At 35.9% G+C, this 247,340-nt stretch overlaps 12 protein-coding genes and 3 long non-coding RNA genes across 25 annotated transcripts; 9 read left to right on the forward strand and 6 right to left on the reverse strand.

The window, feature by feature from the left end:
* Positions 1-11,816: 11,816 nt before the first annotated feature.
* On the reverse strand, positions 11,817-26,180 carry LOC117320310. Its single transcript, XR_004531004.1, has 3 exons — positions 26,109-26,180; positions 14,338-14,482; positions 11,817-13,644 (listed from the first exon to the last, which is right to left on the reverse strand). It is a non-coding gene; the product is annotated as an uncharacterized LOC117320310 (long non-coding RNA).
* A 27,376-nt stretch (positions 26,181-53,556) lies between these two features.
* Positions 53,557-78,979, forward strand: LOC117320356 (U4/U6 small nuclear ribonucleoprotein Prp4-like). The gene is given in 17 exon segments (XM_033874965.1): positions 53,557-53,665; positions 55,401-55,658; positions 56,992-57,062; positions 63,618-63,690; positions 65,697-65,821; positions 66,790-66,869; positions 68,477-68,570; positions 68,766-68,860; positions 69,138-69,196; positions 71,794-71,897; positions 71,899-71,918; positions 72,219-72,311; positions 72,860-72,982; positions 73,246-73,353; positions 75,024-75,142; positions 76,051-76,100; positions 77,273-78,979. Coding segments are annotated over 16 exon segments (1,548 nt in total). The 5' UTR covers positions 53,557-53,665; positions 55,401-55,483; the 3' UTR covers positions 77,432-78,979.
* Positions 78,457-95,537, reverse strand: LOC117320369 (protein FAM166B-like). The gene is made up of 7 exons (XM_033874973.1): positions 95,348-95,537; positions 94,660-94,735; positions 83,810-83,930; positions 83,144-83,371; positions 81,442-81,631; positions 81,075-81,172; positions 78,457-80,743 (listed from the first exon to the last, which is right to left on the reverse strand). The coding sequence occupies exons 1-7, from the start codon at positions 95,431-95,433 to the stop codon at positions 80,631-80,633; spliced, it is 912 nt and encodes a 303-aa protein (XP_033730864.1). The 5' UTR covers positions 95,434-95,537; the 3' UTR covers positions 78,457-80,630.
* A 105-nt stretch (positions 95,538-95,642) lies between these two features.
* LOC117320318 (transient receptor potential cation channel subfamily V member 6-like) lies at positions 95,643-132,500 on the forward strand. 6 transcript variants are annotated; one of them, XM_033874956.1, is made up of 18 exons: positions 95,643-96,337; positions 98,520-98,537; positions 100,165-100,338; positions 105,836-106,025; positions 106,525-106,678; positions 107,062-107,082; positions 115,740-115,754; positions 118,491-118,592; positions 118,826-118,975; positions 119,242-119,324; positions 119,631-119,811; positions 119,981-120,088; positions 120,402-120,553; positions 121,140-121,249; positions 125,078-125,241; positions 130,053-130,169; positions 130,691-130,813; positions 131,551-132,500. In XM_033874956.1, the coding sequence occupies exons 1-18, from the start codon at positions 95,974-95,976 to the stop codon at positions 131,707-131,709; spliced, it is 2,385 nt and encodes a 794-aa protein (XP_033730847.1). In that variant the 5' UTR covers positions 95,643-95,973; the 3' UTR covers positions 131,710-132,500. The 6 variants fall into 6 exon arrangements, with proteins under 6 accessions (XP_033730847.1, XP_033730825.1, XP_033730819.1 ...); XM_033874934.1 differs by lacking the exons at positions 95,643-96,337; positions 98,520-98,537; positions 100,165-100,338 and adding exons at positions 101,762-101,819; positions 103,433-103,606 and having other exon boundaries at positions 131,551-131,729; positions 131,760-132,499; XM_033874928.1 differs by lacking the exons at positions 95,643-96,337; positions 98,520-98,537; positions 100,165-100,338 and adding exons at positions 101,763-101,819; positions 103,433-103,606 and having other exon boundaries at positions 131,551-132,499.
* LOC117320375 lies at positions 113,646-114,499 on the reverse strand. Its single transcript, XR_004531019.1, has 2 exons — positions 114,139-114,499; positions 113,646-113,776 (listed from the first exon to the last, which is right to left on the reverse strand). It is a non-coding gene; the product is annotated as an uncharacterized LOC117320375 (long non-coding RNA).
* An 11,650-nt stretch (positions 132,501-144,150) lies between the features above and the next one.
* On the forward strand, positions 144,151-157,279 carry LOC117341853 (histidine N-alpha-methyltransferase-like). The gene is made up of 6 exons (XM_033903715.1): positions 144,151-144,321; positions 147,881-148,019; positions 151,619-151,721; positions 152,361-152,464; positions 154,330-154,407; positions 157,064-157,279. Exons 1-6 carry the CDS (start codon positions 144,151-144,153, stop codon positions 157,066-157,068), a joined length of 600 nt encoding a protein of 199 aa, XP_033759606.1. The 3' UTR covers positions 157,069-157,279.
* On the forward strand, positions 157,104-159,464 carry LOC117341862. The gene is made up of 2 exons (XM_033903726.1): positions 157,104-157,441; positions 157,964-159,464. The coding sequence occupies exons 1-2, from the start codon at positions 157,104-157,106 to the stop codon at positions 159,462-159,464; spliced, it is 1,839 nt and encodes a 612-aa protein (XP_033759617.1).
* Positions 159,465-160,565: 1,101 nt separating this feature from the next.
* Positions 160,566-163,741, reverse strand: LOC117320381. The gene is made up of 2 exons (XM_033874990.1): positions 163,586-163,741; positions 160,566-162,466 (listed from the first exon to the last, which is right to left on the reverse strand). Exon 2 carries the CDS (start codon positions 162,445-162,447, stop codon positions 160,729-160,731), a length of 1,719 nt encoding a protein of 572 aa, XP_033730881.1. The 5' UTR covers positions 162,448-162,466; positions 163,586-163,741; the 3' UTR covers positions 160,566-160,728.
* Positions 163,742-163,747: 6 nt separating this feature from the next.
* LOC117320436 lies at positions 163,748-168,448 on the forward strand. The gene is made up of 7 exons (XM_033875036.1): positions 163,748-163,766; positions 164,371-164,493; positions 165,002-165,082; positions 166,005-166,070; positions 166,636-166,725; positions 166,981-167,145; positions 167,359-168,448. Exons 2-7 carry the CDS (start codon positions 164,426-164,428, stop codon positions 167,606-167,608), a joined length of 720 nt encoding a protein of 239 aa, XP_033730927.1. The 5' UTR covers positions 163,748-163,766; positions 164,371-164,425; the 3' UTR covers positions 167,609-168,448.
* A 37-nt stretch (positions 168,449-168,485) lies between these two features.
* On the reverse strand, positions 168,486-169,822 carry LOC117320446 (P2X purinoceptor 7-like). Its single transcript, XM_033875045.1, is given in 3 exon segments — positions 168,486-169,115; positions 169,306-169,390; positions 169,392-169,822. Coding segments are annotated over 3 exon segments (525 nt in total). The 5' UTR covers positions 169,568-169,822; the 3' UTR covers positions 168,486-168,851.
* A 4,738-nt stretch (positions 169,823-174,560) lies between these two features.
* Positions 174,561-198,483, forward strand: LOC117320393 (histidine N-alpha-methyltransferase-like). 6 transcript variants are annotated; one of them, XM_033875021.1, is made up of 9 exons: positions 179,877-180,109; positions 181,634-181,697; positions 183,369-183,540; positions 187,351-187,489; positions 189,996-190,098; positions 192,139-192,243; positions 193,770-193,847; positions 196,621-196,793; positions 197,187-198,483. In XM_033875021.1, exons 3-7 carry the CDS (start codon positions 183,370-183,372, stop codon positions 193,837-193,839), a joined length of 588 nt encoding a protein of 195 aa, XP_033730912.1. In that variant the 5' UTR covers positions 179,877-180,109; positions 181,634-181,697; position 183,369; the 3' UTR covers positions 193,840-193,847; positions 196,621-196,793; positions 197,187-198,483. The 6 variants fall into 6 exon arrangements, with proteins under 6 accessions (XP_033730898.1, XP_033730905.1, XP_033730891.1 ...); XM_033875007.1 differs by lacking the exons at positions 179,877-180,109; positions 181,634-181,697 and adding an exon at positions 174,561-174,920; XM_033875014.1 differs by lacking the exons at positions 179,877-180,109; positions 181,634-181,697 and adding an exon at positions 177,317-177,496.
* LOC117320456 lies at positions 182,057-183,123 on the reverse strand. The gene is made up of 2 exons (XR_004531045.1): positions 182,987-183,123; positions 182,057-182,776 (listed from the first exon to the last, which is right to left on the reverse strand). It is a non-coding gene; the product is annotated as an uncharacterized LOC117320456 (long non-coding RNA).
* A 6,130-nt stretch (positions 198,484-204,613) lies between the features above and the next one.
* LOC117320464 (innexin unc-7-like) lies at positions 204,614-206,375 on the forward strand. Its single transcript, XM_033875061.1, has 2 exons — positions 204,614-205,526; positions 205,920-206,375. The coding sequence occupies exons 1-2, from the start codon at positions 204,622-204,624 to the stop codon at positions 206,245-206,247; spliced, it is 1,233 nt and encodes a 410-aa protein (XP_033730952.1). The 5' UTR covers positions 204,614-204,621; the 3' UTR covers positions 206,248-206,375.
* A 121-nt stretch (positions 206,376-206,496) lies between these two features.
* Positions 206,497-228,263, forward strand: LOC117320476 (L-proline trans-4-hydroxylase-like). Its single transcript, XM_033875070.1, has 9 exons — positions 206,497-209,101; positions 210,855-210,939; positions 211,270-211,348; positions 211,880-211,990; positions 212,414-212,505; positions 225,222-225,312; positions 225,787-225,916; positions 226,774-226,925; positions 227,010-228,263. Exons 1-9 carry the CDS (start codon positions 209,086-209,088, stop codon positions 227,091-227,093), a joined length of 840 nt encoding a protein of 279 aa, XP_033730961.1. The 5' UTR covers positions 206,497-209,085; the 3' UTR covers positions 227,094-228,263.
* Positions 228,264-235,697: 7,434 nt separating this feature from the next.
* Positions 235,698-243,091, forward strand: LOC117320486 (L-proline trans-4-hydroxylase-like). Its single transcript, XM_033875080.1, has 10 exons — positions 235,698-235,821; positions 236,974-237,078; positions 237,377-237,458; positions 237,987-238,068; positions 238,405-238,515; positions 238,819-238,910; positions 240,827-240,917; positions 241,238-241,367; positions 241,661-241,812; positions 242,584-243,091. Exons 2-10 carry the CDS (start codon positions 237,060-237,062, stop codon positions 242,710-242,712), a joined length of 888 nt encoding a protein of 295 aa, XP_033730971.1. The 5' UTR covers positions 235,698-235,821; positions 236,974-237,059; the 3' UTR covers positions 242,713-243,091.
* The last annotated feature ends 4,249 nt before the right edge of the window (positions 243,092-247,340 follow it).

Raw genomic sequence — 247,340 nt, forward strand, 5'->3', positions numbered from 1 at the left:
TGTATTTTTTCCCTTTTTCTTCAATCTGTCTGTCCTTGTAGTTGTCCGTCTGTGGTATCTGTCTGTCTTGTGTTTGTCTGTATCATGCATCTCCCTCCTTTAATAAAAAAAAATACACATTTCTATCTTTTGTTTTGATTGTAAAGAAACATATAAAATATATTTCTTTCTCTAAGAAAATAAATAAATACAAACAGTGATATAAATGTCAGTCATAATGATGTGTTTATATATATACTTCCATACTATACAAATATTCAGATATGATTACTTGAATAAGTATGAAAGGAAATAGTATGAAAGGAAATAGTATGCAATGGATGCTTATATGTATCAAGAGTGTTTATATTTGTGATATGAAAAAATGGATGAAGGTAAAAGGAACGAATGTATTGTCAAATTGTGTCATGTGTATGTATTTTTGTTTTGAAAACTGAATAAAAATATAAGTTATAAATTTTTTTAAAAAAGTTAGTGATAAAAAAAAAAATAAAAAATCTATGTCGATCAGTATCGTATACATGTTTTATGTAGCTTATGATAGTTAATATTTATACAATATGTCATTATATGTGTCACCAAACTTCAAAGGCCAATGTCGATTAACATCGTATACGCAAGAGTATGCATATCAAATAACAGTTGAAGTTTATACCTAAGGTCATTAAAATTGACACCAAAGCTCACAAGTCAGATTCTTCAAAAATATGGACCAACGTCGTGAACATGCCATATGCGTATTTAGTTGAAATTTACGCAAAAGGTCATTATATGGGTCACCAAAGATCATAGGTCAAAATGTTTATCAATGTCGATCTATATCGTTTTCATGCTATGTGAATATTATACAGCTGTGATAAGTTATACCAAAGTTTATTAAATGGCTTACCGAAGGTCAAAGGTCAAATTGTGTTTCAATGTTGATCAATATCATATACATTTCATATGTATAACCTATTACAGATTGAATATATACCAAATGTTATTATATGGCTCACCAAAGGTCAAAGTTCAAATTGTGTATCAATGTCGATCAATATCGTGTACATGTTAAATGAATATCTTATAACAGTAATGAGTTATAACAAAGGTCATTATATGGGTCACAAGAGGTCACAGGTCAAATTGTTAATAAATGTCGATCAATATCGTGTTCATGTTACATGAATATCTTGTAACAATGTTAAGTTATTTCAAAGGTCATTTTATGGGTCACCAAGGGTCAAGGTCAAATTATTAATCAATGTCGATCAATATCGTATACATCCCATATACATATTATATTTTAGTTTGAATATATACCAAAGGTCATTATATGGGTCACCAAAGGTCACACGGTCAAATTATTAATTAATGTGGACCAATGTCGTATACATTTCATATGCATAACTTATAACGGTGATGAGTTATACGAAAGGTCATTATCTTGGTCACCAAAGGTCAAAGGTTGAATTGTGTACCAATGTCGATCAATATCGTTTACATGTTAAATGAATATCTTATAACAGTAATGAGTTATTTCAAAGGTCATTATATAGGTCACCAAAGGTCAAGGGTTAAATTGTTTCTCAATGTCGATCAATATCGTATACAATCACTATGCATATCATAATTAAGTTTGAATATATACCAAAGGTCAGTATATTGGTCACCAAAGGTCACAGATAAAATTGTTTATCAATGTCGATCAATATCGTGTACATGCCATATGAATATTTTATAACGGTGTTAAATTATACGAAAGGTCATTATCTGGGTCACCAAAGGTATAAGGTTAAATTGTTTATCAATGTCGATCAAAATCGTGTACATGCCATATGAATATCTAATAACAGTGATAAGTTTTACCAAAGGTCATTATATGGGTCACCAAAGGTCACAGGTCAAATTGTTAATCAATGTCGATCAATGTCGTATACATTTTATATGCATATTTTAAAACAGTGTAAAGTTATACGAAAGGTCATTATCAGGTTCAATTAAGGTCACGGGTCAAATTATCAATCAATGTCGATAAATGGTATACATGTATAGGGACATCTTAATTAAAGTGATGCTAATGGTCATTATCTGGGTCACCAGATGTCACGAGTTAAAGTGTTAATCAATGTACATAATTATTATATACATTTTATATACACTTCTCATAACAGCCTAATGTGATATCAAAGGTCACCTAAGGTCACGGGTCATTTTATTTTACCATTGTCCTTCAATATCGTTTATACATTGTATCATGTAAGCATATCTTATCGCAACGTCTATGACAATATAAACTGGTACCGAGATCCAATACTTTTCTGTGGTTCAATATTCAACAGGGTCCATTTTCAACGGGTATGTAAAGAAAATTTAATATTTGGTTCCGTTTTCCACGGCATCCCGGTTCCATTTTCAACGTTGAAAATGGACCCGGGTTCCATTTTCCACGGGGGCCCATTTTCAACGTTGCACCGGCTACTAGGCATGTGCACTAATTAATACATCGCTTTTACAAAATAACTTTCGTGGCCGAGCTTCCGAGGGATCGTTTTTCTCCTTGGATACTAAGTTTATACCAATATAAATCGGGTAAATCGATTCAAAGGAAATGAAAGGGATTTTCTGAGTTATACAACTGGTGACCATATCGAGCTGATGTATCAGATAAAATTTGAAATTAAGGACAGTCTAGACTCTTCACCATCGGCCGCATACATTACTTACAATACAACCAACAAGGAAAGCATACAGCTAAACTGTATTGTATGCGTGATAATTTCATTTCCCTGTTGTTAATTTGCCATTTCTAGATAGTAACATCCATGCTTCCCCTACCTACGCAGTTAACGTCCACCAGTTGATTCTATATTTAAGGACCTGTTCACAATATGGCGATATCCATAACAGATTTTGACTATGGACAAAACAAATACAGCAGAGAGTTTGGAGAGATGCAGGTTAAAGACGACAGCAGAGAGTTTCAAGAGATGCTGGTTAAAGACGACAGTAGGAAAGATGTGTGGTCGACATGATGATCTCAGGGAATTATACTATTTCCTTATGTGATAAAAAGTCGGACGTTTATGATGCCTGTTGATATGCCTAGTGACTTTTGTCATCCTGACACTCATTTGAGACCCGGATTTCACCTAGATTTGTTTGGCTGGTGTCGTCGACAGAGGATGCTTACTCCCTCCGGAACTCCCAGGCCTTCTTGTACTTTTCAGGGATCTCCATGCAAACATGTTTTACTTCTGTTTAATAGATTTGGGATTTGAAACATAGTTTGGAGATTACGTCGGTATATTTTGTTGATTACATATATATGTATCACAACCAGAATTTGATTTTTATATGTGACATTTCTGTGACTACTACTACTGTCACTTTCATCGTACAAATAAAGAGTGAACCGTATAAAAACTGAAGTTTGAATGTCCTAGATTGTAATCAGATCTATAGATCGGCTACAAGATAATCTTATGTACACAAAGGTGGTAAACCGGGCAAAAACTAGATGTAGACGTCGATTGGGCGCTCTTGGATTCACATTCAGTAAATTCGTGCTAAACCTAACTTCTGGGCCCTGTTGTTTTAAAGGTGATTACCTTAATCACGTGATTAGTGAAAACCTTATTTCCCCTTTACTTTAAAACCTGAGTGTGTGTATTCCTTGAAATGGTCAGGTAGGAAGAAACTGAGAAGTGTTATAGTTTCATAAAATTTTGTCAAGTTAGTTTTACCAGAAATGATCTTATCAGGATTTTAAATTGTTGTTAAACTGTGATTAGGCTAATCACTCTTTGAACAACTTGGCCCAGGTGTAAGGGATTGGGGGACTAGAACTTGAGGTATCAGTCTATGTGTGTCTTTTTCTCTGAAGACCGATACTTTGACATTGTAGCCTACTTTCTTCACGTAAAGGGTGTCAAGGAAGGGCATGGTGCCATTTATTTCTTCCTCACACGTAACTTTTTGCTGTTAGAAGTATCAAGGGGATTGTTATGTTTAGTCGAAGCACGTGTTCTCGCCTCGTCTGTAAATACACCCAATATACGTGTATGATGAGGCGAATACCAATGGTCAAACCCTTCTGTGGTCCTTTTTGACTACTTCTAATAGTGTCATCAACAACATATCGTCTTCATAAGCTGGCAGTGTTCCACAAGAAGACGCTAGGCTGTCTATATCTGTGCCGAATGGTTGATGATATATGGTATACCGGAAACTGAACTACATTTGTATGTTGACAATAAGTTACATGACATAGTGTATCCGAAAGGACCTATTGACTCGATTGCAATATCGTACCCGGTATACTTTCCACATAGTCTACATACCCAATACTGGTCGTATTATCGAACCGCCGTACATCAAAAATCCAGGTTGCTTTTGGTCCAATAATATATGCCTTCTAGACTTCATATTGCGATTCGTAACGTTTATGATAGGATATTTACGATATTTTTTTTATTTGTCGAACCTCGAAGACTAAGAGGTGCGACAAATAATTTAAAGAAATGTACATATATCCGAAATAAACGTTAAATATGATATGAACCTTCGAGGGCATATTTTATAGAGCTACGGTTGTAATATACGAATGTCTAGAAGGAACCCGTATTTGTCCTAAATTTGCCTTGCGGGTGTCGTCGATGAGACAGAATATGCTTATCCTTCCGGAACACATGGTCTTGTACTCCTGGTACTATATCAAAGGTCTCTCCGTAAATACACATTCTCCCATATGCTGCCCTCGTTTTATCTACTTAGAGTTGGAATTACGATTTCGTGTGTATGCACGTCTTCTCTGCTTGTTTTTGTACAGAGACCCGTTGTAAAGCTTTCAAATTGTGCATTATGTGTTTACTTGCACATTGCAGTAAACGTTTATTAATAAATCAAAGTAGTGTGTTTGTGTCGATTGTACTGAACATCAGTTATTCCATCAGTATACAGGCCTCAGATTCATGAATGTTTCTCATATTGAGGAACGTTCGTAAAATTGACCTCATTTTGCGAAATCCATTCATCGTGTGAAGTTCATTTGCTAATTGTGATGACTGTAGTTGTAAAATGTATCATAATTATTATATTAAAGCTCATACTTGTGTAATAGGTGTAAATATTATCAACAGAGTATTACTTATACACTTAAATAAAATATGTTGCAATGTAATAGCTTGCGGTAACTGTTGTATACACTTTTGCTCTGCGCACTTGCATATGTTAGACTAATTTTCTTTTGTTTAAACAATGTTATGCTTTTATTATCCGCGCGCTCTCTTTTTCCCTCTCTCTGTTCCTTACAATTTTCGTTGGAAAAAACTGTTCTTGAATTTGAGGACAGTATACTGGGTATACTAGGAGCCCGGAGACAGACTCTGGTTGCAAGTTGTATCACGACATACAAAATTACAGTCGTTACCAAAGACACTCGCCTCGTATGTCAACAGTGCCACTAGTGTCACCACAGGCTCCTCGCCGGAGTCACAATATGTTGCCACGGTGACACCACAGGCACTCGCCCTGGTATGTCAATAGTGCACTATTGTCACGAAAAGGCACTATGCCTCTATGTCAACGGTGCCACTAGTGTCCCAAGGCACTCGCCTCGTATGTCAATAGTGCCACTGGTGTCACCAAGGCACTCGCCTGGTATGTCAACAGTGCCACTAGTGTTACCACAGGCACTCGCCTGGTATGTCAACAGTGCCACTAGTGTCACCACAGGCACTCGCCTCGTATGTCAACAGTGCCACTAGTGTCACCACAGGCACTCGCCTGGTATGTCAATAGTGTCACTGGTGTCACCACAGGCACTCGCCTGGTATGTCAATAGTGTCACTGGTGTCACCACAGGCACTCGCCTCGTATGTCAATAGTACCAAAAAAGAAAAAACACTTGAAGGTGAAAGAAGTTCTGAAACAATCAGCTACTTTTATGAACCAATAAATATAAAAGTATAAGTAAAAAAAAAACAGAACAAAAGACCACAGAAATTAAGCGGCTACAAAAGCAACAGGAATTAACAGAGCATAACGCGAAATGTGCGAAATAGTGCGTCAGAGTGGCAAATCACTGAAGGGCTCCATATACGGTATGAACAAGCAATTCCCCAAGGAGTTGGAGGAAAGGCGAAGATCCATGTATCCAGTACTCAAGGACTTTAAAAGGGCTGGTCGTAAAGCCAAGCTGGTTAGGGACAAGCTGTTTGTAGATGGAGGGCCATACCAACACCATATCAATAACAAAATACTAATTCAGAGGAAAACATACAGTGATGTGGCCAACACACCGGCATCCGTTATTCCTGTGAACGACAAAAGAGGTATGAAAAGACATCGTACTCCATCCACACCTTCAGGCCCGAACCATCATGAAACTATGCCCGCCCTTGTGTCATCTAGGCCACGACATGAATTACCACCTTTTGTCACTGTGACCAATAACAGCCAGTCCTAACATAGTAACTGTCGTGACATAAATGTTGTAGGAGGCAGTGCTGACTGTCAATTACAGTTTTTCAATGGGACCGAACCTATGTCCAAGTGGTTGAGCGTCCCTCCTAGTATTCGTGGCCATGGTGGTGTGACCATGCCAGCTGAGGAACAGAGGAGCGCCGGGGTTAGCCTTAGTCTGTTGCCGCGTGCACCCAATCTTCTTAGTACTTCTGGTCATTGCGGCAAGGCCATGTCAGTTGAAGAACAGAGTAGGGCCGGGGTTAGTCATGTGAAGTCCGTATCGGAACATCTGGCAGATGCTAGAGAGGTATTAGATACGGATTCTAAGATGCCGCTCACTAATACTACTCGCAGCGAATCTGAGCTGGATTCTGATGTTGATCAGACTTCAGTGAAGTGCGTTGACTTATAGGGATCAGCGGCGAACATTTCCTCTCTATTAATATGTTCTTGGAACGTTCAGAGGAACCTGAACATCAAACTTGATAACGAGGGCTTTCATTATATATTTTAGGCAAATGATATTGTGTGTCTAACTAAGTGTTGGTTGGATGATGTGGAAAACTATACTGTAAGAGAGTTTGAATGTTACCCGCCTTTTTAACGAGCTAAATGTTTGACCTCCTTGAAAGTGGTATTGGGAGATTAAGTTCTTTGATCATGTTTTTGTAATGGGTGATTTAAATAGTAGAACAGGGAACATACCTGATTATATATCCCATGATTTTCTCCATGAAAGTGTACACATAATTATTTGAAAGTGGTGTGTCTTATGCCAGTGAAACCCTCAGTGATCGTATGTTTGAGGACTCTCAAGTTCACACATTTGGTCGCCGCCTTCTGCAGTTATGCAAAACAACGAGTCTTCGTATTTTCAATGACCGTACTTAAGGCGATATGGGTGGTGAGATAACTTTAAACAAACAATGCTTTGGGTACAAGTTTGATCGACTACACACTCTGTACCAGTGAATCTATGGATCTGGTCGATAGTTTTGAGGTTGGTCCTTTTAATGAATACTCTGACCACACGCCATTATCGCTAACATTGAAAGTGAAAATCTAAGGGTTGCTTGTGTCGTAACGATAGTAACACATTTTCGATAAAATCTGTGTCTTGGTCTGGCAAGGAAAATCAGCAAAATTTGTCGATGACAATATATTTATGCTCAATGACTCATTTAGTGAGCTAGTTAATACTCATGGGAGTATTGATCGCTGTCTGGATACCTTTACAGAAAATCTTCATTTCATATTTGACCTGCAATTGCTCTTGTCACGAGTCTCATCTTTAAAAATCCAAAGAGACAGATAAACCTGGGGTCGACCCTGAATGTAAGCGATTATATAAAAATTATAATAAAATTGAACTTTATCTTTTTAATAGATGTAAGTCTGATGAGCATAGAGCTAATTTGGCCAGTTCAAAAAAAGGGCTACAGAAGCTATGACGCTAAAGTGAAACATAAGTACCTCCAAATGGAGGGTGACATGATGGTCGCCTTATAACGTTATCATAAGTCTTTCTACCAACATTTTCCAAAACGTAATTCTGGTAGTACGGGCAATTTGTCATCTGACGATGTTTTTAACATTTCATGAATTTATCTGATAATCCGTCTGAGCCAGGGAGTGATTAGTAATTGTTATCAATAGTCTCCCTAAAGGTAAGGCTGCTGGTATTGATTTGTTGCTCAAAGAGTATTTTACCGAATACAGCGATCTATTCGCACCAGTTTTACTAAAACATTTTAATACTGCACTTAATGTAGGATAATTTCCCAAAGTCTGGACGCAGGGTATTATTGTACCTGTATATAAAAAAGGCGATAAAAATAATGTCAATAACTATAGAGGTATCACAATTATTAGTCATTTAGCTAAGCTTTTAAATTCTCTCCTGAATAAGCGTTAATTGTTGTGAAGTGAAAGTGAAAATGTCATTTCAAACGCCCAGTTTGGTTTTCGGCATAAATGTGGAACTAGAGACGCAATTTTTGTTTTGAATACCTTGATTTCCAAGACTTTACAACATAATAAAAGACTGTATTGTGTGTTTGTCGATTACAGGAAGGCATTTCATAGTATATCTCATAAAATGTTGTGGCTCAAATTATTGATAGCAGGGGTCAGAAGTCGTTTGTTAGATATTATTAGAGTCATATACGATAACGTTAGAACTTGTGTTAAACTAAATGGTAAGTTATTTTGTTTTTATTCATTAATGATATAGAATCAGAGTTAATTAAGTCTAATTGTCAAAGCTATCAGTTGATTAACCTGTTCATTTTAATGTACGCTGACGATACCGTCCTGCTTTCAGACCTTCAAAACATGCCAGACTTTTGCATTTGTATCCTTTACGATGGGATTTAGAGGTAAATTTGGAAAAAAACTAAAATTGTTGTGTTTAGGATAAATAAAACGATTTATCCTATTGAACGTTGGACTTACAATGGTATACCCATTGAGTTGGTAGATCAATTTTGTTACTTTGGTCTAATTTCAATTATAATGGTAAATTTACTGTTGCTTTGAATAACTTTGCTATGCAAGGTAGAAACGCTTACTTCTTGTTAAACAGGAAAATGAAAAGATTCATGTTAAATTGTGAAACTAAATTGTCATTATTTGATTCATATCTTTCATGTTTACTGAACTATGGATGTGAAGTTTGGGGATTTCGTCCCGCACCACAGTTAGAGAAAGTACTGTTCTTAAAAATGTACTTGGTATAAAAAAAAACCCACTTATTATTCCATGGTCTACTCTGAGCTTGGACGTTTCCATTTACAAATTAGTCGCAAGATTGCTGTTTTAAAATATTGGATTAAACTTATGGAAACGGGTAATTGTGTTTTAAATTCATGTTATAATGAACTTGTAGAGCTTAACGTAACAAAGCCAAGATGTAGCACTAATCTCATGTATCATGTAAAGCAAGAGCTAAGTAGTCTCGGATTCTATGACGCCTGGTTGACTAAGTATGTTCCCAATGAAAAACATTTTTGTTGTTATACGCTCAACGGGTATTTCTATCCAAGAGTTGAGAAACAATTTCGAAAATCTTCTTATTCTTAATGTATTTTATATCAGCATATTGTAGATCGATTTGAATTGCAGTTGTATCTCACGAAGTCTTTAACTGTTAAAGTTAATAATATCCTTACTAAGTTTAGGATACATGCACACGATTTAAGTGTTGAAACTGGTATATACCAAAGTATCCCCAGAGTCCAAAGACTAAGTCTAGTATGTAATAGAAGAGAAGATGAAACCATTTTATATTATTATGTTGTTCATCAAGCCGTGTTTTTATCGGCGCCCCTCTGTATTCAAATGAATTATTTTCAGATAAAAATGTTCAATCTTTAAGAAATATCATTAAATACCAAATTCATGCTTCGTCCAAAAGAACATCTCTACTCAATAACGGAATTGGGTAAGCCAACATTTGTCAAGTTTCGTTATTTTGTTTGCTTTAGAGAGTGTGTTATATACATGTGAGTGTATACATTGGGAAATAAACTGAATTGAATTGAATTGCCACTAGTGTCACCACAGGCACTCGCCTCGTATGACAATAGTGTCTGTGGTGTCACCAAAGACTACTCGGGTGATAAATCCATGATAAGCCGAAAATCTAAAATATTAATTTCTTGCTTGCGGACGGTTTGTTTTTATTAATTTATTGTATCTTCCGAACAACGTCTCAGTATTCATGATTTGGGGCGCATCATCCCCAATCTCATTCTCCTTTGTCCTCTTGTCCTCATTAATCCACATGCCTTCTTTTCTAGATCACCCTGATCAATCTCTGTCTACCTCCTTCACGCCTTCGTCTGCCTACCCTCGACCTCTGTCTGCCAACCACTCCTCCGTCTGCCTACCGCCACGCCTCCGTCTGCCTACCCCCACGCCTCCGTCTGCCTACCCCCACGCCTTCGTCTGCCTACCCCCACGCCTCCGTCTGCCTACCCCCACTCCTCCGTCTGCCTACCCCCACGCCTCCGTCTTCCTGCCCTCGACCTCTGTCTGCCTACCCTCGACCTCTGCCTACCCCCACGCCTCCGTCTGCCTACCCCCACGCCTCCGTCTGCCTACCCCCACGCCTCCGTCTGCCTACCCCCACGCCTCCGTCTGCCTACCCCCACGCCTCCGTCTGCCTACCCCCACACCTCTTGTCTACCTACCATCACGTATCCGTCTTCCTGCCCTCGACCACTGTCTCTGTCTACCTCATGCCTCCGTCTTCCTGCCCTCGACCACTGTCTGTCTACCTCACGCCTCCGTCTTTCTACCCTCGACCTCTGTCTGCCTACCCTCATGCCTCCGTCTTCCTGTCCTCGACCTATGTCTGCCTACCCGCACGCCCCGTCTTCCTGCCCTCGACCACTGTCTGTCTACCTCACGCCTCCGTCTTTCTGCCCTCGATCTGTCTGCCTACCCTCACGCTTCCGTCCGCCTTTCCCCGACCTCTGCCTACCATCATGCCTCCGTCTTCCTGCCCTCGACCACTGTCTCTGTCTACCTCATGCCTCCGTCTTCCTGCCCTCGACCACTGTCTGTCTACCTCACGCCTCCGTCTTCCTGCCCTCGACCTATGTCTGCCTACCCTCACGCCCCGTCTTCCTGCCCTCGACCACTGTCTGTCTACCTCACGCCTCCGCCTTTCTGTCCTCGATCTGTCTGCCTACCCTCACGCTTCCGTCTGCCTTTCCCCGACCTCTGCCTACCATCATGCCTCCGTCTTCCTGCCCTCGACCTCTTGTCTACCTACCATCACGCCTCCGTCTTCCTGCCCTCGACCTCTGTCTGCCTACCTCACGCCTCCGTCTTCCTGCCCTCGACCACTGTCTGCCTACCTCACGCCTCCGTCTTCTTGCCCCCGACCACTGTCTGCCTACCATCACGCCTCCGTCTTCCTGCCCTCGACCACTCTCTGCCTACCTCTTTCTACTCTCGACCTCTGACTGCCTAGCTTCACGACTCTGTATGCGAGTGTGTTTTCAAGATGATGTAGATTGTAAGCACGTGGTATTTTCGTTTTTGTACCGTTTATTACTTTATGCATTTTTACCTGAGATCTCATGTAGGATTCCACATTGTATAAGTCTTTAATAGATATTCTATATAGTTTCTAGACAACGGAAATAAATCACACTTACCTACATTGTGACATTTATATAAAGGGCGTTGTACTTTGAATCCGAGATTTACGCATCTCCGTTGAACTATTTGTACAATCCTGTCACGTGTTTCCGTCAGACACGTTTTCTAAGGGACTATATATCGCTGACATTGAAGAATAAAAATGATAAGACCTATCGATAGACCAGCTTCATGAATTATTAAAACAATCCCAGGAGTACATCTTTGTGCGTTTTACTGCAAACACTGAATTACATATATCTATACACATTCTAATATACCAAAGTAATTCACAAATAGTTTGATAAATAAACATATGTACAATATAATATATTGCCAGTACAAAAAAAGTATAATCAATTAATGAACTTATCAAGCCAATTACAACATTGTAATTCAGTATTGCATCACTAAAGTTTTAAAACTTGTAAACCAATTTTTTCCCTGTCTATAGAATATGAATATATACTTATTCTAAGGCATGACTGAAAAACTATTAAGATAGTAGCATTAATTGCTAAACAGAGACTTAACCTTATCAAATAATTACAGGTTTTTTTTTTTAAAGATTTTGGATAATAACCACATGGCTGGGCGATTATATATACAACACATGGAGTTCTGATATGTCCGACTTTATTGTTGTTTCCGAGTCTTTATAATTCTAAAGAATATCGTTGATTTCTTCTGACATAATTCGAAATCGCATTATCAACGTTTTTTTCAATGCCATCGAACAATAGGCATTTTACTGGGAACTTGTTCCTAGAAATAATTCTAATAAGAGTCCATGTATAGATTATTGTCATATCCTTGGAGTTAGACGGAAGGATACCAGCCCGAAGACGACAAATACAAGGCGTGTAGAGTGATTTGAAGCATAAGAACCTTTCACGGACGGTTATGGCATAATCTGAATTCATCGCAAATCCTTGCTTTAATGGTCTAGTTGTATTTTTTTTGGTACACAGAATCCTTTGATGGTCTAATTGTATTTTTTGGTACACAGAATCCTTTAATGGTCTAGTTGTAGTTTTGGTACACATACTCCTTTAATGGTCTAGTTGTAGTTTTGGTACACATAATCCTTTAATGGTCTAATTGTAGTTTTGGTATACAGAATCCTTTAATGGTCTAGTTGTAGTTTTGGTACACAGAATCCTTTAATGGTCTAATTGTATGTTTTGGTACACATAATCCTTTAATGGTCTAATTGTATTTTTTGGTACACAGAATCCTTTAATGGTCTAGTTGCAGTTTTGGTACACATAATCCTTTAATGGTCTAGTTGCAGTTTTGGTACACATAATCCTTTAATGGTCTAATTGTAGTTTTGGTATACAGAATCCTTTAATGGTCTAGTTGTAGTTTTGGTACACAGAATCCTTTAATGGTCTAATTGTATTTTTTGGTACACAGAATCCTTTAATGGTCTAATTGTATTTTTTGGTACACAGAATCCTTTAATGGTCTAGTTGTAGTTTTGGTACACAGAATCTTTCAATTGTCTAGTTGCAGTTTTTTTGGAACATATAATCCTTTAATGGTCTAATTGCGGTTTTTTGGTACATATAATCCTTTATGATTTAAGTATATAACTATTCTATTTTGTCTGTTCATTGAATTCTTTATGCAGTATGTAAGATTGTCACCCCCTTTTAAATACACTCAAGTGTATATCTTCCCTCTGTACGGTAATGTGTTATCTGCACACAAGAGCAGTTAAAGAACATCATTTCCCCAGTCCAAAACGCACGCCGGCGACCTGGAAACCACATATGGTCCCCGTATTTATGTACTCTATGATGGTTTGCAGTGTGAGACGGGTGGTGTCGCATGCGTAATTCCGTCTGCCCTTGTTCAGTATTGGTGCCCGCTTCATAAATCGTGTAAAAAATCGTGTATCTTCGTATGGCCGAGGAATAATTTCCTTAGTCAATGAAGCAAATCCACTCGTGCCAGATGAGAGGTGGCTAGATTTCCGTATGGCAGATAGATACGATAACAGCTGTAGTCTATTTCTTGTACCCAGCAAACTGCATCCGGCTAAAGGTGAAAAGAAAAATAGATGAACTGTGGTTAGCAAACGTTACTATGATAACTAGGGCCGTTTTCGCGTATCTCGGTTAAAACCCACATGGACCCTAAATGAACCAATGTAATAAGCAGATATTGAAATGCAAAGTTTCCGAGTTCTCTTTCGCTGTATTTTCATGATATATCTTGGCTACATATTTATGTTCATTGACAGGATAGTGTTCATGGGGAGATTCTGCATCACCACAAATGGACCCCTCCAGCACTGAATAGGTCGTGGTACATACGTGTGACCATTATCGCCATATACATATGTAAACCAGGTTTAAAAATAATACGACTGGTAACAACTGCAATACTAAATAAAAAGTGTGTGCAAAATCTAAGAAAACAATAGAATCAATCGGCAATCAGCAACGTTTAAGTAATTAAGAAGAACTTGCTTATATTGGACTGTCGTGTAGTGATAGTGCGTGAAGTTATTTATATATCAGCAACGTTTAAGTAATTAAGAAGAACTTGCTTATATTGGACTGTCGTGTAGTGATAGTGCGTGTAGTTATTTATAACAAACAGGAAGATATGAATGTATGGAAATGAACAGTGATATTACTATAGAAGTTATATATAGTAAATTACACTAGATACTGAACTATGGAGATTGGACCGAATTCTTTAATGATACGTAATCAATATACTTACGTTGTGTATGTAGTCCGGGTGTATGCCTGGAGATCGTATTAGCCAATGTGGGATTCATGATGATGAAGCGGGACTGTCCGACAACCAAAAGGGACATGCTAAGCACCAGTGCCAGGAAACCCACCATCACGGGTTACTGAAGTAGCTAAAAGAATGATACATACACTTAGCCTAAACCACATCTTTTTTATGACGATTATCAATTACTCAGAGAATAATTTTACCTATTGGGATATTTTGACTGAGCCGAATGTGTGGCTGAGAAGTAATCAGCTCTTTGTAGTGTCAAGTACAGATGGACAATCACGTGACACTAGGAGAGAATTGTACACGGGTGGTAGGTCCAGCCCCTCGTCTTTGCTCAATGATAGTCGTCTCTGTTTAACAGCGATATCTTCTTTGTTTCGCCTTTTTTATGTGAAGATCTTCAGATATTATAATTTTGATAGTATTTTTAGCATGATGGGATTGATGGTATGATTGCGTGGCTGCAATGGTCATGAAATTGATTCTTATTTGTTGTTCTTTCACTGATGCCTAGTGTTCTGCCTGTTTCCCCCACATAGTCGTTCTTACAATGTTCATATTTAATAAATTAGACCACGTCACACTTTTTCCATTTGTCAGTTTCAATTTTCACATGTGTTTGTCTGATGGTTGGGGGTTCTCTTTTCTTTCTTCTTTGGGATGATGGATAGCCACTCTTGGTATCCATGGGGATCCGTTATGCTGTCTTAATATGTTCGATCTCTGTCATTTGGTCATCAGTGTTAGTTCCTGGTTAGTGTCACGTGATTGTCCACCTGCACATGACACTCTACAGAGCTGGCCACTTCTCAGCGACACATTCGACTGTCAAAAACAGTATGACACAGTCGAAATATCTCAATAGGTAAAAATATTCTCTGAATAATGGGAAATTCTCATGATACTAACAATCCAGTGAATGAGAACAACAGTTAAAGTTGGACATCTTTATTATTCCGTGCTTTCATACTTGATAGATTTTATTGACTCAATGGAATAAGTTACATCAGTATCCACACACATCATTAAGAGATGGACAAACCCGTACAAGAATAGTGACTGTATATTTAATATTACAGGTGTAATTAAAAAAACAAAAGTCTAAAAGATAATAGGCTGGGATCAAAAATGAAGTATTTTACAAGCATAAAATGTCTACAGAATGTGAACAGATGCGTGGAGATGGACAAACTTTTTCTAAATGTAAGATGTCGGTGCGTAGCCAGAATCAAAACTGGGCAGCTAGCAACACGGATTGGTCAAGAGACTACATGCCCAATATGGTTGGCCATGCTGACCCCATGCCCTAATCATGCGTGATGATCCCCTGATGGATTAGACATGCACGTCCAGTAACACGTGATAGCTATATTAACTGAAAGCTGATCAGTAACGAGGAGTTTAACCCTGACTATAATATAGTAACTCTTTGTCTCGATGACTAGAGCCAGACTCATATTTAGTTAACGATATGGATGCACACAATTGATTAAATGCGATGGCATTGAAAAACACATCTTAAACAAATGTATTTATTTCCATGAAGTAAATGATATATTAGCCTGGTGCATGTTCAGTGACAGAAGCTCGTTTGCTGCAATAGGTTGACTCGTGTAACAGTTTTCGTATAGTGGATGTTTCTCAGGTCCTACGACTGGGTTCCGTGTGTCTGTGTAACTACATGTATATACACCCCGGTATGCATCATGACATTGCCAAAGACAATCAACGAGCAGATATATTCACATATATTTATTTACATGACAGGGAACAAAGACAAATAAAAGTAATATTCTCGTCAGTGTATCATATATTCCCATATTCTATTCATATTAGTTGTGTCATCTAGTCTCATAATTGGTATCATCCATTCTTATCAGTTGTAGCATCTATTCTCATCAGTATTCCATCAAATTGTCGAATCTTTTTTTGAAAATTTTCATCGATTCGGCAGATACTCTTTTCTCAGGAAGACTTTTTCATAGATTCACTCAGTTCCAAGCAGTTTTTCGTTAGTTGTGTTCTAGCTCTCAGAGGATAGAACTGTTTTGAGTTTCCTTTAACTATATTACTGCTAGAGATGTCTTTCCTGAATGTAAGGTATCATCTATTCTCATCAATGGTATCAAAAATTCTCGTCAGTTTATGATATATTCGTATCAGTGGTATTATCTATTCTCGTCAGTGGTTAATCAATTATACTTACAAATACACAGCACTTTACACTATGAAAGGAATAATAGATCAGTACATCTACAGATGAAAATCTGCTGTTTCGTCCCACTAGAACTCGCCAATGCCAAAAAAGTGGAATCTGTGTACATTCTCTATGTATTATGCGTACATTCTGTGTACATTCTGTGTAAATTCTGTGTACATTTTGTGTACATTCTGTTTACATTCTGTTTACATTCTGTTTATATTCTGTGTACATTTTGTGTACATTCTGTTTACTTTTTGTGTACATTCTGTTTACATTCTGTTTACATTCTGTTTACATTCTATGTACATTATGTGTACATTCTGTGTACATTCTGTGTACATTCTGTGTATAGTATGTGTACATTCTGAACCGGTTTCACTACTCATTTATTGTATACTGTCACTGTGTACTTGTCTAAACAATTTTCTATTTTGTAGTGTAGTAAATATATCTACTGTATTTACATTGATTTGCGTAATATTGTAAATAGTAATATTATGTACACCGACACTGTGTACTTGTGTTGACTATTCACTATCTCCTATTGTAGTCATTATACGTACACCTGTTGAATAATATTAACAACATATAGGTACAAAGTAACCATGTACCTGGGCTGACTATTTTTCATTTCCTAGTAGTTAATATCAACCCAATTGATTAATCAAATCATAATCATATGTGTACACTATTAGAGTATATTAGAATATACGTTGATTTGATTAATGTCGTCAGGTTACATGTACGCTACCACTTTATGATGTTGAATACATTTACTGATATGAATCTTACTAATAACATACATACAACCACAGCTAGTGAGAACAATTACTGAGTCTATACCCCAGTATGTGCACATAATTTATGCAATTATTTTACTAATTGTATTATCATATTACTTGCATGCATTGCAGGGTTGTACATTAAAGGAGATATGGTGACTTGCTAGTTATGTATAAGATTGATAAATCTCTTTGTTAAGAACAATCTTAATGGATAATCTTTTTCTAGTCTTAAATAGCATTTGGATGATTATAACTATTAATTCTAAATCCTTATAGTGTACTAATTTACACGCGGTAGGAAGGTGCGTATTTGATCAGTTCATGAGTGGATGTCTACTGGTAGTTACCAAATGGACTTTACAGTCGGAAAATGTTTTTGATCAAGCAATGTCTCTCTCCTGCGTAGCAACTGAGCACTAATATTTACTGGATGTATTTCAAATGCATTTTGATTTAGTATTGTTTAACGTCCTATCCACAGTTATATGGTCATTTAAGGACGGAAGTTGATTATTCATGGTATATGCTGATCGGGCCTTTCAACAGGACGCGGAGACTACCGAAGTCAAGCTCATGACGCACTTTCTCTAGCTTTTTATATGTGTGCAATTCTTGAATGAATTAGTGGCGATACCATTGACAGTTTACTTTTGCCAGTTATAGACACAAAGGAGAAAGGCTTTCAGACATGTCACCACTTTCATCTGTCATTGTTACTGAACAGGATTCTCTTTCCTGTAGCCTCGTTATCAGAAAGGGTTTCTGTTTTATGGTTCCACATATATAGATTAAACCCTTCGGGAAGTATTTTCTCTTTTTTTCTCTTTAGAAGGTGCTTGTTTTTAGGAACTTATAGATAGCATGAATATATAGAAATGTTCAATGAGGATATATATTTTAGATGTTCAGTGTACAGAAGTGAGATGCTACATAGCATTAATATAATTTACTTAAGGACACAAATTGCAGAGATAATAACACAAATCCGCTTATTTGTCAACATTATCGCCTTATTGCAAATGACTGATCTCTTTGCTTCAATTTCATTCTCCCCAAATTACAGTCTCTCTTCGATCTTATCTATTACAGTCTCTCTTCGATCTTATCGATTACAGTCTCTCTTCGATCTGATCTATTACAGTCTCTCTTCGATCTTATCTATTACAGTCTCTCTTCGATCTTATCAATTACAGTCTCTCTTCGATCTTATCAATTACAGTCTCTCTTCGATCTTATCTATTACAGTCTCTCTTCGATCTTATCAATTAGTATCTCTTCGATCTTATCTATTACAGTCTCTCTTCGATCTTATCAATTACAGTCTCTCTTCGATCTTATCAATTACAGTCTCTCTTCGATCTTATCTATTACAGTCTCTCTTCGATCTTATCAATTACAGTCTCTCTTCGATCTTATCAATTACAGTCTCTCTTCGATCTTATCTATTACAGTCTCTCTTCGATCTTATCAATTACAGTCTCTCTTCGATCTTATCTATTACAGTCTCTCTTCGATCTTATCAATTACTGTCTCTCTTCGATCTTATCAATTACAGTCTCTCTTCGATCTTATCTATTACAGTCTCTCTTCGATCTTATCTATTACAGTCTCTCTTCGATCTTATCTATTACAGTCTCTCTTCGATCTTATCAATTACAGTCTCTCTTCGATCTTATCAATTACAGGCTCTCTTCGATCTTATCAATTACAGTCTCTCTTCGATCTTATCAATTACAGTCTCTCTTCGATCTTATCTATTACAGTCTCTCTTCGATCTTATCAATTACAGTCTCTCTTCGATCTTATCTATTACAGTCTCTCTTCGATCTTATCAATTACAGTCTCTCTTCGATCTTATCTATTACAGTCTCTCTTCGATCTTATCAATTACAGTCTCTCTTCGATCTTATCTATTACAGTCTCTCTTCGATCTTATCAATTACAGTCTCTCTTCGATCTTATCTATTACAGTCTCTCTTCGATCTTATCAATTACAGTCTCTCTTCGATCTTATCAATTATAGTCTCTCTTCGATCTTATCTATTACAGTCTCTCTTCGATCTTATCTATTACAGTCTCTCTTCGATCTTATCAATTACAGTCTCTCTTCGATCTTATCAATTACAGTCTCTCTTCGATCTTATCTATTACAGTCTCTCTTCGATCTTATCAATTACAGTCTCTCTTCGATCTTATCTATTACAGTCTCTCTTCGATCTTATCTATTACTGTCTCTCTTCGATCTTATCTATTACAGTCTCTCTTCGATCTTATCAATTATAGTCTCTCTTCGATCTTATCTATTACAGTCTCTCTTCGATCTTATCAATTACAGTCTCTCTTCGATCTTATCTATTACAGTCTCTCTTCGATCTTATCTATTACAGTCTCTCTTCGATCTTATCAATTACAGTCTCTCTTCGATCTTATCAATTATAGTCTCTCTTCGATCTTATCTATTACTGTCTCTCTTCGATCTTATCTATTACAGTCTCTCTTCGATTTCATCAATTACAGTCTCTCTTCGATCTTATCTATTACAGTCTTTCTTCGATCTTATCTATTACAGTCTCTCTTCGATCTTATATATTACAGTCTCTCTTCGATCTTATCTATGCGACCGTTTGAACGGGTAGCAGTTGCCTATCGACTATAAGTTTGGGAAGAAAACAGGAAGCATCTTCAAAGGTAAGAGAAAGGAATGAAAATGTGACCGCGAATACAATAAATGCTGTTGTAGAAGGACTTTTAAGGAGTTCCGTTTGTCTTTCCCAGTCTGGCGTCTGGCACTGTATGAGACTTGTACAAAGGATACACAAGATATAATTTCCTTCTAATACAACGTGAGAGCAAGATACAGTACGACTGAAAATGATTTAGGCCGCATCAGGAAGGACGAAACAAAAACGATAGCTTATGAATTACTAACTGTTGATGACCCAAATATACAGGAAACACTGCAACAAGATAGATTTATCTGCTGCATATCTTAAAGTGACATTATCCGAAAAGACAAAATCAATTTGTCACATCTACTTTAGTCAGGGACAGTTCTATGCTTCTATGGGAATCGGAACCATTAGAATCATTCCCAGCTGTATCTGGTTTAAGAATCACGTCTTGCAATGGAAACATGCAGGATAAACGGTAAATTATATTGCCATATTCTATGCGATGTCTTCTAAAATTGTGATAACACAGCAATGTCGACTCCTTCAAGCTAGAATTATCACTTTTTTGGTAAAGAGATACGCACAATTTACTCGTCTTGACATTTTAACGACGTTCTATGATTTTTACAATTGACGTCGCTTTATCGCATCTATGTATAAATTCATATTCTCTATTCTTATCACGAAGAAGATTACCTGATACCTAATCCTTACCATATGAGAGAGTGTATCTTTGTTTTTCGATTCAAAATGTGAAAAATACTTAATGAAGCGTAGACTTGTGGACCTGTATATGATAATTGCACAGAAATAAATAAGTAAATATAAATAAATAAATGAATAAGTAAATAAATAAATAAGTCAGAATTAACAGAATGGCTATACAAGGATATCGATTCCTGTTGGCGGATTTTGTAAATGAAAGTCTCGAAATAGTGAAATACGTACACTCCTATTTAATCTTATACTTTATTTAGTGTGATACAGTTGGACGTTGGGACATTGTATCTACAATCAGAGGCGCCAAGCAATTAATGGAGCTGATTTAGGAACCACCTGCCGTTCTACCGGTACGTATTTACGTCAATGGTCTGAGTGGTTAATACAGCGAATATCAGTCTTCATTCCTTCTACGTGTGTACTTCATTAACAGCTACTGTAACAATACTATCACGAACACACGGCTTTGTTGATTTAAAAACATCTACTGCTACACAAGAATAAGCGAGTCAATACATCTGAACACAAATGCCAAATATAACATTCAGATGAATACACGAGAAGAAGACGCGGTTTTTATATTGACATTTTGTTCACATTTAGTTTGTATTATATTGACCCATAGTTCACATTTATTTTGTGATATATTGACCTTTAGTTCACATTTAGTTGGTATTATATTGACCTTTAGTTCATATTTAGTTTGCATTATATTGATCCTTAGTTCACATTTAGTTTGTGTTATATTGACCCTTAGTTAAGATTTAGTTTATGATATATTGACCCTTAGTTTACATTTAGTTTGTGTTATCTCGGTCCTTATTTCACAATTAGTTTGTGCTACCTCTGCCCTTAGTCACATTTAGTTTCTATTATATTGACCCTTATAGTTCACATTTAGTTTGTGTTATTTCGATCCTTAGTTCACATTTAGTTTCTGTTATTTCGATCCTTAGTTCACATTTAGTTTATGATATATTGACCCCTCGTTCACATTTAGTTTGTATTATCTCGATCCTTACAGTTCCCATTTAGTTTGTGTTATCTCGATCCTTACAGTTCACATTTAGTTTGTGTTATCTCGATCCTTAGTTCACATTTCATTTATGCCACCTCGACCCTTATAGTTCACATTTAGTTTGTGCTATCTCGACCTAAATGGTTCACATTTAGTTTGTGTTATCTCGATCCTTACAGTTCCCATTTAGTTTGTGTTATCTCGATCCTTACAGTTCACATTTAGTTTGTGTTATCTCGGTCCTTAGTTCACATTTCATTTATGCCACCTCGACCCTTATAGTTCATATTTAGTTTGTGCTATCTCGACTCAAATGGTTCCCATTTAGTTTGTGTTATCTCGATCCTTACAGTTCCCATTTAGTTTGTGTTATCTCGATCCTTACAGTTCCCATTTAGTTTGTGTTGTCTCGATCCTTACAGTTCACATTTAGTTTGTGTTATCTCGATCCTTACAGTTCCCATTTAGTTTGTGCTATCTCGATCCTTACAGTTCACATTTAGTTTGTGTTATCTCGATCCTTAGTTCACATTTCATTTATGCCACCTCGACCCTTATAGTTCACATTTAGTTTATGCTATCTCGACCCAAATGGTTCACATTTAGTTTGTGTTATCTCGATCCTTAGTTCCCATTTAGTTTGTGTTATCTCGATCCTTACTGTTCCCATTTAGTTTGTGTTATCTCGATCCTTACAGTTCACATTTAGTTTGTGTTATCTCGATCCTTACAGTTCACATTTAGTTTGTGTTATCTCGATCCTTACAGTTCCCATTTAGTTTGTGTTATCTCGATCCTTACAGTTCCCATTTAGTTTGTGTTATCTCGATCCTTACAGTTCACATTTAGTTTGTGTTATCTCGATCCTTACAGTTCACATTTCATTTATGCCACCTCGACCCTTATAGTCACATTTAGTTTGTATTATCTCGACCCTTATAGTTCACATTAATCTTGTGTTATCTCCATCCTTAGTTCACATTTAGTTTGTGCTATCTCCACCCTTAGTTCACAATTAGTTTTTGTTATCTCGACTCTTAGTTTAGCATTTAGTTTGGCAAAATAACGACAGGTTATATGAGGCCATGTTCAATGAAGAGTTCTACAGCAACCGAATCTGGCCAATAATGAATGAAATGCATTAGCGCAGTGGTACTAATTGTTTTGAGAACAATACAAGGTTAAAGTAAGATGAAAGGTACTCTTCAGCTGTATTGGTTTCTAAGTTAATGAAGAAAGTGAATTCGATATTCTTGAAGTATAAAATATTTGATCTGTTCACGCTCGCATTAATCGGACGCATAACAGATGAAGCAAAAAACAAAATCAACATTGACACGCCTGCCATATTCATGGGTTTTTAAGCTAAACGATAACTTTTCTCTCCTGGTGTTTTTAATTCTCAATTGTCTCTTCACTTCCTTCTCCCCACAATTTCCTAATCGATCCCTCGTCCGACAGACATTTATTTCCATCTCTCGAAATTTTAAAGGCATTGATAAGGTATTAATATAGATCAAACACTGCATTAATTTACTATAGATAATGATAGACATATAAGTAATGAGAGAAATAACAATATATTATAGTCTAAACGTAACACAAACAATTTGATTGTGACAAACTGACATGTTACAAACAATAGGAACTAGTGTTACGTCTCTCTTGGGCATTAGTCAACAAGTGTATTTATTTTGATAGTTAATAATTTAACTTGAAAACTTGTTCGAGAATTTATCGTTCAAATATTCGCAATTTTACCAAATGCAACAATTTATAAAAAATATTCTAAGAAATTTTGAAATAAGCCATGCTTGACTGTTTTTGCTTATCTTATTTCCAATATACCATCGCAAATAATGCGAAATAGAGTCCTTTGAAAAAAAAGTTTGGGAAGGACCGGGAATGCCGCCATGTTAAAAAAATATAATTAAAAATTCAAAATATGAACCAAAATGTAGATTTACATGGACACATCGACGACACTCGCCACATAAACCTGAGCCAAATATAAATTATGGTACGTCCTCCACAGGAGAACAATATATAGAATATGTTCCAATGAGACAACGGTGTCGATCATAAATTTACTGGGTGTTTTTCTTCATTTTAGTCAACAGTCAAGATATGTTACGAAAGTATGGAACCACGCTTTATTGAACAGCTTACTGTAATTTGTACCTGTTAACTACATCGCCAAAATCGATGTAAGCAGTTGTTTTTGAAGGGTTTACCGTGTCCCTACATCTGAACACAAATGCCAAATATAACATTCGGATTAATACACGAGAAGAAGACGCGGTTTTTTATATTGACATTTTGTTCACATTTAGTTTGTATTATATTGACCCTTAGTTCACATTTTGGAAATCAATCTTAGACCTTCTATATTTTTTATTGTCATACATGATTGACATGGTCATAAGGTTTTTGTTGCTTAAAGACAGTGCATCATCGATATAGTAATAGATTAACTTGAAGTGCTTTTTGAAAGGTCACTGTTTACTCTTTGTAAGGTCACTGTTTACTTTTTGAAAGGTCACTGTTTACTTTTTGTAAGGTCCCTGTTTACTCTTTGAAAGGTCACTGTTTACTTTTTGAAAGGTCACTTTTTACTTTTTGTAAGGTTACGGTTTGTTTATTTTTCTAATAAGCTTCTCAGCATTAACTAGCCTCGTAAGAGATTAAGTCGACAAAGACAGGTCACCATTTTCAACAAAAAAAACCAAACCTGTTGACGAAAAAATCTGTCATTTTCGAGATTTCATCCTCGGTCTCTTAACTTGTTGGCCTAAGTAGTATGTTTAATCAAATATGCTCCAGTATACCATGTCTTCCTTGGAAAAGCTCCAATAACAGATGAACTATTCGGATCTCCAAAGTTTTTAGGAAGGTATGGTTAAATGTAAAGAGTGGTTAATCAATTTTTTGATAAAAGAGACTTTCATAAAGCAGATGTTCATTTGCTCATTCTTTTAAGACTATATTGGCCTTATGGATTTCATCCATTTTGAAAGCAAACCTAATGCAGCACATAGTCCTTCACGGAGAACATATATTTGCATTCCATTTGAGGGCAGGTCTCTCAATACAACGAGTCCTTCATGAAAAGCTGTCGTACCCTGTCATTATGGATAGTCGGTATTTGTCCAATCTAGATAAAAGTTGTATCAAGAAGTATAATAGAAGCCTTTTAAGGGACGAGTTATTTTTATGTCATCAATTCAACTGTTTCAAGTATTTTCTTGTAATTGCGAAGTTAGAAGCGATCTATTTATAGTAACTGTTAGGAATGAGAAGTTTCATATAAAAACTACGGTGATATGTTAGCTTAGACAGACTGTTGGCGAAGTAAAGTACTGACTCGCCGCAATGTTACTGACGTCGCTATGGCGTTGTTAATTTCTAGAAGTGCTGTTAATGTTGCATAGAAGATCTAAATACGCTTTATATATATTTCGTTATTGGCAAGAAAAACATTTAAAAAGGGCCGAGTCGCTGAAGCATGGTGGTTATTTGTTCGAACAGGATTTAAAAGTGTAATTTATTGAATACCATCAATAACTTGATATTTTTTGTGTACAAAAGTCACCACGGACAGATTCCCACTGTAACAGTCCGAACACAGGGGAATCGAACACAAAATTAGACCATGGTGGGTACCGAATGGAAAACAGATTTACAGTTAATTAGCGTGGGTATCGAATGGAACATAGAGTCGTGGTTAAATGTTCTGGGTACCGAATGGAATATAGAATAGCGGTCAAATCTCAGGGGTACCGAGTGAAATATAGAGTTGCGTTAAATCCTCTGGGTACCGAAAGGAATTTTGAGTCGCGGTTAAATCATCGTATCAGGTTATCATTTTAAATATAATGCTCTTTTGGTTGATAAGCAAAAATCAAAGGTTTTACTTCAATTTGGGGAACACCCTCCTTCTGTCAATGGATGTGATCAGTGAACGCCCTCCTTCTATCAATAGCTGTGATTGTTGAACACCCTTCTATCAATGAATGTGATTGGTGAACACTCTTCTATCAATGGATGTGATTGGTGAACACCCTTCTATCCATGGATGTGATTGGTGAACACCCTCCTATCAAGTGATGTGGTTGGTTCCGATTATGTTTGTTAAAGTACAGCAATAAATGTTTCTATATTTTCAAAGTGCTGTACAAAATCCCCGAACCTATAATTTTTTAAACCTGTATTTGAATTGAAGAAAACAGTAGATATTTATATTCTTTCCGTCATGTTAAAAAAATTGGCAGAATATTTGATGCTTTATGTTGAGGGGTGTTACTGTGATATTGTTTTCAGTATAATTAAAACAAAACAAAACTTACCTGTTTTTGCGTCTTCAGTTAGTAGAGAAGTCTGAGTTAGTGTGTACGACTCGCTAACGACCTGTGTTTAAGATGAACGCAGATTCTTACATAGACCGTATGTATATATATATATATATATATATACTACTGTTAATATGCGTAGGAAAAACTGTCAATGTCAAAGTTCAAATACCTGGGTTACATCCAGTGCCTTCGTAAAAAGACATTAATGACTTGGTGGTAGTGACTGACAGATGAGACGTCTATATAAGGTTGGGCGCGCGGTATGTGTCCACTAGTACACCTCTCTAATCGTTATAGCAAATTAGATAGATACTCGTGTAGAGTTTCGTGACGTATTCAGACAATTGCGTAATAAATAAATTGGTATTCTGACAATCGATTATAACCTTCGTTATTACCATCATTGAATATACGGATATAAGTTACATCGTGACTTTAAGATAACTGATATTCTGATAAAGAATTAATACTATTCAATGCTCGTCACTTCTCGTGAAAATTACCCTATTGTTTGAGCGCCGTTTATACGCCGGAAATAATTGTGTAACCTCTCTGCTAAGAGCTTGCATTAAAATAAACCTTCGTAGTAAAGCTAGAGTATAGTTAAGCTGAGGTTCAGCAAATCGTCACCGCGGATAGCTATGATAGGGCGACACAGAGCTCTTCCATAGCTATGATAGGGCGACACAGAGCTATTCCATAGCTATGATAGGGCGACACAGAGCTATTCCATAGCTATGATATGGCGACACAGAGCTATTCCATAGCTATGATAGGGCGACACAGAGCTATTCCATAGCTATGATAGGGCGACACAGAGCTATTCCATAGCTATGATAGGGCGACACAGAGCTATTCCATAGCTATGATAGGGCGACACAGAGCTATTCCATAGCTTTAAAGCCACATACTCACGAAGAAACATATATCAATGTTAACATTTTGAGCTTTTTACACTTTTCGGACTTGATACATCCCTAACAGATTATCGTGAATCAGAAACTGAAAGGAAATGTGTATTTATGAAAGTATACGGGGAATTCCCAAAAATAATACCTGTGGCTGCCGGACCAAGTTCCTCTGAAAATTAGTCTCACAATGCAACGGCGGGTTTTACAGTCCATACAAAATGGCGGAACGCCGCAAGCGTGGAACTGCGAAACTGCAGACAGATTCTGAAACAAAAGTGTGTGAATCGACAAAACCCGAGTATTTCCTTAGGAAAGGAAATGATTCGTTGGAACTTAACGAGAATAGAAAAAGGAATAGACTCAAATTCCGATTTTTCCGGACGTCTATTGAATTGTTGGCTAGCTTTTGAACATTGTCAACTTCACCGATCTAAGATTTTATCGAAGTTTTGTTGTATGCAAATTGCTACATTTAAAATTAAGTATTTAAATGTAAACTTTGTTTGTTTATTTTGTTCATTTACCCGGGTATTATGCGAATATTCTGTTAATGTGTTTAAATGAAAGCATTATTAGGCAAGGTTTACGTATGCTCGATATGTAAACAACTGCCATGTGTGTAGTTTATGTGCAGTGCACGTTGTTATTTTTATACACTGATGTCTCAAGGACTCCCCCGGTTAAGCGTCCAGGCCAGTGGTTATGTTGGGAGAGCGTGAATGAGCATCTTGGATTGCCATTAATACACGTGTGCAACTAGAGTATTATTATTTCTTTATTTCCTCCAAATTGAAGAGTTACAAAGAGAAATATACATTCTTGTCAAAATACAAATCAAGTATCATCAATTGGTAATTGAATGAACATAAACAGAAATAGTTAAATAACTACAGAAAGAAAGGTCACGTAAGTAGCAAATAATACAAAATCATTACAATGCATGTGAAGCCTGAGGTTTCCAGGGGTTGGGGAGAGCCCTACCAGCAAAGTCATTTCAGGCTTTCACTCGCATTAACACACACGAAGTCAGGGGGATATAATAATAATAATAAAAAAATTAACTAATTAATTAATTAAACAATTATTTATTCGGCACTACTCATGTAAAAAAAACCATTTTATTCCATACGTGTATTACAATATTAATGCTGATACAACAGCAACATTTTGTCAACAAAAATAGCACTCTGCAGTACAAATATCACATAATCAGATCGACTTAATCTGTAGGAAAGGCTACCTCCAAATAGTACATGAATTTAAGTTATATTCCGATAAGGAATGTAAGAACACGCTAAATTCTATATAAAAAACAGCACTAATAAGACACCATAGATCGTCTCTAAGACTTTCGGTTTTTTGTACAGTGGAGTAATATATGTGATATACAGTCATTATGTAAAATACCACAGAAATAACACAATTCTATAATGTTTGTTGATCTTAAATCAGTACATAATCGAACTATATTACTTAACTTGCTTAGATGTTCAGGGAATTTTATGGCTGCTGTCCATAAAATATGTGGAGAAATTACATTTGAATGAGCAAAAACGTACTGAAATCTGAATTGTTATTCATTCTATTGTACATCATTAATTCTTCCCAATTAAAAAACAGCTTTATAGACGATTGACTTCCATTTTGAACTACTTGGAAAACTTGTATCTGAAGTATACTGCAACAGCTGATTAAACAAATCATATTTGCGAAGTATTCTCACGATATCAGGAATAAAACCATTTTGACCGGATTCCTTCAAAAGATACATGAATAGTCGTTTTGGGTTTTCCATTTCCCTTGTACAAAGTGAAAATTGTTCCTCTTTTCCAGTCTGCAGTTATATGCTCATATTTTACAACTAAATTGAACAGCATGGTAATGAACCTCAATAGTCTATCATCTCCAAACTTAATGTGTTCATAAACAAGGCTATCATACCCACCAGCTTTGCCGTTCTTAAGTTTCTTACATACTTCCCGCATTTCGTCCGTGGTAAACATTTCTGACAATAGGATATCTTTTTCTAGATAAGACTTACTTTGAATTTCATTAAGCTTAAGTAGTACATCTTGAAAAAAGTTCTCATCAAACGAATCAAGTTTTTCAATATTGAACAACTTACTAAAATGGTGGCGTCATGTTCGGGTTCACGAAGTGTGGTACCATTGTATTTCATTTCAGTTTGACAACCAACATTTTTTGTACGATTTTTAAGTAGTTTCCAAAAGAAATTTTCGTCAACGTCTCCAGATTTATCTATTTCGGCAAATTGCTCTTTCATATATAGATCAAAAGCATGACGAAGATTTCGTCTGAATTTTGTTTTCAGAGCCTTGTATTCAAAGAACATTTGATTATTCCCTCTTGGTCTGCCAGCCGCATTCAAAAACGACCTCCTGGAAACATTTCGTTGTGCAATTCAGATAAATCCTTGTTCCAATATGGTTTCAAATACTTCTTAAAAGAAATTCTCTGAATTGACTTGTCTGATGCCTCAAGTAAACAACATTTGATTTTGTTGTAAAATATATCAATGTCATTAGTATGTACATCATCTTCAGGAATTGCAACTTTTCTGAGGAGACTATTTGAATGATACCTATACAGGTCGATAGACCCATTCTCTTCAGCTTTTCTCCAATTAAATCTGACCCATTCGGGACTTAAAACTTTGCAAAACTGTTTGGGAATATTCATCATGCAAATTACAGGATAGCGTTCAGAAACATTTAACTCATGATGATCCAAAACTTCACAATGTTCAACCAAGTCTAAACAACTTGAATTAATAATAATATGGTCGAGAGTAGAGAAATGTCCAGTCGTTGGATAATACGTGTACATTGGACCTTTGCATGTTCCGTCACATTTACAGACGCCATATTTGAATTATTAAAAAAAAGTTGGACACTTAAAGATCTGTCGTTACTAGCGATTTCCACATTCATATCTCCGAGTATAACAACCATTCCCTTTTCGGAATATACAGAAACCACAGATTCTAAAATATCTATTTGATCTAACAAAACACCAGTTGATCTGGAGGCAGCAGGCATGTAAACTGAGAACACATAAAGATACTCACTATTTGGCATTTGAAATTCGAGACCTAAGATTCATGGGCTATCGACAATAATTTATTGTACTCTCAAATTATCTTTAAACGATATACAGACACCGACTCTGATATTGCATCGATAGCGGAAAGGGTCGATTTCATTAACAGGTTTCACAAAACACGAGTATTCGGTGTTTTTAAAAAATTCAAAAAAAAACGAAATATTACATTCCCTGATCGAATGCTCAGAGATACCACATACATCAATGCCATGTTTATGTAAACAGTTAAGAAGGTAGGGCATACCGGCCATAATACCCTCAATGTTCCAACGCATGAAGTTAAAGTTAGTAGGTATCTCCATGTTGATTCTGGAAGACAGTTCTTGGCAACCACTCTCGGACATGGACACCTTTTGGCCAGAACATGGGATCTTCGATACGTTTTGTAATGGCTTCATCGTCCACCACATTCAATTGAGCAGATGCAGTGTGTTTCCATGACCGAGCGAAGTATCGTAAATAAGTGTATGTGATGGAGTTCTCATAGAAGAAATCGCGCAAAGCATTCTCGGATGACACCTTTTTATCAATTCCATGAATGTAATACCGTCGGCCTCTCCTTTTCTTTCTATGAATGAATCCAACGAACAGTGAGCCAGAGGAAATCACTGGAGATAAGTTACGTTTCTCAGATTTTTCCAAATTATTAGAGACATACACGGAAGAAGGGAAATGAACAGGGATCGGGGCTATGAGTTCCTTCAAATAACTATTATCTGAATCTTTTTCAATTGGACTGAAGTGGTCACGAGTAGGCGGGATGGGGGTTTCATCTCCCGTAACATCGCATACAAGTTCTGGAATGTTACACTGTGTATCTTTGGATACACTGGTAATTGGTTTTGTCGGCGAAGGACGTGATGGAGATGGTGGTGTAGCAGTTTTAGAAGATCCACATTGTCCTTTCTTCACAGTAGTCGAGGGCCGCTCGGAGTGTTCTTCTTTCCCCTGCTTTACTTGTCGCTTGACATCACTCATTTGCTTTTGTAGCGTAACCAATGAATGTTTATTTTGTTCAACAGAACGGGATGTCGACTGAAGGCAGTCGTTAATTGTAGTGACGTCATTGACGCAGTGTTTAGTTGTTTGGAGAACATAATTCAAATTTGTTCTTAAATCCTTCAATCCCACTTGAGTGTTCATCATTGAACTTCTGAGCAATTCTCTCACAATCAGATATTTTTGTCCAGGTTTCCTCAAGTTGTAGTTTGGCATTCCTAGCGAGTTTTAAGAGCTTCGGTTACAGTTTTCTCCAACGTCCTGTTATTTTCATTGTGTTCATTTAGTTCTTCAGATTGTAGATCAACTTTAACCATTAATTCACTGTTCTCCTTCTCTTGTTTGTTATGTTCTGTATATTTCTTTGCTCTTTCTCTCGCACTGTCTTTGTCTTTTTGTAGATTTTTCATTTGTGTAATATTTACCATTGTATGGCACTGCCACTATATAACCCTACCAATTCAGTTGCGAGTTCACCAGCTTATGAACTGCCAACTGAAATTTGAATTTGAAAATTTCAAAAAAAAAATCGCACGACAAATAAAAAATCGCAGATGGTAAATATAAGCATTGAACGGCTTTCAGTTGGCATTCATAGTCAATATGAATGCCAACTGGACAGAGGCAAATTCAACATGGAATTTGCCTCTGTCCAGTTGGCATTCATATTGACTATGAATGCCAACTGAAAGCCGTTCAATGCTTAAATGAGATACTCGAGATCAGAAGCATGAGCTGTATTGCTAGCGTTCAGGTTATGTACATCTGATTGCAGAGATACGACCGCTTCTCTAAGAATTTTTATACCATTCTCTCCATCCGTAGAAGGTATTTTTGAGGGCACTTCACGCTGTTTTTTTTCGTGTAGCTACGACTTCGCTTAATTCCTCTGTATATTCTCCGACAGCAGCACGAAGGAGCGCAAAGCAATCTCTACCAAGCTTTGACTGTATTGGTTGATAACCGGCTCTACGGTCCCTAAGCTCTTACGCAATATGCCTTCTTTAATGGGGAAATCTTCCTTCTCGGATGCTAGCTTTAAGTGTATCCGGAACAAAAAAGAAAGTCGCTAACCGTATCAAAATCGGTTGGCCGAGTGCCGAGATACAGCTGTATCGCACATCGAAATACGCGATTTGCACCTGTCGGTCGTCTGCTAATCAGCGTATCGGTCAGTCACTCTTCAGTCTATGACGTCACGGGTTTAACGGAGTAACTGAAATGGTGGCAAGCAGTATAGACGGCAGTGTGAATAGTAGCAACACAGAAATGTCTGAATGCGATCTGGACATAAAACTTGAGGTTGATGACTTTGGCGAATATTGCCGACAATAAGTCGGAATCCAACAATATCAGTTTGAGCTTTAAAATTTTTTTTTTTTAGTGAAATGGACTCTGAAAATTACCGCTTGGGTAACACAGACTGATGTGTTATACCAGGGACATACAGATGATATACACGATCCAATAATCGGTCAATCACCAATTAATGTGTATTAGTTATGTGTTTACCATTTCTTACGCATTACTATAAAAAGGAACACGGCATCAACATTTTTTAAATAAAATAATGTGCCATTTTATTCGCAAATTAATATTCAAATAAACATACCAACAATACAACAAATCTGCAGCTGGATACTCTGGTTTGTGAGACAAGATGATACACACGTACAGTAAACTTATACATTGCATTCTATACAAAACATGCTTTTAGTCATGAAGGACACTTAATTCAGAAAGTAATATATTATATAGATTCATCATAAATCTCTCCCGTATGAAAACCAGTGTTGGAGCCTTCAACGTACTTCTACATTTACAGATTTATCCCTTATTTTACATGTCAAGGTCTCGTTGATTACCGACGATTAAATGCTTGAGAAAGATATAATTTATATACGATCATTGTCAGTGAAATTATATAAAAGAGCTTCACAACAATTATAATATTATTGATTGTTTACGTACAGGTCAGAGACATATATGTCTCTGGTACAGGTACATATCATAGGTACTTATTAAAACCATAATTTTAGCTCCGTTTTTTTATGATAAAAAACCTACAATTTAGTTCATCGTGACTTATCATAATTAATACTAAAACTTATTAAACTCGCAATGATTAAAGTGTATGATTTTAAAAAAAAAAAAAAAAATTTTAATTTCTTTTTTGATTATAATTATCGTGAAGTGATTGAGATCCTTGTGCTTTTACTTTCAATTCCTGCGTCGCAAGTGATGTCTTCTCTTAAAACAGGACTTTAAAAAATATACAAACATGTTCGGAGAATTACGAATTCTCCAGTTTGAATGGGTACCGCTAAACAATATTACCAGGTGAGACATTACGGTCCACAAGCTCGTCACACCTGTCACTGCACCACAGGTGTCTGTGATTTCTGGGGTTCTAATCGGCACGCGCCGATAATTGCTTGTGAGTTGACGCGTTTGATTTCCATGCACTTCAAAAAAGTTCCGAAGATATACTTTTACTGGTTGTTCGTAAACTGAGCTTGGATTTGATTAAGAATTGCGTTTATACTATAGGGAATACATTTTCAAATTGTTGAAATTAAACACATTATTTTTGGAATTCAGTGAGTTTCCTTTTCCCTACAAGTAAAAATTCGTATCTCAAAAGTTTGAATAATTAACCTAAGTTGGCTCATTTATATACCCACGATCAGAGACCTATATAGTATATAGGTCTCTGCCACGATGTTGAAAATTTACTCTATACATATTGTACTTTCATGGACGAGTTTTATCAATTTCGGACAATTATCCGAAAATCACAAATAGGTGTATCTTCCAAGTGGATTTGCAACGTATCCATTGCTGTTTTGGCTAGTAAAAATTCAAAATGGTCTGCATTTATTTCACATCATGTATGAATTGCATATTAAACTTCTATTAGAAGTTGTATAACCGAAATCAATATTGGTAACCATGCCCTTATAATAACGGCTATATGATGCAAGTCGTTACATGTTATAAACGGTCCGTTATTCAAATGTTATACATGTTACAATTACGGCCCGTTAAAATAGAAAATTATTCAAATTTTAAATGTTATATACGACCCGGTTTAATAGAAAATTAGTAAGATGATACACGTTGTATTTGGCCCGTTATAATAGAAAATTAGTAAGATATTACATGTTGTATACGGCTCGTTATAATAGAAAATCAGTAAGATGTTACATGCTATATATGGCCCGTTGTAATAGAAAAGTATATGTCCCTGGTTTCGGTAGCACTTGTTATTAACTAATTCACAAATATAACCCAAAAAGTTTATCCAGCACTTAAATTATATTATTGTTGTCTAATTCGCATTAATTGCAGGCACGTGTTCACGGCGGCTCTGACCCGTTAAACATGTGACGTCACAGGTCAGAGGTCACCGAAACGAGGTCCACGGCTTTGGGCCTCAGGTGTGTTTTCGAGAAAAATCGCAATTACTCTAAAACTAAAGTCGCTATGAAAGTCGGACTTTTAGCATTTTTAGTTTCATCCTAAATCACATTTTTTTAGGCTTAACGTAGCAAATCGTTCAGGGTACATTTTAAATAGTTCATGGCGTAACTGTTCGAGGTCAGGTTCACTGTCGTGGGTTATGGTTCGAATCTGTTCCAATAATAATGACCTGGGCTTGTCTATAATGGATTTAAGTTCACTTAGATACCCGGGTATATCATTAGATGAGTTACCCGGAGGTTCATAAAATGAGACTTGGGAAATGTCATGATCATTTGGCGTGTTAATGAATGACTCCTCGTTGTCATTTTGACCGTTTTGCCATGTAGAGCAAGGGTACGTAATTTCGCACAGTACGTAAATTCGCACACCTGACGATTTTTTTTACGTTTTTTCTCCATGTGGTCGAGTACTGTGCTTTTTTGTTTATATGTTGACTAATGCCAAACTTTTGTGGAACTTTTGCCGTTTTAAATACCTCTTTTTAGATTAAGTTCGTTTTGATAACAAAATTTAACTGATACGACTAATGGCTAATAGAAATAAAGTATGTTCAAAACATACTTTATTTCTATTAGCCATTAAACATTGAAGTTCAATATACAATGTATATGCATGTACGCATTTTCTAAAATGTTGCTATTATGTATACCAAATCATTGTCACCCTTGATGCCCTTCTCAAAAATGAGATTGTGCTGCTATAAAACTGTATCTATAATTGATGTTTTTTTCTATGTATTTCGTGTACTTATAATATGCAAAAGGATGAATAAAAAGATTTTAAAACTGAAAAAAATACTGATACGACTCTTTTCCGATAAAATTGATACCGGATGATTAAATATTCTATTTAGAATAATCCCAGTTGTTGATTGGGATGTGCATATGCAAATATTTAAGGAAAATATCATTTGATCAGATTATAATCAAAACTGAATACAAACCCATTAAAGTATACCTAATAACAGCGTTGACCTGCAGACACCACGTCATTTTCGCCGCCTTGTTTACATTACCTCCGTAGGGAGCGGTCATTATTCAAAGAAAAAATGACAGTAAATTGACATTTTCCAATTTTACATTATTTTCATTTTAAAGATTATTTTAATCATGGCATTGGGCTTAATCTTAGTTTAGGATGATGTTTGTCTACAAAATGGCTGAAATCTATTTTTACCAACAAAATTTAAGAAATTTGATGGGTGTGCGAAATTACGTTCCCGATCGTCTTCAAACCCAGCCATGAACACAACAGCTCCCATGCGCAGTGATACGTGTGCGCACATCAGGTTACACACTTGTATATTTCGAAGCATTTGTACATCTAACCAGAGACCTATATACTAAATAATTAATATAGGTCTCTGATCTAACAATGTGAGGTATTCTTTCTCGATTTGAAATTAATTTGATGAAAATGTATTAAGATACAACCGAAAGTGCGCGAAATTACGTACCCCCACTCTACAGTACTAAAAGGCTTGCGGGTGTGAGTTCAGTGTAAACAGGGCTTTCACAGCCCTCTCTACTTATCAATAGAGCACTATCGTTCACGCTTTAACAGCAACAGTGAGTCGCCACGGAGCAGTGCTCGTTTTTTGCCATCTACGACAAACTCGTCATCAGGTGAAACCATCCCAAAGACTGTATAGGATGAGGAGGAGAGTGAACTCCCTACTGTTAACGTTCTATCATGGAACGTTTGCAGATCACTTGTTGATAAACTTAATGATCAAGACTTCTTGAGCATTTTATGTAAATATGACATTGTATGTTTATACGAATGTTGGATTAGCAGTGAAGATGACATCTCTATCACAGGGTATACTGATTGTGTCATACCTAGGCTCCATGGTAGAGGAGGAGGCATAGTAATATATATCAAATCTTGCATAGGCGAGAAATGTCGTGTAGTGGAAACTGTTATAGACAGCATTAGTGTAATCAAACTGTCATATACGTCTAGAAGGGATATCTATGTAATTGTTAATTATTTCCCTCCTGTGAATAGCACGTACTATGCAAAGAATGATTTAGATCTGTTTGTATTACTAGAGGAAACTGTAGGTAAATATAAAGAGTTTGGTGATGTTTTAGCAATAGGTGATTTTAACAGCCGTACTGGTCAATCTGAGGACTATATTGCCTTTGATAAAGTTAGTGAATTTTCAGCCCATGTATTATCCAATATATTCGAATACCTCCCTGATTCTAATGTTCGTACACGGGCAAATATGGACCTCTATGTTAACCAGTTCGGAAGACAACTTTTGTCTCTCTGTAAAACCACTGGTCTCAAAATTTTAAACGGTAGACATGCTGGTGATGGTAATGGCCATTATACGTTTTTCAGTAACAATGGAGCCAGTCTTATTGATTATGTTTTAGTTCCTGATGCTTTGATAAAGTCCATAGCACAGTTCGAATCTGGTGTATTTAATCATTTTTCTGACCACTCCCCTGTGTCGTTCACATTACCTTCGTTATTTTCCGTTATGAAAGAAACTGTTGATATAGAATCCAAATCCTATAGAATAACTGTAAAATGGAATGAGAACGAAAAACAGTCGATCAAAGAGACACTTCTGGCAAATTCCACTGAGCTATTTGAACTATGTAATAATTCTGATCTGAGCGAAAGGGGTATCAATAATGCTGTAAATAATTTTTCAGATCTTGTAAAAACTTTAATGTCACCATACTGTTGTTCAAATGTCACAGAACATGTCAGAGATAAGAAAGCGGTGACTGAAGATAAGCCTTGGTTTAATAATCAATGTAAGCAAATGTTCAGAGAATACAAGATAGCACTTTCTACTTTTAATTTATGTAAATCAGTCGAAAATCGTGAAAATCTCGTCAGTTGCAAGAGGTCTTATAAAAAACTTGAAATAAAGTTGAAGCGTGAATATAAGCTTCACCAGGGAAATATGTTAGAATATCTTAGAAAATATAACTCAAAACGGTTTTATAAGCAATTCAGAAAAAGGAAGTCGGTTAATTCACAGAAGATATCTCTAGAAGAATTTCAAAAACACTTCTGCAATCTTGCATCCTCTGAAATAAAAACTGATGAAAGTATTAATAATTATATGAACCAGTATGATGACATACCCATTCATACTCCAGTGTTTGATGAACTTGATGTCGATATTACAGGTTTTGAAATAGAATGTGCAATCCGAAAACTTAAATCCAACAAAGCGTGTGGTATCGATGAAATGCTGAATGAGTATTTTATCCATTGTTCTGAAGTGTTTGTACCTTGTCTTTTTAACAATATTTTTAAATCAGGTATTTATCCTCGTACATGGTCAGTTGGAAATATTGTTCCAGTATTTAAGAAAGGCGATCCAAGTAACCCTGATCACTACAGTATTTCAATCGTCAGTTGTATACTTTACGTCTGTATTAAATGATAGGTTAGTGAAAATCGACACGGAGCACAATAAGATAACTGATGCTGAGTTTGGATTCAAGCGGAATCTTTCAACGACAGATGCTTTATTTCCATTACAGGCGTTGATTATTCGTACTCTTAAAAGTAAAAAACGTCTATACTGCTGTTTGATCGACTATACCTAAAGCTTTTGACATGATAAATAGACCGAATTTATGGTACAAGTTAATAATAGAAGGTATCGAAGGAAAAATGTTAAAATGTTATCAGATCACTTTACAAAGATGTGAGATGTTGTGTAAAAAACAATGGCGTTTGCTCAGATTTTTTTGTGACTGTAATATCGGTCTTTTTCAAGGAGAAATTTTGTCTCCTCTGTTATTTTCATTATATGTGAACGATTTTGAAATGCAATTTATAGAAGACAACTGTCCTTCAATTGACTTACAACTAATTAACATATTCTTAATTATGTATGCTGATGATACTGTTATCTTTGCCGAAACACCCCGTGGCTTGCAAAAAATGCTAGACTCCCTGCTTAATTACACTACCAAGTGGGGCCTAACTGTTAACACTTCCAAGACAAAGATTGTTGTTTTTAGAAATGGGGGGAAATTGAAAGATAATGAAAATTGGAAATATGACGGGTGTGTTTTAGAGATAGTGAATGAATTCAACTATCTAGGAGTTTTATTGAATTATAATGGAAAATTTAAACAAACACAGAAAAAAATATCTGAACAAGGTCGTAAAGCATTATTTGCATTAATGAGGGTATGTAAGAAACAGTATTTTAATATTGAGACTCAATTAGCAGTGTTTGATACATATGTCAGTAGCATAGTCAATTATGGTTCAGAAATATGGGGATTCCATAAAGGCCCTGATATCGAAAAACTTCATGTCAATTTTTGTAAAAGGTTGTTAGGTGTGCGCAAATCTACTCCAAATATGATGGTATATTTCGAATTAGGCCGTTATCCATTGTACATAACAAGGAAACTTAGAATTTTTAAATATTGGTTTAAATTGCTCAATACTGAAAATTGTATATTGAAATCGTGTTATGAAAATATGCTCCTATTTAAGGACCAATGGGTCTGTGAAATCAAAGATGATTTGAATCGCTTAGGCTTAGGTTATATTTGGGACGCCCAGAATGGAAACGATTTTACTTTTGCAATAATTAAGGAAAGATTATTTGACATTTTTAATCAAAATGGATATAGCGCTATTATAGATATGTCGAAAGGTTTGCTTTACAGGGAATTAAATGATAAAATTCTATTACAATCGTATCTAACAAAATCAGTTAATATCAGCTATACGAAAGAAATTGCTCGGCTCAGACTGTCAGCTCACAAGTTGAATATTGAATCTGGGCGATATGTTGGCATTGATAGAAGTAACAGAGTTTGTACTCTATGTAATCTTAATGATATAGAAGACGAATTTCATTTTGTTTTAGTTTGTACTAGGTATTCTGATTTAAGACAGAAGTATTTAAAATATTATTATAGAAATAATCCAAGTGTATATAAGCTTACTCAATTACTTAATACAAATAATGTTAAAGACTTGTGTAATCTTGGGAAATATCTGTTAGCGGCAAATAAGTGCCGATCACAAGCATGAGATATATATATATATATTGTAATAATAATATTGATTGATGTTACTATTATATTATATTATAGCTTTGTTCATTCTCCTGTGGCCAATTTAACATTTTGTATATATGTAAATATCCTGTATACATATGTTTACACTGATGAGTCGTAAGACTTAAAGTAATAAATGAACTTGAACTATCCATACCGTCGTGTAGAACGCAACAGAGCGTGACGATTTTTCGGACGTGCGTTCACTGAGTAAGTTCTTGGTTACACCAGAGACATATATAGATGTCTCTGGTCACACAGTATTTTAAATTTGATATACGTATATATACTGCATATACTATACAGAGACACAATCAAACTTCATCAACATGCAGTCAAAATAGGGTAATTACGACATCAAATTTATATTTAAATCATATAAGTACTCCGTGTTGATAAAATGTTCACCAAACCTCATTCCATGTCATTACGGCAGGAGGAACACGATAAATGTTGTCGATAAACACAGACATGCAAACACGGCGTTTACCTGTGTCCGCCATCTTGTAATCCTACAATTTCGACAATTTCTAGCGATACCAATTAAGTTGTAGAATGCTACATAGCAATTCAGAACATAGATGATAACATAATGTCCAAATCACATAGTTTCTGAAGAAGACAATTTGTGTATAAATTATGTAAAAAAAAAAGCAAACAAACATGCAATTTGTCGGGTCCGGGTTAAACGCTTTTCGCATGGGACATTTCACTCATATGCATTTCATGATGACATTCGCATTTGATTTGCGTATTTGTAAAAATTGCAGAAGCGTTTGTAAAGGGGCCTTAATGCCCTACACAAAAGACTCGGGTAACTGTCGAGTTGTAACAGATAACGAATGAACCTACCCTGAGCTGCTACTGATAGCGATTTTAGTCTCCGTGAGCAGTTAGTTCCATAAAGTGATTATCTAGTGCTAAATCATCTGGACTAGACGGGATATATAACGAATATTTTATTGAGTGCTGTTTTTTCTTCATCGGTTCTATTGAAATTGTTCAACATCATATTGCGTCATAAGGTAGCAGTGTACAGTAAAAATGCCAAATTCTGAAAAATATGGCACATGCTTTAGATATGCAAACATTGCCAGTTAACCTTACATATAACCTCTAATAAAGTATATATATTTGAAATCTGTACAACATTTGCAATTTTAATAGAGCTCTGAAGGATAAGTAAACTGATATTTTCTGTGATTTTTAGAGCTGTGAATACCATGGTAACAGCTTAAAAAATTCTCAAAAATTGCAAAATATTATGATATTTGACCCAAAATGGCACAATTCTCTACACAATTTTTTTTCTGAAACCTATTTAAAATTAAATATCTCTATCCCAAAGACAGAATTAATCTTGTTTGGACATATGTTGTAAATTAAGTTTTTCCGCTATCTTACCTTTTCTGTGGGCTTCCATTTTGCGCTGTAGGCGAAACTAAATTTCCTGTGTAAACACACGTTCGGAAAATCCGGATATTTAAAATCCGGAACCAATTGATTGATTTTTGTTTTAATAAATGTGAAGCCTGTATGTACTACTTCATACTGGATATACCAATTATAGTGTACATTTATTTTTTCATTTTTTATACATATCATAATACAGGAGTTATTTGCTTAACAAAAAGTTATTTTCATAGCATTTCACGCGCGCGGATTAATTTGCGTTCAAGGGGGACAACTCTCACAACGTCGTCTGCTTGTGTTCACATCCGACAGTCGTTATCGTCGGTGTCGGTTTTGAAACGTTGGACTTAACTATAAAAATACATACATTCTTAGATAAATATATATCATATCAGCAGTAAATCAATAGGGCTACACGGTTAAACGATTAGACATTTCATCTGAGCGAACATATAACTCCGTTACTGTAACAAACAGTTAGACTACGCCTACAGGCCTGTTGTAACAGTTACAGTACAATACAGACTTGCCTACCCGACAGATTTGTCATTTGTCATTAAAAACATGTAAACACACACAATCACCTGGCAATGACAGGAAGTAAAATAAAAGCCATACATAAAAAAAATATAAAAAAGAAAATGTCAAACGTCACAACCTATGAAATGGTTCCGTTTGCGTCAGCAGGGGGCCCAGGAATTTGTTTACTCTACGGTACTGTCAGTAACTGTTAGGCCTACTCAGTAACCTGTGTATTTGGAAGTTGGGAATTGGCTCTTAAATGAACGAACATTCGATAAAAATGACACCCCTCGATGTTCATATAAAAATATTTATTTTAATTGTAACTCAGAGTCTATATTTGTGTAGACTGTAGAGTAACCATGAAAACTAACTGCCATCCTAGCCTTTCAATATGATCATCGTTAGCCTATCGACTGACCTACCTTCGTCATTCCATCAAGACAACCGGTTAAACACATATAATCCTATGTCACAGAAAAGATCGAATACTCGTATAGAGTCACTGTTCGCTGGTTCACACACGAAGTTGCCAAAATCACAGTGAATTTAAAATTACCAGCCACGAAACATCGCCGCGTCATGGCGATCGAGATCGACATCACTCTCATTGAACTATGAATGGAATTCCAATGACAGTCGTGACGTCATGCAGTGACGTAGTATTTTATAAAAAAAAATTGACTTGACATTTAAAAGTACAGTGTGTTCTGTGAAATGATTAAATATGTCGAGGTGCAAATCAAATTATATGTGAAGTTGGGAAACTCATTTCATCGTTGGCTATCAGTATTGTTGATAGAACTTCTTTTTCTCGGATGTTGACAATTTGATCACGGCCACGTAAAAGTCGGTCAAGTTACGGTAATTTTTATCGGCGAATTGTTCATTCGTTCATCACTTAACCACAAAATGAATGAAATTTGTGTGCAAACATAGTTTGCCAAAAATAGGGTATGATCTTTCAGAATATCATAAGTATATTTAGTAAAAACGTCAAATAAAGAAATTAAAAAATTGAAGAAAATGGATGGCTGAGGGACACTTTCGCCAGGAATTCGGTAATGATATGAGAGAAAAAGACTCTTTCATTATGTGTGTATGTAGGATAGGGATATTCCACCCTCGGGATCACAAAATGTGGTAAAACCCTCGGCAAGCCTCGGGTTTCACCACATTTTGTGACCCCTCGGGTGGAATGTCCCTATCCTACATATACACATATGAAAGAGTCTTATAATCTTACATAGCTATCTTAAATGGGCAAACTCTATCCAACATGGCGAGATATGAGAGAAAAATCTATCTTACATAGCATTTCACGCGCGCGGATTAATCTGCGTTCAAGGGGGACAACTCTCACAACGTCGTCTGCTTGTGTTCACATCCGACAGTTCTTATCGTCGGTGTCGGTTTTGAAACGTTGGACTTAACTATAAAAATACATACATTCTTAGATAAATAAATATCATATCAGCAGTAAATCAATAGGGCTACACGGTTAAACGATTAGACATTTCATCTGAGCGAACATATAACTCCGTTACTGTAACAAACAGTTAGACTACTGTACTGCCTACAGGCCTGTTGTAACAGTTACAGTACAATACAGACTTGCCTACTGTACCCGACAGATTTGTCATTTGTCATTAAAAACATGTAAACACACACAATCATCTGGCAATGACAGGAAGTAAAATAAAAGCCATACATAAAAAAAATATAAAAAAGAAAATGTCAAACGTCACAACCTATGAAATGGTTCCGTTTGCGTCAGCAGGGGGCCATGGAATTTGTTTACTCTACTGTACTGTCAGTAACTGTTAGGCCTACTCAGTAACCTGTGTATTTGGAAGTTGGGAATTGGCTCTTAAATGAACGAACATTCGGTAAAAATGACACCCCTCGATGTTCATATAAAAATATTTATTTCAATTGTAACTCAGAGTCTATATTTGTGTAGAGTAACCATGAAAACTAACTGCCATCCTAGCCTTTCAATATGATCATCGTTACTGACGTTAGCCTATCGACTGACCTACCTTCGTCATTCCATCAAAACAACCGGTTAGACACATATAATCCTATGTCACAGAAAAGATCGAATACTCGTATAGAGTCACTGTTCGCTGGTTCACACACGAAGTTGCCAAAATCACAGTGAATTTAAAATTACCAGCCACGAAACATCGCCGCGTCATGGCGATCGAGATCGACATCACTCTCATTGAACTATGAATGGAATTCCAATGACAGTCGTGACGTCATGCAGTGACGTAGTATTTTATAAAAAAAAATTTGACTTGACATTTAAAAGTACAGTGTGTTCTGTGAAATGATTAATTAAATATGTCGAGGTGCAAATCAAATTATATGTGAAGTTGGAAAACTCATTTCAGCGTTGGCTTTCAGTATTGTTGATAGAACTTCTTTTTCTCGGATGTTGACAATTTGATCACGGCCACGTAAAAGTCGGTCAAGTTACGGTAATTTTTATCGGCGAATTGTTCATTCGTTCATCACTTAACCACAAAATGAATGAAATTTGTGTGCAAACATAGTTTGTCAAAACAAGGGTATGATCTTTCAGAATATCACAAGTATATTTAGTAAAAACGTCAAATAAAGAAATTAAAAAATTGAAGAAAATGGATGGCTGAGGGACACTTTCGCCAGAAATTCGGTAATGATATGAGAGAAAAAGACTCTTTCATTATGTGTGTATGTAGGATAGGGATATTCCACCCTCGGGATCACAAAATGTGGTAAAACCCTCGGCAAGCCTCGGGTTTCACCACATTTTGTGACCCCTCGGGTGGCATATCCCTATCCTACATACACACATATGAAAGAGTCTTATATGTATTGTCAATTGTAAACCTCCTCTTCGAATGATGCGTACCCGAGACTCGATTTTTCTTCTCATAATTCCAAAAATAGATTTGATTTTAAGTTTTTACAAAGCAACAAAAGACTTTACTTTGTATTTGTTAGAACAGATAAGCGTTTGAAAGTATATTGCATTATAGAAATCTGGTATACGGGCGCATTTATTAAATTTTATTAGATCTTTAAATGAAAGGTTTTTGAATTGTTTAAGACCGCATGGTTATTGCCTTAAATGTAAGGAGAATCTTTATCGTCGATTTTGTTCTCTACAGTTAATGACGTGGAGTTTAATCTACATGTAATTGACAAATTAAGTTATCATGTACTGTATTCAACTACCTAAGACCAGTTTTGTTATTTCGGCTCGTCTTCCTTACATTGATACATTACAGTGGCACAGAATGACATTGCTGCCCAAGGTAGAAAGACCTATTGCATTTTGTATCAGAATCACACAGTCACAGTCTTCGTGTCGTTGAAAACTTGGTTTAGCTTGTTTGATGACACTTGATTCTCATTTCTTTAGGAGGTTATTTTTGTATGAACATGAACACCTATTTATTCTTCGATAAAAGTGTGCCAGTATCTTGCCTGATTTCCATTTACCTGTATATTCCCGTTGCCATTTTTCGTTGATGTATACTGCTAGTGGTGTAACTTAACTATGCGAATTACAAGGAGTTTAGAAACATTGACGGTATTGGTTTTAGAGACATACAAATAACTGTATGCATGTATTAGATAATTGTTTAATAAAATTAAGTTTTTTTACTGGTTGGACAATTAAAGTGAGCAGTATCATACTTTGTCGTCAAAAGAAGAGAACGACGAACACTGTCATCCTTCAGTTCGTTTTCTGAAAGCATATAAGCATACATTGCTATGCCACTGGTCGTCATTAAAATCTAACTTTGAACTTAGTAGTTTTCCATAACGTAAGGTTTTTAATGTTAAATACTAGCTATAACTTTTGAAGACCGAATTTATACTGGATGCTTATTATAGTAAACTAGTTGAGCTTATAAAGACCAACTGTAAGGCAAACTGAATTTTCATTTGGATAAGATTTAGGGAAGTGGGGATGTATGGTTGGTATACCCAATGGAAACTATTTATGTTACTACACCAATCATGATTATACTATATTTTATTCAAGAATGAAAAAAAAGTTTTGAAAATTCTTAAAAACTCTTTATTGTGGTGCCCCAACAGCTGTGACCACTAATGCATAGATAGCATGCCCAAGCGCGAGCTTCAGACCACTCTCGAGACCGTGGCTTACGACAGGTTTTCCCCGGTGGGTTTTTCGTTGAATGTCGAACCTGACAGTTACAAAGCTAATGTCATGTACGTTATGTGATATTAATGAAGTTAAAGATGAAACTCACTTTATATTGTTATAGCGAACTTACTTACACTGTCCTTTTCTCAGAAACTGCTTCTGGCTTACAAAAAATGTTAGATTCCTTAAAACAATATAGTGACAATTGGCAATTAACAGTCAATACTGATAAAACAAAAATTGTTGTATTTCGTAATAGTGGTAGATTGCGAGTTGTCGAATTTTTTTACTTTGATGGCAATGAAATAGAGATTGTTGATCGTTTTAACTACCTAGGTATAGTATTTAACTTTAATGGTAAGTTCACAAAAACTCAAGGTGTTATTGCAGAACAAGGCCGTAAATGTATGTATAATGTGTTGAAAATTTGTAATAATTTATCCCTTAATGTAGAATCTAAATTGAACGTTTTTGATGTTTACGTCTCCTCTATTCTCAATTATGGTTGCGAAACATGGGCTTTCCATGTTGCAGACAAAGTAGAAAAGGTTCATGTTGATTTTTTGAGAAAGATCCTTGTTGTTAAGACAAGTACGCCTTCCTTCATGATATATTCGGAATTAGGACGTTTGCCGTTGCATATCGTCAGGAAATGTCGAATAATAAAATATTGGCTGAAATTGATCAAATGTGAGAATATTGTTCTTAAGTCGGTTTATGAAGAGATGGAGGATTGCAACCACAGAAATTGTAATTGGCGTTGCCAAGTTAAAAAATTATTATTGTCTTCTGGTTTCGGTAGTGTCTGGTTAACTCATTATGTTGATAATGAAAAGGTATTTTTACATTGCTTTAAGCAGAGTTTGATTGATGCTTTTATTCAAGCAAGAAATGAATTTATTGAAAGATCTTCTAAATGTTATCTGTATAAATATATTGTTGACACCTTCACACTGCAATTCTATCTAACAAAATCTATTCCTGATCCGTATCGTAAACTTATTTCGAAATTAAGACTTTCATCGCATAAGCTTTATATAGAAAAGGCCGGTATCGTAATATTCCAAGGTCAAATAGGTTATGTCGTTATTGCTACCAGAACCAAGTAGAGGACGAATTCCATTTCATCCTTATTTGTCCAATATATGTTGATATTCGAAAAAGATTCATTAAAAAATATTATTGGAATCGCCCGTCTTCTTTTAAACTTGTCCAATTGCTTTCTGTTCACAATAAAAAAGAGTTATGTAATCTTGGAAAATATTTACAATCAAGTTGGTTACTACGGTCGAGATTCCAACCTTTAGTATAGATCAATATCGTATTGTACGTGTTTATCTCCAGCTATACCTATTTTTTGTTCATACCCTAACTATTCATCTAAATTATGTACACTTTGTATTTAGTGTTGAATTAACGATGTTAGTTACTTATCTCTATTTATATCTATTTATATATATTGTTTGTTCATCATCTAATTATTCTCACAAAGTATATATTTGCATTTGAAAAATCCTAGATACTTATATTAGTTATACCTATTGTTTGGTAACTACTATCTATCTACTCTTACAAACTGTATTATTTACTTTTTATTAATGACTTAAGGTACTCGTCTCCAGTTATGTTTATTGTTTTGTCCACACCCTGACTACTCTAACAAATTGTGCTTTTGTTGTTAAAATCAATGTTTGCGGATGTTTTTCACCAGTTACGCCTACTGTTTTGTTCATCCTCTATAACAATTAGTTACGTATTGTATATATGTGTATGTTGATGCTTCTATGTTATACTTATGAGCCGTAAGGCTTCAAGTTGAATAAACTATACTATACTATACTCAGAATTAATAGTAACATAAATCAATCTCCATCTTTACCGTCGACCAATTGTATTCAAAATGACGGGATTTGTTCTATAACGATAATGTAAAATTTCTAAAGAGTTAAATTTGGTAGATACTGAATTCGTGACACGGCAAAGACGAAGTCACTTTTATTAGATATTGATTTTTATTTGACAACTTTCAATCGTATTGTATTTTCCATTGTTGTTAACACATTCTTGTGAAGAACGTATGATTTGTAACAATTTCCATTTTGATAGTTAACGTTATCAACGTTTCTCCATTATTTCCTTTTTTCCCCAAACCGCTAAGTTCGTATGTTACTACATGTCGGCATTGTATAATGATGACGTACGTATGTAAGTAGTGCCCCCATACTATGAATAATATATCGACTGTGTTCTCCGCCAGCTTAAGAAATATGATACAACATAATGTTGTACTCTCTACATGTTGCTGCATACGGAATAAAATGAAATTGGATAAGCTACCTAATGAGCTTAATACTGTTTTGGGTGTCGTGTATTTTGATGATCACGAGCTGTCATTGTAATTCACATTCGCGAATTATTCTATATGTACACAATGTATTTGCAAACTTTTCATCCTGAATAAAGACATTATTTGTTTTTACAATCACAACTGCTTCAAACTATTAGATATTTCAGCACCAATACACATCCACTTTTTTTCATGTGTACAACACAAAATGCAACGGAACTGACAGTGTCACCTTTGAAATTATGGACCAGTGATTTAAACACGAGTCTCGCAACACAATCGCATGCTTAATTTGTAAAAACAATATCGTACCTTGGCCTTATAAATACTAAAAGAAAAACAATTTCTGAATCGATGGCACATAGGCTTGTAGCAGTAAAACAATGCATATTTCAGGGAGAACGAGAGGGTAGGCGGTGACGTAGATTTTCGATCTTTTTAGTACACTGTATTTATAAGGCCAAGGTGCGATATATATATATTTTACAAATTAAGCATGCGATTGCAATACAATAATTTACTCGTCTATAATTTAACATTTAAAGAGGCTTACCCGCAGACGGACCGGTAAACGGCACATCTCCGATCACTAAATAAACTTCAGTACACGTTTCTATGTGACAAAATTAGAGGCTTTCCGACTTTATTTCTTGAAAACAATTACAGAATATGCATTTAAAAGACGTTTTAAAACTCAACCTGAGAGGGAAATGTATGGAATATAACGGCAAATCTTCTTTGTAAATCGCCGCTGCCTTTGAAGTTATCACTGTGCGGCACTGTGCACGTGCTTGTTTCTTTGATGTGTCAATCAAATAAGACTTATTGCGGGTTGCGATTAAATAAATAATATTTAAAAATGAGGTTTTAATATCACTTTTCAGCGTTTTATAAGGAAAATAAAATGAAAAACTCAACAATTCCAACAATCTGTCATGTGTAAAAAATCTTTTTCTATTAGCCAATTTTTCTGATCTCTCTGCGGGCAAGCCTCTTTAAATTAAAAAAAAACCCATCATAATCATGTTCACAAGTACCTGTGGAGTCTCTCCCGTAATTTGGGTTGAAACGCATTTCCCTATACTGTGCATATACTAATTTATAAATCACCTGCACGAAGGCCAAGTGAACTTTAATTGTCACCAGGCAGCGTCAGTCCCGTGTCAACTTTTCCATTTAACCTTAATAATCAAGAGGTCCATGGTCATAATACAGTATATATTGAGCCAGCACCATTTTGGGATGAAGAACCACCAATTCAAGTATGTTCAAGGTCATAAGAGGTCAAGCGTGTTAAATCTTTGAACAACTTCTAAACCTGGGTTTTCAGGAATAGGAGATAGCTTTTTGATCTTTTGACTTGTGGGACCTTTGAGGTAGGTCATGACATTGTCATTTACATACAGGAGGATGCCAGATTATGAACTATAGGCACCTCCTGTACCCGGGTCTTCTTGAACTGGAGAAGATACTCTTATTTAAATATTGACCCCTATTCCTATATATGAGGTCTTATTCCACCTGATTACATTGGTGGATATTACGACAGCCTGTCAAAAGTTTCCTGTCGTGTTAACCTCTAATATTATTGGAGTAATTTACCCCATGACCTTAAAACTATGGTCCATTGTAAGTCAAGGTCATTCATAAAAGGAAATTCTAAAGCATCTTATTGGTACCTGCTTGCTGAATGAAATGATAATTTTAATCTAGATCTTGCAAAACGGAGACATTGTAATTTTTCAACATACATGCATTTGATCCATTCCGTGTCCTTGAATATAGCTCAAGGTTGTTAACATCACAATTAATAGCAATAATGTACCCCAGGTATCTGCTGGCTAAATGCCATGATAATATAGGTTCCCAGAACAGCAAGAAAAATTCCTGTCTTACTTCACATTATTCAAAATATTCAGTTTTCTAGAAGCTGCAAAGTTGATAGAAAACAGATAGGATCACGCTTTTCTGCTCTTTGTGCTGTGTGGGCCTAAAAAGAAAAGGAATACAATACTAATAACATAGATTAAAATTTGATAAAAACAACTTCTCCTGATCATTTAATTTCAGATATAGATATATAGAGCTAGAAGCATTTGCTTTTGCTTTTGTCCATTATTAACTTTTTACTTTATATCTTAATTATCTATAGATATGAATTTATGAATCAGCTAACTGCTTGCTAAAGCTTGTTGCACAGGCTGATTTGGGTGTCAATTCTATGAATTCAACAACAAGAGTCCCATGCACCTGAACAGTCATCTGACAAACACTTACAGCAGGGACACAACCCTCAATCTAAAGGGCTCAAACCAGCATCATTACCATAAGTTGTCAGTTACCAGCCAGTTATGTTTCAGATCAAATTTGGTTTTTATCCATTTTGGCTTAAAGCTTTAAGGAGTAGCATCTTAAGGCACCTTTTCAACCAAGTTACCATTCTGGAGCCTCACCCCTCTGTCTCCAGTGGTTGTACCAGCCTCATTTATATGAAATATAATTGCCCTACCCCAATGATGTTTTACACAAAATTTGGCTGTAATCCAGGGTTAAGGAGCAGTAGGGTTTTAAAGCAAAATTTCAGCAAATTTCCGACTCTGGGTCCCAGCCACTCAGGCCCGATGGGCCACAAAAAGCCTCATTTATATAAAATATGACCGTTATCCCCCAATGATGTTTCATTGGTTGTAATCCAATCGAGGGTTAATGAGGAGTTAGATTTTAAAGCAAAAATCCATCAAAGTTCCTCATTTGGGCCTGCCACTTGGGGCCCAATCAGCCTCATTTATATAAGATATGATCACCCTTGCCAAATGATGTTTCACACCAAATTTGGTTGTAATCCACCTAGGGGTTAAGGGGAAGTAGGGTTTTAAAGCAAATTTCAGCAAAGTTCCCCTTTTTGGGCCCTGCCCTCTGTCCCCAGAGGTGGGATCAGCCTCATTTATTTAAGGAATGAAATTTATTTTTTCAACATTCATGAGGTCATAACAACATTGGCTTCTGGACATACTCCATGAATCACATTAACGATTCATGATATATGTCCAGGAAACAAAATGTAGTTCCAACTACAATACTTATTCTGTGAGATTTTTGGAGTGATTTTTATGTTTTGAACATTTAGGAGACTGTAACAACATCAAGTTTATGCAAATACCGGTATTACTTTGATCATGTTTATCTAAAAGAATACGAGAAGAAAAATCTGACAACAGAGTGTTCTGCCGGTGTAAGCGGTCCCCGACATTACTACACACTGTGATGAGGCTTATGTTGTTACAAACAAGGGCCCAAATCGCTCACCTGCTAACTGGTGATCCTTTTCATACATAAACATGATTAAGAACAAGTGTAACAGAGACCATATATAAGATCTCAGGGCCTCGCAGTTACAAAAAAATGTATTTGAAAAGGTGTCTTTTAAATATTTTGGCCAATTTAACTCTTTCAAGTACATTATGATCAAGGTCATTCATTTGAACAGACATTCTAGCCTTCATCCAAGAATGCTACAAGCCAGAAATAAGGTCTCTGGACCTTTCAGTTATTGAAAATTTGTCATGGAAATATTTTAGTCTATTTGACTGACTGCTTTCACCTTGAAAGGTCAATGTCATTCATTTGAACAACTTGGTAGCCCTTCACCCCAGCATGCTAATTATATATATATAAAGACGCAATATCAACTCCCCGGGACTCTTGGTTATTGAGAAGTTTTTTTTTAAACATTTCAGCCTATTTGACCGTTGTGGCCTTGAATGTAGGTAAAGGCAATTCATTTGAACAAACTTGGTAGCCATTCACCCCAGCATGCTACAGGCCCAATATTAGGTATTTTGGTTTTTGAAAAGAAGTTGTTTAAATGGAAAAAATGACGCTGGTCGGACGGACGCTGTACCACGACATAAGCTCATGATCACTTGCCCTTCGGGCAGGTGAGCTAAAATGAATACAATTTTCGCAAATGCTTTCAAGCATACTAAATGTAAATATATAAAATAAGATTGCCCTCCCCTTTGATGTTTCACACCAAATATAAGGAGGAATAGTCTAGTGTTTTGAAAGTAAAAGTCTAATGGTGAACAACAACAGATGGAGCACGATGGCTATTAAAGTATGAATATAGAAATGACTACAGTTTTGCTTTATACATTGAAACATTTGTATTGAAATATATGGGTACTGTACATATAGTCTTGTTTTCAATTAACATACATGTTTGAATAAATATGATAAAAGTTTATGAAATGAAATGCTGATGAATCATTTGAACACAAACACCATAAAACAACTTAAGTACATGTGTAACAGTTATTAAGAAATGGATAATAGTTACAATGTGTTGGGGTCTATAAACTTAAAACAGACATTAGCCAGCTGTGTTCCTCTTACAAACAGAGCTTCATATATATGCCGGGTTCCAATGGCATTTTCCAAGACTCATTTAGCTACTTAGTATAAGTTAATACTTTGTTTTTGACACAGAATAAATAAAAAGTTATGTTGTATATAGTTCCTAGAAATATCTGGTATTTTTTTTTAATTGAATATCCATTCAGCCAGTTTTAAGGTAGAAATTTCTTCGGGAGCACGTTTATGGTAAATGTTTATTTCGACATACAGCAGCTGCAGACTTGAAGTGTAACAGAAGAACACAAACTTCTCACATTTCATGAAGTGAAAGCGGTGCATTTGCCTTCCATATGATGGTATTTTTTCACATCATGGTGGATCCTGAACTTGTCAGTATTTAATTGACATTTCCAACAGCATAACACAATGGTTTGTATTTCTTGCCTTCATTGTCTACAGCATCACACTTCAGACTTGGCTTCCCTGCAGGTCAGTAAATAAGTATGTTGACGTTTCCAGCAGTGTTGCAAGTCGATATGCGTTCTCTTCATTAATTTCTGCCAGAATAACACTAAATCAATGTATAGGTAAACGTGATGGTTGTGGTAAAGGTTTTGGATCATAGCCTATTCTTTCATGAACCATTTCAGTCCGAGTTCGAGTGTCCATGCTCCCTGATGGAGGTTGTATTTGTTCAAGTAGTTGCTTCTGTTTGTTTTGTTCTTCCTTTTCTCTCTTCATTTCTGTGTATTCTTGAAAATCGTCGAGTTTTAACTCGATCCTTGTTGGATTCCTTCTCATCATTTTGAAAAAAGTCACCGGATATGTAAAGAATGTATGTACTGTAGAATGGGTAAAGCTAACCGGTTTTCAAATCCGGATTAGATCTACTGACCTAAATTAAAATGGTTTTAAATTACATTATAATTTTTATCCTTCAACGGCAAGTAAATCAAACTAGAATTTTCATATTTATATTATACCAATATTATAAAGATTTTTTTGGGGAAATAAATATTATGTATCCGGAAATATAGAGCAAAATCGGTTTCTGATATGTTAATTATTTATTGCAAAATGGCGCCTTCCATGAAGCGTGCAACACACGCATGAAACCACGACAAAAGACGTCTGCTACGAACAATATTTAGATTTAGAAGGTAAATTAATAATAATGCAGAGTGTATTCAACACTTATTTATTCGTATTCTCATTGTGCGTAATGTTCTTTTGAAAATTTGGGGATTGTCGTAATATTTGTATGTTGCTGTACAGAAACAAATCTTCGTGCTTTCCTGACATCATTACTGATTATATTTTGGTTACATGATTGCATAGCAGCTTCAGAGATGAATTGTGAGTTCTGATAGCTTTAGAGCTGCTATGATGTGATGTGTCCCAGCAATGTGAAAAATCGGGAGATAGATAATTACGTACCCATTCAAACCCGTACCCAAATTTTGGCGAAGTCGTACCCGCAAAAACAGGCGAACTCGTACCCAAGTGTGGCGAATCCGTACCCTTCTATTTCAATTAAAATAATAAAGCAGGGTTGCCAACTCACTCACGTGAGACAAAAAACTCACGTAAAAACGTCCCTAAAATGTCCCTTCTCACGTTGAAGCAATCCTCACGTAACTTGAGGTACTAATCTCACACATTTATTAAAGAATATTAAAGATTTTCAATAGTCAAAATGGTTTTAAAAGTTCATTAAAAGAAATATACCTAGAAAGTGTCCAATGATAACTGCATCTTGGTGTGTGGGTCCCGCATGTTAAAAATACTCCATAGCCGTTTGAAGAACCGTGCTAGCTCTCCTAACTATATATATATGACCTTTTCAGAGCAAATTTTAAAATTAAACCTCCTGAATATATGTGCGGTAATCCTTGAAAGACTCCAATCATTTCCCCTTCGTCTGACCCGTATAGGCCTTATTCGTTTTATATTTACAATTAACTTTGTTAAACTTTCCGCAAAAATCAAACCTCTGATCGACTTTCTCCTATTTGGCGAATAAGAATACAGCAATGCAGATATTACAATTTATGTATGTATTTCAATTGTTGAATAAGTCCGTAGCCGATTTCACTTGATTTTTAACAGATTTAGCAACAGAGTTATTACGTACATATGTAAGAATCAATTCTGAGATAATGCTTTATATTTATTTGATTTGCAGGAATTGATTGATATATTCATGATATTTTAAGTTGTTAATTGTACTAGAGTACTAAAAACAGCAGATCTAGGTCTCTGAATTTACGTTATCTAACGAGTGTCCAGCTAAGGGCTCCCCTGGTCACTCATCAAAACTGTTTATCTTGGAATATATATAATTTTCATATTCATTTTAGAATACAAAGTTTCCGATATTATCTCTTCAGTGGTGCATTTCCGTATTATACAATCATTCGATCAAGGTGAAATTTTGCAATATATTAGATAAAGGTGTCATATGCATGTCAATTTCATTTGAACTATTTTTGTAAGATGGGTACGAGTCCGCCACTTTTAGGTATGATCGACTCCGCCAACGTTGGGTACAAGTTCGCCAATTTTGGGTACGAGTTTGTTTGGGATATGGGTTGGAAAGGGTACGAGTTAGCCATAATTCGAAAATCTGACAGAGGTGGAAGTTAAATGTTGCATCTAGATCTCTCCAGTCAAAAGTCTTTTGCCGTGTTGAATCTGTTAACATTGTTGAAAGCAATTTTGACCACAGATAAGCAGTGAAGGATCATTAAACTTGGTTTGTACATCAGTTACACTCAGGAAAACCTGCTAACCAAGTTATTTTTGGGGAGCATTTGTCCTTTTCTTATAATTATGATACTAATATCTATAATGAAATAATTGTAATCTATTTTTTACATTATTATTTTGATATAGGTTCCTAGACATGCGATTAAGTAAATCAACCAAGTGGTTTAAGTGTTAAGAAGTAACTCATTTCAACTCAAAGAAAGGTAACCATGTCAGATGATGAAGAAGAACCTGGTCTTCACTTTCGACCAACCAAACCAGTTGTATATGGAAGCTTGGAGGACAAAGAAAGGCAGCGATTGGCTAATATCAAAACTTCAGGATCTTTAGCCAGTGATGCAATTGAAGCTGGAAAAGCAGCAGGGAACATTGTCATAAATGATGGTAAGTTAAAAAAAAATAGTGTTCTCCTATATGTTGCCTATTTGACATTGATGGACAATGCTAAAGGGAAGTAATTCAAAATCTGTTTATAGAAACACCCAGTTAACTTGGGTTTATTTTAACCACTTTCTTTTGCATGGTCTGTACATGTCAACATGGCTTTTTATTTGGAATCACTTGCCCGATTTCAGAAGTGAAATCTCATGTTTGAAGAATCAGAACATATAGACATGCCATTGCAAACACAATACACTAGTGAAAACTAATTGTTGGAATTTATGAGCATACTTTTAATGGTCAATTAAAATTCCTGAATTTATATACAGCCAGTTGTTGCGTTGTTGGGAATGCACATAATGGAAATTAAGTAGATCTAATTAACACCAGTGGTCATCTCATTGTTGTATTATCAGTTTTCTAGTTTCAAGTGACCTTCTCTAATCACTTTTTGTCCTTCGTCATGCGTTGTCTATTCATAAACAGTTTGCATTTACATACAAGAGGCCTAGAAACCTGATATTAGCCCTATGAATTGCAGGGGCAAAGGCCGATCAATATTATTCAAATGAATGACCTTAACCTTCAAGGTCGAAGGGGTCAAATATGCTTAAATCTTTAAACAACTTTTTCTCTTTTAAGCAAGCTGTCCAGAGACCTGATATTGTGTCTGTAGCATGCTGGGGTGAAGGCCAATGGAGATTGTTTAAATGAAAGACCTTGACTTTCATTCAAGGTCTCAAGGGTCAAATATTCTAAAATCTTTAAGCAATAGTCCAGAGACCTGATATTTGGCCTTTATGTGCATTTAATTTTAAGGCTGACCAGGAGAAAAAATTGCAGACAGGCCGTCATATCAAATTGATTGAATGTTTTCAGAAAGATCTTCATGAATCTTTCACAAATTTCATATGTAGGTTCTCCTTGTTTTCAAATGATGACAATGATGACAAGAGAAAAGCAGAGAAAGATTCAGTCAGACATACAGACCCAATAATGATCATTCAATGGTGGGCCCCAAGATCCTTCTGGGATCTCTTGTTTGTAAATGTTGGCATGAAAAACTGATAATTGCCTTCTGTGTGACTCTGTTTATTCTGGTGATCATCTGTCTCAAGTGAGGTGTAAAGTTTATTCTGGTGATCATCTGTCTTGAGGTGTAAATCAATTATAACACTTTTATTGTAACACCTTCAAATTATATAGGTGGCTGTAATTAATTATTTGTATTACGTAACTCAGAATGATAGAGAACTATGTTTACATTATTACCACTGGAATGACAATTTTATATTCACACATGTGCAATTCTTTGTATTTCACGTTGCTGTTGCAGGATCCAGATATGAGATTAGTGATCATGTAGACCAGTCTGAACTGTTGGCAGAGTTAGAAAGGAGGAAAAAGGTGATAATTCATTTTGTGATAATTATTTTTCACACTGTCTAGATATGTTAACGCTATACATTATCTAAACATGAGAAATCTATCTATACCCCACCTAAAGAAGGGGCTAGTTGTTGTAAGCTCATCACCTGCCCAAATGGCAAGTGAGCTTTTGCTATACGTGCGTCTTCTATCATCTGTCTGTACATTCGGTGTCAATGTTTCTTTTAAATAACTTGTTCTAAATAACCAAGATACCCAGAAACCTGGGTCTGTAGCATTCTGGGGTGACGTGCTATCAAGTCTTTTCTAATGAATGACCTACATTCAAGGTCATAGGGTCAAACAGGCTAAAATTTTTATTAATAAAATCTTCTCAATAACCAAGGGACCTTGCAGGTAGAAACCTGATATTTGGCCAGTAGTATGCTGGAATAAAGGGCTGAACAATTTATTTAAATGAAGTTGTAATCAGCTTACCTTCTGCATAAATGACCTAGATGCAGAGGAGCTATACAGGCCCATTGGGCCTCTTGTTATATACATCAATCTTTGCATCCGTCTTTTTGTAGTATAGTACATGTAAGATATCTCGTGAATCTCTTGACACTGAAACACATTTATTTCATATATCCACTTCATAGTATCACAGGCCTCAAAGTAGATATTTTTACCAGGTGGCCTATTTGGCTTCCAAGTCATACAATCTACGTGCCAATTGGAAAAGTTAGTCACCTGGCCTAATTGTTGTAAGCTTGAAAAAAAAAATCTATTAATTCTTTAAATTATTATAACATCTTTGTAACTTGTTCAATTGTAAACATCATTTTAGCATTGACTGCAACCTTTAAAAGTTTTACCAAATCGCAAATTTATACAAATTTTTTAGTGGCCATGCAGGTACCTTTTAGGACAATAACTATCGTGACATCAAGGTCTACATATGATAAGATTTATGGTTCAAAGGTCACATTGGAACACATTACTTGTAATTATTTAATCAATTACCACATACATCCTTGCCTGATGGGCATACAAAGTATATATCTATGTGAGCCCCTTGCCTGATGGGCATACAAAGTATATATCTATGTGAGCCCACAATTACTTTGCTTTTATTAGGTTACCCGAGACAAAGTCTCAAGTGGCCAATTCTAATCTCCTGTCTCCGTCGTCGTGCTTCGTGTGTCCGTAAACAAGTTACATTTTCAACTTCTTCTCCAAAAGCAGGGAACCAAATTCAATGAAATTTGGCTGGAAGCTTCTATGGCCAAAGATCAACCAAAATTATGAATTATATGGTCCCCACTCCCCAGGGGTCTGAGAGGTGCGGCCAAAAAGGGTCATATTGACTAAAACTTCAAAAATGTTCTTCTCTACTCTCAAATAAGATGGAATCAGACTCTCTTCATACATGGAAGGGTCTGAAGGTTCCTTACCAAAATTGTGAATTTCATAACCTTTGGGTCTCACGTTTGCCCCTGGGGAATTAAGGGGTAAACTTTACTATAGTTTATATAGGGAAATCACATTTGAGACTGTCATTTGTTTGATTTCTCTTCAAATTCATTCTAACTTGGTTAACATTATCAGCATAGGATGACAGTTTGATGGTATGTACATGTTGGCCCTTACTAACCCCCAGGGGCTGATGGGTGGGGCCAAAAAGGTTCAAATTGGCTGAAATTTCAGAAATCGCTCTCTCAAGACCCAATTAAGGTAGAATTAGATGCTTTTCATAGATGAAAGGTCTTAAGGTGCTTTACCAAAATTGTGAATTTCATGACCCTGGGGTCTCATGTTTTGTGTAATTTCTGTTAGAATAAGCAGTTTTGGAAGGCAGTTTTCTGGTATGTAACTATTGTCCCCCAGGGGCTGATGGGTTGGGTCAAAAAGGGTAAAATTTACAGAAATATTCAAAACTCAGGTGACCATATTAAGGCCCAAGGGCCCCTTGTTTTTAGCTCACCTGGCCCGAAGGGCCGGTGAGCTTATGGCATGGCGCAGCGTCCGTCGTCCGTCGTCCGTCGTCCGTCCGTCGTCCGTCGTCCGTCCGTCAACTTTTCCTTTAAATCGCTACTAGTCCTAAACTACTCAGTGGATTTTGACCAAATTTGGTCTGAAGCATCCTTGGGTGAAGGGGAACCAATTTTGTATAAACGGTGGGTCTGGCCCCCCAGGGGCCTTAGGGGCGGGGCCAAATAGGGGAAATATAGCAAATTCTTTAAAATCCTTCTTCTTCTGTAGAAATGAAGGGATTTGATTCATATTTGGTCTGAAGCCTCCTTGGGTGAAGGGGAACCAATTTTGTATAAACGGTGGGTCTGACCCCCAGGGGTCTTAGGGGCGGGGCCCAATAGGGAAATATAGCAAATTCTTTAAAATCCTTCTTCTTCTGTAGAAATGAAGGGATTTGATTCATATTTGGTCTGAAGCATCCTTGGGTGAAGGGGAACCAATTTTGTATAAACGGTGGGTCTGGCCCCCCAGGGGCCTTAGGGGCGGGGCCCAATAGGGGAAATATAGCAAATTCTTTAAAATCCTTCTTCTTCTGTAGAAATGAAGGGATTTGATTCATATTTGGTCTGAAGCCTCCTTGGGTGAAGGGGAACCAATTTTGTATAAAAGGTGGGTCTGGCCCCCCAGGGGCCTTAGGGGCGGGGCCCAATAGGGGAAATATAGCAAATTCTTTAAAATCCTTCTTCTTCTGTAGAAATGAAGGGATTTGATTCATATTTGGTCTGAAGCATCCTTGGGTGAAGGGGAACCATTTTGTATAAACGGTGGGTCTGGCCCCCCAGGGGTCTTAGGAGCGGGGCCCAATAGGGAAATATAGCAAATTCTTTAAAATCCTTCTTCTTCTGTAGAAATGAAGGGATTTGATTCATATTTGGTCTGAAGCATCCTTGGGTGAAGGGGAACCAATTTTGTATAAACAGTGGGTCTGGCCCCCCAGGGGGCTTAGGGGCGGGGCCCGATAGGAGAAATATAGCATATTCTTTAAAATCCTTCTTCTTCTGTAGAAATGAAGGGATTTGATTCATATATGGTTTGAAGCATCCTTGGGTGAAGGGGAACCAATTTTGTATAAACGGTGGGTCTGGCCCCCCAGGGGCCTGGGGGGTGGGGCCCAATAGGGGAATATTGTTTATTCTTTAAAATCCTTCTTCTTCTGCAGGAATAAAGGGATTTGATCCATGTTTGGTCTGAAGCATCCTTGGGTGAAGGGGAACCAATTTTGTATAAACGGTGGGTCTGGCCTCCTAGAGGCCTGAGGGGCGGGGCCCAATAGGGGAAATATAGCAAATTCTTTGAAATCCTTCTTCTTCTGTAGGAATAAAGGGATTTGATCCATATTTGGTCTGAAACATCCTTGGGTGAAGGTGAACCAATTTTGTATAAACGGTGGGTCTGGCCCCCCCAGGGGTCTTAGGAGCGGGGCCCAATAGGGGAAATATAGCAAATTCTTTAAAATCCTTCTTCTTCTGTAGAAATGAAGGGATTTGATTCATATTTGGTCTGAAGCATCCTTGGGTGAAGGGGAACCAATTTTGTATAAACGGTGGGTCTGGCCCCCCAGGGGCCTTAGGGGCGGGGCCCAATAGGGGAAATATAGCAAATTCTTTAAAATCCTTCTTCTTCTGTAGAAATGAAGGGATTTGATTCATATTTGGTCTGAAGCCTCCTTGGGTGAAGGGGAACCAATTTTGTATAAACGGTGGGTCTGGCCCCCCAGGGGCCTTAGGGGCGGGGCCCAATAGGGGAAATATAGCAAATTCTTTAAAATCCTTCTTCTTCTGTAGAAATGAAGGGATTTGATTCATATTTGGTCTGAAGCCTCCTTGGGTGAAGGGGAACCAATTTTGTATAAACGGTGGGTCTGGCCCCCCCAGGGGTCTTAGGGGCGGGGCCCAAAAGGGGAAATATAGCAAATTCTTCAAAATCCTTCTTCTTCTGTAGAAATGAAGGGATTTGATTCATATTTGGTCTGAAGCCTCCTTGGGTGAAGGGGAACCAATTTTGTATAAACAGTGGGTCTGGCCCCCCAGGGGCCTTAGGGGCGGGGCCCGATAGGAGAAATATAGCAAATTCTTTAAAATCCTTCTTCTTCTGTAGAAATGAAGGGATTTGATTCATATTTGGTTTGAAGCATCCTTGGGTGAAGGGGAACCAATTTTGTATAAACGGTGGGTCTGGCCCCCCAGGGGCCTGGGGGGTGGGGCCCAATAGGGGAATATTGTTTATTCTTTAAAATCCTTCTTCTTCTGCAGGAATAAAGGGATTTGATCCATGTTTGGTCTGAAGCATCCTTGGGTGAAGGGGAACCAATTTTGTATAAACGGTGGGTCTGGCCTCCTAGAGGCCTGAGGGGCGGGGCCCAATAGGGGAAATATAGCAAATTCTTTGAAATCCTTCTTCTTCTGTAGGAATAAAGGGATTTAATCCATATTTGGTCTGAAACATCCTTGGGTGAAGGGGAACCAATTTTGTATAAACGGTGGGTCTGGCCCCCCAGGGGTCTTAGTAGCGGGGCCCAATAGGGGAAATATAGCAAATTCTTTAAAATCCTTCTTCTTCTGCAGGAATAAAGGGATTTGATTCATGTTTGGTCTGAAGCATCCTTGGGTGAAGGGGAACCAATTTTGTATAAACGGTGGGTCTGGCCTCCCAGGGGCCTGAGGGGCGGGGCCCAATAGGGGAAATATAGCAAATTCTTTAAAATCCTTCTACTTCTGTAGGAATAAAGGGATTTGATCCATATTTGGTCTGAAACATCTTTGGGTGAAGGGGAACCAATTTTGTATAAACAGTGGGTCTGGCCCCCCAGGGGCCTGGGGGGTGGGGCCCAATAAGGGAATATTGCATATTCTTTAAAATCCTTCTTCTTCTGCAGGAATAAAAGGATTTGATCCATGTTTGGTCTGAAGCATCCTTGGGTGAAGGGGAACCAATTTTGTATAAACGGTGGGTCTAGCCTCCCAGGGACCTGCGGGGTGGGGCCCAATAGGGGAATATAGCATATTCTTTAAAATCCTTCTTCTTCTGCAGGAATAAAGGGATTTGATCCATGTTTGGTCTGAAGCATCCTTGGGTGAAGGGGAACCAATTTTGTATAAACGGTGGGTCGGCCTCCCAGGGGCCTTAGGGGTGGGGCCCAATAGGGGAAATATAGCAAATTCTTTGAAATCCTTCTTCTTCCGTAGGAATAAAGGGATTTGATCCATATTTGGTCTGAAACATCCTTGGGTGAAGGGAAACCAATTTTGTATAAACGATTGGTCTGGCCCCCAGGGGCCTTAGGGGTGGGGCCCAATAGGGGAAATAGGGTTAATCCTTTAAATCGCTACTAGTCATAAAGTTATAAATGAATTTGAACCAAATTTGGTCAGTAACATTCTTGGGAGAAGGGGAACAGAGTTTGTATACATTTTTACTCTGAACCCCCAGGGGCCTAAGGGGCGGAGCCAAATAGGGGAAATAGATATTAGTCTTTAAATCGCTACTAGTCATAAATTTTTTAATGGATTTTAACTAGATTTGGTCAGGAACATCCGTGGGGGAAGGTGAACAGAGTTTGTATTAATTTTTACTCTGAACTCCCAGGGGCCTGAGGGGCCGGGCCAAATAGGGGAAATAGGGTTAATCTTTTAAATCACTGCTAGTCATAAAGTTATGAATGAATTAGAACCAAATTTGGTCAGGAACATCCTTGGGGGAAGGGGAACCGAGTTTGTATGAATTTTTACTCTGAACCCTCAGGGGCCTGAGGGGCGGGGCCAAATAGGGGAAATAGGGTTAATCCTTTAAATCGCTACTAGTCATAAAGTTATGAATGAATTTGAACCAAATTTGATCAGGAACATCATTGGGAGAAGGGGAACAGAGTTTGTATAAATTTTTACTCTGAATCCGCAGGGGCCTGAGGGGCGGGGCCAAATAGAGGAAATAGGGTTAATCATTTAAATCGCTACTAGTAATAAAGTTATGGATAAATTTGAACAGGAACATCCTTGGGAGAAGGGGGAACAGAGTTTGTATAAATTTTTACTCTGAACCCCCAGGGGCCTGAGGGGCGGGGCCAAATAGGGGAATAGAGATTAGTCTTTAAATTGCTACAAGTCATAAAGTTATGAATGAATTAGAACCATATTTGGTCAGGAACATCCTTGGGGGGAGGGGAACAGAGTTTGTATAAATTTTACTCTGAACACCCAGGGGCCTGAGGGGCGGAGTCTTAGAGGCCCAAGGGTCTTTCCCCACCCTAAGGAACTTAGTTTCTTCAAACACAATTAGGTTGTAAAAATAATCCATAGGGTCTTTCAGTCCCTTAGAGAGTATGTGTATGAATAAATTGAACATGAACATTATTTTGACATTTGGTCAAATCCAACCAGGTGAGCGATACAGGCCCCATGGGCCTCTTGTTTATGCAGATATGATTGCTAAAGTCAGTTTCTCAGGAAAATCAGAAAACAAATGTTTTGTTTAAAAGGGATAGACTTTAAAAATTTAATTACGAATTGTAAAATTTATCAATAGTTTTAAAAGTATTGCTATGTATTTAACCTTTTGCAGGCACGTCACATCCACGTATCCACAGATGATGCTGAAGTGAAGGCCAGTCTACGGCAGCTGGGAGAGCCCATATGTAAGTACACACGCATCTGTCTTCTTTTCATTTTCAAATATAGCATTGTATATATATTTAAATAAAGCACAAATTTACTTCTTTTCAGACATAAAACCAGCGTATGTTAATGCTTTTATGCCTCTTTTTATTTGTCCATTTATCACTTGTCTGTAAGTAGTCCTCTTTCTTGAGATGGACTGGGAGGATATTTCTTAAACTTCATTAAATTTTTGTAGGCTTACTTTGGTCCCTAGTTATTATACATTTTCAATTGCTGACAGGTGTCCATTTTGAAATTTGACAGTTTAACATTGTTATCACTGTTTCTCAGAAAAGTCTTGATGGATCTCTCTCAAATTTCATATATAACTTCCCTTTGGTCCCTAGTTATAAATGTTTAATTTTAAAACAATTATCTGAAAACAAAATGGCCAACAGGCAGTCATTTTGAATATGACATTTGAAGTTTGTTATTGTTATTTCTTAGAAAGTTCTTCAAGGTTCTTTCACAAATTTCATGTGTAATTTACAACGTTCCTCTTGTATCACAAAGTTTAGTTGAAGTTTGTTACCCATATTTCGCGATTGGTTTCGGATGGATCAGTCTCTTATTAGCTCACCGGTTACGAGTAACCGAGAGCTAATGCTGTCACCCCAGCGTCGGCGTCCCACCCCAAAACTTTAAAGTTTTTTGGGTCAGTTTTTGGAAAGTTTGTAAGTCCAAAAGTATACACCTCATGCCCTTCTAAATTGGTTTATACATTCATTAGAGGTCTAGGAGTGATGTTATGGCAAAATTATGCTGAAAAAAATTGTGATTTTTTTTCATTTTACCATTTTGTGGACTTAACTTTTTTGGCACCAAAACCCACTTTAAAGTTTTTGGGGTTAGTTTTTGGAAAGTTTGTAAGTCCAAAAGTATACACCTCATGCTCTTCTAAATTGGTTTATACATTCATTAGAGATCCAGGAGTGATGCTGTGGCAACTCATGCAGAAAAAAATTGGCATTTTGGCATTTTACTATTTAGTGGACTTACTTTTTTTGACACAAAAACTCACTTTAAAGATTTTGGGGGTTAGTTTTTTGACACAAAATCTCACTTTAAAGATTTTGGGGGTTAGTTTTGAAAAGCTTGTTAGTCCACACCCTTCTGATTTGGTTTATACATCCATTAGAGGTCTAGGAGCGATATTATGTGACATACATTTTCAAAATGACATGCTTATACATACATAAAAAATGAATGCATAGTGTGATTGCTGCCACCGGTGAGCTTTCGCAATCATTGATTGCACTTGTTCTGTATGTAAGCTCCCTTTAAGTTGGATTTCAAGTGATAGATAGCAGTAACATGAAGAGAAAGTAAAGATCAGTTTTACAGAAATCACATAAGTGTCATTCAATGATGAGCATCAACATCCCTCTTGGATCTCTTGTTTTAGTTCACCTGCACCAAAAGAACAAGGTGGATATTTCAGAAACTTGATGAGTATGTTCTTCTTGGTCCCTAGTTGTGACCATTCAATTTTTTGTTTGCACAGAAACAAACGAAATCTTTTATGTCCAACATGCAGCAATCTTGGATGTTTGTAGTTGAAGTATGGAATGGCTGTTTCTTGAAAAGTGAAGGAAGGATATTTCTGAAAGTTGATATACATATATAGTTCTCATTGGTTGGTTGCTGTGCCTATTTAATTTTGAGTCTGATCAAGAAATCAAAATGGCCAATAGACAGTCATCTTAGATTTTGGCAGTTTAAGACTATGTTATCACTATTTCTTGAGAAATACTTGCATGATATTTCTTAGAATTGACTGGTCATGGTCAAAGTTTCACCTTTGTTTTTGGCTACAGGCCTGTTTGGGGAGGGTACTACTGACAAAGGAGAGATTTAAGGCACTTAATTGGCTACAGGCCTGTTTTGGGAGGGTTTATAGTCATTGCTAAATCTGTTGGGGAGGGCCCCGCTGACAGGAGGAAGAAACTTTAAGTCATTATATAACCTTTGTCTTTGGCTTCAGGCTTGTTTGGGGAGGGCCCCGCTGACAGGAGGGAGAGACTTAAGAAGTTATTATCACAGATAGGAGAAGATGCTCTCAAACAGAAGAAGCAGGAAGAAATTGAACTCAAGAAGAAAAAGGCTGAGGTAGATCTTAATTACTTCTTTAACATGACATGTCATGACAAAGTGAAATATAATAAATATAAAGGTGTTACATCTTTGACAAAGAATTAATACCAGGTATGATCAATATCACCAGGTATGATCATTTACCAGGTATGATCATTTACCAGGTATGATAAATTACCAGGTATGATCAGTGTTACCAGGTATGAGCAATATTACCACTCACATGTATGATCAGTTACCAGGTATGATAAATCACCAGGTATGATCAATGTTACCAGGTATGATAAATATTACCATGTATGATCAATTACCAGGTATAATACATTATCAGATTATCAATTGAAAACCAGAATAATTTATTTAATTTTATGCAATATTAAGAGTTACATTCTTTACATTTTTATAACCCTGCAAAAGTTTGAGCTTCTCTCTATGTTTAAAACTTACAGTGAATATTAATACCCGATATTCAATGGTTAATTGCATTCCAAAGAAATTACGTCATACCCTGCCTCATAATTGGGAACATCATTTTCAATCTTATAAGCAATTATTTTAGGAAGCTGTTACTATTCTCATTCATTTGTTGGTGTTCATTCAGGATTTAATGATATGAATAATAAAATTCCCTACAGTAGATACAGTATATAAATATATATTTACCAGAGTTGGGGAGTCCTGGGTTCAGCCCACTGAACAATATTGGTGCACACTTATCAATGTCTTAGTATCTAGTTTCTTTACACAGCCAACATCCATCACTCAGTGCCTGATGTGTTGTTGTTGAGTAAGTTTGGCTGTACATTGTAAAAGTTGATGAATGCTGAAAGTTAAAATTCACATGTAACCTATAGCATGAAGGAACAATGAAAGAATGATGCCATTATATCTAGATAGATGTTCTAAAGTGAAAATGTAAATGATGATCTATACATGTTGATGTAAACAGAGAACTCCTTAACACTATATGTATTCGTTCATAGGAGAATATTACTTGGTACCACGAAGGTTCTGACAGTTTGAAGGAGGCTCGATTCTGGATAGCTGAGTATTCCATACCAAGGTAAGTCCAGTGATCAAAGTCTTTGTACATGTCATACCACAGGTGCCTGACTCGTTTTATAAAATAATAACATATAGAGTACATATATATATAAATGAGAAAGGTTCTGAACTCCCCCAGGCTTGAAATCTGATGTATTTATTTCTTTATTTCCCGGGACTTTTTATGCATACTGATAGCAGATTTTCCCCTTGAGTAGCCATGTTAAACACATTTCTATAACCAATCAGAATGCTTGTTCAAATTTACCGCGGCTGACACAACATGGCTACTCAAGTGGAAAATCTGCTATCAGTATGCATAAAAAGTCCCGGGGCCGTCGATAGGGTGCTCGTATACATAAAGTAAGTGTATGTAATAGTTGTATTCGGTGATCTGATGAAGCGTACCTCTTGATTAACCCGTGGACTTCGTATTTAAAGCTATGTCCAATAGTCAAAGTGTGGTGACCCTGATACGTCAACTTGTCCGACTAAACAAAATTGAGGAGATTTTGAAGTTTCACGCCCGATTTCGTAAACTAATATCGAGAAATCAACAACATGTTATGGCTTATTTTAAAGATTGACCATTTCTCTTCAATTTAAGTCCTACTTCGAAAAAATCCACCCAAAACAACCGAAGCTACGGTACTTAGAAATAAATACATCAGATTTCAAGCCTGGGGGAGTTCAGAACCTTTCTCATTTATATGTACTCTACTATATGTTATTATTTTATAAAACGAGTCAGGCACCTGTGGTCATACTAGATAAGATTGAATGAATACAATGTACTCTGATAGGCACACTTGTAGTAGGTGCTATGTTTATGGTTTTAGCTGAGATACGTCACTGGTCCTGCATCTGTACATGAGTGTTTAAAACATGTACAATGGCTCATTGTTTTGCTAGTCATTATCAAAACAGAGACCTAGGCATTATCAAAGGAACCGAGGTTGTAAATGGATGATGAAACTATAATTAATCAGTAATTTTGTGTAAGTACATGTAATATACGGATCAAGTTCGAGTTTCAGGGTCAAGGTCACTGTTACTGTATTTAGCTTGCTTGATTTTAATTGCTTCCACTTTTGTCCATCACTGAGTTGTCCTCAGGTGTGGTCAGGTCAGGTGTATCTTAATTAACATAGCTAAACAAGCTATATATCTAACGTAATCAACTTTCAGAAATGTTCTTCAGGATTGAATAAAGACTGCAAATCAAGAATGTACTTATATATAGATTAACAAAGTAAAACATGTTTGTAACGAATGCAATAGGACCAGTAGAAACAATTTGATATAGGTTAGTGTTTTAAAAATATATAAGGTTGATTTGGATTTTGTAATAAGCAGAAATCTGTATCAAGCCTGTTCGTCTTCAGAAAGGTTTTCTTGTATATCCTATCGACAACACTTTGACCATAGTTACTTATGTTTCCTCAAGTAAGCTAGAATACCAGTAGAATGTTTATTTTATTTAATATTTTATGAGATGAAGGCATCTTAAAATAAACCAAAATTACTTTCTTACAAAAATAGCCAGTTTTACATTAAAAACTGTAAATTTCTAGACTTCAGTTCTGTAGATGATTTACATGTGGTTTATGTTAATTCTGATTTTAGGGCCAAGAATAGATTGGCAGCTCAGAGACAGACAAAATTCATTCCTACCACACAGAAAAATGCCAAGACACAGGACATACAGAAACGTATTGGGGTAAATATTAGTACAGAGTGAAGAGAGAAATTTTCAAATGTGTTAACTGTATGGACAACACATTGCCACAATATAAAACTTGATATTATATCTATACGTAATAACTTGTTGATAAAAAGTAAAATATTGGATAATATGCCATTGGCTTTGTGCATTTTGGTATTGCTTTTGTATACAATGTTTTTCACACTGCAGGCCATATCCAATGAATGCAGTCAGATTGGAGACAATCGTCCTCTGTCATTCTGCAACTTCAGTCCAAATGGAAAAATATTGGCGGTGTCATCATGGTAGGCATGTCAGAGTAGTATGTTCATAAACCTCATCAGCCACTTACATCGGTTACATAGAATTGCAATCCTATAAGAGCTATACTGAACTTGGTAATGACAATTTGAGTTTACTTATAATTGATTGTTCTCAATTAACGTTTTATCCTATTCAATAAAAGGGAAACTAGCAAAGTCATCCTTGTATTGACAATGTCCCAGCTTCATTTTTATTAATTTCATGAGCAGAGAGAACCATATGAACGAAGTCTATTTCCTGGTAATATTTTTTTTTCAGGTCTGGACTTTGTAAGCTGTGGTCCATACCTGACTGCGGTTTGATTAGACAACTCAGAGGTAAGGATGTCATTTCACTGTTTTATTCAAATAGATAATCCATCTGTGTTAGTAAATTCTTTAGATCTTGTATCACATTGTTAGAGACACATCTTCAGTTCTTGTGTCACCATGTTGGAGACACATCTACAGTTCTTATGTCCCCTTGTTGGAGACACGTCTTCAGTTCTTGTGTCACCTTGTTGGAGACACATCTACAGTTCTTGTGTGACCATGTTGGAGACACATCTACAGTTCTTATGTCCCCTTGTTGGAGACAAATCTTCAGTTCTTGTGTGACCTTGTTGGAGACACATCTTCAGTTCTTGTGTGACCTTGTTGGAGACACATCTTCAGTTCTTATGTCCCCTTGTTGGAGACACATCTTCGGTTCCCATGTCACCTTGTTGGAGACACATGTTCAGTTCGTGTGTCATCATGTTGGAGACACACCTTCAGTTCTTGTGTGACCTTGTTGGAGACACATGTTCAGTTCTTGTGTGACCTTGTTGGAGACACACGTTCAGTTTTTGTGTGACCTTGTTGGAGACACATGTTCAGTTCCCATGTCACCTTGTTGGAGACACATGTTCAGTTCTTGTGTCACCTTGTTGGAGACACATGTTCAGTTTTTGTGTGACCTTGTTGGAGACACATGTTCAGTTCTTGTGTGACCTTGTTGGAGACACATGTTCAGTTCTTGTGTGACCTTGTTGGAGACACATGTTCAGTTTTTGTGTGACCTTGTTGGAGACACATGTTCAGTTCCCATGTCACCTTGTTGGAGACACATGTTCAGTTCTTGTGTGACCTTGTTGGAGACACATGTTCAGTTTTTGTGTGACCTTGTTGGAGACACATGTTCAGTTCTTGTGTGACCTTGTTGGAGACACATGTTCAGTTCTTGTGTCACCTTGTTGGAGACACATGTTCAGTTCTTGTGTGACCTTGTTGGAGACACATTTTTAGTTCTTGTGTGACCTTGTTGGAGACACATGTTCAGTTCTTGTGTCACCATGTTTGAGACACATGTTCAGTTCTTGTGTCACCTTGTTGGAGACACATGTTCAGTTCTTGTGTGACCTTGTTGGAGACACATGTTCAGTTCCCATGTCACCTTGTTGGAGACACATGTTCAGTTCTTGTGTCACCATGTTTGAGACACATGTTCAGTTCTTGTGTGACCTTGTTGGAGACACATTTTTAGTTCTTGTGTTACCTTGTTGGAGACACATGTTCAGTTCTTGTGTCACCATGTTTGAGACACATCTTCAGTTCTTGTGTGACCTTGTTGGAGACACATCTTCGGTTCCCATGTCACCTTGTTGGAGACACATGTTCAGTTCGTGTGTCATCATGTTGGAGACACACCTTCAGTTCTTGTGTGACCTTGTTGGAGACACATGTTCAGTTCTTGTGTGACCTTGTTGGAGACACATGTTCAGTTCTTGTGTGACCTTGTTGGAGACACATGTTCAGTTTTTGTGTGACCTTGTTGGAGACACATGTTCAGTTCTTGTGTGACCTTGTTGGAGACACATGTTCAGTTTTTGTGTGACCTTGTTAGAGACACATGTTCAGTTCTTGTGTGACCTTGTTGGAGACACATGTTCAGTTCTTGTGTGACCTTGTTGGAGACACATGTTCAGTTCTTGTGTGACCTTGTTGGAGACACATCTTTAGTTCTTGTGTGACCTTGTTGGAGACACATGTTCAGTTCTTGTGTCACCATGTTTGAGACACATGTTCAGTTCTTGTGTCACCATGTTTGAGACACATGTTCAGTTCTTGTGTCACCTTGTTGGAGACACATCCCCAGTCCTTAACTGTGCCTCCTTTTTGATATACTAATTCTCACACTATTACCAAATTATGAACACAAGTGCTTGACAGTGTAACAGATCTAACTAATTACATTTGATATTGTACCCCACATTATACAGTTATGCCACTTTTTTGGACATATCTGATATTTTTCAAATGTTCCACATTAGACATGACATCAGACATGTACAGACGCACACACACAACACATTCATCAATTATCATACTACATCTTAACAAAAACAGAATTGGTTGTTTGTTTTAACTTTTGTGAATATCAGGATTAAATCAAATGCTTAATAGAAGGATACTTGATTTATTAAATGTGAAATTCCTCGGGAATTATGGATTTATTTTTAGTATTAAGTGTTATTTTTTAATTCATATGTTTTTCAAAATCAAAACAATCTATTGTTATAGCATGAAATAGAGTTGAGACAGATCTACTTTTATCACCTTCAACTGTGAAATAGTTCTTTTTTTACTGTTTGTAACTATTCCACAGTAAATTCCAATTATTCCACAGCTGTAGGTGATTATAGTAGACATGTCTCAACTATACTTCATGCTATAACAATAGATGACATCACAACCATGTTTTAAGGATAGTTGTCATTTGAAAGTTTAATGATTTATTAGGGAGTTATCACCTGAAAGTTTAATTATTCATTATTGATAGTTGTTATCAGATCATTCCTTTGTTGACATTTTCGTCAGTAATCTGATGTATGTTGTCATGTGTATATGTGTTTCACTGCATGTCCTAGAAACAGTTCAAGTTATTTTTTTTACAGGACATAGTGGCAATGTAGGAGCAATAGTGTTCCACCCTCACGCCACTGTCTCGCTTGATGAAAAAGCCTGCTGTATGGCTTCGTGTGGTCAAGATGGATCGGTCAAAGCTCTGGAATCTTGTCAGGTAACTTCAGCATGTGTTATATTACTCCCCACACACATGGAATGAGATTATTTGTTCTCAGTAGATATTTTTTTAAAACTTTCTTGCTGAATTAAGGCGAATTTCAGTGAAACTTTGAACATGCTGACATTTCATCATGTAACATGTTGTCATATTTTTTCCTTAACTTTTTAATCTAACAGGACTGACAACCATTGATTGTATTTATCAAATAAAGTTATCGACCCTATTGCTCAGACATACAGGGACAGAATATAATCAGTGGATTGTATAAACTTAATCTGGCCTCTGATGTTTTAGTGAGGAGCCTATGGCAGACATTGAAGGCCATGCTCCATACAGAGTGTCCCGTCTGGCCTATCATCCCTCTGGACGCTTCCTTGGAACTTGCTGGTAATGTATCCTTTATGATTATTTACTATGAATGTACATATTTTAGTGAAATCTTATTTTAGTACTGTTTGCACTGAAAGCAATCTGCTTTCTGATAGTTTCATGGGGCTGAAATTTTGCGGCTGTCCCAGTCACACCTAGTTTGAATTGTAAAGATACTGCAGTAAAAACTTGAATATACATGTTACATTTATTTGTTGCTTTATATTTAATAAATGTGGTGAATGTAGCAAAATTACCCCCCCCCCCCCCCCCCCCGAAATATTACAGACTATATAGTGTACATCTTTCATACACTGGTCAAAATTAGACCAGAGTATTATGGTATGGTGTTGTCCATCCACTCTACTTAAATTTTAGTTTTCTGGAGAGCTTCTCTTATAGTTCATTATCGCTTATTCTACTCAGAACTACAAGAAGTTATGCCCCTTCCCTCTCTTATGGGGAATAAATAAATGTAGCAGGTAATTGTTGATATTTTATTAGCAGTATTATAGCAGGTTAGCTAGTTCAGTCTGAATATATTACATATGTCATTTTGTTGACAGTTTTGACAATTCTTGGAGACTTTGGGACTTAGAGGCTCAGGATGAGATTCTACACCAAGAGGGACACAGTAAAGCTGTGTATGACATAGCCTTCCAGAATGATGGTGCTCTGTCTGTCACTGGGTAAGCTGCTCACAACTTCTATATTTTATATAATAATCCTTGTAAAATTGATGTTTTGGTAATCAAAATACTATCACATTTGCATTGACATAGAAGTATTCTTATATATTATAAGAATTTGTTATATTTTAAAATTAATCTTTTGATATGTATATTTAAAATTAGAATAAGGAAGAAACTGTTTAATTTAGCGGTCCCTAAAGAAATGCGGTGATGTATTCAATTGTTAGTGTTCCTGTGTTACCTCAAACAACTTGTTACAGGGGTATGGACGGGTTTGGACGAGTCTGGGATCTACGCACTGGACGTTGTGTCATGTTCATGGAAGGTCATCAGAAAAGTGTACTTGGTGTGGACTTCTCTCCAGATGGGTAGGTCACTGATACAAGTTTACTGGTTGTGGACCTCTCTCCAGATGGGTAGGTCACTGATACAAGTGTACTAGGTGTGGACTTCTCTCCAGATGGGTAGGTCACTGATACAAGTGTACTTGGTGTGGACCTCTATCCAGTACTGGGTGTGGACTTCTCTCCACATGGGTAGGTCACTGATACAAGTTTACTGGTTGTGGACCTCTCTCCAGATGGGTAGTTCACTGATACAAGTGTACTAGGTGTGGACCTCTCTCCAGATGGGTAGTTCACTGATACAAGTGTACTAGGTGTGGCCTTCTCTCCAGTACTTGGTGTGGACTTCTCTCCAGATGGGTAGGTCACTGATACAAGTGTACTTGGTGTGGACTTCTCTCCAGTACTTGGTGTGGACTTCTCTCCAGTACTGGGTGTGGACCTCTCTCCAGATGGGTAGGTCACTTATACAAGTTTACTGGGTGTGGACCTCTCTCCAGATGGGTGGGTCACTGATACAAGTTTACTGGGTGTGGACCTCTCTCCAGATGGGTGGGTCACTGATACAAGTTTACTGGGTGTGGACCTCTCTCCAGATGGGTGGGTCACTGATACAAGTTTACTGGGTGTGGACCTCTCTCCAGATGGGTGGGTCACTGATACAAGTTTACTGGGTGTGGACCTCTCTCCAGATGGGTGGGTCACTGATACAAGTTTACTGGGTGTGGACCTCTCTCCAGATGGGTGGGTCACTGATACAAGTTTACTGGGTGTGGACCTCTCTCCAGATGGGTGGGTCACTGATACAAGTTTACTGGGTGTGGACCTCTCTCCAGATGGGTGGGTCACTGATACAAGTTTACTGGGTGTGGACCTCTCTCCAGATGGGTGGGTCACTGATACAAGTTTACTGGGTGTGGACCTCTCTCCAGATGGGTGGGTCACTGATACAAGTTTACTGGGTGTGGACCTCTCTCCAGATGGGTGGGTCACTGATACAAGTTTACTGGGTGTGGACCTCTCTCCAGATGGGTAGGTCACTGATACAAGTTTACTGGGTGTGGACCTCTCTCCAGATGGGTGGGTCACTGATACAAGTTTACTGGGTGTGGACTTCTCTCCAGATGGGTAGGTCACTGATACAAGTGTACTGGTGTGGACCTCTCTCCAGATGGGTAGGTCACTGATACAAGTGTACTGGGTGTGGACCTCTCTCCAGATGGGTAGGTCACTGATACAAGTGTACTGGGTGTGGACCTCTCTCCAGATGGGTAGGTCACTGATACAAGTGTACTGGGTGTGGACCTCTCTCCAGATGGGTAGGTCACTGATACAAGTGTACTGGTGTGGACCTCTCTCCAGATGGGTAGGTCACTGATACAAGTTTACTGGGTGTGGACCTCTCTCCAGATGGGTGGGTCACTGATACAAGTGTACTGGGTGTGGACCTCTCTCCAGATGGGTAGGTCACTGATACAAGTTTACTGGGTGTGGACCTCTCTCCAGATGGGTAGGTCACTGATACAAGTGTACTGGGCTGTGAACCTCTCTTCAATCTTCTAGCCAGTGTTAGTATCACAGGAAAAAAATATGGTTTTTGGACAGGTATGAAGTTGTTGCTACTTAAAATAATATGTATGACATTTTAGTGTTAATTGTATGTCAGCAGATTTATACATATGTTTACTTCACAGGTATCACATTGCAACTGGCAGTGAAGATAATACAGCAAAAATATGGGATCTCCGGCAACACAAGTGTATCTATACCATCCCTGCCCATACAAACCTTATCTCCAAGGTCAAGTTCCAACGTAAGTCAAAAGCATATTCATACTGTCCTCACCTACACTAACCTCATTGCCAAAGTCAAGTTACAACGTAAGTCAAAAGCCTATTTATACTGTCTCTGCCTACACCAACCTTATCTCCAAAGTCAATATACTATCCCCGCCTTCACTAACCTCATTGCCAAAGTCAAGTTACAACGTAAGTCAAAAGCCTATTCATACTGTCTCTGCCTACACCAACCTTATCTCCAAAGTCAATATACTATTCCCGCCTACACTAACCTCATTGCCAAAGTTAAGTTACAACGTAAGTCAAAAGCCTATTTATACTGTCTCTGCCTACACCAACCTTATCTCCAAAGTCAATATACTATCCCCGCCTACACTAACCTCATTGCCAAAGTCAAGTTACAACGTAAGTCAAAAGCCTATTTATACTGTCTCTGCCTACACCAACCTTATCTCCAAAGTCAATATACTATCCCCGCCTACACTAACCTCATTGCCAAAGTCAAGTTACAACGTAAGTCAAAAGCCTATTTATACTGTCTCTGCCTACACCAACCTTATCTCCAAAGTCAATATACTATCCCCGCCTACACTAACCTCATTGCCAAAGTCAAGTTCCAATGTAAGTCACAAGCATATTTATACTGTCCCCAACCACACCAACCTTATCTTCAAGATCAAATCAAGGTCCTTCTTCATAGGAATCTTGTCTGTAAAGGCAAGTTCAAACATAAGTCATTAACATTAATACAAGCATATCATCACAAACCCTTTCTACACATACCATGTCTTAAAAGGTCAAGTACTAATGTAAGTCACTAATTAACAAAATGTATATATTCCAAACCTGCTTTTGTTGAATGTTTTGTTCACCATAGGTCGACCAATGTTATTATACAAATGTACTTATTTATTTGTTATAGCGGACCATTCCAATTACCTGGTAACATCTTCATATGACTGTACATCAAAGGTAAGCACCACCAGTGATACAGGATGACGAGGCTTCAGTTTAATTAATATAAATGTTGTCAGTCTTTGATACAGGATCGTGGGGACTCCATTGTAAATTTTAATGTTGTCAGTCTTTAATACAGAATGGTAGGGACTCCATTGTAAATTTTAATATTGTCGGGCTGTACTACAGATGGTGGGGACTCCCAATGTAAATTTTAATATTGTCAGGCTGTACTATAGAATGGTGGGGACTCCATTGTAAATTTTAATATTGTCGGGCTGTACTACAGATGGTGGGGACTCCATTGTAAATTTTAATGTTGTCGGGCTGTACTACAGATGGTGGGGACTCCATTGTAAATTTTAATGTTGTCGGACTGATTACAGATGGTGGGGACACCCAATGTAAATTTTAATATTGTCGGGCTGTACTATAGATGGTGGGGACTCCCAATGTAAATTTTAATATTGTCAGGCTGTACTACAGGATGGTGGGGACTCCATTGCAAATTTTAATGTTGTCAAATGATTAGGGGTCAGAATTTTTTTTGTGTTTGCATCAGTTTTGTAAAATATGATCAGTGTAGGTGATCTGGCTAATAGCTGTTAAGGATCAGCTAGATGTTTTATAACAATTTTCACACCTTTTTAGCTCATCGCATGGAGAGAGGGGGAGGTTATGTTGTCACCCTGGCATCAGTAATGAAATGTTAAGTTTTTTCAGCAAGTTTTGTAAGGCATTAGTTAACTCCTTTATGATTGAACAAGGGTTCTAATTTTTGGTTTCAGGGTTGCTGTTTGAGTTAGCTATTACTACTGGGAGTGTGAATGAATAATGTATGGGGAAAGAGTTGAAAGGCAATAGTAAACTCCTTTATAAGTGTATTTTGGTTTTAATATTTAGATTGAGGGTTGCTGTGATTTTTAACTTTTATTTTGTTGAGTCAAATATGTTTCATAATAATGATAATTTCAATGCTTTCCACCATTCAAAACCTAATTTAAATCTATTTTAGATTCTACCATTGAATATTGCAATAATTTTTTTTTTATTGAAATATTGGTATATATATGTATTGCAATATAGATTCCAGTTTGTGAAGTCACCCCCTAATTATAGGGTGATTTATATTGATATACAATGTGAGGTGAGATTTGTACCGATGATGGAACTCTTCTTGTTTCCAGATCTGGGCCCACCCTACCTGGGCTCCACTAAAAACCCTGGCAGGTCATGAGGGTAAGGTAATGGCAATCGACATCTCACCTGACCGCAAGTACATAGCCTCTGTGTCATATGATAGAACGTTCAAATTGTGGGCCACGGATAGCCAGGGAGGCCTCTAGGATATAGTTATATGATAAAACATTCAAATTGTCGGCCATGGATACCCAGGGAGGCCTCTAGGATAAAGTCATATGATAGAACGTTCAAATTGTGGGCCACAGATAGCCAGGGAGGCCTCTAGGATAAAGTCATATGATAGAACGTTAAAATTGTGGGCCATGGATAGCCAGGGAGGCCTCTAGGATATATTCATATGATAGAACGTTCAAATTGTGGGCCATGGATAGCCAGGGAGGCCTCTAGGATATAGTCATATGATAAAGTGTTCAAATTGTTGGCCATGGATACTATTCAACATGTGCTATGCAAGGAATGATTTGTGACAACAGGTCATGTAATAACAGTGTCACAAAAGACTGTATTCTCAAAACCAGGACCGGTGTATACTATACAATGTATACTAAAGCTAGTCCATTGTATAACATGACATTCAATTGTAGAGGACCAACATTGTGTGTGACAGGATTTCAAACATACAGAGTCTGTATGTCATAAAAAAGACTACCAAAGCCTGGATTGACTGTCAATATTTTGGCCTGCGTCATGAGGTCTTTACTTACAACTGATCTCTGCATAAAGTTGTCTTTTCAACAGGATGCTTGATTTTTTATATATATTGAACGACACTTCTTGTCGGTGTGCAAAATAAGGACAGTGTTTGTATGGCTTGAGTTGATACAGGAAGATTTAAGTGTTATGTATGGTGTTCAGAGCACAAATGGACAGACTTATATTTGTCTTATCAAGTTAGAAAAAACTGTCTACATTTCATCACAAATATGACTACATATTGTAAGTGTCATGTTATGTAGTTGATAACAAAATAAATCATGTCATTTTATCAATGAAAGGTTGTGTCTGTGCTGTCTGATATAACTGAAATGTACTTCCTTTTGAAAGTTTCAAGTTGAAATTCAAAACAGTCCATACATGCCATACCTCCCGGCGTGAGACAAAATCTCCCTTATTTTCAAGTCATTTATTTCCTCCCGGCTTTAACACATAAAAGACAACAGGACATCTGTGAATTTTACAATAATGCTTTTAATTTCAAAGGAATATCATATATAACCTTGATGAGAATGTTGTAGAAGAACCAAAATTATGAACTATGCACTTTTAAATAGGAAAATTACAGCATGATACAACTCTGTTGTTGTGATGTAAGAGTTACTTCCCTTTAGTCCCATTATTTTGATTAGAGGGTATGTTTTATGTTTTCCAATACATTGTCCCAGCCCAATTACATATCACAACCTTAAATTACCACGTGTATACATACATCATTATGGATAGGTAAAACTAATATTTAGTGAAAATGAAGGTATAAGTATGGAAAAGTCTGTCTACTGGGCTCTAGTCACTGGAAAGTAATGGTTCTACTATTCTATAGATCAGATTCAACTCCTTTTAAATAAAAAAATCCACTACATGATGCACTAATATATCATAGTGACCTCTGTATGCTAAAATATAACAAATTCTTTGTGTTTGTCTCCTTCAAGCAATACATTTAGCTAGGTTGGCACGACACAATAAAATATGTTTAAAAAAAAAATCAATAAATTAACACTGAATTGAGCCAGTTATTACTACAGTATATATCTATATCTATATAAAATATCAGAAACGAAAAACCAAAGCAAAACAACAATAAGATGGCTATCTGCCTGTATCACTTTTCAATCTTGAAATTTGTATTAAATATTTCTAAAATAAATTTCGATATAAAAGATGTAACATAAAGTTGTATGACATGTGCAGAATAAAAATGAATAGTAGTCTATTCCTAGTGTTTCTACTATTTTAATATACATTGTATCTAATTGTTATTTGTGATTCTGGTTAACCATGTAAAATATATCAGTTCTTCTTTATTTAAAGGTTATTTTTAAACTACTTTATAATTGAATTTAAATTTTGTTACATTGAATGTAATAACAATGAAGAGGGGAAAAAAGAAATCAATTTTAGTGAAAATTACCAATATTTTATGAGACAGAATCAATATACCATACACAGTATCTATGATTTCAAAGTACCGGGTATTTTGAGATTTGAGGGAAATACCTCAAAACTCAAAAGATTTGTGTAGAATGTGGTAATGATAGCAAGGATAAATAGAGGTACATTATATACTGACAACATACGAGATAATACTGAAATGATATTTTGTATATTTTAACATTTATTAAAAATACAATAAATTCTACATCTATATACAGCAACATTAGTAAATATACATGGTTCTATGTTAAATATAAGAAAGTATAGTGTTCAGCAGGTCCAGTGTCCTACACCACAAGTATGCTTCAGTTATAAAACTGTAATTTTATATCTTACTTTGGAATTTGTCTTTAGTGATGTAATGATTCTATTTTTTTTTTTAATTCTTTAACATCCACCCACAAAATCATCATCAATGTTCTTTACGTAACACTTTGAGATGACAAAATCATCATTGATGACCTTCAATTGACTCATGAGATGACTTGCATGTAGTGGACATATTTAAAGGATGGTACAATTTCCGGACACTCATATCAACAATTTATCATCTTGAACCCCAGACATACCATGTGAACATTTATAGGCAGTGGACATAACAGTTACATGTAAAGCAGTCATACACAGAAACACTGTCCTAGGCCTTCGGTCAAATACAGTATACTGTCATGATGGGCCAATCGTTTATATTTGAAACATCCAATTATTATTTCACTATGTTCATTGTCAGGATGTTCGAGATATATATGATATTGAAAAAATAAAATTACACCTTCTTACCGATGGTCCCTTAATAACAGATAATTCTACTACGGTACAATGTTGTATTACCATCAGTGAAATCTAATCCAACAGGTCCACTTTTGTTGGTATCAGAAAAAAGGCCCAACACTCAATAGTTTAAGACAACACAGCTTTTGCTTGGGTTAACAATACTCTGAACAAGACATGCAGCTGCTTGGTCCAGCAGATGCCAATGTTTCGTAGGTCCTAAATAGTTGTCTTTCTCTAGGTTCCTGACAGAGGCACTCAGTGGCGTCGTGTAAACTGGGCTCTCCTCAGAAAAATGTCATACTGAGTATGGTATATATCACAGTTAGAGGTCAAAGGTCTACTAAGACATAAATTCTTAATGTTTTTTTTCTTCTCTTTTTCAACTGTAAGCTGATGACGGGCATGGTGTTATGATTATTACAGTGTGGTTTTTGAGCGGAGGAAGTCCCCGTATGACTGACTCGGATGACTGCACACATTTAAAGATCTTGTTGTGTCTCCGTATGTATTTCCAAACACAAATCTTCGATCTGGAAAGCAAAACAATAAAAGGTTATTTGCAACAAATTTTAAACTTTCCTTACAATGAGGAATTTTTATTCTTAAATTGGTTGATTCAAACACACCAAATCTTAGAAACACCATACCTCAACCACCCATCTGCCAGTATAAATATTTATAAAATAAACCAATAACTTAATCTAATCAGCTCATCATAAACATACATTTTTTTTATCTGATAAACACCATTTTACTTGCACATATTCCTGAAAATAAATCAAGAATTTGGTGAACTATACTGGTTAAACCGTTAGTGATTTTCCATTGTGTATGGTAGATCTAGAGTAACTGGATACTTACGAGGTATATATCCTGTGTATTTGGGGATCATGCCATCATTGACATATAGACGTCTGTTAAAGCTGGGAGGCGCACTCTTCAATGTCTGGTGTGAAACCCTAAAACCAATAAACATCACAGAACTCAATACATTGTATTACATCAGATGTTTGCCAGGTTATGATCTATAACTTTTGCTCAATACGGACTTTAAAATGTTAAAGGGTGCATTTTTCCAGGAATAGTAATTTGCAATTTGTGTATTTTTTTTCATTGAGATATATGTACTGTATGAAATTTGAATTTTTCATAGCAATTTAATTCCAATTTCTATAAGATATTAAAAATAAAAAGCGAAAATCTGTCTATATATCGAAATATTATTTACGTTGATAGTGACTGAGGCAATTTGCCTGTGCTTCGTGCCGCATTGGCTGCTGTCTCTTGTACAAACAGTTCTAAGCCCTTCTTAGTCGTCTGGTTGTAACGGCTGCCCAAACCCATTTCTGTTGCTTTAATTCTGGGGATGTAGCCACGGTAACCAGGAATAGGGGGCTCTGTTAGTCCTCTCTTATCCTCTGAAACAACAGATGAGTAACAAAGTCAACTATCATCCTAACGTGTACATAAAATATTCAGCTATAACCGTAATATGTTGTCCAGGTGACACATTTAGTCGATGTTTGTACAATGGTACAACAAGGACCAATTGTTTTGTTTCAAATTTCACCTATGATGAAGCAACGACTTCACTAGAAAATTGGAATTAAAATTTGATACTACAGTTTTGTTTCAATTTTACATGATGCCCTCAATCAATTAATTTGTCTTTACTGGCAAAATCATCAGTCAGAACTTATTTGTTGTCCTTTTATTTCACACATATAATTTATCAAAAGTAGAAATTACAAAGTAGTTATCTTGTTGATTAGTTACGAGTTGTATTATCTGTTAAATTCTGTATCTGACTTCCGTTATTTTTATTCGTTATATTTGCTCGTTCTTTTAACTTGGTTTTCTGTGCTCTATTATACTCTTGAATATTAATCTTAAAGCAATGAGTCAAACATCTAAGTAGACAACAGATCAGCAACAGATTTATCGACAGTGAATTGTTATCCTGTTTGGTAACAGATTAACCAGTAAAAGAATGATCTAGTTGATCCTCAATTTGATTACAACAATGTGTAAGATATCTATACCAGGGAGTGTATAAAACGACTATACACTCCTGCTTCATCAAAAATGCATCAATTTCCAAAATCTTATCAAAACATGTCAAAATAATATGATGAACGAAGCCGACTGTCAAATTTTGTTACAAAGGACAGTAAACTGTTAATTCTAGTAGATTTTTTTTGTAGATTTAGATAGTTGACCTACCGACTAAGATGGAACAGTTGACCTACCGACTAAGATGGAATAGTTGACCTACCGACTAAGATGGAAATGTAGTTGACCCATCGACTAAGATGAAATAGTTGACCTACCAATTAAGATGGAATAGTTGACCTACCGACTAAGATAGAATAGTTGACCTATGGACTAAGATGAAATAGTTGACCTACGGACTAAGATGGAATAGTTGATCTACCGACTAAGATGAAATAGTTGACCTACCGACTAAGATGGAAAAGTTGACCTACCGACTAAGATGGAACAGTTGACCTACCAACTAAGATGGAAATGTAGTTGACCCATCGACTAAGATGAAATAGTTAACCTACCAATTAAGATGGAATAATTGACCTACGACTAAGATGGAATAGTTGATCTACGGACTAAGATGGAATAGTTGACCTACCGACTAAGATGGAATAGTTGACCTACCGACTAAGATGAAATAGTTGACCTACCGACTAAGATGGAATAGTTGACCTACGGACTAAGATGGAATAGTTGACCTACCGACTAAGATGGAATAGTTGACCTACGGACTAAGATGGAACAGTTGACCTACCGACTTAGATAGAATAGTTGACCTACCGACTAAGATGAAATAGTTGACCTACCGACTAAGATGGAATAGTTGACCTACCGACTTAGATAGAATAGTTGACCTACCGACTTAGATAGAATAGTTGACCTACCGACTAAGATGGATTTTGTAGGATGTGTATCCCTGTACATGTTGAGCCTCTCCTTGACTTCAGGATCATATGATATTGCAGTAAGCCTTGGATGGCCATTTATTTGCTGTCGAAGGTCGGCCTGTTTTAGGTCATAACCTTTCCTATTTGTCAAATGTTCATCTATGCAGTAATCACAGTCCTCTTTGTATGTATTACCAAATTTAAAAGGAATCCTTGGTATATAACCTGTAATGTTATTAAAGTAAATAATTAGTAAAAGCTTTTTCAACAATAAGTTACAAGTTATATAAAATATTCTGTACATACCTGGTAATCTATAATTAGACATATATACATGAATTAGACTATAATTGTATGTTATAGTGTGTTAAGTATCATTCAGCTTGTATGACTACTAGGAAACAGAAAAACAAATCATCTGGCATTATATGCCCATGCTTATTACAAGTAATGAGCCCATCCATTTCTATTTACTGTTCAGTTAAAATTATCAACAAATGTAATTTCATTGTCCAACAATAAGCCAATTCTCTGACTAATTAGTTACAGATTACTTTTTGTGCCAATTCAGGCTTATTGCAGGAAAATGAATATGACAGCTTATAATTTTAATCAATGCCCTTTACTGCCCCTAGAATCAGTTTCCTTTATTAGGTGATGTACCTGTATAGCCAGGGACCATATTCTTGGTATATTTGTTGTCTCCGGTTGCGTCTGGGAGTTGTTTGGGAGGGGCTGGAATCGTTGCTGCAAGCACGGAAGCAGGATGTCTGTGCTGGACTTCCTGTAAAGAATGAGTGTCACAAAACTACTATTACTAAGTAACAGGCATAGAGATGCATTAGTAGTTGGACTTTTGAGAGATTTCATTGTTCAATTTAACTTTGGAGTCTTTCCTTTGTTTATTTGCCTGGGTAATTCTCCAAATCAACAGCCAGGGTAATTTTGAGGCAGGGTTTCCTTGTAGTAGCTTGTGGCTACCTCTCTGAACACATCAAAGGCTGAATGCATTCAATCTAAAGCAAGTAAGGTAAAATGTCTTGCCAAAGGACACATGTAACCATGACAGCTGATAGGACAGCCCATTACCTCAGCTTCATCTCAGCGACAGATCAAACCACACACCTCGGATCTCTAGGTTGCATTAGCCCTATGCTATACCTGCTAAGCTTTTGTGGCCCTTTAGATTGAAATGTAAATCTTTTAGTATGGAATACAAAATGAACAACAGTATTTTAATTCTGAGGCTGAGAAATAGAGAAAATTAGAGGATAATGTAGTAATTGCTCCAAAGATATATACTGTATATGTTCACGAACTAATGTTTCCCTTCAGGAAATGTGGGGCTATTGTTTCTTTGTGTTCGACAATTATAGGAACATAAGAGTATTTAATATTAGAGAAATATGGTTTAATCCTATAAAGAATGGGAGTGTAAGGCACAAAGAGCACATTGCTGTGTGTGCTTTTAGAGGATTAATTGTAGGTAACTAATTGAACACTTAGGCCAATATGGCACCTATTATATCAGATTATTACACACAGATTAACAAAGCCTAGTGTTATATGATGATGTGGTCTGCTATTACATTCAAGAATGAAAGTATACATTTGCCAAATTTGACCCTTACAATAAAAATTAAAAAAATCAATTTGGATAAAATGTTGTCATTCAAAACAATTACAAAATCCCCTAATTGTTGAGGTTTTAATTTGCACAATCTGTTATATCTCTTCTGATGAAAATTCTTGAAAATTGGCAAGCAGTACTAAGTCTGTGTATAATAAATACACTGTAGCAACACTGATGTTGGAACTCACAGTCAAATGATATTATGTAAAATTATATATAGCATTTACAGTTACAGTAGTTGTATGAATTCAGATAGATTTTATCAGAAGTAAAGATGACTATAACAACATCTAGCTGGATTTCTCAGCTTCAATCAAAATGTTGACCTGTTTCGACACTTAACGCATGTTGTCATCAATATTGATGACCTTATCTATGAAGTATGCATTCTTTGTAACATTTTTAAATGATTCACATCTGTTGTAGTAATTAATATCAATCTGTACATTATTTGCAATGCAAAAATTCTACATTATATAAGTACATATAATCTTTTTTTACTATAATGAAATATAATGAACCCTGGGATTTAATTCTTGTGTGATAAAGACACCAAAGATAAGAACTAACATGTAGATTCTTATTGTGGGATTATCTCCCCTTGTGGTGTCATACAGACTTAACATTGTGCCCTGATTGACTCTGTTGTTCCATCTTCATTTATCTTATACATATTGTTTAGACAGATTTGTAAACTCTGTAGAGATATTTAAACAGGACGTTCAATGTTGTTTTATTTCCAAAGAGGGGACTTAAAGTTAATACTTCACTGTGTACTGTAATTGTAATTCAAACAAGATAATTGGTTCTAATACTTTAAGTTGTTAAAGATGGATTTGTCTTTACTACAATATATATGATCTATTCATAGTTGTTTTAAACAGTGAAAAGTAGTATAGATTACTGAGTACATTTTATGATAGAATAAGTGTGGTATTAAAGGTATCTATATATACCGGGTAGTTATAGGTTTATTTTTACAAGACAACTTGTTACATGTTCTGGATAGGTAGTGTATTACATCATTGGCATTAGAGGTTGGTCTGTGGCAGATTAACTATTACTTTTGATATATTACCTCATAGTGAAGGTATTAGAGAATGTTCTTTGGTACGTAAACATAAACAAAGGTGTCTGATGTATTTAATAATTCAGGTATTACAAGACAGTCTGTGACACATGAATACCTTACGATATAAATATAGTACACAAATATCATAACACTATTTTTCTACCATCTCAGTTCTTCAAACATTTATTGCACAAAAATTGGTTATAATGCACACAACCCTGGTACATGTATCAATCGATTCAGGAGTACCTATACTTTCCAGGAGCTGTCAACTGACCATTGGCCTATTTTCTTTAAAAATGACTTCAGTTATACCACTAGATATGGAGCGATCGGTGAATTAGCCGGAATTATTCTGACTTTTTAAAAATACATATTGTTGATGAATGTCTAAAACTTAAAGAAATACGTGATGACTTTTGAGAATTTTTTTTTTTTAAATGATTTAAGAGAAAATGGTTTTGGTTTTTGAATTTTTACCCCAATAAATGACAAAAAACCTATTCAGCGTTACTGAATGATTTGGAAGGTACTGTATATATTTCTGGTGTCAATTTATCAACATATCATCAAAATAACTCGGACTATCAGAGGAGCGGTCTTCAGCTGATATAAAGTATATAGCAAGCAGGAGAAAATCAAATCATCAGATATCGGTATAGGGGCAGTAAGAAAGAGAAGGATCCTTGTAATTTCCTTGTAGGAAAATCTCCCATCCTAGCCAAAGTTTGTGACAGATGAGGAGGATAGCTTAAGATTAGTCAGAGGTAGAGGTGGTGGCTTATCACATTGAGACATTGCTACCATAACCAAGATGCAGCTCCGCTCGTGGAAATACGTCTTGAGATCTGTAGTAGTCTGATAGAGATAGCATTAATAGGGCCTCATGGATCCCTGATAAGGACAATGATTTTTAATGGACAAGAGCTGGTAGAATGATACAAGCACAAGTTATACAGAACATACAGTATTTACCTGTATGTCATGTAATAAATTCCCCATATCTCAAACAATCACACAACACTTAGAATGTTGAAGTAGATTTTGATAGGATTGCGTGCTATCATTTACAGGGAAAGGCTATGAACTTTAACCTTTGTGATCCTGTCAGATCCCAGCCAATATGTGTGTATCTATACAAGGTGGGCAGTTTTAATCCCATTGATTCTCAATCAAAGCTCAACTTGAGCTATCGATCCATGAAACGTTTTGGAGGTATGTCATGAACCACAGGGTTTTAAGCACTATTGTCAGGTCCTGGTCACAGGTAAACGGTAGGGACCAACATCAAACACATCAGGTAATGAAACTCCGATAAAACTGCTGTGCTATACTTGTGATATGAAATTTGGTAGAATGAACTGATCCATGAGTTGTGTATGTACACCAAAACACTTTTTCTGTGGAGTAAGAAATTCAATTGACTGGAAGCTGATTTACACATGTTTGAGGAACTGAAACGTATAATCGTCCATTCAACCCTCATTGCTCCTTGACCTATAAAACAAATCATACAGGCATATACTTTGCTGTTGATTGATCCTAAACTTAGATCTAAAAATAATGCTACTCTTAAAACACTTTATTCTGTTGCCCTTTCTTGCCAAACTGAGAGCTATTTTAAATAATTTCCAGATACACTTTTGACATGTATAGTTATTGGTTTCTATAATGTAAAGTTAAAATATCGGGTGGAAATCAATGAAGGCCAGTATGAATCGACCTGGTGATATTTCAATGGAGCATTAAAGTAAATTAATCGGTGTAGCATCAGTGAATAAACCGTACATGGATTGTATAATCTGGTGTAAAGAATTAGAAAATTCCATTTACATCAGTCCTAGGTACCATTGTGTCTTATTGATATTACCGGATATTACAAGATCAAAACAGCCTCTTTCAACCCAGCCAGGCTGGAATTGCAAGTGTGCCACCGAGAGCAAATGGCATAGTAGGCCTGCATGCACAGTTATTATTAATTATATGATTTTCAATATTACTCCTAGACTTGCATGTGTCTCGCATCTAATATGTTTTCATGCCGCTATATACATCATTGCTTTGAAATTACTCCTTAGGAAAATTTTGCCCACTTATTACCAAGTGTTCAAGCTCAAGCTCAGTCTTAATCGCTGGTAGACAGTCAGGACAACTGAGAGTAGATAAGAACTCGTGAGATTTTAGGAGACCTACAGGTCCATACTATCAGTTCCTTTCTTAACACGAAACTATCAATATTGCTCTGAACTGTAAGCAGGAGACATGAGACATGTATATATGTATTATGTAGCCCTACTTTTATATATGGAAAGCCTCAACACCAGTTGCTATCCAAAAGGAAACTATCAAAAACAGTAAGCATACATGGGCTCCCTACTAGAAGCCTCAACACCAGTTGGGAGATAAAAAGGAAAATATCAATATTGATGTTAGTGGTAAGAAGACAATTTAAGTAGTTATTGACAATAGATACCGCCTCCTCTGACGCTTCGCTGTAATCACAGTGTATTTACACAACAAATACCTGATAGAAAGCCTTTAGTACAGGTATACACACTAGCTCTTAGTGTATTTACACTTGTATATCACCTAGCCACTGGTATAACACTCACAATTCCTTAAACATACATGTCCCCGACCCACACAACACTCCACACATTTCCCGACCTAATCACGATTCTCCGTACCTTTAAATAGGTGTTCGCCAAATTAAACTACTGAAATCATACACCAAGCACATTTTATGTACAGACTGAGTTTAACTTCAAATTACCAGTCATTGCAGGCTGAATAGGTAATTTGACATTAGAGTTTAAGTTTATTGTGCATATTTATATCGTACTGATTACCACTGTCTGCAATATAAACTGCTTAATGCCACAGCTTTTTAAATGTGTGTATATGGGAGGGGGGGATGGTGCATTAATCAAATAGATATATATTATAATTAATAAAATGTTATTTAAGATAATCAGCTATATTGTTTGTAGCTGAAAGGCAATAACATATATATATGCCTGGAAATGGTGCATTAATTGAAATTGACATGGATCTAGCCAGTACTGAAATGGATTTTTACATTACAGCATGATTTTAGTGGTAGATGGTCCTTATAAGTAAAATACCAACCAGATACTTAATGAAATATAATGTAGCAGGCCTATGATGAGTACATGTGATTTAATTCTACAGAATCATCAGAATATATTCATTATGTTGTGAGTCTAATGACATCTCCCCAACCACTGGACATTTAAACCTAGCTATGCTGGTAAAATTGTAGGATCTGTAACCAATGGAAATAAAAATGTAAGGCATATCAGCAGTTATGGTTAATTTGGTTTAAAGGATGTCACTGACAAAATTATATACTTGGCAGATTTCAACCAAATTTTGTTGAAAAAATCTACAAATTAAGGAGCTGTCTGTTGTGGGAGCTGTGAGGAGTACCGAGTTGAGGGATATCATAAACAGGGTGGACCGATGGTATATATGGTACTAAAGTATAATTGGCTTTTCACCAAGATGATCGGGGTAACTTTAATCTTGTTTGATTTTCCAAACATACATGAAAAGTGATTTGGTCACCTCAGGGTACTTTGATATCAATCCATGTCAAGACCTGTAGCATACAATTTAGGGCATTAATCTTAATAGAAAATTGGCAAACTTGATTTAATGGCAATTAAAAGTTGGCAGCTCCTGATCCCAAACACTAGTAAGGTTTTAGCCTATTTATATTGTCATACATGGGTACCATACATGCATCCTCAACCTTGTCAGAATATCAGGTAAACAAATTATGTACAGGGGTAGTAAGCCCACACATTGGAGTCGAGTGGCAGAGTAAAAACTGAGTAGAATAATTCACACATCCATTATTCTCCTTTAAATCCACAGTTTGTGAAATTGCTTTTATAAATTTGACAATACCTTTGCATTGAGAAAAGGTTTTTACACAGAAAACGTCTGTGTTCCATTGGCAAACATTAATAACAATGAGACTTGGATTTCACGTCTCAGGGTGCATTTAAATCTCATCATGAGTAGAATTAAAAGATTGTACATACACAATATACAGCCAACTCGATAACTCCAATTATACACTTACCATTAATTATACAAGAAATATTTTCTCTGCTGTCTTTGTTGTCTGAATAAATACACATTCTCACTGAACAAATAAGCCAACAGGTTTAAAACCAATATCGAAATCATGCCAAAAACTGAGAATAATTTGAATTGATATTCACTTATAAAGCCCAATTGCAATTGATATATTAGGTAGATTTGTGGTCACCTGATCTTACAAAGGGTTATCTGTAAATCCATGGTTTAAAATATTTACTTTCACATACAGTGTTATGGTAAAACTAATTGTGTCAGATACAAATTCCTTTGTATCTTAGTACTAGATCCTAGGATCAATTCTAACAGAAGCTAGAATTAAGGAAGTATATCCTAAAATTACAGAAATAATGAGGGAATCACAGACTCCAGAATTCTGGAGAACCCAGATCTATACACTAACATTATGGACCTTACTGATAAATAGACTCCAGAATTCTGGAGAACCGGAATATATACCTAAAAAATTTAGAAACAAACCCCAGAACTACAGAACTATAATCGACTCATGATCAGCATTCTAGTTATAATGATAAAACAAGTGGGCAAAATTAAGTCAGGATTTAGTCTAGATTAATGTGTGTTTGCATGTATACATGTAAAATCACATTTAATGATGAAGAACTTATAAATCAAAATATTTTTAATGTTATCCCATCCCATCATGATTATACCGGTAAACTTGATTTGGAGGACCATTAATTGCTCCTACTTTTGAGTGCATGTATGACTTCTAATTATACCCTACTTCTAATTATATCCAAAGTAATTAATTACAATAAGGAGTTCAATTATTTGGTGAATTTTTAGAGATTGTGTATGAATTATAATAACAAATGATAATATTAAATATATATAATGATTTATCAAGTTTAAACATCTTAATTCTGTGTAGCTGACTGGAAGTAATGGTATAGACTTGTAAGGGGCTGTAAGAGGCATTATAGTGTTAATTGTGTGTATACACCTATGCATGGCAAGTGCCTATTCATAGATCTCTATATGATTGTTATCACCTCTACCTATAAAATATATTAAAAACGTGTGATAGCAACGCCTGGTGACACCCGACACTCGTCATAATATAGCAACAACTGTAAGATACTACCGTAAGGTTAGTCAGTAGTTCGGATTAAAGGTTTTAGGAGGACAGTTAGGATCATACACTCTTACTGAAGTGAAGTATGGAAATAATTTACACATTAAACAGTATACAAATTTGATATCCCGAGACACCTGTATACATGTAGGTTTAAATTAAAAAATACTGGAAGAGTTAAACCCCTAGTAATGTGACTATTGAAAGAAATATTCTTAAATGACTAATCATATTCTTTGCTAGCTGATATAAACCATATATACAGGATATGATGTTCAGGAGCTAGTTAAATAATTTGAAGATAAACCTTGATATCAGTTAAATGGTCAGTGCCCCATAGTAGTGTGGATTTCAATTCTTCTGTCTTTCATTGAGTCTGATTTCTATCAGAGATTGACAAACAAATTTTTGATTTAAAGTTTAATTAAATGTTGATTTTTCTATCTTATCTTATTAAATTGTCTTACTGGGTTTAAACAGTCTTGGATATCTTTGAGTTGATTTTTGTTTACAGAATATCTGAACATGATAAAAATGTACACTGTCTGTAAAATGTATTCTTGATATTTTAAACACGATAGGCTAATTATATGGCATTTTTTATGTTAAATTGAAATATCTTTAATCAATTATTAGTTTTGATTCTGTTATTCAAATCAATACAGTACACCTTCTATCGTTAATAGTAAATAAGTTACTGTATATGGTGTTGATAACTTTGCGGGAAATTGTCGCTGTATTAGATGTTGTATGTGACTTCCTGTGCGATGACACGGTAATAGTTCCGTCCTCATTACCCAAACAATGACACTATAGTAATTACCTTTACTGGAACACCTATACGGTATTGATTACCACGGCGAGAACAAACACGTCAAATACTGACACACGACCACATTTACAAAGGATTTACCACTTAATCAAAATCGATGTATAAACTACAAAGAACACTCGCTGTTGCTTCTTACCATTAACACACACCTGTAGTGTTAGACAGATCTATACTACTCTTTATTCCAATACAAACATGGTCATTTATTGTGTAAGATTCAGATGAACAACTGAGGTGAACAATTGATTTTTTTACTGTGTGGAGTAGTTATGTCGGTTAATATGTATTGGTCTTTCCTATCAAATATTCATACTTATACATAATATATATTATATAATTATTAATAGCTTTGAAACAATGCAAAGGTTCAAACAGAAAGCATTTCAATGGTATAAACCTTAAAAAGGTTAATTTTGATCAAATGATACACTAATTCGTATATATGTTCTGTAGCCATTGATGTTGATCAAATATTTCACTTTTATAGTCATCTGCTAATTTAATAACACGTGTCATTATTCTGGTTTGAAGAGGATTTAGGTGGACAGTATAAGGGCAACAACAATCTGGTTGGACCTTACACAAAGATGGAGAGACTATAGAGGTTTTATACAGGTGGTCACATTAGACAGGTTTGACAGTTGCTGTGTATACCTCATACTGCTGTGGTTATTGACTTTAGCTTGTCAATATAAAGTATAATGACGCCAGGGTGGTTTTATTATCCAGGCTTCCAGTAGATCCTTGAGAGTATGTTTTTGGCTCCCCAAACTAAGATTTGACTCGATTGTGATTGAAGGAACATATCTATTTGACATATGTTTTGACCCTTCAAGTTTCCAAAAATAGTGACTTGACTTCTGAAATTGGTAAAATCCAAGGGTTAACTTGACGCCCTGTTTATATTGATAACTGACAGTATACCTTTGTTTTACATATAATTTGCTGATATACCAGTAATATATGACTACATAACAGTACAGTACTGGTTTGGTTTGGTTTCTTTTTGTTTAATGTCCTATTAACAGCCAGGGTCATTTAAGGATTTGGATTTGGAGGAAAGCCGGAGTACCTGGAAAAAAAATCACCGGCCTACAGTCAGTACCTGGCAACTGCCCCACGTAGGTTTCGAACTCGCAACCCAGAGGTAGAGGGCTAGTGTTAAAGTGTCATGACACCTTAACCACTCGACTATCGCGGCCCCTAAACAGTACAGTACATACATTGTACAATACCTTTCTTATTAGTCCTCTATTGGTGAAACCAGGAGGAATATAACTTTCCTCTCTATCTGTCTTGATTGTATGCAAGATGAACATATAACACCAAAGTTTGACAGCGCTCTAGTGTATGGTGTCCCTATTCGCTGAGGGATTATGATCAAACTTCACATAACAATAAAGGACCATAATATCTTGGGATGTTTTTGAGTTTCAGGGTTTTTGGGGTCAATGTCCAAGTTATGTTACTGTTACTAATTTATAGGGACCGGTGGGGGACTTGTACTGCTGTAGCAATACCCAGTATACTTGTTTAAATAAAGAACCCAGTTGTTTACTTCTCTTTACCTTTTTAGAAATTAAAGTTTTGAAAAGGTTTATCTTACAATGATCTTGGTCACACAACACACCTCAAACTTCTATGTCTATATGATAACGTGAATACACAAGCTGATATTGACTGGAAGCTATAGTTATTTAAAATCAAACCACCTACTGTGACCCTGTACATGTCAACCTAATGTAATGTTTAAATTTTTAGGTTTGATATTGACAGAACGAATTCAAATTGAATCGTATGAATGATTTGTTTATTTACTTAATGTCAGGGTTACTCTCACGGTATCTGAGACTGTGGTGATAGACATATTTATATTACATAAATGCATTTACACAATTTATGGGTATAGTATTCTATATAGACAAGGAGAAATACATATCTATGTTTTAAAGAAAAATACAAAGAGCACTAGCTCTTTAAACATTGATTCCTTTATTTATTTAGCCAAAAGCCTATGTCAATAAGCCGGTATCTATATTTTAGTTGCTATCTAATGAACCCACCTCCTCCTTTTAGGTGAGGTTGTGTTTATTGCGGTGGTCCCATGCGCTTATAGAATGAAATATATGGTAAGGAGTTTGAATGAAGGAAAGTATTTCCCAATCTGTGGTTAAATATCCTCTTTGCCAAAGTGAATATGTTTAACTTTGATGTCAGGTATTCTTGTAATGGGTAAGGTTTTCAATCAAATGTGTATCATCCAAGCCTTTATTCTAGTTGTCAGGTAATGGGTTAAGTTTTCAAACAAATTTGTATCATCCCAGCCTACTTGTCAGGTTATGGAATGGGCTATAGTTAGGTTTTCAACCAAATTTGAATAAATCCAGACTAGTTGTCAGGTAATGGGTTAAACTTACAGAATGTCTGTCTTCGTGTTGATAAACAGGAAAACGGAAGGGGTTTTGAACCAGGGGTCTGCATGTTAGACCTATTATTTTAAATTATGCAAAAGTTACAATTTACAGAATGTTCATTAACTAGATGAAAATGTCAGAGGAGGTATAACCAGGTCGTGGTGAAATACAATATACTTCTAAATCTCTGAGTAGGGGTAGAGTTTGAAACCAGGTGAGGAGGTTTACCTTACAGTATCAGCAAGGGTATCATAATTTTTATCTTATTTCAATGAAATCAATTACAGAAAATGATGCAGTATTAGCAAAACCTCATATCCATGTTTGGTACTTACCCCTGCTAGGATGTGGGTATCCGTTCCATATGTTTTGCCAACCCTGTATTTGATTTGTGGGCAATATCCCCTGTACCTGTAACACATTTAACAAAGATGACTATAATGATTAGATATGGCTAAATGAAAATGTTACTTACAGTTAATTCCATTTAAATGTTGATATTGAAAGAATGAAAAAAATAATTTCCCATACGGTATGTAAGAAATATAATTCAAACTATGATCTCAAGTAGGACGATCTTGATTTATTATTACAACAAACTAAAACATAAACAAGTTTACTAATGTATATCAACAAAATTAATTTTGAATTCAATTTTTATCACTGACTTGCTAAATATACTGTCCAAATGATTTTGAAGTGACTTGTTCCTTCTATTTTGTTATCACTCTAAAAGTTTGCAGGTGTGCTCATAATCCTGTAATCTAATATTATTTGTTGTTTACATGTCATCTTTACTGTACAAACTGATGTTTATAACACCATGAATGACACACGTTATAAATGTATGCATTGTGTTCAGTAAGGTTTTGATCTCGTTGATTGTATATTCCATAAGCACGGATACCTTTAATAGATAACCTATCATATAGCTAGTAGTAGCTCTAGACTAATGTCTGCCGTGACAAACATGCAAGTGTTATAAGACAGGTGTGAAAAACTAGATGAAGACATGTGACTTACCCAGGTACATGTGTCCCATCCCTGAGGGCGGCGAACGCTCGCCTCTGGTCCAGGGAGGGTCCCCCTCCGCAAGCTATAGTTGTCATATTACTGCTGTGGCTGAGACAGGTATCCCCAGTTCGATATCCTATCTATACACGTATATAACGACACTTGTTTGGATACGGCCCTCGGTCGTCTAGGGCGCCTCAAGTTGCTAAGGTGTTACACACTTCGCTGAGCAGCCAATGAAAGGTAGATTAAATGCCCAACTCGGCACTGGTATCACGAAAGGGGCTACACGCGGCACATTTACCTGTATTAGAGTAACACGTGACTTCACTGTCAAATTACTATAACGGCGTCCGCAATTATAAGCCCTACTTTTTTGGCAATTTTGCATCACCTTGATATAAAACGCAACATGGGTGTGATGTTGATGTCTAATTAAGTGAGGATGTAAATGTTCAGATATGTAATGAATGCTGAGATGTGTTACTCGTTAACAAACAATTAACAGCGATGTCGCCTGCACCAGTTGGGGACACAGGAAGCTCAGCAATACACATGCGTAATTGACTATTTACCTGTGACATAAAATCCAACATGGCTGTGCGGTTTGACAGGTGAGAGGACAAGATACAAAGATGGGGAACACGACAGTCGTGGCCTCTAATGTGAAGGCACAGGGGGACAGTGACGTTAAGAAGCTCTACCAGCTAGTCGATCTGAAGGGTGGCGGCGAGTTGGTCGAGCTTATGAAAAGGGCCAGATGGAGAAAAAATTATAAGGAAATTGATGAAAAAATACAAACAGACGTTAAAAAATTTCTCTATAATTATGGAGACGGAAAGAAAGTTCCGATCGTGGATCTGATCATGACAAGGAGCAAAGAAAGGAGCAGTACCAGGCCGAAGATCAACAAACAGAAACAAGAGAAAGACAAGGAGCTGGCTTTGATTGATATGCGTTTAGCTGACGGCCAGGACAATTACCTACAGAACAAACCAGGTAAACAGCTGCTGGACCAATAACTGTCCCGCTTACTGGTTACGGGACCTTCCCTCACAGACTAGTGATATCACCCGTACTTTAGTAGAGCATGTTATCATCACAAACTTAGAATTAACATTGAATGTCATTATGTATTATTTTTCTTAACCTGTTCATTAATTAGTCAGTATTTGTTCAAGTTATTATTTTCGATTTTGTCTCATCAGAAAATGAAAAAAATAAAATGGGGCGAAATACAAAATACATTTTATTTGAAATTAAGTTGTGACGATATTGCATTGAAATTAGAGATGTTTACAACCAGCTACAAAAAAGTACACATGATTTAAAATGTAACTAATACAGATTACTGTAATGAAGTAGAGAGCTTTATGAAACGGCTACTATAAATGGATATATAATTAAATACCAATAGAATTTCCTGTTGTAGCAACCCACAGGAAAAGGAAATTGAGACTAAAACCTTTGCTACATAATTCAATTACAATTGATTACGATAACTTGTTACTGTAACTTAACAATAATCTTGGGAGCTGATGGTTGGGTAGACTTTTCCATATACCTTATTTATCTTCTGGCTTGCAATTGTATGTATAAAAAATCAGAATATGTTCAGGAAGCCGATTTAGAAAAATAGAGTATGGTATAATTTAATTCTAAGGTTCGTAATAGGTGCATTTCCTCAAAGAGACCCTTGAAGACAAAAATATTATCATGATTGAGTACATTTTAATTACCAGGTAGTCTGAAGGTTTTGCCTGACAGAATAGCTCATATTTCATATACTATATATAGACCAAGGTTCGGAACTTTTGTTTATCTCTTTAAATCTAATATTGATTTAAACCATCGTTAAAACATTTAAAAAATATTCTTGAAATGAAAAGTGTGCAGTATTGAAGGAAAAGTGGAATGATCATTAAATCTGTTTATTTTGATCTCAAAATAAAAATGTGACTATGTATGACATATGTTAAAAGACAAATTTAAGGAAAATGCATTAATTTAATGCTCCTTCATAGTCCAGTTTATGAAGCATTCTTGGGGAAATAACCTTTAAGCCAACGTATTGTCTTGAAAGTCGAGCCAATTTCCAATTTAGACCTGTCTCATATATAAGCTCTATGGAAGTAGTTTTAGTTTTGGTCATCAATAACTCCATATATATATCAGTACATTGAACTTATTGTTGTAGTCTTTAATAAAATGTCCTATTTAGATAATAATGGTCATTAAAGGCTCAATTAAAATAAATAACTGAGAATTCAGATGATACCCCTCAGAATGATAAGGTTAACCTCAGGCTGGTGCATGCCTGTATGCTGAGAGAAAACATTTCCAAGAAAACTTGTGTGTAACAAGTTCTAGATACTGGATATTAAATGCTTTATTATTTATTATATCTGAAATTTGTTATAGGATATTCAAATTAAAGAGCCTGAGCCGAATTTTTGGATTTCAACTAGCTTTGCACTTAGCAGAAATTTTTAATATTCTGTTACATTCTGTTAAATTCTATTTCTCTATTGTTATAAGAAAACAAGACAAAATTCTCAAGTCAGTCCATCTGAAGTAAGTTTATCAAATATCATGTTTGAAGAAATAGAGGATATCTAACAGTGTCTTCAGTAATACCAAATATATTTCACGAGTGGGGCTAATATTTTGATGTTTTTCACGAGTGCGCAGCACGAGTGAAAAATATCAAAATATTAGCCACACGAGTGAAATATATTTGGTTTTACTGAAGACACTGTTAAATATTCTGTTTATTACATTTTTTATCAACGAAAACCCTACCCCGTATGCTAACTAGGACTACAGCGATAATTTGTAAACAAAAAAAGTAGTTTCCCCTGTCCAGGTGCTGACATATATGTTGGGCTTTCTGATTGGTCAATTATTTTGGTATTTTCTAATCATTAATTTGATTGGTCAAATCAGCAAAAGTGATATTTTTCACTAGTGAAAAATATGATATTCTTCACTAGTGAAAAATATCACTTTTATAGAATGAATAATTTTTGATATTTCACTGGTAAAAATGTAATAAATGGTAGCTTGTGTGCAATGTATGGCAAGTATGTAATATATTACATCTGTTTTATTTTTGCATGAACAACTTCACAGTAGAATTATAACTTTTTCACTATTGTATTTTTTAACAAAATGATTTCAGACGGTACCTCACTGCCAGGTATGTATGTATGTATGTATGGAGATTGGCATTGTTTTTGTATTGATGCACCTCTGTGAATATTGTACAATTCCTTTGTATTACTCAGGTGTTCTACTGCAGTCACTGAGCTTGTGTCCCTATTATACCCTACTTACAAGACTGTACTCATTCTATATATTCAACCGAGAACAGTATATAACCTACTACATATATAATTGTCAAGTAGTTATAACGACAGTACAGACAAGTAAATTGAGGCAATCTGCCCCTTTATCAAGACATAGGTAAATTACATACGATCACATATAGACATAGAACCTGGAACCTGGGGGAGACTACAAGGTTGTAGATTGTGATGCAGAAACAAAAAAATGTGTCAATTTTGGGGGTGCACATAGTGCCGCATATGATGACTGCCCAGCCAGGAAAAAGGATGGTATGAGGTCACACCTAATCAAATGATAGTATATGTTACCTTAGTAGCTATTCATGCATGTCTGCCAGTACATTTATATATGCTGCAATACCAGAGCTAGTGTTTTCACATTTCTAAAGTTTGTACATACCATTCGAAGGGCGCTTTATAGACCACTGGTCCAGTTTGTGATGGGTCTGGAATGTGCTGTCTATCTCCATTTCCATCCCTTCAATCCTAATGATTCTTAAAGATCTTTTGTGCAGTTTGTAATTGTTTCTAGTGCTGTTAATTTTACCAATGTAACATTTGAATATGTCTTTCAATATAAACTAGTGAGTTGTATTGTGTGTAAACTGAATAGTATTTCTTTGTGTAAGGGGAGATAACCTGATTAGTTACTACTTTTGAATCAACCTGACTTTGTTGATTCTCCAGTGTGGTCAAAGATAACATACTATAGAGAATGCATGTCCATCCTATATTGGCAGCTAAAGTGATGATTTTAGCTATATTACTGTAATTAAGGAGGATTAAAAATATGTAGAGCTCCCAGGTTTGAATGTTTTACCAGGTATAATTAATATAAAATGTATTATATAAGAAAGTGGTTCAAAATACAGGTTTGTACTAGGCAGAAATAAATGATAGATACACCTGTATTAACTTGCAGTGAAGTGCAGACATCAATTTGAGACTGGAAATGTAACATTTCTACTAAACATTTGTCTGATATTTGATTTGATCTGTCTATTAACAAATTTGTTTAATTTTAAGTTAAATGTACAGCAGATACAATTTGTATAATTTTATTATTATTAATTCCTTTTTTTCAAAGCTTTCTATCTCTTTGCTAAATATCTACTATCTAAGTGCCTTTGTCTTAGGTATTGAATGTATATGACCGGATTTTAATGGAGATATATTTGTTTTTTAATATAATAATGATTGCCTTCAGTTATTTTATGTGACATTTTAACTTTATTTTTTTTGTAACGTACAAAATGTACACCAGGTATATATATGTTGTACTGCAAGTATGTTCCTTATGGCCTTTTGAATTATTGTATTCTTGGTCTAAATGCAATTATAACCAAAATATTAACCTACTAAAGATTTGATGTATCCAGATAAAGTTTGAAGAAGGGAATCTGAGTATATAGCTGTAATTAAAATTATCTTTTGTTTTAAATGCAATTTAAATTAGATATGAATTAATTTTCCTTTTAGATCGTAAATTCCGTGAAACTTGCTGGGACCTGAATGAGAGAGGGACAGTAGGGGAAACAATCCTACATCTCTGTCTACTCAATGCTTCTGCCATCCATGCTGACTTGGCTAAGAGACTCCTCCAGGCATTCCCCAAACTTATCCTCGATATCTACACCAGTGAGGAGTACTATGGTTAGTGGGGTAGACCAGTGATACACACCTCTATCATTATACCCCCGCAACGAAGTTAGGGGGGTATACTGGAATCAGGTTGTCTGTCCGTCCGTCCGTCCGTCCGTCCGTCCGTCTGTCTGTAGACGCATTTTGTCCGGACAACTCCTCCTAAACCGATGGGCCAATTCCGATGAAACTTCACACAAATATTAATGATCATGTTAAGATGTGCATGCCACTTTATTTTTCTCAAAATTATGGTTGCTATGGCAACTGGTCACTATAAACAGGTTTTCCGATAAGAACCATAACTTTAAGTTTGTCCGGACAACTCCTCCTAAACTAAATGGCCAATTTCAATGAAACTTCACACAAATATAGAGGACATGTGTAGATGTGCATGCCACTTTATTTTTCTCAAAATTATGGTTGCTATGGCAACTGGTCACTATAAACAGGTTTTCTGATAAGAACCATAACTTTAAGTTTGTCCGGACAACTCCTCCTAAACCGAAGGGCCGATTTCAATGAAAATTCACACAAATATAGAGGACCATGTGTAGATGTGCATGCCACTTTTTTTTTTTTTCAAAATTATGGTTGCTATGGCAACTGGTCACTATATTACTGGCTTATCTTAGTTAGCCTCTAATTAACAGTTCCAATTCACCATTGACTCGTGCAGATTGTGGTTTTCATTAGCTCTAAGTCGCTTGATGATTAAAAGCCATGCGAAAAACATTTTACATGTACTGTGTACACACGAAGACATCGCAGAAGGGATTAACAACTTAACATAATTCGACCCCCAAAACCAACTCATTTATTCAGAGGTCATCGAAAACATAACTCACCGATTCAATAGCCGTTCAAATACATACCCTGAAACATGCCCTCGGGTGCCTCTCTATGACACGGTCGTGATCACCAGGGCATGACTTACCTACTTTGGAAGATGGGTTCGTACTATAGTGTTAAAATAACATGGAATTTCAGCCGACGGGACCGCTAAATTGGTTCGTTATAGACAATATTTCGCTATGTGAAATTCGCAATATAATTACAGAATTACATAGAAGTAAGAGGGAGAATGGGGAATCGGGATAAGTTCGCAATATCCATAAAATCGCTATAAGCGTGTTCGTACTAAACATGTTTTACTGTATCTTAAATTTGTTATAGGATATTCAAATCAAAGAGCCTGAGCCGAATTTTTGGATTTCAACTAGCTTTTTACTTAGCAGAAATTTGTAACATTCTGTTAAATTCTATTTCTCTACTGTTATAAGAAAACAAGACAAAATTCTCAAGTCAGTCCATCTGAAGTAAGTTTATCAAATATCATGTTTGAAGAAATGGTAGCTTGTGTGCAATGTATGGCAAGCATGTAATATATTACATCTGTTTTATTTTTGCATGAACAACTTCACAGTAGAATTATAACTTTTTCACTATTGTATTTTTTAACAAAATGATTTCAGACGGTACCTCACTGCCAGGTATGTATGTATGTATGGAGATTGGCATTATTTTTGTATTGATGCACCTCTGTGAATATTGTACAATTCCTTTGTATTACTCAGGTGTTCTACTGCAGTCACTCAGCTTGTGTCCCTATTATACCCTACTTACAAGACTGTACTCATTCTTTATATTCAACCGAGAACAGTATATAACCTACTACATATATAATTGTCAAGTAGTTATAACGACAGTACAGACAAGTAAATTGAGGCAATCTGCCCCTTTATCAAGACACAGGTAAATTACATACGATCACATATAGACATAGAACCTGGAACCTGGGGGAGACTACAAGGTTGTAGATTGTGATGCAGAAACAAAAAAATGTGTCAATTTTGGGGGTGCACATAGTGCCGCATATGGTGGCTGCCCAGCCAGGAAAAAGGATGGTATGTTTCTGGTCACACCTAATCAAATGATAGTATATGTTACCTTAGTAGCTATTCATGCATGTCTGCCAGTACATTTATATATGCTGCAATACCAGAGCTAGTGTTTTCACATTTCTAAAGTTTGTACATACCATTCGAAGGGCGCTTTATAGACCACTGGTCCAGTTTGTGATGGGTCTGGAATGTGCTGTCTATCTCCATTTCCATCCCTTCAATCCTAATGATTCTTAAAGATCTTTAGTGCAGTTTGTTAATTTTTCCAATGATATATTTGCATATGTCTTTCAATATAAACTACTGAGTTGTATTGTGTGTTAACTGAATAGTATTTCTTTGTGTAAGGGGAGATAACCTGATTAGTTACTACTTTTGAATCAACCTGACTTTGTTGATTCTCCAGTGTGGTCAATGATAACATACTATAGAGAATGCATGTCCATCCTATATTGGCAGCTAAAGTGATGATTTTAGTTATATTACTGTAATTAAGGAGGATTAAAAGTATGTAAGGCTCCCAGGTTTGAATGTTATACCAGGTATAATTAATATAAAATGTATTATATAACAAAGTGGTTCAAAATACAGGTTTGTTACCTAGGCAGAAATGAATGATAGATACACCTGTATTAACTTGCAGTGAAGTGCAGACATCAATTTGAGACTGGAAATGTAACATTTCTACTAAACATTTGTCTGATATTTGATTTGATCTGTCTATTAACAAATTTGTTTAATTTTAAGTTAAATGTACAGCAGATACAATTTGTATAATTTTATTATCATTAATTCCTTTTTTTCAAAGCTTTCTATCTCTTTGCTAAATATCTACTATCTAAGTGCCTTTGTCTTAGGTATTGAATGTATATGACCAGATTTTAATGGAGATATATTTGTTTTTTAATATAATAATGATTGCCTTCAGTTATTTTATGTGACATTTTAACTTCATTTTTTTTGTAACGTACAAAATGTACACCAGGTATATATATATGTTGTACTGCAAATATGTTCCTTATGGCCTTTTGAAATATTGTATTCTTGGTCTAAATGCAATTATAACCAAAATATTAACCTACTAAAGATTTGATGTATCCAGATAAAGTTTGAAGAAGGGAATCTGAGTATATAGCTGTAATTAAAATTATCTTTTGTTTTAAATGCAATTTAAATTAGATATGAATTAATTTTCCTTTTAGATCGTAAATTCCGTGAAACTTGCTGGGACCTGAATGAGAGAGGGACAGTAGGGGAAACAATCCTACATCTCTGTCTACTCAATGCTTCTGCCATCCATGCTGACTTGGCTAAGAGACTCCTCCAGGCATTCCCCAAACTTATCCTCGATATCTACACCAGTGAGGAGTACTATGGTTAGTGGGGTAGACCAGTGATACACACCTCTATCATTATACCCCCGCAACGAAGTTAGGGGGGTATACTGGAATCAGGTTGTCTGTCCGTCCGTCCGTAGACGCATTTTGTCCGGACAACTCCTCCTAAACCGATGGGCCAATTCCGATGAAACTTCACACAAATATTAATGATCATGTTAAGATGTGCATGCCACTTTATTTTTCTCAAAATTATGGTTGCTATGGCAACTGGTCACTATAAACAGGTTTTCCGATAAGAACCATAACTTTAAGTTTGTCCGGACAACTCCTCCTAAACTAAATGGCCAATTTCAATGAAACTTCACACAAATATAGAGGACATGTGTAGATGTGCATGCCACTTTATTTTTCTCAAAATTATGGTTGCTATGGCAACTGGTCACTATAAACAGGTTTTCTGATAAGAACCATAACTTTAAGTTTGTCCGGACAACTCCTCCTAAACCGAAGGGCCGATTTCAATGAAAATTCACACAAATATAGAGGACCATGTGTAGATGTGCATGCCACTTTTTTTTTTTTTTCAAAATTATGGTTGCTATGGCAACTGGTCACTATATTACTGGCTTATCTTAGTTAGCCTCTAATTAACAGTTCCAATTCACCATTGACTCGTGCAGATTGTGGGGGTATTAGTCAGCCATCCTGGCGACAGTTCTAGTTGAATCAGTAGTATATACAACTGTACTGTATACCAGATTTAAATTTCATCTTACCTAAAAACTTGTAAAGTGGTAATGTTTGTATACATAAAGTGGTAATGTTTGTATACATATACATAAAGTGGTAATGTTTGTATACATAAAGTGGTAATGTTTGTATACATAAAGTGGTAATGTTTGTATACATAAAGTGGTAATGTTTGTATACATAAAGTGGTAATGTTTGTATACATAAAGTGGTAATGTTTGTATACATAAAGTGGTAATGTTTGTATACATAAAGTGGTAATGTTTGTATACATATACATAAAGTGGTAATGTTTGTATACATAAAGTGGTAATGTTTGTATACATAAAGTGGTAATGTTTGTATACATAAAGTGGTAATGTTTGTATACATAAAGTGGTAATGTTTGTATACATAAAGTGGTAATGTTTGTATACATAAAGTGGTAATGTTTGTATACATAAAGTGGTAATGTTTGTATACATAAAGTGGTAATGTTTGTATACATAAAGTGGTAATGTTTGTATACATAAAGTGGTAATGTTTGTATACATAAAGTGGTAATGTTTGTATACATAAAGTGGTAATGTTTGTATACATAAAGTGGTAATGTTTGTATACATAAAGTGGTAATGTTTGTATACATAAAGTGGTAATGTTTGTATACATAAAGTGGTAATGTTTGTATACATAAAGTGGTAATGTTTGTATACATAAAGTGGTAATGTTTGTATACATAAAGTGGTAATGTTTGTATACATAAAGTGGTAATGTTTGTATACATAAAGTGGTAATGTTTGTATACATAAAGTGGTAATGTTTGTATACATAAAGTGGTAATGTTTGTATACATAAAGTGGTAATGTTTGTATACATAAAGTGGTAATGTTTGTATACATAAAGTGGTAATGTTTGTATACATAAAGTGGTAATGTTTGTATACATAAAGTGGTAATGTTTGTATACATAAAGTGGTAATGTTTGTATACATAAAGTGGTAATGTTTGTATACATAAAGTGGTAATGTTTGTATACATAAAGTGGTAATGTTTGTATACATAAAGTGGTAATGTTTGTATACATAAAGATTTAAGATTAGGTTAACTGATCCTATAGGTCAAATACAAGTATTGATAATCCCTTTATTCTTACTATTATAGATCAATTTCCAGTAACACACAACTTCTATGTATCTAAAAAAAACACTGCCAAGTTATACCACTAAAACCCTCCAAACTATATGCTAGCTCCTCTGTTTTCAATGCCCAGTCATACTAATGCAAAGCTACCACTCCAAACATGCTCCGCCATTTTCATCACCCAATATGTTTTCTCTATTCCTTAACTTAATAAAACTGTTGGAAAAGATTTAACCAAACATATCAGACAGGCTAGGCATGTAGATGATGTGATCAAAATGAGATTTATATATCTATGAACATGATAACTAAATGAATAAGAATGGAATTAAGGGGAGATAATCCAGAGTGTGTGACTTCAGCTGATCTAACATAATTCTGTGTCCTTGATGCTCAGGTGAGAATGTCTTACACATGGCAGTAGTCAATGAAGATCCGGCTATGGTGAAGTTTTTATTGGATAAGGGAGCTGATGTCCACGCACGGTGTTGTGGACGGTTCATGTGTCCAGATGATCAGAAAGATTCTCGCTCGGACAGTCTTGACCATGAATGGGTTGATGTGTGCGAGACCACAAACTATGATGGGTAAGATTGCTGGAGCTACTCAAACTTTAAGACACATATGAATGATTATTATTTTCAACAATATACATATTTTGGCAAAACTATGATATGTAGTTTTAGTTTATATGTTATCAATTTTCATGCAACTATGTATATTTGTATTTAGTTGAATAGTAATCATGATATGTATATGATATTATGAGTTATACTGTGAAAATCTCAATAAACATGGTAGTAGTTAAGGTGAGTTTCTGTATTTAGTTAAAATCAAATTTGAGAACATATAGAAATGATCAGACACAGTACAATAAACATCATTTAAGAACTTAGATATATATTGTTATGGATTTTTTTTTTAAATGTGATAACTTATTGAATTTAAATCCGAATTGATTTCATGATAACTTTACAATTGTTTACTTGGTAATTTATGAGTTAAATGTTTTTGTTAAAATGCTTTGTGACGAAATCCTATAACTCTTAAAGATGCTAAATATTAATACCAATATTTTTAATACAGGCATGTGTACTTTGGAGAATATCCCCTCAGCTTTGCTGCCTGTCTCGGACAAGAAGAGTGTGTTCGACTCCTGGTAGCCAAGGGAGCTAACCCCAATTTACAGGACAACAATGGAAACACTGTCATGCATATGTTGGTCATCCATGATAAAAAGGTAAGAACTGTTTCAGTACTAGCTGTCCAAATGTCATACAAACTATATATAACCTGTCAAGTTTCAGTCATGGTTTTGATTTTGTTTAAACATGTCAAATTAATTTTGATGTTAATTGGTAAGCTTAAACAGTGAATCACCTGTATGTGATGATTTAGTTTAGACGTTCACAAACCCCTGTTATAATGATGTGTATCTAATCCTACACTTTGTGAATCCCAGTAACACATTAATGATATTTATACAACAGGTTGCATGTTTATATGTCACTGTAGCTGTAATATCAATTGTTTTAACACTATCCTGTTTATTTCAGCATTGACCAATCAATTTTGATATGTTAATTTTTACTGACGAGAAATCTGTTTGTTATGTTACTCCAGGGGAAAGAATTAGATGGAGAGGTTTGAGCTCTTGACACATTTTGTTCCTTATTATTTTTTAAATCAAATTATTTTGTATTTGATTTTGAATGTAGTGATGGATTTGATATCCTGTTTTACATTTTTATGTACTTTATTTAAACAGAAACTGCCAATGTTAGTAGACTTTTAACTCTATAACCCAAAACTTGTTTCAGAAGGTAGTTTTTGTTTTCCGTGATTTGTGTCAATATTCCCTAAACATAGTAGGATATTGTACTGATAACCAAACAATGTTCTGTATACAAGATAGTTTTAATGTATTAAGGTAACACTGGTGATAACTGAATTTTAATGTATTAAGGTAACACTGGTGATAACTGAATAAAATCATATAATATGTCTTGTAGAGCAAGAATGTGGATAGGTTTTAAATGATTCTGAAAATCTCAATCACTAATGCCTAAAGTCATGTATTACTAAATGTTAAAAAGATTTGTTGAAACTAAGCTAGAATGTGTAAGGATGTGGTTAAAAACATGCTGCTATAATTTCTATTAACTATCAAGGTATATGCTATATTTAAGCATAGGTTTTCATAATTATCTGATCAAAGTTGTTAAAATTTCTATCAATAATTGGGTGTATAGTATGTTGCATGTACAGCACTGCTCCATATTTAATCTAGACTTTAATTCAAAATTTAAAACTGAATATGTACCAGATACATTAACGATATTCCAGTGTAGCATTTTAAGTTTGAAGCAAACTAAATTGTGAATTGTACGTCTCTAAAACAGACTTTTTTTTTTTTTTATCTTTTTGTTTTCTATTGTGTGTATCTGTCCTTGTCTGTCAACTAGCTGTCTTACTATGTGTACTTTGTCTGTGCTCTAAAGACTTCTGTAGGACTGGCACAATTTTTCCTGTAAATTTGAGATAATTATAATTGATATATAGACAATAAAAAAATAAATAAAAACCATTGCACTCTGCAGTGTTTATCCATTGTTTTTAGAGATGTCTTTGTTGTACTGTAGTATTCTTGTCGATTGACTGTCGAGTGGTTGTATGTATTTGTCTTTTTTCCTGTGTGTTATTTGGATGTGACAATTTCTTAATATATCCAACCAGTTCTATTGATATTACCCATTCTAACTTCCCAAATACCTGGTAGGTTTGAGCATTTCAAGCAGAGATAGCTCACAAGTAAAAGCAAAAGCTGCAATGAGCACACTGCAATGGGCGTATCCAAATTTTTATTAAATATTGATTAACACAAAGTTTTCAGCTGTGTTAATCAACATTTAATAAGATCAGTGTACAGTTTATATAAAAGACTGAACGATGATGGTTTCCAGATAGACATAGAATTTATAAATGGGTGTGTATACGTATCAATAACCAGGCCATATGTCTTCTCAGGATATAGGTAGACATATTGGACTTCTTTTTTGTCCATTTGCTGTCATTAGGTTTAGGTTACTGTTATGTTGATTAAATTTAAATTTACATTGAATAATTTTCTCCTGCGTGATGATCCTGCATTGATACTTGATACAATCTGTATGGTATTAAAAAGTGGATTCAGGGAATTTGGCTTGAGCTTATAAAGTTAAATGTCAAATTGACTAGAACATAGCATATAACCTTGTGGTAGGTTAAAATAGCGACGGTAGGATACAATTTCAATATAGGTCCTAGGTCAGTGGATGTGAAACAACTTTGTTTGGTGTTCTGTGTCTGTGATGTAAGTTTTTGTATGGTATAAATGTGTCTTTATTTGGTGGATTATATGCCTTAAAAATTTGACAATTTACTTGTCTGTACTGTCAATATGGGATACTTCAGTGAATTATATATATTCCTTGTATATACAAAAGGAAACATCTTTAATAAGATCTGCCTTTAGATGAACCAATCATTTTATTAGAAGAAGCTAGTTCAACAAATATCAATTAATTGATAGTATTTAATAAAGTGATGAACACCAGAATATGTAATGAATATAAGTGTACATTTGGTATTGAATTGTTATCATGGCTAGATAAATAATGGGTTAGATAACTGTAGGATACCATTGATATAATAATAAATGTTTGCAGTCTGAGAGAAGAAGCCTTTTAATTTTATTATTTTATATATTTATCTCTAACATTTATAATCAGTTTACATGTATTTATCTATAAAGAAAATAATTTCCAATTTATTTTAGATCATATCGTATACATGCAGTTTGAAACTTATTATCTGATACATTATGAATTTGATGATCTCAGCAAAACAAGGATGTGACACAAATATAATGGATATATTCTATTGGACATGCATTATTTTAATCAATAACACTTGGCAAACTTAACTACCAATTTTTATCTACTTGGCAAACTTAACTCCTGATTTTTATCTACTTGGCAAACTAAACTAGCTATCTTTATCTACTTGGCAAACTTAATTACCAATATGTATCCACTTGGCAAGCTTAACTACCAATCTGTATCAAATCTTCTTGATTACTTACTTGTTTCACCTGATTTAAGGAAAATTTGCTAAAGCCTGTTACATGTTGGGCAATGGAAGATGGCAGTGATGACAAAATCAACAGTTTTGCATTTAGATCCATTGCTGGTGACAGATTAGTACAAATTTAGTGAACTTGCTATAATAAATAGATCACATAGAGGACATCTCAATACATCCATCATTTGCTCAATATCATCCTGATTCTATGGTCCAGGGACCTTTGAAATGAGAGATTTTTGTTTCATGGTTTGTCACTCTGTGAACAGCCAAGGTCATTTTGAGATAGGGTCTCCTTGTAGTAGTTAGTGACTACCTCACTGAACCACATACAGGACACTGGGCTGTCACATGTGATCCAAAGCAATTGAATTCTCTTGCTCAAGGGACATAACCTAGCTTGTTTCTTAGTTCCCGAGGAACACAAACTGCTACTGGTAGGGAGCGTCAAAACACTTACCTCCGACCTTCACTTTAGGTGACCACTCGAATGAAAGGGAAAAGACAGGAAATGAATTCTGTCTTTTGGTTTGGTGTAATTTGGGGTTAAAAGTCTCAGATTAGAATATTTGATGGAAGATAATATTTTCTAATTGACTTAAAAATAATCATCAAATTGAAACAATTTTTTGAATATAGGTGAACATTTAGAATTAGAGGACATTTGGTTTTGCATGCACAATGGATTGTTGTTTACATATATCTAATATATAGAAGGTGCTTATTACTATACTATTGCTCAACTATTACATAGAGGTTTGTTTGGCAGTGTTGGGGGGGTGGGGGATACTGAAGTTTTATTAAATTTTGGAGTACACAAATGTACTTAGAATTACCATAGCTACCAAGTGGGGCATGCGAGACATGATTACAAGTAATTCTTGTTTATTTTAGAAAGGCGAACACAACAAAAGCTTATTCTCTATGAAAGTAAGATAACTCCTGCTAGTTGATCAGTGTTTTTTTGAAGTAACTCTGTACTAATAAGATATTGTGTGAGTAATTATACAACACGATTAAAAGTACCCCATCTAACTCGCATAACCCACTGACACCCACAATTAAAAAGGAGATAACTTGATGTTGCGATTCCCACACTGGAACTGTAAATTTACGATGGGTTCGTAGGATACCTTTTGCTGCATTCTTGTTTACTTGATGAGATTACTTTGAAGAGAAATATTTTTGAATTTCTGATATCTTAAATGTTTTTAGGTCCCTTTTGATAAAAGTTATACAATATTTGTTTGAACCTCAAAATTTATTTATACATAATTTGCAAGGTTATGTAGAATTAATCTTTAGGAGACGTGTAATTTTAAAACGAATAAATGTTTTGTGTTTCTGTATATAGATTGGTTTAATTAGATTTAATATTTGTGTGCCAAATGAGGTGTTTTTATTAGTGATTATCAGTTCGTTATATATTACCTGGATAAGCTCTTCACAAATAACATATATCTTAGTAACAAATTTGTTATCTTTCAGGGTATAAGTTTTCTTCACCGTATTAAGCAGGCTCTGCAGCATGTTATATATAGTATTTAGTTACAGGACACTGTAGATATGTATTTAAACAAGTTCTATAAGTAACTTTATGATGAGAATTATACAAAGGCTAATTTGAACTGATTACAGAAGAATATATATATGAAATAATAATTTGCAGGAAAAGTTATTGGAATCAGATGCAAAGTTTCATGTGAGAATGTTTTATTTTATTGCTGGGTTGATGATGGTGAATTAGAGTCTAGGCAGTTACATTAAAGTGAGAGTCTAGGCTGTGACATCATAGTTAGAATCTAGGCTGTTACATCATAGTGAGAGTCTAGGCTGTTACATCATAATGAGAGTCTAGGCTGTTACATCATAGTGAGAGTCTAGGCTGTTACATCATAGTGAGAGTCTAGGCTGTTACATCATAGTGAGAGTCTAGGCTGTTACATTATATTGAGAGTCTAAGCTAGGTGTTACAGCATAATGAGAGTCTAGGCTGTTACATCATAGTGAGATTCTAGGCTGTTACGGCATAGTGAGAGTCTAGGCTGTTACGGCATAGTGAGAGTCTAGGCTGTTACATCATAGTGAGAGTCTAGGCTGTTACATCATAGTGAGAGTCTAGGCTGTTACATCATAGTGAGAGTCTAGGCTGTTACATCATAGTGAGAGTCTAGGCTGTTACATCATAGTGAGAGACTAGGCTGTTAGGTCATAGTGAGAGTCTAGGCTGTTAGGTCATAGTGAGAGTCTAGGCTGTTACATCATAGTGAGAGTCTAGGCTGTTACATCATAGTGAGAGTCTAGGCTGTTACGTCATAGTGAGAGTCTAGGCTGTTACATCATAGTGAGAGTCTAGGCTGTTACATCATAGTGAGAGTCTAGGCTGTTACATCATAGTGAGAGTCTAGGCTGTTACATCATTGTGAGAGTCTAGGCTGTTACATCATTGTGAGAGTCTAGGCTGTTACGTCATAGTGAGAGTCTAGACTGTTACATCATAGTGAGAGTCTAGACTGTTACATCAGTATTTCATGTTGGCTCTGTTCGGAATTTCCAAATTGTCAACTTTTCACTGAAAACACATTTATTTGCAGTGGATTAAAATACAGAATTCTGGTGTAAGATGTATGATGCAGTACTTTGATTTTAGGGTTGACCTCAAGGAGATTCCCATTTAGCCAGCAGAGAATATTATAACCACTGTATATGTCACGTATATGTCACAGCTAGGTAATTTGGCCTCAATGATACATGCAACAATTTTGTAACAAGCTTCTTCCCTTGCTTCAAGGTGTTAGGTAATGAAAGGGCAGGTAGATTCTATTTGATTGTGAAGCAATAAGTTATATTCAAAACTGTAAAACTGCTATAAAACTGCTGTTTCATATAAGAGGTCAAGCAATATTAGAATTGCTCAAAGCAAACCATCCAATTTCTGTGTAAATGGGCCAAGGTGACCTGTTCCCCTGCTTTCATCCCAAACCTTACCACAGACCTCTATCTCATACCAACATCCCCCACTCCAACCCAGTGCCCTACCCCATGCATATCTGCATTGCCTTTAACAAACCATATATGACCTAATAAATGCTAGACATGCTGGACATACAAAGAACACAAGGATGCACTTTAGTTGATGAGCCTTTTCCAGGGATAACTTCCATATGAAATCAGGAAAAAAACCCAGCTAATATCCCTGATTTTTTTTTATTCTTTTGAATTCCTTATCTTATTCCTTATCATTGGACCATCTCTGATTTAGTCTTTGGTTACCTGTTTTCCTGCTGCCAAAGTAAAACTTGTAAAACAGGTGCACACATACTTTTACATGCATATGTACCCACTGAACTTGCACTTTCATTATGTATATGTACAATGTATATCAATTACACGACAATGCCTTACACAGCACCATAGAGAAGCACAAATAGATATATAGATGTATATAATTACTGTGTACTATATTTCATCTATGTATTTTACATCATTCTCTGATTGAGATCAGTTGATGATATGTTTATACACAATAAAATATTCCCCGGTATGTCGTCATGGAATGACATACATCACCTTTACTTTATAACATCAATCTGGGATCTACCGACAAGCAAAAGTTTCTGGGCAGAAATAAGAAATTTGAATCAGAATGATGATGCCTAAACAATTTACCATATATGTACCTGTATATCAGTCTATACTGTTAAAACATCTGAAGTATGAATTGGTAAGACTTGGCAGGGTCATTGGGACAGTTTACTGTGTTCTGTATAGAGAAGTTAACAAATCTTAATCCAAGGGTCATGCAAATTATTTTGTCTTGTAAATAAAAAAGGTTAGATTACTTTCTCATGGGTATGGCTTTTCACTAGTCATCAACATAAATTCACAGATATGAAGAGTTATCCAATGACGCCTCGGTTTTTCTTTGATGTTTTGTTGGCGATATATTGCATACTATGTGATATTTCAAATATCACATATGTGATATCTGAAATATCACATGGCATTTCTGATTGGTCCATGCCTCAGTCTTGAGGCGGGGCCAATTTCAAATGTAGGCGTGACAAATGAACAAAGACAGGAAATGCATTTCAAACAAAATTTAATGAAATACGAGTGCCGTTTAGAAATTTTCCGTCTTCTTTCTTCACCTTATATGCACGTACAGCCCTGCTGCGATGTACCGTTCTGTCCATAATGAGTTGTTCATCAAAACCTGACCAAACAGAATATAAAACCCTGTTCATATTTTATTCAGTAAAATCTATTTTAACAGGTCAGTAAAAAAAAGCATACATTACATGATTACATATAAAATTTCAGTCATTTAAAAAAAATGGTTATACAGATTACGCTAAATGTAACAATATACTTTCGTTGCACAAAAATCCTATCATAAACAAAATAGTGATGAAAATGATAACAAGACGAGTGGATAAAAATACCGATTAACCGATTCATTGATTTCTTTAAACAATTTCACGGATTTTGAAAGGATTTTGTGACATTGTGAACGTCGAAATTTACGAAAAATATTTCATTTCACAATTTGTTCAAACGATATGATTTCAGACTTACCTGCTTGGTAAAGGGAAGTAGCGCAGGTCCTCTTTCCGGAATGGTTTATGTAATTTCCCTCGAATCCTGCAGCCTTTCACATGTTTTTCACATTACCATTCAGTTCATTTACAACAATTGGCTGAGCTAATTGCTTGGTATCAACTATTCCAATGTCAGTAGCTACCGTGTCACTATCTTCAAGTTCATACTCATACTTATCTACGGCCTGTGATAATGTTATATCGTCGAGGTCAGTGAACACATCGACATCAGTGATCAGTACCTGATCCGTCATGGTTGACAGTCTCACTAGAAATGAATGGGCTACTGTGACAGAAAACAAAACGTGTCAGAAATTGGCGGGAAACATATCACAGTGACAGGTTCTGATCAATTTTATAGCTCCACCCCTAGGCACGTGGGTGACAAAACCTCGGCTGTCATTGGATAAAACAGATACAAAATGGGTACTCGTGACGTATCGCATATATCACACTCGTGCTACGCACTCGTGTGATATATCCGATACATCACTCGTACCCATTATGTATCTATTACGTACATCATTATATACAAATCACAGCATAATTTACGGGTGCAATATTTAGTTAGCTAATGTGTCCAGAAATATGTCCGCATTTGTGTGCAGCTGATTTTACGGTCATAAATATATGGTTTTTTGAACTAGATATAATTACTTATCTATTTTTATTATGTAAAGTTCTTTGAATTAAGAAACATTAATTAAATATTTTCACGGGATACATTACAAGCTAGTACACTTGAATTATTGATCATTAGTTTGAATGTTGTATTTTGTGAATTTCTTAGCTACCTAGTTATATTACCATTCATGGACATGCAAATATTCTAAAGTAATGATAATTTCTTAATATTCTTATAAATTTCTATATATTTTTTATTTTTGTTGACAAATGAATTATATAGCATGTTTGACTTTCTGTCAATTGGTAATTGTAAATTTGTGATCACCTTATAAATATTAACTAACATCTGAGGTCATAGACCTATGTGTTCCTGATAATGTTTTACCCATATTTGTATGCAGACTATAACCCAACACCTGTCCAAACATTGTCTTGTAGATTTTAGATATTGTTAGATTATTTAGTCTTTATGTTAAAAAGTTCATTAAAAGTTATTGCAATTACTAAAATCCATCAGTATAAAATTTCTTTTCTTTGAGAAATCAAACATAAAAAATTTAAATGTAACTTTACCTAAAGCACATTAATCACATTAGAGATCAAATTATATGAAGTAAAGTCCTTACAAAGGATAAATATAAGAAAAATAAAACAAAAACCAAGATTTACCGCAATTAGGCCTTTCTGCCCTCTTCGACTTCAGGTGGAATGTTTATTCATCGTTCATGGTAACATGACATCATCAACAATAACACATATGATGGTTAATTGTGGTTTTGTTTTATTTTTCCTTGTATAATATATATATAACTGTAGAGTGATGTAGAAGAATCAGACAACGTTTGGACAGGTGTGGGTATATATGGACCACTAACATGATTATCTTGTATAATAACTCTCATATGTTGTATTTCATGCTCCTTTCATGCTGTTTAAATCACGACCCAACAGTATGCCTCCAAAAAGGTTTGCACCTTCACAATTTCTTCAGTGTTTTGTCTACTCATAATAACATGTTGTTCGTTTAATCCACATGCACGCTTCCTGGTGGTAACTCGTTAACCATTGCACCATGTTCCAACCACTTGTCCTGTGTAACATTAGAATCATCTGTGTCTGTATCTTCTGTGTCAGTAAATTAAACTGTTACCTGGATTTTAACCAGATTTTGTCTGAAGTGTTATGATCGAATGAGGATTGAAACTTTGTATAATTGGCCAAAACACATGACCAGATCTATATATGGTTGAAAAGGGAAATTTTTTATCATAAAGTGTTTATGATAAGATGTTCTGATTTGAACAGCAGATTTCAACCAATATTATTTTGAAGTATCCTTTAGAATTAATCTTCCAAAGAGCTGGGTTAGGGATGATTTTGCTCGAACTCCTGGTATGAAGCAAACTGCAGGGATATAGGATTTGAAAACAATTAAGTTATAGATACAAATTATACATTTTCTATTAAACCCCAAACAGGACAGAAGGAGCTGGCAGGTCATTGAATAAGGTGCTAGAGATTAAAATTGTACTACGAAGGATGAACATATAATTTAGGCCTAGCCTGAAGTTTTGTGAGACAATGTAATAGATTACATTGATAATGAGATAGGTAAATATGTACTAGAAATTAATTATTCCTCAATAAAAAAAAAGCCTTGAGAATTGAAGTTTTTTTTACAAAGAGTGTCTCCATTTTGCCGTTTTTAATTTGTGTTCTATCATCAAAGATAGCCCATTGTTTGATTACCCCAGTAAAATAAAGTTGGAGGAAGGGAGATAACTTCCATACATATAATCCAAGTTTGATTTACTGAATTTGTATTCATTATATTATGTAGAGGATTATGATAGATATGCCAGCACATGCAGCACTTGTTATTTTATAATATACATATACGCTATTATGTCAGAGCACCTGTTGTTAAAACAAAGCACTTGTGATTTGTGAATTGTGTGATGAGCATATAGAAGCATATATGTTGGTGTCTGCATGAACCAGTCCAGCAGTGATCCACACATCGTACAGCAGAGCTCTCAAAAAGTGTGGAATAATATACATATGAAAATGGTGGATTTTCTTAATAAAACAAATAACTTTTACATGTATCTTCATTACTGATATTCATTGAAATCCAAAGGGATTTCAGATTTTAAGACAGTCCTTTCATAGCGGGGCAGACTCTAGTGTTCCACTAACTATTGTAGTACAAAATATTTTTTTCTTTTTAATAATTAATGTCTTGGTTTACACTTTTTGTGATTCTAGCATCACATGCTAATATATGTCAGTATATACTTATACATTAGTATGTACATGTACATTTGTAGTTACTTATTATACATCTTATTCAAAGTTTATAAAGTTAGAACCTTTTCACTTACATGATTATGTTGTATAAGGAACACTGTTTCGGCACCTTTAATTAATTCATTACGCATGTTCATTATTTACCTTCTTTCTTGTGATTTTAGGTAAGATATACATATACATACAAACTACTTTTTTTATTCCCCACTTTCATCAAAACCTTTGACCGAGTTGTAGCCCACTGGCCATTTCCGTCAAATAACTGGAACAGTGGTAAACAGATTTTGTTTAAGCTTAATTTCAAGTTTAAATGCATATGCCTGAAGGGCTAGGTCAAGTTCGATTGCCAGAGTTATGGCCCCTTGATTAACAAAAAAAAAAAAAACCTGCTGTTTCCATGCAATAACTCCCACAAATATTATCAGATTATCGTCAAACTTAGTAACATATGTTATGAAAAATACTGTTGTTTTCCATTAAATATTCCAAAAGCCTTCAAACTTATAAACAGGATTCATTGTATTATAAGGACTAAATCAAATTCGTGATAGGGTTTGGACAATGGCAGAGGAGAAGAAAAGTCTTGCAAAATCAGTTTACTTTATTCCATAATACATGTTCAATGAAACATCTAACCTCTCAGGCTTTACTTTTTTCTTCGAGTTCCAAGCAATACATTCTGGCTTAACTGTCGAGCTATCCATTCTTACCTCAAAAATGTTGAACTACAATATGTTAAGTGGGAGATATAAATTGTTTGTTGTCCTTGTGTTATATTATAGAACTGTTAGGATCCTGTCCCCAGTTTAGTAGAGCCTGACATACATGTAGCCTTGCTCATGTTAGCATGAATTACACAGCTGTTACTATTTAAGTCCATTTCATTTCCTTAGTTTTAGAGTTAAGACCGAAAGGAGTGATTTCAGAAAGAAGACAGTTTGACTAAAATGACTAACATATTAACTCAATGACCACACTGACCAGTTACTTTTACATTATATATCTAAATGTATTAGTGCATGTCTATATTGCAATCACCTCAGCAATGCATTATAATCTTTATTTAGTTCCAAGTTAAATAACATTATATATTTTAAATTCAGTTTTAGAAACAATATCACTCTGTCATTAATTTTAGCTTGGTCAAAGGGCTTGCAATATATTACAGAGAAATCTATATACAGTTAATGCTAAAGTAATTATGTGTATTAACATGAAGTGTAATCTTGTAGAGATATTGAGATAGGTTGTAGTGCTTTACCTAGCTATAGATAATTATAAAAATAAACGTGTAGTTCAGCTTCATTCTACTGTTTTGAGGTGATGCCACACAGTCAGGCTATCCCTCTTAATATATGTATCCCTGCTAATACAATTTATTCTATTTGGCAGGAAATGTTTGATTTGTTGAGAGATCTCGGAGCTGAACTGGATATAAAGAACCGACAGGGGTTAACTCCCCTGACATTGGCTGCAAAATTGGCACGAAAAGATGTGAGTACTATATCTTATAGCTCTATCCATGCTAACATTCATAAGTAGTATCTCTTAATATATATTAAAAGACATACCTGCTCACTTAAGAATCTGAATATTAACTTTAAAAAAAATCTACATTTTTCATTAATTTCAAACATAAAAAATCAAAGTCCAAAGAAATACATGATTTTAAATCTGATACATTTATACATACATATAACAAGAGTGGATTCATATTTCATTTATAGATGTATGAACACATTTTGGAAAAGATGCGAGAGGTGTGCTGGATTTATGGAAATGTGACATGTGCTGGTTATCCCCTACGTGATATAGACACCATTTCAAGCACTGGAGAAATCAATGAGAAATCTGCCCTCAATCTGGTGGTGTACGGCGTAAGTAAAATATTCTGTTCTCAAGCATAAAGTCAGAGAGGGTGTCTACCACATGGTTGGTACATGTTGTATGGGTTTATGCTATTAGTCTGGTGGTGTATGGGGTACAGGGGGTTACAAAATCTGAAAAGCAAATTCTGAAGTTGTCCATCACCAATACCAAAAGCTGATTCAGATCTGGGGGATTATTTTAGGAGTATCAGACTATCGTCCATCAATTATTTTTCCATGTCTGATTTAATGATAATTATTTTTACTGTTTATAGGAGGTGGAAGGTCATCTAGACATGATGGATGGTGTTGTAGTGAATTTGCTGAAGGAGAAATGGAAGACATTTGTTAGGTTTAGGTAAGGAACGATCAACATATTATGGAATTTATATACTGACCATGGAATTGTATGAAAGAAATAAGAATTAAGTCATAATTTTTACCTTCTATGATTTAAATGACATAGCCTTCAGATTTAGAGTTTATAGTTATTATATTATTAAACTAATTTTGTTCAATGATAGTTCCATTATGAGCTTAGTGTGTTCACTTTCATAGATAAAAGAAAAGCTGAAAAGTGATCAGGATATTTTGTCTTTCACCATATATGAAATACAACATTATGTGTGGGAGAACTGACAGAATCCTTTGTGTGTTTTATCAGGTTCTACAGGAGGTTTGCTATTTTTGCTGTCTACTTCATTCTGTTCCTTGTGGTCTTTCTCCTTCGACCTGGTGATGACATGTGTCCATCAAGAACCGTTAACGTGACAGGATCGGAGAACATCACTACAGTCGAAAAGGACCCGTGTTATCTGCTGAAAGTCTGTTCCACAGAGGACATAGTGAGTTATACAGAATTTCTAATTATTTTCTTTTACTTCTTATGCTCTTGTATGTCAGAATTAAGTCACAAACACAACAACACCAACAAAAACAGCAACTGGAAACTGTTTTAAGAGCTTTTTAAATGTCCTAAAGCAGTGTATAAAATCACTTGTGATTTTCCTTCAGGTGCGGTTTACCTTAGAGGCTGTCGTCCTGATAGGGTCCATCTGGTATTTACTGATTGCTATGAAGGAGATATACCACCAGGGCTTCCGGCTGTTCTTCACGACACTGGTATGATCCAAGAGACCTTGACAGTTATTTTTCATGATCCACAAAGCTACAGTATGAGATCTCTTAGCAGTATGAGGAATTAACTAGCATGTAGATTTACATTAGTTAAATCTAATGTAAGCTATTTTTTTTATTATATTGATACTAAATATTTAATGCAGATATATTTCATACCATATCATCTCACAAGTGTCAAATCTTAAGTACATTGTACTGAGATTCAATAGATCCATTATAGAGAAAGCACTGGTACCCGGTAAATTGTCTTATATAACAGTATATAAAGAGGAATCATACCTTACACTACCAACAGAAAGGAGCCCCTACCAAGGCTATGTTCCTGATGTCTTGCGTGTTTGTCATCATGATGTTGCCTGGGCGTGCAGCGTGTGCCTACATCTACGAGGATGTCGTGGGTGTGATGGCCATCCTCTTCACTGCCCCCTACTTTCTCTTCTTCTGCAGGTATGTCATGTGTGTGTTATAGGGAAATGTCACTTTTGTATGACATTGTACGGGCTTGATACATCTGTTTACTCTAGGATTGTAGTGTGCCAGGTTACGAGTCCTAAGGGTGGACAGATATATAGCGATTACAAAGACATAAAATAGTTACGTACCCCTGTATCTGTAAGGTATTCCTCTATATAATGCTTCACATCTTGTTTCTTGATACTTAGCTTGTAGTCTTCATTTGTTTTATATTTACGGGGTCCATATAGATGTGAATTGGTTTTCAGCAAGTATGACGTTAAAAGTTTCATTAATATAAAGCTTAAGAATTTCATACTTTTGGGGATCCAAAGGGATTATTACATATTACCAAGATTTTGTTTATTGAAAAAAATACACAGCTTTGTATAAAACCATTGCTGAAATATGTCATCAAGAGGTGAGCTATGCAGTTCTCAAACAGCTCTTGTTGTCAGTTTAGTGTACCTGGTATTTTGATGAATATTTGCTTTGGTGCTACTTACTAAATTGATATACTAATGTATGTAAATTTCACCGTCACATGTAAATGTACACAGTCTGTTGTGGCTTATTTCAGAGGTTTCCCAATATTTGGTCCATTCGTTGTGATGATTTACAAGATGATCAAGGGAGATTTGTTCCGGTTCTTCATCATCTATGCTGTCTTCATCATTGGATTCTCACAATGTAGGTTCTCAACCTTGTAAAACCCAACATCAGGTAGCAAATATAAAAACATTTATCAACAGCATTAAACATACATTTTCAAGCACTTGTATATCACTAAAGAATTCCTTAATTTGGAATCTGTTTAACGAATGATTTGGCTATTGATTGAGTAAATCTGTAAAAATAGTAGAATATGCTAAATGTAGTAGAATAAACGTTTACAACAGATTACATGCCCTTATTTTACAGCAATGTATATAGTGTTCCGTGGCATAGCAGACACACCATTCAGTGACCCGACAGAGGCAGTCATGGGCATGTTCATGATGTCCCTGGGAGAATTTGGCGATTATTATGAATCGTTTGATAACACAAACTACGCTACACTAGGAAAAGTGAGAACCGGAGCTTCCTATCTGCTCGCTATTGTTTCTTTAACCTTCTGTTTTAGCTGACATGTTGATGGCACTACCTGTTTCAATGGTTGATTCCTTATTGTCAAGACTGTATTTTGCATGTGTTCTTTGTTTAGTTAGAACGATTTGTCTTCAGGTTGATGAGAAAGTAAGGGAAACAAATTGCAGAAATAACAAAAATATTTGACCAAGCTCATGAATGGTCACCTAATATGTATCTTTGGCAGTTCTCCCCCAAAAAATATTAACAATTTAATTGTACTACAATAAGCCCACCCCTGTGTTGTGTCAAAGTTGACCCCCACCCCCCAGAGACTTACTACAGAAAAACTATTATTATTTGATAGTACCTGTCATGAGTCTCCTAGCTAATGATTTGGAAATGTATAAGCAAAATATAAACACCCAGAACAACCCCTTCATATTAGGCCATGCATTTAATTGTAATATCGGCTCTGTGTTAACAATGTATTCTGTACCTGAAGACAAAACTTTGCTAACATCACTGTTGATGTGTGTTTGCCACTTGTTATTAAGTAATATCTCTGATGTATGGTAATTTGGGAGATGGAATTATACATTGTCCAACATACCCTCTGTTCCCCTGCTGACTTTACACAATAACCCATTGTCCATCTAATGATAACCTACCTCTTAACAACTGGACATTCTGGTCAATTATTATTTTTCAGACAAGAAGTTATACTAGTTCAAAGAAGACATTATGTAAAGTACAATTATAGTTAACACACTGTTGATTTGAGCCATTAAATTTGTTCATAAATTTCATATTGATTCTCTAGGATACGTGATATACATGGATACTGTATTTGAATACTGTTTGGCTGTTGGAGAATTATTAATTCACATTAATGCAAGATGTTTATTTTGATTGTTTGTAGGAAATAGACATTGCTACATGTTATCACCACTACACTGCAATATGTGTAGTGGTATATTCTATAGGGAAGAATCACTTTATGGTTAAATCTGATGTTTCAGCCAATAAAATCTGGAGTTCTAAGTATTGGTCCAGGGGCCTGACTTAAGGAGGTGGGTGTGTGGGAGGACTATGTATTGGTCCAGGGGCCTGACTTAAGGAGGTGGGTGTGTGGGAGGACTATGTATTGGTCCAGGGGCCTGACTTAAGGAGATGGGTGTGTGGGAGGACTATGTATTGGTCCAGGGGCCTGACTTAAGGAGATGGGTGTGTGGGAGGACTATGTATTGGTCCAGGGGCCTGACTTAAGGAGGTTGGTGTGTGGGAGGACTATGTATTGGTCCAGGGGCCTGACTTAAGGAGATGGGTGTGTGGGAGGACTATGTTTTGGTCCAGGGGCCTGACTTAAGGAGATGGGTGTGTGGGAGGACTATGTATTGGTCCAGGGGCTTGACTTAGGAAGATGGGTGTGGGGAGGACTATGTATTGGTCCAGGGGCCTGACTTAAGGAGATGGGTGTGTGGGAGGACTATGTATTGGTCCAGGGGCCTGACTTAAGGAGATGGGTGTGTGGGAGGACTATGTATTGGTCCAGGGGCCTGACTTAAGGAGATGGGTGTGTGGGAGGACTATGTATTGGTCCAGGGGCCTGACTTAAGGAGATGGGTGTGTGGGAGGACTATGTATTGGTCCAGGGGCCTGACTTAAGGAGGTGGGTGTGGGGGAGGACTATGTATTGGTCCAGGGGCCTGACTTAAGGAGATGGGTGTGTGGGAGGACTATGTATTGGTCCAGGGCCTGACTTAAGGAGATGGGTGTGTGGGAGGACTATGTATTGGTCCAGGGGCCTGACTTAAGGAGATGGGTGTTTGGGAGGACTATGTATTGGTCCAGGGCCTGACTTATGGAGATGGGTGTGTGGGAGGACTATGTATTGGTCCAGGGGCCTGACTTAAGGAGGTGGGTGTGTGGGAGTTCTTTGTACATGTAATATGATATCCTGACTCATTTTACCAACATCAGTAATTATGCAGTTGATATACATGTATAAGCTATTAATAGTTGTCATGCATTGTTGTATATCTCACTTTTAGCTCATATAATTTAGGTGACCACTTTGATTTAGCTGGTGATCCTGAAATAGGGAAACACATTCTTTTTCTATGATAGAACGTAATAGAGGAACATTTTCTTCATTGTTTCTTATTTTGGACTGATTTTCAACTTTATTTTGCTTTTTATAATTTTGCTTTTTAGCTTCCATTTGAGTGATTTATTTATACATGTACCATGATTTTCTTCCTGTTTCTGTGTAAATGTTGTTGTATACATGTATATTGTGATTTGCACATTTGTTTCAGTCGTAGACTTCACTATTGCATTAATCACATTTTTTCGTATGAGCTGATTAATATAAATCACCATGTCATTAGATACTTATCCCACACAAAATACATTTGCAGAGGATATTGTAAGGTGTAGGGAACAGGGTGTCTACCTAGACAGGTGTAGGGAACAGGGTGTCTACCTAGACAGGTGTAGAGAACATGATGTCTACCTAGACAGGTGTAGAGAACATGATGTCTACCTAGACAGGTGTAGGGAACATGGTGTCTACCTAGACAGGTGTAGATAACAGGGTGTCTACTTAGACAGGTGTAGGGAACAGGGTGTCTACCTAGACAAGTGTAGAGAACAAGGTGTCTACCTAGACAGGTGTAGAGAACATGATGTCTACCTAGACAGGTGTAGGGAACATGGCATCTTCCTAGACAGGTATAGATAACAGGGTGTCTACCTAGACAGGTGCAGGGAACATGGTGTCTACCTAGACAGGTGTAGATAACAGGGTGTCTACCTAGACAGGTGTAGATAACAGGGTGTCTACCTAGACAGGTGTAGGGAACATGGTGTCTACCTAGACAGGTGTAGATAACAGGGTGTCTACCTAGACAGGTGTAGGGAACAGTTTGTCTACCTAGACAGTTGTAGATAACAGGGTGTCTACCTAGACAGGTGTAGGGAACATGGTGTCTACCTAGACAGGTGTAGATAACAGGGTGTCTACCTAGACAGGTGTAGATAACAAGGTGTCTACCTAGACAGGTGTTGAGAACAAGGTGTCTACCTAGACAGGTGTAGGGAACATGATGTCTACCTAGACAAGTGTAGAGAACAGTGTGTCTACCTAGACAGGTGTAGAGAACAAGGTGTCTTCCCAGACAGGTGTAGAGAACAAGGTGTCTACCTAGACAGGTGTTGAGAACAAGGTGTCTACCTAGACAGGTGTAGGGAACATGGTGTCTACCTAGACATGTGCAAGGAACATTGTGTCTACCTAGACAGGTGTAAAGTACAGGTGTCTACCCAGACAGGTGTAGGGAACATTGTGTCTACCCAGACAGGTGTAGAGAACATGGTGTCTACCCAGACAGGTGTAGGGAACATGGTGATTGCTCAGCTCCTCACACTATCTTCTCCTGTTTGCAGCATTCTACATCGCCTTTAATGATAACAAATGTGATCCTAGTCAAAATGCATGTGTGTTCAATCACCCTATTGAGTCGATGCTAGGCCTGTTTACCATCACTGTCGGAGACTTTGACGATGTGTACGACACGTTCAGTTCCTCCAAATACCCAGACCTACTTAAAGTAAGTCCATCAATTACAGCGCCACCCACATCACATTGTTTATATACGCTACACCATGCTCTTATTCACATACATATACATCGCCAGTCAGGTGAAAAATAAGCTGAAGTATACAAGGAAGTGGACATTTTATGTCTGAAAATATTATATTGGATCTAGATCGGTTAGAATACTAGGTAAGTTATAGAACATTGTTTACTGTCGGGTTAAGATCAATTGCTGGTATTTGAACTCTAGTCATAGTGACTGTAAATTTGACTGGTATATTTTTGACTACTGAATAGTACTTAATTGTATTTCAAGATAATGGTATATACCTCAATTTTGGTAGAATTAACAATTGTCCATATCTTAGAATTAAAGTTTACCAGATAAAAAAATATCATTAAAAGAAAGATAGCTTTAGTAAGTAATCATAATCTTTTGTACATAATGGTAAAGAATATCTCGAACTATAAGAAACATAACCATTTAAATTTATTGTAAAAAAATGTATTATAAACCATACAAGTAATCCAAACTGTCAACATCCTGGACCATCCTTCTGACAAATCTTACCGTTTGATATTATTCCAGAATTTGCAGTGATCAAAGTGATATTTATTGTTGTATATTTTAAAGATAAAATCTCACAGTAATATTTTTTGCTTGCTTGCTATATGTATCCTAGTATATACCTGCATTATATTATTTGTGTGAATTATATTCATGTTGTGACGCCTGTATTACATAAGGTGTGAGTATATGTGTTGCAGCACCAAGTACATTAGCAGAACACTGTAGAACTTTGTTGTCAGTTTTCATGTTGTCAGTAAGATTTGTTGTAGTTTTATGTTGTCATAGTGATAAGTGTAACAGACTGACATGCTTCAATGGTTTATTCCTTCGCCTACCTCTTATGTTGGTAACATTTTGGTAGGAAAATCTGTCATATTTTAGTTCCATTAATGAATATCAGATGTCTTCAGTTTCATAGCTATCATAGTGTTACATGGTTTGTATGTTATAATTCAGATGTGACCTTGAAATGACCTTGTAACACAAAATTCCGAATGTAACATAATGTAACATATACCACCATCCTGACTTGTTATCCTGGTACTATTGTTTTCATGCCTGAATCCCAGCTGATATAACATATTTAACTTTAATTAACTGGCTCAATCCTCAATGTTCTCATGTATAGGATGAATATGACTTAATGACACACTGAACCACCCTCTGTCTGGTGAGCTATTTCTCATGAGGTTTTAGCACATTTAACAACTTGTTCTCCCCACAACCAATCTTAACCAATATCTTAAAACAGAAATCTATAAAGCTGACACTATGTGAACCGTTAGCAAGTTTCTAAAGAACTTTCCTACACTTAATCACCATGTAAGCTTTAAACCTGGAGTCAATCTTTTGTCTTTTTCCGATTTCCTATCAAGATTAAGACTATTAGTAAGAATATGGAAGATGAAAGAGGAAAGGTCAGGTTAAGCTTCCATGGAACCAATTAAGATCATACCATGGTGGAAAGCAAGAGGTCTGAAGGATTTTTCTTGTTTGAATATTTTTTAAGTGGTGCAAAAAGTTGGCACTATTCTGTATTATTCTAGTGATATGATATCTAATATGTACAGGGCCAGAGGCCGGGCTGTATTTTGAATGGGTTTTTAACTCCCATTTTATCATTTCAGCTACTTTTCTCACAAGGGTTTATTGCTTAGATTTATTGTTACTGGTATTCATGTCTTAGGTTAAGTCAGCCAAAATAGCGATTAAACAGTAACTCGCTGTAGCTTCATCAGCACCTGAACCGAAGATAGATCAGATACAGTAACTAGAAACTATTGTTATGATTGGCTAATACCAAAATTATCTCTTTCTCTGGCAGATAAATTGTTGATGATATTTTGGTTATCAAAATGAAGAACAAAAAAGAATTAGGTAAATAGAAATATTATTTCACAGGAAATATCATGATAGATAAGATGTGTATAAGCTTCAATCTGACCAATATATTGTTTTTATAGTCCAATATTCTGATGAAAAGGTGAAGGGAAGGACTTATTGGAAACTTGCTCATGGTTCTTTGTTGTCTATGTCATCTTTAATGTACATAACATGTCCCTCGTCTTTACCTATCACTGTATATCGTATCGTTATTCCCTTGGGTATACATTTTAAAGCAAGTAAATCAGAGCAGAACCATGTATGTTTATCTATAGTTTTACCAAGATAGTAATGGAAAATGAACGTCCTTTATTATCATGTACATAAACATGGTCATTTGATCTGAATTTACTTTAATTAATGAGTCTTGATTTGATTTGACTACCTACCTCAAAAAGATTAACTCCTGGCCCATGGTTCTGAAGAATATGCGACTGTAATTAAGTGTTTCTGATAAATATAGTTACACAGTAAAAGAAATATGGGGAAAAGTATTTTCAATCGAAATTGGAAGAGCATGACATTGTCTTTGTTTAAATTTTGGGTCTGTTGAAATGCATTTTGTGTTTCAAACTGATAAACCTTAAGAAAATGGATACAATAGGTGCAGTGATATCACACATGAGTAGTGTGAGGCATCAGGCATTGCTAAAGACATTATAAAAAAAAGTGTATTTTATTCTGTATGAAAAGTTATTTGAAAAAATTAATCTGGGACTTGAAAATTAATGCCTAGGATTTGTTTGATCAGATTTTTATGCACTGCACTATGATAAACACATGAATATATTCATTTGCATATATACTCTTGTAAATACATTGTAATATGTAATTTTAAAGAAACTGAGATTGCAGTTATCCCCTGCGAAACGATTATGAATAATTCATGAACATTCAAGTTCATGAATATTCTTGATTTGTTCATGAACATTTTCATGAAATTCATGAACTTAAAACTTCATGAATATTTTTTTGAAATTATGTTCATGAACATTCATGAATTATATCAAAAAGTTTTGGATTCATGAAATCATCATAGTTCATGAATGTTCATGAACATTTCCATACATGATAATTCATGAATCCTTCATGAATATTCATGAACTTAAAAATATGATGAATACTTATGAATGAAATATTCATGAACATTCATGAACCCTTCATGAATATTCATGAACTTAAAACTATGATGAATACTCATGAATGAAATATTCATGAACATTCATGAACCCTTCATGAATATTCATGAACTTAAAACTATGATGAATACTCATGAATGAAATATTCATGAACATTCATGAACCCTTCATGAATATTCATGAACTTAAAACTATGATGAATGTTCATGAATGAAATATTTCATGAACATTCATTAATCCTGAAATCAAGATTTTCATTCATAAAATCATCATGTTTCATGAATATTCATGAACTATACTATTCATGATAATTCATGATTAATTCATGAGTTATGAACTTATTTAGAAAATGAATTTGCATGCATTTTACCACTTAATTTCATCAAAGTTTGTCATGAACTGTATCACTATGCATGTTTGACAATATCCTTGTAGTCCTTCCATTAAAAATTGCATTCAAATGGATCCATCACTTGTTTCAAAATTCATAACTGCTTGAAATGAGTATATTTACACAATCATTTGGATGGAAAATCCTTTTAATATTCTTCAGATAAGAGTGATTTATTTTCATTATTGCATTAATTATCATTGCACATATGATGTGTGTTTGAACAATTTAGTTAAATGGGCAATGCAATTTAAGAAATGCCAAAGCTATTTGAATATTATGTGCACTATGTAAATTTAGGTCACATGCATGGTGATTGATTTTAAGTTAATTCTTACCTATAAACAGGTTGACATATTTCCAGAGTTGAATATTTCACTTCCTGGTAGTGTTGTATTGATCATGAAACAGGTATGAAAGATAAATACTTGCCTTCATTTGTAAAATAACATGTTATTCATCTCTGTGAGAAAAGCCTCATGGCTGCCATGTATTGGAACTCTCCTGCTAGAAGTTTTTGGGCGGGAAAAATTTGGCGGGAAAATTTGGCGGGAAATTTGAAGTTTTCTTATTGTTTCCTTATTCTTCTTTAAGCCAACATCAAAATTGTAATATAGACATGGAATTAAATTTAAAACTTTTTAGATATTAAGTTTTTTATTCAATTTAAAATGTAAGGTATTTTTTTATTCAAGAAAATGTTCAATTTTAAGGTCAAATTCTCATTCATTAAAGTTCTTCAAAATTCATTACTATTTTATTCATTTTGATGAATTTTAATGAATATCATCAATGCATGAAAATTCATGAATAGTTCATAATCACATAATATTCTCATTCATTAAAGTTCTTCAAAATTCATTATCAACTGTTCTTACTATTTCATTCATTTTGATGAATTTTAATGAATATCATCTATGCATGAAAGTTCATGAATAGTTCATAATCACATATGATGAACTATCATGAATCTTAATGAATTTGTAAAATTATTCATAAAAGTTCATGAAGAGTTCATGAGAGGTATTTGATGAATATTCATGAACATTTTTTCATGAATAAAAAAATTTACAGTATTCTTGAAAGTTCATGAATGATTCATGAACATTCATGAACTCATGAATATCATCTCGCAGGGGATAGGATGGGATCTCATTCAGAGTTCCAATGATGAAGACATTAGTTTTAATTGATGATTTTGAGAAAAATGTTATTTCCAATGTTTTTTATTGATATATATAAGCTTATTTGTTTAACTAGCATTTACATAGATTTGAAAGTAGTATGATGACTTTAATGTGGTATATGCCCATGACTGATGGCTGTCTGACTGATTACAGATTGTGTTCTTTGTGTACATGATCATGGTGACACTTCTGCTTGTGAACATGTTGATTGCCATGATGGGTAACACCTACCAGCTCGTCAACGAAACTCAGAAGGAGTGGTTCAGACAGGTATGTTGTCATTGTCTTTTTAATATCAGCGGAATGTATATTGTCAGGATCGAGGCTGATCCAGGTGTGATAGTAGGGTTGTCAACATAGTTCTTATATCGGGTCATCATACTGATAATAAATCTCTCAATATCATCCACATGACTTACTTGTCTTAAGAACATATATAAAAGTACTTGTCTCAGTCCAAGCTTTTAGAGCCCCTCCAGTTGTGTTTTATAGAAGGATGGAAAATTCATGTAGCAGTGTAACATTATACCAAACAAACATGATCATTACAATATGAATTGTGAGTGTCACATTACATGGCTTCAAATGACAATAAACTTAAATGTGACACAAGGCCACATGGTCACAGCATCATTCTCACCATTATTTATTTGGTTCAAGGTCAAAGTGTCACTTTAATTGTTGATCAAGATATTTATGTCTTAGAAGATCATGTAATATCTTAAAGATCACAGAGCCACACAAGCTGCTCTAAGAGAGAAAGGTCTCTTAGTCTTGTATGTGTTTTTCAGTGGGCCAAGATTCTGCTGGTGATAGAGCAAAGTGTGACAACAGAACAGAGGAGGATAATGCAGACCAAGTACTCCCAGCCGACCAAGAACGACCGAGCACTTGTCATACGCTGGCATCAATCCGTAAGTAGTCTGTGTCACCAACTTGATTATTTATCTATATTATATCAGTATAGATAACATGTCCAGGTTACAGTTACATAAACCCCTTTCTCCAACCTCCTCACCCATAACTGTTGCTGGAAATTGTCAATGAAAATACATATTACTACAAACACAACCTGTGCAGCAGGATCAGGGAAAGAATATACCTGTGATACTCTCTTGTTGTTGTAAAAGGGGATTAATTGTGGATCTGCGGGATCAGGGCTGGTTTCTCTGATTTCTTCTATTTTGGAGACATAGGAGAGCCAAAGAATCAAGACCTGCTGTATAAGGAGTTGAACAAAAGAGCTAGGACCCCCTACAGAGTCTTGGAGTTTTCTCCTTGTATTCTATTTCGGGGACATTGAAGAGACAATATGGATCTTCTGTCCCCATTGCTCCATGTTTTATCTTTATTTTTCCTTCTCTCCTGTCTGCTCTTTCCTTCTGTTGGTGTCTCCTTGAGACATATCCTCATTAAACCTTAATAGAAACAAAATATCCGATACTCCACAAAAATATCCGATACTCCACACAAATATCCGATACTCCACACATATATTACCAAGGTATACTAATCTTATCCTGTATAGAGTCTATGATTTTCCTCTCGGTGAGTGTGCTTTACTAGGGTAGCTGTCAGTAGGATGTTGTTATATGTGTACATTAATTACGTATGCAGATCAATGTTGACATATGGTATTTGGTGTTTACAGGAGAAAGAGAGAGAAGAGTTACAAAAACTGAGGGAAGCACAGAAGATGAAACAGAGGAAAAAGATTCTGGAGGAGAGAAACCGACGTATTCTGAAAAAGACGCCCTCAAACAAAACGATTGTAGCATCTGATGCCAAGGAGGGTAAAGTCAACATTTAACACAACCCAGAGGACATGACATTTGTTAACTACCCAGAGGAGGACTTGACATTTGTTAACTACCCAGAGGAGGACTTGACATTTGTTAACTACCCAGAGGAGGACATGACATTCGTTAACTACCCAGAGGAGGACATGACATTCGTTAACTACCCACAGAAGGACATTCTATTTGTTAACTACCCAGATGAGGACATGACATTCGTTAACTAGCTAGATTAGTGAATACATTAGCAAGGGATTATGTTGTTTGAACAAGCTAGGGGTCTACTTTAATGTACATGTCATACATTAAGTAGTCAGATACTTTTTGAATGTTTCTAACAAGGACATTTTAATATCATAGTCTGAAACTTCTGAACTTACATTAAATTAATGACCATTCATTTTTACGGTGACTTCCCACCATGTTGTGTCAAAAACATTACACTTAAAAAATTATCACAATTTTTTTGCAGTATTATACATATCTTAAGAAAAATAATTAAGATCCATGTATTAATATTGCTATCAATTCAGATTTGTTACCGGGCTTCACAGCCTACAGGTACGATTATGTATCAATGATCGATTATGGATGAATGCCCTCTTAAAGATATTTATTCTCCGTTTATTAACACACAACTAACATACCCAATATATCGTAAATAAGCCTCTCCTCTAGTGAAAAATATTGACAAAAAACTGGGAAGGAGAAGTAAAGTGATCAAATGGTATTAATTTCCAACAAGCAAAGCATTTATTATATGAATCTCGTTGACAGGTAAAATTAGTGGTCCTTTATACTGTATACCAGCTAGAGCAAGTTGAACGTCGTTCTGATTTCGATTCACTAACTATCGGGGTACTGAAGTTAAGTTAGAGTTAATATTTAATGATGTACAAAGCTTTTCTGTAGTTATCAATCCTATATGTTGGAATGATACAGTGTACAATGCTGATACTGTGGCTGCAGAGAATGTTTATAATGTGTTCAGATTATTTGCATTTTTGTGTTTAAATGACAACACAATACTGTAAGTATACCCTCCCCTTAGTAAGGAGGGTATATAATGATTGGTCAAGATCACACTTGACCACATCTTTTAAGATGAGTGGGCGGGGTGTACATGTATCTTTGTAAGTCTTTAATCACAGTGGAACTGTGTTACCAGATGACAAAATGCAGTTGAATTCAGCACAGATTTATATGTATTTAGGTTTATCCAAGTAATAACACATTGAAATACATTTTTATCTTATTAATCAAACTGAAAGCAGATCTTACCAGCCTGGAGTTCTGAATCATTATGATACAAAATGGTTACCACGATGCAAAAAAAAAATGTTTTTCCAATATTTCCCAGAAAACTTAATGGGAATTTCACTAACTGTTTTTAGTAATTAAAAGTGCATCAGCGCGATGTATCTATATCAAGTATCTTATGAATCCTATTTTTGGAATGGTTTCTATTGTTAATTTTGACAGTATGACTTGTCACTATTGGTAAATTTCTAAATGATAGGGGTAAATATATCCCATTTTTTACTGACAGGGTACATGTAACCCATTTCTTATTAACCGGCCGGCCGGAGTACATGTAACCCATTTTTTATTAACCGGCCGGCCGGAGTACATGTAACCCATTTTTTATTAACCGGGGTTACATACCTTAATGAAGGAGGTTTTCTATGGTTGGAGGGTAAATTTTATAAGTCAGACACCTTTTAGTCATTTTCTATCAATAGTTTTATACTGGAATGTCTGAGTGACATGTTTACAGTTGATATTTGTTTCTATTAATACATGCATTATCATAAAATTAATTCATATCTTATTATACTTACATGATAATAGATGTTAGATTTGTATATTGTGGTGTTCCTCACACATGCCTGTTAATGGTCACAAACTAGAGGTCAATGTCAAGTTATTTTTAACTCCTGTCTGTATACAGAAATGTATTTATTAGATGTGATGTGAAGGCATTGTTCTTATCTCAATCCATACATTCCATCTGATCTTATGTATTTAAAATTAAGTGTTATTTAATGTTGGTGAACAAGGGAATCAAATGAAGAACAAACTTTTTGTACTTTTATTTTTTATTTTATGAATAAAATGTCTATTTTTATCTCCCGTCCATCAATCCAATATAGTGCAATCTTTTTCAAACTAATACCTTTTGTAATGATAACATGCATTTAGAATGTTTTTATCATAGATCCGTCCAAACTCATTATTTATCACAGGAATTGATCCTGCATGACATCATATCCATGATGATGAAATGCTGACAAAATACTTTTGTTTTGTTACCGTTTTGTTGTGTCAGGGACCTGTATGTTTGGACAATTATTTATATTAGTTTTATTTTGTATAAGTACTTGGTATGGAACCGAACATCAATGAGTGTTACCGTCTTAACTTCCCATACTGGTGAGAGTATATTAGTATACTGCAGTAATACAAAACGTACTACTGATATAATTATTATACTGCAACATACTGCTGACAAATTGTATATTCAACATACTGCTGACATCCTATAACACAATATACTGCTGACATCCTATAATACAACATACTGCTGACATCCTATACTACAACATACTGCTGACATCCTATTATAGTATACAACATACTGTTGACACCCTATTATATTATACAACATACTGTTGACACCCTATTATAGTATACAACATACTGCTGACATCCTATGATACAACATACTGTTGACACCCTATTGTAGTATACAACATACTGTTGACATCCTATACTACAACATACTGTTGACATCCTATACTACAACATACTGTTGACATCCTATTATAGTATACAACATACTGCTGACATCCTTTTATAGTATACAACATACTGTTGACATCCTTTTATAGTATACAAAATACTGTTGACATCCTATTATAGTATACAAAATACTGTTGACATCCTATTGTAGTATACAACATACTGTTGACATCCTTTTATAGTATACAACATACTGTTGACATCCTATTATAGTATACAAAATACTGTTGACATCCTATTGTAGTATACAAAATACTGTTGACATCCTATTATAGTATACAACATACTGTTGACATCCTATTATAGTATACAAAATACTGTTGACATCCTATTGTAGTATACAACATACTGTTGACATCCTATTATAGTATACAAAATACTGTTGACATCCTATTATAGTATACAACATACTGTTGACATCCTTTTATAGTATACAACATACTCCTTTTATAGTATACAGCATACTGTTGACATCCTATTATAGTATACAACATACTGCTGATACCTACAATACAACATACTGCTGACGTCCTTTTATAGTATACAACATACTGTTGACATCCTATGATACAACATACTGCTGATATCCTATTATAGTATACAAAATACTGTTGACACCCTATTATATTATACAACATACTGTTGACATCCTATGATACAACATACTGCTGACATCCTATTATAGTATACAAAATACTGTTGACACCCTATTATATTATACAACATACTGTTGACATCCTATGATACAACATACTGCTGACATCCTATTATAGTATACAAAATACTGTTGACACCCTATTATAGTATACAACATACTGTTGACATCCTATTATAGTATACAACATACAACATACTGTTGACACCCTATTATAGTATACAACATACTGCTGATATCATATTATACACTCTACTGCTGTGAGATAACTTGTGATTTGTATTTACTGCTGAATTGAATTACCCCTGAAATTGATGTTGTTGTTGTTGTGATTTATTTATACCATCTGTGATAATGTTTATTATTATATATATAATAGATATTTAAAATAGTCTAGATATTTCAGTTGTTTTGGACGTAAATATTGTTTATGTAAATTTCATTCCCAGCCATGGTCGTCTCTTGCATGAATTAAATATTTTCAGAGACTGTTTAGTTTGTTGAGTCAGATAAGATACTGTGTTGACACATTGTATTATGAAATGCACGTTAGATTGGTGTGTAGTCCTATTTTACATCCATTTTAGTAAATATTATATTCATGCTTTAACCTTCATATATTCATAAGCCAAACACTGTCTAGTTGGATATCAAATGGACCACATATTATAGTGCTGTTTATGTGCCTTGTGATTAATTCATTATTTTGTTTTAATTTTTAATTAAATACTGTTTTAAATCTGACACTGGTGTTGTCGTGTTTGTAGTTCTGATACTGTTTATAACATACAGCCCTAACTAACATACACTGAAGTAGTTCTGATACTGTTTTAACATACAGCCCTAACTAACATACACTGAAGTAGTTCTGATACTGTTTAACATACAGCCCTAACTAACATACACTGAAGTAGTTCTGATACTGTTTATAACATACAGCCCTAACTAACATACACTGAAGTAGTTCTGATACTGTTTAACATAGAGCCCTAACTAACATACACTGAAGTAGTTCTGATACTGTTTAACATACAGCCCTAACTAACATACACTGAAGTAGTTCTGATACTGTTTATAACATACAGCCCTAACTAACATACACTGACGTAGTTCTGATACTGTTTATAACATACAGCCCTAACTAACATACACTGAAGTAGTTCTGATACTGTTTATAACATACAGCCCTAACTAACATACACTGAGGTAGTTCTGATACTGTTTATAACATACAGCCCTAACTAACATACACTGACGTAGTTCTGATACTGTTTATAACATACAGCCCTAACTAACATACACTGAAGTAGTTCTGATACTGTTTTAACATACAGCCCTAACTAACATACACTGACGTAGTTCTGATACTGTTTAACATAGAGCCCTAACATACACTGAAGTAGTTCTGATACTGTTTAACATACAGCCCTAACTAACATACACTGAAGTAGTTCTGATACTGTTTATAACATACAGCCCTAACTAACATACACTGAAGTAGTTCTGATACTGTTTATAACATACAGCCCTAACTAACATACACTGAAGTAGTTCTGATACTGTTTAACATACAGCCCTAACTAACATACACTGAAGTAGTTCTGATACTGTTTATAACATACAGCCCTAACTAACATATACTGAAGTAGTTCTGATACTGTTTATAACATACAGCCCTAACTAACATACACTGAAGTAGTTCTGATACTGTTTAACATACAGCCCTAACTAACATACACTGAAGTAGTTCTGATACTGTTTATAACATACAGCCCTAACTAACATACACTGAAGTAGTTCTGATACTGTTTAACATACAGCCCTAACTAACATACACTGAAGTAGTTCTGATACTGTTTTAACATACAGCCCTAACTAACATACACTGAAGTAGTTCTGATACTGTTTAACATACAGCCCTAACTAACATACACTGAAGTAGTTCTGATACTGTTTATAACATACAGCCCAAACTAACATACACTGAAGTAGTTCTGATACTGTTTAACATACATCCCTAACTAACATACACTGAAGTAGTTCTGATACTGTTTATAACATACAGCCCTAACTAACATACACTGAAGTAGTTCTGATACTGTTTAACATACAGCCCTAACTAACATACACTGAAGTAGTTCTGATACTGTTTATAACATACAGCCCTAACTAACATACACTAGTTCTGATACTGTTTATAACATACAGCCCTAACTAACATACACTGAAGTAGTTCTGATACTGTTTAACATACAGCCCTAACTAACATACACTGAAGTAGTTCTGATACTGTTTATAACATACAGCCCTAACTAACATACACTGAAGTAGTTCTGATACTGTTTATAACATACAGCCCTAACTAACATACACTGAAGTAGTTCTGATACTGTTTAACATACAGCCCTAACTAACATACACTGAAGTAGTTCTGATACTGTTTAACATACAGCCCTAACTAACATACACTGAAATAGTTCTGATACTGTTTAACATACAGCACAAACTAACATACACTGAAGTAGTTCTGATACTGTTTTAACATACAGCCCTAACTAACATACACTGAAGTAGTTCTGATACTGTTTAACATACAGCCCAAACTAACATACACTGAAGTAGTTCTGATACTGTTTAACATACAGCCCAAACTAACATACACTGAAGTAGTTCTGATACTGTTTATAACATACAGCCCTAACTAACATACACTGAAGTAGTTCTGATACTGTTTATAACATACAGCACAAACTAACATACACTGAAGTAGTTCTGATACTGTTTAACATACAGCCCAAACTAACATACACTGAAGTAGTTCTGATACTGTTTAACATACAGCCCAAACTAACATACACTGAAGTAGTTCTGATACTGTTTATAACATACAGCCCAAACTAACATACACTGAAGTAGTTCTGATACTGTTTATAACATACAGCCCTAACTAACATACACTGAAGTAGTTTTGATACTGTTTATAACATACAGCACAAACTAACATACACTGAAGTAGTTCTGATACTGTTTAACATACAGCCCTAACTAACATACACTGAAGTAGTTCTGATACTGTTTATAACATACAGCACAAACTAACATACACTGAAGTAGTTCTGATACTGTTTATAACATACAGCACAAACTAACATACACTGAAGTAGTTCTGATACTGTTTAACATACAGCACAAACTAACATACACTGAAGTAGTTCTGATACTGTTTATAACATACAGCCCAAACTAACATACACTGAAGTAGTTCTGATACTGTTTAACATACAGCCCAAACTAACATACACTGAAGTAGTTCTGATACTGTTTAACATACAGCCCTAACTAACATACACTGAAGTAGTTCTGATACTGTTTATAACATACAGCCCTAACTAACATACACTGAAGTAGTTCTGATACTGTTTAACATACAGCCCTAACTAACATACACTGACGTAGTTCTGATACTGTTTATAACATACAGCCCAAACTAACATACACTGAAGTAGTTCTGATACTGTTTATAACATACAGCCCTAACTAACATAAACTGAAGTAGTTCTGATACTGTTTATAACATACAGCCCTAACTAACATACACTGAAGTAGTTCTGATACTGTTTATAACATACAGCACAAACTAACATACACTGAAGTAGTTCTGATACTGTTTAACATACAGCACAAACTAACATACACTGAAGTAGTTCTGATACTGTTTATAACATACAGCCCTAACTAACATACACTGAAGTAGTTCTGATACTGTTTTAACATAGAGCCCTAACTAACATATACTGAAGTAGTTCCGATACTGTTTATAACATACAGCCCTAACTAACATATACCGAAGTAGTTCTGATACTGTTTATAACATACAGCCCTAACTAACATACACTGAAGTAGTTCTGATACTGTTTTAACATAGAGCCCTAACTAACATACACTGAAGTAGTTCTGATACTGTTTATAACATACAGCCCAAACTAACATACACTGAAATAGTTCTGATACTGTTTAACATACAGCCCAAACTAACATACACTGAAGTAGTTCTGATACTGTTTAACATACAGCCCTAACTAACATACACTGAAGTAGTTCTGATACTGTTTATAACATACAGCCCAAACTAACATACACTGAAGTAGTTCTGATACTGTTTATAACATACAGCCCAAACTAACATACACTGAAGTAGTTCTGATACTGTTTATAACATACAGCCCTAACTAACATACACTGAAGTAGTTCTGATACTGTTTAACATACAGCCCTAACTAACATACACTAAAGTAAAGTTCTGATACTGTTTTAACATAGAGCCCTAACTAACATACACTGAAGTAGTTCTGATACTGTTTATAACATAAAGCCCAAACTAACATACACTGAAGTAGTTCTGATACTGTTTTAACATAGAGCCCTAACTAACATACACTGAAGTAGTTCTGATACTGTTTATAACATACAGCCCTAACTAACATACACTGAAGTAGTTCTGATACTGTTTATAACATACAGCCCAAACTAACATACACTGAAGTAGTTCTGATACTGTTTATAACATACAGCCCTAACTAACATACACTGAAGTAGTTCTGATACTGTTTATAACATACAGCCCTAACTAACATACACTGAGGTAGTTCTGATACTGTTTATAACATACAGCCCTAACTAACATACACTGAAGTAGTTCTGATACTGTTTATAACATACAGCCCTAACTAACATACACTGAAGTAGTTCTGATACTGTTTATAAGATACAGCACAAACTAACATACACTAGTTCTGATACTGTTTATAACATACAGCCCTAACTAACATACACTGAAGTAGTTCTGATACTGTTTATAACATACAGCCCTAACTAACATACACTGACGTAGTTTTGATACTGTTTATAACATACAGCCCTAACTAACATACACTGAAGTAGTTCTGATACTGTTTATAACATACAGCCCTAACTAACATACACTGAGGTAGTTCTGATACTGTTTATAACATACAGCCCTAACTAACATACACTGAAGTAGTTCTGATACTGTTTATAACATACAGCCCTAACTAACATACACTGAAGTAGTTCTGATACTGTTTATAAGATACAGCACAAACTAACATACACTGAAGTAGTTCTGATACTGTTTATAACATACAGCCCAAACTAACATACACTGAAGTAGTTCTGATACTGTTTATAACATACAGCCCTAACTAACATACACTGAAGTAGTTCTGATACTGTTTATAACATACAGCCCTAACTAACATACACTGAAGTAGTTCTGATACTGTTTATAACATACAGCCCAAACTAACATACACTGAAGTAGTTCTGATACTGTTTAACATACAGCCCAAACTAACATACACTGAAGTAGTTCTGATACTGTTTATAACATACAGCCCAAACTAACATACACTGAAGTAGTTCTGATACTGTTTATAACATACAGCCCAAACTAACATACACTGAAGTAGTTCTGATACTGTTTATAACATACAGCCCAAACTAACATACACTGAAGTAGTTCTGATACTGTTTAACATACAGCCCAAACTAACATACACTGAAGTAGTTCTGATACTGTTTATAACATACAGCCCAAACTAACATACACTGAAGTAGTTCTGATACTGTTTAACATACAGCCCTAACTAACATACACTGAAGTAGTTCTGATACTGTTTATAACATACAGCCCAAACTAACATACACTGAAGTAGTTCTGATACTGTTTATAACATACAGCCCTAACTAACATACACTGAAGTAGTTCTGATACTGTTTAACATACAGCTCAACTAACATACACTGAAGTAGTTCTGATACTGTTTATAACATACAGCCCAAATTAACATACTCTGAAGTAGTGTACCTGATCTTGTCACCAAACTCAGTAAAGATCGGTCAGAAATTCAATAATCCTCACGATTTTATCTTTCAATCAAATGTCACTATTACATGTTTAAGCATAAAGCAAAGGTTAGCGATATTAGGCTTAATCATGTTCTAACCGTTCTTGTATATGTAAATGACCCTTACTTTCTAAGTACATGTACTGTACTGTCATAACCAAATATATATATACAATGTACTAACATCTATGCATGTTCATCCCAGCACACATTTCAGATTGCGAATTTCCTGTACAGTTTACTGTTAATTCGACCTTTTAATCGATTTTACAATGATAAAGTTTTCCGTTAAGCTGCGCAGGTATTGCCGAGTGCAATGGCCGACACCATCGGGTAAAAACAGTCTTTTCAGAAAACATGCATAGAAACGTTTTCACACAAGATAGTTATAGTCACTGACGTTAATAGAGGACAGAATAATAGGAAAATGATGACAAAAGTGAAACTTGTTTTCATTTTAAGTTATCACATACGTTGTCGATGTTCACGAGACTACATTGTTCTCGTTTCACGAGATACATTTTTTTATCTCCACGTGTTTTATCCTGTACTTGATGTTTTATGTCAACCTATCGAGTGTTTTCGGAGAAATCGGCGAGAAACATCACAACATTAATTTCCATATCCACAAGTTCCAAAATAGTAGCTGAGATGGCAATTAAGAATTAAACATAGAACTTCGTATACTTGTAAAAAGACGATAAACCTCCCACAAGAATGAAACTCTTGGCAGCAGATTCGAACTAGAATCCCATTATTGTTGATTGAATTACTAAGTAATTATATCATTGAAACAGCCTTAAATCACCATTTTCGTAATTTGTGATAAAATGTGTCAATTAAACAAAGAGCTGAATCCACAATACGCTATTGGCCGCAAATTCGTTATTCAAATCACAAAATCAAAATGTAAAATCGAATCTCCAATCATAGTTTATCAGAAAAATACCAATGGAACATAAGTAATTGAATCCCCAATCCGTCCCTGGTAGTTATTCCAATCCCAAAATCAAAATTTCAATAAATAAAAGAAGAAAAAAAGAAAAATCCATTACACATATGTAACTAAATTCCCAAACCGCTGCTGCAGCGGATTCGTTATTTGAATCCAAACGTCAAAATGTAAATAAAAAGAAATATCATTTCAACATGAAAAAAACTGAACCCCCAATCCGCTGATGGCAGCGGATTCGTTATTCGAATCCTCAATCATATATTATATAAAAAAAAAAAAAGAAAAAAACTAATATGTAAACTGAATCCCCAATCCACTGCTGCAGCGGATTCGTTATGTGAATCCAAGCGTCAAAATGTCAACAAAAAAAAAAAAAAGAAAAAAAAAAGAAATATCACTTAAACATAAAAAACTGAATCCCCAATCCGCTGCCAGCGGATTCGTTATTCGAATCCCCAATAACGTTTTTCAATGATGGTAGAAGTGTAACAATATATTTAGTTAATATAGTATAACTTACCTCGTGTTTCATCAATCATTGTTAGGGAGCTTAGTTACTTTCGTATCATTCATTGGTTAATTTTATATATTGTTAAGTAGGGCACTAGGGTACATACCTTGGGCTAGCGGCAGGTACACACGTAACGTACCCTACTTAACAATATATAAAATTAACAAGTGAATGACAGGATTATAAAGCGCTACAGCAGATACGGAAGGAACTAAGCTTCCTAACAAAGCTTGATGAAACACGAGGTAAATTATACTATATTAACTAAATATATTGTTACACTTCTACCCTCATTGAAAAGTAGGCTAATATCAACCTAAACTTTCAACTACAACTACGTAATATTTGCCGATGACAAATGGACCTAGCCACCTCAATGTGCAGGTGACCTGGTATAAAATGTCTGAACATATGTTGCTTATGGATGAGCTTTTTCCTGCATGATCTCCCAACTCAGGGATATTCTTGAATCCAATATGTCACAAAATTCTTATATCTGGTGTAGACATGGTAACTTTAAGACGGGTATCATATCACCAATGAACACATTTTATTGTTATACTCTCGTGAGGTTTTATATGACCTACATGGGCGCTTACTGATCCACACTTAGGTTATTTTTGTATGTCATATGTCACCTTTCATATGACGTTGATGATCATGTAAGATCCCGTCCAACCTTAAGATTATACGTGCTAAGGTTGGGGATACTACCTCCATTCATCTCAATCATCAAAGTGCTCGTTTACTATTTAAACATTTTATCAACGTGTGGTTAAATCTTTCGAAAATCCATCTGATTTGGTCTGCATTGTGTAGCTGGTTTTTTTTAAACTCCTAGTTTTTCACACAAAGCAATGAATAATTTAACAACCCCACCCCCCACACACCCACATCCACCTCCTACTCTTCTGTCAGTATGAATTTAACCAAATACACAAAATCTACGTATGAATTCTGTGTGTATACTGTTTGTCCGCCAATCTCATTCTCATTGTAGTGTGATGAGAAACCACAAAGTCCTCTGTCCACTTCGTGAAATAATCATACATTGCAATGATATACATGTGTGTTTCCAGACTCGGTAGCCAGAGATTCCAACCCCGGACCAGACTTTTGCCTAGCCACAGGCGTCTGCTTATGGTTAGCATTCATGGGGAGGAAATCTTAGCCCCCCACTCCTAATATATCAACCCTGTTAGTATAGGAGTAGGGGCTACTATCTTTTTCTATAAATACTTACTAGATACAGGCGCCTGTGACTAAGCACACTGATCGGATACTCTACAACATCTTCTGGTACCTTCATACATTACACTAATGGTGACTTAATGGGTGGGATTCCAGCCATTGAAATATTAGTATTCCTCATGCACACTTCAACACGTGTTCCCTTTGAAAATATCCTTATTGTTTTGGAACTGCTTAGTCTTTAGATTTTTCAGTTAGTACGACCTATCAAGGATTGCGTTGTTGTGATTTGGATAAGGACACATGCATCCAATATAAACATGTGATTCAAATGCATTTTGTTTGAAAGAATGGTACAACTGTCTTAACATTTAAAGATATCTTCGATTTATGATTAATCACTTATTCAGTGGAATGGATATGAAAAAGGAACTGCTAGCCGGCCTGATGTCGACGCCTAAATATATACCTGGTTGGTATATTTACGACAAGGAAGGATCGAGGCTGAACGACGTTTGTCTAAAGGAAAATAAAAACTACTACTTCCATAGGTGTGAGCTGAATGTATTAGAAACCCATCTTTCGGTAAGTAATATTTATAAGGCGTCTAAAAAGAAAGGAATCCCTTCGATATTCATTTCATGCTATCGGTAGAGTGAGGATGTCGAAAATCTATTTATAGTAACAGTGACTTCAATTTCGACCCCTTTAGGTTGAAACCCCAAATTTACCCAAAACCTGATGGTCGTGAGTAAGTGTATGGAGTTCAAGGACTGTCGGAACATTAATGAAGTCGAGGACATCAAACATCTAGTTAAAGTAACAGTTACCTCATTTTGTCCCAGGTTGTGAAAGTATAAGAGATGATGGGTTGTGAGAAAATCAGCAATAAAGTCCGTAGAAAGAAGACGTGGAAAATCTATTTATAACAACAGTGATATCATTTTTTGGTGACGGCAAAACCCTAAAAGAATTCATGGCTATGAGCAAGTGTATGAAGTTTCGGGACAATTGCAATACTAGTAAAGTCGGTAGAGACAGGACCTCGAAAACCTATTTTTAGTAACAGTGACCTAATATTTGAGTGTGCGCAGGTGGTTGAAACGCAAGTAAGTGTGTGGAGCTTTAGGATATTTGGGTCATTAATGAAGTCGGTAGTGCAAGGACGTCATTTGATATCAGTTTTAATAGTAGTTTGATTATTTCATGGTCAAATTTTCGCTACCACGTTCTGGCTCACGAAAGAAGTGTCATCCCTGTAAAAACAACCCTCTATCCGGTACGTAGGGACTACCCATCAACCAAGTCATCTCTATAGAATATGAATACCTTCACATTAATCGCGCTCCAGGATTATAGATTTTAGGGAGGAGTTACAGATAATGACAAACCACATGGGGTAACGTCAATATTAAAGAGATCGTTAAATATATCACAGAGCAGGAATGTCTGCTAAGTCTATTATCATCCAACTAAACATTGAGGGTAGCTCACTTCAAAGTCTATTAACATCCAACTAAACATTGAGGGTAGCTCACTTCAAAGTATATTATCATCCAACTAAACATTGAGGGTAGCTCACTTCAAAGTCTATTATCATCCAACTAAACATTGAGGGTAGCTCACTTCAAAGTCTATTATCATCCAACTAAACATTGAGGGTAGCTCACTTCAAAGTATATTATCATCCAACTAAACATTGAGGGTAGCTCACTTCAAAGTCTATTAACATCCAACTAAACATTGAGGGTAGCTCACTTCAAAGTCTATTATCATCCAACTAAACATTGAGGGTAGCTCACTTCAAAGTCTATTAACATCCAACTAAACATTGAGGGTAGCTCACTTCAAAGTCTATTAACATCCAACTAAACATTGAGGGTAGCTCACATCAAAGTCTATTAACATCCAACTAAACATTGAGGGTAGCTAACTTCAAAGTCTATCAACATCCAACTAAACATTGAGGGTAGCTCACTTCAAAGTCTATTAACATCCAACTAAACATTGAGGGTAGCTCACTTCAAAGTCTATTAACATCCAACTAAACATTGAGGGTAGCTCACATCAAAGTCTATTAACATCCAACTAAACATTGAGGGTAGCTAACTTCAAAGTCTATCAACATCCAACTAAACATTGAGGGTAGCTCACTTCAAAGTCTATTAAGATCCAACTAAATATTGAGGGTAGCTCACTTCAAAGTCTATTATCATCCAACTAAACATTGAGGGTAGCTCACTTCAAAGTCTATTATCATCCAACTAAACATTGAAGGTAGCTCACTTCAAAGTCTGTCAACATCCAACTAAACATTGAGGGTAGCTCACTTCAAAGTCTGTTAACATCCAACTAAACATTGAGGGTAGCTCACTTCAAAGTCTATTAACATCCAACTAAACATTGAGGGTAGCTCACTTCAAAGTCTATCAACATCCAACTAAACATTGAAGGTAGCTCACTTCAAAGTCTGATAACATCCAACTAAACATTGAGGGTAGCTCACTTCAAAGTCTATTAACATCCAACTAAACATTGAGGGTAGCTCACTTCAAAGTCTATCAACATCCAACTAAACATTGAGGGTAGCTCACTTCAAAGTCTGTTAACATCCAACTAAACATTGAGGGCAGCTCACTTCAAAGTCTATTATCATCCAACTAAACATGGAAGGTAGCTCACTTCAAAGTCTATTATCATCCAACTAAACATTGAGGGTAGCTCACTTCAAAGTATATTAACATCCAACTAAACATTGAGGGTAGCTCACTTCAAAGTCTGTTAACATCCAACTAAACATTGAGGGTAGCTCACTTCAAAGTCTATTAACATCCAACTAAACATTGAGGGCAGCTCACTTCAAAGTCTATTAACATCCAACTAAACATGGAAGGTAGCTCACTTCAAAGTCTATTATCATCCAACTAAACATTGAGGGTAGCTCACTTCAAAGTATATTATCATCCAACTAAACATTGAGGGTAGCTCACTTCAAAGTCTATTAACATCCAACTAAACATTGAGGGTAGCTCATTTCAAAGTCTGTTAACATCCAACTAAACATTGAGGGTAGCTCACTTCAAAGTCTATTAACATCCAACTAAACATTGAGGGTAGCTCACTTCAAAGTCTGTTATCATCCAACTAAACATTGAGGGAAGCTCACTTCAAAGTCTGTTAACATCCAACTAAACATTGAGGGTAGCTCACTTCAAAGTCTATTAACATCCAACTAAACATTGAGGGTAGCTCACTTCAAAGTCTATTATCATCCAACTAAACATTGAGGGGAGCTCACTTCAAAGTCTATTAACATCCAACTAAACATTGAGGGTAGCTCACTTCAAAGTCTGTTAACATCCAACTAAACATTGAGGGTAGCTCACTTCAAAGTCTGTCAACATCCAACTAAACATTGAGTGTAGCTCACTTCAAAGTCTGTTAACATCCAACTAAACATTGAGGGTAGCTCACTTCAAAGTCTATTAACATCCAACTAAACATTGAGAGTAGCTCAACATAAATGAAATGAGAAAGCGTTTTGAATAGTTAAATAAAATAGATAAATAACCAAAAATTCTAAGAAAAACAATAATCCCAAAATATTTAAAAAAAAAAAAAAAAAAAAAAGATTCGCGACGTGTTCCACTTGTCGACCATGTTTCGGTATTTCGGTGTCCTTGGTCCGATTCGGTTTTATTCTTATTCTCGTCCCCCGTTTTTCCTTTATTAAGGTGTTTTCTGTCAATCCCTAGGGTGTGATTTCTTATTTCTTATTACTTGTTGACATTGAATTTGTTATCAATAAATTTGATCAACTTGACCTTGCGTAAATAAAAATTAGTATGATGCAAGATCATCCCCTGCCTAGAAAATATGACGGAGAAATCACCAACTATTTTGATGTTCCTGAATGTCTTCTCGACAGAGCTTCGAGTTAGACAGTAAAGTTTGTAACATCTTCTCTGTCACACACTCCAGGCAGGGGTAGCTTATATCATACTAATTCTAGGACATGTTTCCTAATTTGCCGAAATAATATTTATATTTACTGACCCAAATGATGTTCATATTTTGGGCTAATCATGTCCCTGGGTACTAAATATATCGCTCGTTCTTACCTTCATTTATTTTATTTTTGCAGTCTATGCTGACATTTGATACCGAGAACACCGTTCTAGTCGACATGGGGAGCGGGAACTGCCAAAAAACACGCTTATTTATTGATAATATATTACAAAATCAAGACAAGCTGACTTTTTATCCCATTGATATTTCACATGGTATGTAGTCTGCTATACTCAGATATTGTTAAAAGTTTAAAGGAATATGTTACAGGTATCAAGATCTCAGTTGAAGGCTGTGAAATCTGGTTACGGGCGAATCCCAGAGTATGATGTAACATAATATAGTGCAATTGGTTTTCTTTCGTATGAATTTTTGCGCCTTTCCAACAAAATAACTCCATTTAAGAACGATGTTCACGAACTTCGGGGCCAATTTCAGACGCTTTCATTCTACCATCTCATTTGAAAATACATAACTGGACACAGCTTTGCGACACCCTAGCCGGTCAAATTATAATGACTAGTGGCAAACCATGCCTACTGTCTCTGAAATAAGATTTTCAGCAGAGAGCAGCAATTAACAGTTTCGGGTTACATTATGCATATCGGCCATGGGAGAGATCCCATGACACCCCTGATATGGACGAACGTTCATCTTTTGGCCAATAGTGAGATGTAATCCATTATCGTCTTAAATTTTATAACTGTTTTTTAAAGTCTTATAGTAACACTTAGATACTAATGTTTTACAGGAAAATATATCATGGAAGTGTGGTGAACCACTGTTGTGTGTTATGTTACCTGTCGTTCCGGACTGTCCGTCTTCTACTTTGTTTATTAGTCTCGACGTCAGGTAGACGTTTGTAAGTAATATACACCTAGGAGGTTTAGAAGCGTTCTAAAGATCCTGATTTTATAATAGGTGGCGCTAGTTTCCCTTTCGCGAGAGTATAAAAGGCGGCGGTCGAAACTAGATATTGTTCACTTCTTCGTCTGACACGAACGAGATAAGGCCGGACAAAAAGGTATTAGTTAAGATATAGACGTGCCTGAACAAGGCTTCCCTATATCAAAGTACTTATTGTGTATGTAATAACTTACGGTAGAGTACGGAGGCAGATGTGCCTGAGTAAGGCTTCCCTTCTCCGTGGGGACTCTAGTTAGTCTATGTGATCGGTACATCACATACGTTGTTAGTAAGTGTATTAATATCAATAGCCTTGGGTCTGCTCGTGGTTTATAAGAAAGTGTCTGAGAGCCGCGAGTGTTGTACTGTACGTACATGCCTAACGTTAAATATATGCTAGGGAGTGCTCAGTAAGAAGTGAGTACTCGGTGAGTGCTCGGTAGAAGTGAGTGCTCGGTAGCAGTGAGTACTCAGTGAAGTGAGCGCTCGGTAAAAGTGAGCACTCAGTCAAAGTGAGTGCTCACTCGGTCAATGAGTGTTGAAACTCTCTTACCCTCATATATAAAGTAATCATAGTTGTATAATGTGATATTGCCCGGAATAAACCCCAGATAGGGAAGATTCATTTTGGTCAGGGAGCACTCATTATTTCATGTAGAATATCATTCTGTTCTGTTAATATAAATAACTCTCTGTTTAGGTGTATTTGTATTTCTACTGTAGGATTACTCAGAGGAACTGAGCAATCATTGTGTTATATTTCAACTGTATAGCTAGTTGGTACTTGATGTATATTACATAAACACAGCCAGGTCAGCTGTATATTTCTGTATATTTTTGCACTGAGGACTCGAGTAAAACTAATTATATGTTAGACAATATGGATCATCAGTAGTGACTGATACGGACCCTGTAAACGTCACAGATACAAGGTAACATTATGCTCACATTTAAAATCTACATCCACGCTTCATTATTAATCAATGTTTTAAGGGTGGTTTCATCTAGGCGGTCGGAGATGAATTCCCCGATAGGACGTGAACAATTATTGGGGTCACTTGCCGGCCACGTAGGTTTTCCCCGGTACTACAATTTCCTCCCTCAGCTAGTAAGACGCCCCCCCCCCCCCCCCCCCTCCCCCCTCTCCCCGCGTGCATTCATTCGGGCCAACAAGAGTGGTTATTATATATTTATATAGCTTGTTTCGCAATTACTGTAAAATAAATGCAAGCTATACAAATAGATGATTTTATGCTGCAGCACATTTTTTTTGGTAATTTTCTTTTCTTTAGGTTATGTTCCTTTTTGGAACCTCCATATCCCGTCGGGGGACAAGAGCCAACAGCTCTTTCTAGTCGCTGATTGGCTGGTTACTTTAGCTTTTCCCAGTAATTGGACAGCTGTTGATCAATGAGGATGGTTTATGATAAAGCTTTTGTTATGTTTCAATCATATATAATTTGACCCATTGTTTCACTCATACAAAGTTGGACACATTCCGTAACAATGTAAATAATGCACACATTTCATTGCTCATTTGTTTCACTTAAAGTTTTCCCATTCCACAATATCTACAAATTACTTCACAACAGCGACCCTACAAACAAAATAGTGGCTGCTTTCTACGCTGCTGAACAGTGATAGTCGGATGCAAGAATTTGTGCGATCGGCCGCATGTACATAAGAGCTAACAAGATGGCTTAACAGATTATCTGACTCCACTTTTTTAGGGAATATCCACGCATTGTCATATGTCACAGTATCTGTCATCTTCTATATATCTCAACAAAGTTCTAGTTTTTTACGTATATTGCTTTACAATTTATTTTATATGCATACCAATAAAAGTCATGTTTCCTGATACATTGCTTTCACCTGTATGCTTTGGCCTGCTTGAGCCGGCCTCAGCTTTGCAACTAACATTTTAGTTTATAACATTTGATTTAGTATCTTACTTTTTCATGTATATCAATATAAGTTATGTTCAGTTCACATCTGTTGATAACATTTGGGTTAGTATTTTAGTTTTTTTTATGTATACATTTTCTGTCGTAAAAAAATGTTCCGTTTCATAATCGTAATGGCACTTGTCTCCATATCTACTTCGAATTCTTGCCCTCCAAAGATGTGCTGTCGAAATAGATTTATGTGTTATGACCGTCACATTTCACAAGCTTTTATATGCTGATTCTAAAGAATGAATTCGAATTTTTGCGTCGTAAAGACGTACACAGGCACTTACCTTATACATGTTTAATTGACCTACTTGAGCCGTTCAGTTCTTCGTCATCAATTTTATCTCTTTAACAAGGCTTGTTTGCTATGTGGCGTATGTTGAATGCCCACCTAAGGGTGTAAATTGTCATATGTATTGTTGTAAAATTATTTTGAGAATTTGTATTTTGTTCTAATACTGATGTTGAGGTAGCCATCTTACGATGAGGTTTTCAAAATATTTTTGATGATAATGATTATTATGTGTCTATAATAAATTGTCCTCTTGTATAATTCAATCATTGGTTTTAATTTAATGTGGAGCATACATAAATAGGTTTATTATTCAATATGTACATGTATGTATCTGGTAATCTACATTATAACTTCCAAACTACTCGGTTTTGGTACTGATGTCATGCGTTTATTTGAAGACAGTTTTTGTTTCCATTTCACAGAGACTTTGTTGTTATACAAATACAATGAGACTTGATATGGCTTATTGATCTGATTATATTACAAACCGTTCCTAAATACCACCCAGATATAACACAAATCTGCCTATAAAGCCATTTGTTTAAGCTCCCAAGACAACAAACTTCATGAACATTTATTAAATGGTCATATTTCTGCTCTCTTGGTTAATGTCATGGCACGGGACAGTTTGATTGCCTGACATATTAATCTGTTATAGAGTTTTTATCGGACACCTGCAGACAACTTTCTGAAGAATATGCTGAGAAACTCGAAATCAATCCTATCGCTACTGATTATGAAACTGGCATCAGTGAAATCAGGTAGGCACGGTGTGTCTTTTTTTGTTTAATTGTGTGTTAATAAAAATGTAGGATATTTGTCTTGACTATATTACACAAGGCAGTACTAGTTTTGGTCCTGATACTTACGGGCTATCAGTGTCTAAAACTGTACACTGATTTTTCTCACATTGAAGACGGCATTGTACTAAGTCCACGAACTCTTTCTTGTTTTCATTTTAAGCATTAGTCTTTACAAAATATGAAACCAATTCCATTCCCCTGAATGCTACCACACATGTTGTTTAATATGAGATTAAAATGAGTTCTAGGGGGATAACTTGGGTCTAATGAATCCCCCAACATGCACGTGATACAGAAATGGTATTCAAATCTTTAGATATTACGTATATTTTCAGGTATTGTGAAACTAATAATACACATGTATGTGATACTTTATTGATTTTACAACGATTGCTAAACTAGTTGACGTGATCAGGCAGATGACCCCATATCCGATCGGTGATTCGAACCCTGGTCGTCTAGGTGAAGGGCAAGTTTGTTGCCGCTGTTGAACCCGGCCGCACAGTTTATCGTGTTTGATGGTCATTTTGTCAGATACATAATTTCTGAGTTTTACTAACTGGTCCCTTCAAACATTAATTCGTTTAACTTTTTCAGGACTTTTATCTACCCAAAATTGATTCTATGGTTTGGTAGTATCCAGATACTTGAACCTGACGACCAAATACGAATACTACAGCTGTTGAGGTCAGCGATGACAGGTTCGTATTAAGTTCTCAGGTTTTATAAAACTTGGGCTGTATATACTAATATAAACATCGAATTGTTACAAGATGCTAGTATACGGTCGATATGAATACCACTTGGGTGATAAATACATGTAGAATGTCGCCCTTTTACTTACAGTTTGACTTATTTTGCTGAACCTAAAACAAAAACGGCGCTTAAAATTGCCTCTAACTAAATACTGAATACCGGCAAAAATAATGTACAATTGAAGTTCATCTTGTCAACAAAAGCATAAACTAGTTTCAACACCGATTTGATTTTTTTTAGAATCTATTGTACAAAAGGAATATTTTGTCGGATCTTTAGTTTCGTTTTCCTATTAATTTTCATTATTTGGAATTAGAGCCGTTATGGCGGATTGATATTTGATTTTGAAACGGCAGGGTTCAAGTGGATGCATCGAGAAACTATAAGATTTCCATGGAAATGGGTATGATTTCATTGAATACCCACCAGGGAATTCTAAATGAAAGTCGTTCATAGAAAGAAGACAACGTTTCTAAGAAATGGAAAATTGACAATCATGATAATAAAAGCATGACGCTTATCATACAGCTTAGTAGTAAGCTGTTCCTGCTGGATACATTGTTGGGAATGGTCAAATAAGTTGGCTGATACGTTGTTGGGAATGGTCAAGGAAGATGGCTGATACGTTGTTGGGAATGGTCAAGGAAGATGGCTGGTACGTTGTTAGGAATGGTCAAGGATGATGGCTGATGCTTGTTAGTAATGGTCAAGGATGATGGCTGATACGTTGTTGGGAATGGTCAAGGAAGATGGCTGATACGTTGTTAGGAATGGTCAAGGAAGATGGCTGATGCTTGTTAGTAATGGTCAAGGAAGATGACTGATGCTGAAGAATCTGTAGTGTCCTTCTGATCTGTATATTTGATCTTCATTGTCAATGATGTTTAGTATTTAAAGATAAGACATTGTCAGTATATCAAGGAAACATCAGGGAACTGCAATGTGTCTGTTTCCTGTTCTTATAAGGTCTTCATTGATATCCGTCCCGCATTAAATACATCAACTCGACAAAGAGAGCTAGGGAAAAGTTTGTGAGTATGCCCCAGTCTATTGGAAATCGTGTCACTAAACTGAACAAATATGTTGTCGCACAGAATTTCAATCTTTCTCACGATTTCATCATCTGAATATTTCCGTGTGAGTTATATAAACACCGGATATGTTATAACATGGTTGTTGTCGGTGTGAAAATACAAAATGTAGTAATGGGAAGTGATTACAAATATAAACAGAAAACACTTAATTTGTAACCACAAAATAGTGGTTCAACCTTACTATTGTTTTGTTGTTATGCTGCCTGTATAACTTAAACAACAAATACAATACTCACAAATGTATCATACAGTGTTTATACTTTGTGAACCAGTATGTATTTGTGAAAAAAATAAAAATAAAAAAAGTTAATATTCAGTTGTGTGTATATAAAAAGAGGAAATGATTTCATTTTAAATAACTTCATTTTAGATTCAACAAGGGATACTTTTTTCAGCTCTTGCTTTGCTTCCAGTAATAGAAAACATATTTAAAATAATGGTTTTAATCATTTGAACTGCATTTGAATTACAACAATGGATGTGAAAGTCACATGGATATGTATAAATGAGATGAATAAATGACATATGAGCTAAAATAACAGCTTTATAACGTTCAAATAATATAAACATCATGAAACGTGCGTCTCTACAATATCTAAATAGTTCTTGTAAACTGTGAATACATTTGTAATTTATAATCCTCGATATTCATCGACATTTTATGCATTTTGTTTTCTAATTAATTACATAAATGTACATTTATGACTATTTTACAGAACGCTGCTGTTTGATCTTCAGTGTCGATATAACACAAAACAGAGAAGCGGTCATAAAGGCATACAGTGGCGTTCATGGTGAGAATCTGAATGTGTCTACATCGAAAAAACATATTTGTGCTTGATCATTTAATTGCAATGTAATGAACACAATTTGATGGTTGAAATGTTCGGCCCCCTATGCCGCCAATTGCTCTTGTCTCTAACAGCTCATTTGACAGATTCTCTCTCCATTTGACTAAAATTCAAGAGAAGTCCCAAGTCCAAAAAATGACAATCTTAAAAATTCTACATCTCTGGCAAAAGAGAAATGATCGCTTGAAAACAAGACTGTTGTATCTTTCCATACAATACCAAAAGTTATATAAATTAAGCTATTGCCAACCCCTAAATGTTTAGCTTCTCGTTTTATCTTTTAAAGTAAATACATAATTAGTTGGTCCCGAAAAACTATCATGTTCCATCTCTATAATTGGTATGTAACTTTCAGTCTTACACACGATCACTTCATGGTGGACGCAAGTTATTATTTTCATGTATATTTTTCAAAAGAAATTAATAATGAGATATATTTTTATATCATCAGAACCATTTTTATGCATTTCCTAGACAAGTAGTGTATATGCTAACTAAATGTACCATTCCACAGTTTATATTTAATAATCATTACTGAGCAGGACATGGGAGATCTAATCACTCTTTTAAATAAAAATAAATCCCCTAGACCGGGTGAAATATTCCCAAAATTTATCATATATAAATGTGTTATTTACCCTTTCTACCTACCTATTTATAAAGCAATTGAAACAGGTAGTATACCAGATAGATAGAAAATGGCTAATGTAAGTAGCCTATATCAGGAATATGGGCAATATGGTGACATGTCTAATAATCGAACAATATCAGTTCCTTCCTGTTTCAGTTAAACAATGGAAACGACAGTTTTTAAGTGTAAGGAACACGATATCATACCAAAACACCAATCTGGATTCATACCTGATGACTCCAATATCAATTTTCTCTCATCCATTATCATACAATAGCTAATAACTTTGACTCTCAGAAAGAAGTAAGAATCATCTTCTGTGATATAAGTATGGCGTTTGATCGGGTTTGCCATTTTGGACTATTGAACAAGTTTCAATGTTATGGTATTGCTGGATATTTGCTTAACTGGTTTAAATGTTATCTATCTAATAGGAAGCAAAGAGACGTCACAGAAGGATAGCTTTGCTCATTCCAAAATGTTTATTCCCTCATGGGTCTGTACTAGGTTCTTTTCAATATCCTTATTTATAAATGATTTACCTAATACTCTAAGCACACAACTCTGTATGCAGTCATAGATGATAACAATGATTCTATAGCGGATACCTTAAACATTGATTTTGAAAACATCAAATCATGGGCTGATAAGTGGGATGTTAAATTGAACTCAAAAAAACAAAATCTGTTCTTTTCCCAAGGGAAAAACACCAGTTATCCCTCATTTATCTTTGTAGACAACGGTCTTTTAACCCCTCCTTTATTTAGATCAGAAAATTATTTTAACAGTTTTTACTCAACAATACTACGTGAATTTAATTCTTTTGACTCTGAAATGGTAAACGCATCATCTTTGAGTATATTTAAAAACAAACTGATTTCTCCCTCTAAACTAAATCAGGTAATTGTTAAAACTACTTATGTACATATAAAAATAAAGGAAGGAAAGCAAATATCATACTTTGTCAATCTCAAAACAATTCATGCAGTTTAAATTTTGACAGATATAAAGCCAACCTGATTGATTCACCATTATACAAATGTAACAGAAGAAAACTTCATATTACTATTTTGAATGTTATTTATATGAACAAAAAGTCAGGAATTAGGGAATAAAATAAATAATTTGCAACACTTTACTCTGAAAGTGCTGACTCATGGAAATTACGAGCTACTTGATGATTTTAATATTTACATTCTGGAATATTTTCAAGAGTTTATTTAAGATACTAGATGTTTTGATTTAACAATATTTTGTGAAACATTCCTGGACCTTTTATATTTTAAATGCCATTTTGTTATTTAAAGATATTGTACTAACGACCTTTTTCTTAGATTAGTTAATAGATTAGCTAATTTATGTATTTCTAGATTTAATTTATACACTTTTTTTTATTCATTTCTACATGAAAATATCCACTGATAATTTTTCTAATTTGTTAATGTACATTATAATAATTATGAAAGCTTTAAGCATAGTGTGGGGGCATCCGTCCTGAATCTAGCACACCTGGGTGGCAGGCTAGAGGAAGAGATAATTGACACTTATGCTAGAAACCTTCATGTTGATGGATTCAAGACTTGATGTCATTCCAACACCTCAACACCAGCTACATGTAATATCTCTTTGACATCTTAATGATATATATACATAATATCTACTTTTGGATATTTCAATGAAGTTATTATCTCCCTTTTACCAGTAACAGTTTATCAGATTGACAAATCTATAGCATATATGTACCTACTTATCTGCTTCGATCTGTTCTAATAAAAGGGACTATATGGTTAGAAAACACTATGAGAAATGGATATAAAACGTTATATTTTCTATGAGTATGTTACAAAACTAACACTTTCTCTTAATTACAAAAATTAAAAGTCACTGCAACCATTTACGATATATATCTAAAAAATAAAAAAGGTAAACATTTCGGTCTCGAACTAATTCATAAATTACCGCTCGTAGCCTGAAAATGCGCATGCGCATAAACCGAGAAAAAAGCAAAATGGCGGACGCAAACCAGAAAAAACGACGAGGTCCTAAAAGTTACTTGACGGAAAGTGCAAGAAAACGAAGGAAAAAAGAATCAGAACAGAGAAGAGGAGAGGCGAGAATCTACATAAGCAAAGAGATAGATAGATGGCGAAAGGTAAAGGAAGATCTCGCACTGGAGACTGATTCTAAATTGGCCACTTTCCAATTCAGCGCCACCTGGCGGATCATAATCCAAGATGGCGGCGTATGGTGTGTCCGTGTCACAGCACATGTTTTTAGTGTTTTATCAGCGCTACGCGTCAAATTAGACTTTTTCCAGAAAATCTTCGTGCTTAAATGCGTATATAGGTAAGTAAGTCTTTATTTTGGAATGATTTTATAAGGAAATAAGGCGATATAAGACCGATATACACTTGTTCAAATACCCCAGGTGAGAAACCCTGCAGAATGCTATGTAACTCATTTACACAGGTGTAGCATTAAAAATCGGTCATTGTATGATTCACGATTCATTTATTAGTTCTTGATTTGTATAGATCGAATAGAATCAGTCACTGCTTATGAAATGACGGCATCATAACGATGATAGCGAAATAAATAACGATATATTTATAAATACTATTTGCACCAGGTAACATTACAGGTAATTTTGAAAGGTGTTTTGAATGCCGCCATTTAGCCTATACTATTTTTAGAGCAGGTGAAAAGTCACGTGATCTATCTAGGATAGTGATCTTCCATTGATTCATTGTATTTTCTATTTCATGTCACCTGACATTCGTATTTAAATAAATATTATAAAAAGTACTGGTATAGGCCTAGTGGTTTAAAAACATATTATGAAAACAAACTTTGATTTATATTTTTCAGATACAAAATGCCTCATCACTGCTGTGTGCCACATTGTACAAATAATTCCAAGACAAAAGATGGTTACTCTTTTCATACATTCCCTAAAGACCCTTCAGTGGCAAAAAAGTGGGTGATTGCTATACGCAGAGATCAAGGTGCAGATTTTGATATCAACAAAGAGACAAGAGTATGCTCCGTTCACTTTAACGCAGACTCTTACCATCCTACCACTGCTATTCATGTTCGAAAACGTTTGCGAGGGACTGCTGTACCATCAGTATTTCAATGGACTGTACAGAAACCCGTCAGAAGGAAACTCAGCCTTCTCATGAAAAGTCCAAATTGTGGAAATGTAGAATCCAACAATACAAGTTTCCCAGAAAAACATGTTTTGGAAAGCTGTAATAATGATTGTGATGAGCCTTTACTTGTAGACCAGCCTTTTAGTAGTGAGGATAGTTTAACAAATGTGGATTGGGCTGAATCTCCAGACAAGAGTAAATTAAAAGAAACCAACAGTGTTCTACTTCACATTAGGAACAAAGAGAAGTTTTCAATTCTACGGTTTTGTAATTCCGATTCTGATATCAGATATTACACAGGATTTTCATCATACCTAGCCTTACACTGTTTCTTCACATTCTTACAACCGGCTTGTAGCTTTTTGTACTATGTAGGGACAGACAACACATCTGAAGGGACACCTTACATATTTCTCAACAAACGTGGAAAGTCCAGATCCTTGTCGCCTATGGAAGAGTTATTTGTAACTCTTGTTCGTCTTCGGAAAGGTTTACCAGAAAAACATTTAGGTGACCTGTATAACCTTTCTGAGGGACATGTGTCAAAAATACTCAACACTTGGATTGCTTTTCTTGACAACAGACTTTCTTCGCTACCAATTTGGCCACAAAGAGATCATGTGAATAACACCATGCCAGCAATTTTCAAGACATATTTTTCCTCTACTCGAACCATAATTGACTGCACAGAAATATTCATAGAACACCCATCTGCCTCGGAGTGTCAGCGGGAGACATTTTCCTCGTACAAACATCACAACACTGCAAAGGGTCTCATTGCCATCGCACCAAGTGGCCAAATCACATTTATTTCTCCGCTCTACTCTGGGCGATGTTCAGACAAGAAAATAATTCGCCATTGTGGATTGTTGGACCTGATAGAGGAAGGAGATGGTGTCATGGTTGATCGCGGCTTTGACATTACAACAGATCTTGAAAACAGGGGTGCTCATCTTATAATGCCTGCCTTTTTAAGTGGAAAAGACCAATTCACTCCTGATCAGTTATCTCAATCCAGAGAAATAGCAACAGTGCGCGTCCATGTTGAGAGGGCTGTGAGGAAGATCAAAGAATTTGAAATTCTGAGACACACAGTTCCCATCACATTGTGTCCTATGCTTGAAAAGATATGGAATATTTGTGGACATTTGGCTAATTTCTCAGGGAGTGGAACATTGTTTAGACAACCCAAAGATGTCTCCACTTGTAAAGAATAAAGACACATTGATAATGCTCTCATGTTTAATGAAATGTCAGATTCTTTTCATATATGAACACTTTATAATATGATACATATAAAACATGTTTCCATGGTGATCAAAGTTTCAAAAATATTATGTTGAATTTTGTACAATTTTTGTGACAATAAAATGCATTTTCAAATACTGTCATAGTAGTAATACCATGAAAAAATTCCAAGCAAAAAAGTTTGTAAATAATACATTTCTACAAATGAAATATCAGAAATTGTCCAACCGATATTCATATCATCATATATATGCATCAAACATTTATCACTAGTCATACATTGTAATATTCCAGTTGTTGTCTAGATCTATAAAAATGTATTGAAGAAATTTTATATTATCACAAGTGATGATATAGGACAACTTGGATTTCACTGCATCCTTTCTTAAGTTAATCTTTTTTCACTGTTGAAAATATAAAAATAATCTGTCTAAATTATAAACTATATTGAACCATGTATATGAAATGTCAGCATAGCGCAGGAAATGAATATTGTTCACATATTTTTAAACTTACTCTTTACAAGAAGTAATGACTATAAATAAATAATTTAACTAAGAAACTGTGAAATTGAATGTGGACTAAAAATACAAAATTCAATAGTAACAACTTTCATTTTAATTTTTACATGTTACAAGTCATAATTAAAAAATATCACAATTCAATGTCTTAATGACTATGAAACTAATAACAGTATTTCAACAAAAATTCTGTACAGTACAATTGTGACAATGGACATAATTTGTATGACTTGTGCTTGTATTCAATTTTATGCTACCATACATGGTTTAAGATTGTACTAGTGTACACTGAAACCATCAATATATATGTACATTGTGCTTTTAACACGAGACATGCATATGTCCTACACTAACTATCATATTGAACATTACATGTATATGTGTCAGTCACGAGTGCAAAAAAGGAATATAATGTATGAAATATCCTATGTAAAAATTAGAATAAATTTTGTTTTCCCCAAGTCACTTTAGAATCATGTTTTCACTTACAATACAAACTGTTTTTGTACATGTTGTATGTAAAACCCATCTGCACAGATCTAGACATGTGATAATTATGATAATCAACACATTGAAAGAATCTAGTCAACATGCGAAAATATATGGCTACACACCATTTTTCAATATACATAAAGTAAAGTTTGTATTTAAAATGTCAGTCTGGATGGGTATTGCATGTGCCTCTTGTACTAAACAATACAAGTCGAGACCTTCACTGATCTTTTGTGCGGAGACAATCAACAAAATGTGGGAGCAAATGGCTGAAATAGATACTGTTGAGTTTAGGCAACATATTAGAACAGAAAAACTCTGAATCACGATGTATCTCTACTATGGCAATGTCTTCCGGAGGAACGAATACTACAAAGTCACACTTCTCTATTCCACACAAATTCAGTTGTCCTTGCACTTGATAAAAGTAGTCGTGGGATTTTTTGAGTTGGATTTCACCAGTTGTCGGGTTTTTTTCCAAATAAAAGTTTTTCTCCTTCATTTGTGATAATATACTTGTCTTCTTCTTGAATACAGAGTATGGACATTTGATTTCCACCAGTCTAATCTCATTGTTGACTTTTACTAGTCTATCAGGTGTCACTCCAAGATGGGGTAGTTTGGGGTTTACAACAAGACCAACTGGTGAACTAGCACATGGTTTTTCCTTTTGATACAAAGCCAAGGCTTGAGCTTCATAATTGATACCGTGACGGACACTTTTTGACGTGAAAAACTTCTTCTTTTGTTGAAACGTATTCACAGGGTCTGTTGTATTTTTCAGGCGACAAAAAACACCAAAGTTAGATGCAGTAATACGGTATTGTCTCTCATTAAACCAGAATGAAGTCTTGCTCTGTAGCCTTGTATTTTTCTCTATGAACTTGGCTCTTTGGGTGTCTACACTCACATTAACTAGGTAATGTTGCTGGATGTCTGATTTGAGTGCCTGTGGCAATTCTATTTCACTGAAGCTAGTATTGTCAACCATCTCAAACAAATCTGCGTCTAGGTTTACATCACAGCGTTGCCTACATGCCACAGGTTTGAAATTGTTTTCTCGAATGGTGTCCAACACTGGAAGGTTTAAACCTGATGCATCAAACAGGTTAACAAGTTTGGTTAGATCATTACCTGTAACAGATCTGGCAAACTCGGGCACAGGGTTATGAGTAGCTGCAGCTGCACACAAATCCTTCTTCACGGTCTTAAACGGATCATGTTTGACAAAGTTGATGTCTCTGAACAGAAGAGGCTCATCAGACGTTGGTTTTCTAACATGCCACAATTGCAACTTGTCTGTGCATGTTTTCACATCGGGCATTGTTTTTACATCCTGGCGGTGAAAGTCAATAAGACAGAACAATGTGGCTACAAGGTGCTTACATTGCCCATCTATTCCTGCTGGACATGAGCATGTCCCCCACTTTAATTTTGTTCCTCCATGTTTCAGGCACATGTATATGTTATAAGTTTTCTGCTTCATTGCAGCTTGGCATTGACCTCTGAAATATATCAAGTTTCCAGTTGTGGTACTGCTCAAACCTGTTATTTTTCCCTCTCGGAATAGTGTCCAGCCTTCAACCCTGTGGCGTTTTGTTTTCACAAAGTCAAGAACACTTTCATCGATGTCCTCAATAGGGAAATCTTCACCCCATCCTGTCGTTGGTGCCACGCGTCCTTGAAAACTAAGGAGTCCTTTTTTTGAAATTAAAGGGTTTATTTTCATTAGTTCACAGCAGCCAGGACAAAACCATTTTGCAATGTTCTTAGCTTCTTCTTCATCAAGATTAACACAAGATGGATGGAACCAATCATCACAGAGATCACATCTAACCATTATTTTTTCTGGATCTTCTGGGGTCTTGCAAACACAGTGCAGTGTACGGTCAGTAGATGCAGACTGGTTCATCTCCTCATGATTTCTTTTTCGAGACATGGTTACTTGTTGTTGGTACCTATATAAGTAAACAAAAATAAATAGACACATGAAGATTAATAAGGTTAAAGCTTATCAATAAATAATAGTACAGCTTATGATATCGTAACATATTAAGCTTTTCCATGGTAATATTAGCTGTTTATATTATAATAAACCATTAAGACTATATGCATGTATTTATTGCATTTTACTGACAGAAATCCTATATTATCACTAGTGATGATATAAGATTTTGACTGTACTGCATGGAAGAAATCTGATAAAATCACTAGTCATAATCAAATGTAAGATTTCTTGAATTCAATGCATTAACATAAAAGATACATTCAATGTGCTTTCAGATGTCTGCAAATGCATTTTAAGTTTAACTGCAAATGCAATAAACAGAAAATTTAATAATTTCTCGTTTGATATAAAATATATATCACTTGTATTTCAGATTTTATAATTAGATAACACTTGTGCTACACACTCGTGAAAATATAATTTATAAATAAATCTGTCATACTCATGAAATATATCTTATATTAAATAGGTAACTCTGAATATCCTCATTGATTCCTATGAGCCATATATATATCAAAATATTCAAAAGCAGATTTTACCCTGTTCTTAAATAGGCCTAATAAACAACATAACTGAAGATATATATATTTGTCATTATAACATAAAACAGGGCCAAAAACAAAACATCAACATGACTGCTAAAAATCTTTTTTTATTTTTGGTTAAAAAAATATTTTCATCATCATGTTTTGTCATTATCAACCTCTTGATGTCACGTGACTCTACCTGCTCGAAATATAAAATGGCGGCATTCAAAACACCTTTCAAACTTACCTGTAATGTTACCTGGTGCAAATAGTATTTATGGATATATCGTTATTTATTTCGCTATCATCGTTATGATGCCGTCATTTCATAAGCAGTGACTGATTCTATTCGATCTATACAAATCAAGAACTAATAAATGAATCGTGAATCATACAATGACCGATTTTTAATGCTACACCTGTGTAAATGAGTTACATAGCATTCTGCAGGGTTTCTCACCTGGGGTATTTGAACAAGTGTATATCGGTCTTATATCGCCTTATTTCCTTATAAAATCATTCCAAAATAAAGACTTACTTACCTATATACGCATTTAAGCACGAAGATTTTCTGGAAAAAGTCTAATTTGACGCGTAGCGCTGATAAAACACTAAAAACATGTGCTGTGACACGGACACACCATACGCCGCCATCTTGGATTATGATCCGCCAGGTGGCGCTGAATTGGAAAGTGGCCAATTAGCGAAGCTGCTTCTTGACAGGTAAGCTTAACGCTACGGTATCATGTTAGATATATAACTACTGTATATATAATAGATAAACGTATCCAATATTGCCATTGATGGTCCGGTATCCACCGTTTAAGCATGATTATGTTATTGAACTTCTCTACTGAAAGTGTCATCTGGTAATGGTTAAATAGTAATTGTATATAAATTTACAATAGTGACACAACGTGTTTGTTGTTGAACGCAAAGTGGGGCCCAATTGGGGGTATTCGTTCTTAGGAAAATTGATGTGGTGAATAAATACAAGGGCTATTCGATATTATATGGCGGTACTGGTGATATGAAAATAAACGACAGTGATTATAAACATCACATTTATAATAAACAGTGCAACGTATGTTTATAAAAAATATAAAATGCATATGAAATTCATTAGACGGCAGATCTAGATTTTCATACATGTATATATGTATTGTAGTACATATACATTAATGATTATCATATATGGCAGCAAAAGTCCTTATTATTACCATTTCATATACAACACAGTAGAGTACAATTAAATGTCATTTAAAAAAAAACCATCAGTATTGTTTTATATTCAAATAATGAATGGTATTGAAAATGTCAATTTCAGTTATGAATTTAAGAAAATATCAGATAAATCCACCACTTCAACCGGCCACATCCATATGCATTCCACACCTGCAAGAAGATATGTACCTCCACGAGAGTATTCAGAAAGTGAAGTCACTATAAGGTATGTTTATATGATTAAGTTTGAGGCAGTTGGAAATGTGGTGTAGCATGGTATGTATAATGACCGTTATAATTACCGATCACACATACAGATACATAACTTCTATTCTAAATTTAGGACTGGCATTATCAATCATTTACTGTCAATGAAGCACATTAAGAATAAAATGTATAGTGTTGGTGGGCAAACAATTGCAAGATAAACAACATCAACGATTTATACAGTTTGTGTTGATTTGATTTCTTTTGTTTTGTTTTCCAACTGTTGGTAATTCTATGACTAAAAAGTTTGTTCTGTATGTTTATGTGTGTTATTTATGTTTTTTTAAATGAATATTTTAGGTGGATGACTATCTGTTTGGTCTTTGAAGCTTTATGCACACATGTATTTATATAATGATTCCAGCATGTTTCTTTTATATATATGTTGCTAGATAATGGATATGTTATCATGTAATTAAGTGAAGATTTATATACATGATGTGTATATAGGTTCTCTTTTTATTTAGTGGTCGAGAAATGTCAGGAGTGTTTGTGCAAGAATGTTGGAAAGACATGTCATTGCCTGGACCATCCGCAAGTGATTTTCAGTAAGTACAGTATGTACATGTACCAGTATGTATTTGCATTGCTGGTTTGTAATTCGGAGTACGAGGACATTCTATAATATTGATCTATAAGTCAAAATGATCTCAATGTATATGTTCAGCTCAACAAACCTCCATCTTTGCTTTCAAGAAAAATGAGCTGCGTCTTTTCCGAGAATATTTTAGTGTTTCACAAGAGAATTATCTTTTAGATAGTCAAACCTCTGTCGTCTGTGAATAATGAATCTGCTACATGTATGTATGTGTGTGTATGTTTGAGTAATGAATCTGCTATGTATGTGTGTGTATGTGTGAATAATGAATCTGCTATGTATGTGTGTGTATGTGTGAGTAATGAATCTGCTATGTATGTGTGTGTATGTGTGAATAATGAATCTGCTACATGTATGTATGTGTGTGTATTTGTGAGTAATGAATCTGCTATGTATGTGTGTGTATGTGTGAGTAATGAATCTGCTATGTATGTGTGTGTATGTGTGAATAATGAATCTGCTACATGTATGTATGTGTGTGTATTTGTGAGTAATGAATCTGCTATGTATGTGTGTGTATGTGTGAGTAATGAATCTGCTATGTATGTGTGTGTATGTGTGAGTAATGAATCTGCTATGTATGTGTGTGTATGTGTGAGTAATGAATCTGCTATGTACATATGTATTTTCTTCTGTGTATGTATTACATAGATAAACAAATTACATTGGAAAAATGTTTTGAAAAATAATCAAACTGAATATAAATATAAATACTACAGTTGTATTTCTTCTTCAGACATTTCAAACATGATTGAAATAAATGATTTTTCTGAACTGCAGTGTCCAGAATCATAGGTAGAAGTAATATTTTTAGAAAGAACGATCAATACTACAATAAACAATTAATGTCATTTATTATATCTATTTTGAAGGAATCAACATATTCAGAAGGCCGATATCACTACCAAAGAGGCGAGCAGCTTCATGAATCCTTTTGAGTAAGTTTCATTGATGTATATTACTGTGGGGTTAAGGGCTGTGGTGGCTGAGTGGTTAAGGTGTCCTGACACTTTATTACTAGCCCTCCATCTCTGGGTTGCGAGTACGAAACCTACGTGGGGCAGCTGCCAGGTACTGACCGTGGGCTAGTGGTTTTTATCCGAGTACTCCGGCTTTTCTACACCTCAAAACGTGGCACGGCCTTAAATGACCCTGGCTGTTCATAGGACATTAAACAAAACAATCCAATCCTGTGGAGTTAGACCATCACATCCCAGAGTTGAACTAAACATTTTTTTGCTTTCTTGTTTTTCTACATTTTTTTTTCATTTTTTGAATGTATCGTAGGTTTTCAGCTACTTATGAATGAAGACTGAGTATCACAAATTAGTTAAGTCAAGTATGCAATATTAGTTTTATTTTTCCAATATTCAAAATTATACCAATTTATGTATTTTAATTATTTATAGACAAACATTTTTGAGACAAGCTATGCTGTTCTACAATAGCTCCTGTTATGATTTGTTATCTGTTTTTTATATTTTTGTTTTCTCCTTTTATCAGCTTAACAATAGATGTCACTGAAAATGTCGACGAGGATGACCAAACCACTGATGATGAGGATTATGAACCAAGTTTCGACATCACTCTCAGGTACAGAACAATTCAAAATTCAAAATGGTCTGTATTTGGTCAAAATCCAATAAGAACTTTTTGACTAGTAGCGATTTGAAGCAAATGTTGACGGACGGACGGACGCTGCGCCATGGCATAAGCTCACCGGACCTTCAGTCCAGGTGAGCTAAAAACAGAGTTGAAATGTACTAGTATTTATCATTTGAAAAGACAATGTTTACGTTCATAATAATCTTCGAACAGAAGTTATTTTTTCTTATATTTGTCTTACAGAAGTACAGCAGAACTTGAAAACTATCACCAGTTGATATTAATGTATGCAGCCAAAAGGTTTGCTTACACTCCGCCTGTTTACAAGGCATGCACCATTTTGGCAGCTCTTGACTACAACTTCCACATCGATAGAGAAACGAAGACAAATGCAGATGGCTCAGTAAGGTAAGGATTGCGATATTGCCAGTTCTGGTAGTTCCTGTTATATATTTATTTGTACATGGCATAATGGCTGAAGACACTGATATTTTGAATATCGTACTTGTTATTTTGGTCTGTTACTTCCTTTATACTCAATGTTTACATGGTTTATATATTTGTTTCTGTGTGTTCGGATGAACTGATTGCATGACTTTTAGGATTTTCTTTTGTTTAAAGGTACCACAGAACTTACAACAAGAAAAGTGGAAGGTGGTCCGCTGTGCCCTACAAAGTGAAAAAGAAATACAGCTACATCAGTGACCTGATTTCTGCTGTAGTTGAAAAGAGGCTACTTGATAGAGAAGGAATGCATAAAAGCAAGACGTTATCGCCCTCAGATCCCAGACACATTTCCAGCGTTTTAGCCCCCCTGCCTCCACCTCCTACTGCCACATTAGTAGAAGAAAAAAGGTCAAGACTTAAGTGATTCTAGTGTCACAAATAGGACTCAACAATCTGCTGGCTACTCCTCCTTAACCACTTAGGAGATTTCAACAAAACTTGCTACAAGGCTACTGTCATTATTCTATGAATAACCTCATTGGGGAAGTGGGGATGTTGTTAGGTGTTGGCCCACAACAGCTACATTTGTAGCTATTATTTGTAGTATATGCCATAAAGATTTGGGTTTCACATGTGTTTTATGTTTCAAAATTCATGTGCAAAACTAATCTACTACTTGTCGGATGGAAAATGTATGTCTATGAAAAGTATTGTGTATGTACCAATTATTGTGTCACAAGTTTGGCTTGTTCACACATTTTGTATGTATGGTGTGATATTCACAGGTATGATGTATATGTGACAAGTTTGTTAAGTATAATGTATGCGTCACAAATTTGCTAAGTAAAGTGTATGTGTCACAAATTTGCTAAGTAAAGTGTATGTGTCACAACTTTGCTAAGTATAATGTATGTGTCACAGGCTGGCTAAATATGATGTATGTGTCACAACTTTGCTAAGAATAATGTATGTGTCACAGGCTGGCTAAATATGATGTATGTGTCACAACTTTGCTAAGTATGGTGTATGTGTCACAGGCTGGCTAAATATGATGTATGTGTCACAACTTTGCTAAGTATGGTGTATGTGTCACAGGCTGGCTAAATATGATGTATGTGTCACAAGTTTGGAATGTGTCTTTAGTATGGTCTGTGTATGTGAACATTACAGTGTTTGGGGATGATCATCTGTATTCATAGCCTTTTTTGTAGTGAATTCGTCTACAGATTGTATTTGGTGCTAACAATAAAAATATGACACAAGTTCTTGGATGCTCGTTGTTTTATTTGGCACTGACACAAATTTTCAGTAACTATCCACATTATTTAAATTACAAGATTTCTTACAATCTTCCCATGCATTATAATTCAACATTCCTTATCTACACATACATATGTAAAGTATTTTAAAATCATCATCATCATAACAGTTTTAAAATCATCATCATCATAACAGATACATTAGTGAATATCACCACTTCAAAACATGATTATACAAACTTATCTATGACACATCATCATCATTATACAAACTTATCTATGACACATCATCATCATCATTAAACATCCATGGACATTGGTACATAAGTGAACATATTTCAACAATTCATCATTTACATCATACTTATCATTGGACAAATACCTTATATAACACATATATGATATCAATTAAGCAATCCTGAATGCCTTGAAACCAGTGTACTGTCCAAAGTCATCAGGGAACCTGTCTCTAATTTTCCAAACCGCACAGCTTGGGATGACCCGTCTGTCACCAGTACCAAGACGACCAACTTGCCACAATATATACTGTCTGTAGGCAGCATGCCTGTTGGCTTTCTTCCAGTCCTCCTCATTTGGCAAAGCAAACATGTCTTGCCTGTAAAGGCGTGCTAGGGCCAAGACAGCTTCGTCCAAAATAAGAACTTTGAAATCCTGATGGGGAAAAGATGGAAAATGTGTGTAAATTTCTAAAACAAACTTATTAAAAAACTTTACATTTCTGTAATTAAGCTGCAATAATTCAACAACAATGATAACATAAAAAACAGAAGTGTATTTTTATGAGATAATTCTAGCTACACATGTATTGCTTATTATGTTAAACAATTTAAGACAATCTTACCGGAAGCAAAGTTATACAATTTGGTAGATCTTTCTTGCAGCAGAGCTTCTCTGGTTGTGTAGGCATTTCTCTGCAGTTACCACAAACACCAATCTGGACTGTACATGTTTCCATCTGGTCTGGGATGGTAACCTCCACTGTTTCCACTACTGTCTTTGACCAAGTCAAAAATCAAAGAAGGAAACTGCTGTGCTGTCTGATGCAAAATATACTTAGTCTCTTCATGTGACATTTCATCAATTCTTGTCTGGAATAGATACATAAATAATCTTTTTAAATGACACTTCTGTAAGAGATTTGGGTTATATAGTTACATTTGGATACTAAATAATTGGATAATGTAATTGGATATTTTTACAGTACAGTGTACAGGATCCAGAAAATTAAAAAAAAATATATTGAAATTATTACTGAATAATGATATGATCACACAGGACAGATAAAATAAATGAAAAAGTGTTATATATGTATTCAATACCCAGAAATGTAAAATCGCTGTAAAAGCAAAGTTTAGAACAGCTAAATGTTTCTAATAATAATGGTTTGATATGGTTGGTGAATTAAACGATTAGTAAACATCAATTACTTTCAATATTTATCTTCTGGCTTGCAAGCTGGTCGCTGCATTTTCTGCCCTGTCACTTTCCTGGCCCTGACGTCTTCCACGGGCTCCTCTTCCACCAACTCTTCTCCCTCGTGCTGTGCCAGTTCTAGATCTATCGGTGCTACGACCTATGCCTCGTCCCCTAGCACGTGAACGGCCTCGCCCTCTTCCCCTAGCTCTGACAGGACTGTCTAAACTTGAACTTGTTCCTTGCGAAGCTGGTGATGGAGTCTATGACACAACAGAATATATAATTAGCCAGCATATATATATATATATATATATATATATATATATATATAGTGTTGATGTCCCAAGCGATTGAAATTTTCTATAACTATCAAAGGAAGAAGGAACATAAAAGTAGAAACATAGCGGACCTACTCATTACTTCTGGCATTTATTCTGCACAATTAAACTTTTCACAATGACATACATGTAGCCTAACACTGGTGTGTCATATGTCACACGTACATGTGTAGTACTCTTTATTACTTGCATGTATTCATACCAAAATGATTAACGCAGACTTTATTGTAAACATTAAATATGATTGTATACAAAGAAAGTATCAATACCTGTGCATTTCTGAAAAGAAAACAGTCACAAACAAGCTAAAATCTGATTGAATTACTGAATACATCTAGTTTCTGTTCCGATTGTAATTACCCTTTTTTGGGCCCCACTAGTTGAACGGCAGTGATAGATATATATATTTATCGCACGACAAAGCCCAAATAACACAAATTACCCAGCTCAATTTTTGAAACTTATATATTATAACACTATAGAATCATTATTTGCGAACATAAATTAGCAGAAAGGCGCAAAGTATGTGTTATACCGAAGACATGTGCGTTTGTTTACACTTACCTCGTAATCCATTTTTTCTTTGCGACGGATGTAAATAACTGCGTCACGTGACAAGCCATGTGACCTTTTCGGCTTTCTCCGTAAGCAACCGAGCGTGATATTGTTTACAATGTAAACAATGTTCCGACCCCGAAAATATGTACAAAAACACCCAACTTGATGGTGTAGCCGCTGGTATCGCTTAATTATGGGTATATCTTATTATTCAAAGGCCGAATTCTTCAATTCCTGAGGTTGATATCTAAGGTAATAGTCCCTTTAATCTATTTAAATTTTGAAAAGGTTTATATAGGCTTAGGCTGCATGCAATAAAATCTGTTGAAATTAAGTATGGATGTTATTGGACAAATTTTAAATTAAAAATCAGTCTATTTTGTAATAAATCGACAATGATGTTTTGTCTTTTTCGGTCACATATACGGTATGCATGTTATTGGACAACAAGGGATTTTATTAACAGAAAACATGGTAATAAAAAAATCAATATGAGGATAGGCAACTAGATGTACTAGAAAACAAAAAGTATCAAATAGTCAAGCACGGATTAACAGACAAACAGGCAATCGTCAAATATTGACGATAATAAGTTTCGGTGGCTTATTTTAAAGGAATATTTTTCACAAGTAGTATTGTTAGTCTCAATTCACAATATAAACAGATATAGGATATTTATTTTTGGAAATAGCCAGACCGATGTACAAACGTCACTTTTAAAATCGAAAGTAGAATTGCGATTCTAACACACATATTGTGCGAACTGCTATTGATAAGTTTTAATGATTGCAATAGTCTTAATTAAGTCTTCAGGAACAGTACCTTAAAGGTACAAAATATCTGGGTTTTTTTTCAAGTAATGCATGCAATCTTTGAAAGTAAATAAAGACACGAGGCTATTATAGACACTTAAATATAGCCTTATTATGACACATTATTATCGTTTTGTTTAATATTTGATTAATTCATTATTTGATATTTTTATAAAACCACGTACGATCAGTTAGAAGGTTAGTAAAACATGCAATGGTTATGCTTAGATTGATAGAATGGCTTTTTATTATAGGAAAATATATTATTTCGCATCTGCAATAATGGCTATCCTTACTTTGGAACACAGAGAGTCAGCTGTTAATGAACTCTATTGGTCGACTGATACGTGAGGAAAAGTGTACAATTAATCCAGAGAATTTTGACTTAGAAGTAGACTTTATCAAGGAGGATTCGCCTGGCAAAATGAGTTCTGTACAGGTTCTAGTCAGAGCTAAGCAAGCAAACTCATTTGTACTGCGTAAGTATGTAAAGTATAATTGGTTTGATTCATCTACTAGGTAATAGGACGCTGTTTTCGTTCGTTTGTTAATACTTTTTACATGGTTGCAAGTATAACTTTTTTTTCATCATCATATATATTTCTATGTTCTAAAATTGTCATCGTGTTTCCATTTACCTATCATTTAAAATATTATTTATATAGAGGTTACAAAACGAGTGGTTGTTAGCTAGTGTCTTTTGTAACTTTTAAAAAATAACTTACGAGAATGAAATAAATTCCATATCCAAAAATCACAAGTCGTATGACTTGTTTCTACCACAATAATATCGGCCTGAATCAAAGGGAATCGTGGCCAAGTCTTATTTCGCGTATGCAAATAAGGTGTACAGGTGACGGCCGGGACCAGGTGTTGTGACGTCATTCGATTATTGATGGCTGCAATAACAATTGCAGCTCGGGTCAAAGTTCGAATTCTTTACCAATCAAAAGACCGGAAGGTCATATTCGACTACTGGAATATAACATGTATATATTCAACAGTCAGCACATTTATACAATGGCTTGAGAGTGGAATAACACAGGGTATTGTGGTAGAAGTTATCTGACGTTACATCTTAGCAAACATAAACATATTTTGTTCCACAACCCAAGCATGGATTTTCTGTTAGGCTTTGAATATTTATTTTGTGATATCATAGTTTCCTGATGTCAATAGTTTATTAACTAATTATCTTTTTACACGGAGTGGAGCATGATTTATTGAAAGAATCGAGGGATATTTTATGTTCTGTTATAGAGTTCAAACAATGAAATGTGTTACTCCTACCAAATGTCAATGAGTGCAATAAATGAAAGGGAAGTTTATGCATATTATATTTCAATAAATTGATATCTAAATATAGAAATAGGATCGATCAGTAGGAGAAATGCCCAGCAAATAAACGAAATGTAACGTTGTCTCTTTTGTGTCTGAGAACTGAAAAAGAAAATAATCTCGTAAATTGCATGGTTCTTAAAAATAGTGGCACCTGTTCAGAACATAAAAAATGTTTTTTTGTTTAAATTAAGTGAAATGTATCAAATTATGGGGTAAATTTATCTCATGTCTTATTGTCTACTTTTTCGACTTTTTTCTAGATTTTCTCATATTTGTTCTCAAGCGCCATTGACGAGTTGTGAGGAACGATTGTATATTGTGTTGAATTGTACAATTATTGTCTGATATTTTTCTGAGTATATTAAATAATAAATATATCAATGAACGCTTATTATGAAATATCGAAAATGTGCAGAACAAATTTTGAAATAATTTACAAATAATATAATACCTGACAGATTGTTAACTTCTTGAAAGACTAAACAGTAAATCAAAGCTTCGGTTCATTATTCACAGCTACCTTGGGTATTACTGCGGACCTTACAGAAGGAGAACCCTTGTATCTACATGGAGGTCCCGGTATCAGCCACAAGTACAATTTCCAACAGGTACAGACGCTGGTACAGAGGGCGGGGCTTCATTTGGTGGACACGTGGGTCGATGACGAAGAACATGTAATGTTCTGTAAATGTAAAGCGATATAGACATTGATATAATGAATCTCATCGTGGCAATTATATATATATATGTGTGTGTGTATGACAAAGCTTTCCTGATCATGGATCAGTATACCAATGTAGATGTGTTCAATCTAGAATAAAGAGAGGTATGAGATAAATCATCGGTGATATCAACACAGCATAACGAATATATAACTATTGATAAAATATCTAAATAATTATCATAAAAAAAGGTGAGTAAATATCTTAACACTGATTAATTTTGGGAATCAACTTATTGTACATTCATGTAATTTATCTAGATCACGTTTTTATGCAAAACAGTGTCATTATCCAATAAAGTAAATTTTCTCCGCCTTTTATAACTTCATAACTTAGGTGTACACATCGATTATAATGTTGCATATATACTTCCCTGGCTATGTTCGGGGTTGATCACGATGAAGTTGTTTTTATGGTTTGTTTTATAAAAAACCGAAAGTTTATTAAAAACGAAGTCTCCCTAACCAAAGTCTAATGCATGCCAAATTTGGAAAAAATAACCTTACAGAAAAAAGGAGGAGGATTTGAATATATCTTTTTTTCAATTGCCCCACTATTTGACCCTTCCCTTTCTCCCAATTCGCCCATACCCACCAAATATATGAGGCCTAGTCCTCTTCACTCGAGTATGCAACCAACTTAATATGCCTCCATCCCAATAGTAGAAGGTTTGAATTGATAGCTTTATCTCATCAGACTCTTTATACAATGTTGAGTTCCCTTCACCCAAGGATGCAGTAAACCAACTTTGGCAAAGAAGAAGATATATTTACATTAACCACTGTAAAAGTAATGTGTAAATATCGGTTATATAGGGTTATGCTTTATAATATATTAATATTGTATTAAATATTAATAATATTATTTATTAAAATACCATGAACGACATCAAATTCAATGGTGGTCACAAAATATTGTCACCTTAACGACGTTAGATTAGGGAAAGAAGATTTATTGAAACACAAATGAAATATCAACGTCCAACAGAACCCACAGAACATGCCAATGCCCACCCCATACAAGTGGCCGTGTACAATGTAGTGTAATTATTGTGTAATCGTTATGCATGGCCCGGAGCATGTATATTACGTTACTGACACCGGGGACCGGGTGCCGTACATTCTAGCTGCACTGGCCTTTATTACCAAATTTACTACGAATCACCCGTTTATATTTGTCACTTTCTGGTGTTAACTGTGTTTTTAACTCGCCGAGGATATTGACTTACCTTTGGTATTTGGCATCTATCCTAAATTACCCTGAAATCAGGTAAGTGTAGTAGTGTTTTTCTGATTATATAAATAGTCTCGGACTAAGGTATACATAGCCTACACGATGGGTATTGAGGTATAGACAAGTAAGGGATTATACACATAATCACAGAAGAGTACAGTATGTGCACACAAACTATACATTAGCTTTACTAATTTCAAGTGAGTGAATCAATGGTACGGGTGTCAACCTTATACACCATGGATTTATTGCAGAGACAAATATCTTGTAAACAATACGGTCTTAAAGATAAGCAATTATGTTCTACCAAGCCATAGGACTACCAGGTTGTGACCCCATCTCTGTTGTGTGAAATTTTGTATTAAAACCAAGTCTGCGAGACCTTATCCAGGTATAAGTTTCATATCTACGAAATTTCTATTGAAATAAAATAATTATATTTTTGTCCTGCTAAAGTTTATAAGTTTATAAAGTTTATGCTATAGATTATAAAACAATATCAACCTATCACATCTGCAGCTACACAATCTGGTCCATACCTCGAGCTCTGTTTCCACCAAAACATTAAATTTAAAATACCAAACAATATAAATGGCTGTAAAATCTTGGCATACCACTTGATGAAAGGGGCAGCTGTGTTTTATTAACAACAATATTTCATATATTTTTGAATTAAACATGATTTTTAGCAAAGGTGAGCGAGAAGTACGCCTTTAAATCTACGATAGTGAAAACTAACTCCTCTATTTATGGATCATCAAGCACTTCAGGAAAAACCTTTAAAAAGGAAACCTGCCCCTGGCAGTGTGCCAAAATGACCAGAAGGGAAGCACCGGGACTCCGCTTACAAGTGTTATACAAATAAATCAAACTTATATCAGACAACAAAATATAAATAACTATAAGTCAGAATGAATAAAATTAACAATACTAATATACTAAAGAAGAACACAAAAGAATAGTTTAAAAATGTATACAAATAAATCAAGTTTATATCAGACAACAAAATATAAATAACTAACAAAATATAAATAACTAAAACAGAATGAATAAAATTAACAATCCTAAAATACTAAAGAAGAGCACAAAAGAATAGTTTGAAAATTAAGATCCACAAATAAAAGGGGGAATGCAGGGGTGGTTGGAGGGATGTCCTTTCTAAAATAATTGTAAAACTGAATTCTCCTCAATCAAAACAACATTGATTTCACCTATTTAGAAACTTTTCAAGATGGCGTCATAAACATACAGGGATTAACTCTATAGTGGGGATAACCTTGGTGTTGCAGGGGCTGGGATGAGCCCTTGACCAATCAAGAGCTATGAATTTTGCATGGAGGTCACTTAGGCCCCACAGTGGCAATAATGACCCTTGACCAATGGGGAGACAATAATTAGCATACTGTAATTACATATTCATACTAACCAATTTATGTGTGAAGCTTAAGCTTTATTGTACAAAAATATGTCTATAAATAGACATTTATTTTTTTGATGATGTGTTAAAAGATAGTGGTCTTCAACGTCCAATATATTGTCAATAGAAATTTCCTTGAACATTAGTAAGTCTTCAAATAGCATTCCGTCGTTGAAGTGAGTTTATGCTACAAAATTAAAAGTAAACGAGAATCTTGTATTTTAGCCAAGTAGCAAAAGTGATCAACTTTACCTAAATGCAGCATATAAGGTTAGAAGTTAGTTCAAAGTGTTTAACAATTACAGCATGCACAGACAACTTCATGCACAAAAAAAAAAAAAAAACGACGGACGTGACTCCCTACTAAAATACTACTTCTATTTGTGTTTATCCTCCTTCCTCAAGCGTCTGATATATCATTAATTTTATAAATTAGCACTTAATTCACTCTAATTGGCTTAAAATGTATAAACCTATGAAATAGGTAACTTTTTTCATAAAATCATAAAATTTGGGTTACCATGGTAACGTCAATAATGCAAAAAACACCACTTTTGTTACTAAATTTGAAAAGGTTATATTCTCAAGTTTCTAAATATATATGGGTTGTTTACCAAAAATGTTGAGGCAAAAGTGTGAAAAATCATGATGAACCAAAATATCGGATTTTTTTCAGTTCCATTAAAAAATCCTGGGAGTTAATGGGGTTAAAAGTAATGTGTAAACATCAGCCAAATAGGGTGACAATTTATAATATGTATGTTAATATTGTATTAAATATCAATATGACTCCCTTATTAAAATACTGTGATCGTCATTATACCAAGGAATTCAATGGTGGTCACAAAATGTTGTCACCTTAACGACGTTAGATTAGGGAAAGAATATTTATTGAAACACAAATGAAAGTGCAACGTCCGACAGAACCCACAAAACTTGACAATGCCTATCCCTAACAAGTGGCCGTGTATAATGTATATATTGTGTAATAATTATGCATGGCCCAGAACATGTATATTACGTAATTGATACCGGGTACCTTTTGTACTAGTTACGATGGCCATTATTACCAAAGAGACTAAGGATTATACGTTCATATTTACCACTTTCTGGTGTTTACTGTGTGTTTAACTCGTCGAGGCCTATTGACTCACCTTTGGTATTTGGCATCTATCCTAAATTACCCTGAAATCAGGTAAGTGTAATAGTGTTTTCCTGATTATATCAATAGGCTCGTACTAAGGTATACATAACCTACACGGTGGGTATTGAGGTATAGACAAGTAAGGGATTATACACATACTGTTTCTATTATAAGATACAGAGAGTACAGTACGTGCACACAAATTAGACATTAGCTTTACTAATTTCAAGTGAATGAATTAATGGTACGTGGGTGTCGGGCCTTTCCGTTGACCGTCGGTTATGAGAGTGAACTTTATTAAGGGGTCGTCTCAAAACGTTTTTGGTGATGTTCGAGTAATTTTTACAATATGCTTTAATTTAAGCCATGGATTCAATTGCAACGAAAAAAATCTTGAAAATGATACGGTCTTAAAGATAAGCCATTATGTTCTACCAGGCCATAGGACTTGTTAGTACGATTAAAATTAAAATACCTGCGAGACCTTATCCGGGTATAAGTTTCATATCTACGAAATTTCTATAGAAATCTCCTTGAAAATTAGCCACTCTTCAGATAGCATTCCGTCGTTGAAATGAGTTTATGCTGCAAAAATAAAAGAAAACGGGAATCTTATAATTCTATCGACTAGTAAAAGTGCTAAACTTTATTTTAATACAACATATACAGATCGAAGTTGCATGTTGTTTAAAGTTCTTAAGAATAGCACAGTCAACTTCACGAACAAAAAATAAAAATGACATGACTATGTAGCGAAGGTAATGAAAAGTCAAAGATATCGGCGCCATTTCTCACGTAACAGATGAAACATCATCCCTATATGTTCTGAACCAGTCTCTACAGCTAATTAATATTTAAACAATTCACTCGATTTTAACTTTTCTATGAAACATTCTTTTTCTTTCAACATATTTTAATTGATAAATACTCGTATCCTACACTAGCACTCCTCGGATGTTTTCCTATTGTCTACACTACACTAGGGCTGTTGTGCGGTTTTATCACGTTTTGATTGCGTTATGGCACGTGCACAAATAATACATTTGTACGAAGACACGGAAAATATTTCGATGGAAACTATGGATATAATGATGTAACAGTTGTAAAGTTGTTCTTGCTGCATATCCCACTGGAAAGACTCAGGTAGGAATTTACTCATATTTACTCTGTTTATAATTTCATTAGGTACATGTTTTGTTGGGGCCCAAATAGTTTGTGTTGTCAATACTTTCTTTTCTTTCTTTTATTGTAAAATAAAATATACATGTATATATATAAAGTTACCTCTTCAAATTCCATATTCATGTTACGTAATGTGAACAAAAACTCATTTGCGTTTGTATTGAGAACGTATACTATGTATAATGGAGAGGTGTGTCGCTATGCGCGTGTATCGATAGACTGATACTTGTCTCAATGAACGCACGCGATTTTATAGCGGCTCGTATCTCCGCATTACAAAAAACAAAAATGTCTGCCCGTCCTTAGATACGACACAACCATAATTGGGGGATGTCTCGGAAACGATTTTTGGAAATCTGTACATGTATTTTTTTTTTTTTAATCTCAATTGGATGCTTTTTAACTTGCACTGTCAGCTTTAAGTAAATAACTCCTGTATTATAATATGCATAAAAAAATGAAAAAAAATAAATGTACACTAGAATTGGTATATTCAGTATGAAGTAGTACATACAGGCTTCACATTTGTTAAAACAAAAATTAATAAATTGGCTCAGGATTTTAAACTACCGGATTTTCAAAAAGTGTGTTTACCCAGGAAATTTAGTTTTGCCTACAGCGAAAAATGGAAGCCCACAGAAAAGGTAAGATAGCAGGAAAACTTAATTCACAACATATGTCAAAACAAGATTGATTCTTTAGGATAGAGATATTTAATTTTAAATAAGTTTCAGGAGAAAAAATTGTGTAGAGAATTGTGTCATTTTGGGTCAAATATCATAATATTTTTCATTTTTTTAGCAGTTTTTAAGCCATTATCATGCTATTCACAGCTATAAAAATCACAGAAAAAAATAAATTTACTTATCCTTCAGAACTGTATTAAAAGTGCAAATGTTGTAAAGATTACAAATATATATACTTTATTAGAGGTAATATATAGGGTTAACTAAACATGTGCCATATTTTTTAGAATTGGGCATTCTTACTGTACACTGCTACCTAAGGTGTTCTTTTTATAGATAGGAACAGGCTAGTTGTTTACAATTGAAATATATTATATAAACTATTACATGCTCTCATAAGAAATAGCTGACCAACGGATTATAGATACATAGGAAGGTCAACAGGTAATTACATAAGTACAAACAATCAATACACTTTTGCAAGGTAACACAAGGGTCACACAGTTCCAAAGGGTCGGTTATTGCAAAAGTAAATCAAAACACTTTGGCCAGGTAAACACATGTGTCACACCCAAGGGTCAGGCAGATAATATATTTGCGGTCCAGTGCACAAATTCTATCCAGTGGTCATGGTATGCCCATGAATTGAAAGTGTGTACAGTGGACTATCAAGTAGTTTAATACCCAAATGTTAACACAGATCGAGGTAGTATTTAAAATTTTCGACCCGGATGTGGTGTATATATTCAGAAATATATCATTTGACATACTCTTCCACGCGTCTCATGACGACCAGGTAAGTTAATTTCAACAATTTTACCAAAATGTGTTAGTTCGGTTGTCTAAAATATATGTAAGGATTGTACTGCATGTTGGCTGCATATACGGTAGTATGTCCGCAGTTTGCAACGGACATTTCCTCAGGTTAGCTCGTTAGCACGAAGAAAATAAAACTTCGGGTTTGTTGCGACGTTGGTAACTACAGCTGCCGTGGTTCCCAAGATAATATAATTCCGGCGAATCTACGTTAAGACACCAGTAGTGTTAACAAAAGTTAAAAAAAAAAAAAAGCAATTCAACATTTTTCTTTAATAATCCTTTCGTATTTAATTGATATATTCACAATCCATAATTTCTGTCTCAGATTAACTATGGTTGTCAAGCACAGCGTGTATTGACACATATTTAATAGTGACGTGGTCAAATGTTCTCTTGGAACTGTACGCTTCAGCCATTTGTTGTTATCTTACCTCGTGGAGAAGTCAAATATGCACCCATTTCCGCAATATTCAGTTCAGTTTTTTGAAAAAATACTTATCTAACGTTAGATTTTTGTGCGGAGATCATCGGGTTACAGGAGAAAACACTTAAAATGGGTTGATCAGTCCTTGGCTTTTAAAATGGCGGCGTTAAGATGACGTTCCGGTAACGTCACAAATAGACAACGTCATAATTATTTTACCGATTTCCGCACTAATTAATCCATTGAACCTTTTTTCACTGCGTTCACAATTGATGGAATAACTTTCAGGTTTTGAAATGTCGAATCTTTTTTAAAATGCAAATTGAACAAATCTACCAATATATCTCTGAATTTTACTTCTTTCATTGCAATCATTACATGTTCACTCGATTTTATCTTTTCTATGAAGCATTCTTTTCATTTCAATATATTTTTATTGATAAACAATGGAATTGATCAACAAGAGAGTTTCCGACTGTTATGTCCATTTGGTAGCTACCAGTAGTCTTTTTCTCATGTGTTGATAGAACACGCATCTTCCTACTGCATACAAATTGGTACAATGTAAGAATTTAAGTTAAAAGTTACAATCATCTAATGCTAGATACGATTATCCATTAAGATTGTTCTTAATAAGTAGATAAATCAATTCTTATACATAACTAGCTAGTCACCAAATATCATTCAATTTATACCCTGAAAGGCACGTTAGAGGTATAATAATACTAATTAATAAAATGATTGTATAATGAATGTTCAAATATTGAGGTATAGAATCAGTTTGTTTTTCTTTGGCTGTGGTTATGTATATTCAACATTATAAATACTAGGAAATACAGATTACTCAGCCCAGGTACTTGCATGGTTGCTTTATATATATATATATATATATGTTAATATATTCAATAGGTGTATAATGATTGCTATAGAAAATAGTAAATAATATATATATATATACATGTTACCTGGCACTTTCCATTAACATTACTCAACTAGTGAATATTGATTTAATGCATACATGTATAGTGACATTGTATATGTATGTTGATAATAAACACAACGGGTGTTTATTTGCAGGGAATCAAAGATATTCGACACTCGTATTCTGGCCTGCTGAACTTGTTCTGCTCTGGCTTGTCTGGTAACTTTCCTATAATTGGCGCTGTAACATTCGGCCTTGACCCAACACAGTATGCCATGACACTGATATCGCAGATTGCAGTGGATTTAAAAAACGATATCTAAAGTTTCTGATGCACGTATCTTACAGAAAGCATGATATATCTTCACTATTGATTCATATTATATTAAATGTCAAAAAAATTGTCATAGGATTAAAGATGGCGTATTACTTCATAAGATGAGTCCGTGGTTGATATGCGCTGAGACTTGAGGAACTGTCTTCATAAAATGCAGGTATTGGTTAATCTTTGAAACTTTGAAAATGTAACCTAACCGAGACGGATTGCAACATATTTAACAAATGAAATAGACAAAGGGTTACAATATTTACATTTATTACAATTTACAAAGTGAATGTACAACTATACAATATAATACACACTTGCACACACGATAGTCCCTCTTTCACTCCAAATGATGATGTCTCACTCCAATATTATGCTTCACTAATATATTCACAACACTGGTCGCTATACTACACAAATATATTTACATCTAACATCCCTAAAGTTCATGAGCACTGGTGGTGACTGGCGCAGTAGATCCCACACATAAATGTCAATATAACCCTCCTGGACCTCTTGGTGTATTCATGTTGTTGTCCCCACTGATGTTCCATAGATATCGGTGAAATCCAAATAACCTGTCAGCTATCAGGCACCGCATGGAGAGAGTTTCACCAAACAAATAGACACCAACAGCATGTACATATAGTACAGTCAAGTCGAACGTTCTCATGAAATGGTCGTAAATCAATCAATGAATGACCAGACAATTAATATAGCCACAACACACAGCTGGGCCTCCATAATATTCAGATACATGTGTCAGAGAATATCAGAACTCCTGCAACGACATAACAGTCATTGTAGTACCACACCGCCAGGCGTTATAAGAAGACGAACATGTGTCCATTTTGGTAAACAATCGTCTGCATACGGCTGTTCAGGGCCTCCATACATTCACCGTCAGCTCATAGATAATAGGTATGTATATAGCGTTGACAGGACATGGTCATGATATGGCATTGGCATGGAGCTACAATATATAAATAACAATCACTATAAGACTATACCCTAACAATATAATTAACATTCATTCAATAGTTATTTTATACAAACATGGCAATACACATAACCGCTCTCGGTATCGTACGTACGCGCACCTGTTAGCTCAGTACTGCCAATAAGTTGCCACGCACGAGCTTATACATACGACAAATACCCTGAAATAAAAACATCAACTTACCGTGGCTGAATTTCACGCTCCTTAAGGCTTTCCCAATATATTCACATCTCTACCTGTCAATATGGCTGCCCGCTATGCCTACCTTCGTGTCCTCGCATGCGCAGTAACATACAAAAGTTACGCGCGAGAAATCGGCGCGTAATTTAAAAGGTTACAAATATTATACTTACAACCCGAACCGGTATGTGACAGAAAATATTCTCGTAACTGTTGTTTTTGGAGATTTGTCTACAAGTGCATGTACGGCCTATTGATTTGTTGCAGGCAAACGACACGTCAAATATACACATGGAATTCAAACGAATTGTGTTTGAAAGAACGATACAACTGTCTTTACATGTATAGGACATCTTCGAATTATGATTATTTACTTATTTAATAGAATGGATACGAGGAAAGAACTGCTAGACGGCCTGAAGTCGACACCTAAATATATACCTAGTTGGTATCGTTACGACAAGGAAGGGTCGAGGCTGAACGACATGTGTCTACAGGAAAATGAAAACTACTACTTCCATAGATGTGAGCTGAATGTATTGAAAGCCCATCTTTCAGTAAGTTATATATTTTAAAATTATAAGAACAATGCGTCTCAATAGATAGGAATACCTTGGTATTTTATATTGACTAATTAGACAAAATTGAGAAAAAATAATCAAAACGTTCAAGAGATGATTTTGAAATTAATCAGAATTCATTAATGACTTCAGCAGAGCGATGTCGAGTTGTGTTATACCTTTCCGCTAACTGTTATGAGAGTGAGCTGTGAATGTGAGCTATATTAAGTTATCATCTAAAACAATTGGTGTTGTCCTGTTTTTTTTATGATTTTTTGAATATGCTTAAATTTGAGTCATAGATTCATTGCAGAGACCAATTTCTTGAAAATAAAGATAAGCCGTTATGTTCTATCAAGTCATAGGACTTGTTGTTACGATTAAAATACCAGGAAGTGATCACATCTCGGTTATGTGAACTTTTGAATTATCAATGATGTGTAAAAGGATAGTGGCCAATACATTGTCAATGGAAATCTCCTTGGAAATTAGCCAGTCTTAAAAGAGTATTCCGCTGTTGAAATCACTTTATGCTACAAAATAAATGTTAAGGAAATCTGGTATTTTTGGTAAAAGTGATAAACATTACCATAATACAACATATATAATACGTATATAAAGTTTGAAGACAGTTAAAAGTTCTTAAGTATTAAAGCAAGTACACTTCACTTCACTAACAAAAACGAAAATGACGGACGTGAGTCCCCGAGTTAGCGATTAGCTAATGGGCAAACAGAAATCAGAATCAGTGAGAAAATTAGGACATGACAATAAAGCGAACGTCATAAAAAGTCATAAAAATCGGCATCCAGATGGAAAGATGGAAGAAAGCGAAGGAAGCCGGGACAATATATTTCATTTCTATCCAGAAAGCATGGTACCATTTCTCATGTAACGGATAAAATATCATCCTTAAATATGCTGAATCAGTCTCTACAGCTAAGTGTTATTATCTAAACATTGCAAATTCTACGAAAGGTCCATCAGGCCGGTAAGTCATCCATGCACTTCGCCTTTAGTTTATATTCAATAACACGTAAATATACGTTTGATACGCATTAAACAAACCGGTCTACCATAGGTTGAAGTAAGCAATTTTGCTTCATTGCTGACTTAAATGACAAAATAAATTAAGGTGACAATGCATCAAATTTGGCATACATTTCTTGGGGTGTCTCGCTGATTTTCTCGAGTCAATACAATCCATGCACATACTTCTGATGAGGACGTTTTATCTAGGAAAGATAGACATTTTGATATTGCAAACATATTCTTTACTTCAATCAATTACAAAGTTTGGAATCCCAAATCGATTTATCTAAGTCGCATTGCAGGCCACATCCTATACTTTGAACGTCAAATATTGTCAACAGAAAACTCCTTAAAAATATTCATTCTCGAAAATAAGCCATGAAAAATTAAAAAGAATATGAATTGCGGCTTTAAGGGGGAATTAATATGATTCTGAGACGATCCCAGTTACCAGCTTAAATTCACAGATCATTCTCACATCCTATAGTGATGAAATGTCTTAAAGACACAAGCTGATGATGTCTATTGCATTTCTAAGAATAAATATTACGCACATGCTTCCATTAACATACGATACGCATGGCTGATTCCCATATCTTGCCATAGCCAACGGACGTAGTTACTTGTAAAACACACGAAATATTTTGAGATGACCCCTGATAATTCGCCGCAATTATAATAGACAGTGACGCAAATCGGTATATGCCATTTTGTGAACAAGGAAACCGCTCCTGAAGAGAAATAAATTTACGTGACGCCATCTGTTTTTTTTAATTAATTCGAATTCATTAATGACCTCAGCAGGGCGATGTCGTCGAAAATCTATTTAACAACGATCACACTTTTGAGTGACCACATTTGGTTAAAAGACAAACTCCTTAAAGAGATCATAGTGGTGGGTAAGTGTTGAAAGTTTTAGAACAATTGCATTATTATAAAGCACGCTTGATGATAGATTTTCGGGAGGATTCATCTATAATAAATACCCTTTGGAACCCCAATAAACACAACACATGTAAAGTAACTTCAATATTGAAGAAAACATGGTCTATTATCCACAAATTGCGCACAACGCAGGAATGCCTGCTAGGTCCACCAGTATAAAACTTGATATTGAGGGTAGCTCTCTTCAAACCCATACATTTATTGAATAGACAGAACTGGGAAGGCATTTTGAAAAGTTCGATTTCACACAAAAATGCAATTTGCTTTTCACAAAATGCTGTAATCCCGTTGTCACCCGCTTCGATATAAACTGAATAGCCACCTCTACGATTCGAACTATGTTACGGAGTTGGTTGTGACCTTGATATGAGCACTACAACTGATTAAAAGGTGATGCTTCAATTATTTTATGTTTACTGATAGTTCTTTATGATTGATTGAACTTCCTTTTATAAATATTCACTTATTCCTATGAATTCGATATTTCGACCGCGCGACACACAGAGTTTGACACAAATGATTCCCAGGACGGTTTTATAGGAGCAAGGATAGAATCGGACTGCGATGTTTACGAAATTATTTTGATTGGACGTGGGTGAATTTGAAGTACTATGAGCTAATCATGAATATATGCAAATTCAGGCATCATTCTGGAGCGAATTTAACATTTTTACCCGTATTTTTGTTGTTAAATTCCGTTGATATTTTCAGAATCGCCTCCATGATGCCTAGGTTATGTCGATCTAGCAGAAACGTTCTATTCACTTCCTCTAAAGCCCTGATAATCTCACATGTATGTTATTTCTGAACTGTTCCTGTAAATTAAACGTATTGGATTTTTCCCACATTGACCTGATGTATGTACTGTACAGTATATGTTATGCTCACAGATCGTGCAGAAGCGAGCGAGCGGCTTCTGACTATATATATATATATATATATTTCATACGCATAGAATGATGTTAATCCGGTCGAATTTATGGACAAATAAAACTGATTTAATTTGGTAATTTCATTGAGTCTAATTTAAGTAGAAATTGAAATATCACTTATTAAAGTAAGGACTAAGGGAATCTTCCATATTATATTGATTTTCAGTATATCCATGAAAAATATTTACAGATCAATATTTTGACAAACCTGTACGAAAAAGATCCTCTGGCCATATCAAAGTATCATAAAGAATGTGGTTTGCCTAATACAATTTCAGATTGCCATTGGTGTGTATCAATTTTGAATTACATTTGGTTAGGCACTATCTGACCATAGATATTGGTGGCCATGTATCAACCTACCGGATAGAATGTGAAAGGGTATCCTCCTCATACTCGGCGAAACTGTTTAGCCCGTTGATACACGATGTGTTCCACGTGTCTCGGTATCTCGGTGTTCCCTGGTCCGATTCGGGTTACACATACACATTGATAACTAGACATTATGTTTAACACCAAATTTAGGATATTTAACAAAAATATATTTGAATATTGTTAAGTGTTGCCATTCAATTTATTATTGATGTATTTAAACAATTGGACCTTGCGTATATGAACTCAGTATACGGTGAGATCTCCTCTGCCTAGAGGATATGACGTGATTTCTCCAACTTTTGGGATATTTCTGATTATATTCACCTCGGCAGAGCCTCGAGTTGGACAGTTCAGTACATTATATCTAGGGTTTGAAATTTCTCTGTCATACCCTCAAGGTAGAGGAAACTTATATTTTCATACTAATTCAAAGTCAGGTTCTAAGGTTTTATAATGTCATTGTGCAATACATTGTAAGAGTATTAAGCTAGTCCTTATTAAAAACTTCTGATTTGTTTTCCAGTCTATGCTGACGTTTGATACCGAAAAGACCGATCTTGTCGACATGGGAAGCGGGAACTGCCAAAAAACACGTTTATTTATTGATAATATATTACAAAATCACGACAAGCTGACTTTTTATCCCGTTGATATCTCACATGGTATGTAGTCTCTTTCTTTTCTGGTTATTCTCTAATATTTTTATATTACATGAATTCGATTAATCAAAGTGCGCCAGCCCCTGATAAACGCATGTTTTGTAGTGTCATTCATGAAATGGTATATATATTTGTCAGAAGAAAACTATATATATATATAAATACCGCGAAAGATAAGTTATAAGACATCCGTGTGTCTATAGTGAGTAACCACGACACAAACTAAAAACAATCACCAGTTTAAAAGAATGTGCTACCTTATCAATATCTTAGTTGGAGGCAGTTAAAATTTGATTTCGGGCGAATCCCAGAGTAGAGATATAATACAATATCGACCAAAAAGTGCAATTGGTTTGGTTCAGTTTGGTTTTGTGCCTTTTAAACTAAATGCGGCCATTTAAGGACGGTGTCAACGAATCCGCTATCAAACGCTTTCATGGTGAAATCATATTGAAAAGACATACATGGACATAGCTGTGAAACACCCGAGTCATTCAAATTATTTTTACAACGGGGGAATCAGTCCATAGGACCAGCTATCAAATATGATGTAGAGTATCAATTTCGGTTTTTCTTGGCTAGGGATCCCACGACATCCTTTGTAGGTATGAACGCTCATCTTTTGATCAATAGTGAGATATAACTCATATTCATTTTAGATGTTGTTTTAAAGTAACTTATAGATACTGACGTTTTCAGGAAAATACATTTTGGACACCAGGTCACATAATTGTCTCATTTTATAATCTATCAGCCTGCTTCAATCATGAACTAATATTTTAAGGGCTGAAAACGGTAGAACAGAGGTAAAACCCGTGTATTTCATTTAGATGGTCGGGGGTGAAATGCCCCTATATGCCGTGAAAAGGTATTGGGGTCAACTGGCCGACCGCGTAAGTTTTCTGTGGGTACTCCAGTCTCCTTCCACAGAAAGATTTCTCGTTCGTTTCCATCCGAGCCAACAGGGGAGATTATGTAATGCTAATATAACCTCGTTTCGCAATTGTTGTAAAATAAATAGGTCTGTTATTATAGTAATCAATATTTGATTGAGTCAGGTAACATATTTATTTATTTATTTATTTTTTGTATCTACAATATTTATTTAATGGTCATATTTATCTTCTCTCTCAGGTCAATGGCATAGTACAGGGCAGGAAATATGGCATTACACTTAATACATTAATCTTCTTTTTTTTTAATTTGTTATTTTCTATTGCATCATTCATTTCAACATTTCATTTACATCATGTTACATATAGTTTCAACAGTAAATTCCATGACTTATATAGTTGAAATTGTTGGATTTATATGAAGATAGATCGGACACTTTCCCACTTTTGCCGAGCCATATTGGTTGGAAGATTGTAGACCGAATATAGATTTGAACTTCTATAATTCTTTATAAAGGTTTTACAATTTTCCCAATTTGGAATGTGTTTGTATTGTCTTTGCAGAGATTTGTATTTCTTAATCAAAAGAATTACTAGATTAAGACCCATTGGTTGTCTGTCATCAAGCGGGAAAGAGTCAGGTTTTCTTTCTAGCCTTATACTATAACATTGATTAAGAGAGTTAATAAGACTTGTCCATAATGATTGAATAATGAATCCCAAAAGAGATGGCAAATTGTTTCTGGTGCTCCACTACAAAAACTGCACTCTCCGTTTTCAAGAACTTTTAATAACATTGCATTAGTAAAGAACACTCTATGAGTAATTCTATATTGGATACTTTGTAGTTTAGAGTCATTTGTTTCCTTAAACGGAATAACATGGATTTTTTCCCACTCGTTTTTGCATAAAGATATATCTAACAAGGTATGCCATCTCTCATGAGATTTAATAGGCCACCTTTATAATAATATTTTCATAGAAGTATCTTGATGGTTTTCAATACTTTTAACTTGATTTAAGTTGTTATGTACAATATTTTCAATACTTTGTCTGTGGTAATTGACCAATCTCTTCCAGCCTCTTGGAATGGTACTAATGAGACTAATGAAGTTCATGAACTTAATGTGAACTTGATATTTTTGTATAAATTGTTCATATGTCATAAAAATTCCATTTCCATCAACAAGGTCCTTTACATAGTATATATCAGCATCACATAATTTCTTTAAAAAAAACAACAGGGCGTCTATTTATTCTAATACTTTTCTTAAACCGTAAAGACTGGTAGAGAATATCCTCAGGGGCTGCGGGGAGGTATTTAATAATGAGAACCCCAAATCTGTAAAAATTATTTAAAAAAGTTTTCCCTTCTTCTTAATTCTGTAAGACCAAAACTGGTTAAACTCTATATTTTATCGCCAACATATTTTTCAATATGGTCAATGAATAGTTTTTTCCGGTCTGAATAATTATCATAGTCTAAACATTTTTTATCCATATTACTTACAAGATTTATTTAATGGTCATATTTATCTTCTCTCTCAGGCCAATAGCATACATGTAATACAGGACAGGAATGATTGCATTTCACTTGATACATTAATCTGTTTTAGAGTTTTTATCGGACACCTGCAGACAACTTTCTGAAGAATATGCTGAAAAACTCGAAATCAAACCTATTCCTGCTGATTATGAAACTGGCATCAGTGAAATCAGGTAGACACGGGTTTCTTTTTCGTTTATTTCTTTGTGTGATAGTTTCGGTCCTGGTCCTTAAGAGCTTTCATTGATTGAAAAATGCAATCGACAGACCATTTTTCGAAGAAGCTTCATAATGTTATGCCTATCATGAAGTGCACCACGACGTCTAAAATACGTCGTTACTCGTCTGATGAAAGGTAAAAGGCGAAAACATATGATATCGTGCTATTCAACACGGCTAACGATAGAGTATTGCGTGTCAAACGGTGCATTATTCAACGATTTTATGTTTATCTAATGTTTTTCGAGTTTAAATGTGCATGATATATTATGTATTTTTGTATTCTGTATATCAATATGTATGTTATATTATATCATCTATATTGTAATTTTCCTTTTCTATTTATGCTTTATATTTCAGCATTTTTATTTTATATTTCTCATTCAATATTTTGTGTTTACCTTCTAAAACTTTTTTATTTCCATTAACTTTAAAATCTAATATAAGCAACAACAAAAATATATATATATATATGAAATAATGCAACGTTTCATATGCCATAGCAGGGACAATGAAGGGGAATTGCGTTTGTTGTCCTAAGAACACAATTTATGAAAACAATCAGTTTGAATCATGTTCCGATGCTTTAGCACTTTTAATTTTAACTGTATAAGCATCAGCAAAAACATGTAAAGGAAACCCTTATTCTAGCTCCAAATCGATCAAAATGTGGATTTTCATGGAAAACAAAGAGGAATTAGACAGACGTTATTTCGGAAAAGTATGTGACTTCATCTTCATCAATGACACCCGACATAGAAATTCAGAGCAAATCCGGGTTACGTGACATCCTCAAATTAGGTGGTGAAAACGGAATCTGGCAAGATGCACCAACAAGCACCGAACACGTCGGAAAGCAGAAGGAAATCGACCATTTCTAAATATTGTTATGGTCGGAATCAAATAACATCGACTTGTGCTGTCCTTTTGTTTTAACTGGAGTCAACAATGTCTTAGTAACCACCTGAATCAATCGACTCCCTGTCATGTGTGATCACGTTCTTCCATCCCGATGTTCCTATTACTAGTTACCGGAGCCTGGATTCATAGACTACCTGTCATATGTGACATTTTTGCTGCCCCGTTGGAAGGTCACATACAATTGTTGGCTAGTTTGACTAAATATGTGCAAGAATGTTCCACACATAGAAAACAGCATTGTAATTATTCCATGAACTATTTCATGTTTCATTAAAAGCCTGCATAATAAGAAACAGTCGTATATTTTTCTATTAACCAATTCCATTTCCCTAAATGCTACCACACATGTTGAATAATGTTAGATTATAATGACTTCTAGGGAAGTGTGTATGGGGGATATCTTAGGTCAAATGTAACCCCCCCCCCCCCCCCACCACCCCCCCCCCCCCCCCCCCCCCCCCCCCCCCCCCTCCAGCATATACGTGATACAGAAATGATATTCAAACCTTTGGATATTATGTATATCTCCAGGTATTGTAACACTGTTAATGTATGTGGTGTTACGTTATTGATATAATAACAATTGTGCTCATGAAATAGTTACCTAATAATGCTATAGGTCAAGTTGTCTTTAGACATTAGGTAAACAATCTACACAAGAACCACCTTAAATAATCTAATATTTTACAATGACATGCTGATATCTTTTAATTGTCTTTATATCTCTGAAAGGGTTTGTGCGACATGTTCTCGGACACATATGAAACTTGTATATGCATACAAGGGGGAGTCTTGGGTTCGGTACTCAACCCGGCCGTTGGCCGCAAGGCTGGCCTTCGAATTTTGGGTGTAAACTGTCATATTCTGTACAAAGTGTATATTCATGTAATAGATGGACACTAATAAACTTGCTTATAATTAGAAGTAGAATCTACTTATGCTATAACCTGACCCCAAGTAAATCGTGCTTCATTTTTTCTTAGAGGTTCATGAAACGAGAGTGCCATACACCTATTTTCTACTTTAAGCTCAGTGATACTGTCAAGCTTTTAATTCATGAAACTTTTTTTCAGGGCATGTATTCACCCAAAATTGATTCTATGGTTTGGTAGTATCCAGAGTCTTGAACCTGACGACCAAATACGAAAACTACAGCTGTTGAGATCTAGCGATGACAGGTTCGTCCGACGTTGACATGTTTTATTTCATGTTTTATACAACTTTGATCGTATATATATAATTCATGTAAAATGCCGCTCATTCAATAACACTTTGGCTTATTTTACTGAACCTGACACAAAAAGAGCGCTTAACAGTGTCGCAGACATCAGTAAGTTTAACTCCAAGAACAGCCGATATATCCGGCAAAATGATATAGTTCCTCTTGTCGTCGTAAAACAAAACAAGTGCAATCAATGATTGCGAAAACTCAACGGCGGCAGCAATTACACTATGCATTCATTTTTTATGTATGTATAAGCATGTCATTTTAAAATTGTATGTCACATAATATCGCTCCTAGACCTCTAATGGAGGTATAAACCATATAAGAAGGGTGTGGACTTACAACCTTTCCAAAACTAACCCCCAAAATCTTTTAAAGTGGGTTTTTGTGTCAAAAAAGTAAGTACACTAAATGGTAAAATGCGAAAAAATCACATTTTTTGTCTGCATGATTTTGCCATAACATCACTCATAGACCTCTAATGAATGTATAAACCAGTTAAGAAGGGCATGAGGTGTATACTTTTGGACTTGCAAACTTTCCAAAAACTGAACCTAAAAACTTTAAAGTGGGTTTTGGTGCCAAATAAGTTAGATCCACAAATGATAAAATGCGAAAAAATCACAATTTTTTCCGCATGATTTTGCCATAACGTCACTCCTAGACCGCTAATGAATGTATAAACCAAATTAGAAGGGCATGAGGTGTATACTTTTGGACTTACAAGCTTTCCAAAAAGTTACTCCAAAAACTTTAAAGTTTTGGGGGTGGGACGCCGACGCCGACGCGGACGCCGGGGTGACAGTATTAGCTCTCGGTTACTCGTAACCGGTGAGCTAAAAAGAAAGCATAAAGTAGATTCAACACAAATCAGGTTATTTGAATCTATTGACAAAAGCGTTGTTTTAACTGATCTTATATAGCTTCATTTTTTCCTTTAGTAGTTTTAATTGTTCACAGTCACAGTCGTAATCGCGCATTAATTTGATTTAGAAGCAATACGACGAGGTTTAAGATATTGGCATCGAGAAAGTAAATGTTTCTATGGAAATGGTTATGATTACATAGACTATTCAAAATTCTAAATGAAAGTCGTTCTTAAGTAGGAGAAACAATTTCTAAAATGGAAATGAACAATTATGAAATAGAAAGTTTGACGCTAATCACATAGCTTAGTTGTAAGCTGTTACTTCTGGATACGTTAATAGTCAAGGAATATTGCTGACGTTGAAGAGTCCGTAGTATCTATGATTTCAGGTTCTTTATGATATTTCTGATCTACATGTTCAATGTTTTAAGTATAAAAATATATTGTACCTTCGATATATCTAAAAGGAAAAACGGGTCTGAAAGTAGTCCTTGTAAGACTGCAAAACCAAATATGTAAATGTATCTGTGTCAATATGCGTCGTCACTTTATGTATCTGATTTCTTATTAATTGGATTAATGTTCATTGATGGATGAATTTTATTTTACAGAACGCTGCTGTTTGATCTTCAGTATCGACATAACACAGAACAGAGAAGAGGTCATGAAGGCATACAATGACGTTCATGGTGAGAATCTGAATATGTGTACATAACAAACATATTTCTGCTCGATTATTTAATTCTGATAAAATAAATGAGATAATAATAATATCTGATTGTTGAAATTGTTAGGTCTTCTATTTTATTGCTTCAGTCTCTAACAGCTCATTCGACAAATTGAACATCTGAATAAAATTTAACAAAATATCATATTCCCTAGAATGCAAAGCTTAGAGAGCTACATCCGTGACAATAGAGTAATTATGATCGATATTCTATACATATACCAATTAAAATAAAAGTTATATAACTTAAGGTTATTCCAACCTTTAAACGATTTAGCTTCTCTACAAAAATGTATTTATTTTTCGTAATCAACCCTGTCAAACCGGCCGTCACGTTTTCTCAACAAGCAACAATCTAAACAAACATTTCGAAGACCTTCACAATTACTGATTATTCAAGGTAACGACCATGTCGTTGATTGAAATGCCCACATACGTAATTTACCTGTAGTTTTAATTGTCATATCAAGGTAGTAACGACTATTCACCAATCCGAAAGGATAAACGTCACATATAATTAATACTTTTCAAATATATTCTTTGAAAAGAAAGCACACGCGTGCCTTTCAAGCACCAAGTTGGTACAGACCTGAGCATGCCTAGATGTTGATACTGATGATGACCCAGAATATTTAAACAGTTTTTAAGGTTACATGTTCATATTGAGGCAGTGATAGAAGCTGAGCTGACTTATTTTGGTGACTAAAGAATCGACTGGGTCAGCGACTAATAAGATGGTAAATCCTTGTAGAATTCCGATTCAAATTCCGACATAGCCGAGATGTGTTCTTGCAGCAGTTGAAATTTGTTATTCTCGTTTTTAGTAAATTACGATATAAGTATTAACGATTTGTTTAGGACTTAATAACGGCGACAGAAAAAAATATCATACCTGAAAAAAATTGCTTCTAAGAAAGCAATGACGGACATTTTTGGACAATAGTTTTTATTTTCATTTTTAATGCACTTGAAATAAAACTTCCATATCATGAAACGGTCGACTTTTCCCCTGTTGAAGTAAGCAATTGAATAGCTAAGGTGTACAGTTTCTTTGTTTTACATCTAAGTCAAAATCCATTTCACAGATGTTGATTATTACCAATCTCTATAAACCGGATACCAGCGTAAACCGGCCAAATATTCTGATTTCGGTGACATCCGGTTACGATAGGTTATACAGTATTTCTATACAGTCAGTACCAATTCTTAGCATTTCGAAGATAAGAAGTGTGTACGCCGTGGGTGATTTTTTATCTTTGACATTTTTCATGGTCACGTGCGAACTATTGAACACTAGCTATGACTTTCCGGTATTTAGTCCTACCCTTTCAAGCGCCCAAGTCACTCAGATGTCAATACTGTCAGACGACAGTCATGGTGACTTCTAGGCCTACATGGAAGTCGAGAATAAGTTGAGATATTGAATGTATTGTTTTCAGGCTTCAAATGCAAATGTAAACACCATACTTGTTTTGAATGTCCTCATTATATTGGATACATACATTAACAGTAAATCACCTCAAAAATGTAATGCACCTAGTTGATGTAACAATATGTAAAGAAGAAGATCCGGACTAGATAACAATATGTAAACATAATAGAAATACTGATTTAGCAAATATACGGGGTAGTTTTAATATTTGTATTAGTGATAGGACTCTTGTTATTGAAAGATGCATCAACAATTGTAAAACATATACCCTCCACATATTTAATCACTTATACTCAACTGATCACCTCCAAAAGAATTCCATAACACATTACTTTAGTGAAAACTTAACATATTGAGGGGTTAAGGAGGTATCGCATAACGTGTTTGCTGTCGTTCCAGAAAAAGAAAAAACAGAAAACTTGTATTAAAAAAGCAGTGACTATATATAAAATATGAGGAGTATTAAAAAATGCAATGTAAATAGATAGCCTTTCAAAATGAAAGAATGGAAAAGTCGAGATGGCTAAACTGGAATGATTTTGCATATTTTTGGATATTTTGAAAATAAAAACTGTTAGTTTAACATGTATATGAAAATGCAATAATGAATGTAATGTAATGAATGAAATGTGTCTTAAGAATTAAAAACAACAATTGTAACACATTGTTTACAAAATCGTTGACCGAAAGAAAACACCACCGTGGAACATCTAAGACAAAATTTATTTATTTTTTTAAATGTATGTGTTTGAGTTAGCTATGGTCTAAATATAACCTGCACGTGATGTGAGTGTAGTTGAATAAAGACTTGATTTGTTTTATACAATATTAGCTACATTAATTGATATAATTAAAAATCATTTTTTAAGCATTTGTGATAATAATTTTAAAATGATAACTATGCAACAGTTAATAAATTTTCATCTCCCCAGCAACACAGTGTCAAATTCAAATCCTATCCAAATAATCTATGATCTAGTGACCTTTCAGTTCTAGATTGATTGATTGATGGGGCTTAACGTCCTTGTTCCGGTTATAACCGAGCCTAGGACACATTTATTTCAGTTCCAGATTCCCCGATGCTTTATTTTTAAATGGTCTAGTTTTGTAATGGCATAGTGTATTCCCACTAATTTCACTTGTTTAAACTGACCAAATTAAAAATATCATGGTAATAACAATAGTTTTAGAAGTCATTAAAAGTGTACTTAACAGGAAGGAGGACATGACTCTAGACACTTATGAATCATAATATAAACAAATTCACATATATAATGATTGTTAACTTTATTTTGGAAAATAGCCAGGCAGATGTTTATGAACTCCATTTGGCGACTGATACGTGAGGAGAATTGTACAATTAAGCCAGAGTATTTTGACTTAGAGGTTGACTTTATTAAAGAGGATTCTCCCGACAGAAATTAGTTCTGTACAGGTTCTACGTCAGAGCTAAGCAAGCAAACGCCTTTATATTGCGTAAGTAAGCTTATCTTATAGGTCACAGGGTGATGTTTAATGGTTCTGACACTATTACGATTATCAAATGTTCTTCTTTGATCATATGTGTTTCTATATTGTATAATGTGTGTGAAGTTCATTGAGTTCTTAACCTTAAACAAGCAAGCACTGTGACATGACATCTAAATAAATTACAGAAGTCGAAAAAATAAAGAGGAGAAATGTTAGAGATATAAACAAAAATATACAATATCGCCTTTGGTAGCTGGAAAGGAAAATATACAATCCTTATTGGATCTTGTACATTGTATTTCCTGTTGATGTTTATGATGTTATCAAAATCTAATACTTGATCGTTTGTAAGACAGCTCGAGGACTAAACAATCATAAGATTCTGTTAATTATTCACAGCTACCTTGGGTATCACTATGGACCTTACAGAAGGAGAACCCTTGTATCTACACGGAGGTCCCGGTATCAGCCACAAGTACAATCTCCAACAGGTACAGACGCTGGTACAGAGGGCGGGGCTTCATTTGGTGGACACGTGGGTCGATGGCGAGGAGCATGTGATGTTCTGTAAATGTGAAGTGATATAATACACAATACCATTCATGATGTCAATCTCATCATGGCGGATATATAATGTATAACAAAGAATCCGTCGGTCTAAACCTAATAATAAAGTGTGACTTTGGTGGTTTAATTGATTGTGTCGACTGCAAAGCATGGGGGACATTTAGGGATCACTTTGTCCATTGTTAAGTGTTGTCGTCGTCGCCGTCGTCTGTCACATTTGAGTTATCCGGACTTTTTACATTATCATTTTTCACATCAATTTGTAACTTGGTATGTGGCTTTATCATTATAAATTAAAATTCAAGTTTGAACCCTGTGTCAATATTCTATTTTTATCTGGAGTTATAGCCCTTTGTATATTGGACATTCTTGTTATTAAATAAGTAGTCCATGTTTCTATTGTTACATACAATAGACATGCGATGTCAATATCATTTAAAAGAAGACGACCTTGTAAACACCACATACTTGATCAGTTTGGCACGATCTTGGGATGATTATTTTTTTTGTACCTTTATTTAGTTGTTTATAATTTCAAAATAAGTAAGACTGTGAATAGAAAATACGCGAAAATGGACATATAATGTAAATGCGAGTGAGTTGCAACTACAGTAGATAACATGCTTACGAGATTAACGGAATGTATTCAAGATGTTTGAGTGATTTCAGGATCTATATTATTTATGCAACTATCTACCAGATTGGCTTAATTTCTCCATTAAATACAGAATAAATCTACATAGATTGCATGAAATGTATTATATATGAATCGATTGCGTGTAATGAATAATGTATTTGTGAAAGGTTGTAATGGTGTGTTGAGAAATTATGGTAATTCTTATCTATCATATGAAATGAGTCACCTCTTTCTATAGTCACCAAAACGTGATTGATATTAAGACACTCTGCGCCTTTCTAGAACGAATGATAACAGGGATACATGCATTTTTAAGTCTGAAATGTCGGATGAAATTTTATATACATCTAAACAAAATACATCCGGATGGTCATATTCCCAAGGTCACTACACTTGTAGTTTAAACCTTCATACTTATCTAGGTCAACGGCTTGTGCTAGGTATACCTTAAGTAATAAAGGTGGGTTCAACATTTGGCCCCCGCTTCGACTTCTTTAATTTTTGCCATACATTTGTATGAAGATACATGAAAATAAACGATAACAATATAAATGAGTTGTCATGTCACCATTGATAGTCATACTGGACCTGAGTGACGGTGGTGCCCTAACAAAATGATTCTTTAAAACCACAAGCGGACGTCTGTGATGGTACCTATATTTATTGTACTCGCGTCTCTTTTGCGTTTTGAGCGAGGCTCGACTTTTTGAATGAATACAGTCGTGCTCCAAAATGATGTTACTAGATTTCTATGCTGGTTTAAATGAATAAATGCTGAAATATCTTTGAGGAACAAAACTGCAATCATATTTGATTTGCATGTTGATCACATGGATTCCGCTGTTTTCGCGAAAACATCGTCCGTTTTCATACATGTGCATTTGAACAACCTCCCCTGATTTCATATATAAAACAATTTCACAATTTAATTCAAACCGATGTTATTATTAAAACACTATTGCATCTTTATTGAAATTTCTAACTTTAGAAATACAAAACTTAGAATTCAAGAACGTGAGAATAGTGGAGGCAGATAACGGAGTATATAGCCTACCACATCCTTTCAGTTTGAGTTACGTTATCAGATATTACAGGTTAGTTATTTGAAAAGTAAAACTATCGATTTTCCAAATTATCATTCCTCAAAGTTGATTGGCTGAGACACATTTGACAACTATACTGTTCTGTATACATACATTAACATAATATATTTATGAAATTTTTCACGTGAATTCACCTGAAAAAAGGGTTTTTTTCATGTGAATTTCATGTGAAACAATTTTCACGTGAAATTCACATGAAATTCATATGAAAAATATCATGTGAATTTCACGTGAACAAAATCACGTGAATTTCACATGAAAAAAAATCACGTGTGAAAAACTTTCACGTGAATTTCACGTGAAAGAATATTGCCTGTGTATGGGCCAAATTTAATCAGAATTCCTTCCATAGTGGAAACAGAGGGAAAACCTACCCAACTTCGTGTCGGCACTGCAGTGTATGTATTTAACTATTCAATTCCATTATGTGGATAGAAAACTTACATACATCGAAACATCAGTATTTTTTTCGAAATACCTGACCGTATGAGCATACAGGTCAATATACAGAAACAAGTCAATCCACTGAAATCTAATCCAGCTCCCAGTTTCCTAAACAAGATGCACATAATGTCAAACTTCTTCTTTCCATGGTACATAGTATGCAAGGATAGTTCTCCTGATCATTGAGGCTATACGTTTAATCAACTTATAGCAGTATATTCATCATTGTATGAGTAAAATGTGTAGTTATTATTCGTTAGAACAACGCTATAACGCGTTCGATTTGCGAAATATTGAATTGTTTTGTTATCGAAATTATGAAAAATATCGGTATAGCGAACTATTGCTTTAGATATTGACCGAAGTTCGAGTTTCGCAGAAGTTGTTGAAAGTATATATATATCGAGAAAAAAGTTAGTGTCCATGTAGAGTGGGATACATAAAACAATCTAGCGCTTTCACAGCTCTTGCTGCTCTTCAGGCACATACATAAAACTTTCCTGAAGAGCAGTTAGAGCTGTGAAAGCGCTAGAAAATGTATCGTTACGTTTTGTTTGCTTTTAAATATAAAGATATTCAAGGCAAACGCTTACAAATTAAGTGCCGATACTAGTTGGAAGTCGATGAACTTGAGAGCGTCGAGTGACTTTCTAGGTCACACACTGACCGCTTCTCACCCTTCATTTATTCGTAAACAGCCCTGGGATAGTAAATATACGCTTTGAAATTCACACAAGACGCTGAAAAATAAGCCAACCAAAAATTTAATATAGAAATGACCATAAAGCAGATATCAGTACCCCCGAGTAAGTCACGCCTTAGTAACCGCCACAGGTGTATGAGTATATAACACCCGTACTTATTTATCAAGGTCTCGATCTCCACGGCGTGTGCTTCACATAAATCTCGAGCTGTGTCACTCAGCTGAATTAAGCTTCTTCATGCTAGATCACATTACTCGTATCTGGGCAACGACATTTGTATTGAATCTGGATCAGTGATTGGAAGATATTGTGCAAATTAAATTCCAAATAACCCGGGAGTAACAGGCTGGTATATGTACTGTTAATTTCGATTATTATATCATTTTTTCCGATAAAGTAAATTAAGAAATGACCGATGGTATTGTTAATTGTACACAGAAGATACATGCCCATTCGTGTGTTAGTATCATCAATATTTTACATGTTTCGGGATGCATAAAACTTACTGAAGGGATATATGAATAACAATAATAAAACATCAATATGCTTCAGAGTTATTAAGATTTTACTCAAATTATTTCCATCAATTATATTTAAAGAAATATTATCAACTTCCCGCAAAACATTCAGAAAAAGATCCGGAAGAAATAACATATTACATCGTTTCAGCATAAGCAATACACACACAATTTGTTTATGCATAAATTTTGCTTGATGATTTTGATTTTGGTTGTCGTGTTTTACCTTATTTATTTGTTGCGGCGTTTTCAAAAAAGACATGACTGGGATTCGCAGAACGTCCAAAAAAAATAGGAAAATGAGTAGTTTATGAGGCATTTCCAACGACACCAGGAGTATTTGTCTTCGAGGCATTCTCTTTAATATATAAAGTAGTTGGTTTACAAACGGTATATAAAAGTATAGGCAAATGTAACCAGGGAAATAAATATCTTACATGGTTGTGTATTCGCATACATAATGTTCTTCATATATCATCTATAAAACACTTATTGCCTTTTGGCGGGAGTAACAGCTTTCATTCTACATTTGTAAATGTCTGTTACCAGTTAATGATAATAAGATAATTATGTCAGAATCACGAAGAAAGCATACCGAATCGGAATTTTCACAGCCTTATCAAAGGTGTTTTTTTCGATAAACGCAAATCGCGAAAAATAATTATTCCATTAATTAGATATGGACGTCGAAGAAAAACATTGTTATAACAGGACTTTTTCCAAAAATGGTAAAAAATAAATCATAAAAACATAATTTGACTGAACCACAAAGGTTTAGAAAGGGTTATTATTGATAAAATGTAACGTCGTAATGTTAGTTTAAACTGTATATGTCAATCTAAACAAAAATATATTGTTTTCAGTTAAGAACCCAAATGAATGAAAACGCTATAACATATTTATTCAATTTCACTTCTTGGCCTGACCTGGTCCAGACGATTCATCACACTAACTCGTCAATCGACATCCATATAAAGAGAGGTTTGCAGCCGCAATGATAGCCAGTCCAAACCCTTGCATGATCAAAGTGACAAATCGTCTATAGGGTTATATTAACATCTTGATCGCAATGTATACATGGATACAACTTTAAGTAATATTACAAGTTAAACACAATACAATTACGATAGGAATTTCAGATGTAACTGGATGAAATGTAAACAAAATTAAAAGTTGCACCAACTCCGAAAAAATTAACAAAATTTGAATGAATGTATTTATTTAAAAATAACAATCAATTAGCATGCATTTTTGTCTTTTTACAGTAACTCTCACTCAGCATACGCACGCAGTGTAAACGAATTAGCTCGTTATTCTCTGTCAAACTTGGGCTGAACTACTTTTTTCGCGCGAAACCTCTGTGATATAAAAAAAAATATTAAAATAAATTAAAAATACTAGAACAAACCATCAATGGTTTAAGTAGAATTTAACCCATGTATTTACGTTGTTTTTTATAACTATATAAATCCTTAAATGTCATTTCGAATCATTTTGAAAATATCGTGAAATTACTCTAACTGTTCAAAGGGCGATAATCCCAGCAAGCAAACAGAAAAACCGGAAGCTAGGGGGAGCATCACGAAAATTGCTTATTTATCAGTGTTAACATACAACAAAATTACCTTTAGGAATAGAAAGATGTTCCCAAAACATCATTTTTCCTCAAAATAAGGGGGAACTTCTGAATAGATAGATGAATCGTTACCTCCGTTTTTATCTTAAAAAAGACCACATACATCATTGATAGACTTTATATATTATGATTACTAGATTGACACAATAGCCTATTTCTAAGGTTATTTGGGATTTTTCAATGTTTTAATGAAAAGAAACTAACGCATGGTTACATGTATGAATACAGTACTATATGAATAGTGATAATTATATAAAATATGCTGAAGACTAACCTGCCATCGCAGATCTCAGCAGCTGTATTTTTGGTCATCTGGTTTGTGAATCTGGATACAAACAAAACAATAATATGAACTTTTGATCTATCCTTACCCTAAAAAGGGGGAATTTTAAACTTTAAATGAAACTGATTTTAATTCCGTGGTATTCACATATCAATTGACATGACAAGTCGAACAACAATTAATTTGTGCGAACATGTGTTGGTATTGTGATGAACAAAAGACCAAAGGACAATAACAATCAGGTGTCAGCACTATATCATAACCAGTATGGCCGCAATGACGTTAAACATCAAATGGTTATAACGTTAAAAAAACATTGTTTTACATCTTTCATGCAATTGTATCATTATATCATTGTAGACAATCTTCTGTGTTAACTTTTTTTTTATAGCATGTTATTTTAGAAGAACCATTAGCTGGGTATCGGCAGGTTAAGTAAAATATGTGCCATGCATAAAATATCTCATCTCGCTCTATAGTAATGTACTATCAACTACACTGTACTTATCTTTTTAATTGACAGTATTCTGAACTGCCATTATATATTATAGGTTTCTGTGTAGAGTTTGATGCAATGAGTTTTTCAATGCAGGGTAAAACATTAAAGAAGCTCGCTGATATTCAAACCATAGAAAAGCAACCTACTGGCGATCAACCATGCATCACCGATATGGTCGACCTCAACCATACATCACCGATCTGGTCGACCTCAACCATACATCACCTATATGGTCGAGATCAACCATACATCACCGATATGGTCGACCTCAACCATACATCACCGATCTGGTCGACCTCAACCATACATCACCGATATGGTCGACCTCAACCATACATCACCGATCTGGTCGACCTCAACCATACATCACCGATATGGTCGAGATCAACCATACATCACCGATCTGGTCGACCTCAACCATACCTAACCGATCTGGTCGACCTCAACCATACATCACCGATCTGGTCGACCTCAACCATACATCACCGATATGGTCGAGATCAACCATACATCACCGATATGGTCGACCTCAACCATACCTCACCGATCTGGTCGACCTCAGCCATACATCACCGATATGGTCGACCTCAACCATACCTCACCGATCTGGTCGACCTCAGCCATACATCACCGATCTGGTCGACCTCAACCATACATCAACGATCTGGTCGACCTCAACCATACATCAACGATCTGGTCGACCTCAACCATACATCACCGATATGGTCGACCTCAACCATACCTCACCGATATGGTCGACCTCAACCATACATCACCGATATGGTCGACTTCAACCATACATCACCGATCTGGTCGACCTCAACCATACATCACCGATATGGTCGACTTCAACCATACATCAACGATCTGGTCGAGATTAACCATGCATTACTGATCTGGTCGAAAATAATTAGATACAGTTAACTTGTGTGGTCGCTATTTAGGGCGAGAATGATTCAATTATATCTAGTTTCAACGCAATTTGCTGTTTGCTGAACTCAACTAAAATCTGAGTATAATGACTCCATTATACCGTACGGATAAATGTCACATAGGGATGTTAGTGTACATCATTTGGCGTTTTCATCTGGTGTTAGTAGCAGGAGCAAGTTCTGGATACCGAGGTAACTGTTTTCGTGTACAGATATTACAACTTTTATTACATCTTATATTTCTGATGCCGATGGAAACTTTCATTTCATTTTTACAAAACTAATCCATTCCGTTTATTTCAACACAGACAGCTGTGGCGTTTTCGTGGTAATTGTTGTTAGCTATTGTAGGTCTGTAATATACAGAAGCAGGGTAAAAGTACATTTCGTGTTAAGGTGTATGTATCTCTAAGCCGTGAGTGGTTTTACCCGTAATTTTCACATCAGACGATGGCTATAACAGAATGTGAATTTAATAAGACATACACTTCTCTTACAGATTAACAACGCCATGGATTTGATGTCATTTAGGCGCCATTTGTCGAGGTCCAATATCCGTTTGAATGACCTCTGCGGAAAGCTCAACAGCACGTGGACTCTGGGTATCCTCGTCCTGTTTTCTCTGCTGACATTTTACCTTCATACGGCTTACGATCCAGTCACCTGTTGGACTCCCGCTGAGTTTACGTCACAGATGATACGGTACACCAATAAGATATGTTGGGAAAGTTCCACGTACTATCCGATAAATGGCGATCCTGAACCAATGGAGAGGCCTATGACTTCAGAGATGAAGAAACCGCCATACCGGTGGATACCACTCGTCCTCCTTGTACAAGCACTGCTGTTCAAACTCCCTGACCTTATTCTATCGGTAGGACAGGGTGTAGTCGGCTTCAGATTTACAAAGATATCAGGACTAACTGACGGGTACGAATCCCTTAATATGGCCGACCGAGCCCAAATGGGAAGAGAAGTTGGAAGGTACATGAAGAGCTGGATAGACTCCACTGTATGGAAGGGTTGTTCATGGGGATGGCTAACACTGCTCTTTCTGTTTACAAAGCTTCTCTACTTCATCAACGCTGTCACACAGTTATCTGCCATGAACATTGCTTTGAAGTCAGAAAACCAATCTTCATTTGGAACCCAATTGGCTGGTGATATTTTGAGCTACCATAAATCGTCGTGGCGTAGCAGCAACCTTAAGCTTCCAGAAGTTTTTACTTGCGACTTTTCCATTATGAAATTACAAACCCTGCACAGGTACTCTACACAGTGTTTGATCAATAACGTCACTTATTACGAGATGATGTTTGGCTTCATATGGCTGTGGCTGGTAATCGTAATCGTCACCACGACCATCAGTAGCGTCGTGCAATTTCTTCAGGTATTAGTACCAGTCTTCAGGAGAAGGTAAGAATGGAACTTTATTTCTTTCTCTTTCGTTTTGGCATGTATTTGTTGTATTAGAATATATGCCATGTAGTCCTAGTCCTATCTTAAACGGACGTCAAAATGTTCATAAAATAGCCAAACAAAAGGAAAACGCATGCTATCTTTATAATGCGATTCGCGACTCCACGAAGCATGTTCAGAAAAGGAAGCAGTTGGATAGAATGTACAATATGGAGACATTAGATGAGTAAGTAAATGTACGGTTTAAATCCCCGAGGTCTTTATAACGTCGTTCGGTAGATTCGTCATGCCTGTACATTCCACCTCGTCCACAAGAGGATTATTTCCTTCGGCTAAATAATTGTTGTTGTTTTTTTTCATATACTTTTTAGTTTTGGTTTATTTAATCAGATTCGTCAAGAGATACTTACACATGTCTGATGAGATGGTCCATTCCCCTTCCGACAACGACATTGCCCGGTTTGCAGGGACAGAAATAACGGAGGACGGGGTATTCATATTGAAAGCGATAGGCGAGATATCATCAGAACACCTGGTCAGAGATATACTAATATATCTGTGGGGCATCACACACGCTCAGCGATTCGCAGCGCCGAGAAGTCAATATATTGCGGCTCCCTCAACAGCTCACCATGATCGCGCGCCAGAATCTCACCAATTGGAGCAGATTTCCGATCATGCTACGTGTGTGGGCGCTTATACTCCTATAAAGGAATGAGATGTGTTTCGTTACATCAAAAATACTTTACATTTTCTTTCTTGTTGATACCTTACACCAATAAGATATCTACCGAAGTATATTTGTACATGTGATCCTAAGTCTCTTTTTATGTTTAATGACGTAGTAACCATCAATATATTTAACTCATAATAAATATTTAACTCAAAATAAAATATTTAACTCATAATAAAATATTTAACTCATGATGAAATATTTAACTCATAATAAAATATTTAACTCACAATAATATTATCTCATAATAAAATATTTAACTCATAGTATTCTTTGGAGTTCAAAAACCGCATTGCCTAAGGACAAATTAGATCCAAACAAGAGCATGGGGCTACTTCACGAAATAACAATGCATTTAGTTCAATACGAACGGCATTTGACGTGTTTGTAATAGACGTCCTGGATGATTGCGGATACTTCTTTGGTAAAGTGGATAACCTGATGCCTTTGTCATTCGGTTTTTGTTATATTTTATTCCTTTTGCGTTCTTACCTTGATGATCTTATCGCTACCTTTATAGGTTGTAACACTACCATCTTGTAACAGCGTCAAAGTTATGTCTTAAATTTGCTTTCACGCGTGTTGAAGGTAAACGAAGGTTGGTTGTATTTGAAAGTAGGCGTATTGATAGTTAGCTAGACTGCAAGTTTTTCTAAAGATTTGCAAGCTGAGTTCTAGTTCTTGATTAGTTCACTCTAGTTGGAATCAGACACATCCCATAGACCAAAATTACAAAGCTCAGTTGTATTTTACTATTTTACTATTCTAGAGACAGGGGACAGTCTAATAATAAACCTGCCGATGATAGCTTAGTTATCATTAATCTTCATGAACGTAGGCTGGATGATAGTAGTTTAATAACTATATGTTAGAATAGCCTTACAGTTTTGGTAAATTATTAAACTGGACATGTAGACATGTCTTATTGACGTAACTTTAGGTATACCAACAAGTCATTTTCCTATTCTCAGCTTATTGGCTGCACGTAGATTTCTTCCTTACTCACAGTAAGCTGTCTGTATCAACCGTACCAATAACAGATTTTACACAACCTGACTCGGTACTGTGTCGGTTACCAGTCATGCCCCAAACACATAAACAGTGTTCCTCGTCATGCTGATACAGTGATGTTAGCTTTCCTGAAATCCAAAACATTTTGTTTCCGTATGACATTTAAATGGCCGACTTGTTCATTTCGGTACGATTTTCTGTCATTATCCAGTAGTTTTTCTCACATTAGAAGTGAGTTCTCTAATTTGCTAATTTCGTTCATTTTATATCTGGTAGGAAATTGAATTATTTATATAACACAAAGGATAGAAATAAATGTCACAATTATTACCATTTAAAAGTTGGGTATAATCTAGTAGTAGGTCGTTACATAGAATATCAGATCTGACCAAACAAAATAAGTATGTAAACAGCGAGGCACGAGACTACAGTACACAACAGGTCACTAACAAATGGGATTGAATGGATGGGATGCTCAGCGCAATTTCAGCGTTTTCTGTGGTTACCAAGTACAGTGGTTACCAAGTACAATTGAAGATTTACTTGCAAAGCTGTTGTCAAACAAGTATTTGATTAAAATATACGATACATATATCAGAGGACTCGAACAAAAAAACCAACATATTTCTATGCGGTAAATGGAAATGATTATTATGATTGTCCGAAACCTAATGTTAAAGCATCACTAGTGATGATATCAGGATTTTAAAGCAGTGATGGAATGCATTAATTGTAATCAAGTTAACAAATGTTTGGTTTCAATAGTACATGTAAAGTTGTAATAAACTGTCTTACTCAGTATTATTCTGAATTTCATTATGATTTCGAAGCTAGATGGTTGTAGTTATTTCTGCTTCAATTGATCGACCATCTTTTAGTTCACACAGTATACGTATCGTCACTCATACACATGCTGATGTCGCACGGTTGCCCAAACTCGTAAAGTAAGGTATTAATCAAATAGGCTACAAATAATTTGATAGAATGACCGGGAGATATCATTATAATAAGGACATCTCAGAAGCATTCTGCAAACAGAAATTGAATTGTGTTCTATCTAATACAATAAGCCCTTAAATGATTATATTTAATTAGTTATTTATATTTTCCCAACATTTATATTTTCCTATTTCCTAACATCGTGGTTGATTCCCTAATTACAAACATAAATACTAGTAACACTCGATAGCACACAAGAAACACATCTATTATTCATGTATTAAATTGTTTCTCGTCTGTTAATAACATTGAGATGGTGTAATTCTACTGTCAAACTATCACGATGCCTCAGTACCAACATTTAGCATTGCTGCCTTATAGAAACGTGTCGTTGACTCTACAGACTATTAGAAAAGAGACAACTGATCAATGCTTCTTTACGTATATCAATTATCCTTCCACGCAAAGTCTTATATAGTAAAATAAAGGGTTTTTGTTGTTGTCGCAATCATATAGTTCAAACGTGTCAGTAGAAATTAAGCGGCCAAAACTGAAACAAAAACGCAGACTGCTGTAATAACCATATGATAAGTCATGGATTGACGTCTGATATCGAGACTTAGTGTATGGAGATAACAGTATCTATATGTGACACAGGTATCTCCCTATTTGAATACGGTTTTAGGTGAAGGACAACTACACATTTGTCCAGTTGAGTACATTGTTTTACCGATATATAAATTTATAATTATTCCATCAACTTATGCATTAAGCGAACTCGAGCTTTTTAGTATTGAATATGTAAATGGTAAACATAGTGTATTCTCTATTTGATAGTGTAACACCAATCAGCACGTTCCGGTGGATGTCGAGATGGACAAATCCTGTGGTAAGCGTCACGTTCATGTTTGACTATCACTGCCTGTAATACAGTGCATCATATTTATCTTAATTAGCTCACTACGTCACTTCCTGTTGTGGTCACACTCGCAATACAAATCACGTGGTCATTTAAGTGTGTCATTTTGGTATTGAGCTGATCATTATTGTCTTGCAGTAGACAATAGTCGCTGCTTTTCGATTTAGATAGCTGTTATTGACATAGGATAGATTCATATCAAGGTGACAATTATTATACCTAGCTAAATATCGTAAATTTCGTGTAAATGTTTGTAAGATATCATGGGATTTGGGACAGGGATGGGAATCCCGACAGCTTAGTCGGTAGAGTACCGGTTATTCCAACAGCGGATGAAGATCCGAGGTATGTTGTAAAATCCCGGAACACGATCAAGGATTGTCCTGTACTGTCTCCTGGTTGTGTTCGTATGTCATTGAGTGAGGTAGCCATAAGCTACTGCAAGGAGACACCGCCTAAAATCACCCCATCTGTTCACGGGGTGATACACCATAACACAAACAAAGAAGTTGTAGAAAATGTATTACATGTTAATACACCTCAATTCAAGTAAAGAAAAATGCCTGTCAATGTTTTCTGATGGTTTTTTTCCCACGGTACATTAAATGCATTTAGATGTTTTATCAAGAGAACATAATCAAACTGTCCTAAAAGAGGAGTGAAGGTCATTATTTATAGCATTGTCTCATTATCCCAAAACATACTATTGGTACCCTATTTCAATTTTATGATAACTTATTTTTATATTAAGATAATACTATTTAGATATGTTGACTAACACTGTGGTAAATGTATAATATTGGATGACACTACTGTTTTAATTAATGGCATAGACACGTCATACTCACCGGGAAGTATAGCGAAAAAAAGTGCGCCTTCAGAAAACGAGAAACGCTGTATAAAAGGAGAAGAAACGTTTAAATGTCATTTCTCAATCATAGATAGTTACACATAAAGGTCTTCCAGTTAGCATCTGATAATAATGTACATATACATTCATTATATCAATTATGTTGAACAATCCCCTGACAGCGTAGTTTTAGGTAGGAGTATAAAGTCATTGGTTTTGCCTGTATCCTTTATTGTTACAATCCCGTCCATATTTTGAGAGCTTGACATCACCTTTTCGCATTTACATCGATATTCTCTTATTTTAAGTAGTATTAAGCTGGATGTGTCCATAAAAATATTCAAGGACATTTAAACATTTAATCGCTATTGTCTTCAAACCTCTTACAATATTGAATACGTGTTTGATATCGAGATTCGTGTATATTTTATCTAGTGTGGATATGTTTAATATCTCAAGAAACCAAGATGTCTTTTGCTGAATACCAGGAAAATCATAACGAAATGTCCTGGTTAATACGGAAAGACGTGGATCCTAGATCAATATAAAGATATACACAGCTCATGCTGAATAATAAATACAAAACTGTAGCATCGCCGTTATGCATTTTAACATATCTTTTAACACGATACGTAATTGACGCAGGCTAAAGTCTGTATGTCCATAATCCATAACAAATAAATATACAACAATTATTTATTTACAATATCTGTGGGTGTGAAATGATCTGTTAATATGAAGGGGTTAGTTAAATGAGAGTTTAAATTAGCATTGGCATTGATTAACATCAATAACCTACATCTGCCTGACATCACCTTACAATATTATCATTGCGAGTTGTACATCAATGTATATTTTACCATCAAATCTCAGACTTCAGATTGGGTGAGGACGGTTCCTTTGAGGTAACAGAGAACGTTCAACGTACATTCTGGGACAAAGGTTACATCATTATCAGGTACCTGTATGATTTACACTTGTAAATAAATATAAAACAAAAATAATGTGAATACTTATAGATAAACACAAATTGTAACCTGCTGTATGTGCTGTCTGATTAAGCACACAGATAACGAAGCTACGACCTTAACAAAAAAAACAAAAACAAAAATCTGTGTATGTCCTGAATCAGCCACCGTAGATATCCCTACATTGCGATATCTTTGAAATATCTCGACAATATTTACCCGTGATTATGATGAACATGTGGCCATGTAAATGATGTATGCCTGAAGTCTTCTATTGTATTTTCAATTCAGTGTTTGAATTAAAGATAACTTGATTTCAGGGGTTTATTGGATCAAGAGGAGCTGAATAAGGTGAAAGAAGTCATAGACAATCCCGACGTTCTTAAGTACCAGTATGGCGTGAGTAACCAGCTGATAGAAATATATCTTCAAACAATTGATGAGTTTTATACAATGTCTCGTCGTGTTTTCTTGAATAAAAAACACCTACTTGTTGTTCCTATTCCCTAACTCTTAATTGATTCTTATTGTTGTACCTACTGATTTTGTTAATACTTTTACGGTAGATAAACGCTACTCTTGTTAGATACAAAACCAGACGAATTTCTACAAAACGAGGTTTTAGATATACATGGAATTTACGTACAGTTTGGGTTAATGATAACAGTTAATGATTTGCGATTTACTAAGGGAAGTAACTCGATTGTGCTTAATCTCTACCAAATATATTCTCGCTGCATCCAATAAACATTTTCATTATTTGCTCAGTTTACTCATTTTTCTCAATTACCTACCCATTTACTCATTATGCTCATTTAACTCATAATGAATAAAGCTTTGGTTTGTATATGTGAATTTCATAGACCATTTTATTCAATATTATTTAGTTTTTATAAGGAGAAATTTCAATTTCAATTTGAACATGTGCAGAGACCAGACAAAAGCGGCAAGGAACCAAAACTTATACTATGGCAACATCCCGGTGATGACGTCACGGGAATGTTGGCTCGTTGCCAGAAGGTGGCAGGAACATGTGAAAAGGTATATAGCATTATATTATTTGATGTGTGACATATTTCAAAGCCGTATCAGATAACGTCTGGAATGGAGATTGATTCCCATAGAAATAGACTATAATAAGTCAGCGGTTGTAATTTTATATTGTTAACTGTGTTTCTTCTTACATATGAAAAACGAAATTAGTTCGTCTAGGATAGTTTACAACCTTTATCAGAAAGGAAGAACGTCAAATATAATATTACATTTCGATGATTATTTTCCATAGCGATATTTTATGAAATTGTCCTTCGAACCAAATTTAGAGTACATATACCATTAACAGTATTTTAATGCGTAACATATCTTGTAAATAAGTATCATGAGATGAGTGAATATGTTTCCTCGGATTAAAAGTCCAATTAAAGCTAATTGAGTTTAAATATGATACCTGGTATTTGTTGACAGCTTCTTGGAGGCGAGGTTTACCATTACCATACCAAACTTGTCACCAAGCAACCATACATTGGGGGCACCTTTGAATGGCATCAGGATTATGGGTACGTTAGTTTTTACATTCACAAGAATGTTTAATGTGACAGGAGAAAGGAGACAGAACTAGACTATGAGTAAGGTATTGTACCTATATTCTCTAGTCATATAGTCCAGTAACGTATCAATAGTCTAGTCCTGTCACAGTAACGTACCAATAGTCTAGTCCTGTCACAGTAACGTATACATAGTCTAGTCCTGTCACAGTAACGTACCAATAGTCTAGTCCTGTCACAGTAACGTATCTATAGTCTAGTCCTGTCACAGTAACGTATCCATAGTCTAGTCCTGTCACAGTAACGTACCAATAGTCTAGTCCTGTCACAGTAACGTACCTATAGTCTAGTCCTGTCACAGTAACGTATCCATAGTCTAGTCCTGTCACAGTAACGTACCAATAGTCTAGTCCTGTCACAGTAACGTATCCATAGTCTAGTCCTGTCACAGTAACGTATCTATAGTCTAGTCCTGTCACAGTAACGTACCAATAGTCTAGTCCTGTCACAGTAACGTACCAATAGTCTAGTCCTGTCACAGTAACGTACCAATAGTCTAGTCCTGTCACAGTAACGTATCCATAGTCTAGTCCTGTCACAGTAACGTACCAATAGTCTAGTCCTGTCACAGTAACGTACCAATAGTCTAGTCCTGTCACAGTAACGTATCCAATAGTCTAGTCCTGTCACAGTAACGTACCAATAGTCTAGTCCTGTCACAGTAACGTATCCAATAGTCTAGTCCTGTCACAGTAACGTACCAATAGTCTAGTCCTGTCACAGTAACGTATCCATAGTCTAGTCCTGTCACAGTAACGTACCAATAGTCTAGTCCTGTCACAGTAACGTATCCATAGTCTAGTCCTGTCACAGTAACGTACCAATAGTCTAGTCCTGTCACAGTAACGTACCAATAGTCTAGTCCTGTCACAGTAACGTACCAATAGTCTAGTCCTGTCACAGTAACGTATCCATAGTCTAGTCCTGTCACAGTAACGTACCAATAGTCTAGTCCTGTCACAGTAACGTACCAATAGTCTAGTCCTGTCACAGTAACGTATCAATAGTCTAGTCCTGTCACAGTAACGTACCAATAGTCTAGTCCTGTCACAGTAACGTACCAATAGTCTAGTCCTGTCACAGTAACGTATACATAGTCTAGTCATGTCACAGTAACGTACCAATAGTCTAGTCCTGTCACAGTAACGTACCAATAGTCTAGTCCTGTCACAGTAACGTACCAATAGTATAGTCCTGTCACAGTAACGTACCAATAGTCTAGTCCTGTCACAGTAACGTACTAATAGTCTAGTCCTGTCACAGAAACGTATCCATAGTCTAGTACAGTCACAGGAACTTATCTATAGTCTAGTCCTGTCACAGTAACGTATCCATAGTCTAGTCCTGTCACAGTAACGTATCTATAATCTAGTCCTGTCACAGTAACGTATCCATAGTCTAGTCCTGTCACAATAACGTACCAATAGTCTAGTCATGTCACAGTAACGTACCAATAGTCTAGTCCTGTCACAATAACGTACCAATAGTCTAGTCCTGTCACAGTAACGTACCAATAGTCTAGTCCTGTTACAGTAACGTACCAATAGTCTAGTCCTGTCACAGTAACGTACCAATAGTCTAGTCCTATCACAGTAACGTATCCATAGTCTAGTCCTGTCACAGTAACGTATCCATAGTCTAGTCATGTCACAGTAACGTACCTGTCACCGGGGTGTGGAAATATACCAGAGACAGAAGTAGTTCGTTTGATGGTTTAATATCAGATCATAAAACCTACAAAGACAAGACAAACATTTACTCACAAAGTCTTCCAAATCGAACACACTCACCCAGTCTCGAACGCGAGTTCCACACACCATTCACCATTACTACAATGTCAACTTACCAGGCTTCTATATGGCGACAATTCAACTCGGTCATCTCTCGATGACCGATGCTAGCTAGTGCTTTGCGCTGCTGGACCGCTTGCGCCGACGTCCAGCAATAGAATGATAGCTATAGGTAGAGAGATAGAAAGCCAGAAAGGAAGTTACGTAAACAGGTGTGGGAACGCAACGAGCGTGCAAAGCAAGTGCAGGTGTTAATTGCTGAGTTGCGTTCATGCTGATGTCCATGTCACGTCGGACTGGTCCGGCTACTTTGTACACATACCTTACATTCCACAAGACAGGTACTTTGACAGGATAATATAGACAACATGTCACGTACACAGGGACTTGACGCACACATACACAATGAATACTTATGTATACCTGGAGAGGTATACAACGTACAATACGTATACTATGTTATATATATATGAATATGTATATAACACCTGGGTTACATACTCCCCCCCTTAGGGAAAATGTGTCCCACATTTTAATAATTATCAATACACTAACATATATTGATTATCTAATGACTTGCAGCTGGAAACCAGTTATGTGGTCTACCTGCAACAAAAACAAATATTTGTGCATACACAAATCTAAAAATAAAATAAACAATTAGAAATGTAGCGCTGCAAGAAATGTAAATATTAAATAATTACAGCAAAACTCTAAAATACCTGTTAAGGTCCTTGGCGTACCTTAACATAATTGTCAAAGCTCCAATATCCAAGCTGAAAAAAATAAAACAACTGAAGTTTCAGAGAGCCTTAACTCTCTAAGGTTAAAACAAAATACTGAATAAACTTAGGATTTTCATTATTTAATCCCAGAACCTAACTACACAACACTTTTACATCTTGCGATGAGTGTCCAGGTATTAACCATTGAGAGCTAATCCCTTAGTAAGGACAAATCTGGGTGAAGTTCTCCACTGTAATGTCCATATATATATGAATATACACTGAATTTAATACAACTACACATTTTAAAATAATGATTCACGGTTTTTCTAGTGTAAAATGTTTCTGATATTATTTACACAAATATTTCATCTCTGGGTCCTTCCCTAGCGAGCTGTGACATAACCCAATCTCCATATCTGTCCGGGGGATTACGGGTTCTTTTTGGACGGACTGTCTGTTCCGGACTCTTGGGAGTTTCCGGGGCCACATGGACTGTGGATTCAGAACCGTGATCATCCCTGTGAGATACTGGAGACACAGTTGCAGGTATATCAACAACTCGGGATACTGACCTTGAGCTAACGTTTTCCGAGCTCCTGGACCCTTCTGGGGTGTTTGGGAGGATACTGGATAGGGGAGACAACTCCTGCCTACGTCTCTGTGGAATAACATATCGCACACTACAACTAACCTGTGAACTGCTCGTATCTGTATCAGAATCGGTATCTGGACTGGATTGTCTTACCTTTCTAGACCGGGTTACTGGAGCTGTGGGGGCTTTGCGGCTCACCTGCTCCTTCAGTTCACCAGTAGGTAGTGAAGTGTAGGGCAACAACATATTCCGGTGCAGTGTACGAAGGGGGCCAGTTCCCTTCTTACCACGCACCTTATAGACTGGTATCTCATTGTCTGAGATACTCACCACCCGGTATGGATCATGCTCCCACCTGTCAGCTAGTTTGTGTTTCCCTTGGAAACCCACTTTTCTGACAAGTACCAAGTCACCCACTTCTATGGTACACTCTCTAACTCTCGTATCATACCTAGCCTTGTTTTTGTCAGCTTTCTTACCGGCTTCCCTGGCTGCGGCATGGTAAGCATACTCAAGTTTCTTTCCTAGTTTGTCAACATACGAGTCGTGGTTAGCCGCCCCGCCGCTGTCCGTACCGATACCTAGAAAGGCATCTACGGCAAGCCTGGGGTGCCATCCAAACATCAGGAAGTGGGGAGAGTACCCAGTGGATTCACTCTTGGTGGCATTGTAAGCATGAACCATGGATGGGACGTAAGTTTTCCAGTCCGTTTTTTTTTCCTCTACTAGTGTAGCTAGCATGTCAAGAAGGGTCTGATTGAACCTTTCTGCAGAACCATTCCCCATAGGATGGTATGGGGTAGTTCTAGTTTTCTTGACCCCAGCGAGCTTGCATAGTTCCTTTACCAACTTGCTCTCAAAGTTACGACCCTGGTCGCTATGGAGCTTCTCCGGGAACCCATAATGTACAATGAAGTTCTCGTATATGGCCTTGGCTGTGGTATGGGCAGTCTGATTACGACACGGTACCGCTTGAGCATATCGTGTGAAGTGATCTACCATAACCAGTATGTTTTCATATCCTCCTCTAGATCTCTCTAAGCTGAGGAAATCTATACACACTAACTCCAATGGCCGGGTAGTAAGTATTGGAACTAAACCTGCAGCTCGTTTAACAGGGGTCTTTCTCCTGACACACCGCTCACATTGTTCAACCTTAGTTACCACATCTTTCTCAAGACCGGGCCAGTAAAATCGCTGTCGAGCCAGCCAAAGGGTCCTGTCTTTACCTTGGTGACCCACATCATCGTGGACACCCTTCAAGACCTGGGCTCTGTAAGCTGTTGGTACTAACAGCTGCTTAACCTGAGTACTGTCTACCGTAGCTGTCCTATATAGAACACCCTGATCTAAAGAAATGCGCCGACGTTCCCTAAGGTACTTGCGTACTTCAGGCGACTCATTCTTTGATGCTTCTCCCCCTGGGAAAAGGTCGCTACTAAACAAAGTACTCAGTCTAGCAAGAGCAGGATCTTTCCTCTGCTCTAGCACCCAATCAACCCTACAAACCTCAGTGCCTGAACCTACAACCTCCCCGGCCGAAGGAGGGGCAGTTTCATCTGACACAGAGGCAATCAATGGCACAGAAACCATGGCTGACTGACAAATTGCCTTTACTGCGTCCGAGAATAACTGTGGTTGACGGGAGAGACTATCCGCATCAACATTCAGTTTCCCTGATCTATATGATATGGTGAAATCATACGCTGCCAGTGCGGCTACCCAACGGTGACTCGTAGCATCCAACTTTGCCGTAGTGAGGACATAAGTCAGCGGATTGTTATCGGTGATCACCTCAAAGGACGTGCCATAGAGGTAGTCATGAAACTTATCAGTGACCGCCCATTTGAGAGCCAAGAATTCCAGCTTGTGAGCAGGATAATTCTTTTCACTGGGTCTAAGCCCACGGCTAGCGTATGCTATAACAACTTTGTGACCCTGTTGGACTTGGTAAAGGACAGCACCTAATCCGGACCCACTTGCATCTGTATGCACCACAAATGGTTTGGAGTAGTCAGCATAGCCTAAGACTGGGGGACTTACCATTTTGCTTTTAATGGTATCAAAGGCATTCTGCTGGGCTTCCTCCCAGGTCCACTTAGTAGGAACTGTTACTTTTTTACGAAGGTTTTCCTTAGCCCTTTTTGTAGTGCCATGACCTTTCAATAAAGAATTGAGAGGCTGAACTATCTTAGAGTAGTCCTTAACAAACCTTCGGTAATAACCAACAAACCCTAGGAACTGTCGAAGCTCCTTGATATTTTTGGGTATGGGCCAATTCTGTACTACAACTGTCTTATCAGGGTCAGTACTAATACCCTGTTCTGACACTATATGTCCCAAATAGGATACTGAGGTCTTGAAAAGTTCACACTTAGATGGTTTTAACTTCAGGTTATGCTCCTCAAGCTTAGCAAACACTGACTGTAACCTTCTTAAGTGTTCATCAAAAGTTTTTGAGAAAATCAAGATGTCATCGATAAATACCAGACACTCACGGAGAAGTAAATCTCCCATGCATTTCTCCATCAACCTTTGGAATGTAGCAGGAGCATTGGTGAGCCCAAATCCCATTCTATTACATTCATAGAAACCGAGATTACCCACCGAGAAGGCTGTTTTATATTTGTCCCCCTCCTCCATCTCTACCTGCCAGTATCCCGACCTCAGGTCCAGCTTTGAGAAATACTTTGAACCACTAAGGGTATCAATGACGTCATCGAACCGAGGGAGCATGTATGCGTCCTTTTTGGTTCGAGAGTTTAACATCCGGTAATCGATGCAAAACCTAAGCGAACCATCTTTTTTTCTTACCAAGACTATGTTTGACGAGAAAGGACTCTTTGACTCGCGAATGACGCCTATGTCCAACATGTCCTTAACATGTTGACGTACTTCCTCAAACATAGCAGGTGGAACTCGTCTGTATGGTTGCTTGAAAGGTTTTCCCTCTAATAATTCGACCTTATGTTTGATCAAATTAGTACCACCTAAATCACTTGGGGTTTTGGAAAATATATTACTCCAGTTACCAAGTGTTTGACTGACCTCAGCTAACTGTTCCCTAGTCAAATTATCCTTGTCTATAACAACACCAAGTTCTTCTGGTTGTGACTGAGGGACCATACTCTTTACATCCGATGCTAGATTATCGACTATCTGTACCCCCTGTACTTGACATAACTCAGATTTGGGTCTTATTGATATTGCCTTGGCAGTAATGTTACATATCTTTACATGAAGTCTCACAACACTTGAGCTCTGGTTTATGTTAACAACCCTGGGACATACAGTATAACTACTGTCCTGAGCCAAGTTTTCTGTAACAACCTGGTTTATCCTGGGATCAAATCCCCTCACCAAACCGTCAACAACAACCGACTCAAACGGTTGTACCTTAATAGGTTTCTTGTTCATGGACTTAACCAAAAAATGGTCACAGTGAATAGTGTCCATAGCTATCTGCCATTCAGCAGGAATCACATCACAACAAACTTTTTCATTAACCAGGTCTCTACACTGCCTAATAATATTGGTTCCTACTATAATTGGACAACTCTCATTGTAAGTAGTATTTGGAACCACAAGTACAGGGATGGGCATATCTAGATTGTTACAAAAAGGTAAAGTAAAATTACACTCAATGTAGCCTAAATATTTCAACCTAGATCCATCAGCTACAGAAACCTCAAGTCCCAATGACTCCAAACTATGAAGCACTGGACGTGGTTTTAATGACTCAAAACCTTTCTGAGAAATAGTCGTAACCATGGACCCACTATCGATAAGTGCCCTAAACTCTTGCTTATCAAGATAGATGGTACCCTCGTTAGAAACACCAACTAACCTATCTATCAAATTATCCTGGCCGTCAGCTCTAGCACCACAGGTCACCACTCGGCCATCAGTAGGGACCTCTACTCTTTTGGGTTTTTCTTATCCTGACCTTGACTTTTGCCTTGACCTTGACCTTTCTTTTGACCTTTCTTTTGATCCTGACTTTGACCTTTACTCTTGTTACCGTAGTAACCCTTATTCCTGTTCCCTTTCCTATCACTACCAGAACCCTTATTACCTAAAGTATCCAACTTTTCCAACAACAACTCCATTTTGGTATTCATGTCTTTTTCAAGAGCATGAAACCTTTCCTCTAATGACTTACATTCAGAACTGGTCACCGACTCACTTTGCACTGCATGCTGTCGGGCCTTAACTCCCTTAGAGGTTGAAGAAGATGCACTGTCCTTAGAAACAGTGTTCTGTAAGTTGATCTCTTTATCAACCATCCTAATCTCTCTAAGGAGTAGGTCAAAATCTTTGATGGTATCATATTTGTGCCTTGTCTGACTTTTTAACCTGTCAGATGACAAAGAGGTCCAAAATTTGTGACGCAGAAGCTCACTTTTTGAGAATGGATCCAAATATCCATGTTCTACTGCAACATGCAACATGGACTCAAGGCGACAACCAAAATCTGTTACAGACTCATCAGGCTTTTGAAAAGAATTAAAAAACTCCTGCATTATCATGCCATTAGTACTTACATCCCCGAAGAAGTTGTCTAGCTTGGAGAGTACTAAGGTGAGGTCTGGGCTATTTCCCAACGACATCAGCCTCCGACGTGCTGTGCCGCGCAATGATCTGCGAATCGCCTGAGACAAAAGACTGTCCGTAATTTCTGGGTCGTCTGTGAGGCACTGAACCTCAAAACGCCATTCCCTATAGGAAACATCCCCCTTAACCGGAGGATCTTCCCCCGAAAATTGAGGTATCTTGGGAACCTCTCGAGCTTTCACCAAATAGCTCTCATTATTGTCAAGGTCTGGCTCACCCCTACAGTAACCAGTATAGGGAGTACTGGTTCCAACAAAACCATCACCAAAACCAGGGATTTTCTCCTTTTTGGGAGTAATATCATATTTCCCTGTGGCACTCAGAGTTTTAATCATTTCCATTTCTGACATGGTGATGTTCTTGCCATCTGGTTTGTCATTAGCAACAGCTTGCTCATTATCAGTCATGCTTACAATTACAAATTTAAATAAGATATACCAGTGTAAAACTATAGCACTATAAAATCAACAGTGATAATATACCTACACCCAACACCAGTAAATGATGACCGAGTTGACCAAGTGATTGGGGATCCCCTACCTACAAGGCACTCGACACCGGGCACCGGTAATAAGTGACGTAGTACATAACACTGAACAAAATATCTACATGTATTTAAGAATGGAAACAAATATATGACAGTGAATGGCGTAAATTAAATAATCAGTTTACACACAAACTGTCAAAACCGATACAACAAACTTTTTTAGCCAGCAACGAGCTAACAAAGCCCCAGGATGAATACCATCCTTGTACAGTTTAAAATTGACAGACACCCTATAACTCCCCTGGGCCTTTGTTTTTCTGTACCTGAGGAGGTCAACTCTCAACAAAGGAGAGGTTACCCCCAAGTCGAAATTCAACGATTTGAGGAAATCATTCAGGAACAAAAGCTGTTCCCTGAGACTAACTTCTTGATCCTGAAATGACTCAGGCTCAGAATGACCTTTATAACGATTCCACTCTATGATAGAATAGGGTGGTATCTCCACAAATACTAACCTCACAGAGGGATACAAAGAGATAAATTTCTTGAACTCTGTTATATAGTAAAACAAATATGATTGGGCACTCTCAAAAGTTGTGTGACGTAACTCAATAAATGGGCCACGCTTAGTTGTCAGGTCGCAAGTACCTAACCACACATAGAGAGTAATATGACTGTGTAACTGTACAAGTTTGGGAATATTCCTATGTAGCCAAGGTAGATAATCCGCAAACCTAGCACCAGCTTTTGAAACAATTTCGAGATCTACACCCAAATTCCTAGCAATATCTAAATTTCTACTCAAAGAAAACCCTTTGCTAGAAGTTATTATAATAGGCTTACTGACTAGTTTTACATTTTTACAGTCAATAGGTTTCTCAATATATTTCTGTAATTTTGAATTCATACCAAAGCTGAAATAAATATTGTACACAAGTTACTCACATGCCAATCTTCATACTTTACTGTACTTAAATATTAAACTGTACACTGACTGCAACCAGCCCCTGCCAAACTGGTACCTGGCTGAAAATCAATACATACTTGTAACTTATCTGTACTGAATGCATATAATCTACACATAGAACATTAAATCCTATACACATAAGAACCAAAACACACATAACATTACATAATATAGGCACAAGTAGCCGATAAACACATAGTTGTCAAAGTGTCTGTTTCAGTCGTGAATTTGTAAGTAACATGAAAGCAAGTGGGAATTTGTAGATGGTTAAATAGACGAATAGTAATAGAAAAATGAAAAGATGGAAAGTACGCTACGCGCTAAGAAAAATCGAATTTATGAATATGACAAAGCCGAAACGCGAAGCCTGGCAAGCTGACAATACCTCAGCTCGCTCACAATCTCCTACCTACGGTCACCCTACATACTTACGCACTCCTCCCGAACTAATTAGACAACACAAAATACAATTACACAAATGTCAAAAAAGTCACAAAATCGCCATCTCTCTCAGATTCCGTCGACGAGGAGTCCGGATCTCCACCACTAAGCGAACAAAATCCTTCTCCACCGCACATCCATGATGTTTATGCCGGAAGTCAGGTTCTTTACCGCTGGGCTCGTTCGACAAGGAACATAATGTTACCGTCTGACATTGTGTAGTCGCCGCCTGGTTTCAATACTGTATGATTATCAAACCACGTTGGGCGCCATTTTGTCACCGGGGTGTGGAAATATACCAGAGACAGAAGTAGTTCGTTTGATGGTTTAATATCAGATCATAAAACCTACAAAGACAAGACAAACATTTACTCACAAAGTCTTCCAAATCGAACACACTCACCCAGTCTCGAACGCGAGTTCCACACACCATTCACCATTACTACAATGTCAACTTACCAGGCTTCTATATGGCGACAATTCAACTCGGTCATCTCTCGATGACCGATGCTAGCTAGTGCTTTGCGCTGCTGGACCGCTTGCGCCGACGTCCAGCAATAGAATGATAGCTATAGGTAGAGAGATAGAAAGCCAGAAAGGAAGTTACGTAAACAGGTGTGGGAACGCAACGAGCGTGCAAAGCAAGTGCAGGTGTTAATTGCTGAGTTGCGTTCATGCTGATGTCCATGTCACGTCGGACTGGTCCGGCTACTTTGTACACATACCTTACATTCCACAAGACAGGTACTTTGACAGGATAATATAGACAACATGTCACGTACACAGGGACTTGACGCACACATACACAATGAATACTTATGTATACCTGGAGAGGTATACAACGTACAATACGTATACTATGTTATATATATATGAATATGTATATAACACCTGGGTTACATACCAATAGTCTAGTGCTGTCACAGTAACGTACCAATAGTCTAGTCCTGTCACAGTAACGTATCAATAGTCTAGTCCTGTCACAGTAACGTACCAATAGTCTAGTCATGTCACAGTAACGTATCTATAGTCTAGTCCTGTCCCAGTAACGTACCAATAGTCTAGTCCTGTCACAGTAACGTACCAATAGTCTAGTCCTGTCACAGTAACGTACTAATAGTCTAGTCCTGTCACAGTAACGTATCTATAGTCTAGTCCTGTCACAGGAACTTATCTATAGTCTAGTCCTGTCACAGTAACGTATCCATAGTCTAGTCCTGTCACAGTAACGTACCAATAGTCTAGTCCTGTCACAGTAACGTACCAATAGTCTAGTCCTGTCACAGTAACGTATCCATAGTCTAGTCCTGTCACAGTAACGTATCCATAGTCTAGTCATGTCACAGTAACGTACCAATAGTCTAGTGCTGTCACAGTAACGTACCAATAGTCTAGTCCTGTCACAGTAACGTATCAATAGTCTAGTCCTGTCACAGTAACGTACCAATAGTCTAGTGCTGTCACAGTAACGTATCAATAGTCTAGTCCTGTCACAGTAACGTACCAATAGTCTAGTCATGTCACAGTAACGTATCCATAGTCTAGTCCTGTCACAGTAACGTATCTATAGTCTAGTCCTGTCACAGTAACGTATCAATAGTCTAGTCCTGTCACAGTAACGTATCTATAGTCTAGTCCTGTCCCAGTAACGTACCAATAGTCTAGTCATGTCACAGTAACGTATCCATAGTCTAGTCCTGTCACAGTAACGTACCAATAGTCTAGTCCTGTCACAGTAACGTATCTATAGTCTAGTCCTGTCCCAGTAACGTACCAATAGTATAGTCCTGTCACAGTAACGTATCCATAGTCTAGTCCTGTCACAGTAACGTACCAATAGTCTAGTCATGTCACAGTAACGTATCTATAGTCTAGTCCTGTCCCAGTAACGTACCAATAGTATAGTCCTGTCACAGTAACGTACCAATAGTCTAGTCATGTCACAGTAACGTATCTATAGTCCAGTCCTATCAACAAGACTGACATGTTACCTGTAACAATTCTCATGCATGTTACGTGAAACAATTCCATGGCATGTTACCTGTAACAAGACGCTGGCATGTAATCTGCGACAATTCCCTAGTATGTTACATGAAACAATACCATGGCATGTTACCTGCATCAAGAATCTTGCATGTTACCTGTAGCAATAGCATAGCGTATTACCTGTAACAAGACTTCAACATGTTACCTGTTAAATACCCTCGCCTGTTACCTTTTACAATACCATGACATGTAACATGTAACAAGACTCTGGCCTGAGACAAAAGTATTGGTATATAGTCTGAAAGGAGACAAGATTTCGTTACCTTTGACAAGGCAAGACATGGCATTCCAACGGTAACATTATAACAGTAAAATGATATTATACGATACTCTGGTCATTCCTTGGTAGCCTGATGATAACTGTCGGTTGATTCTTCTAAGTAATAATTAGTACCAAGAAATCTTGGCAACTGTGACTTAATGTAAATTGTGACTGATGCGCGTGCTGTCACGTGATGACCCGTGACATGGTCGCTATTTTATGTCGATGCTGTTTCATGCAGTTGTAGAAGTCTGATGAAAGCGGCTATTAAGGTGTTTGCTAATCGATGAGAATAGACTTCGAATCAAGCATTGTTACGACTGTTACACACCTGTTAGTGATACTGGCGTAGATATTAATTTAGATTACATGTAAATAATTTAATCATATCACTTCCACGCGAGGTATAACAGTCAATCAAGGCAATGGTAGGGAATACTCCTTTAGTGTACATGCACATAACTCGGTTGTTTACATGTGTATCCGTGTGACCACCATTCGTAACAACCCATTCGACTGTCATTATTTTGTGCCTTGTTTTAATGAAGATAATGATTCCAAACCGGTTTGAACGGTCACGATAGCATGCATCTTAAATTAGACATAGACATATATGACTATCTATTACAGGTCTCTGATTCAGACAATCACATTAGACCTATTGTAACTTATTCTCAAAAAGCCATTAGTATTTATATTCCAGCCACATGTATAACCTATGAAGTGTGTTAACTGTTACAGGTACTGGTACAAGTACGGCTGTCTGTTCCCTGATATGATGAGTGTTTTTATTGCTGTGGATCAATGTAGGAAAGCCAATGGATGTCTCCAGGTGATGTATTTACTGCAATACGTGACACGCTGTTTATAAAACATGGATCTGACATTATTCCTAATATTCGTGACATTATCTGTTTGACATACTGTCTGATAAAATGTTAAAACGGAAAAAAACATTTTGTTCACATCTGTATTTATTTTATTGCTATATATTTAGTTCATCGTAATTAGTTATCTACGCTAAAATCTCTTAGTTGTTCTTGGTTTAGATTAAAAGGTTTTAACCCTCTGGTGTCCTCAGTTATAGTATGGCCATGCTAGTAATCGTAGTTATATTGTATTTACAGCAATATGTCATTCGTTAGCTTTCCTTCGATTCTGCGACTTGTCATTGCATTCCAGCTACTGAGCGGTTCCAGCTTGAAAGGCTGTAAGCTGACCTGTTTATATACATTAACTTCCAGCTACTGAGCGGTTCCAGCATGAAAGGCTGTAAGCTGACCTTTTTAAATACATTAACTTTCAGCTACTGAGCGGTTCCCACAAATGTGGCAGGATTGACCATACGATCGTGGCCCATCAGACTGGGGCTGACGTCACTAGGGTAGCGGACCTACAGGGACAACTTCAACATGTAACTGCCGAACTGGACGCAGGTACACGGATTATAGTCATGTCATACGAATTAATGGCGAAAAAAAACAGCAACAACCGCTGTATCAAGAAAGAAAAATAAACAAAACTAAGATGTAAAAAAGGTTTCAAAACATGATTCAATTTGAAAATAATTTCAATCATTATTTGGAGAATTTCTAACATTGCCATAACCCATGCAAATGGAATGGAGATCTGTATAATTCAGGTATATCTTCCACTATTGAAGATATGTTTTTTAATCAGATTGAATTAGTAGTTGTTTTTCAACTCCCTAGGTATGAAGTTATGAACTAATCATTACAACTTTTGAATAACATTCAGTTTATACCACACGTGCAAAAACTCGTAGTGTGTTTTGATTGGCTGAAGCGGGATTATTTTCAATCACGCGGTTCAATGCCATTTAATTGGCTATCACTTGAAGGCTGCTTCACGATGTCCCGGAAATGATACAAGAAGTAGTTCGCAGTTGCTTTGAAAAGAACAGACGTACTTATTGTTTGTTATCATTAGTAATAATATAGTAGTTCCCTTACATTTTCGATATTATAAGTTTTGCATATTCAATAGCGGTATTTCAGTTTAGGTTATATCCTTACACCACACCCTGATATTGGGAAAAGAATACACGTTGACAAAAAACAGGTCAATTCACCTTCTGGATAACTTTTCTTTTGTGGAAGAAACAAGTAGGACACACTCGTGGTTGTTGTATATGAAAGCTTGTGTTTATGTAACATTTGAAAAATAACTAACTTGAGTGAAAAATGCCATATACAACAACCAGTCTTTGTTTAATCTCTCTATATATTAATGTGTAATAACCATAGTAACCAAAGTATATGTTCCCCGCTAGGTGACGCTCTGTTCTTCCACTGTAATGTACTTCACACAAGTAGTGACAACACTAGTTCTGATATCAGACGAGCGCTTATTCCTGCCTACAACCGGAAGTCTAACGATCCTGGACCACACCAAAAACATCCGGGCTATCGTCCAATGAAACAGGTAAAAGCATTGCATATTTAAAAATTATTATAATTTTTAATTATTCTGTGTGTAAAGACTTTAAAAAATCACTTTTTATTTTAGGTTCCCGATGATGCTGTTCGACTATGCACAAATACGACCAACTTTGAGGGTAAAGATTTCTGGATCGTACAACCACAACTATAACACCATACAAGTGACACCATACAAGGAACACCATACAAGTGATACCGTACAAGTGACACCACACAAGGAACACCATACTAGTAACTCCATACAAGGAACGCCATACGAGTGACACCACACAAGGGACACCATACTAGTAACTCCATACAAGGAACGCCATACAAGTGACACCACACAAGGAACACCATACTAGTAACTCCATACAAGGAACGCCATACAAGTGACACCACACAAGGAACACCATACGAGTGACACCACACAAGGAACACCATACTAGTGACACCACACAAGGAACACCATACTAGTAACTCCATACAAGGAACACCATACGAGTGACACCACACAAGGAACACCATACTAGTGACACCACACAAGGAACACCATACTAGTAACTCCATACAAGGAACGCCATACAAGTGACACCACACAAGGAACACCATACGAGTGACACCATACAAGGAACGCCATACAAGTGACACCACACAAGGAACACCATACTAGTAACTCCATACAAGGAACGCCATACAAGTGACACCACACAAGGAACACCATACTGGTAACTCCATACAAGGAACGCCATACGAGTGACACCACACAAGGGACACCACACAAGGAACACCATACTAGTAACTCAATACAAGGAACGCCATACGAGTGACACCACACAAGGGACACCACACAAGGAACACCATACTAGTAACTCAATACAAGGAACACCATACAAGGAACGCCATACGAAGGACATAACTGATGAAGTGGACATCTAATCCGGATTCAAGCAATCGGACAAATCTTACATATATTTAATATTTTTGAAAAATGATTGTTCTAACTGATCTCGATGCTAATAGATATTAGTTACATTTGGTTGGTATGGTTTAACGTCCTATTAACAGCCAGAGTCATTTAAGGACGTACCAGGTTTTTGAGATTGAGGAAAGCCACCGGTCTAAAGTCAGTACCTGGCAACTGCCCCACGTAGGTTTCGAACTCGCAACCCAGAGGTGGAGGGCTAGTGTTAAAGTGTCCGGACGCCTTAACCAATCGGCCGCCGCGGCCCCTTAATTAGTTATAAGTATACCAAACATATCCATATTTCAGTGAATATGACATATATTTAATCATCATGTTTGCATGTATACACAATAAACAAGCAAACTATGAAGATACCTCGATTAGTTTGATGATTATACTTATACACGACAAACACGTGACAAAACATAAAGGTATAATAGTTATACCTATGCACGATAAACACGTGATAAACATGCATATATATAGCTATCCTAGGGACCTAACTTAGTAACCAAGGGACCTTACTTAGTAAGCTAGGGGCCTACGTTAGTACCCGGGACCCTAACATAGCTATCCTAGGGACCTTACTTAGTAACCTAGGGTCCTAACATAGTAAATTTGGGACCTTACTTAGTAACTTAGGGACCTTACTTAGTAACTTAGGGACCTTACTTATTAACCTAGGGCCCTAACATAGTAACTTAGGGACCTTACTTAGTAACTTAGGGACCTTACTTAGTAACCTAGGGCCCTAACATAGTAACTTAGGGACCTTACTTAGTAACTTAGGGACCTTACTTAGTAACTTAGGGACCTTACTTAGTAACTTAGGGATCACTTAGTAACTTAGGGACCTTACTTAGTAACTTAGGGCCCTAACATAGTAACTTAGGGACCTTACTTAGTAACCGGGACCCTAACATAGCTATCTTAGGACCTTACTTAGTAACCTGAATCGGGTCCCTAATATATGTACAAAATGATAACGGTTTGACACAATTATAAATCCTATCTTGTTTTCTGTTGGTCGTGCATCAGCTAAGGAGACATTGATCATGTTTGATGTAATGGAGAGGTATCAGGGTAAAGATAACGAAGTGTATACCTGGGAAAGGACGATACCGGGGTATGATAGTGAACATTCGCCATTCGACTGATACTTTGTCTATAACTGAAGTATATTATAAGTATTATTCTCTTGTGTGTGATAAACACAATCTTTTAGAATACATTAAATGAATGGTTAGCCACATTGTTACTCTAGAGTTATCTGTATAATAAACTATATTAACAAAATTACAATACTAAAGACTAGGGAATTCAATCTTTTTTGTAACTGCTAGATAGTATGTATCCATCACTTAGAGCGTTGTCATACTTCTCATTTTATTAACCAAACAATATTTACGTGCGTGTGTGCATGTGTGCTTGCGTGAGTGCATGTGTGGGTTGGTGCGTGCTTGTGTGTTTGTTGATCTCTGTGTCTGTGTAGGGGGTGGGATGTCCAAAGATATTGTTTTGGAGAGTCACAACTACACATATGTTTTATTGTTGTAATAATGCTAATTGTGATCGACACACAAACACTTGTCTCTGATATATAAATGACTTCCTTAGGTCGTTAAGTCGTCTTCTATGCAATACGCAGCTTCTATGAATTCGTTTTTGGAGACATATGTGATAAAATTGTAGTACTGCCCATCAGATTAATAAGATACGGTCCAGATTGTGATCAGTACCGTGTTTATACCCCTCATTGGACTGATTTGGACTTCTCATCATTGTAATTGTAATAATTGTCTATATAAAGAAAACGTAATCCAAACTGAATGAAACTCCTTGTTTTGTATCCTGATACACATATCAATACAACGAAACCAAAGTATTCTTACGAAATATACCGAGTTTAATTGGTGACATCCTATCGATACATTAACGCTACGAACTATCATATGTAAGTTGTTGATGTAAGACTCTGGCAACTTAAACACTAAACGGAGTCATTGTTGAAATAGTCAATTCGCTGCATGTTCAATAGTTCAGAAGAAATATTCAGATCGGACAAGAATATAGCTAGATACAAACTCTTTAATCAAGCAAGAACTTTTATAATAACATATTTCTTAATAATTTTTTTTTTTCCTGAGAGTAATCAAACTATAAAATGCTGAGGGTAAGTTACTATTTTTTTCTGCGAGTAATGTGAGGACTGGCTGCGGGCAAGTTGCTGTGGTCGGCCATATGACTAGTTCCCTCAGAGGAATCCCTTTAGTTGTCAGACTGATTTTGTTAAAAAAAATTAGAGAACCTGTATACAGGATACTAAAAGGGCAGTGTCAGTTTGATAGATATTTACTTTTAATGTCCCTTTGAGTGTGGTCGCCTGTAAAAGTCAGCATTACACATGTATACTTCTACGTTTGGCATATTGACACTATGAAATCAGGCTGAGAAATGAGGACCTCTTTACTTGTTTATCTTATTTCACTGGTTTTACGTCCGGTATTAATTCTTGAAACGACTCTAGATGATTATAAGTAACTATGTCACCTTAGTGAAGACGGAGGGAGAAGAGAAGTGAAGACCATGTGTTGCGGACTATTCTTAGAGTGTTTGTCTATATCATAGTGTATGTGTTATTGTATTGTTAGATTTCTGCGATAAAACTACTTAATTATGATGTCCTCGTCTATGTGGAGGCGACCGTAATACACATTGAACTATACATGAACTGCGACAATATACAATTATTGCCCTCGTTCCGGGTTGACATGAATATTTGACCACCCGAGAGGTGTCATGTCACCCGAGGGCGTAGCCCGAGGGTGACATGACACCTCAAGGGTGGGCAAATATTCATGTCAACCCGGAACAAGGGCAGTAATTGTTTTATTATACCGAAAAAACATAAGTGAATCAATTTTGGTATCAATAAGTTTATTTATTACTAGACTATCAACAGTTTTTAAGAAAATTTACTTCATTAATTCATCAACTATTCAACAAATGCTCAATTGTAATCAACCTATAGCCATAGGATTCTAACCTGACCACTGATGTCTATACTCATTTTGTTCAATATGTATAAAGTAACGTTGCTGTTACACTACAAGCTAAGTTACCTCGCTATAGAGCACGTGGAATGGTTCACTGTGGAAGTCACTGTATATCACCACGGGTCGCTGGACAGGTCAGGATAAGGTGATGATATAGCAGTCGAATACATGTCCAATAGAATATACTGGCTTAGTGTCCTAGCTAAAAGCCCAGAGCACTAAGGAAACTGGCACTACTTACGTAGAGATATACTGGCTCCGTTAAAAACAGAGGACGTCTAACACACGTGTGGTCCCGCGGCCGACCAGGTGTGAAGAGACGCTTACACGGTTCACGGGGTTGATCTTTACCTGACACGGGCCAGTTGACCGTCACGCACTTCCGGCGGCGTGAACAATGTGGTCAACTCGGCCCGAGACACTACATTCCTCCCAACTTTATAATGAAAGTCCTTGATGGTCGGAGGCTTCGTAATTGTAATATAAAGATCTTCCGAGTCCTGATCAAATTCCTATATAAATTGACTCTGCACACTAAAAGCGTTGCCATGAAGTCACTCTGGGTACTACTGTTGTTTGGTTCCTCCAAAATGGAGGAATAAGTAGGGATAAAATCCCTTTTGACAGTAAAATCCTAGGTTAAGGTTTGGATTGTCTCTAAAAAGACACACCACCCTGTAAAATACATGGGTGTAATCCTGACCTTGATGGCAATGATATGATAAAACACACCATCTGAGTTTACCAACTTTTCTATTCCACCAGTAGTACTTAGCTTCTCCTTGTCCAGGTTCTGATCCATCCAGTAGATATTTCCGGATAAACTGGAGGTCTGCATCTTCTCCTAATCTGGAGCTGGTTGTCTAGAAGCGCTATATCGAAACTTGATCCATCCGTGTGATCTGTCATCTTTAAGTCCACTGTCATGTCTACCACAATCAGGATGTGGATAGTCAAGGAAAACCGAGGAAGCCGTATTTACCTGATGACTCCCCGGAGTTTGACTTGCAGAAGGTGGTTGGCCAATACAAATGGCCCTGTCATCTTTAAGCCGACTGTCATGGCTACCACAATCAGGGTGTGGATAACCAAGGAAAACCGGAGTAGCCCTATTTACCTGATGACTACCCAGAGTTTGACTTGCAGAAGGGGGTTGGGTCGAACTGGCATCTTTGAGTCCACTGTCATGGCTACCACAATCAGGGTGAGGATAGCCAAGGAAAACCGGAGTAGCCCTATTTACCTGATGACTACCCAGAGTTTGACTCTCAGAAGATATACTGGCATGCATGTTCAGGGGACACTCAAGGAAACTGGTAGGCTTATTTTCTTTACCGGCAGAGTTACACACGGAACCAGCCGTGGCACTTTCGTACGGGCGTTGATCGCTAGCAGGAAAACTGTCATGAGTGCCTTGACATGCAAGATAACTGTCATGTTCACCTGGAGGGTGAGCAAGGTAACTCGAACGACTCAAGAATGAATTGACCCCTGGCATGAGTGTCGAGTTGATTGTCCATTTAGGAGGCTCTATAGGGCTAGAGTCCCCTAACCGGTCTTGCGGATCTAATGTGGCCACATTGTTGGTACCTACAAGGTACCCCTTATCACCGCAAGTCTTACTTCCCGTCAGGGCGGTTACGTCGTCTACTTCCAGTGAGAATTCGCCCCACTGTCTGTCGGCACGCTTACAATAATTGCAGCCTCCACAGGGCAAGTTTTCAGGCTTGATTCCAGCTATGTACGATGGGCATGGAGTCAGTTCATCCGGGATTCTGGAAAGCGCGTCCGCATTTCCATGTTTTGTTCCGGGTCTGTGTTTCACAATCATATGGTATTGAGAAAGTTCTTCCATCCATCGTGCGAGCTGTCCCTGCGGCTCCTTAAATCGTAACAGCCATGTTAGACTTGTATGGTCCGTCCCGACGGTAAACTGTCTACCTAAAAGGTAGTATTGAAACTGTCATGTAAATCTCACAATACTAAGCAGTTCCTTCCGAGTGGTGTAGTATCCTTTGTTCGGTTGTAAGAGGGAAACTGCTAAAAGCAATGACTCTCTCAACCCTGTCTTGTACTTGATTAAACACCCCTCCAATTGCTACATCCGAGGCATCTGTATCTAAGATGAATGGATCCTTTATACTTAGTATCGGGCAACACTAAGATGGGAGGTTCTGTCAGCGCCACCTTCAGTCTCTCGAAGGCCTGTTGCTGTTCCAAGTCCCAATGAAATTTGTTCTTTCCTGTGAGATTATACAAGAGTTGAGCTTACTCGGCGAAATCCTTGATTAAGGTACGGTGATAATTCACCTATCCGAGAAACCGCTCCATATCTTTAGAGGACGCTGGTAAAGGGCAATTAGCTACCGTATTGGTGTCTGTGTCAGACATCGCTATCTGGTCCTTTCCGGCTATTCGACCTTAAAACTTGACTTCCGGTTGGAAAAGTAGACACTTTTTTGGTAATGTCTGAATCTTTCCAACGTTTCTCTCAAATTATCGAGGTGTTCCCTGAAGGTGTGTCCTAATGCTAGGATGTCGTCCAAAAAGACTGTTTTCCAGGGGAGACCCCATAATGCGAGATTCATTGCACGAGAAAATGTGGCGGGAGCGTTAGTCAGACCAAAACCTATACGAACATGTTCAAATAATCCGTATTTTGTAAGAAACGCTGTTTTCTTTCGGTCCGTGTCCTTAACCTTGATCTGCCAATACGCGTTTTTGGCGTCCAGTTTTGAGAACCACGAACTTCCAGCTAGAGTGTCCAAACAATCCTCTACTAGTGGTAATGGAAAGGTGTCCTTAACAGTGACATCATTGAGCAACGCATGGAGCTGTCCTTTTATCTAACGAATACAGGTGCCGACGCCCACTCCTCCTCCCCAGCGAATGATGCTGGCGTATGCCGCATTCGCTGCTTTACAGGCTTGGCGTCGCTGGTGTCTACTGCATGCTCAATTTTGTCCAAAAAAACTCCCAGATCAAATTCATTCTTAGCGAAAACGTCCGAATAATGACGGAGAAGTTCAACTAAGTCCTTATACTGTGGAGATGCTCGGGTACCTTCCCAGTATCAGTTGAGGTTTTGGTTTAGTCTGACTCGCCAACATCACGATATGTTATTATATCATTTGCATGCCTCTGAATATGTCTGGCGCTTATATCGGAGCGAATAAAATCCGCTGTTTCGGGTTAAAATAACCCCGAACCTCAAAAGCGTTAGCTAGTATTTCCCCTTTATTATAATGGTCCTAAAACTGTCGCCTAAATTTACCAAACAAACGACGGCTTAGTATTGGCATTACGAACTGTACGGGGTACTAGAAGATCCAAGTTCCCATTAGACTTATTAGAAAACAATTGGGTTGGATTTGTTTTTATTCAAAAAATAGGCATACAATAATCACAAAATTCCACCGTAAAAAATACTCCGTATTATAAAATAACACTGGAATATGTGGTTAAGAATAATGTTGTGCAATAAAAATGATACAAATTTAATCCTCGTATTATAAAATAACACACAGGAACGGTATCATGAATTTGTGAAACCACGTGACTGCTGGCTGAGGAACAATTCGATAAAATCGTAATTGAAACCACAGAAAAATCAGGAAAACTGCGCAAAAATTGATAAACACATGATTAAAAGAATATAATGCATTAATTTATCAATTGCTAGCCAATACTGCTGACACCATTAAAGTAACGTTGCTGTTACACTACAAGCTAAGTTACCTCGCTATAGAGCACGTGGAATGGTTCACTGTGGAAGTCACTGTATATCACCACGGGTCGCTGGACAGGTCAGGATAAGGTGATGATATAGCAGTCGAATACATGTCCAATAGAATATACTGGCTTAGTGTCCTAGCTAAAAGCCCAGAGCACTAAGGAAACTGGCACTACTTACGTAGAGATATACTGGCTCCGTTAAAAACGAGAGATGGTCTAACACACGTGTGGTCCCGCGGCCGACCAGGTGTGAAGAGACGCTTACACGGTTCACGGGGTTGATCTTTACCTGACACGGGCCAGTTGACCGTCACGCACTTCCGGCGGCGTAAACAATGTGGTCAACTCGGCCCGAGACACTACATGTATTTCTTCAAACCATATTTTAGACTGTTCAACGAAGATCGTTTAAGAGGTACCCCATCGTCTTTCTGGGCCCCGGCATAAAATTCTCCCAGTCGAACGTTCAATGTATGGACGTCGAAGTTTTCAAAATCCTTTGGTCTACCTGTTGCAGATAGGAAATGTATAAAGGAATCCACGGCCCCATTGATGACCCTTTTGGTGTTTTTAGAATTCTTTTCTTGCCATAATTTCGCCATTTCCTCCACTGTTGGCAGACGATAGCGTCCGCCGGCAGCCATTGTTGTTATCGAGCAGAATACTCGGAACTCCTCTGATTCGACTACTTTTGAAGACGTTACGGAAGAGAGTTCCGAGTTGGGGCTCACGAGAGGGTGACATAACGATTTTGGAGGGCTCACGAGAGGGTGACATTATGATATTCAGAGGGTGACATGATGTTTCGAAAGCGACAGCAAGTAAATAATGAATTATTTGGAAATTTGTGGTTGACATAACGAATTTTTTTAATCACGTGACATGGTTTTCACTAATCAGAAGCTGTGATACAAGTTTGAGGTATAATAATACACATTGAGCCATGTGTAGTCCACGGGCACTCGCCTGTGGTGTAGTTTATACGTGGCGAATTTTTTTATTATGCGATAGAAGTTTTGTAGTTGTTTACTGATGTCATATACACAGTGCGCCGGTGGTGTCATGGTCAGGAGGCGGGTCTTGATAACCTCGACGTTCGCCGACATCTACTGCGCACATCTGTATGCTTGTGGAAACTTCCGGTAGGTACATTTATAATTAATGATTAATACATTATACTTGGACTCTCAAAACATATTTACGAAATCGAGTTAAATTTTCGTACTAAGAAACAGTGTACGTAAACCTTTGTGTTAACTATAATTTACATAACCGAGTTCCCACAGCAGACTTTGCTATGGTTACTATAATTAGCTACTGGATGCATAGCTGTCTGGTCTGTAGGCCCCTGTATATCAATATAATCTGTATAATTTATGTACGATTACACAACCGATGAATATGTATGTGAAATATGTGGTGCTGTACTGTTATCTTCATCAGACAAATGACCAGGGCAATGTACATAAAGGTGCAAAAAATCAACTTTGGTTTATATTATTTAACGCCCCTTTAAGAGCCAGGGTAATTTAAGGACGTGTCAGGTGTTGAGGTGGAGGAAAACCGGAGTACTCGGAGAAAAAACACCGCATACGGTCAGTACCAGGCAACTGTCAAACGTGGGTTTCGAACTCGCGAACCAGAGGTGGTTGGCTAGTGATAAAGCATCAATGAATCATCATAGTATTGTAACATAACAGCATAACGGAAATGGAATTTCGATGACAATTTGTACACGTTTCACATCTTTGTGTACACGTGCTGACCTGGTTATTTGTCTGGTAAAGATGTCAGCTAGTGTACATCGTATGAAACGTACTAGCCATCGTGGGAGATTTGCATTCGCTGAACCGGAAGTACTGACGGAAGTACTTTTTGAGTGACATCACTAATAGTTGCCGCGTTGTTATTCAATGTTAAATATGCGTATGAGACAGAGAGTTTTATGAGATGACAAAATATACTGTTGTTAACATCAGAAAAGTATCACTGATATAATATTTCAGTGTCTTCTTGAATTAATATTATAAATTAATCAAAGACCTATGTTTTCTGGTGTAATGATATTGGGATGTATTTTTGGGGTTGTGATAGGTACTTCTTAAAATGAGATTAGTCATGCGCGGACCATGTTCATTTGTTTACAAACATACCTTTACCATTGATTAGATATGCGATTATTTGAAGTGGCGGGAGAAAATTTATAAACTATGGTAGGAGTTGACTATGTAATCGGTGGTAGGGTTTAACTATCAATGTTGTCAAGTTATCATATGTTGTTTCATACAAATCAGATACGGGCTGGTAAACAAGAAGTACCAGAGAAATATTACAACAATAATTGTTAATCTCGGATTGAGAGAGTCGTCCTGCCGTTACCATGGCCACACCTACAGCCGGTAAGTAGGCCCTATGATAAAACCGACAACCATAGTCACAACATTACTTGTTTTTGATAGATCTGTTATTGACTACAGCAATTACTCTTATAATATAACTTGATATAGCCTACCTCACTTATATTTACTGCTATTCCTTCAGGGGACGATTGATTAATTAGCAATGACCTATTATAAGTAGCATTCATCGATTTATATAGCTTGACGTATTCTGTATCTTCAGCATATTAGCACATTGTATATGATATTTACTTATAGAAAATTGACTATCAAAGTCTCCTCAATTTTGTTTTCACAGTGTACTCGTTTTCACCAGGGGATTTACGGGTGACGAAGGATATGAAGAAGAATTTCGATGACCAGGGTTATATCATAATCAAGCAAGTGTTTTAAAACACCATAAGGATAAGTTTTGATAGTCAAGACCGGGGTTATATCATAGCCTAGCTAGAGTCCGTGTAATCATTAAAAGGGTACCATAGTCCAGCAAGTTGTTAAGAACTTTAATAAGATTAGTCTAGATCATCGGGAAACGCATATACATTAATGTATTATACTTAGTAGTAAGGCAAGTATTATTTGGATTTTTCTAGGTAATCGGGAAACCGATATATCAAAGTCATTCATAGTAAACCATGCTTTATCTTTGTATTGCTATGTTACATCTCATGTTTACATGTAAACCATTGTAAAGATTTGCCCGTATTTTAAAGAATTGTTATTATATAAATCTACAGCGATCTATCCTATTTCATCAAAATGGACGAACGGATCAGTCATAAAAATGGTTATAAACTGGTTACTGCCATAATGCGTTGATTGCTTTCCGTTTCTGCTTGATTAAACGTCTACATTTAAAATACGATAAGTAATTTAAACTGGATGCTTAAACTATGTTAAATGTACAGGGGATTATTTGACCAAGCGGAGATGGCAAACCTGAAAAAAGTGTTTGAGGACGGAGGAATCATCAAGAATAACGGGTTTACGGTAAGTTCTTACATAGTGGTGATCTACCTCGTTCTAAAAATACAAAAATATACATTCGCGAGGGCATGATTAATAGGTGTCAACTTTGTGGTTTATATTTAATAGAAAACTCAGCAACGGTATTAAAACACAAGTCATACGAAAGACCAGGAATGGCACGCAACAAATAAAACATATAAAAGTCAGAATAAAAAGGGACACTTCCTTAATCCAAAAGTACAATAACTGATTACCTTCATATTTGCGATAAAGTATGTTTATCTCTAACACACAATAGCGGTCAATTTTCACTCTCTTCCCGATGTACAAAACGCTTTAAATTATATCATTTAACAGATGGAAGATGGAGACGGAAAGAAGGCAAAAATGGCCGTGTGGAATACTCCCGGAAATGACGTGTCTGGAATGATGGCACGGTGTGAGAAGGTCGTCAATACATGTGAAGACGTATGAAAGACGTTCTTTGAAATTGTTTCAGTGAAATCATGTGTAATGTTTTGATCGTTTAACATTCTTTTGGTTATATATTAGACATAACTTTGAACGACTTGCAATGGTACCATAAATATAGGATATATCGTAATGCATAAAATGATTTTTAGATGCAGAAAAACGACATATATGAGTCGACTAATTTTAGATAAACTTGGTTTATTATTATTATTATTTTTTTTTTTTGCATTAAAATGACCAATGAAATGAATTTTTGATACTTAGAGTCACACAATATACCTGCTGTGGTTGTTTCAGCTGTTGGGAGGTGAAGTTTATCACTACCACTCCAAACTGGTGTACAAGGACCCCTTCAGTGGAGGGTCTTTTCTCTGGCATCAAGACTACGGGTAAAAATTGCCTCTTCTTCCGCTACAATAGTTCAGTCTCTACCCTGATCGTAGCGTCAATACTGTTTAAGAAATGGTTCAAAATGTCGACAATCTGTGTAAGAATGTGATTTACGTCATGATAAAATCATATTCGCCTTCGACTATTGTACAAGCGTAATAGTTTAGCGATTTTTGCGCTGAAAGTATTGCGCCAAATTATTTCTGTGCATAAGTACTATTTTCATATACTATTGTACAACCAAAACACAAAAAATATGGGTGCGCCAATTCATTACTGCGCTAATATATAAAACTCTGGGAATGCGTTAAAATTTGAATGCGTTTACAGCAGTTTTTACAGCAGTTTTTACAGCAGTTTTTATGCACAGAAATAATTTTGACTATTCAAATCGCCCTGCGTCCGTGGTCCGTCGTCCGTCCGTCCCTCCCTCCGTCCGTCCCTTCGTCCGTCCCTCCGTCCGTCCCTCCGTCCGTAAACAATTCTTGTTATCGCTATTTCTCAGAAAGTTCTGTAGGGATCTTTCTCAAATTTCATATGTAGGTTCCCCTTGGTACCTAGTTATGCATATTGCGTTTTGAGATCAATCGGAAAACAACATGGCCGACAGGCAGCCATCTTGGATTTTGACAATTGAAGTTTGTTATCGCTATTTCTCAGAAAGTACTGAAGAGATCTTTCTGAAATTTCATATGTAGGTTCCCCTTGGTGCCTAGTTATGCATATTGCGTTTTGAGACCAGTCTGAAAACAACATGGCCGACAGGCAGCCATCTTGGATTTTGACAATTGAAGTTTGTTATCACTATTTCTGAGAAAGTACTTTATGGATTTTTCTGAAATTATATATGTAGGTTTCCCTTGGTGCCTAGTTATGCATATTGCGTTTTGAGACCAATCCGAAAACAACATGGCCGACAGACAGCCATCTTAGATTTTGACAATTGAAGTTTGTTATCGCTATTTCTGAGAATGTATTGAATGGATCTTTCTGAAATTTCATATGTAGGTTTCCCTTGGTGCTTAGTTATGCATATTGCGTTTTGAGACCAATCCAAAAACAACATGGCCGGCAGGCAGGTATCTTGGATTTTGACAATTGAAGTTTGTTATCGCTATTTCTGAGAATGTACTGAATGGATCTTTCTGAAATTTCATATGTAGGTTTCCCTTGGTGCCTAGTTATGCATATTGCGTTTTGAGACCAGTCTAAAAACAACATGGCCGGCAGGCAGCAATCTTGGATTTTGACAATTGAAGTTTGTTATCACTATTTCTGAGAAAGAATTTAAGAGATCTTTCTCAAATTTCATAGGTAAGTTTCCCCTTGGTGCCTAGTTATGCATATTGCGTTTTGAGACCAATCGGAAAACAACATGGCCGACAGGCAGCCATCTTGGATTTTGACAATTGAAGTTTGTTATCACTATTTCTGAGAAAGTTTTTAAGGGATCTTTCTCAAATTTCATATGTAAGTTTCCCTTGGTGCCTAGTTATGCATATTGCATTTTGAGACCAATCTGAAAATAACATGGCCGACAGGCAGCCATCTCGGAATTTGACAATTGAAGTTTGTTATCTCTATTTGTCAAAGTACTGAATGGATCTTTCTCAGATTTCATAAGTAGGTTCCCCTTGGACCCTTGTATTGCATTTTTGGACCAGTCTGTCCTGAAAGCAACCTGGCAAACAAACAGCCATTATCGTTAAATCTCAATTTTTTTTATATAGCTAGGATTCCATTGTTTGAAAAGTACTGGAGGGATGTCTCAATTTGCACATATTAGTAAAATGAAGGGAAAAGTAGAGAAAAGATCAATCTGACATGGAACCTATGAAGATCATTTAATGGTGGGCGCCAAGATCCCTCTGGGATCTCTTGTTAGAGTAAGGTTAGTTCACGTTGTACTGCCTAGGTACTGGTATCACAACAGCTGTCTGTTTCCCGACATGATGACGGTGTTCGTAGCCATCGACAAATGCACCCGATCAAATGGCTGTCTGGAGGTAAGACTCCACATCAGCATCAGTATAATCCGAAATTTTGCTTTTGTTTACCGTCAAGAATGATTTTTCTTTGTCAAATGTACAAAACAAAAGTGCAATATAAGCTCATTTAGTGGAAATTATATAACGGAGGATTAATTGTCTTTATTGAGTATATTTAGATTTTTTGAAATGATATTGACAATAACGAAACCTGAAACCCGCTGAATATCACACCTTTTGTTGAATACATGTACAATAGTTTGACACCACTAATGTTGCAGAAGTCACAACTCGGTCAGTAATATGATGATATCAATTACTTATTCGCTGGTTGGTAGGTCCTGGCTGGTTCCAACAGGTGTGGTCGCATCGCCCATGAAGTCATACGTGGTCAAAACAGCGCCGACTCCGAACGAGTATCTGCTATCAAGAAGATCTGTCCCCAGACTTGCATAGAGTTGGACCCAGGTAAGTAGTTACACATGTATAGCACTCTTTTACATTGTTGAAGAAAGAGTAAAAACGTTGCTAGTTTACATTGTACACAATGACTCTTAAAGCCCGTTTCTATTGTTAAATCAGGATTTAGATTTAAATTCGGTCTTCATACAATGATACAAGATGATGTTCCTTTCTTTCCCATTCCGATTGTAATATGTCGACTAATCATTATTCATAGGCAAATACACAAAACAAGTAATGTAGTCAAACCAACATTGCGAACATATATCACAATAAAATGAGACTTGATTGTGTTTCAGGTGACGCTGTATTCTTCCATTGTAACTTGCTGCACACGAGTTCTGGTAATAACAGTGCTGACAGACGATGGGCCCTACTGGTGGCCTATAACACAAAGGCAAACAACCCTTTAGTTCCCCACCACCATTCCCAGTATATTCCGATACAGAAGGTACGTAAATATACCTTTAATATAATAAGTGGCCTGTAACAATAAAACAACGCTCTACCTATCTAACTCTAAATATTAGTTAAATGAAAATGTTCACAATGCAAGGTACTGAGAAACAGATCCAAAAATTAGAAAAGCGTTTTGAATAGATTGCTTTGCCAGTTACTGAGAGGTTTATTCAAGATAGGCCGTTTTTATAATCATAATTTAATTATGTATATTATAATATGAGATTGATAATAATGTACTTACTCTATCTTTATCAGAATAAATCTATGTATCCTTGTATATATATATATAATCATAATTAAATGTTGATAAAGCGGAAGTCTCTTACTCTTGCGGTGCACCTGGATTATTCACATTTGGATTTGTTTGTTTGTTTGGTGTTTTTTTCATTAGTTTCCATGCAAATGTATATGTTTGTTATATTTTGTCATTGTTTAATTTGAGTTTGAGTAGGGATTTGTCATCATATCGGTGTTTTTTTTAATTGTTTTTGAGGCGAATCTCGTTCATATTGCTGGTAGTCCAGTTATCACCACCTCGGTTTTCATTTTGAGGACGTAGCATTGTTCAGATATAAATCAGGTCTACTTGGCGCATGTTGTTAGCGATACATGGAACCCTTTCAGAAAACAGTCTAATTCTTCTTTTACTTTTCCAATGGACTCAGTGTAATAATATATTTGCTTTTTTGCTCTCGTTTTCTCTAATTTTAATAATTGCCTTGCGTCTGTAAACACGTTGATACTCGTAATGTTTCCGCAGGTGCCGGATAGTTCTGTGAAGGAGTGCACGAACTACCAGGATTTCACTGGTAAGGATTTCTGGGACCCAAGCAAAACAGATTCGGCTGGACAAGCTATCCTCGAAAAACAGGCTAAATGTGAAAAGTGAATATGATTTCAAACCAATGATGACGTTAGGTATACAATAAGTACTGAATACATATTGTATACTGTTATTTTTTGTAAACTGGTTAGTGTATGTGTAACAACACCGTTGAAAGCTGTAAGGATAATAATAATATCATAGAGTCGTCTATCTTCTACATAAAGTCATTTCTGTCATATTAAGTTATATATTGAGTGAATATATAGTGATATATTGAGTTTCATATTCAATCACTTTATTACCAAATATCCAAGTCTTCGCTGGTCTGGTATGTCTTTCAGCTTCAATTACATATCATGTTAGTTATGGCTGTATCATCAAATCAAATAAATATCCGTTGTATTGTTACAATGCTTGTCATTCTGTGTCTTTACGAAAATAATTTTTTTTTTTTTTTTAAACCCTCATGTATTATCATTAAAACAAATGGTGGCTTTGATACAACGTGAGTGAGTATGGTATATACGAACTAGTTACCATACGGCTAGATAATACTGAATATGAACGAAATTATACAGCATGCTGGGTCATAGAGGATGAATAAGTGAATACACAACATTGAGTCGAGCAGCACAAGTAAAAAGATATTTGTCATGATAATTAACATTATATTGTGTATACCAATGGCAATTATCTTGTGTAATTAAGACAGTGATTACACTAGACTGTGTGTGATAGCGAACATTGCATTGTGTGTAATAGTGAACAATAGATTGTGTGTGATAAGGAACATCACATTGTGTGTGATAATGAGCATTACATTATGTGGACAGACCCTGTCAAACAACGTACGATAAACACTCTATCCAGCCCCTGAGAGATTATATATGATAAACAAACCTAGCCTGCACTGAAGATAACACAATACGCAATCAATGTCATTTAGATCACGATGTCCCATAAACGGGTCATACAAATGAATAATAATTTATTAGATAGCGACACCCTTTACTCTCGTCTCAACAATGACGGCACCAAACCTCTGTCTCATATTTTACTTAACGACATAAGTGGTGTTGGTTTCTATCATTTTAGATAAAACCATGCGATATTTTTTTCATTATTTTTTTTCATTCGGGGCTGGTTACATTGAAGATGAGTGTGTTATCTCTGAATAATACCAACTTTATGTCAATGCTGATCGGGTATACCACGATGACTTGACATCGAAGACAAGACGTACGTTACTTGTTTATCTTACAGTGTAACCAGCAAGGACAGCTTACAAGGAATTGTACAAAAGCCACATCAGCAACAAGCTGAATGTTAAACTTGACGGTGATTTCCCCTTTCAAGAGATTAACATCCCCCTACCTGCTGTGTTAATGTGCCCACCTTTGCTCAATTATACAGGAAAGCTATACTATCTTTACAGCGCAACATTATATGCAGTGTGTATGCACTTGGATATATTATCTCTAATAATGTGCAGCTTATCTATATAAACCTTTATAGTATCATATAAATAAACCTTGATTTTAACATCTATTTAAATCTTTACATTAAAATATATATAAATCTTAAAATCAACACCTCAAAATCACAATTTCAACATTTATATAAACCTTAATATCAACATCTATATACACCTTTATAGTAACATATAAATTAACCTTGGTTTTAACATCTATATAAATCTTTATTGTTACATATAAATAAACCTTGATTCGAACATCTATATAAATCTTTATAGTAACATATACATAAACATTGAGTTTAACATCTATATAAACCTTTATAGTAACATATAAATAAACCCTGAGTTTAACATCTATATAAACCTTTATAGTAACATATAACATCCATATAAATCTTTACATTAAAATACATATCAATTTTAAAATCAACTCCTCAAAAACCACAATATTAACATTTATATAAACCTAAATAGCAACATCTATATAAACCTAAATATCAACATATATATAAATCTTAACATTAACAAATATATAAACCTTGTCATCAACGTCTGTGTAATCTATATAAACCTTTTAATTAACATGCCCCCTGTAGGTAGGATGTAAAGAATTATGCCTGCTTCCCAATTGTCAACTAAATTACGGATGTTGTCTTTTCTTCTCTTTCTAAACAACTTTCGCCTTCCTAATATATATCACTATTTCGCACGCATCTTGAACATAAGGAGGCCATTGTTGAATTAGCATTGCTTTTGATGGGACGGTAAACAATACAAACGAAACCAAATTGACTGTTTGTCTCCTTATCTTTGGCCACTCTCAGCACTGCCTAGTTCTAATATTTGTGATACTGGCTTTATCAATTACGCACCCTTTTACAAAAGAATAAATACAATTAGACAGTACACATATACAGTAAATTTGGTTTATAACGGTTTCTACAGGATTTTGGGATTTTGACAGAACTGTACCAACATTGTTTATCAGTGAGGAAACCAGGACCTATTTGAGAGCTTCTCATCACTGGCATTCTTCTAAAATATATAGCTTGGGTAACATACATTATTTTACATATCTTAGGTCAGTATATTTTCAAATATGTATAAGATTAGTTTCTGTCGTCAACAACTTTCAAAACCTCTTCCTTCGTGACCACAATAATGCCATTCTTCTACAAGCTGCCTACAGTTCGATGGGTACAACACGTATATGGCACTAGCATTGGTACTTATTTCTCTCGGTAAAAACCACAGGCGGTTGCGTAGAAAAAAATTCATTTTTTTATGACATTGGTATGTGTACTCTGTAAAGTACAAGGTTGGCAACTCCGCCACGAGCGAAACGGCACCCCATCTCACTTCAATTGACTAAAAAAGACATTTATTCAAACTGACACGGCGCATACTATATACTACCGTCATCTAGAAACATTCATCTTTAACCTACCGTGTCACTCAATACGAATTGTTACATCCAAAACACAATAATCCGTGTAAACATCGCCGAATTCCTCCAACAAAACACCATTTTTCCCTCAGCCTGTCCAGATTCTTCATTTACATACGGGGTTGAAAGGACATGCGATTATATAATCGACTGTCACCAGGTGCACTTTTGGGGTCATCTCCGCATACTTTATTTTACAGGTGCATGTACAGGACGTCGTTTGCGAGATCACGGACTAATAAGATAGCATGTTTTAATGCCACTGATGAGATCGTCCTTTCCTTTTCTTCAACTGCATCATTTCAGTAGTTGTTGAACTTCGTTTTGAAATCGAAAGATTGCATGTAACGGTGTTCAATAACTTGTTCAAGACAGGGCCGGGGCATTATACGTACATATGTATACCATGAACTAGCAGTATCAGTTACTTTTTTTCGTAAAATTTGAATGGGGTAATAGCTGATAGTTGTTTGATATTTTGTTTTTAAATTGAACTTGCCATCTATTTAGAGTTATGCCTATCTTCAATTTAAAAAAAGACCACTACATGACTAGTTAAAAATATTTAGACCACACACAATACCGGTAAGAATAAAAGGTTGTTCTGGGTGTTCTGGCGTTAGCCCTAAATACTATAAAATTCTGGCGTTGACACAAAATAACTACTACTACCCCTCAAATATTCTCTTTTATTTCTCATTTCAATTCAGTTTCTTTAATCTGTAAGCCCTTCAGCCAGCTTGATTAGTATTAGAGTAAAGTTGGATGCGTACACACTCAATTAAACAGGTACATTTGTAATTCATCAATAACTTAAACATTATATATGCGATGTAAAGTGGAATGACATAGATCATCAGTATTACGAAGAATACTTTACAATGCGTTAAACTCTTTGACATTGTCACTAGCGGATTTCAGTAAACTGACAAAAGTTAATCAATAAATAAGCATTTTGTTCTACCTTTGTGACAAAAGTATGCGAATCCATTTCCCTTTTATCTTTTTCTTTAATTCTCAAGTATAAAATGTCTAGGCCTACTACGTGAGTGTGATTGCAGAATAGGCATTCTTGACTTCGTTTGCTTTTCCTGTGTACTGTCATATACGGTGCATGGTACTCTCAAGATCAAAATAATAAATAATTTATTATTATAAATCATCGTTCATCGCCGAAACTCTTCAAATAATCGTAAATTAGACGAAACTTCAACGAGCCGAAGCGTTTCCGGACAAAATGCATGCGGAGATGACCCCAAAAAGTGCACCTGACGACAGACGATTATATAATCGCATGACCTTTCAACCCCGTATGTAAATGAAGAATCTGGACAGGCTGAGGGAGCCGTTTGAAAACTGGCGTTCTGAGCGAGGAATTCGGCGATGTTTTCACGGATTATTGTGTTTTGGATGTAACAATTCGTATTGAGTGACACGGTAGGTTAAAGATAAATGTTTCCTGATGACGGTCGCACATAGTGTGCACCATGTCAGTTTGAATAAATGTGTTTTCTAGTCGATTGAAGTGAGAAGGGGTGCCGTTTCGCTCGTTGCGGAGTTTCCGGCCTTCCGTATTACACACTACACATACCACTGATATAATTTTTTTAATTCTCATTTTGTATGCAAGCGCCTGTGGTAAAAATTGGGTTCATCACATGCTGCATGATTTATGGTCTTGAAATATATCTATCACTATTCACATCCATTGTAATATACCTCTATTTCATAAAGCTTGCAGTTTGATCACCTAAGAATAAGTTTGAA

The sequence above is a fragment of the Pecten maximus genome, chromosome 2 (genome assembly GCF_902652985.1).
Source record: "Pecten maximus chromosome 2, xPecMax1.1, whole genome shotgun sequence".
Classification (NCBI taxonomy): Eukaryota; Metazoa; Mollusca; class Bivalvia; order Pectinida; family Pectinidae; genus Pecten; species Pecten maximus.

Coding starts and splice junctions, on each gene's coding strand:
- LOC117320369 (XM_033874973.1), bottom strand. CDS start 95,433: ATGACAACTATAGCTTGCGGAGGGGGACCCTCCCTGGACCAGAGGCGA. Junction 83,372..83,809: donor TATGGTCCCTGGCTATACAG/GTACATCACCTA, acceptor ATAACATTACAG/GTTATATACCAAGGATTCCT. Junction 81,632..83,143: donor TACAAAATCCATCTTAGTCG/GTAGGTCAACTA, acceptor CTGTTGTTTCAG/AGGATAAGAGAGGACTAACA.
- LOC117320318 (XM_033874956.1), top strand. CDS start 95,974: ATGGGGAACACGACAGTCGTGGCCTCTAATGTGAAGGCACAGGGGGAC. Junction 118,976..119,241: donor TCAATCTGGTGGTGTACGGC/GTAAGTAAAATA, acceptor TACTGTTTATAG/GAGGTGGAAGGTCATCTAGA. Junction 121,250..125,077: donor CATCATTGGATTCTCACAAT/GTAGGTTCTCAA, acceptor TCCTGTTTGCAG/CATTCTACATCGCCTTTAAT.
- LOC117341853 (XM_033903715.1), top strand. CDS start 144,151: ATGGATATGAAAAAGGAACTGCTAGCCGGCCTGATGTCGACGCCTAAA. Junction 144,322..147,880: donor TATTAGAAACCCATCTTTCG/GTAAGTAATATT, acceptor TTATTTTTGCAG/TCTATGCTGACATTTGATAC. Junction 148,020..151,618: donor TCCCATTGATATTTCACATG/GTATGTAGTCTG, acceptor AATCTGTTATAG/AGTTTTTATCGGACACCTGC.
- LOC117341862 (XM_033903726.1), top strand. CDS start 157,104: ATGGCGGACGCAAACCAGAAAAAACGACGAGGTCCTAAAAGTTACTTG. Junction 157,442..157,963: donor GTGCTTAAATGCGTATATAG/GTAAGTAAGTCT, acceptor TATATTTTTCAG/ATACAAAATGCCTCATCACT.
- LOC117320381 (XM_033874990.1), bottom strand. CDS start 162,447: ATGTCTCGAAAAAGAAATCATGAGGAGATGAACCAGTCTGCATCTACT.
- LOC117320436 (XM_033875036.1), top strand. CDS start 164,426: ATGCATTCCACACCTGCAAGAAGATATGTACCTCCACGAGAGTATTCA. Junction 166,071..166,635: donor AGCTTCATGAATCCTTTTGA/GTAAGTTTCATT, acceptor TCCTTTTATCAG/CTTAACAATAGATGTCACTG. Junction 167,146..167,358: donor AATGCAGATGGCTCAGTAAG/GTAAGGATTGCG, acceptor TTTTGTTTAAAG/GTACCACAGAACTTACAACA.
- LOC117320393 (XM_033874995.1), top strand. CDS start 182,480: ATGGTCGTAAATCAATCAATGAATGACCAGACAATTAATATAGCCACA. Junction 183,541..187,350: donor TATTGAAAGCCCATCTTTCA/GTAAGTTATATA, acceptor TTTGTTTTCCAG/TCTATGCTGACGTTTGATAC. Junction 190,099..192,138: donor ACTGGCATCAGTGAAATCAG/GTAGACACGGGT, acceptor ACTTTTTTTCAG/GGCATGTATTCACCCAAAAT.
- LOC117320464 (XM_033875061.1), top strand. CDS start 204,622: ATGGATTTGATGTCATTTAGGCGCCATTTGTCGAGGTCCAATATCCGT. Junction 205,527..205,919: donor GTACCAGTCTTCAGGAGAAG/GTAAGAATGGAA, acceptor TTATTTAATCAG/ATTCGTCAAGAGATACTTAC.
- LOC117320476 (XM_033875070.1), top strand. Junction 225,917..226,773: donor AACTGCCGAACTGGACGCAG/GTACACGGATTA, acceptor GTTCCCCGCTAG/GTGACGCTCTGTTCTTCCAC. Junction 226,926..227,009: donor GCTATCGTCCAATGAAACAG/GTAAAAGCATTG, acceptor TTTTTATTTTAG/GTTCCCGATGATGCTGTTCG.
- LOC117320486 (XM_033875080.1), top strand. Junction 237,459..237,986: donor CAGGGTTATATCATAATCAA/GCAAGTGTTTTA, acceptor TTAAATGTACAG/GGGATTATTTGACCAAGCGG. Junction 240,918..241,237: donor GATCAAATGGCTGTCTGGAG/GTAAGACTCCAC, acceptor GCTGGTTGGTAG/GTCCTGGCTGGTTCCAACAG.